At 33.1% G+C, this 288,358-nt stretch overlaps 20 protein-coding genes, 2 non-coding genes and 1 pseudogene across 28 annotated transcripts; 7 read left to right on the forward strand and 16 right to left on the reverse strand.

Moving 5' to 3' along the window:
- Positions 1-8,021: 8,021 nt before the first annotated feature.
- LOC126774431 (ADP-ribosylation factor-like protein 4C) lies at positions 8,022-66,448 on the forward strand. Of its 2 annotated transcripts, XM_050495958.1 has the most exons (4): positions 8,022-8,488; positions 34,756-34,781; positions 55,673-55,719; positions 64,582-66,448. In XM_050495958.1, the coding sequence occupies exon 4, from the start codon at positions 64,645-64,647 to the stop codon at positions 65,272-65,274; it is 630 nt and encodes a 209-aa protein (XP_050351915.1). In that variant the 5' UTR covers positions 8,022-8,488; positions 34,756-34,781; positions 55,673-55,719; positions 64,582-64,644; the 3' UTR covers positions 65,275-66,448. The 2 variants fall into 2 exon arrangements, with proteins under 2 accessions (XP_050351915.1, XP_050351916.1); XM_050495959.1 differs by lacking the exon at positions 34,756-34,781.
- On the reverse strand, positions 66,442-68,204 carry LOC126774520 (uncharacterized). The gene has a single exon (XM_050496085.1). The coding sequence runs from the start codon at positions 68,202-68,204 to the stop codon at positions 66,498-66,500; it is 1,707 nt and encodes a 568-aa protein (XP_050352042.1). The 3' UTR covers positions 66,442-66,497.
- Positions 68,205-68,474: 270 nt separating this feature from the next.
- On the reverse strand, positions 68,475-70,241 carry LOC126774390 (uncharacterized). Its single transcript, XM_050495896.1, has one exon. The coding sequence runs from the start codon at positions 70,239-70,241 to the stop codon at positions 68,475-68,477; it is 1,767 nt and encodes a 588-aa protein (XP_050351853.1).
- A 1,172-nt stretch (positions 70,242-71,413) lies between these two features.
- LOC126774521 (uncharacterized) lies at positions 71,414-72,583 on the reverse strand. Its single transcript, XM_050496086.1, has one exon. It carries the CDS (start codon positions 72,581-72,583, stop codon positions 71,414-71,416), a length of 1,170 nt encoding a protein of 389 aa, XP_050352043.1.
- Positions 72,584-74,422: 1,839 nt separating this feature from the next.
- On the reverse strand, positions 74,423-76,710 carry LOC126774418 (uncharacterized). Its single transcript, XM_050495944.1, has 6 exons — positions 76,573-76,710; positions 75,803-75,970; positions 75,517-75,732; positions 75,037-75,192; positions 74,755-74,908; positions 74,423-74,592 (listed from the first exon to the last, which is right to left on the reverse strand). The coding sequence occupies exons 1-6, from the start codon at positions 76,645-76,647 to the stop codon at positions 74,423-74,425; spliced, it is 939 nt and encodes a 312-aa protein (XP_050351901.1). The 5' UTR covers positions 76,648-76,710.
- Positions 76,711-77,457: 747 nt separating this feature from the next.
- Positions 77,458-120,791, reverse strand: LOC126774399 (ATP-dependent RNA helicase p62-like). Its single transcript, XM_050495911.1, has 6 exons — positions 120,786-120,791; positions 80,231-80,285; positions 79,202-80,143; positions 78,794-79,026; positions 78,228-78,406; positions 77,458-77,724 (listed from the first exon to the last, which is right to left on the reverse strand). The coding sequence occupies exons 2-6, from the start codon at positions 80,281-80,283 to the stop codon at positions 77,587-77,589; spliced, it is 1,545 nt and encodes a 514-aa protein (XP_050351868.1). The 5' UTR covers positions 80,284-80,285; positions 120,786-120,791; the 3' UTR covers positions 77,458-77,586.
- LOC126774414 (uncharacterized) lies at positions 82,957-85,623 on the forward strand (annotated as a pseudogene).
- LOC126774419 (uncharacterized) lies at positions 83,118-86,010 on the reverse strand. The gene is made up of 2 exons (XM_050495945.1): positions 85,521-86,010; positions 83,118-84,291 (listed from the first exon to the last, which is right to left on the reverse strand). Exons 1-2 carry the CDS (start codon positions 85,651-85,653, stop codon positions 83,510-83,512), a joined length of 915 nt encoding a protein of 304 aa, XP_050351902.1. The 5' UTR covers positions 85,654-86,010; the 3' UTR covers positions 83,118-83,509.
- LOC126774392 (ATP-dependent RNA helicase p62) lies at positions 86,557-90,731 on the reverse strand. Of its 2 annotated transcripts, none has more exons than XM_050495898.1 (6): positions 90,668-90,731; positions 90,437-90,502; positions 88,697-89,743; positions 88,278-88,516; positions 87,351-87,529; positions 86,557-87,115 (listed from the first exon to the last, which is right to left on the reverse strand). In XM_050495898.1, coding segments are annotated over exons 2-6 (1,644 nt in total). In that variant the 5' UTR covers positions 90,439-90,502; positions 90,668-90,731; the 3' UTR covers positions 86,557-86,938. The 2 variants fall into 2 exon arrangements, 1 of the variants encoding a protein (XP_050351855.1); XR_007669805.1 differs by lacking the exon at positions 86,557-87,115 and adding an exon at positions 87,702-88,186 and having other exon boundaries at positions 90,437-90,500; positions 90,668-90,696.
- Positions 87,183-87,318, reverse strand: LOC126774609 (small nucleolar RNA SNORA57). The gene has a single exon (XR_007669830.1). It is a non-coding gene; the product is annotated as a small nucleolar RNA SNORA57 (small nucleolar RNA).
- Positions 92,271-100,023, forward strand: LOC126774401 (histone deacetylase HDAC1). Its single transcript, XM_050495913.1, has 11 exons — positions 92,271-92,472; positions 92,851-92,963; positions 93,296-93,413; positions 93,828-93,928; positions 94,006-94,249; positions 94,475-94,651; positions 95,890-95,992; positions 96,095-96,329; positions 96,452-96,541; positions 96,959-97,103; positions 97,383-100,023. Exons 1-11 carry the CDS (start codon positions 92,424-92,426, stop codon positions 97,457-97,459), a joined length of 1,452 nt encoding a protein of 483 aa, XP_050351870.1. The 5' UTR covers positions 92,271-92,423; the 3' UTR covers positions 97,460-100,023.
- LOC126774382 (F-actin-uncapping protein LRRC16A) lies at positions 100,605-126,495 on the reverse strand. Of its 2 annotated transcripts, XM_050495884.1 has the most exons (28): positions 126,241-126,495; positions 126,034-126,131; positions 125,277-125,327; positions 124,171-124,279; positions 123,366-123,469; positions 120,673-120,785; positions 120,480-120,569; positions 119,960-120,225; positions 119,444-119,631; positions 118,927-119,004; positions 117,898-118,082; positions 117,646-117,797; positions 117,170-117,285; positions 117,025-117,096; positions 116,740-116,911; positions 116,344-116,479; positions 116,091-116,283; positions 115,531-115,649; positions 106,864-106,984; positions 106,573-106,593; positions 106,314-106,488; positions 105,935-106,196; positions 105,205-105,251; positions 105,018-105,113; positions 103,998-104,084; positions 103,514-103,576; positions 102,297-102,329; positions 100,605-101,894 (listed from the first exon to the last, which is right to left on the reverse strand). In XM_050495884.1, the coding sequence occupies exons 1-28, from the start codon at positions 126,299-126,301 to the stop codon at positions 101,878-101,880; spliced, it is 3,225 nt and encodes a 1,074-aa protein (XP_050351841.1). In that variant the 5' UTR covers positions 126,302-126,495; the 3' UTR covers positions 100,605-101,877. The 2 variants fall into 2 exon arrangements, with proteins under 2 accessions (XP_050351841.1, XP_050351843.1); XM_050495886.1 differs by lacking the exon at positions 106,573-106,593.
- Positions 126,496-127,221: 726 nt separating this feature from the next.
- On the forward strand, positions 127,222-128,701 carry LOC126774367 (suppressor of cytokine signaling 5-like). Its single transcript, XM_050495855.1, has 3 exons — positions 127,222-127,845; positions 128,047-128,340; positions 128,411-128,701. The coding sequence occupies exons 1-3, from the start codon at positions 127,361-127,363 to the stop codon at positions 128,553-128,555; spliced, it is 924 nt and encodes a 307-aa protein (XP_050351812.1). The 5' UTR covers positions 127,222-127,360; the 3' UTR covers positions 128,556-128,701.
- An 83-nt stretch (positions 128,702-128,784) lies between these two features.
- LOC126774366 (ubiquinone biosynthesis protein COQ9, mitochondrial-like) lies at positions 128,785-132,772 on the reverse strand. Of its 2 annotated transcripts, XM_050495854.1 has the most exons (6): positions 132,574-132,772; positions 129,713-130,065; positions 129,548-129,639; positions 129,349-129,469; positions 129,070-129,273; positions 128,785-128,898 (listed from the first exon to the last, which is right to left on the reverse strand). In XM_050495854.1, exons 1-6 carry the CDS (start codon positions 132,599-132,601, stop codon positions 128,863-128,865), a joined length of 834 nt encoding a protein of 277 aa, XP_050351811.1. In that variant the 5' UTR covers positions 132,602-132,772; the 3' UTR covers positions 128,785-128,862. The 2 variants fall into 2 exon arrangements, with proteins under 2 accessions (XP_050351811.1, XP_050351810.1); XM_050495853.1 differs by lacking the exons at positions 128,785-128,898; positions 129,070-129,273; positions 129,349-129,469; positions 129,548-129,639; positions 129,713-130,065 and adding an exon at positions 130,195-132,012.
- Positions 132,773-133,246: 474 nt separating this feature from the next.
- On the forward strand, positions 133,247-138,265 carry LOC126774150 (coiled-coil domain-containing protein 93). The gene is made up of 10 exons (XM_050495500.1): positions 133,247-133,549; positions 133,625-133,833; positions 134,049-134,316; positions 134,497-134,658; positions 134,732-134,779; positions 134,857-135,158; positions 135,460-135,579; positions 135,959-136,188; positions 136,811-136,931; positions 137,975-138,265. The coding sequence occupies exons 1-10, from the start codon at positions 133,466-133,468 to the stop codon at positions 138,204-138,206; spliced, it is 1,776 nt and encodes a 591-aa protein (XP_050351457.1). The 5' UTR covers positions 133,247-133,465; the 3' UTR covers positions 138,207-138,265.
- Positions 138,266-140,652: 2,387 nt separating this feature from the next.
- LOC126774151 (sperm-associated antigen 6-like) lies at positions 140,653-148,422 on the forward strand. 3 transcript variants are annotated; one of them, XM_050495502.1, is made up of 14 exons: positions 140,653-140,909; positions 142,215-142,319; positions 142,682-142,839; positions 143,036-143,082; positions 143,153-143,237; positions 143,524-143,658; positions 143,777-143,890; positions 145,731-145,904; positions 146,091-146,243; positions 146,488-146,637; positions 146,759-146,917; positions 147,892-148,037; positions 148,162-148,222; positions 148,302-148,422. In XM_050495502.1, exons 2-14 carry the CDS (start codon positions 142,259-142,261, stop codon positions 148,371-148,373), a joined length of 1,515 nt encoding a protein of 504 aa, XP_050351459.1. In that variant the 5' UTR covers positions 140,653-140,909; positions 142,215-142,258; the 3' UTR covers positions 148,374-148,422. The 3 variants fall into 3 exon arrangements, with proteins under 3 accessions (XP_050351459.1, XP_050351462.1, XP_050351458.1); XM_050495501.1 differs by lacking the exon at positions 140,653-140,909 and adding an exon at positions 141,502-141,669; XM_050495505.1 differs by lacking the exon at positions 142,215-142,319 and having other exon boundaries at positions 140,830-140,909.
- LOC126774152 (DNA-directed RNA polymerase III subunit RPC7-like) lies at positions 146,729-147,770 on the reverse strand. Its single transcript, XM_050495506.1, has one exon. It carries the CDS (start codon positions 147,671-147,673, stop codon positions 147,029-147,031), a length of 645 nt encoding a protein of 214 aa, XP_050351463.1. The 5' UTR covers positions 147,674-147,770; the 3' UTR covers positions 146,729-147,028.
- Positions 148,281-151,404, reverse strand: LOC126774153 (uncharacterized). The gene is made up of 3 exons (XM_050495507.1): positions 151,300-151,404; positions 151,052-151,185; positions 148,281-148,530 (listed from the first exon to the last, which is right to left on the reverse strand). The coding sequence occupies exons 1-3, from the start codon at positions 151,357-151,359 to the stop codon at positions 148,434-148,436; spliced, it is 291 nt and encodes a 96-aa protein (XP_050351464.1). The 5' UTR covers positions 151,360-151,404; the 3' UTR covers positions 148,281-148,433.
- Positions 151,405-154,679: 3,275 nt separating this feature from the next.
- Positions 154,680-154,746, reverse strand: LOC126774608 (small nucleolar RNA SNORD31). The gene has a single exon (XR_007669829.1). It is a non-coding gene; the product is annotated as a small nucleolar RNA SNORD31 (small nucleolar RNA).
- A 2,422-nt stretch (positions 154,747-157,168) lies between these two features.
- On the reverse strand, positions 157,169-158,060 carry LOC126774374 (60S ribosomal protein L14). The gene is made up of 2 exons (XM_050495866.1): positions 157,959-158,060; positions 157,169-157,746 (listed from the first exon to the last, which is right to left on the reverse strand). The coding sequence occupies exon 2, from the start codon at positions 157,738-157,740 to the stop codon at positions 157,240-157,242; it is 501 nt and encodes a 166-aa protein (XP_050351823.1). The 5' UTR covers positions 157,741-157,746; positions 157,959-158,060; the 3' UTR covers positions 157,169-157,239.
- Positions 158,061-159,345: 1,285 nt separating this feature from the next.
- On the forward strand, positions 159,346-175,665 carry LOC126774270 (intraflagellar transport protein 172 homolog). Its single transcript, XM_050495705.1, has 35 exons — positions 159,346-159,384; positions 159,550-159,721; positions 160,265-160,457; positions 161,514-161,703; positions 162,574-162,708; positions 162,855-163,042; positions 163,564-163,703; positions 163,781-163,857; positions 164,188-164,304; positions 164,468-164,603; positions 164,724-164,854; positions 164,941-165,029; positions 165,094-165,224; positions 165,484-165,611; positions 165,706-165,811; positions 165,884-166,105; positions 166,226-166,398; positions 166,474-166,590; positions 166,730-166,900; positions 166,988-167,056; positions 167,297-167,542; positions 167,619-167,760; positions 168,807-169,014; positions 169,466-169,682; positions 169,799-169,922; positions 170,024-170,135; positions 170,215-170,382; positions 170,483-170,574; positions 170,674-170,834; positions 171,014-171,253; positions 171,806-171,902; positions 172,146-172,283; positions 174,683-174,801; positions 175,096-175,207; positions 175,541-175,665. The coding sequence occupies exons 1-35, from the start codon at positions 159,346-159,348 to the stop codon at positions 175,663-175,665; spliced, it is 5,025 nt and encodes a 1,674-aa protein (XP_050351662.1).
- Positions 175,666-182,728: 7,063 nt separating this feature from the next.
- Positions 182,729-233,355, reverse strand: LOC126774600 (regulating synaptic membrane exocytosis protein 1). Its single transcript, XM_050496174.1, has 20 exons — positions 233,274-233,355; positions 232,990-233,177; positions 200,058-200,166; positions 194,186-194,297; positions 193,902-194,055; positions 193,575-193,808; positions 192,960-193,129; positions 192,319-192,462; positions 191,765-192,015; positions 191,554-191,678; positions 191,204-191,372; positions 190,845-190,903; positions 188,087-188,277; positions 187,654-187,828; positions 187,286-187,439; positions 186,990-187,172; positions 185,565-185,717; positions 183,393-183,583; positions 183,147-183,305; positions 182,729-183,061 (listed from the first exon to the last, which is right to left on the reverse strand). The coding sequence occupies exons 2-20, from the start codon at positions 233,023-233,025 to the stop codon at positions 182,876-182,878; spliced, it is 2,955 nt and encodes a 984-aa protein (XP_050352131.1). The 5' UTR covers positions 233,026-233,177; positions 233,274-233,355; the 3' UTR covers positions 182,729-182,875.
- A 7,311-nt stretch (positions 233,356-240,666) lies between these two features.
- Positions 240,667-243,232, reverse strand: LOC126774562 (transcription initiation factor IIA subunit 1). Its single transcript, XM_050496133.1, has one exon. The coding sequence runs from the start codon at positions 242,886-242,888 to the stop codon at positions 241,899-241,901; it is 990 nt and encodes a 329-aa protein (XP_050352090.1). The 5' UTR covers positions 242,889-243,232; the 3' UTR covers positions 240,667-241,898.
- Positions 243,233-288,358: the final 45,126 nt, after the last annotated feature.

Consider the following 288,358-nt stretch of genomic DNA (forward strand, 5'->3'; position numbering starts at 1 on the left):
GATGTTATGTGTGCCAGTAATTACACAAGCTCACTCACCCTTCAAATCGGAACACAACAATACCAAGTACTGCTGTTTTGCGGTAGAATATCTGATGAGTGGATGTTACCCACCCAGACTAGCTTGCACAAAGCCCTACCACCAGTAATAATATATAATTATGATGCAGTTACTAACGCCCGCCAAGAAAGCGACATTTCTCTAGTCATACATAACACCGTTAGTTTTAAAAATTTAAAGAAAAGAAATGAAGAATAGAAATAAAAAAATAACAAATTACAAAATTATTTTAAACAATTTACAAATAAAAATTTAGACAAAATTTTGTATGACTACACATTATTTCGTTAGTACATACCTACATATGTGCAAACTTAAATACCATTTCAGTTTGCACATATCTATGTATGTGCAAACGACATTAAAAATTTACAAACTACTAAATCTAGAAAGTTGTGCAATGAAAACTATTTCAACATTAAATATAAATATGTGTCATTATGAATCCCGAGCCAAGTGTTACACGTGGCTATTAAATACAATTCTAAAAATACGCCTAAAACCTCCACCTATAAGGCAAGAAGCCAAACACTTTAATAATTAAAGGCCGTATTAAATCGCATTTGAGATTCGATTCGTGTTACTATAGCTACTATTATCAAAACAAGGGGTCTGGAAGGGGCTTCTTAGTAACACTTATGGCCTTTAAGGCTTGAACATAAAGTTCATTATATATCAGAAAAGTTTAAGTACTACTAAGCATCAGAAACTCGCGATAAAAGTACTATTACAAAGAATAAAATATTAACACAACAAAGGCACTATCCCAATTAATTATATATCTCGTTTACAATCTCAGTAATACTGAAATCGTTGTTTTTATTAATTAATTTACGCAACGACTATACGTTACAAAATATTTGACAGAGTTGGTATGAAATTTATGCAATTTAAAAAGTGAATTTCAAATGTGCTATTGTTATATGGAGTTAATTTATCGTGACGGCATTACAGATTATAACTACGTTTAAATCTATGTAAATAAATAAAATTAAAGTGTATGTCTGTTATTTTAAAATAGCTGCTTTATTCAGTTAATATGGCTATTTGGAAGTCTTTTTTCCCGTATTACAAAAGTATATATATCAAACTAAAGTTTACGAACATATTTTTCATAATAAAAGAAACCGCGATGCGCAGCTAGTTCACAAAATAATTACAGTCATCATAAAAGAGATAAAACTTTATATGCTTACCCATTTTATCATCTGGTTTGCTATTCGTAAAAGTAGCAATCGGTATTGTCACACTTTTAGGCTAAAGCCTTATCTGCTTTTGAGGAGAATGTTTGGAGCATATTCAATCAAGCTGCTCCAATGCGGCTTGGTGGACACACGTAAAAGATTTTTACCCGTCACACACAAGTTTTTACACGATATTTTCCTTCATAGCCGAGCACAAGATGAATCATCGACACTATTTAGTGATGCTTACCGGGGTTTAACCCGCACTCTTCAGTTAAGATTCATGTTTTCTAACCACTGAGCCATCTTGGCACATTAGGTATTTATACAAAATCATATACAGGTTATATTGTTAAATAGCAACTAAATATAAATGTTGAATTATCTACAATAATGTATACTCGCAACATGTTAACCATTTGGTTACAATATTCTGTTATTTATAGATTTTACACAACAAAATTAACGAGATATGTATGTAGACAATGTTTCATGAATAATGACGATCGCGTGTAATGAATACATAACTAATACAAATGTACTTACTAGTGTTGGGTATTAGTGCAGGCCCGTCTGAGTACCACCCACTCTCAGGTTTTTCTACAGACACACCCAACAGTACATCGCTGTGTTCCAATTTGACCCTTGACTGAGCTATTACAGGCTCAAGAGATAGTAGATTCCGTGGTTGGCAGCAAATTAACGTGAAAAGTGGATTATATTGCTTACTATGCCTATGTGCGAAGCTCCATCACAGCTTTATTTTCCCATTTATAATATTAGTCTGCAATGGAATCGGACCAAATTGTTTACACAATACACTAATGTATTAAAATCCAAAAAAAAAAAAAGAATTTGTACACGTCTATAGTTTAAATTAATCTACAAAAGGGAAGTCAATGTTTTACTGTTCTCTCACTTCCTGTATGTTTAATAAACAACTACGATTGTATCCCTTCAAGTCCCTACTACCATGCGTGTCTGTATCTAATTAGGAACAATACGTACATATACAAAACATACAGTGTTTTGTAGGGAACATAATGACTCAATGACAATAACAATGTTGCCATAGCAATTATACTAAGCAAACTACTTACTAAATTTGAATTTTTTATACTCGAATTTCAAATCTATTCCTTTTTCAAAAATTACATATGATCCTCTATTGAATTTTTAATGTCTATAGCTACTTCTTTCATGTATATGAAGACAAATGAGCGATTTATTTGACAGCTCTTTTGGGGTGCCATTTAGAGTTTCCTAGGCAAAAATGTTCTTTATTTCTTCGTTTTCTCGATCAAAATCAAAATATATTTAATCAAATGCTATTTTACAAGATAAATAAATCATTTTAAAGGTACCATCAAATCGTAATGTAGATTATTTCTCATTGACATAGATAATCATAACCATACACAATAACATATATATGTACTGTAAATCAATTAATACTATCTCCACGTGTTTAACATACATATTACTTTACTCAATATTCCAAAAATAATTAAAGATATATCGTTAGACATTGAATGAATTCTTTGACCATTTATGGGTCAAAGATTCCTATTTGTATAACTGTCATCTTATATACACCATACAATGCAGAATTCAAAATTGCTTCCCCAGTCTATAACTTTGACTCCACTTAAAAAATTTAGGCATATGATTTATACATACATAATAAATTCGAAACGCCAATAATTATTATTATTTTCTACGGAACGCAACCAATTTGACCTGACAAACTTACCTGAATTATTTTCATGTATTGTTTCACGCCACTTTCAGATATTACGATATCAAACGATTCAACGATTTCAATTTCGCTAAATGTAATACTTATAATAGCTGCGTTTCGTTTTTCACAAGCAATTTAAATAAGACTGTTGTCAGTATATCAAATTATTCAACAAAAAATAATCATAAATTTACTACCATTTTACCATGCTTCTCCAGTCCTGGTCGATAGAAACATACATTTGCAGAATTACGTCCGACACTTATACTTATTCGTTTCTACATTATGTTTTCCGTCACTGCCAATTAGTCATGTTTATATCATAAATTGAGCGCATACAAAAAATGGTGCTGGCTCGTGTGCTCTATTTACAAATTAAACCCATCCAATAAACTACAAAAATACCAATTCACTGAATAAAACTACGCAATATAATGACGGTAACAAACATTTATTTTAATAATCCCTTTCCTTAATCCCTTTAGAATTATTATATTTTAAGGCGAAACGACGTTTGGGTACGGCGCGCATTAGTTCTTATAAACCCAATATTTGTGAGGCTTAATTACAGTAAAGGACCACACAGGCAGATCCCGTGTCATTTATCTCGACCGATAGTTTTTACGAAATTGATATAACAAAAAATCGCTTGTGACTAGCAGAGGAATCACGTGAATTCATCCTAAATCCGGATTTGAGTAGTTTGTAAATAAAATTGGATGTATCGGTTTCCAGTAGTTTCTGTTAAGAGGTGGATATATGTATGAACGGCGTTGCATTTGCTCGATTAGGGCGTTACCTAAAATATGTTTTATTGCAAAAATAAGTCGAAGGTCCCCTTGGTATCGTATTATACAATATGCAGTCAAAGTCAAAGTCAAAAAATTTTATTCAATATAGAAGCGTTACACTTACTTATTGATTGTCATAACACGCGGGAAACAGCGGGAATTTGTTTTATTTCTCATTCTGCTTTAATTTACAAGTAATATACAACAATAACAGATTAATATATATATATATATATAAATATATATATATATATATATATATATATTTTAATTTGAAATAACCTGGAGGCGATCGTTTCATTCCCAAGGTGTGCAATCATTTAAAAAGTCATTGGTTGTGTAATATCCTTTAGCACACAAGCGTTCCTTAACGATTCTTTTAAGCAATCATTCACAATTGAATATTTTTAAACGTTTTCTGGGATCCTGTTGTAAAAGCGTATACATGGTCCCATAAAAAACTTACTAACCCTGTACTAAATCTGGTAATAGTGGTTGTAAGTTTATACTTGTTCCTGGTATTAACAGTGTGTACGTCAAAATTTCTGGGAAAATCTTTTTTTTACAGAATCAATAAAAAAAAATTGCGATAGCTAACATAGAAATAAAAAGCGAATAATTTCGTAAACAGTGTTTTTTGCTTATTTATTTCTATCTATAATTTACTTCTAATTATTTTCATTATTTTTTAACGATTTATAAATTAAAATTAATATTTTTAAGCGTTTTTCGATAAATATTACCGAGAAATAAGGTCACCAGGTCAATGTTATATACATCCAAGCCGTAATCTATTTAGGAATATTTCCTTATGATGTTTTCTTGTACCATTCCACATATATTGACTTAACTACTTGAAACTTTTTGTTGTGTTTTATGATAATTATAACTGTTTCAGATGCACTATTTTACCTTAAAAGTTAAAGCATCAAATGACTGAATGAAAATTATTTGCAGAATTAAAAACGAAGGTAATTAAAAATAATATGGTGTGCGCTCGCTTTGTGCACGCTACTAAACATAACTTTGATGCTGTATTTCATTTGTGAGGATGAGTGAACCAGTGCATTTACAATAGTTCCAATGAAAAAAAATGTATATTTATATAGTATATCAAAATAAATAAAATAACTTTGTATCTTTATAAAAGGTATGAAAGAGCAAAAAACTTCTAAAGTATTAACTGTGTCGTCGTTAAAAGTTATACCTTTATATTAGAGACGAACTGACTAAAAGTTTTCTAACTATGGTATTCGATCGTTAGATTTATTTTTATATTATGTCCCATAGTTAGATAGAGGTTATATGAACATGATACCCATAAAACTCCGTGTGAACAAAACAAATGCAAAAAAAAAAAAAAAAATTCGGTGCTAATTATTTGTAGAATAAAATTTTACTCATATTATCATATGATCACTGGAAAAGCACTTTGTAACATGGAGCTTCGCCCACGGTTTCATCGATAAAGAAACCCAATGATTTAACGATTTAGTTACACCCTCGTCTGGTATTAGCTTGAAAAAGATATCGATATAACAGAAATAACTTTTAAGGGGAGTTTTGTGACAACAACTTTGTTTTTTGCCTAAGCCCTAACGGAAACGTAAAAGTTGTTTTTTTTATTATATTGTTTTGAAAATAATATAATTCTTATTGTAGCTATATTCATAACAATAGTTCCTACACAAAAATATGTTATTTTAAAGTAAATAGTCAAAGTAATTTTGCCTGATATTGCAATTTATTTATAATATTTAGTATACTATATTTTTAAATTGGCTTTTATAAGCACTTTTGAAACGTATTTTATAGTATTTTATTTAATATAAAATCACCACCGGTTCAGAATGTAGATTCTTCCGAGAAGAAAGTAATAAATATATAAAATATCTTCGTAATTTTATTATAGAAACAAATACCTTGCCCCTGGAAAGACTAATGACTTTACGTAGTCATAAACTTCGCGTAATAAGCTTATCCTTAATTCTCGTCTATACAGTGATTTTCACTGATTCTCTTAAAATTATCAATACTGATGTAAATATATTGTGACGCAACTACCACTACAACAATAAACCTATTTTGTAAAAAATAATTCCGAAGGGGGTCCCGAGCTCCAAGATTATAAATGGTCTATTTATGAAGCTCTATTTTGTAAAATGAAAACTTTTTCAATATCTATAACATTACCCGAATATAGTATTCCATAAGACTATATTATGAAAATAACCAAAATATACAAGCCGAGCCGTATCAATATTATAAAGGAAGATAATTTATACATACTCAAAATAGAAAAGGACCTAAAACTGATCCCCGTGGAAGTGGCAAGATAATATTAGATATTTCATAAGCCAATTTAGTTAAAAATGATAATTACTCATTTAAAAACTTAGTATATACATATATAATAAAAAACATATATTTGGTAAACCTGTAAGTCTGTCTCCCCTATGTAATGTAGAGATTACTCAACCCTGCATAAGAAGAATTGCACACTTGCGTCAAAGAATATTCTTCAGAAAATATTGTACATACATGATACATACATACATGTTTGTGAAATGTATAGTCATTAAGACATTTTGTACCGTTAAAGGAACTGACAAAAATATTATACATTTTAACTCTATGCACATTGTAAGTAAAAATAAAATAGAATCATTCATTCGTTATACAAACTACAATACAGAGAGACTTCTGTCACTCGGGGATGACATATTTTGAATGTCTATATGTAACAATGTATAAGTTATCTACTCTTAAAACAGATAAAGGATTTACTTAAAAAATATGAGTCGATGTTCATAATATGATGATCACTATTACTAATTCCAGTGTTAATACCATCAATTATAACATACATAAAATATACCTACTGTTATAAAATTAAACACGTAATTCTGGTATATGCGTATATTTCGTATATCTCGGAAATGGCTGTAACGATTAAACGTTACGTTACGAAAAAACGTTACGTTCTACAAAAAAAATTATAACTAACCATCGATTGAAGCTCGTTCGCCAAGGTACTAAGAGTTTTATATTACCCTTGTAAAGATAAACTTCTCTGTGTGCCGGCTCAAACTGCTAATATCACTCCGAAAGTATCCAATTTACTTCCTGGTTTATTTCTCATAAGATTGATGATCAAGTTTGTCTGAAGATTGTCTCTGCAAGTGTGCGCGTTGCTTTTAAAGAATAATATACATCAGCGTCTTTGGCACTTAGGAATGTTTTCTTGGTTAAACCAAATGAATAAACTTTACATCTATTTTGGCCTTGGGCAAGCATTGAGTGAGTCTCGTTTCGTATTCTAGATAGTCATAAATATTTTTAATGGCGTCAATAGAAATAATTTATAAGGTGAAGTTAGTTATAATATATTATGTTAGCAAATCCAGGTTATAATGAACTCGTTATTTGAATAGAAGTTCTGGTTTCCTGGGATCATAGCCGAGCGGGCCCTTTTGTGGGCACATGTGTTAAGACATTGACCTTATCTCTTCAGGAAGACGACATTAAAAGCAGAATTTACGACAGAAAATAATGAAGTGGCAGAGCAGAATGTTCGTTTCTAATTTCAAATTATATGTCTAAAACGAAAATTATTAAATGAAAAAATTAATTTTCGTGGAGTTTTATGCGATGTTTCAAATGTTTAAAGTATGTTAACACAGGCTCTGACGCATCGATGAAATAGGAAATAAAAGAAAACTTAAATAACAGATAATATTTTACCATTTCTACAAAGAAACCGATTGTAACATCCGTCGCCATTACAGATAGGAAAGACGTCAGCAAGGCGAGACAGTAAAGATAACGTCAAGAATACCACAACTTACTACCGACTACTTGTTTTGACCAAACAAAAAGGGGGCTTTTTTGTCTCTATATAACAAACATGTCTACTACTAATTTTATAAAATACCCTTCATATTTCCTAATAAATTTCACTAATTATTAATGAAACCTTCCTAATTTCAATTTATTATTTATTTTATAATTTAAATTAGGTATAATTTTTGAAAATGCAATACTACTTAATAACATTGTATTGTTGTATCTACACGTGATTTCATATCAAGCCCAGGTATACATCCAGTGCATTGATATGCAACGGCCAACGACTTAAAAATAAAACCATAGTGGTTACCTTGCTCGGACGGCCAAAATCATCGGGTTGCTTGCGAATGCACCCGAACGGCAATCTTTACTCAACTCGGTCCGCCGCACTCGCCGCTCGTCTCCCGTCTCCCGCCCGCGAGCGCTCAGTACGGAGGTGTCCGCGGGCGAGGCGGCACGTGCGGTGCACGCCTCGCTTCATTGTATTGTTTTGGCAGTGTACACCATTGTTTTATTCCATCCGAATGTAATCAATGCGAAATTTGAGTGTAATACGAAGCCTGCATTATTTGTTTAGATATTGCTGAATTGTGCAACGACAATAAAGTTCTTATCTACGCGGATAAGTAGACGGTGGCTTATTGACAAGTGAAACTCTGATCGTCCCATTCATAAAGGACAGTTTGTGTTTTGTTGTTGAACCGTAAATGTGCAGTGATCTTTGCTGTTAATAATAGCATGCAAATCAATAACCAAGTGGATACCCAACTCCAAGCTGCGAAGTGCTCTTGCCGTGCGGTTTATAACACGGTTGAATATTGATTGGTCCAACCGGGATCACTGGAAACTGTCGTCCCGTTACGGTAAGTAAACAAAAGGACCTGAATCAGAGAATTATAATTTGCTAATGCCTTAAAAACAAATACATATTCGTTCTAAAAATAATATAATTCTTCCTTAAAATAAACTTGGGTAGGTAAGTCACCGCAGAAAATATACATAAACGCAATGTTATGATTAATCATTTTAAACAAATATTGATTATTGTCACCACTGATGATTTCACAAAGATGTTTTTCCTTTAATACAAAACATTTCCACGAATATGAATAATAGCGGCATATTTTAAAATTATTTATTATCTTTTCACTTTTTTTAACTCCCGTTTTATAATGAGATTGCATTTAGTGCGACAGTTTTAAAGTAGTAGCTTTTCAACAAGATACAAAAATAACATCATCCGCCCACTACAAACTGCAAGCCCGACATTTCCCTCCACTTCCATGATGTTTTCCTCAATTTTCTTTTCCAGGTCAACTTTACGTGACCTCTTTTCCAATGACCTTGTAAATACAAGTAAAAAAATCAAGAATAAATCATCATATTGTATAAAAAATATGTTTATACGACTGGTCGAATGCTAATGAGGTAGCTCTAACCAGTTGTGAGAAAAAATTATGAAAAAAAAGCGTAACTGTGTATTATTATTAAAAAAAACATTTCATCAGTTATAATAAAAATTGATTTCTTCAAACTTGGCCAAGAGTGAGGTTAATATTATTACTAAGCAAAATACCACGTAAACACGGTAAACATGACTTAATAACAATTAACGAATATAAAATGAATGGAATAATACTGAATATGAATTAATATAAAAAAACCATACTTCGTTAGTTCTTGAATCTATTGAGAGGCATTCAAGTAAAACTAATTGCCCTCAAATTTGTCTGTCAGTTTTAACAACCCCTATGACAAATAGTTGAATGTCGCCTAATGAGAACTTGCGAGTAATCAATAGCTGATAATCCCTTAAACCGCAATCCAAACCGGATTTAACTTGAATTATTTCAATGCGATGAAACTTGTATGATTACGTAATATGTCGAAAAATAATAATGACGTCGAAACTAAAAGGTTGTCTGCAACATTATATTTCTCGACAAATTAATATTACTGTTTGAAAAATTGTTTACAATATCCATTTATTTAACTAAAATTATCAGAATTTATAGTCAAATGCGGTAAATTTTGCTCTGTACAATGCACAATTTACTGTACAAACTCATTAAATATTTTAATTAATATATTTCTAACGTATTAAATCACAATCTATATGGACATTTTATATGAGTAATTAATTAAACACGGCGCATTTCATACACTATGATAAAAGTCTACGTCATCATCAGTTAACAAATGTAATACGGTAATGATATAATATGATACGGTTGTAATTATATTAAAAATTACGTAATTAATAAAAATGTTTTAATGTATATAGTTCAATCAAAACATTATTGATTATTATTTTATTATATATTATATTTATAAGGAAAGAAGAAATAACTTTATTTTTTAATTATTTTTTTATTTAAAATATCTATATATTTTAGGCATTAGGCAAATGACAAGTACCAAATGGTGGTCCACTAACTATCGCTGTCTTACCATATTGGCACTGTAAGAAATATTACCCAACTATAGCATCTTCAATGTGCCAATACCTTTTACACTAAGATGCCAGGTCCCTTCTGCTTATATTTACACTGGCTCACTCACCCTTCAAACCTGAACACAACAATACTAAGTATTAGCGTCTTGCGGTACAATATGTGATGAATGGGTGGTACCTAGTTGGTACCCAGACGGGCTTGCACAAAGCTCTACCACCAAGAAGATAGATAATTTTAAAAACAAAATTGTGTACTTAATTAGTACATATATGTCTTAAGATCAGTTTTATTTAAGTATAGAAGAAGACCCTCTTGATATATAACTCGAACAATGGCATTGTAATCCCAACATATTGCAGGTAGAAATCGAAAAGGTTAAGGTTATGACATAGCTATCTAATAATATATGTGAGCTGCCATGCAATAAAGCTTAATTAAACATATTAGGTTTTTATTAGTGATCGAAGCATATTAGGCACATTAATTAATCGATAAAACTATTATTAACGTAATTGTATTAAATTGATATGCCTATGTATATATTAATCTATTAGGTCCCTACATATGAAATTGGCGTTTTGTACGGGAGAAATATAAAGTCTTTTTTTTTTTGTAAAATTAATTTAATTAATCAAAGTATGCACCGTTGTTATCTATGCACTTTTGCAATGTCATAGGTAGTTCATTGATCCCTTTACTAAAAAAAACCATGGGAGCGAGAATCAATAAACTCTTTGAAGGCGGTTTGGACTGCCGCATCGGAGTTGAATTTTTTTCCTTGTAAGAAGTTGTCCAAATTCCAGAAAAAATGGTAATTTGTTGGAGCAAGGTCCGGGGAATACGGTGGATGTCGTAGACATTCCAATTGTAACTCATCTAACTTAGTGGTTGTTTGTTGTGCCAGTCGACGCGTGTTTGCAAGTTCGGTTCACTCAATTCATCGTTCAAGTTTTTTTACTTTCCCGATTTGCTTCAAGTGGATTAATACAGTTTTATCACTTACCCCGAAGCCTGCAGCTATCTCTGAAGTGCTTTGTGATAGATCCGCTTCCACAATAGCCTTTAATTCTTCATTTTCGACTTTGCTCTCCGGCCGTCCACGGGGTTGGTTCTGAAGGTCGAAATTTCCAGAACGAAACGTTGAAACCAAAATTGTACCGTGCTTTATTTTGCGACACCAGCGCCGTACACATCATTAATCCTTCGAGCTGTTTCTACAGCACTGGTACGGTACTGCCACGGTAGAACTCGTACTCGTAAATATACCGATATTTCATGTTTTCCATTGTGCGATAATAAGCGACGCCAAAGAAAAAAATAATGAGGAAAAAACAAATGAATGACTGTTTTCATAACTCAAAATGTACCAGCTACATGAATCTATAAATTTGAATTTGGAATTCTTAACCAAAGAGGAGATATTTCAGATCAAAGTGGTCAGTACGACAAAACGCTAATTTCATATGTAGGACCTAATAATATGTTGATCTTGAATTATATACATTTAATATGTAAAATTATAAAATAATATTGATAAGGTAACGTAATAGCGCGTAATTGTTTGTTACATGTTACACTAACGGTAATGAAATATTTTTTATCTGATTGTGATAAAATCTATATTCAAAAAACGTATTACGTATACGTTTTCTTTACGGATGATAGAATGATCGTTTTTTTATACATATATATTATATAAAAAACGTTTTATTCAAAGTTGTGTCTCATCTATGTAACGTACAGGAACGAGAAAAGAATCGTTGCTCATATCTATAAAAATGATAGGTAATTGACGTACAATAACGATTCGTTAAATAAAGACCTACCTTAAGGCTTGTTAAAATTTATTGTTATGGATACTACCCTAAATGTTTGTGAGATTTATTTCCCTCCTATACAAAAGTCCCCACTCAACAATCCTTTGTGTAAGAAGTCTGGAAGCGCAATTGCTAAACACACCTGACCGCAAAGAGGAGGGAACAACCAGTTTCGCCACCTGCCCGCAGGCTCACTGCAAATTCAAGATGTGAAATTAAAAAATCATGCAAAAAATTTATAATGTCTTAATTTTACTAACAATTAAAACCTGGCCTTAAGATGGTAAAATTTTAGAGGTGCTGAAATTTTGACGTTAACTGAAATTCAAATAGATTGGGTTTTCCCTAGACTTTTTAAAGCTTAAATTTCTGAGTCAATTCTGATTCAAAGATTAAAAAATAAAATATAAAGTACATTCAAACATAGCGGATTATCATATAAAAAGGGAGGAATATACAGGACAACTTCCAAAACCTAAATCCATCTTACCAATATAACAAACGATATTATTCTCATTAAAAACTGTACAATGACTTTAATGATAGTTATGTGAAAGGAAAATGCGATCAAATAAGCAATTGATTATGCGATGTACAATTATAGCTCTCATGAAGCAGGCTGTTAATTCGCTCGCTACACTTTCATACAAGGCACTCACAACAGTAACCTCGACGTTATTCTATTGTCTTTATAGTCGATGCTTGCTTTCTACAATGACTGGAAACTTGAAGAAACGGTAACGTATCAATATCCTCTTCCGAGTTGTGAGAAAGTGTCGAATGAGTTACGAAATAATTTCTATGAAGTCATCGATTTTCATAATATTCCATAAATGGTTGCGTAATTATTTAATTTAAACTACATTGTATTATTTGCCTTCGTTAAAGATACCGTGTTGTGAAACGTTCCGTGTTGTGAATTAACAATGAAATAAATCAGCCATTTCTATAGGAACTTACCCAAGTTTTGAATTTATTGTTACAGAATAATCCTTAGCTATGAGGCACTATAGTGTAAGATTCAAACAATAGCGACTTTACTTATAAATATTAGTTAATTGCTGATTATACTGTGTCTTCTTTTTTCGAATGTCAAATCAATAATGACAGAAAGAGAGAAATCAATGTTTAGCTAAACACCGCTTTACAATCTTTATAAAAAAGCTGTTATTGTAGACCTAACTATAAACAACTTTTTATAGAAAACAATACAAAAAAATCCATACGAATGGATGATATCGTCAAATGATATAAGATGATCAGTCTTTGTACATTGTGGTATAATTATATTAAACACATTATCTCTGTTGAACGAACTCAATTATCTTTCATCTTTTTATGCTTTATGTATTTAAACATTTCCTTTATATCGACTTAGTAACATTTATCTTATTTCAGTAATAACAAGAACAATGTGTCATCAATTCTACATAAATATATACTTGTATATAACTACTCACTGTTAACGAGCAAAGGTTATGCATTTTATTATTTCGTTAGTATTTTAATCGTTTGACATTTTGAAAGATTAATGTTGATGTTATTTGCCTTGTCTGCAGAATCATGTATATGAACAAAACTAAAACTATTGAAAATATCATTTCAATCTATATGCACATACTTTATGTAATAATTTAGTATTTTTAAAAACTGCAATAAAATGTTGTTTGTTAAGAATTTAATGTTGTACAAGTTACATTATAAGTTACGACTTATTTAACATTAGTTTAACTACGAAAATATATAAATATTACACTAATGAAATATAAGGTTATTCTTTTAAATAATCTCTATTAACGTTCAAAATTTTAACATACTACCTTTTGTACTAATAACGATATATTATTCTTGAATCATCCCAATTTTGAATGTAATCCCAAAGACTGCATTGTGGTTGGAAATTCCAGAGAACCCGTGATTCATCAACGCAGTCCATTATCCGTCACCTTAATTATTATCTTAACTTAAAAAGTAATAAATTTAAGCAAACGTTAATGTATTCTTCAAGGAATATTTTTGGAATATTAACTTAAAAACTAACTTTAAAAAGAAAACGGGTTTTAAATTTCGAATTGATTGATTCTTCACCGTAGTGACTATATTATAGTAAAATATTAAAAAAAAACCATAACTTTACAATTTCAGCTGTCAGTCCACAGCATAATATAGAAATAAGTTTAAAGAGTATTAAAAATTATCGGCTTTGCAATGTTGTTTAGCGATTAAATTATGTTATGTTTTATATGTATATGCTTTTTTCGAATGTCAAATAAATGATGACAAAAAGAGAGTAACCAGTGTTCTATTAAACAAAGTTTATAAGTAAGATCGAGCTTTCTTAGTTACTCAAAATAACATAACCGTTGGCGGTGCTCGTTTACGATGTCGAAGAATAACGATATCTGTGACCTTAATCTAATTTACTTTGAATTTGTTATTTATAAAATACATTATGATGCAAACATTAAAAGTGTTCTTCACACTTCTGATTCGGTCTACCTGCAAGGTTTTTCTGATGATAAACACAAGGCTACCGAAATAGTAAGTTTTTTTTCTTTGTATATATATTATTTACTTTTCTGAAATTGTAATTATTTCGTTATATCACATACTCTTTATTACTTTTTCTTCTATTTAAATAATTTTCAAGAATTATAACTGGTGATGGGCACGGTAACCTCACAATGACGATGACATCATCACGGATACTATCCTATCCCACAAAGATCAATTGTCATCAACGAGGAAGACAACTGACAAAATAAAATGAAGACAAAACACAAAAAATAATAATTGTAATCCAAAAATTTTAATTGTTATTGTGTCTGCAGGCACATGAACAACCAAAACTCAAAAATTATAGAAAGATACACCAAACGCAAAGACGACACGTCTACGAAGTCTACAGGGAAACATTAAATATAAAATACAAGTTTAACAGTATTATGTCTATTTTCGTTATCGCTATTTTCGTATTCGAGTAAGTGTATTTACTTGCGTCAAATGATTCGTTTTTGTGTAACGGAACATTTTAAAATCTAGCATTTTATACCGTTAATAAGTACAATCACGCTGTGAAAACTTATTTTTCATTAATTTCTCATGTAAAAATAACTTAATTATTTTAAATATTTTCGATTAACTTTTAAAGTTGCATGCATACAATACAGGGCTCAGACAAGTTGCATTCGTTTTCTTATGCTTTCGAATTTAATTATCAAAATAGGTATTTGACATAATTTTGCATGAAAACCTATCAAGTAACCCTTTGGAAGCAATGATAAACTAATTAATCGTTTAAATTTAAAAACCGTTATCATTTTAAATTTCTCAAAGATTTAAGTGTATTCTTCAAATCGTAGTCAATCGGTAACCGACGTACAAACTCGCTCTGGGACAGTGTAACTAAGACTACAGCAGTATTTAAAAAACTATCAGTGATACAAAGTGCACCCAAAAAAAAATTGAACTTATCGCTTCTAGCGATCTGTTATCATTTTGTAAAAGATCTTTAAAAGAAACCTTTCTGTTTAAAATTATAGAATAAGAAGGCGGACGAGCATATGGGCCACCTGATGATAAGTGGTCACCAACGCCCATAGACATTAGTATTGTAAGAAATGTTAACCATCGCTTCCATAACCAATGCGCCACCAACCTTGGGAACTAAGATGTTATCTCCCTTGTGCCTGTAATTACACTGGCTCACTCACCCTTCAAACCGGAACACAACAATACCAAGTATTGCTGTTTTGCGGTAGAATATCTGATTAGTGGGTGGTACCTACCTAGACGAGCTTGCATAAAACTCTACCACCAGTGAACAGAACTCTACCACCAGTATTCACTAACATTAAACACTTCTATTTCATTGAAGTAAAGATTTACATATATAAACTTTTTTATTTCCAAATTAAATTTTTCGATTTTGTTTGACTCACGTGAACTGAGTTCCAACGCGCTCTTTTTTATCGAAATTAATATCCTATTTAAAACCCATAAATATACGTGAACGATACTATTTATCTTTCTTTTAAAATCTATTTCTATTTAGCAGTAAATATATTTAATAAGGCGACGTAATAATGATAGACATGTTTATAAATTGAACGTCTGTTACATGATACATATTTAAAGTGACCATCTAAACCGTAACCGGACGAAAAATTACTTATATAATTAGGCCGTGTTCCTACGCAGTAGCCCACGCTTCTTTATTATAAGGCATACCATTATAAGAGCTACTTGTAATGTCGCTTCGATAGATCATACATATTAACATGATAATGTGATGGTGCGTCAGGCAAATTTTCACTGCTTATAAATTTTATTTATTTTTCATATGGTTATTGATAGCTCACATGAGTTATTACATGAGTTAATATATACATATATATTCTTTAGTTTATAGTGTGACGTCAAATATTTTTTTCGTGTCATTTCATAAATATACTAGCTTCCCGTCCTAACTGCGTAGAGGTGCAATAAGTTTTTTTTTTGTTCAAAACTACCTAGTTCACTTTAAACCACTTGAAACACACATTTTTTATCAAAATCGGTCCAGCCATTTAGAAGGTGTTCAGTGAAATGCACACGCACAGATTAATTATATACTTAAATATATACCGATTTTGTTTTATTTTAAAAAGCTAATTTTGTATTCATAGTCGGTCCCTGAATCGTGTTAAATTTATATAATATATAGTCATCGAATTTATATATCCGAATAAATTGTATACTCTACCTCAGTAACGCTGTGTGGGCGATTGAGTTACTCGTTAAATTAAATTTCACTAATCAACAGACAGCAACGAAACTGAAACTTAATACATGATGAGCAAATATTCACGAACGAACGAACTTGCATACTCATTAAAAACAGACGTATTGTATAACTGGCTAGCGCTTTATACACGGTTTCGCTCGCGTGCGTCTTAACTCAGAATTGCTAAATACCAATTTCCATTGCTCTTTCTTTCAAAATGAAGGAATTTCCTTAGGGGTTAAATTTTTAAATATCGCCTACTGTGTGAAAGTGTTCTTTTTGCAAATGCATCCAATTTTTCAAGGTGCTAACCCCAGCACAGCTCAAACTATTGGTATAATATATATAAAGAAACATTTTAAAATCTAGCATTTTATAACGTTAATAAGTACAATCACGCTGTGAAAACTTATTTTTCATTAATTTCTCATGTAAAAATACTTAAATATTTTAAATTAAATATTTTGGTTAACTTTTTATAGATGCATGCATACAATACAGGGCTCAGACAAGTTGCATTCGTTTTCTAATGCTTTCGAATTTAATTATTAAAATAGTTATTTGATATAATTTTGCATGAAAACCAATCAAGTAACCCTTTGGAAGCAATGAAACTAATTAACCGTTTAAATTTAAAAACCGTTATCATTTTCAATTTCTCAAAGATTTTAGTGTATTTATATGTATATTTATAGATTTAAAACTAATAAGCGTTTACTTTAATGTATATTTTAATATTGATAATAATTCGGCATAAAGACCCAAAATATTAATTCATTGATTTTACCGTTAGTAAAGTGAAAAAACATTTTATATTTAAAGACGAAATAATTGTTACATTGCAATACACATACATTCCTCGCTCCACCGACCCTTTTTGAATCAATTGAGTCGTTGAATTTAATTTACTGCTTCAGTATGTAGATTCCAACGAGAAGAACCGCGGTAGTTAAACTTCCACAAAACAAAATACAATTATATATGTTAATAAAATAATCTATATTCGTTTACTTTATGCTAAAATCTTTTCCATTAAATTTGCTAATGGTTCCGCTCACCTTTATTTCGTATTTATTTCATTTAATACATCAATGTCGAAAATGTATTTTTAGATACCAGCGAATCATGTTCACTCGTACGAAACGAACCGTACGAGTGAGTGACGTCAGTGACATTATATGCAGATTTCTTATAGAATAATAAATATTAAGTAAAAAAAAAGGTAATAAGTTGTGTTTAGCGTGGATAGCGTCTGTGTCAGAAGAATCAACAGGAAAAATTCATATTTAATGTATGACCTCTAGGAAAAAATATCGCTTTAAGATATCACCTTTTAAAATCCTACCCGAGTAAATCATGTAATGAATCATAATCTAGCATATATACAAATATACAACTATTATAAAAAGTAAAAAACAAGATGACCCAATAGCTGGATAACGTGAATCGAAACGAAAGACCCCAGATTCAAACCCAAGCAAGCACTCTGGTTCATTTAGTATAACAATTATCAGGCAACCGTAAATGATCAAATAGAATAAAGTATATACAATATAAGCTTCAATACATTTTTTTAAAAAATAAATGCCAACTAAATTACATAAATGATTTATTTTTTACAAAATAGCTTTGTATTGTAGTCCATATGGATTTACATAATTAAAAAAAAAGTTAATATACTTTGACACAGTTATCAGGCAACTGTAAATTTGCCACAATACAATAAAGCAGTTAACAGTATTAGCTCAATTGGTCACGTATCGGGCACAGCGGTAGGCGGAATTTAAAATTTATTTACAAATATGTTTAAAAAAAAAATAATTAAATGATGTCCATTACATTTACATTACATTTATTCCCTATACAAAATATTTTTAATAGGAGCCCGTCCATCATTTGGGATGAAAAGTTTGTTTTTATATAAAATTTAAAACACCGCGGCCATCATTGACTGCCATTTGCACATATACATATATACTACCAGTTTCCCTCCGCGCGTGAGGGGGCAGTATTAGGTACTCTATGTACTTTTCTGTACTCGTTACAACGTATATACAAAATAAATACATGATAATCGGTTGAGTATTTCAGACGTGAAAGCGTAACAAACAAACAAACAACAATTTGCATTCGCATTTATATATAAGAACGCTGAATGATATATTGCACATCTAGCAGCGACTAACAACAAAGTTAATAATATAAAATCTTTCTCCACATAAAAACTACATAATACATAAAAAATTGTGTGTGTGTGTGTGTGTGAAAATCTCAAACAGATAAACCAACATTTTTTATATTAATATGATGACCTGTAAAATTCTTTTTTATATGCACAGGTGACCGAAATAATCTTTTGTATAAACCTACTATAACCAAGAGCGCCGCTAGCTTGAGCCAACTAAAAGTATTTTTGGTGTCAGTAGGTTATAACTTACCTTCTATGCGCGGAAACATACTTTGGTTTAACTAATCGCAATACTAAAAGGACCTAACTGACCGATCAATGCCAACGGTCAGGTCTAACCGCTTAACCTGCAATCTTATTAAATTTTTATTTATTTATTACGTTTCTAATACACAAGATGAAAAAAAAATTGTTACTAATAAAACAAAATTAAAATTAATGTATTCTGAGTTTTATGTATAGAGCAATTCAGTCTTGCTGACAATATCTTATGCTTTTATTATTCATTTGAGTACCAATCATCGTGTAAATTGAATTTTCATCAAAATTGAAAATTCACCTAAAATTAAACTCGATAGTAGCCTTTGATAGTCGAGAGCCCTTGTGAATTTGGGCTTCGTAATAAATTCGGCCGAACTGCGCCAAATTTCGCCAAGAGGTCACACTATAAAACCTTTTTATTATGAACATTGCAAACTATATGAACCATTGGATAAAATATTTTTAGCAATTTTAAAGGCTAAATATACACACCAAGTTTACGTAAGAACAAAGGACAAACAAAGGGGACATCCAGACAGGATATCCATTACAATGCATGCTTATAAATATTTGATATGTACACTTAAATCTAAGATTTTGTTTGGAATTTTTATATCACATTTGGCTTTTTTATTACCTAATTCTATTATAACGTATCTGCCTTTATACATTTATTTGGAATAATATTTAAATATAATTCTACAAGAAACTAAAGAATAAGAAAATGTGATGTAGATTACAATATTATTTTGATATTGTCTGCTAAGAAAAAATAACTTGAATACTGATCGTGTGTGTTTATTTATTTCTTTATTTACTTTCAATGTTCGATTTTATGGAGGACGTAACAATTGGAAAGGAAAGAGTATATAAAATAATATTTATTTCAGTCATAAAATATGCCTTTGGGAACGTTAAATGATTTTCCGCGAGCGGAACTCATAGGCAATTTCTAGTGTATGATACACTAGAAATATATATATCTTCTCTTTCGACTTATCAGATAATACCTTGTAACATAACTACTTATATAATCTATTATCTTGCGAAACATATCGAAAAACAAGGCGATAATTGTTTTTCAATTTACAACTTTCTATTCGCTACCTTTACCTCATACACGTCCGTTCTTATTTATTGGTTCTAGAACTTTTATTTGATTATAGTCTGTTTTATATAATCATCTCGATAGATTATGGGAGGGTAAAAGTGTAATAAAGGTTTGATGTAATTTTTGGAAAGTGTAATAAAATTTATCAAGGAAAGATCTTAAACCTACGTTTTCCTATATAATCTCATATAATATTCTACGAAAGCTCTGACTCAAACGTCGTTAATTTGATCGTTAAGAAGAAAAACATACAGATATTATCATTTACCTGTGTTAAGTTAACGTTTTGTCATTTGTTTAACAAAGGAACATGTTTGACACAACATTACTTAAATCAGGTAGTAAGTTAAGTAGATGGGTGTTCAACGTACGTTGTTATTCTCAATATAAGAAATCTAAATGAGGCCAAAGTGATGTACGAGTAAATATGTGTATAATTATTCAGAAAATGTTATCAAAACGACTAAGATTGAAAAACAATAAAATCAAGCAAAGAAAATTTCAACAGTCAACATTTTAATAAAATAAATTTGTTAACATTTGTTAATTATTGGCAAAAAAATATATACGAATGATGTGTCCATCAGCTAAGACATCTCGAGTCAGAAGTGCTCGAGAAACAAAACGTGAACTTGACAGCTCGATTTGACGTATCCTTTCCTAAGATTGTCAGTTTCAATAATCTAAACATTTTATTAAGGTAATTTTTAAATGAATAATCACGCATATAAAACAAAATATATTTAAATAATAATAATTACATCATATTTCAATCATAAAATTGAACTTTATATAATCTTTGTTTTTTTACTCAACATTACACAATATTGCTGGAAAAGTGTATATGTTGAAGATACGTTATATTTTTGTACATACAAAAGCTCACAACGTACGTTAAATACGTACAAATAAAACCGTATTTGTACGTAGTGTTGCAAGTCAATATAAAACTAAGATTTATATGATAGGTATAAAACTAAGATTTACATATAAGGAATAACTTATATTATATGCAACCTAAATGTCAATTTGATGATGTTTTTTTATCTAATATCTGTATGCTGACGTTGATCAAACTAATGGACAGGACGAAATAATGAACAGATGTCCATATTAAGTTGCCTTTCCTGACTAATTAGTGTGTCAGTCACGTTGCTATGGGAAAGACGTGTAATTAATAAAAGTTAACTGTCGTTGGAACGTTCACTCACATAGGCGTGGGTTTGAGAAGAAATATAAATAATCCTGTATTACTATATCATTAAAAGTTAATGAACAAACTTATAATACTCATTGTTTATTCTTATGAATTTTGAATTTGGAAACGAAGAGTTCGATGTTTTACTCAAGCTTCAAAACACTAAATAAAATTTGGTATTGAAAACTGATTAAAAAATTTATAGCATTCTCTCTTATTTACAATAATAACACGTCTATTATTATGTTTATTTTGCACAAAAACTCGAAAGGTCGATGTAACGTTCGCTGGTAATCGTAAAATTAATTAACATTCAGTTGCATACTCTAAGAGTCACGTCCACACTCGTGTGGTCGACGAGACCAGACTCCATTATGTACTTCCATTCACGAATGCTCGTTAAATAAGGTATTTACGAGTATTGCAAAGGATTAAATTGCACGCAATGTGGTTAACACATGCGATCACTTTCAAACTAACCTAATACAATTGTCAAAACTTATTTATTATTCGTCTTATGTAAAAAGAGCGCTTTGTTATTGTCCGTCATTGGTGTCGTGACCAAGAGAAATTCCATAATTGTACTCTATCTTGAAGGAGACATACCCAATATAATTGTTTCGACCATTAACATTCCAATTGTAACCGCTTGCATACTTACTCGAGTGGTTGGAGTTATAGAGAGTACCTGAGAATAGTAAAATTTTCATATTAATTTCATGTTCCAAAATTAAATACAGTCCTTTGCTGAAATCTCTCCAGCTATGTAAATGTCGAAATCTTGTTTGCGCTTGCTTATTAATTTAAATTTAAAACATTTTACATCGTTCCAATTTATTTTACTGGTTACTTTTATTATTATTATTTTCAAAGTTAAGGCAAAAGAAACAAAATAGGATGACACGTGTTAGATTTAATAAGAATATGTGATATATATTTTTAAATCTTTGGAAGATATCATCCCAACACAATAGCTTTGTGAAAAGCCGATAATGGAATTCATGAGGGAAACCGACGCCACGCTCCACCCATTCATGTGTCAACGGCTCGCTTAGAAACAAGAGGTTATCGATCTAAAAATATGAAAGCTTTCCTCCTGGCATTGTCTTAAACGACCGAGTTAGGAGGTTGAAGTACGTTGAACGTGTTCGAGTAGCAGCAGTTCGGATTTCTTACTACCGTCCATACAATTGTATGTTACCTCATTATTCATGGTTAAGGTTTTTTTGAAACCCTTACTTCAATTGTACAATATTTTACAGTATTTCTATTATAAATAAACCAGATGCACATATTTCCTGTCCTGTGGAACATTAAAACCTCCTTTGATACAGTTACGCTAAAAATAAAAAAGACAAAGCTAACATGAAATTAGTATATCTTTATATCACCTTTATATTCTTGTTTCTCTGAAAATATTTAGGGAATTAAGGTATTGACATTGGGCTTGTTTAAATCGGGATTGACGAGGGTAGATATTTATAGCGTCAAACCCACTAAGACTCGACCGCAGACGACCTTAGCCTATCGCCAGTATGAATTTTAAGACAGAAACATGAATGACTTGGCTTTGAGGAATTTACATTATATCGCCAAGATCATAAGACGTTTGACGACAGCGGTATATGGGCGGATCTGACAACATTGCTTACGGCAACCGGCCAAGAATTCTAACGTTTTATTAAGACATGACGTCTCATTATTAGAACTGTAAGAATATTCTATTTCCAATTGACAAAAAGCAATTATAATCATTACAATTAAATACTAAAAGACAGAATTACACTTAACTTTAAAGTAAAATTCAATTTCCATACAAAAACAAATATTACTAAATGTTGTTTGTCCGTACTAATACATTCAATTATGTACTACAGTAATGAAAGGGCTTAACAGTTATTGTGCTTCCTTATAGCTTCGTGTTATTTAAAAGTAACTTTAATAAAATGTACATAGGAATTAAATTGCTTTATGAATGTTAAAGATTTATTACTTTTGACTTCGAAACGGCACTCTTATTTTGCCATGGAATCGCGTAATAGCGTGAGATTACGCTGCGTTCCTTGAAGATAGACTCTCAGCATAATCGTTACGTTCGTATCAGATAGTTGGCACGTGTGAAGTGTAATTAGTCATGGATAACTCGGCTTCAATCATCGTAACTCTCATCCGTGATTACACAGTTCTAGTCATACTTATCTTATAAAAGTTTATATTATTATTGCATACAAATATTTCTTATTGATATAATCATTTCTTATTTACGTTCTACCAGCTTGGAGTAATTAATTTATTTAGTTATGAAACATATATCACTGAATGAAAGTATGATTTCGAAATAGAAATCATATAGTTAGATCGATTAGTATCGTTACAAATAAAATTAAATTACAATTTTTATAGTAAAGAATTTTTGAAAGGAATATTGATAGAATTGTCATTTTTTTTTTGTTTTACTTTTTGTTATACTTGCAATTTTTCATATTAAATCTTGGGTAGATCCAGTTATGAATACTTATGTATATATCTCAAATCTGACATTGTAACCAGTTATTGCACATCAATCATACGTTACCACTGAGGCTTCTCATTATTTCGAAACCGGAATCAACGTCTGTTGGACACCGCATTCATTTAGAACCTTAACAATACTTTGACAATGAGATAAATTTATAAAATAATAAACAAACACATTTAATGAAAACAAGGAACACTCTTTTACCAAGAGATAATCACCAAACAGAGATATAAAAGTTATTTTTGTATGAAGACGACATACTATTTATTGCTTTGACCGTATTTGATTTCAAAACCAGTTTGAGAATATTTGGAAGGCAGTGCAAATATTTTTATTACTTCAATATTTTCCAATTTTAACTTTTCCAACGTTTTCTGACTGTAAATAATGACATACATTTTTGTTTCGAATTTCCACAGACATTTTGTCCGTGCCTTTGTTGTATTTTTTCTATTGTTTTGATTTTTATTATTTTTGCTGCATCTGTTTAGTTCCAGGCAGTTACAATCTAGATTACATCAAAATATATATTAATTATAGTAACCGCAATGTTGAATTATGATTGAACGATTATTATATAACATATAATATATATAATTATTATTATATATTTATATAACTGTAAAATTAGCATTCAAAAGTAAAAACCTACTTGAATAACATATATTTTAATTTGATTTGTTGCTTTCAATACTAGAAATATTTATTTAACCAAGATACTGATCCCCTCACACTGGCGAAAAGAACCCTTTTATGGTTGCTACAGTAGAGCAGTTCTACAATAATGTTGTAATAAATATAAAATAGCCTGATAAAACCACCAATCGGATACACGTTGGCTTTCAAACAACCGCACTCACCTACCGCTAATCCAAACATTTCCTTTAATCCTACATAGCAGGCAACAGGCAACAGTTTCATCCCGCCATGACCTACTTTCGAATTCAACCCTCTGATGTCAATGTTTATTGATTTTCTTGGTTTGCTCCGCTTCCTCTCTCATATTAAATATATTATTTATATAATATTTTATATAAAAAATAGCTTAATTTATTAAAAGACATACGCGTGAAATGATATAAATCTGAAAAATAGTTTTTGATCTTATATTTTACTTTATCTTTTAAATTTAATTGTTTGTAATTTTTTTATTAGTAATTGCTTATCTCGCTGGCAACAAATGTATTTAGTATTTAATAATGCGAATTTAGTATGAATATATAGGTAGCATCTCCTTCTACTCTTCTATTCCTCTACCTTCCATCTCTACTTTAGACATATCTTATTGTGAAATAATTTAAAAGATTTTAGGTAAATTTTCGTGGAGACTTATGTATGTCTAATGACTTATGTATATAACGAATAATGATCTATGTATTTAGATATATTTAGGTTTCTTATACGCGGCGCCGCAGCCATACCGGCGCCGGACCGCAAATTTATGTTTATGATTAAAAACCGCATCGCTGCCGCACCGCAACATTTGTTTACATATTTTTTTCCATTACATTAATATTGTTTGACGTCAGAATAGTCTCCTAAGCCGTCGATCGGATAAGCATCTCTTACATTTTTTATGCTCATCCATATATATTCTGTAAGTCTTCGTAATATCTTATCTCTTAACAAAGAACATGAATTTCAGTCATCTGAAATTCAATCTTTTATTACAACTTAAAACACGACATACCTATTACCGTCTGTTACGTTATTTTGTTGTCGTCAATATTTGTCGATGAACTAATCTGTAAGTAAAGTAAAGTAACCTATTTAATTTTCCTGTTTTTGCTAAATATATGGCATAACATTGTAACTTTGTTGAGAATTTTTTTTTTATAGAATAGGAAGGCGGACGAGCATATGGGCCACTTGATGGTAAGTGGTCACCAACGCCCTTAGACATTGGCATTCTAAGAAATGTCAACCATCGCTTATATAGCCAATACGCCACCAACCTTGGGAACTAAGATTGTATGTCCCTTGTGCCGGTAATTACACTGACTTACTCATCCTTCAAACCGGAACACAACAATATCAAGTACTGCTGTCTTGCGGTAGAATATCTGATGAGTGGGTGGTACCTAGCCAGACGAGCTTGCACAAAGCCCAAAGCTGGCACATTTACAATTGATTACATAGACAATTTGTGGTAAAGCGAATATGATGAGAATATTGCTTGTTTGATTTCGTTCTGACTGCAGTCACTCGGTAATCGATCGTTTATATTTATGAAAAGACTATAAGAACTTCAGCTCTTAGAATATCTATAATTAAATGCACGATAAATATACGAGAATATATTTTCTTTCCACATGTAGACATATACCTTATATGTAATAAAATCTTGCTTACTGCTAATCTTGTTAAAAAGCAGTTAAGTACTCTCGGCGAGGCAAACAATCTCTAATGCTCAATATAAACTTAATACTTATTTCCAGCAAAATGAGATTTTTCAAGTTTGCCTTAACAGTTGTCTTAATTATATGTTTTTCTAATCTTGTATTATAGAAGCTTGTCTCGGAGTAGATTTGTTACTTTCTCAAAAGCCAGGCGTAGTAAAATAAAAACCCTTTTTAATTTTATATAACAAGACTCACAAATGTTCTTTTTTATTCAACATAAAAAAACTCAAGAAAAGACTGCTTTTAAAAGCCAGTTCTAGCTATTTCCCACGACGACAGATACAGACACGCTGTCTAAGATATATATGTCTTATTCACACTTCTTTCGGATATGCAATAACACAGACAAGCCAGAAAGAGTCTTAAAACCACAGATGAAATATAATTATACATATAAATAATAGGCGCGCAAATAGGCCAGATCACCAGATGATAACTTTTGCACCGTCAACCATACACTGGTATTTCAAGCACAATAAAATTTAAATATACCTTATAGCTAGCTATCTTACTACCAGGTAAAACATACTAACAATTATGACAACAAAACGTTCTAAGCAAATCTTTATCGTGCTTATGTAATCCGTAACATTCACAACAAATAAATCAAGATAAGATGAACAGTATTCGCTTATCATCAATAAAACGTAACATAAAACTATTTAAAATACAACACGCTCTGATTGTTAAAACGATATCTAATATCCCTTTTGTGAATACAAACAATAGCAAAAACCACGAAAATGATACAATGCTTATAAAACTGTGATATAGTCATACATAAACATTACATACGTATATAGTATTGTGTTTAAACAATGGCTGTGAAGTAACGTGTATTCGCTAATCTCATAGGATTTTCATTTGCTGATATATTAAATCAAGTAATGAAAGCAATGGCGGAAATCTAAATTAGAGTTAGACTATAGCCTATCTATCTGCAATTTTCGAGAGGGGATTTTCATGTGGCTATTATGGAGATTTTTATTTAGTTGAATATAATCACTAGATATTCCACCGCTAAACATTTAACTTAATATTGTTGCGTTCCGGTTTCAAGGGTGAGTAAGCCAGTGTAACTACGGGTTAGTGTAACAAGGGACATAACATCTTTGTTCCCAAAGGTACTGCTGTTTTGTGGTAGAATATCTGATGAATTGGTGGTACCTACCCAGATGAGCTTGTACAAAGCCCTACCTACTATACTGATTATACATTCTTACATCGCCAATGTCTGGGCGTGTGAAAAACGCTACAGATATTTTCGTATTGTAAATAAATGTTTGCATAAGTTTCGTTTTCGTTATTTTACTCCATTATATTTCTAGTTGTGTAAGAACTATATTGAACATTGTAAAAAGATTAAACCTCTCACTTTATGTTATATTTTTATGTGCAACAAAATTTGACTTTTAACTCTTATCAACATATACTTCAATTAAGTAGGCTCCTGTGTCAATCTAAAACATTATCTAAATATAATATACGTACAGTTTAAAATTGTCTGATATACTTTGCTGTATTATGTACAACTTTGTACGTAACTATTAGTATATTAATCCTACTTTCAGTTTCGCGTGTGTATAGTTTTCGTAAACCTAAATTATGTTTATGCTAATTAGCACACTGTTTTTGAAGTAACTTTAAATACATAAAGCTTTTCGACTACTTCAATATTGCAGCTCTAACATCGTATACCAGAGAGAGAGGAAAAGTTTTTTTTAAATTAACTTTATCTAAAAAATCATATATAAACTTTATGCAATTTCAAAGTGTACAACCTGCCTGCAATTCATACATCTACGCAATACCGATCTCATTAGTTACATGAGCGAGCACTACACTACTAACGAATCCCCCAGTTGGCCTCCATAATTTCATAGTAAAATCTACTCAACTGCGATGATATTACGACATATTTTTGCTAAATTAGAGATAGATAAATATTTAAAATGAATGTTGCCGCCTGTTTTTGTTACTTTGAACCATTTAAAATATTAACTATTTTAATACAATCTACAAAATACTTATCTAATATCTCTAGTATTACCTGAAAAACCTTCTTTCTATCGATTTTTTTTTAATTGCTTTAAAAAAAAATCATCACGCAGTATTTTTAACGGACTCCATATAGATCCCCCTTTTCCCTGTATGTATATGAGCGTATAAGTAGATTGTATCGCTTCCGGACTCTTCACAATGATCGGTCGACCGGAAGTTCGGCACGTGCGACTGTCATGCAAAGAACCAGGACGCCAGACACCATCGCAGATAATGATACAGCTATTGATAGATTGTAGCTTATACACAGCCAATACTACAAAATTGAAAATAAATTAAGTACAATATCAACGAAAAACCTCAAAAATTTTTTTTTGATGTTTTTCTTTTATTATTGTTTAATATTTAACTAATCAGCCGCTAAAAAATTATATGTCGTTACAATTTTAATAATTGTATCCTTAAAAATATTTATATATATGTGACGAATGATGTTTTGAGATGAGAAACGAATTAAAAGAAATCTTTTTATGAAAATTTCATTTCTGTGTACTATTTTAGTTTGATGCTTTTGTTAGTGCTACATACACATACATTTTAGTCTGATAAAAAGATGCGGCTTATCTTATCACGATATATGGTAGACATGATAATCAAGATAAAACTCTATGAAACTTCATTACGCAATACATTAACAACATATGCAAATAATCATAGCGTATACAATTTTCTATCTTACTTTGTGTTATGCTGTATTATGCTGTAAAAACGTACATATTTTTAATCCAAACTTTTTTTTAAACAAACAATTCTCCATTGTTTGTTTTTCTGTCGTTGATGTATCTTTCTATTATTTTGATTGAGTTTATGTTGGGTTCATCAATCATCAATCCAAACATTAGGGAGGTTGGAATAATTTACAATGAAATTAATAAATTAGAATATGAAATAATAAATTAAAAATATTAACATTTTTATACAAATAATATAAGTAACTATATCAAAATAAATTAAAACGTGTGGACTTAGTTACTGTGTTATGTGTAGGCCTCCAATTGCGTAAATTGCAGTGGTAGGTAGCTACCACAGTTCGCTGGCAGTTTTTGTCATTCACCCTTTTAAAACAGCGATGAGAGTTCTCTTTGTCCAACGTGTTCCATTGACTGCGCCCTTATGAATGTTTCATTGTTAAACCGCCATTGACTAACGCAATTATGTGGAAGGATTTATGGGAGAACTGTTTTCACTGTGTGTTCTGGTTTTATGTTATTGTATTGTGATACTAATTGGAGTACAAATCTAGGACTTCATAAACCTGGATTAACCATTGCATTTCATACTAATATTATATGTTAAACAATTTAAAATGCCTCGTTGATATAGTTCTGAAGTCTAAAGTTCGAATCCCGGTCCGGGCTTACATTTTTTTATATAATATAAGATGGGAACATGGCTCACCAAATGGTAAGTGAACACCAATGCTCATAGACATTGGCACAGTAAGAAATATTAACAATTCCTTATTATATATATTCCTTCCTTGAAACCTCAGAGAACAACACGATGTGTCATTTGTCCATAGACATTGACACGGAAAAAACTAATGAGAGGAACCCTACCGAAACGAGCTTTTGCAAAGCTCACCACAATGAGTATCATAACGGGATGACATTATAACGATATTAGCGAAATAATACGTAGTCGTTTGTACCCTTGTATACAGACGGTACATGCTCAATGAGCCGCCATTTCCGATGCAAATCTTTATCTTAACGTATTCCTCTTCATAGCACTCTTAAAAACTGTCGTGAGCCGTGGTGGCTGATATACGAATAAGTACACTAAGCTATCAGTTCTAGCGGCGTCCCATGAGACGCTTTTCCATATATAGTAAGTAATTTAAAAAAAACAAGTTGAAATAGACCAACTTCCAAGTTATCCCAGTGGTTAGAATCCTATTCCTCAAAAGGACAAGAGGACTTTAACAAGTTGTTACGTTTATATACGAATAAATATTCTTTTTTAATTATATCTATATAAATATATAATACTTACAAGATTTCTTTTATCTACATATACGTGTCTTTACAGTTTAATAATAATATGAATATCTTAAATGAATGCGTTGGGTTATTATTCTTGGCTATAAAGGGCAATGACATAATAAATAGTAGAATGATGATAGACGCTTACGATTGTACTAAAGTCAATTTCACTTTATCATAAATGTGCAGCCCTTAATTGAATCATTGAAAATTAACGAAACGTTCAGTTTATATATATTAATTAATAAATACTTAACAAATAATATACGCTATACAGTGATACTTTGTATATATTTCAATAATCATTCATTAATTAATAATTAAAATATTGTGTGAAATGAAAAACGAATATTTTAATTTGGTAAATAATTGAAAGATTTTTATTTATCTTATTATATCTTTGAACATTTACACGTATACTACTTTGTTTTTATCAAAAACTAAGAACATTACGAGTCAAAACCGGACAGGAACCGCTGAGTTTTCAGGTGCTTTGTGCTAATTCGGGTTTATTATTCATCTCGTATTTGGCGGTAAATAAGAAAATTGAGCACGCTTTGGATCATCGTGGTGAAGTAAACTCCAAATCTTCAATTTGCTCGCTATTACCGTGACATTGGTGTCTCATTGATCTCATTTTAACTCGAATGTCTGCTTCAATCCTCAAAGGGTTACTACATTTATAGCGCAGCCGGCTTTGGTCATAAATCTAAGTTAAACCAACTAGTAGTTTCTTTCGATTCTATAATTATACAAAGTTGATAGCGTTATATATTTGGTTTTAATAAATAATGATTCTCTAAATTGCCATTAGATTAATCAAAACTATATTTTTAGAAATAGTTAAAATCACCTTTATATGTTTATGTACTATAAATGTGGAAAATATAAAAATCTTCACCATGAGAAAATACATACGCTACATGTTTTCAGTATTGCTTAAAATTCAATGTATATTCATATAATAGGCATACATTTGATATGAAACGCCCTCTTCAGCGATTTATTTTCTCTTCAACCGAAGCAGAAATTCGATCAGTAACGATGTCGATGTAGAAACCAAATAGCACATAGTATTATCTACATATTATAAGTGAAACAGACGTCTAAAATAGTATTCTATTGGATTAATGTTTTACAGAAAAGTAGCAAGAAATGACAGTTCATTGCTTTAATAATATGGAGTTTAGTTAGTATTATTGATTTGTATAATAATAAAATCTTATTAATATTAATGAAACTTTCTACGTTCACATGTAACATAGATAATCGATAAACATTTTTTTACATCATTTTGTAATTGTAAATGGTATCTATATTCATGTTTTTTTTTTTAATAATTATAAACGTATTTAAATCTGCAATAACAGAACGGGTGTAATTCAAAACATTTGACACACACACACACACGAATCGATATGTTTTACATAAACAGCTATAAATACAAGAAGTTTGACTTCAAAAATTACAGCAAATGTTTAGAATACGATACCTTGGAGTATAGAAGTAAGTCGTCAATTCTATGGCTTATGGTATATCTTGATCGAATTTCTGCCACGGCTGCTATTCTCAAAGACTTAACTAGTCTTTGAGAATAGCAGCCGACACATTCGAAGAAAAGAATGAATGAATCAGACGCAGGACAAACGGCTTTAGTTACAATACAAGGAACAGGATTGTAACGCTACTCTACGTAATACCGGTGTGCTGTTCGGATTTTTTTTAAAATAACTCATCACTTTTATTCAGCCGACTTACTGACTTATAATACGAGCCTCTGCTACGAACTACGTAGCTATAAACATCAGTAAAGTAATTAAACAGCACTTCATTAACGAATATCTACGCAAACTCTTTAGCAGTCATAACAACATAACCGAATACATACTTATTAAGAGTTTTTATGTTAAACAATCTCAATTTTTTATATAAATTTACTACAAAATCAACGTACACAGCACTAATGACGTTTGACCCAGTGCCTAACACTGAACCCGTGTTTAATTAAGCGTGTCATCGTATTATCGGTTATATTTCACGCAAGGAAACGAATTGACAATCCAATTTACACGTGAAAAATCATTGCGATATGGTAACAAAAGAAATAGTTTATATTTTAAATCAATTCATATGAGGCCTGATCTGTACGACACTACCTAAAACGTACTGAAACATAGTATACGTTCAGATATAAAATTACGGGCAATAGGAATATGACAAGTTTGATCGCAATTTCACATCGTGTTAATGATTTATATTGCTGAAATGGAACTGTAGAATGCATGCCTTTATTGGTTCGAAGTATTGATCTTTTTACGAAGTATTTCATTGGAAATTCAAAACTGAATCTCAAAGTTCTTCTGCTTTAGTAATCTCGGGACGCAGTTTCGATCGAAGTGACGTCACTGAATAGTATCTTTGGTTTTGATGCATTTTGATCTTTACAGCCTTCGTATTAAGGCTCAAACTAGTATTATTAACGAATAAATTTAATATCTTCTATGGAACTCTCGCTAACTTACGTCATCGGAATTTTTGTGATGCAAAGAAAACTTTTACGTATTTTCAAAAGCTTTATCAAATATTGGGGGTGCATATAAAATAATTCATAGTTAATCTTATCATATATCAAACTTCTTTATACAAAGATCCGGAAAAAACTACTTGTAAAATAAGTTTCCTTATGGTTCCTTTATAAGACGAAATAAATTTAAATTAATACCTTATAATCTATATTACATTATAATTAGAATATCGTATTTGGTTAAAACAATTTACTCTCTCCAAGGTTAATCAAAATGAATTAATTTATTGTTAATAATAATCAACATATTTGCACAATAAAAAGGTTTAACATAAAATGTAAACCAATATAAATACACTAAATATTTAATGAAAATAAAATAAAACTATATACAATATTAAAGAGAATATTTATTTAGACATCCTAGGATTTTTCTAGAATATTTATTTAGAGAGTCTAGTTAGAGACTTCAGTCTTCAGAGGAAAAATAGTAACTGTATATGAGGAGATGATTATGAGTACAGCTTAGTTGACCGACCTTTGTTCATTCTCCTATCGTGTCATATTTGTTACTAAATATTTAACTCTTTATCTAAACATGCTGCAATGCAACGACAATTTTATCAATGTACAAAATAATCAATTTTATTATTATGACGTAATTAAATTATCTGATAACATCGTCGTTCTTGTTTCAAAACGCATGTTTATTTGTTAATACATAATATTTTTTAATTACTGGGTTTTTAAATTTTAATATTAATGGTTTTTTTTTTATATTTTAATATGAACTAATTGAAAACCGCACATCACATTAACCTGGGATAAAATGAAAGTCGCTACTGTTTATATTATGTATCTTTTTGTTGTATAAAATACCACTGATGTATGAGCGTGTTCTATTTAAATGAGAATTATTTTTAAAAAAGCGAAACGTAAAAGCACATTTACTCAAAAAGTTTGGTTTGTTTCACTTTAAACAAAAGCCACAAATTAACCAACAGGAAAATTATAAAAAAATATATATTTTTTTACTCTATGGCTTGCATTTTTTTTAAATAAAATAAAATAACGTCAATAAAACAGAGATAAAATTACGACTTATCTTTTCATAGGTTAGGAGAAATAATAATTCCGCAACGCATTCAAATATTTGACACAAAAATAACGATATGGATTTGATATTGCTGATATTTTTAAAGATAACTCAATTGGAAATACGGATGTAATGTATTTAAAGGGAAAACATTTTTGAAAGAAAGAAGTATAATAAATAAAAGTAGAAGTTATTTAGTAAGATATTTTCCAAAAATCTACTTCATTATTAAAATATATATATATATTTATTATTAAAATATATATATATATATATATATATATAGCTCCAAACCTTCTCCTCAAAAAAAAAGGGAGAGGAGGCCTTAGCCCAGCAGTGGGATATTCACAGGCTGTTACTATATTATTCAATGAGAATTAGCCCCAAATATTGAATCCATATCTAGTAGGTAAGTGGATGGAACATTTCTTAATCTGAAGACGACTCTATTGTAGTGATACGATCGCATTTCGTTCAAGCATTCATTATTCAAAAGATTATTTCATTCGATGGCTACATTATTATTCCACCCACGGCTTTGAAATGCTTTAACAAAGGGATAAATTGAGATTAATCGAATCGGTTTCCGTACAAACTGTATATATGTGATTGAACATCTTGCGGTCGCTTACGCTCGTTTGTTATTGACTTATATGTAGCATATTCAGTAAAACAATCCTTATTCACCCACGGTTTTTTTTTTCATTTAATCATTTACGATTTATAAAATAATTGTTTTTTTTTTCAGATTTTAACGACTGGAGAAATATCTAGGTAAGCATTTGAAATTTGAATGAATGCCAGAAGTTACAATCTTTCTTGATTTTATAAGTTTAATCACAATTTTTTGTAATTTAATTTCCTTGAAATGTGCACTGTATCTAATTAATGCTGAAACGCGTGTGAAAATATAGTAATCTAATCAACAATTCTATTATAATTAAACAAATCTATGTGAGAAATTACTCCGTATTCCTATTAAAGATTTTAATCGACTGTGAAGAGGTATGAATCTTTGCTAAGAATAAAAACTTCACATGTACTACCCTTAAATGGTTAATAGCATTTGCAATTTATAAGGGGATCCCCTATATAGACAAGGTTAATGAATGAATAATTGTCATCATACAGAACTTGGTATATGTATATCAGAGAATTACTTAATGATGTACTTAGTAATATATTTAGTTCAACAAAACTTATCGTGCATTCTAACTTGGTTCGGTATATATATAGCAATATAAACGATAATCTTATTATGGAAAAGAATAATTAGAAAAGTGTTTCTATCACAAAAAATATTTAATACAAGTAAAGTGACTCGGATCAAATATATTATGTAATATCAGTAGTGCAAGGTGCTTCCTCGCATAAGTTGTTTGCGCATCCGGATAGAAAGTAGTCCAATGCACAGATTTGACGCACATGTGTGGGAACATACATCCCCTCGCAGGGTGCAGCTGTGGCTGTGGGAATATGAGATAGATCAATAAATAGACGAAGTCCTTGTTGAATTTAATAACTGTCACATGTATTATTTATAATCAATTGACGCTTATATATTTATACTAGTATCTAAATTACTATTGTACCGGATTACTATGAGAAATCCTATCCCATCCAACCTTGCGTTCCATATAATTATGATGTACACAAATATACTATTATATTTTATCGTTTTCTTTGTTGTTCTGCCCGAAATTGCATACAAAGCCGATCTTATGGGAATAAATACATTTTAGGCATGTCAACATCTTACTCACATAATTGTATGATATGGCTGATGGTTGCTATAGATGTTTATATTAACCTTGTAAAATAACGAGTCAATAGTGCTCATAACTCCCGGCTTGAATAAAGTATATTCCGATTTTTATGTGATTACGCCTGTACATAATCATTCTTCCTGTCACGTTCAATGAGACGTTCCGTTTCAAAGCCGTTAATTCCTGCCACATAGGAATAAATTATATCATACAATTAAATGTTATAATAAACTAGCTATTCCCCGCGACTTCATCTTCATCAAATTTATTTTGCCAGTATATCCAGTAACTTATATGCCTATGTCATTATCCAGATCCCAAATTACCTCTGCGTTATTTTTCATTACTATCGAGTATAGGTTTAGTCGTAATGAGGAAACACGCAAACAGACAGAGCTACGCATTTATAAAATTTATCAGATATCTAGCACAGAATTGATAATAAAAGCTAATTAGGTCGAAAATAAATACTGACGATTGAAATAAATCAATAATATACATATGTATTATATATTGTAAATAATTATATTTTAAAGATAACGAAACGAAATTATATTATTTAAACATAGGATTAAAAGTAAATAAAATAATTTTCATAAGTGTTGGTTATTAAAAAAACTAACATCTAAACTAAATGTAGTTTAAAAAGACAGTCAGATACACTTTAAAGTCTATAACAATCCACACTGTTTTCAAGTATTCGTCATTCTCCATTCATTCGTCAACATGGGCATAGTTTCATAATATGCAGAATAGACAATGGAATCCTTAGACAAAAGGACTAGATACACGCTTGAAATACCGCAGACTGTATGTAAACAATAGGGAAGTGGGCCAGCGACGATCTCAAGACATTCGAGCCTCTTTATGAAGTGTGCAACTTTTGCCATACTTGCTTTGTAGTATTCGAATATGTTGTATACTTAAATAAATGTTATGATATCAATTTTATTTCATTCGGCCTAACCTATAAACGTTGCTTAGCTGGTGATTAGTTAAACAATGCCGTGTCTTCTTCTTTCGATTATCAAATCAATGATGACAAAAAGAGACAAATCAATGTTTAAATAAACAGCCGCTAAGAAACGCTTATAAGTAGTAGGTATTTTTATTTGAATTAAATTAGTCTTAGTTTGTCTATAGCTATCTTATAAGGACGCAAGTACCGACCAGGGTTCAGTTAGGGCAGGTCTATCAATAAAATCTCAGTGGCAGCCCAATGTTTGCAGTAATTACACTTCCGTGCAAAATCTAGCTTGTCTTGCGCCTAAACTCTTTTTAATCTTGTCGGATTTCCATTAACGATGTCATTATAAATAAAACACTTGCTAATTAAGGTAAATTTTATGTGGGTTTTTAATATTTTAATGAATATTCCATAATTAATTTTAAAATTTTAATTGCTGTGGATGTTTTTAAACGATGATAAAATCGGTCGTATTAACATTATAATCGTCGTCTAACACTCACGATTTAGTAGACAAAAAAATAAGAAAGCCATTACAAGCTACAACGTAAAAACTGTTGACCCCGGCTTTTACTCAACATCTCTAAGGGTCTGAGTCACTATTTTGATATTTAGTCACTCGCACAGCGTGGGGTCAAAATTAAACAAATACAGATTGTTATGATATATTTTTAATTTTGTTTTCTCATTGGAAATTAATACCCTTACAGTTTTAAATACAACATATTTTGTAGTGTGCTCTGTTATGTATTAAACCATTTAAAAAATAAGCTTATATTTCGGAAGTAAAGTCTGTCGCTTCTGTTACAGTACACGAATAATACTTACAATGATTAAAAAAACTACAATAATTGTTCCGTCTTTTCAAGAACAAGAAATTCAATTCTACAAATTAATTTAATAATAACCAATATTGTCTACGAAAATAAGGATAAAGGTAAACTTGCATCTTTAACAAAAGTTAATTTCGAAGTATAAGTTCCATGCCGTGAATAAAATGGGCTTAAACAAATTTTATTGTTCCAAGAAGCAGACGGTAGGAAGTTTATTATGGCCGTTAAGTATTTTATCGTTATTTGTTTTTAGATTGAGAACAATATGAGTTAGGATCTTTAATTATAAACCCATTTACAAAGGTTTCACTATTGTTTTTTTTTTTAATAAAAAAGTAATATTAAGGGTTTAGTAAGAACTTTTTAACAAATTAATATAGAAATCAATTTAGGCCGATGAAAATTTTACTTTTATAGCATTTGTTTATTGTATAATATATATATATATATGATTTTTAACCTACGACATAAAAGGGGGTGTTAGCTTAACGTGTGCATCTGTTTATGTCTGTGGCATGTTATGTCTGTGGCATCATAGCCCACAAACGATTTTTTTCTGTTTGAAACGTGATGTGATCGAGATGATTATTAACTATAAATCATTAATATCTATTTAGGCGTTATTTACAGGCGCTTGATGATCATCAGCTAATTTCCTACTTGAGAAAAGGTTCTTACCACCTTTGACATGTTAAAATATTACTAAGTACCTACTCGTCATAAAGTTAAATGGCCAACAAACATTTCATTTTTACATTTCATTTTTAGAGATTCTTTTTTGTGTCGATTATTATTTATTTGATTCTAATTATAGAAGAAAGAAAAGAATAACATTTATGAACAATATTTATCACACAAATAGCAATCAAAACGCCTCGCAAGAGATTAAAATAACTAAGAAAAACATGAAGTCATCCAACCTATAACAATAATTCTTCCAACGTTTGTTATTTAAAGCTCGCGATATCATCATGTACTTGAAAAACATTTTGTTCGTATTAAAATAAAAAATCCCCTAATATTATCGAGCTTGGGTTCAAAATATATAACATTGAGAGCTGGTTTTCAAGACAAAAGTTAATCCATAACCTTTTATAGGTATGCCTTTAATCAACTAAATACTACATATTAATAATACAAACTATAAGTGTAATAATCATAATCTATGAATTCTAATCTAAAAGTCACGTGGCCTTACAAACAAAATGAAGTATTTGTGTGTTTATAATATTTGGTAACCTAACCTTATGTTTTATAATATATTTACTATTTCATAGTTACGTTAAATATATATGTTATCCAACTAGACAACAAAAATGGATGCTTGACTGCTCCATTTGCAATGAAGTTGGCTTAGCAAGTACATTATATCCCTCATTAGCTTGTTGCTCGCTGAGTGATGGGCAAATAAATAGGTCGGATATTAGGGGACAGAAATGAGAACGACCTAGTGGGACACTCACAGTGCCATCTTTGTGATTGATGGAACGTAACGCAAATATAATTCACTAATATAAATTTTACCACGTTCTATCTGCCTGCTGTACAAAACATGTCTATTATATTACAGAATTAGCTTGTTACTCGAACCGTCACGATAATCTATTGGCTTATAAATCTGTAAGTTACGAGGTCCTGGGTTCAAATACCGGGTTGGGTGTTCGGTCAAGAAGTAAGCATTAAAATCCGTTAGTCCTAAACTCTTCGGTTTGAGACACTTTTACGGTCAGATCAGATCATTATAGACCGAAAAGAGAATAAGCTTATGTTCGAGCACACACTTGTACATTATAATAACTTCTGCACTAAACTCAACTCTTCTTAGGAATTCTTTTGTTGGTAAATACGTCTCCGTCGCCATACCGGTTGATGCACTGCGTGCTCATATGCTCATGGACGCGTTTAACAGAAAATACCCCTTAGTAAACTTTTATGATATCCTGAGGTAAGTAGGTTATAGAAATATTATTTTCTATTTTTTTTGGAAACTAAAACGGAATTATTATTATCATATAATATTATATTATTATGTTATTATTTATATGTATATTGTGTACCTCGGCCACAATTTGGGTCCAATTTTTTATTTATAAAAAGTTTTGCTTTTTACGTTCATCACGTTCATCACATCAAAAAAATATAACTTATTAATAATTTAATTAGAGCCCAGCAAATCTCGGTTGCCCAGATATTTGTTATAACTTTCATACTCTTCATATTTAGGTATTACATTCTAATTAAATTTAATTTTTTTGTATACTGTAAGACTGTAAGTATATAAAACATTAATGATTTTTTACGAAATGGTCGATAATACTTTAGAGTAAATCAATTTTTTTTCTTTAAATCTATTAAGAATATATTTAACTGGAGATAACTAACTTACTTACTGGCTACTGCCGTATCTGAATCTATAAATTCAAAAATAGTAATAATATATATAAATCCTAAGACAAAGAAAAAATATATATCTAATCTTTTAATTCGGAAAGAGGAGAAGAAAGTGTCTCCACAGTGAATAAAATTTCAATAACCTCTACTCGAGTTACATAAAAACAATGATAATAAAATCTTAATGATTTTTCAATATTACTAGTCTGTATCCATCTTTGTAAAAGACCGATTCAATTAGGAAACTTGTTTTGTTGAACACGGGTCGACCAACCAGGGTCGCCTATAATCATTGTCACGGCAGAACCGTAAAACGCCACGGCATTAAATTATTCAACGACACACGGACCCCAACCGAAAACGATCTACAATAATAGCACTTAAAGCAAAAATATTTATTGAGTGTTTTCAGAAAAGATTTAGAATTTTCAATCCCACTATATAAATATTAAATTATAAATAATTATAAATATTTAATTACCGAGCATAATGGAATCATTCTAAACATTAATTCTTTGTTCATAAAATTATCTGTTTTCTTAGAATTTAACAACATGGAACAATTAAGGAAGTTCACTTTGTTCATAATAATCGAAATATAGATACTTTTATCAAGAGGGCTTGTTTGCATTGGACATGAATGTAGATACTACCGAGAGCCGAAAGGAAACTCGGCAGTTCTTTTCATATTACAGCTTATTTAAAAGAAAACACCCCGGTTATATGAAACTGCTGCTCAAACACCTCTCTTTAAAGGCGAATTGTTTGGATTTTTTTTTCACCTCACCGATTTATGGCTCTTAGAATTAATTAGCTTTTTTAACAATATTAATTAATTTTACCAAAGACAGTTAATACAAGCTTATTACATGGAAATTAATTCTATATGTACTATCGTGAGATTTTATTTTAAGTAAAGAAAAGACTAATAATTAGATCATTTGTCTGGACCAGTTCCTTTATTCCTCCATGGCCTATCGGGGTAGTATGCTAAAGGGCCGTGTAACTAAGCCATACTTATTAGAGTATGTGAATCTTAATCGAAATCAAGATTTCGTGTGCGAATGTGTGTGAATTTGTTGGTGCATCATCCTATAATTGATAGGAAACTTCATTTAAAAATGTGCATGTCTTGAATGGAGTTCAGTCACATGATACCAACAACTTGCAATAGAGCAACGTGGTAAAATTAGCACCAAACCTTCGTCACCAGAGGAGGCCTTTGCCCAGCAGTCAAGCCCGGACTTGGAGATGCAAGGTCATCAATCACTTTGACATTAGAGGCTTCCCATTCCAAAGCGATTAGAGTAAAATTATTATGTTTTTGGCTGGATGAGACCCCCGGCTGGAGGGGATCCTAGGCCGGCCTCGTAGGCCTAAGCATAAATCTAGGGCTACCAGCAGTAGGATATCTCACTAGCTTATTCCTTTTTATAAAATATTCTTAATCCGGAACTGCTCGCAATAATATAGAAAGGAAAATAACCAACGACGTTCAATAATATGTTTTGATACCCCGATGTCGATAACACGCTCGTTAAACTTTCTATTTACGTAGAAAGCACAAATGTCTTAGTTTATCTCAGAATCGTTTCATTTACACTGTTGAGAATACTATATTCATACATTCGTAATTAATTTTTGTTCGTATACATATTTATTTTCTCTTACAAAATTGTTCTTAAAGACATTTAAATGTTTTTTGAAGAAAAGGCTTAGCAGATATTGAATCTTGACTCTTTGGAAATCATCCAATTTAATAACGAAAACCGAATCAATAGCCATTTGCTGAGATTATCAGCAAACTGTTACGTATAGTTTTGTATTTTTTAGAATTAGTTTACTAAAACGAATTGTTATTGCATCAATCATTTGATCTTCAGCCAAAAAAGATAATTTCATCTACTTGATATGGAAGGACATTAATCATAATCGCTTCGAATCATTATTTAGGATTAGGCTATAAAGTTGGTTATATGTTGTATATGAAATAAAATATATTTTTGACATAGCCGGAAATTAAATTTTGGGTTCAAACGATTTTCTGACGAATGCTCAGTACTATAACATATTATTATAAGGTTATAAGTAAAACTTTGAATCTGATCATGAAGTGAATAAATGCGCGCGTAATTGTTGTAGTTTTAACATATTTTAGGTAAGACATGATAAATCTATTCAAAAAGACTATTCGTTTGCGTAATGAAGAAGAAACGACCACATTAACTTATTTATAACACTGGCAATTTTAATTAAAAAAATAGTATCTTAATAAAATGAATATATTTTTTTTGTCTTAAATATACAAAATTGCTGATTATATTTTTTCTGAGTGCTAAGTCTTAAGTTAGTAGTGGGGACACTAGTAGTCCAAAAACGGTTCGAACCTTCAACCTTTATATTGCTGAGACAGTCTATCGTGAGGCATTTGGGTTTTTAATTTTAAAATTTATTTTATAAGAAAATTGTATACCTACTAACTAACTCGTAAATACTTAGTTAGTGATAACCAAACATAACGTATATTAACTTTATTATTTATTAGTAAATAGCAAGTATATGCGTAAATATTATGATGTGTTTGAACGTGCATTATAATGACGGAAATGATAGAACTCATGTTGCAAGGTTATCTTAGTTTATGTGAGTGGGGGACAAAACGCGTAGTTTTAAGTATTACTGATAACGCGGTTATATGCAAACAAGGCTATCAATCGCCTACAATATGATTTTATATTTCATTCTTTGTTTAAGGACCGTATGTTTACAATACGTGATTCATAGATGAACGAATGGTTATGTAATGAATATTTCATATCTATATCTGAAAATCATTATTGAACTCATAAAATATTTTTTCGTCATCACAAAATCAATATGAAAAATATTAAACCCTAATAATAAGAGTAACTGATGTCCTAGAATTTTAAATATCGATTACATTAAAAATTTAAAATTCAAAAAGGACACGCGATGTCACATAATTGTCGTTCGAAATATAAAATCTCATTTATTTTGTATTAAATTAGATCTTAACGTAGTAGTAATATCCGTAATGAGTGTTTTAATGACCGAAACCGTCTTCAAGGTACATTGAGCACACCTGTACTGTCAGATCAAACAGTATTACCGCACAGCTGTTAGCCCGGACCTTGACTCTGTAATAACATTTTGTACAATCGCGCGAGCAATTGATTTGAAGGTGAATTCGTTTCGCAAAGCCCTGACAAACGTTGGATAATCATTTCGGCAGCCATTTAATAGTAATTGGCTTAGTCTTGTGAAACAGCAAGAATATACTTACACATTTAACAATTAAGTTTACTAACTCTAGTATGGCTATAAAAGCAACTCTATTAAGACAACTGTGCATTGTTATATTTTAAAAGTAATTGTAACGAAATAAAAACCAGCCTTGTGTTATGTGATTTCTTCAAATAATTAACATAATTTATATTAATTGAAAACTAAGAATCACTATCTTACAAATGTTTTATATTACATATATTATAAATATTGCATTATAAGTATGAAATAAACATATGTAAATATTGGACTAACTGAAATCTGAATGCAACTTCTCGAGTCGGTGACCGCAAACTGTAACCTGTTCCATAACTGAGGGTCATTTCCAAACAAGATTACACGTTCATAGATACTGATATCTTCTAATCGAAATCGGAACACCTGTTTTCTCCTTGAACCAAGTAATGCAATAGAAACGGCATTATATGAATATTCCAAACTTTTAGACAGAAGCACTATCAAATCAACGTTCGTATATTAGTAAGAAGTGTATTAAGTCATAAAGAAAACTATATTATGATTCTTATATTTAATGACATACTTATAACTATTATCATATAGCAAAATAAAAAATATATTTTTTTTAAAGAATTCTATCAATGCCAGCCTATTTTAAGGAATTACTATTATATTTAGGTACTTCCCCAATTAAGCGTACAGCTTGTTTGAAAAGTGGGGATGACAGTAGCCCTAGGTAAGGATTGAACCTGCGACTTTTTACATAGCTAGGCCACCATTACTCTATTGACGCAAAAAATTCTAAATTAACGAAAATCGTGAATTAAATTATACCTAAATCGCCAAGTTATCAAGTAAGTAGCTATGCGTCCTAGTAACTGCATACTGCAGTGTCGACGTTTCTGTTACCATCCATCTAATCGCTAGGAAGCGACCCCCGTTTAACTTAAGTGCACTCCGTAATGATTCTTCTGAAATCTCTATTTTATTTGCAGGTTATTAATTTTATATTTCAATAATGTTTGTTTTTAATCCCATATATTTTTGAAATATCTATATAAGTAGTTGTAATGTGTAATATATTCTTTGTATACTAAAATAATAGTCTAAATAAATATATCTTAAAATATTATAAACGAATATTGGTATGTACACGGTATTATTATTAATAACGAAGAAAACTTTTATTGATTTTTTTAAAATCTTTGTAACTTTTAAAATTATTTATTGCGTATGTTTCCACAATACGTAAAAAATGATTTAATTATAAGAATATACCAACTCCATGCTAAATTTATTAAACTTTAACCGAAATAAACTATATTTGGTAACATATTATCTTCTTACTTGTAGGTAAATGCAGTAATTGACCCGTAAAAGCAAACAAAAAACATTTTCATATAGTTAGTATTAAATTTCTCAGTATTTGTTTTTTTTAAACCTATTGTTTAAACGGAATTTTCTTATCTGTTTGGTAATTTCAAAAGGAGTAAGTTCAATTATTATGTTTTCTTCATCATTTTTATTATGCATTCTTATTTCAAAAAAATTTTTCGAGAAAGGATTTATGTATATATTTGAAAAAGTATAAAGTTACGATCCCGTATACGGATATTCGATAGCAGATTTCGAGATTTTCTTATGAATTCGAGAGTGTAAACCCTACACCAACCTACTGAGTACTAGATTACTCAGGTTGAACTGTAATTGAATAGGTGCAACTAATATCAGTAATGTAATCCAGTTATAAGACCCACATATGTGTATATGTAGGTGTATATATTAATGATATATTTTCTAACTTTTCCAACCTAACATTACCCTAACACTTTTACCATTTCCAAAGTCAAGAGGTTTTATTAAAAATAGAGGTGAAATACATTTATTGTGAAAACTCTATCATCGGTTCGGAAAAAAATAACACAGACCTCATTAGAACTCGAAAGAAACTGAATAGATTTATTATTTCTGTTTTATGGTTTTATTTGCCATCTACTTTATGTGATTGAACCTCTTTATTAGTTTTGTAAGAGAAATTTCATCAAAAAATTATTGCTTTTGTAAGGAGGGCAATCGTTTTATTCCAAACGTTCGTTCGTTCTTTGTTAACACACGATATTTCTTAAGACATGTGTACTTGATAATTAAGTTTTTGACCATTTTAATTAATCCTCTTTTAAAGTATTGACAGATATACAGATAATTAATAGTTTTGATAGATCTCAGGAACGTCCCACAGACACAACCCACATAAAAGTTTTTCTATCGACATATAACAATTCGGTGTTCAATATGAAGGGTGAATAAACCATTATAATAACTTAAAGAGCATAATACCTTTGTTCCACCGATAACATACATATTGTAATGAATAAATATATGTAAGCATATTGTAAATGTATGGCATTCCAGAAACATTGCCAAAGTGAACCAAAGGTGCATGGACACAAAACAAGTAAACCATCTACTCGTTTGATTTCTTATTTTATTACACCAATGAAGTAACCTTTAAATAATTTAAGACTTAAAAAATACTTAATAAAAATATATTTGATCGTAATAAAATAAAAGCAATTAAGCATTATAATTCGCGAACGGTCTTCAGTATCGACCTTGTAGCGACCTTTACCGAAAAAAAAAATAATGGAGGAAATTGTACATCCTGATTAAATTTCATTACCAAATCAATATGTGATTCAGCCTAAGCTTTGTTTTAATAAATAAATTGTATCCGTTATTTTACAACTATTATAATAAAATCATTTCACTATAAACGATCAAGTCATACTTAAAACAAAGGTAAGTTAATGGTACTTATGTTTTTTAATCTGTAACAGTAACAGCCTGTAAATGTCCCCACTGCTGGGCTAAGCCTCCTCTTCCTTTTTGAGGAGAAGGTTTGGAGCTTATTCCACCACGCTGCTCCAATGCGGAATGGTGGAATACACTTGTGACAGAATTTCGATGAAATTGGACACATACAGGTTTCCTCACGATGTTTTCCTTCACGAAAAGCACGAGATGAATTATAAACAGAAATTAAGCACATGAAAATTCAGAGGTGCTTGCCCGGGTTTGAACCCACGTTCATCGGTTATGATTCACGCGTTCTTACCACTGGGCCATCACTAATCTGTTACTATTTCAAATTTTAGATAATAATTTTTAAATATTGCCATTGTTTTGTTAAATATAGTTATCACCCGTAATTATGGTAGCAAGTAAGTCTGGATCTTATAACTGTTTTTATACTTGACATTAAGTGCATACTTTGATTAAGTACATACGTTCTATTAATAAATAATAATTATAAACATAAAGCAGAATACACACATCGTTTTTTTTTCGTAATTGGATGCTAAATCTATTCATAAAAGCAGCATAAACGCAATAATAGGGCACCTGTCCAGTAAATATTCAGCTTTCGATAGCATTTGAATTTACTTATTTTGTATGTTGAATGATAACACCGTACAAACAGTTGATCATGACGACAAATGACAATACGTACGCTTATTTGAGAAATTGAAACAACTTTCTTACTCTTATATGCGAAAATTAATTCGTACATAAAATAAATGTAACTAGACTAGATTTCAATTACGATTAAAATAAAATAGAATTACAATTTTAATAATCGTCAAATGTGTAAAACATATCGCCTTAAATTTTGTGGACGGTGTATCTAAGCTGACTTGAAAATGATATGCGGTCAACGTCTTCTGAATGGTTTTAGCTGAAGGCAGATGCAGTGAAGTTAGATTACCGCTACACGCTATAAGGGACCAGTTTGTGTCGGCAATGATAGCAGGTTTGTGCAAAGTGCCTTGCGAAAATATAAAAGTTTAATAGAAAGGCATTTACTTAAAGTTTCGTAGGCATATTTTAAGATCTCCATACTCTTGCGGATTTTAATGCTATTAGAGATAAAAAGACAATTCTTATAGATTTGTTGTGAGATATTAGTCATATTTCAAAATTATTCAAATCGAAGTTAAACATTCGAAAATTTTAAAAGTAATTTGAATGCAAATGCAAAATTGTAAGAAAATGTTTCAGCTTTTCTCGAGGCCTTTGTCTGCGGACAAAAGTTAAGATTAACGGCCGAAAAATGTAAATGGGCATAGCATGTCGGTTCCGTCCCTTAAAACCACACTCAAGCTGCCGCTTGATGAATCGTCTACGGAAAATATATCAAGTTTTACCTCGATTTCACACTGGTTTTATCTTAATGAGCAAAATTACTTGTTTCTGTATTTTCTGTAATATATCTCATTTATTTTAATAACTTGGTACAAAATTGGTAAAAAAAAATAACAAAGATTTGCAGATAAACTGTAATCTTTTTGTTATGTTTTTCTTTTCACTTTTGCTTTAACCTGAAGCATATATTAATCTTGACGGTTCTTGTAAGGCAATACTTAATAATTATGTTTTTTTTTCAATTTGTAACATACATAAAAAATAATTTAAATGTATTAGCATAGACTGGCTCACTACGAGTCATTAGGATACAAACGTCTCAATAGTTAAAGAAACTTAACAATTTACTTGTTACACTTTTATAATATTAGGTTTTTTATGTAATAAAATATAACAAAATATTTCTCGTAAAATTATCAAAATTAACAAGAAAAAATCATGTTAATTTCTCGAAATTTCGAACAACACAATTTGAAGTAAGTTATTACAAATTTGCAATTGAATAAGTTAGTAAAAATCAAATTAAAGAAACGAAAAGTTGTCTGTTTTATATTCAACAATTACAGCGATATTCTTGAAAGACTAGATTACGAGATTTATTACTTTGCCTAAGAATTTGTGACGAACATTTAAAATTAACATTTACAATACAGTTTAATTTATGTTAATGAAAATTATATTTTCATTGTAAATTACATATATATCAACACTAAGGTCAATGATTTTAATTTGGTCCTTGAATATTTATCGAAGCATTAACATTTAAACATGTTGAAACGACCTTTTTGATTAAGTAAAATCAGAGAATATGATTAAATTTCCATACTTATTTTTATTATAAAGCAACGAATAATATTTTTGTTCACAACTTTATCCTTATATTGATCGAAAGGTTACTTAAGCAGATCTCATCTTCATTTTTTAAATTAAAAGCAATTCGGGGTAATAATATATAATAACAGCGCAAGACCGGCCAAAATGGAAATCCTCGGGGGAGGCCTTTGTCCAACAGTGGTCGTCCTTCGGGTGAGAGATGAGATGATTTAATAACATGCCTTGTTATAAATGCGAAAATGACTGCATGATTTATGTTACGCTTTCACGACTAAAAAACTAAACCGATCATCATTCAATTTTTGCATTCACGTTGTCAGAGACACACAAAAGAAAATACGGTACCAAACAAGATCAATTTTTATGTATCAGATGTTATTGTTCTAGTTACTATTTTTAAAGAATAAAAAGTTATAAATATTAACAAAAAATAAACTACATACCTCATACAACAACAATTTTAAAATCCATTGTATTTCAATAATACATTTGATTTTTTTTCCTCTTATCTCAATAGCCAAGGTCTTTGCACCTATAATTTAGTGATTAACACTGACATCATTCGTCGTGAAAACAATACAAATTGTTGCTTACACGGTTGTGTGAGACAAAATCTTTTCTTAATATGACTGTTAGCAAATCCATAAGTTAATTTTGTATATATATATTTTAAGACAGTAATAATATTATTGGAATCTAAATCACTAAACCTTTATCTATTTTTTCCAATTCAAGGAATTTCATTCAAACTCATTAAAAAACATAAATTATCTTTTAATAATTTAGATATTTAGTTGTAAAGTAACAGCCCGTAATTGTTCCACTGTATCCGCAAAGGCTTTCTGTCTTATTTAAGAAAATGTTAAGAGCTTATTCGACAACACTGCTCTAATGTGGGCTGGCGCACATTGGGTGGGTGCACATTTGGCATAATTTCATCTGGCACATTTAAATACATGAAAACTTAAACCTGCGATAGTCGGTTAAGATTCACGTGTTCAAAGTTTCAAACCATTGGGAAATGTCCCATTGTTTATACTGCCATGTATTTATACATAAGTACATATACAGCGTCAGCTAGAATTATTTAAACGAATACAACACCAATATCAAAATGACAAGGGAATAAATAGTACCAAACATTTCCAATTGACCTGGTTTTTAGTAAATTCTGAGTACAATAATGCGAGCCCATCTGAGAGGGTATCACAACATATTCTACTGCCCAGTAGCATTACCAGTGTTGTTGTATTCCGATTTTAGGGTGGGTGAAGTTACACCTTCAGGCACAAGAATCCGGGATGGTTAATATTTCTTACTGGGCAAATGTCTATGGGGGATAGTAACCATCAGTTAGCCAATTTGCTAGTCTACTTATTTTATTAATAGAGGTAGTGATAATGATGTTTTAATAACTTTTCCTGTTATTTTATTATTTCCTTTTTAAAACATGTTTGCCATATATTTCTTAATTTTTCCTTATTTTGGTCTAAACTCTTGACTAGAATAATAAAAATAAAGATCTAACACATACTTAGTAACATAAAACGCAGTATTATTGCATTGTCACTTCAATAATCTCATTAGAGGACAGTGTCCTATGAATAGCCATTACTAATTACATTTAATTAAAATGTATAGGTCAATAGGTTGTGAATTGTTTCTAAGATACTGAGTTTAAATTCCTTACTAATATTATAAATACGAATGTAAGTTTGTATGTTACGCTTTCACGTCTTAACAATTTTGATATACGTTGTCAAGGGGGGAATTACATAAAGTACCTAACACTTGACAAGCACCTTCCCCCCCCCCTTCCCTAGTAAAAAAGAAAAGCTTTAAAACTCATTACCCTCTGTGGATACATTCATGTTATTTTTCTTTACCTCCGAGCACAAGATGGCTTAATTTTAATCGCAAACTCAGCTCATGAAAACTGACCACTGCCCGGTATAGACCCTCTTTCGTTACTTGTTATCGTTAAATAATAACGAACTACAATGAAAGTGTTTTAAAAACTGTTTAACGGCAATATAACACAACACACATATTATATAAACGCAAAAATTCATATACACACACACATACACCGTTAGACAGTTTATTTTGTTTCGAAATCACTGGACAATCTCGATTCTTCAATTATATTATATTGCAAATATATTACATGTCAACCATATTATATTGCGATATGGAAACGGAGACTTATTAGACTATAACTAGTAAATTACCAGCGTTTTTAAAGAGTTGATTATTTTTAATGTTGTTATTTGTCATCTTTTGACCTTGTATCGAATCATCTGTCACCACAATCCGTTTCCACTATTCATTCCAACGATCAAACGGATGCTGGCGAGCAAAAGGAAAGCGAGTTAGAAATTAAATTAATGAAATTGACGCACCACGGTTTCGTCGGCCTCAATCCGGTCTCCAGTACCGAACTGTGACATCGCAGTCAGACTTGTTTGGGAACATCACGGTCGTTTACACTTATTTACATTTTATGTAGGTCATAGATAAAAATGAATTTAGTTTCGGAGAAATTACAAAACGCTATGTTCAGTGAATATGAATATGCCTCAATCGTTACATACATTAGTATATATATATTTTGCCTAATCGATCAGAATTACAGACTTATTACGTGTGTTAAAAGCATTATCATAACTATTAGTTTTTTGCCGTCCACACTATGCCCTCTTAACCGATTGACGACCACAGTGGCCATTTTTAACTTATTAGCCAACTCCGCAGGATATATAGCGTACAAAATATGTATTGTTGTTCCCTTGCTCTCATATTCAACTGGAACGACAATTGAAGAAAGATCAGGCGGAAGGCCAAAGTGATTACGTGTTTTCCTAGGTACGAGAGTGTACCAACGGTTACTTCCTGTTTATGGTCAACGCATGCTTCACAGCTTCACTGCTACTGAAAATACTTGGACAGTAAAAGCCAAAAACTTAGTAATCCGATTTGCAACTCGAACCCAGAACATTGAAATCATCAGATAAGGAAAACGAATGTAATAATATATTCATACAAATATTCGAATCTCAACGCCAAAGTCGACAGTCACAAAGCCAAATATATTTTCTTTATCAACTTTATACGGGTTGATTCCCGTTCACACCCATCGTCTATAAAGAAAATTCCTTTTAGTAATGTTTCAACATGATCCCATTTAACACATCATAAAATTGACTTACTTTCAGTGAAAGTAGGTAACGATTCCTGGATATTTTCATAGCAATTTTATCTTGTTACAAATTAGAGACTGTCATTGATGAATGCTTATTAATATATCCCCTACATTACCTGTTCTTCCAAGATTTAAACACACACTTTAAATAGCTATCATCTAAACAACCTTATTAGCCGACTTCAAAGAGAAGGAATAACCTTCTTATTTTTACTGTGTATGTAAATTGTGTGTTCCACGATAGCTACGCTCGAGAACCGATTTTTTTATTGAATAGGTATAGTTAGATGTGATCCTATTCAAAGTAAAAATCGACTTATAAGGGTAGAATAGTAGTGGCTTATAAAAGATTTATCACTATCAATTGACTTTGATGATTTTAATGAATCGTGTTATAAAAACCACTACTAAGGTAAGAAAACAAGTATTCATCACTAGTTTCTCTAAACGGCGCTCTCTCATTTGAGCAATTCCTTAAGTAAAGCTGTTCCTTATTTAACATAGAAACATGTTCATATATAAACAGATTTGCCACGACTTTGTGTGGCTAATCCTCCTCCCCCCTCCACTCCTAAAATAAGTAAATATTCAAATATTATTTTTAATTTTTCAGGTAGTAAGTAGAAAGGGACAGAAACAAATATTACCTATGTGAAAGTTGTTCTTATTTACAATTGACATCACATGGCATTACTATTCATTTCCAACGTTCTGGTATCCATGAAATAAACTTTTTATATTCTGTTTACCTGCCATTAGAATCTCAACTTACTGTTGTCAATCACGACATACAGCAGTTTTGTTCGGCAAATTTCTCTAAAAATATTTGTTTAAAAACAGTTATAATATATCAAAGTGTAGCTTAGCGTATCGTTTGTACACTTTAATGTTTGTGTTCAAAAAAGTAAAACGGAACATGTATCATCACGACGCTGGAAGTCACGCCTTAGATTAACCACGATCCGAGTTCAATGAACATAAATATGAGAACCGAATCATAAGTGTCATAATAACAATTTGAGACCAAATTGCTGGGCGATGTGAACTTAAGTTACGTTTATTGCCTAATCATGAGGACTTTTTCAAGATAAAGTATTTTTTTAAATGTAGGTTTCTTATAATATATTTTAAAAGGGCAAATGAGCAAATAGGCCAACTGGTTATTATAGCTTACCTTTACCATATATACGTAGGAAAAAAGAAGTAAAAGTAACAGCCTGTAAATGTCCCACAGCTGGACTAAGACCGTGGAGGTCCTTTTGAGGGGAAGGTTTTTTGAACCTTGAAGCTCGAATGCGAATAGGTTTGGCAGATTTATCCAGACTTCCTACAGAAGTTCACCGACAAGTATTAGGAATTATATGAATTATAAACACAAAATAAGCACATGATAATTCAGTATTTCTTACCTGACTTTGAACTCGCAATGGCGTGGCTAAATTTCACGTGTCTTCACGCCCTGTCATCTCAGTTATGACCACAGGCAATAAAAATATATGGTGTAAGGTGACAAGTTACACTCTACACCGCGCCGCCAACCATAGTGCTAAAATATTATGCCTCTTGTTTATGTATTTACAATCTCCATTCAAACCAGGATATAGTTATACGAAATATTGCTATTTGGCATTTAACTGATGAGTCCATCCAGCTATCCATCCATCCGCCGATAAAACACAGTTCCTTTTGATATAAAATTGGAAATCATAATAGTGTAAATACATAACTTTAAAGTGATCTTAAAAAAATTAAAAAGATATATTGAAGATGCTGACAATAAGATATGACAACGGCTCATTGTGACTCCCACGACCATTATGACCATAAAGACATATAAATTAGCATACAATACGTAAACACCTCCGACAAATGATACAAAACGGTTACTTCCCATACAGAGATCTTTCAATGCGTATGGAGTTATAAATAAATAAACGTTAAAATTGGTTAAGATTTAAGAATACGAAAAACTTTACAAAATACGAAAGGACAAATAGTTATTGCCAACTCAAAGTTATAAATAAATAATATCAATCTGCATATTTAAAAAAACATAAATCAAGTATCAACATAAAAATTAATACTACAATTTGAAGTATTATTTTAATTCGCGTAATAATAACGCAACAGACGAGTTTTATTTAATTGGATAATGAACACAATCCAATTATAAGCATTAAATCATAATAAATGTTGTAAACATAAACAAAAAAATAACCCACTTTTAAATTAATTAATGTTTATAATATTTCGTATTCAAATGCAAATGTCGGAAATTCTTTTAAAAGATTTTCAATTTGTTACAACTGGCATAATAATTTGAATAATATTAATCATTACATATTAACCTTTTGAAGTACACTCTTTATATTTTCATATTTATTATTTATATTTATATTTATTTATGTTTTCATAAACACTGTTACATTGCAAATGCCACGTCAAGGCAATGTGATATTAAACCATGGAACCGTGACCAAGTGTTACGCCATGCAAATTAACTTCGAGTAAGAACAAGATGGGACCCCACTGCTTCAGCATCACAGAGCGTCTCACACGTGTAGCAAATCACTTACGCAATAGTTAACACACTAAAAGGCTCATTCGACTTAGCACAGTTCATAACTGCCTCATAAATAACGCTTATTGTAGCATAATGTAATTTGGACCTCGGTTTTTTAACTCACATATTTCCATCTAAGTTACCCGTCTGATAATATAGTAAGCTGACGTCTTCATACGATATAAATTGTTAACAATAAAATTTACATTTTTAGAATGATTATTAGTATGTTTCTGTAATGGTAATCCATTACAGAAACCTAACTACATTTATGTAAAAATATTGAACACAAAATGTTCTTAGATAATAACAAAAAATATTGAATGCCCTTTTTTTGAATGAGTTCTTTTCCAAATATAAAAATAAGTCTTTATCAATTGATTACTTGTTTTATTTTAATATGAAATTGTAATCATATATTTTCCAACAATAGTGATATTACTTTATTTGCGTAAAGGTTGTATCGCACGTTTGTATGGAAATAATCTCACGAGATACAATGTCGCCATTTATCTTAACATTATTTTTATATTTCTCACGTGACAAAGCACTTCGTAATGATGTTTACATCATTTTAAGATTTCATCGCTTATTGTGATAACCGAGCAAAGATCGCATCTTTTTGTTTACTCAAAATGCCATTTCCACTGGCTCTTCATTCACGTTTATTCGATAGACTTTCTTTTCCGTGTATTACTTCAAAGAGTATTTTCATGTTTTCACAAATTTACTGATGTAGCACGTAACGCGTTTCTCTATATTGTCGTAAAAATCATTTTACAATGTACATTAACACTCCCTGTGTTACGTCAAAACTCTGTGATAGAAAACTTGACGAACGCTTTCTTTGTTTAAAAAAAAGTTTCGTCATGGAACATTTTGTTTAGGTAAAATAAGGTATCATATATCGTATAACATACTTAATGTTCTATTAATTATACTACCGCTTCTATTATTGTATTCATCTATTCTGTAGAATCTCAAGAGAATTCGGGCCCTTCCTTTGATTGAGATAGAATTTTATGCGGGCTCTTAATTTGAATAAAGTGGGCATAACTCAACCCATCCTTCGTAATAAAAAGCTTTCTTATCGTTAATATTAACTCTATTCAGAAGCAAATTACTCCAGAGACGAAATGTTTTACATTAAAAAAACTAACGCGACTAATTGGCAGTTTTTTTTCTAGCTCTTGACTAAAAAGATGGTCTTTAATAACACAAGTGGTAAAGGTATTACGAGTGCGTAGTTATATATAGTTGTATTTGCTTGAAAAGGGGTTGGGAAAGAGTACATAACATACATGTTTATATGTAGTATGTAAAAAAAGTCTATCTACATTCGCTATATATTTTTAAAAATACGATTAATTAAAAAAAGACAACATGTGAATTTGTACAAGTGAAATACATCCGTGCTATATTTATGCCGCTTGATACATGGCCTTTGAGAAGAACAGGTAAATGGAAATCCTCATCTTCGCTGGAAACGCATAAAAACCGGATGTGGACATCCGCAATCGTTCAAGATTTTCCTTGAGTTGATTAATTTTTTTTTTAAAAACGCTATTACCTCATAAATTAATCTTACATATAGTGTATTTGAAATTATCAACTTAATAACTGTATTTTTTTTTTGTTCCAGATTTATCCCAGTTGTACCTTGATCTACGGATTTAATTAATTTATCACGTGAGTATAAGTTGAATTTTCTAAAATATTAATTTATATTTTGTGTCAACGTTTATTCTATTTATTTAAATAGTTAAATACATTTTTATGTATCATTATTTTATAATATTTTAATTCTAATTATGTGAGCCCTAGTCTTTTTTTTTTTTTTATATTTCCCGGGATGGCAAATGACTCTACTCCACCTGGTGGTAAGTGGTAGTAGAGTCCAAACGCGACGACGGCCAGTACAGTCGGGAAGAATGTTCTGTACTAGCCGTCCCCGCCTTGCCGGCCCGCAAGATGCCTCTTCACGCCTCGTTTGAAGGAACCCGGGTTGTAAGAGGAGGGGAACACGTGAGCTGGTAAGGAATTCCATTCTTTGGTAGTGCGGCAAAGAAAGGAGTTGCCAAATTTCTTTGTGCGCGATGGAATTGATGTCACAGTTAGGCGGTGACATCGAGAACCAGCTCGCGTGGACTTAAGAAGGAAGGGGGAAACAGGAATTAGAGAGAATAATTCCTCAGAGCACTCGCCGTGATACAGACGATAGAAAGCGCTCAGTGCTGCTATCTCGCGACGCAATTGTAAAGGTTCAAGGGTATTTGTGACCTTTACGTCGCCAATAATGCGTACTGCACGTCGCTGCAACCGGTCCAAGGCCTCCATTAGGTACTTAGCGGAGCCATCCCAAAGGTGCGAGCAATATTCAACGCAAGACCGTACCTGTGTTTTGTATAACAGGCACAGTTGTTATGGCGTGAAAAAACGCCGCACCTTGTTCAGAACTCCGAGTTTTCGTGAAGCTGTTTTTATAATAGCCTCGATGTAATCCCTTGGACTAAGGTCGCAGCGAACGTCCATCCCCAGCATGGCGATTTTGCTTTGTATCATCAGCGGTGTGCCACAGAGGGAGGGATGAGGGTAAAATGGTGACTTTTTCGCTGAGAGAGCGCACACCTGTGTTTTCTTGGCATTAAACTCAACAAGATTATCAGAACCCTATTTGGCGATGAGCTCTAATTTCCTATCGAGTTCAATGACAAGATTCTCCCGCCTCTCCTCAGTTTCCGCCCGCCCAGCCACTGCGCGTCCGTGGTATCCACCATGCACTGTACTATCATCTGCATAGCAATGTATGTTCCCAAGAGAGAGCATATCATTGATATGCAAAAGAAAGAGTGTGGGAGATAGCACAGATCCCTGGGGGACCCCAGCATTCACAACATAGAATTGTGAAGCGCAACCATCTACTAAAACACGAAGGCTACGCTTGTGTAGGAAGCTGGCAATCCAGGTGCATAGCTGAGCAGGCAGACCATATGCCGGTAGCTTGGAAAGAAGACTTCTGTGCCAGACCCTGTCGAAAGCCTTGGAGATATCGAGGCTGACAGCCAACGATTCTCCATGCTTGTCGATAGCTTCACCCCAGAGGTGCGTTACGTACGCTAGAAGATCACCTGTGGACCGTTTTGGTCGAAACCCGTACTGACGATCATTAATTAGACAGTGATCTTCTAGGTAATGGATCAGTTGGTTGTTTAAAATCCGTTCCATCACCTTACAAAGTACTGAGGTGATAGCTATTGGCCGATAATTTGCCGGGTCAGACTGATCCCCTTTTTTGGGAACCGCTTGCACATTAGCTCTTCTCCAAGCCTCCGGCACACATCCCGAAGAGAGAGAAAGTTGGAACAGGCGCGTTAACACAGGAGACAGCTCCGCCGCGCACTTCTTCAGCACAATGGCTGGTATTCCATCGGGACCGCTAGCTTTCTGTATATCGAGTGATTGCAGCTCCGCACGCACATCACGTTGCCTGATTTTGATGTCAGGCATCGTGTGGCCACATGAAGGTATTGTTGGTGGCTGCGCACTACAATCATCGATCACAGAGTTGTCGGCAAAGAGTTTAGCCAGGAGGTCGGCTTTCTCCTGCGGACTGTGAGCTAGCGATCCGTCCGGATTTCTGAGCGGTGGCAGCGAAGGTTGGCAGAAATTGTTTTGCACGGACTTGGTCAGACGCCAGAAGCTACGGGAGCCCCTAGGATGCGAAATAAGGTCATGACCAATCTGTACAATGCGCTGTGCATCCGCTCTCGTGTATGCCTTCCTACAGGACTTGGAATTTTTATTGTAGTTTGCTTTCAGTGAGTCAATGTTAGATGCCCCGCTAATGCAGCTGTTGATCCACGCGCGATATGCCGCCTGCTTAGATGACACAGCGTCGGCACATTCACGAGTGAACCAACGGTTACGCGTACCCCTATTGATGAGATCTGAGCAAGGAAAGTAGTATTCCATTCCTAACATGATCCCATCAGCAACAGCAGCGGCACTAGCTGACGGGTCATTCCCACTGAAGCAACGTTCCTTCCAAGGGACTGACGCATAGTAATCGCGCATACCGTCCCAATCTGCCGACTTATAGTGCCAAACGCGACGTTTGCATACCGCTGATGGCGGCAGCTTGGCCTGTGGCACTTTGGTAGATATAAGGCCGTGATCCGAAGAACCAAGTGGAGCTTGAACCACAACCTGATATTCCACCGGGTGAGAAGTCAGCAGAAGATCCAGTAGAGAAGGCGCTTGCCCATCAATGTCTGGGATCCTGGTGGGCTGATCAACCAGTTGGGTCAAGTCGTGTGTGAGAGCAAAAGCATGAGCAGTTCTTCCAGCATGGTCAGTTTTGAGGGATTTCAACCATGATTCATGGTGAGCATTAAAGTCCCCCAAAAACACCAATTCCGCGTTAGGAAACTGCTCTTGCGCAGCATCTGCCACCCGACTAAGATGGTCAAATAATCGGCTTATCTCCAAGTCACCATTGTGGGATCTGTAGAGGCACACGTAGACTCGACTCTGACGAACCAGGTCCACACGTACCACCAAGATGGAGAAGGAGGGGTCCTCCAAGCAGCGCAATCGGTGACAACAAACATCCGCCCTGACGAACAAGCATACTCCGGCTTTCGCTTTAAAAGATTCTCAAGCATGTAGCCGGGATAGTTAAGGTAGCTGGTGTCGGCAGGGCGGAGTATTTGCGTCTCCGTGAGAAACAACATTGCTGTCAAAGTCAATCACAATTTATGTTATTAACTATAAAACTTTTTCCCTATACTGTACGGTATGCATATAAAATATGATATCCCGCTGCTCCTATAATAGAAGCATTAATAGCGGGGTAATAGCATATCTCACTCACGATATACGTGTATAGCACACACAAATCTCCACTTAAAACAATTTTAGACCGCTCCGTTATGCATGCGCCGGCCGCCGGCCTGCATGCTTTTAACGGTGGTCTCGATTTGATATGCATTGACCGAATTTACTCTTCGTTCGATGATCCGAATCGAGCGCTTCTCCAACTAATTGAATTTAATTGCATTTGTAATACGCTGATTATTTTAACCTCGGTAAAAAGCAGACGTTTCGTATTTGGACCTAATTCGATGAGCATTTTAATTAAAATTCAAAGACATCTACTTCACTCTCAGGTATATACATACATATACATATTTTTTATATACTTGCTACTTTTTTATGAAGTAGTTTTTTGTTTATAGTTTCAAATCCCGGAAACTTAATAACTAATTTATTAGGTTTGTCTGTCAAGAAATTCTCAGCATAGAGGTAGGAAATTAGCAGTGTTTAATGACCAAGTCTGGGAAACGAGTTCGCGAAAACGCAACGCGTTGTTTGCCTGAGCTCTGTCCGGTCATATCTAATATCCATTTCATTGGATTATGAAAGTGAAGGAGTAGAGAATCGGACAGGAAGACTTCATCGTTATTCATTAAATTATAAATAAATTTCACATAAGTATTTTTTTTCCTTTCATATAAACGACAAAGCACGTATTTAATAAACAAAAGATCCTCTATCCTAGGAGTGTAGTGTACTGAATAGGAAACATACAAATGCAAGCGGAAGTAGATACGCTTGATTAGTGGGTTACCGCCTCTCTAAGTAGGGCTGGGTCACTCGCGGGTCGTCCACGCGTCGCATATGAACGACGATTCGCATTCCGAGGCTGGACTAGCGGAACATAACTGCACAAACTATTAATGATCCGTAGATGGACGCTTCGAACGATGCATTATCAAGTGTATAACACGCAATTCGTCTCAGATAAAATTGCAGTTATTATACTGTAAATAAAACTGCAACAGCAGAATTATTGAGTTCGATATTTCAAGATAACAAACCGGTTTGAACAAGTTATCCCATTTTAATACATCTTTGAAAAAAATCCTTGGAAAAAAATTACTTACTTGTGTTACTAACATATACATTTTTCACTTAAGGATTTGTTGTTGACATCTCTGACTTATTGTGCCATTTGCCAATGAATATAGTTATTGCAATCATCTTAATTAGACCAGAAAGAACAACACACCGAAAAACAATTATTTATGTTCGATTATTTATTAAATGTTATCAATTTTAATTATGTATTTAATATTCTTATTGAAACTTCTAAATCATATAAAAGTAACATTCGAACCATAGGTTCAAATTATTTTTTATTTTTAATCAAACAACCAATAAAACCTAACGGTACTGCCGCTTTCTTGTTAAAACAGCATAAGTGACACTAAATTACTTTCTTATATTTTGATCAGGTTAACTTTCTCCCATTCAATAAATAAATTTATATGAAATATTAACATGCAAATATACTGAACCTGGGTCAAGAATGCGGCTGAATAATAGCTTAAATTAACCGCGATACGAGCTCATTTAATTCTCATAGCTTTTTTTATCCCCAATCGTATATATATGTGTATCTTATTTAATATATTTTACAATAATTAAATGCGCACAGTAGATACGGAAGTACGCATTCAGATTTTTGGGAAACTTTAAAAGTCTTACAAGTCTTCGTAGTTTTCATCTTCAATATAAGAAAATATTTAACATATGTATATATGTGCCTAAGCAAATGTAATAAATTCAGCTTAAATACATAATATAGTTAATAAAAGCAAAAGATATATTAATTAATGCAGTTTAATAAAAAAACTTCACTTATGCAAGCCCAAAGGAAAACAGTGAAAGTAAAGGGCCACCGTCTCAGCATACCGGGCTTTCTCTCGACCCCATGACCCCAGCGATGATATAGCAACTTGATCTTAACTCATAAATGTTAGATAAATTAATACACAGCCAGTAAACTGGCAAAGATAACATAAACAATTGACTCGAAACGCGCTCTTCCTTGAATGTTTATGAATTACTAACGAAGACCTACCATAATGTCGTAATACCTACCATTGAACAAATATACATATAATTGTATTGAATTAATTATAAAGATGTATAATAAAAATCTATTTAACTGATCCGTATAATAGTGCACTGCATCTCAAACTGTATATTAGAGCCCAATAAGGAATTTTATATGTTAATTATCAATTCCATGAGTTCATAGCGTCTTCATAACTTGTATCGTTAGGAAAGTCCACCAATTAAATAATTTCCACGTCAGGGAGGCTTTGATAGCAGTAAAAAAATACCAAATCCGTTTTTTGCAGAGCTATAAATATAAATACACCGCACTTCCCCACATAAACGGCCCAAGAACATGCGAATGATGATCATAATTATATTACAATATATAATTAACGTTATACACATTAATCTCGTTTCTTGTCTATAGACTTATGACAATAATAAATGACAGATAAGGAAAATTATTAACTCGGTCAAATAAAAACAAAAGTCGCCATACAAGTTTTTCAAGACAGACAGGTCGAAGGCCCCAAAGAGTGAGCCCGTTTGCAATTCATTGTGACCTCGAATTTATAGAAATTGTGATATGTAACCTGCTTTAGTTTATCAGTGATACGAATCATATTATTAAAAGGTCTTAACATTTTACCGTAAAGCATAAAACGGTAAATTCATTTGAATTCTTAGGTCAATCTATAGTTTACATGACGGTTATAATTATCAAATGTAAGGTAATCCATATTCGTATATACAATATAATCCCTTATCAGTAGAATCTACATTCTTCACCTCTTACTTTAAATTTAAGATTATAAAATTACGAATCAAAAATGCTTGAATAGCTTACATGAGTAAAATACATTTTATTTGATTCGAATATTTAATACAGTACTTATTTATAAACTGTAAAGCTGAAACTACGTTTTCCTAACATGGATAGATTTCATTTAACGTCCAACATAAATGTGAATTTGGAAAGACTAAGTGCCATTCTTGCAAGCTGAGCTGAGATTTTTAGCTACGATTAACAGATTAATTGGGTATTGTTCATCCACATCTTCCATATAAGCTTGCAAGGATGAGCTTTTTACTTTTCTTATTAAAAATACATTAACTGCATTAGAAACAGATAGCGCCTGTTTTTTTTAATGAATGTTGCATTATATCTCTTGAACTGAACTATTTATTGCGCAAGCTCGTAAAGACATAGTCATTGTAGGTAACGAATCGGTACCGGATCGGATATATATATATATATATATATATCCGATTATATATAGTTATCAGTCTCAAAGAAAATTGTACAGACATGTTAAACTATCTGACTGTGAGTCTACTTTTTTGTGACAATATAATACTATAAAAATTAAATAACACGAGCATTAATGTAATTTAAAAAAAATTGTTTATTTTTAAATTCTGTTGAGCTTTTTGTAGAAAGAAAGAGACACACAAATCTAATAATCCTTTAAAATCATCACCGCCCCGTATCACACACACAACAAAGAATACTAATAATAAATCATAATATTCCATCCAAAAATCAGGCATCCAAGGTACATAATATACAATATTGATAGCTATAAACCCTCGACAAAATGAAATCATTAGACTCATTAAACCACGCGTCAGGCATAAAATAAATTACCGTGCAATCCCGTCGGTCGTTGACCGGTGCTATCAAAAATAACATGTTCAGTTATTGAATCGCAATTTGTGCAAAAAGCATCGAATCGTGCACTATGAAGAACTAATAAGATAGATTCATGACATAATATCCACAGCGTAAACTTTTAAATACACAACATTTTTTTGCTTAAAATATCCCTATCATTTCTTTGAAATGTCATTGCATAAATTGGATTTCAATCTCATCCAAGCCTCCGCCTGTGGCTTTTATCAATTGCTAGAGAAAGTAGTACGAAGCTCTAAAGGGCGTCTGGGCGACATCTTGTCTCGTCTACACTCTCGATCCGTTACCATTTCTTACCGTTATTGAATTCTAATATCATTCACCTGTCTGCTTCGAAGCCCGACGGAAACTTTAACAATTTCATTGTTATAGAGAAAATATTTTTTTATATTAGTTTCACACAAGTTAAGTAAATTTGAAATTGAATAAACAATTTAAATCAATTAAGTTATCGCGAAATAATATAACAATGTTTAGTATTAATAACGATTAGTTTTAAGAGATAAGATGGTCCAGTGAACACGTGAATAACAATCACGGGTTAAAATCCGGGTAAGCACGACTGGGTTTCATGTGCTTAATTTGTATTTATCTCGTTGCTCAACAAGGAAGAAAACATCGTGATGAAACCTGCATACATGTCAGATCAAATACTGCCACATGTATGTATATCCTCCCAGTTTGTACTAAAGCAGCACGGTTGTATAAATCTCTTCTTAAAGTGAGAGGAGTCCCTTGGCTTAATAATATGTATCTACTTAAGACTCGTTTCTTTTGTTTCTAACATCCACTCAAATATAACAATTACAAAAAGCGATTCATTTGAAAGTAATTTGACGGACCGGTTGGCGTGCCTGGTATGCTTGCCTTTCACACTGACGCTTGGGGATTCGATTCCCACCCAGGACAGACATTTGTGTGCATGAACATGTTGTGCAAGCTCGTCTGGGTAGGTACCACCCACTCATCAGATATTCTACCGCAAAACAGCAATACTTGATATTGTTGTGTTCCGGTTTGAAGGGTGAGTGAGCCAGTGTAATTACAGGCACAAGGGACATAAAATCTTAGTTCCCAAGGTTGGTGGCGCATTGGCTATGTAAGCGATGGTTGACATTTCTTACAATGCCAATGTCTAAGAGCGTTTGGTGACCACTTACCATCAGGTGGCCCATATGCTCGTCCACCTTCCTATTCTATAAAAAAAAAAAAAATGTCTGTTTGTCCTGAGTCTGGGTGTTATTATCTATATAAGTATGTATTTACAAAAGAAAAGTAGTATATCAGTTGTCTGGTTTCCACAGTAAAAGCTCTGCTTAATTCGGGATCAAATAGCTGTGCGTGAATAATGTCTCAGGATATTTTTATTATATATTATTATTTGCATAAGTTAAAACCCATAGAACAATAAAACATGACTGGAATAATTTAAAACTTGACAGAATTAAGCGATGCAAGGAATGGGACCGACGTAACTTAATTAACAAATTTCTATTAACCACGAAATAATATTGCAACTAGTGTTGATCTTAGAATAGTGTTTACTAAGAAATTGACAAAAATAATTGCCGTTTATTATGATCAAAGCAAAGTAGTTGCCAAATATACTGAGTTGTACCTCTATTATACGCAACGGTCAAGGTCTACCATAATTAGTTTTATTTATATTTGTACAAATAGTGTTTAGTTTATGAACTTTTACAATTGTATGTACATACTTTTTTTAACTTTAATAAACTATTTTCACTTTTTAAATTATAATGTGATATGCGTCGAATGAAAATTAACTATTTATTCTACATACAATATAACTTTGAGTTTAGGGCTTAAAGTCAAAATAAAATTTTAATATAAATCATGAAATTATTGAAATCAATGTTGTAAATATCTGTTAGGTACTGTTGCGTTTGTTGTCTAGAAAATAAATATATCTATTTCCGTCTCATTTTCAGGTGTCAACCTATACTCATGATGCTGCCAGACGAGATTGTCAGATAATTGACCCATCGCAAAACATGGGTGCAAATATGGGCAAGAACTCGAGCCTGCTCGACGCGCTGCCTTCTACGCAAGGCACGCTCCATGTTGTTATGCTGGGCCTCGACTCCGCCGGCAAAACTACAGCGCTCTACAGGCTCAAATTCGACCAATATCTTAACACCGTCCCGACTATAGGTTTCAACTGTGAGAAGGTTAAAGGCACAATCGGAAAATCGAAAGGTGTCAATTTTCTCGTATGGGATGTAGGTGGACAGGAAAAACTCCGGCCGTTATGGAAATCATACACACGCTGCACAGATGGCATTATATTTGTTTTAGACTCCGTTGACATTGAGAGAATGGAAGAAGCTAAAATGGAACTAATACGTACGGCCAAATCACCAGACAATGCAGGAGTTCCAATACTCGTACTAGCAAATAAACAGGATTTGCCAGGAGCAAAGGAACCCCGTGAATTAGAAAAGCTACTAGGGTTACACGAACTTGTGTCATCTCCACATGGTTCACGCGATGCACACTCGTGGCATGTCCAACCGGCTTGTGCTATTACCGGCGAAGGTCTTCATGAGGGTCTTGAAGCACTATACGAGATGATACTCAAAAGAAGAAAACTGGCCAAGTTACAGAAAAAACGAGTCAGATAAATGATTATTTTTGTTTGACTTATAAAATAGTCAATAGGAGTAGAAGTGTTAATTAATGCTCATGGTATGGATATTCTAACAATATCCTCAATGAACACCAAATATTGTTTTACTATAGGTTTATAACGTCTTATGAAGATATTCCATCAGTGTTGCTCAAATTTTATTGATCATTTTGAGGTGAAAGAATATTTTGATAAAATTTGTTTAACCACTAGATATTTTCTTTTGAAAATAGCTAGAGGGTTAAAATTAATAACCCAAACTCAACTTTAAAAAGATTTTTTTGCGTAGTAGCACCCATATTTGTAGCTTATATATTATATACATCGATTCTTTTATTCGCTATACACAATATTTTAAATCGCAACTAATTTAGAAAAGCAAAACTTTATTTCCTCTCATTCGGCGTATTTAATTATCAAAAATAAAAATTTCTTCCAAGGCCACTATTATAATTGTATGTTTACTAAACTATAAATACTAAATACCAAAGGTAATTTACGTCTTTAAGTAACTGAATGTACTGTGTCCATAAAACATTTTAACCGTCTGAATTACAACTACATTATGTATAATCTTTTCTTGATGATGACCCACTGTAGACTTAGGTAACGTGATTCCTTACACTCGTCACCGTTTTCATTCTTACTATTGTATTCTTGTACATAAATACCTTGTAAATATATTTTAGGATTGCATTTACGGTTATCGACATTTCTGTACCTTATACATCACATAATAAATCAAGACCTACTAGACTAAGCACTTCTAATGATCCCTTTAACAAAAGGAACGCAAGAAATTCAGACAAGACATCACGGAATGAAGTACACTATATGCTATCATTTCAATGTTTATTGATAGCGATAAATTAATTAGGTATTTATTTATTTACTTATTCGTAATTGTATGACTAGTATAATATAACCTATGTATTGAATTAAATAAGCTTTTACCAGAATTTATGTTACTCACCCTGTAAATATGTAAATTCCAACTAGTTATTTGTCAATACCAAGAAACCAAACATTTATATGAGTAGATAGAGACTACTTTTTGTTATTATATTTGTTTTATAAAAAAACATTAATGCTATTGTAATTGTATTGTTTTATGGTGATACATAAATGTTATTTTTATTGAATCCCCGTAATAAAGTCTGTTTTCAATATCTTTGTTTTTTATTCAATATACATTTAAATGCATGTTATTATTATTAATTATGTAGCATTAAAACTGCCGCTTTTACTTCTGCCGTTTAAATTTTGTAAAAAAATAGCTGGATCTTCGTTTTCGGTCCAGTCTGTAAAAAGTTTTAAGTATTCTATCTCAGCTTCCGTTAAAGACTTCTTTTTAAGCTCTTTTATAGTATTTTTGGTATTAACATTTATTTTATTCTTTGGTATGCTTTTTTGTATCGGGACATATGTATTATCAGCGGGGATTCCATGTGAGCGAAGTAACTCTCTTTCTAATCTGTAAAATAGGCGTAGTTCTCTAGCAGCATTATTAGCTCTCATCATTTTCAACTCTTCTGTATGCATACACTTTTTCATAGCAAGCCGAACAGCGTCATTATGAACGAAATCTAATCTCTTAGAATAGTCCATATAAACATTTTCTAAACTCTTTGCCAATGCTTTAAGGTCCATATTTAAAGGTTTTTCTTGAAGCACTCTCTCATAACAGAATTGTAAATGTAAGGTTAACTTTATAACATCAAGTGCAGCAACAGATTTGTAAAACAAACCATATAAAATTTTAAAAAACTTTGATTCTAGTTGAGCGCAACGCTGTTCGGAAAAAAGTAGAAAATTTTCGAAACGTTTTATGGAACCTTTGACTAAAGCAGACTCTTGAAAAATAACCTCTTTTAACGATTTTATTCCATTCTTTAATATTTTTGTATATGGCGCTAGATGATAGACATGCGTATAATAGTGAAGCTGCTGTGCTTCCATTGTATCGAAAACATCCATTAGATCTTTTGGTTGAGTAAAATAAATTGCAGGTTTAATTGGTATTCCGTAACAAATTTTTCGCATTCTCTCAAATATTACTGTAAAGGTATCTTCATCATTGCAATTATCAAAATCAAAACCTTTAGCTTCAATTTCACATGATCTTGCAAAATCTCTGTTATTTAGACGCCAACTCGATGGTGACAAATAATATAAAAACCTGCCATATTTCTGCTGTAGACCATATCTATATTCTAAACCAATAAGCTTAGATATTATAGTAAATTTTTCTAATGCAACGTTTTGTAACTCTTTTAATTGTGAATCAACTTGACTTCTTAATTTATCCCACTCGGTCAAGAAAGTCATAGATTTTTGATAGTCCTCTGATATAAATGTATCAAAATATTTGACTTCTTTTTTTAGCCTTTTCACGGCAGAATCAAATATACAAATTTCGTTGCGATAATTTGTGTCAATATTTAAAATGTAATCCGTTTTTACTCCTATTTCTTGTTTCATTTGTAGTAATTTATTGATTGTCTCTTTATACGACTTAAAAACAGGAATATGAAGGCGTACAGGACGACCATTTATACATCTGTAAAAATCTTCAGCAATATCAGTGACAGCTAATATATCATTAGTTGGATTTTCCACGTGTAGACGTTTTTTCAAATCTAAGCTAATTATTTTATATTTTTTATAAATATTAATATCTAATTGCTGTTTAAATCGATCACTGTCTTGCTTCTTCGAATATAACTTTAGAGGTAAAATATTTTCAGCCTTCCTTAAACTGGTTACTCGTATTATTTTTTTGCATGGCACAGCGGAACTTTGCAATGAAACATCTGATAATTCTCCTTCATTTATTTTATTAACTTGTTTCAAAAGCGACTCCTTTTTACATTTTTCTAAAGATTTATTTGAAAGAGTCGTTCTTGATTTAGTTACATTAATCATTATTGAAATAGTATCTTCAGTCATAAATATTTGAAAAAGTTAAATCAAAATTGGTGTCTTACAATAGATTAAATCTCAAAACCAACTAGATTTTTAAAAAAAACATATAAAGATGCAGATCTCAGCAATGAAGACAATTATCAAACAAGTTCAGGTTACATTTAATTAAATTTAAATTATTTAATTATGATAGTTAGTAGTAAACAAAAAATAAACCGTTTTTTATTTATAAGCGGTAACGATTATGTAGGTACGAAAGAGATAAGGTACTCAAGGCAGGACGGATTTTCGTGGTACCCACTCGAAAGCAGGCTTAACAAATTTATAATATTCTGCTAAATATGGTAACGGATTCATACCTTCGCACCATTCTGTGAACATTATCAACCCATCTTGCTCTTCCTGAGTAATTTTAATTTGTTTGGGCTTTATACGTTCACCACTCCTGAGCTGTGACTTTCGCTTTTCAGCAACTACCAAAGCCATTCGACTTTTTTTATCTAAAAACTTAGACAAAGTCGGTCGTTTATATTTTGCAGGAGGCAAAAACGCTTTATTCATTGCAGTTGTCATTTCACGAAATGCTCGGAGTTCACGTTGAGCTGCATATGCATTTTTCATTGTTTTCAGATCCTGCGTAAAGAAATCCTGTTGAGCTTGATTAACTATTTTAAAGTCTAAAGAATCCAGACGCAAATTGTAATCTTCGTACATGACTTCTAGAATTTTCATAGGATCTTGCAAATTCTGATGACCTTCCTCACACTTGCCGAAAATTTGTTCGTATACATACTCAATACATATTTTTAATTTTAGCGTGCTAGGACTGGCTATGCTATCATAAAAGTTTGTGTTTAAAATTCTAAAAAACTTTTTTTGTAAATGACTTTCATTGTAAGTTTCTCTAGCTATTTCATTCTTAATACTATCAATGTAATATTGAAAATAATCAAGCTCTTGTTTAGTTGTTTTTTTCAATTGCCGTATCCGATCCTTTAACTGCCTATGAGGTACGTCTGTTTTTGAAAGATGTATTAAATACTCTCTACTCTGCAACTCCATCGTCCGAAATAAATAAATCATTTGTTGAGGACGCGTAAAATATATGTGGGGTGGATGTGGATCTCTTAATTCTTGTTTTGCTAATTCAATCATTCTGTCTATATCCATGGTTTCAACTAAATCGTTGTCAGTAACAAACTCTTCAGTTTCAAATTGTATTGATTGTAATTTATGTTTTAAATTCTCATCATACATTTGTCGCCATGATAACGGTGCTACAAATATTAAATAGCTCCTATAAATTTTTAAAATACTGCGTATAGCGTCAAGTTTGAATAAAATGTTATTCAAAATTGTTAATTTTGATACATAGCCTAAAAATTCAGAATTTTTAGCCAGCAATTCAGCATAGACTTTCTCTGTCCTTGAAACTTTCGCACAGGATATTTTATAATCTTCTGTTAGAAATCTTTGAAAATCTTTAATATGTTGTTTTAATTTAATGACTATGTCATCATATTCTTTCGATTCATCGACTATATTTTGTTCTATTTTCATAATAAGATCACGCCTGTACCCGATTTGCTGACGATTCATGGCATAATTTCTTATATTATTAACATAAACCTTTATATCGTCAAAGCTTCGTAATGGGCGTCCTTCAATAACTGTGTAAAACTCCGGGTGAATTTCTACAACTGCTCTTACATCATCAATAGGCTCTCCTACGAAAAGTCTTTCTGAAATATCTCTTGTAGCGGCTATCCTAAGGTTATCTTTTAAATGTAAGGGTTGGTACAATCTATTCTTGCTAATTAATTTTTCTTTACGATCGCTGTATTTAATATATGATAGTAATTTCTCAGACCTTGGTATTCGAAATGGCCTAGATTTCATTATTCCTTTATCTTCTTTTACAGCATGTTTTCTATTAGCAAAATAGTGCTGAGTATTTGGTACATAGCGACGTCGAAATATGATATCCAAAGTTTTAAGTGGAACCATTGGCTTACGTTTTTCTTTTAAGCACGACATTTTAGGTATATACAACTAAAATCTAAAATTATATGAATTATTAAATTCCTTACGAACTTCAGAAAAATCAAAATATCTACAATAGTTCTTTATGTCATTGTCACAAAAAGAAAAGAAAAATAAATTAATCAAATCTTTTTATATGTAGGTATAGATAATTTATTATATTCAGAAATTACTAAAATCAAAGATCATATTACAGACATTAAACTGATTAATTATATATTTAAACATTTTGCCTTGATGGTTCGTAGGATGACTTTAAGCGCTTGCTTAACTTATCAACATCTTTTAGTAGTTTACTTGCAAATTCCGCTTGTTTTGTTTCTTTAGCTTCGGCTTGATACGTTTCTTTTTCTATAGCTTTTATAACGTCTAAGTCAAAGGCTGACAAATCTAACATCAAGTTATTGTATTCTTCTTCAAGAGATATTGTCATATCTAGAGAACTTAGATTTGCGTCATTTGATGCTATTACTTGTTCATACGCAAATTCTACATAATTAAAAATTTGTAATACAGTCTCGGATGATATCAAATACTGCATTTTGTCCTCTAAAATTTGAAAAAATATCTCTTTTAACTCGTTTTCTCGATGTTCATTCCAAATTATTAAATCTTCAATTTTCCTCATCTAGAAAATAAAATAATGTTAGTAGTAAATAAAATATCTGAAAAAAAAATATTTTATAGTATGTATGTAACATAAGCTATGCACCTTTGCTTTAATGTATTCTAACTCATTTCCAAGTAAATTCTTTAAATATCCCAGTGATTTTAAAAATTTGTTTTTCTCTGCATTTAACTCCTCAGTTACCAATAGATAATTTAGATTTTGTTTTTCAAGTAAATCAAAAACGATTAGTAATTGATCAGGAGTATTAAAATACAGTCTTGAAGGTGGTAATTTCTTTAAACGTTCTTTTATTAAATTGATGTTAATTTCAATAAAAATATCTGAATCCATACTGAGGATTTCAAAGTGTTCCAAATTTAAATTAATATTATATTTTTCTTGCCATAATATAGGCGCAGATCTGTGTAGAAAACACTGAAAAGATAACAATATTTGTAAGGTTTCATTAATATATTGTATTTTCGATTTAATGGTTGCCAATTCAAAATTGGCTTTTTTGTGCTCTTCCGTTTCATTAGATAACTCTTTAGCTAAATTATCTGATGTTTAAATGACTTTCATTGTAAGTTTCTCTAGCTATTTCATTCTTAATACTATCAATGTAATATTGAAAATAATCAAGCTCTTGTTTAGTTGTTTTTTTCAATTGCCGTATCCGATCCTTTAACTGCCTATGAGGTACGTCTGTTTTTGAAAGATGTATTAAATACTCTCTACTCTGCAACTCCATCGTCCGAAATAAATAAATCATTTGTTGAGGACGCGTAAAATATATGTGGGGTGGATGTGGATCTCTTAATTCTTGTTTTGCTAATTCAATCATTCTGTCTATATCCATGGTTTCAACTAAATCGTTGTCAGTAACAAACTCTTCAGTTTCAAATTGTATTGATTGTAATTTATGTTTTAAATTCTCATCATACATTTGTCGCCATGATAACGGTGCTACAAATATTAAATAGCTCCTATAAATTTTTAAAATACTGCGTATAGCGTCAAGTTTGAATAAAATGTTATTCAAAATTGTTAATTTTGATACATAGCCTAAAAATTCAGAATTTTTAGCCAGCAATTCAGCATAGACTTTCTCTGTCCTTGAAACTTTCGCACAGGATATTTTATAATCTTCTGTTAGAAATCTTTGAAAATCTTTAATATGTTGTTTTAATTTAATGACTATGTCATCATATTCTTTCGATTCATCGACTATATTTTGTTCTATTTTCATAATAAGATCACGCCTGTACCCGATTTGCTGACGATTCATGGCATAATTTCTTATATTATTAACATAAACCTTTATATCGTCAAAGCTTCGTAATGGGCGTCCTTCAATAACTGTGTAAAACTCCGGGTGAATTTCTACAACTGCTCTTACATCATCAATAGGCTCTCCTACGAAAAGTCTTTCTGAAATATCTCTTGTAGCGGCTATCCTAAGGTTATCTTTTAAATGTAAGGGTTGGTACAATCTATTCTTGCTAATTAATTTTTCTTTACGATCGCTGTATTTAATATATGATAGTAATTTCTCAGACCTTGGTATTCGAAATGGCCTAGATTTCATTATTCCTTTATCTTCTTTTACAGCATGTTTTCTATTAGCAAAATAGTGCTGAGTATTTGGTACATAGCGACGTCGAAATATGATATCCAAAGTTTTAAGTGGAACCATTGGCTTAAGTTTTTCTTTTAAGCACGACATTTTAGGTATATACAACTAAAATCTAAAATTATATGAATTATTAAATTCCTTACGAACTTCAGAAAAATCAAAATATCTACAATAGTTCTTTATGTCATTGTCACAAAAAGAAAAGAAAAATAAATTAATCAAATCTTTTTATATGTAGGTATAGATAATTTATTATATTCAGAAATTACTAAAATCAAAGATCATATTACAGACATTAAACTGATTAATTATATATTTAAACATTTTGCCTTGATGGTTCGTAGGATGACTTTAAGCGCTTGCTTAACTTATCAACATCTTTTAGTAGTTTACTTGCAAATTCCGCTTGTTTTGTTTCTTTAGCTTCGGCTTGATACGTTTCTTTTTCTATAGCTTTTATAACGTCTAAGTCAAAGGCTGACAAATCTAACATCAAGTTATTGTATTCTTCTTCAAGAGATATTGTCATATCTAGAGAACTTAGATTTGCGTCATTTGATGCTATTACTTGTTCATACGCAAATTCTACATAATTAAAAATTTGTAATACAGTCTCGGATGATATCAAATACTGCATTTTGTCCTCTAAAATTTGAAAAAATATCTCTTTTAACTCGTTTTCTCGATGTTCATTCCAAATTATTAAATCTTCAATTTTCCTCATCTAGAAAATAAAATAATGTTAGTAGTAAATAAAATATCTGAAAAAAAAATATTTTATAGTATGTATGTAACATAAGCTATGCACCTTTGCTTTAATGTATTCTAACTCATTTCCAAGTAAATTCTTTAAATATCCCAGTGATTTTAAAAATTTGTTTTTCTCTGCATTTAACTCCTCAGTTACCAATAGATAATTTAGATTTTGTTTTTCAAGTAAATCAAAAACGATTAGTAATTGATCAGGAGTATTAAAATACAGTCTTGAAGGTGGTAATTTCTTTAAACGTTCTTTTATTAAATTGATGTTAATTTCAATAAAAATATCTGAATCCATACTGAGGATTTCAAAGTGTTCCAAATTTAAATTAATATTATATTTTTCTTGCCATAATATAGGCGCAGATCTGTGTAGAAAACACTGAAAAGATAACAATATTTGTAAGGTTTCATTAATATATTGTATTTTCGATTTAATGGTTGCCAATTCAAAATTGGCTTTTTTGTGCTCTTCCGTTTCATTAGATAACTCTTTAGCTAAATTATCTGATGTTTTCATGACTGCGATAGTTTTATTATTATCATCAGCTAAAAATTTATCGAAGCTGTGCTTATATTCTTCAAAATGTTTTGATGCTGTGTTATATATTTTACTTTCTGTTTCAATTTCTCTGTTGATTCTCAATATTTCATCTGTAAGAAATCCGTGAAGTGTTCGTTTCAAAGCTATGTTTCTAATATTTTGTTTGTATTTATAAATCGATGTATTTGTTTTGATTGGTCTTCCTTCCACTAGTGAAAAATATTGAGGATCCACGTCTAAAATTGTTCTTACATCACTTTTGTTACTTTTAGTTACTGGAGGTAATTTGATTCCGCTGAAAGGGGTTTTGCGGCCCTTTTTTATTATTTTATTTTCCATGATATCAATAGAACAACGCACTACTACTTCAATTGATCACACATATTTTCACTGTTACTATAGCGACATCGAAATAATATATTTCTATTAGCAACATGACTCCCTACTTCTAACAAACAACTTCTGGGTTTATTTGAATGCTTTTAAGTTTTGGCATGTTTTAGGTACCTAAATGAAGACACGTGTATTTATAATTCAAATATGTTTATTACAAAATTGAAAACTAAATATGAAAAAAATATATATATATGTTTAACGACACATTCCGATTTTTGTCAATTTTGTTTTTAATCGCTCGAAGAATAATCACTTTGCCGTTCTTCTCTTTCCTCTTCATCGACCTCTTTTTTGACCATATCCCAAGGCATTACGGGGAGAGGCTCCACAAATGAATCGTCCACCTTCAACTTGTAGAGAAGACGCGGTGTAAAGTGAGTAGGTAGGGGCCATACGTTCTCTATAATAACAAAATTAATTTAGTGTTAGCCTAAGCTTACATTAAATTACCTCTTTAATTAAAAATATCAATAACAGCGTTTTAATTTAAAATAATAAGTAAAAATATATATAATAATTTCATTTAATTGATGCATTTACCATATTAATTAAAAATATTTACCGAAGTAGAAAGCGTAGTCGTTAACACGTCGGTGCAAATGAACAACATGTCGAAGATCTAAAATGAATCGTGATTGTAAGAGGTAGTCCAATAAACCTACTTCTGGTAACGCTTCCATTTTAGGGTCTACCGCACTTAGCCCCTCGAATGACAACTGTGATTGAAAATCGCATAATTTATTATCACAAATGTAATAAGCTTATTTATAAATAGTTTTTGATAATTTACCATTTAGTAATTTAGGAATAGCAACAATATGTAAATCGTGTATTGTATACTCACATTTTGATCAGCTTTCGCGTACGTACAAATTCTTTTCATTTTATCTAGACAAATGCGCAATTGTTCCATGTGTTCCATTATGGAACCGTGAACATCCAGGGTGCCGATGAGAGATGGCGGCCGAGCGGTCAAAGCTCGCCAATCTTCAAACGTTAGCTAACAAAAAAGTAAATTCTATAAAATTTAATTCTATAAAATTAAATAGCCCACCGCGCGTCGCCTTAAATATGAATTTAAATACTAATGTGAGCGAGCGCCAGTTTTTTCAGCTATTTATCTGTTTTAAAATATTGATACAAATGCAAAATATAATACGAACTAAGTAAGCATAGTCATCAGAATTAGGTCTAATATACATAATAGATCAATGGTTTAAATTTTATTGGTCCATCACATAGGTGACTTACAAATCTCTAAGCGTGACTGAAATGTATATGTTTAAATCTTTATTTAAATAAATAATCACAAATAATACTAAACTGTTTGTATGCAATGATAAACTGTTAGCAGTTTCAGACGCTTGAACATGTTAATTTCGTGTTTTGCCGCCTTTTCTTCTCCTAAAATAACAGTAAGACCTTCTTTCGCATCTTCTAAGGCTGAAGAAACGTCATCGTCTTGAGTATTTTGATGTATCCATTTCAGTTCGCGTTCAAACAAAAATCTTAGATGTCTATGAACAGTATCTTCTGATCCCTTAAAAAATTAAAATAAACTTACATATAGTTACGCTAAACAATACATATATACACACATCCATACATACCTCAATGATATGTATAAAATAACTGTCGTAAACCATAAGCAGACCACACAATTTAATATCGCAATAACCCGCGTTTACGTCGTTTATCGTTGCTTCGAAGTGTTTTATTAACTGGTCGGTAGGCAGAAGATATTCTCCGATATAAATCATACGAATAGCAAAGGATTTCTAAAAAAGTATATTATATTAGCTTAGCTTTAATTTATTTGTTAATTAGTTTTAGCCCGCGGATTCATCCTTATGTTGGGTAGCGCAGGTTTTCAACTTGCTTCATACCAAATTTCGTTTAAAATCTGTTCAGTGAAAGCGTAACAGACAGGCAAAGAGAGTTACTTTTGTTTTTATAATATTAGTATATTAAATCTCTATCTAATATACCAATATTATAAAACTAATATCCAAGCGCTAATTTTAGCAAAACGATTATTTTAGTTAAATTAAAAATTACAGAGGTACTTATTTATCATAAGGAAGTCGATGTTTTTAAAATGCACTTTATTACGTATAGTATGGTTTGTTTGTATTATATTTAGTGGCATTCATTTTTCCCCCTTTTCGTGAGTAAGCTTGAGAAGATGGTAGTGACCAAAAATACATTCTAGTACAAGTAGTATATAAAGGAAATCAATTGTAAATAAATGAATTATATTTCAATTTTATGAATGAATAATGGACATGTATTCAAATAGTACTGGTCCTTTTTTTATCCATCGCAAGTAAACAAAAAAAGTATACAACTAATGTGAATAAGTAAGTTTTATTATACAAACCAAGCCAAGTCGCTCGAAATTGTCCTCTTCAATATTTAACAAAGATTTAACGTCTAAATCAGGCAATAACGCCATTTCTTAGCTTTTATACGAACTCATTATACTTTGTTATTTCACTATTATTATTAAATATGTATATATTTTTTCCCTTTTCTGGCTAAATAATATAACAAGCAGCTATCATAAGCGTTTAATGTTACCATGGAAATACCCAAAGATTATATAAAATACCACGGATAATTATATAATAATAAAAAATTAAAATGATAACTTTTGGCATAAAAGCATAACATAATATAATAATAAAAATGTTCTTAAATTGTTTATGTTATTTATGTATCAAAAATTACAATCATAACGCCTTAACTGCGTATTGTTAAAAGTATTTATCTAAAATACAATTCCGTATTATGTATTTGCTTTAAGCATAAACTTAGCTTAAATTATATCATAGATGACTTATGGAACATATCATGAACATATTATAATTTTATGTATAATTTATTCCAAATTATGTTTTGATATGCCAACTGATATTGTGACCTTATGAAACTGAGCCATGCGTCAGTGATTATGTAGTGTCAGAAAAACAATCTGATTAATAAAATAAATAGTAAAAACCCCAGTAAAGAAAAAAAAAATAGTAAAATTTACTAAAATTAAAGTAAACTAAATTTAAACTTTAAGTAACAAATGCCTATAATAGCAAAAGTTTCTATACTTTTATTCTACATCTGTTTGTTTTTCAATTGGTACACCAATTTAATCTTCCAATGAGAACATTCTGTGTTAATATATGTAAAAAAATGTCCTATTATCAATTTATATATCTGATTTTAAATTTACACAGTATAGGAGGTATATAAATGTTAAAAACAAATTAAAAACAGTTATTCAGTGGTCTATTTATCTTTACTTCTAGCACAATATGAACTATTTGTAAGTTACACTATATTTTTTACGTTTTTGACATAATCAGAATCACTTAACATTTAATTACTGATACCAAAGTATCTAATACATTTTATTACTACGAAATTTATTCCACTTCCCATTCGTGTGTGAATTGTACTTGTTTGGAGCATATCTCGATTGCTGGTACTTGTTTTTCTCATTTTCTTTGGCTAACTGCTGTAAGACCTCCGGAACTTCCTGTTAAATAAAGCATGTTAAAAATATACAAAATAACTAAAAAAAAAATTAGAAATGAACATTTTAGTAATAGTAATGAAGTTTATATCTAAAGTCTTCAACACAAGCAAATATAGCGAGCGCCCTGGGAGAATAGTAAAAAAATAACTATACAAATAAAAGAAAAAAAATATTTAAAGGCAATGATAAATAACTTTATTCACCAAAAAGAAACAAAGACAAAAAAAAATAAGGCACAAAACCATAAAAAATACAAAGATTCCTTAAAAGCAACAGGGTTAAAACTTTTTACTGTCCAGAAGCACACTTGTGTCTCTATTTATGGCCTTAAGATGTTTTTATGTTTAAGTTGCAGAATTATTTGATATTTTTGGTTCCCAACAATAAAAAATATTTTGAAAACAAGTAGTATTTTAAAAAAAGTTATAATATTAAAGTATAGACCACATTTAGTAAGACCTACTTATGAACATGATGCTACATTTTTCTACATATGTACAAACCTGATTTGCTTCTTTTAAGACAGCAATCAAACTTTTAGCCTGTCTTGCATTTTCACTGGTAAGGATTGTATGAGCAATGCCAGTATTCTGCAAGCGACCTGTTCGTCCAATCCTGTGGATATAGTCTTCTGAAGTATTGGGGTAATCATAGTTGATTACATGTGTTACCCCTTCCACATCTAAAATAAATAAAATATTCACCTTAAACATATAACTAAGGTTTCTTATGATGTTACTGAACATTTAAAAAATTAGAGAATCAAAGAATAAATTACATTTACACAAAAATTATAATGATTTAATTTTTATATATATTCAATAATATGAATGCAGACATGCAAATGAACATCAAGTGTTGAAAGCAGCCCACAAAGTGGCAAAATAAATAATATTACTCTTTCCATTTTGTGCCAATGTAGTATCACTAACTCACTCATTTTTCAAACAACACAGCCTCTATCACACCTAACACCAAATGAAATTATTTTTACATGATTTTTTAATTCAACGCACTGGGGTGGTTGTTAATCAGTTAACAACCATAACTTAAAATATCAAAGACTTACCTAATCCTCTAGCTGCTACGTCAGTTGCAACAAGTATATTTATTTTACCACTTCTAAATTTATCAATTACATTATCTCTTTGAAACTGAGTCTTATCACCGTGTATACCTACAGCTGGCCAACCATTTCTTCTCAACATAAGAGACAAACTGTCAACAAATTTCTTTGTATTGGTAAAAACTAGCATTTTACCAAAGCCTTGTCCTGATACATCATGCATAATTGATTTAAACCTGAAAAATTATATCACAAAATTTGAAAATTGTAATTCATTTAATAGAATGGAAAACAAATTTAATTTGAGTTCAAAAATTTGGCTTCATAAAAAATTATATTTATTTGTATTTGTAATTAGTAGTAACATAAATAAACAGTCAGAGTTACACATAAAAGCAGAGATATACATACTTGTTCATCTTTTCTTCTTGATCACAAACATGTATATGCTGTTGAATGTTGTGATTTGCTGACAATTCTGTAGAACCAACATTGACTTGGACAAACTCTCCTAAATAATCCTTTGCCAAATACTGTACTTCCTTAGGCCATGTAGCGGAAAACATCAAAATTTGTCTGTCATGAGGTACTTCCTCCAAAGCCTCTCGAATCTGAGGCTCAAAGCCCATATCTAACATCCTGTCAGCTTCATCCAACACAACGTAGGTACAGCGACTTAGATTTGTGACTTTACTGTTAATAAAATCGTTTAATCTACCGGGTGTGGCTATTAATATATCAATACCAGCCCTTAACTCTTCAGCTTGTCCTGTTCTACTAACACCACCATATATACATAAACATCTTATATTTAATAATTTTTGAAAATCCTTTGCAACTACTTCAATCTGCTTTGCTAATTCTCTAGTGGGCGCCAAAACTAACACTCTTGGGCCTCTTCCTTTTCGTCCTTTATTTTCTTTTAACTTAATAGCTGCTGGCAATAAATACGCCAATGTTTTTCCAGTACCTGTCTGAGCAATACCAACGAAATTTTTACCAGATATTGCAATAGGCCAACCCTGAGACTGAATTACTGTTGGTTTTGTAAAGCCCTGCTCTTTCAAAAAAATTTTGATATAGTCTGGAAGATTGCTTGTGTCAATATCTCTTACTGGGCTAGGTACATCATCCCCAATTATAGTAATATTATTTTCATTACAATATTCACTATCACTTTGTTGTGCAATTTGTGTTGAATATAATTGATTCTTAACTGAAAAACAAGTTAATTGCCAGTTTCTGGCTACATTGCTTCGTAAAGCTATATAATTTGCTTTAACTTTACTGTCACTACATAATCCAATTGAATATGCTCTGCTTTGCGATATCTTTTTACCATCTTTCAAGAGTCTACAAAGGAAATAAAAACCATGTTTGAATATAACCTCAAAAAAATTAAATTATGTGGATACATGACATAATAATTAAACTACTTACAAATTAAAGAAATCTTTACGTTGTAAAAAACTTTTTAAAACATTAAGCGCCATGACTAAGTTAAAATATAGTTGACACAAATTACATTAATTTTTATACATAAAACAATTCTTTCAAGTTAAAAACCGCATTACTGTATTTTCAGTTTTACAAGTTCTTGACAGTTTGACACTTCGAAATTTTCCGCTATCAACTGTCAAATAGTGTTACACAGAGTTACCTAAAACTTAGTTTACGATTTTTTTTAATTTTCAACAATGCACTAACCAATAAATCTACCTGCAAGTTTTCATTTAATCACAGTAATAAAATGTATCAACCTTTCAAAAACTTATTTTTTAGAAATATCAATACAATTTGCGGTAAATAAATGTATGCTTTTATTTAAATTTAAAATGTTTTCAACCTGTTAAAGTTTAATCATAGTTAGTTCAGACAACAATCTTCTATTTTCACACGAATATATTTTAAAGCAATTAACACACAATATTGAATACGGTTAAAACAAAATATATCAAACTTATTGTAAAATTTATTATCAATAATTTATATTGAAATGTTAAATTGATGGAAATTGTAAAGAATTTAAATTTTACGTCGATCGGTGTAAATACGACCCAATCTCATTAGGACGTTATTGCGGTGCCACCGGTCGTAACGCCGTTTTGTCCTGAGCTACCAAGCGAGAAACACCAAAACAAACACCAGGATTGTCAGTTTCAAAATTGACAACACAAAAGTAAGTTAAATAAAGAAATAAGGCAATGATGAAAAAAACTTTCTATCAGTGAAAAATGTATTTTGAATAATAAGTTTTAGCTTATAGTTAGTAAATCTTTTTGTTAAAAATATAAATGCTGATCATTTATCGGCCATCCTTTGCTCATGATCTGAGATCTACTTCATTCATAATAATATTATAAAGCACTAAGAAAATACGTTCCTGAGTTACAGTAAAACCGTTTTAATTATAATATAAATATAATAATAGTCCTTGGTTGGTGGTTAAGTGAGTGAAACGCCAAATAGCTTTATACATATTAATAGTTGCGCCGTCAGCGGTGATTCGGTTGCTGACAATACAATTGACAATTGGTTGCACAACCATATATATATATATATATATATATATATATATATATATATATACAGGAGCTTGGTTCATACAACTGTACACATTTTGTTGGTGGCGTGAACTGTGGCGCCGCCATAATGTTCTAATGTAGCGATACTCATATTTTCTTAATAGGGACCACAAATACGTGTTAGTCATAGTATTGCGAGCCGCAAAAAATATATATGTTTACGTAATGATTTCTTAGGTTTCGGGATTGTTACAAATTAATTAAATTAATAATACGAATGAATACACACTTCCAACTTCATGACTTCGGGCTGCTACAGAAATTTTTCTGACAAGAAAACCCAATAACTTTTTATTGGCCCTATCTAGGAATTGAACCCAGGACCTCCGGGTCTGCGGCCTTACATTTAGCCAATAGACTAACGAGGCAGTCAGCAGTTGCGTACAGTTGTTCTAATGAGATAGGACCCTTAGTGTTTCGTTATTCAAATAAATAGAAAATAAACCGAAAAGCATGCTCCACATTGAAAATATAAACGGTATACACGGCTATCAGATTCAAATATATACCTAACTTTTTTTTTTAATTTAGATTATTAATTTTTATTATTTTAGTCAAATTTTACAATAGTCCCTCCCGATTCCCACCCGACGCAAAGCTGCCCATAATGCAGGCCGCATTTCCGCGTTGTATGGCAATGGACAACCTTTGTGCCAAGTGTGACCCGGAGCGACTGTCAAATCCCCTCTCTCTAAGGCGACAGCCAATTTCCCTTATTAAACTGAGGGCATCCGACCCCCAACATCCCGACGTCTCAACCGCTAGTGGTACAAATAAATAATATTTTAAAAAGGGGGCATACTTCTCCCGTTTCCTCGCTGCTGCACTCTCAGCAGCCGCCCCAGCCGTCCGTGTTGTGTGGGCCAGGTGAGAGGCCGCGAAGGTATTGACACAGGTAGCATCCCATATCAAACTTCTTCCCCTTTGCCATTGGACCAGTGTCAAGCCATCCGGTCTCTTGCCATCGGAGCGACTGAGACCTGGTGGTTCCAGGACGCATGGGACATTCGCCGAAACCAAGACTCTCCGGACAATGTCGTTTAGAGCGTGGTGTCGGGGAAATCTCCCCGAGCATCGTCCGCAACTCAATGCGTGATGACCGTTGGCACCCACCATGGATCCGCAGATGCATCGGTGTGGTTGACAAACATCGCAGCCAAGGCGGAGAGCCACAGCCACACGCAGAGTCACTGTCGAGAAGAGTCCCAAAGTAGGGGGAAGGCAAAGCCTGCAACCAAGCTCTAGACTCCGCCCTCGACACCGCTCTGAGTCTGGCCAAATCCGCTCCCCCAGCCGCACTGACAAGTCGGTCGAGCTCAGACTTGTAAACCTAAGGGTCCGTTCACACAGACCGGGTCGTATACGCTTGGAATTGGCCGGAGCGGAGCCGCCAACTATTTCACATCGACCGGCTGGAAGAGATCTGAAAGCGGGTGCGGTTGGATGTGCTCGGAGCCGGTCGGATGCGCTCGGAGTCGGGTGGATACACTACAAAGGCAGTGCCAGTATTCCGCGCAGTCTAAGTTTTGTTTTCGGTGTGTTAACGTGTGCTTTTCGAAACATGGATTTACATCTCCGACGAAGAAATATATTTGTTAGCAAGATTACTTGAAATAGAACATAGGAAACGTAAGCGCAAGCGGAAACAAATATGGGTAAAACATATTTGGAAAAACAGACTAATCCATGGGGAGTTTCACACCATTTTCGAGGAATTGAAGAGAGATAGCCTAAAATTTTATGAGTATTATCGTATGGAATATTGGCAATTTTTGAAATTGACAGATTTGTTAAGAGTACATATAACAAAAAAGACTACAAATTATCGTTGCACCATTACAGCCGAAGAAAGGTTAACGGTAACTTTAAGGTAAATAAAAAACAATTATTTATACTAATCATGTTATTTAGATCACAAAATCACAGCCCTCCATTTATTAAGCATTGTTTACGTTAATGAAATGTAAATTACTTATACTAATCATGTTAAATAACACAAACATCTAAATAGATCACAAAATCACAGCCCTCCATTTATTAAGCATTATTTACGTTAATGAAATGTAATTAAATAGTACAGATTTGTGTGTGTTTAATTATTATTATTATAATTATTATTGTTTTTGATTGTTTATTATTTTGTATTTTGTGTGCTGGTATTGTACCCGTAAGTAGTCTGATCTGGATAGTTTTGAGGAATATAGGTTTCGTTTGACACTAGGTAAGTAGATTGATTAGTCGATGGCGGTGAATTTATAGACAAAGAATAATTCAAATCTGTACTATTTTCATACAGACTTAATTCAGCTTCATTAACAATGTTAAACACGCGCCTTTTAATTCGTGCTTGGACTTCTTTTGGGAATGTTTCCACTGTATCTGACATAGACAAAAAAAAATTACGTAATGCCTTGTCACGGGGTGTAGTATTTCTTTTTTCTTCAAGATACTCTTCGAAAACCGTAGCAACATCTTTGCTTAAGCGTGGTCTCTTTTTCGAGCCAGAAGTACTTGCAAGCGATTCAACTTCAGAATGGTCAGAACGTTTAGATGATGTCGATGGTGGTGGTATTGGTGTGCCAGGCTCTGAATCATCCGATGATAATGTTACATTAGATATTTGGTTTCGATTGCGAAAAAATGGTATTATAAAAGAAAGTTCTTTTTCAAATTTTATCAATTTGGACGTAGTTGCACCATCGCCACTCTTGCCTTTTCGGTTATAATAGGCTTTTCTGAAGTTATCTCGCAGTTTTTGGTTTCGATTGCGAAAAAATGGTATTATAAAAGAAAGTTCTTTTTCAAATTTTATCAATTTGGACGTAGTTGCACCATCGCCACTCTTGCCTTTTCGGTTATAATAGGCTTTTCTGAAGTTATCTCGCAGTTTCTTCCAACGATCCTGGCACTGCGTCACTGGAAAGAACAGAAATGAAAAATTAATAACATAACTCTTTTTTATTTTATAGTTCGTTTTGGTACGGCAGTCTTATATTTCTATTTTGTGTGTTTGTTTTATTTTTACAGATTCCTCATCACTGGTTGCAGTTTCAAAAACTTGTCATTTAATTTTCGAATGGGAATTTCTACAGTTCATTCAATTATTCATGAGACAATCAGAGTAATTTGTGATGTTTTGATGCCCATAGTTATGCAGATGCCAGATGAAGAAATGTGGGAAAAGGTTTCACGTGATTTCTTTAATATTTGGAATTTTCCTAACTGTTTGGGCGCTATAGACGGAAAGCATGTCAATATACAGGCACCAGATAATAGTGGAAGCTTATACTATAATTATAAAAACTTTTTCAGTACAGTGTTACTAGCTGTGGTCGACGCGAAATACAGTTTTTTAATTGTTGATGTCGGATCATATGGTAAAAATAGCGACGGCGGAATTTTACAGAATTCAAAATTTTGGAAAAAACAACACCAATAAGTTAAAGCTGCCCCCAAATAAACCTCTACCTAGTACCACTGAAAGCTTACCACATGTTTTTATAGGAGACGAGGCATTTCCTTTGAGCAATAATATATTGCGGCCGTATCCAAGAGAACAAGCAAGAACAGAATTATCAAAAAAAGTATTTAATCTGCGTTTAAGCAGGGCAAGAAAAGTCGTAGAATGTGCATTTGGAATGCTAACTCAAAGATTTGAAATTTATCAAAAACGAATGAAAATTCAGCCGAAGTACTGTGATTTAATTATATTAGCAACTACATGTTTACATAATTTTTTAATAGAAAATCGGACGCCAGGACAAGAGAATGAATTTCACAGCAATATAAATTTATTAACAGCAATAACAGACAATAATAATGAAAACAGTTCTAATAGCGACGCAGTTCTAACCACAAGGAATAAATTTAAGGATTATTTTTCATCAAGTGGTGCTTTAGATTGGCAAGATCAAGTGGCTACGCGAGTTTCTTAAGTTATATTTAATAAAAATTGTCTACTACATAAGTATATTCTAACGATCAGATACTCAAACGAGTTTTTAAAGTAAGGGCGCATTTAAACTCATGTTATTCCTATTTTGACTTTGAATCTAACACGTCGCAGCACGAGTTTAAGAAGCCCTTGCTTTAAAATTCGTTTGAGTATCTGGGGGTAGGTGTAAAACAATGAAAACCTTACTTACCACTTATTCCGAGACATTTGCTAATTTCCTCCCATGCATTGTCTTTCATTATCCGATCGCTATATGATGGCTTGGTTATGTCAAATAAACACTCATATTTTGACACGAGTATTATTAATTTTTCATCATTCATCTTTTCGTACAAGTACGCACAACTATTACGTTCAAATGTTGCTATCAAAATGGCGGTCGGCGCGGCCGCAGCGGGCACGCAATCGGAGCCGATCGGCTACGCGATAGAGAAAGAGCACGCAATCGGAGCCCATCGGCTGCGCGAGCGAGAAAGAGCACGCAATCGGAGCCGACAGGCTGCGCAAGCGAGAAAGAGCACGCAATCAGAGCCGATCGGCTGCGCGAGCGAGAAAGAGCACGCAAGCGGAGCCGGTCGGCTCCTTTTATTACTTCACACGAAGCGCGTTCAGGCATTTTTAATGACAAAAAAGGTGCAAATGCAAAAATAAACTTTACTACAATCACTCAAAACACTGTTTCCAACGTGATAAAATCTGCTCTCCTCTCCGAGCCGGTCTGTGTGAACGGACCCTAACTATTATATCCAAAACCACTCATTTTTTCGCATGACATAAACCACAGTACCTACATATTCTTAGCAATATTGTTTTACGCGCAGACTAAATCCTAGAAAATATTATATTATAAACAAAACAATATGAATGCTATTACATTTATTGGAAAAGTATAAGAACTATTGACTTAATACTGCTGTTAAAATCTGGTTTATAAATTATTATAAAAATTATATTAGTGATACGCCTGACCGTATTTCGCGCTGCCTCTCGCAAAGTGCATTACTTTTTAAAACTAATCCGACAGCTTGAGGTTTAACGTCCGGAAAGTTTGATTCTGCTTATAATATTGTATTAGCAGTGTTTGTCTTACACCAATGTTATCAAAATCTTCTATCCTGTGTAGTCGCTTTACCTTTTTCTTTCACTATCGCGTTTAGATTTTTTTGTAAATAGGTATATAAAGTATCGTTATACAAAATTCCATTAGATCAAATAAAAGCCATACGTATTTATATTTTTTTATTACCAGATAACTGAATTGGAATGAATCTCTTATTTGGGGCAGACATCTGCAAACAGCTGTAAATTGCTTATTGAGATATTTTTTGACAGGTAATGTGACGAATAACTTAATAACACTTCAGCTAATCCTCACTAAATATCACAGTAAAAATTAAATTAAATAATTCAGTTCATTCATAAGATTTTGACCTGTTATTTTTGGAAAACAAAATAAATAAAATTTAAATTTAAAAAGTAAAATTATTGAAGTCATTTTGCTTTAACACCAGTCTAGACTTTGTTCTAGATACAATACAACATTCACACTTTTTATTCCTATGAGGATTTGCTTAAAATCACTACTTTAAATAATAGCTAGTTATTAAATTAATATTCATTAAATCTTTTATGGCCACTGCTGCCATGTCCATTGCCCCTGCCGAAGTTGGATCCTCTTTTGAATGAGCCACCTCCTCCACGACCACCTCCAAATCTATTTCTATTCCAGCCTCCGCCTCCACCTCCGCAGCGGTCAGCCATGGTCTGCAGTTGAGGACTAATAATCTATAAGAAAATGGTTATAATAAACAAACAAAACTTTTAAGAAGAAAATCATATCAATATAAATTAACAATGTTACAGCATCTGAGGATGGGATCCAGATAAAGTTATATGTGAACACCGAAGGCATGTAGCTGTTTTAATGTACCTCATACTTGCATTCATGTCACGTCATTGATAGGCGTACCCATGCCAAAGGTATGAGGAAAATGATAAGGGTAAAATTGTTAGTACTAACCTGATTTGCCTCTTGGAGCACAGAAACAAGGTCTTTAGCTTGACGAGAATTTGAAGGTGTGAAAAAGGCATATGATGTTCCTTTTGATTTTGATCGCCCTGTTCTGCCAATTCGGTGAATGTAGTCCTCAGATGAATTAGGATAGTCGAAGTTTATAACAAATTTAATACCATCCACATCTAAATAAAGAATGAATAAATGTTAAAACTCTACACCGATACAAAGATTATTTATTGCTTATAGAAGTTTTATGATGATAATTATTTACAAGAATCTTCAATTAATCAGTTATTTGAAGTCTTGAAAACAAATTTCACATATGTTAGGTAACTCACAACCATATTTACTTACATGAATGAGTTACACATTTGTATGAAATCTAATTTTGCCTCTCACTCAGAGAACCCAGGAGTATTGTTAAGGGCGTTGACATTTAAGTAGTGTTATAATTTTCATTGCCCTCTTGAAAACTCCAATTTGGCCGAAACAGAAAACCCTTGACCTCTTGCCGATCAGTTCAACTTGTGGTCAAGTTTTTCAACAATGCACTTCTAATTCTATCTTGCAACTTAGCAATTGTTCAACATTTCATAGTGCATCACCAGGTTTTCAACAACTTTCAAGTGTATCCGAAATCACGGACATACTTTCCAGCTTTCCGGCCTCGGGTCCAGTTGTAGTGAAAGGCACATTGAGGCACCATTTAAGACAAGTTATTGCATTCTCCAAAAAAATACCACTGCATCAGATTAGATCTTATCAACAAATCCAGTGCAGTAACTTGTTCAATATTTTGTAATAGTAAAACAGAACACAATAACTTTCCGCCAGTGCCTCTGAAAGTACAAAACAAATTACATTTTATTTAAGTTACCTTGTTTAACATAGTGTTTTATTAGTCAATATGGAAAAATATCTCGAACATACCTAATCCTCTAGCTGCAACATCAGTTGCAACAAGAATATTAGCACGGCCTTGCTTGAATTGGTATAATACATCATCTCTTTCTTGTTGTGTTTTGTCGCCGTGCATGCAAACAGCAGGCCATCCATATCGTCTAATGTTTCTTGTTATGTTTTCTACTTTTCTTTTAGTTTCAACAAAAATTATAGTTTTAGCTCCAGGATCTTGGTTTTGTCCTATTTCTTGAAGCAACACATTTAACCTGCAATAAAAGGAAATTTTAAGAGATTGAAGAGATAAAATATGTTAAAATATCACCATGGAGTATTCAGATCTTCTTAGAGGATAATACTTTATTCTAATCAAAGTTTGTTTCATTCTAAATTCTATGTCATCACATATTCAAATTAATATTAACAATAAATTATCCAATAATACATACTTGTTTTCTTTCTCATGTTCTTGGCAAACATCTACAATTTGTAGAATGTTATGGTTAGCAGACAGTTGCATAGAACCAACATTGATTTGAACATAATCACCAAGGTAATCTTCTGCCAATTTTCTAACTTCTTTGGGCCATGTTGCAGACCACATTAAAGTTTGTCTGTCTGGACGAATTTGTTCTATTATCTTTCTTATTTGAGGTTCAAAACCCATGTCCAACATACGGTCAGCTTCATCCAGCACTAAATATGTGCACCGCTGTAAATTAGTTGTGCCCTTTTCCAAGAAGTCAATCAACCGTCCCGGAGTAGCAATTACAATTTCCACTCCTCTTTCTAAGTCACGAGCCTGTTCACGTTTTGGGGCACCTCCAAATATGCAAGTATTACGAACATAAGCCGCATTGCCAAAGTCGGTGGCTACTTGCTGAATCTGTTGTGCGAGTTCTCTAGTGGGTGCCAATACAAGTGCAATGGGACCATCACCTCGTCTCACTGGTGGCTGGTTATTTATATGCACAATGGCAGGTAAAATGTAGGCTAATGTTTTACCTGAACCTGTTTGAGCAATACCAACCAAATTTTTACCAGACATTGCAATTGGCCATCCTTGGGCTTGGATTGGTGTTGGATCCTTGTAACCCATACCTTTGATAGATGACATGACATAGTCTGGGAAATTTCCTTCTTCAAAGTGCTGAATGGGGTGAGGAACCTCAGCTCCACTTACAGTAACCTCATGTTCATTTCTGTATTCTTCTACTTCATATGGTGACCTATTGAGGACTGATGGAGGTGGATTATAAAAATCTTTGTTAAATGGTTGCAGAGACAATGAATCCCAATTTGGGCGCCTCATGTTCTGACCACCCGAAAATTCTTTTTTGCCACCATAACCACCTCCGCCACTACCGAATTTCCCTCCACCGCCTCCAAATTTAGAGCCACCATTCCCAAATCTTGACGTGTTGTTGCTACCAAATTTGTTTCCTCCAAATTTGGAACCACCGTTTTCACCACGGCTATTGTTCCAATTACTAGACCTATAAATAAAAAAACGTTCGATGAGTTTTAAAAGAATGTAGTAGACTTCTCCACGAGTACTAAACAAACATGAAATAAATAAAACATATGTACCAATATTTCATTATTAATAAAATTGTGAATTAAATATCATTAAATCGTAATGGCGAATCTCGTGTTCTTTATTAAAAACGCAGTCTCACTAAAGTAGAACACGCGGTAGTATTGATTGAATTTTACAGTTCTGACATGCGCATTGGGTTGCTTTAAATTGCTCTATTTTAAGTAATACTTCAAAATTATATTGTACCATTCGATACACAAAGTTATGTCAATCTCATAAAAGAAATAATCGACGCTCAATTTAAAGAAAGATGTAATCATTATCCAGGTATAAATTCTACGAAAATTGTCAAGACACGCTGACACACCTCACGCCATTTCAAAATGGCGGTGATTAGGAAATGTGGAAATAAACTATTGTTTCTTCTATGATATATCTAAAATGACGATTTTATTATATATAGCTAAATGAGTTAATGATTTTAAATACTTCTGAGCAAAATAATTTAATGGTTACAGTTATATTTACTTAATAGAAAGGTTACTTGTGGTATTGATTATAATGACATGATTCATTTTTATCAAAGCATTCGATTTTAATAAAAAATATACTTCTTAAGGATAAGTATTATACATTGATTGATACTTACATTTTGTTTTTTTATTGATGTCTGCAGGATGATCTTGATATTGGAAGATTTTTTTGCAGGGTCTCTCTGTAAGGATAGTAATTATTTTATAAACGAGATATAAATATATTATTTATATTTTAAGTTTCTGTGACAATAATTATTGAACTTTAAAAATACAAAACGTTGATAAAAATTAAGTAAAATGATAAAATAATTATTTAACACAAGTCACTATAACGCACGTCTCACCTTGACCACTGCTTTAGCAAGAGAGATAAAATGGCGTTATAACCGAAATGTCTGAAATATGACGAACGAATGACTTTTAGTGAGAGAACTAAACTTCAGTTCATTCTATACTTAAAAATATCGTATTGTTTATGGGTTTGAATCGTAGACAGAGTGACTAATTCTCTGTCTACGGTTTGAATGGTAATTAATTAATTATTGTTAACCATTTTGTTAAAATAAATATTTTAAATAACTTTTTACATTTACGTTTAAATATACACCTTAGTTTATAATAAAATACACTTCATATAATTCCAACAAAATAAATATTAAATTCAATTAACGACATCTTGAATTAATATTAATTTATATAAATGACTTTACAACTCAACCTCAAGTCAAAAGGTTGGATGGTGAATACGATTGCTTAACAAAAATAATGTATTCGGTTTAGCTTTCACAATAGTAGAATTTACATTATAATAAACATATTATTATAAACCTATGGACATTCCATATTTATACAACTTATACCTGTAACATATAATGATATAAAGTAATATTCATCTTTTTTTTATAATCATGTGCTACACATGGTTATAAAAATGAGGTGAGGAAGTAGTTGAGCTTATACTAGGAGGTTCAGATATGTTTTTACGATTAAGAGAGCTTCAATAAAAAATGTTTGTGGATAAAAGGAATACACATTCAGGTGCTGAGATTTTTATTGTGGCCAGAGTGTTTTCAATTACTTTTATTTAAAAATAGTCTCGAATAACTTATGTGCAATCTTATAGATGGGATTGGTAGGTGCTAGTTGACATGTATGTTAAGACAGGGTATAAGCTATATATACTCCATATTCAATTTTTTACATAAACGTAACGTAGCGTATTAAATATCCATGCACTCATACACATTTTCGTGTTAATACTTGTAATATTAGTATGATTGTTTAAATAATTATATGCACATGAAGGTGGCAAAAGAAGATATGATTAGAAAGAGAGAGAGAACACCATCATCATGTTGGCCACAAAATATCCTTATACGAAGTAAGGGTAGTAAAAATATGTATATCAGGAATTTCTAAAAGCAATTTTTAAATCCGCTTTTACCAGTTTATACCCAGATTTGGGCAAAACGTAATCAGATTAACGATTACATTCACGAATATGTTCATCAATAACGATTACAGTACAACGAAAATAATCAAAAAAGTAAAGGGAATGAGTCAAGTAAGTGCCTCAAATCCCCTCATCGTCTCTTCAAACTCAATCAAAGTTAATATGTAATCGTAATCGTTCATAATTAATCTTATTACATTTTGCCAAAATCTGACCATACTCAAATTGTCCATGTTTTGTGAAGCTTACTACCCTAAATTATTTCTCTTAGAATAAGTCATGGAATGGAGATAAAAGCTACTACATCAAAATAAAAATAAAATTCGAGTAATACGCATTGAAAATTATTATGTGTTGCCATTTACGCTTACATTTTTTATAGCATAAGTCATTTTCTTCTTGTCAATGCCTGAGTTCGATGCTTTTATAATCTGTTTTACCCCCTCTCCTCTTCAAACATTTCTATTGCTTACCCGCTATGAACGAGAGTGAATTTGAATGAAGTGTGTGGTGAAGTTTGTGGATCAAGTCAAAGAAAGTAAATGCTTGCATCTCAAGTTTTCATTTCATGTTTTAATTTATAGTGTAAATTAAAGCACATCATAATTTAGTGACTATTTTATACATAAATTGTTAAAATTAACGCAATGGCTTTGCAACCACATAGTAAAAAAAGAGTGTGCTATTACTATGATAGTAAGTATTACAAAGTTTGTTACGCGCCAATATATTGATTTACAGTATGAAATTGTCTAAGTACGTAGTTTTATTATGTAAAACTTGCTTATTTTATAATCATAACTTAATTCAATATATATTATCTTTGTAAATTTGTGTGCCATTTTGTGACATGTTCGTCTTAACTATTTTATGAAGGTGTGCTTTGTATCATTTTGAAGCGTCTGTACTTTAATCTGCAACGCTATTGGTGGATTTGATTTTATTCCCATTTTACTGTATATAGTACAGACTTCAATATGTCAAGCTTTAAAAAGAACTGAGTAATACTTTCTTAAGAAGTTAAAATTGATAAGTAAATAAGTTTTTGAAATTATGAATGAATTATTATTTTAGGTGACATCGGAAACTATTACTATGGCCAAGGCCATCCCATGAAACCTCATCGTATACGTATGACTCACAATTTGCTATTAAATTATGGTCTTTACAGGAAGATGGAAATATATGTAAGTATGATAATTATAAATCCATCACATTTGTTCAGTTGTTTAAATTATAACATATAATAATAGATATTTAGTATAAGCTAATATGATTGATAACTTTCATAATAATTTTATCCATTATTCCAGTTAATGGCTTACTTTTAACAAATTTATAAACAATCAAAATTTTTTATTCTATGAATGAAATTATTATAGTTATATATTAAGGAACCTCGCAATCGAATTTTAATAATAGATGGTACCTATTAAAATAAGTTTTATTTAACAGATGTACATCAGAAGATTCTTTTTATTTTGATTTCAAAACTTCTTAATTTTTTTTCTTTTTTTAGAGGCCACATAAGGCCACGGCTGATGAAATGACTAAGTTCCATTCAGATGATTATATTCGGTTCCTAAGATCTATTAGACCAGACAACATGTCTGAATATAATAAACAAATGCAAAGATGTAAGTATATATTTCAGATATTCTACTGCAAAACAACAGTACTTGGTATTGTTGTGTTCCAGTTTGAAGGGTGAGTGAGCCAGTGTAATTACAAGCACAAGGGACACAACATCATAGTTCCCAAGGTTGGTGGTGCATTGGCGATGTAAGCAATGGTTAAAATTTCTTAAAATACCTATGTCTATGGGCGTTGGTGATCACTTATCATCAGGTGGCCCTTATGCTCGTCTGCCTACCTATACTATAATAAAAAAATATATATATTTCATATAACCTTTTGTCAATACTATTAAAAATATATTTTAAAGCATCTGTTAATAAAATTTTTCATTGCATAACTCCTTTTTATAATTAATAATAAAAAATAGTTTTTTTTATTTTCAAATATATTTAGCAATTTTCAAACTTTTCTAGTTAATGTTGGTGAAGACTGTCCAGTATTTGATGGGTTATATGAATTCTGTCAGCTCTCAGCTGGTGGTTCAGTAGCGGCTGCAGTAAAATTAAACAAGCAGGTATGACAATTATTCAATAATTATATTGAAGTGATCCTAACAAAAATAATGTTAATATAACAAACAATACATTGCAGGCTTCAGAAATATGCATCAATTGGGGTGGTGGACTACATCACGCTAAGAAATCAGAAGCATCAGGCTTCTGCTATGTAAATGACATTGTTCTTGGAATTTTGGAACTACTCAAATACCATCAAAGAGTTTTATATATTGATATTGATGTACATCATGGTGACGGAGTGGAGGAGGCATTCTACACTACAGATAGAGTGATGACAGTGTCTTTCCACAAGTATGGAGAGTATTTCCCAGGGACAGGTAATTAAAAATCATAATAGAAAAGAAAGTTTTTGGTAGGCTTTTTATCTTCTGAAAAGTGTTTATTTTTCATAAATTACAATTTTAATTTATTGTTGCAAATTTATAGCATGAATGAACATCAACTATTTAAATGTACTTAAATTTCTGTTGTTTGCAAAACAAACTATAAAATGCTTAAAAAAATGTACATTTTCATTAATATGCTTCTTAAACTGTTTTAAGGTGACCTACGGGATATTGGGGCTGGCAAAGGTAAATACTATGCAGTGAACATCCCTCTACGGGATGGAATGGATGATGATTCGTATGAATCTATCTTTGTGCCCATAATATCGAAGGTCATGGAAACCTTTCAGCCCAGTGCGGTAGTGTTGCAGTGTGGAGCTGATTCACTAACAGGTAAAAGTTATTGATTACTTTCAATATATTTTTAAATTATAATAAAAGATGGGCCGAATATTCTATTTATGCTATGATATACAAATGATCTTATTTAGCTGAATTTTAGACTTGAAAGTCAAACAAGATATTATATATATCTTGTGTGTTTTAAGCTTATGGGATTAAAGATTGCAGTAATGAAAAATTTCTATAATGGAAATGGTACTTTAATTGGTATGTAGGATCGAGTTTGCTGTTGAATAAACAAAAGTGTGGTTTTCTTTTATTGTTATTGAATACCAACAAATTAATAAATTTGGCAACATTAAATTTGCTCATTTTGCTATGCAAAGTTTTCAATTAAGCAGGTTCTTAATATTAATATTTATGTTACTTAGTAAACATAGTTTTCTGTACAATATTCTCACATTTTTTAAAAATTAAAAAATGCGAGAATATTTATTCAGTATTGCAAACATCATAGGCTAATCATAAACATAACATGTAGTTATTGAACATAATATATAAAATATTGTTCTATTATATTATTAACTGTGCTAGTTCAGTCACTTATATCTGGCTTACATATCGTTCACACTCACCAGGTAGAAATCAAATAGTCTTATCTATATATACACATACATACAGTATAGTATCCGCCATTTTTGATCCATTACTATGTATCTAAACATCTTTACAAATAAATAAAATTGATTTCAAAATATCTGCCTCTATTTAAGTTAATATGGCTAGCATATTAATTACTGGTGGTAGGGCTTTGTGCAAGCTCGTCTGGGTAGGTACCACCCACTCATCAGATATTCTACCGCAAAACAGCAATACTTGATATTGTTGTGTTCCGGTTTGAAGGGTGAGTGAGCCAGTGTAATTACAGGCACAAGGGACATAAAATCTTAGTTCCCAAGGTTGGTGGCGCATTGGCTATAAGCGATGGTTGACATTTCTTACAATGCCAATGTCTAAGGGCGTTTGGTGACCACTTACCATCAGGTGGCCCATATGCTCGTCCACCTTCCTATTCTATAAAAAAAATATATATGTGACTTACCAAAACGAAAACAATACACATGTTTTTTTAACATTTTATACCTACACTTCTAATAGGCATTATTAACTTTTTTTTTTTTTTTTTAATTTGATTTATGAGAATTTTCATCAGAAACTGAATTTTACACTGGCAGAGCCGCATGTTATTATTTAAATATATTTCTTACTGTATTATTTATTTGCATTAGGTGACAGATTGGGTTGCTTTAATCTAACGGTGCGAGGGCATGGACGATGCGTGGAGTTAGTGAAGAGATTTGGCCTGCCTTTCCTACTTGTTGGAGGCGGAGGGTATGTTTCATAAAAAATATTTTTTAATATGATTAATTTAAATTGAATATTTTATTATATTATGACGAACATTAACTATACTAATCTTATAACATTCTTTAGGTATACAATCCGCAATGTATCTCGCTGTTGGACTTATGAGACATCAGTTGCACTTGGAGTAGAAATAGCCAATGAATTGCCTTATAATGACTATTTTGAATACTTTGGACCTGATTTCAAACTACACATCTCTCCAAGTAACATGTCTAATCAAAATACACCTGAATATTTGGAAAAAATAAAAAACAGACTCTTTGAAAATTTGCGAATGTTACCGCATGCACCAGGAGTACAGGTAAATAAAATATTGCTTAGTAGAAATATATCTTTTTAATTGTTTTATTACCATTTTTATCTATGGTATAATTATTTAGCAAAGTGTTTTATTTATTGGTTGCTGATAATGTATTCTTGTAGGTGCAAGCCATTCCCGAAGATGCTGTAAATGATGAGTCTGAAGATGAAGATAAGGTGGACAAAGATGAAAGACTTCCCCAAAGTGAAAAGGTATATCTATCATATTAAATTTTCATATTATAGTTATTTAATACCGTAACATTACTTTGATGCTGAAGTAGAAATTCATGAAAACAAAACAATTTTTATATAAATAAATCTCTTACATTCTCTTTGCTTTAAAAGTAGTAGTAATGTTCTTAATGTTTAATTTAACAACAAAAACCTGGTAATGGGACTCTTCTAACATAGCATATTAATTTCTTATTTTTTTTTAAAAACTTATTCACACATTTTCATTAATATAAAAATAATTTTATAAAATTATATCTTAAATTAATATAAATTATTAAAACCCCAATTTTGCATTACGGAAGCATTAATTATATAAATACACACTTGAGTGATTTGGTGTTATGAAATTATGTTTGAATATAGTAAAACAACAAACATACTTGTGTGTTGCAGGACAAGCGTATAACCGGTGACGGGGAGCTCTCCGACTCCGAGGACGAGGGCGAGGGGCGGCGCGACAACCGCTCGTACCGCGCGCCGCAGCGCAAGCGGCCGCGCCTCGACAAGGATGCCACGCCCGCCAAGGACGACGTCAAAGGTACACACCACACCACGTCACGGTCGCCAACATCCTTCCCAGTAAACCCACATCTTGAGTTGGATTGGCTCGAATCTACTCTTGCTGTCCCCACACGGCTTTTATACTCATACTCTCTTTACCATTTATATGCTTATGTCTCAGTTCTTAAACGACCACCTACATTAATCAGTGCAAAATTAAAAATTACTAAATCTTAAACACTGAATTCAACTTGTGCATTTTGATTAATTTCTACATATATGAATAGTATAAAATTGTATGGCCTTTTATTTTTAGCTGAAGACACTAAAGACGATATAAAGAACATAAGCAATATGGAAGAACCAAAGAAAGAGGTGCCGCCGAATGCCTGATGCGTGCGATAAATTACACCAAGAAGTTCATATCAGCATACAGCTGAACTTCACTAGTGATTATTGAACACAGGTGTGTGTGCTAAAATGATACATGTTTAGCAGTCATATTTTTTATTGTGAGAATATTTCTGTGTTGACTCGAAAGTGCATAGCAAATAAGAAGAGTGAGTGTTATCACTGAATTAGGCTACAATAAACTAATAAGTGACTTTTAAACTACAAAATTAAATACCCATGTTTATGTCTGTTGCATGTCTGTGGCATAAAAGCCACAGACATGCAACAGAGAACATCATTACAGAAGCATCTTGATCATCGACGCGTATATGAAATATCCAAATACGTGTAATACAATTGAAGTTCATTGCATACTTGCATGACAGTAATATTTATTCATAAAACTCTTTGTAAATATTGCGTCAAAACAATATACATAATAATACTACTCTATTATTCAACATTAAAAAAAATGTGGATAATGTGATCTTTAATTTTAAGATACTCTCTAAGATTTTTTATATTTAACTTGTTTAAGAAGGACAGATTGCATTTAAGTCTGAAATATTATTTAATGGCAAAACTAAATGTTCCTTAATAGATCATGAAATTTATTTGATTGTGTGATAACTACATGTGAATTTAAGCTACTAAAAATTCATATTGATTACAAAGTAACAGAACATGAGGTTCCTTTTAAATGTTTGAACTCTTTTATTTTTTTCTTAACAATTAGTCTGTAATGTCATGATTAGGTTTTTTTTTACAAATTTTGGATGTAAAGTAAAACTTTTACTTTGAAGGAGACTTCAATTTACAAAATTCCTTAAAATTTAGAATATTCTCAAGTTCACTGACATTGTTCAATGAAAAGACATATATACATTTTTAATTATCATCCACATGTAAATTTACATTTGATGCAGTTTTAGACTGTAATTAGGAAGTCTTTTTAATTATTTAATTGCAAAGTATCTGATCATGTTAGTCCAGGAAACAAGCTACTAACGAGCGAGTTTCATAATTCAATGGTTTCAGCTTTATATAAACAGACTGACAGACTAAATTTGCAACATTGTAATGATATATTGTACACACAATTAATCTTTTCAAAACTTGTAAAAACACATACAGATGGCTCTTTACAATATTGTTATATGTATATATGTAATAAAACTTGAAATAATTAAATTCATACTGTGTTCTAAAAGCCCATAATTTATTTATTAATAAAACATAAATGTTAATGTATGTATGATTAATATGTCTTGGTATTTTTTTATTTGTATTTCAATGTAGTTTTGCGTGGATTGGACAACTAACGATATATTGATTATACACCCTTAACAATACTTATTGATATGATATGATTGTAGAATGTTCAATATTCTACAATAATGTATCAAATTAATTTGAACATGTGTATATTATAAATATCTCGGTAGCCGACTCAAGCAAGCTGAATTCCTATGTACTTTGTAATTGATACCAAAGTATATAATCTGTTAATAGTATATAATAACTATGTTTCACAATGGCATGGCTGACAAATTGAATCATTTTATTAGCTATATAAATATTTTTAATACTTTATTAAATATTACCCAATTGATAGTGTACATTTATATTATAAAAACATAGAATTAAAACTGGAATTAAATATGAATGATAATTTCATTTTAAAAAACAATAATGAATGTTGAGTCAATGGCACCGAAGAAGTAATCGTGTTTATAAAATTTGTTTTCTGTGGACTTTAAACTAAATTTTGTTAATTCAAAACATAATTATTTTGCAAAATTTGTTTAAATATAATAATGTTTTTGTCCTTAGTTTAATGAATTTTACTATTTACAAGAAAACAATCACTTCACATGTAAAAGTTTGATTCACAGGCAACTTGCGTCAGCCATACCGTTAAATTCATATGTTTCGCTAGATATGATAGATAATAAACATTTTTCTTTTAAAATATTTCAGATTCTTCACACACTTATAAATTATCTTAATTCGTAATCTTCGATATAGAATATAGGAACATAATATATAAGTTTTATTTTTATATTTAAATAGTTATAAAAATAGTCTCCTATTCATTCTTATAATCATTCAGATTTTGGTAATTTAACTGTAAACATAATTTAACGTTTATTTATGAATTAAATATTTTTATTCATTGAAAATTGAATACTGTTTATGGTATCAAACTTTGATTTTTGTATGACAAAGCATTTTATTTATTATAATTAAATCCATGTAAAATTAAATTATGAAAATTTTATAACAATAATATGCTTCACTTTGTTTTGTGAGAATGCGAATGGAGTTAGTACGTGTTCACATTTAAGTTTTCGTCAGTCATCCATTCATTCAATAGTATCGTAGTACAGATTCATTTTAAAGTACCAAATAGTTTTCCAAGATGAAACAAATTTTCAGGATTTTTTTTATGTACTACGGAAATGTGCTGTTCGTTTTCTTGTTAAAAACGACTTTTTGATTGTTCGTATTGAACACAATTACTGTAAATATTTTATTTTTTTTGTTAAATACATGAATGTGTCGAAAAATGCATTTTATTTCAATACATTTCCTTCGTTGCGAATTGCCTATAAATTTACGTGGTGTAGGGCTTTGTGCAAGCCCGTCTGACTGGGTACCACCCACTCATCATATAATAAGCAACAATACTAACAATTATCGTGATCAGGGTGAGTGAGCCAGTGTCACTGCAGACACAAGGGACATAACATCTTAGCTTCCAAGGTCGATGGCGCATTGGCGATGTAAGGGATGATTCACCCATTTATTGCCGTCCAAAAAAGTAGGTACGATACAACCGAAACGTATTGCCACAATGCATTTTGCACGCGGGGGCGCCCAGGAGCCTCTTCGGCATGTCCGTTTTTTATTCTTAGTCACGAAGCCGAAGATATCAACAAACGCAATTTGAAATGTAGGAAGTGCTCAGCCTTTCAACTTCATATACAATATTTTCTTCTCATCTTAAAATGAGTTATTGCATTGTTTATTAAAAAAAGTAATATTTCACTATTTTATTTTGCATAAAACATAGTGATTATAATGATTTAGCAAAATATTTGTTATTATAAATTTAAAGGAATAAAATAAAACGAAGTTATGTTGTATAATATTATATTGTAATTTAAAACAGATTATCACAACGCTCTAGACATAAATTGCACCATAAAATAAAAGTACCCAAAATCAGTCTGGTACCAAAGAACTACACAAAACCGAATAAATGGAATGAATATAAAAATACTATGAAATAATTTAAGAATAGTATAATATCATACATCTAATTTCGATCAGTAATTTACGTACACGAAAATTCAATAAAATACAGCCTTATTTTCAAAAGATAAATGAATAATAATTGATTTTATAATTACTCTAGTGAACACTTAAAAGTTATGGGGCGAGTTCTCTACAATTACTATAATTTATCGTAAAATTGAACCTCACAATGCAACTGCAATCGTCTAAAATTCATCTCGCTTTTGAACTTCATTTAAAAAATCACCCATAATCAATTTTAGAAATAGTCGAGCTCTAATCTGTACATATAAAGGAATGTAAAAACTGGAAGATATCATCATGAATTTTTTCAAAGTTATCCGTAATCCTTACATATAGTATTTGTAAAACATATTGTGCGTAATCTTTAGGCCTTTTATTTATATGACTAGTAAGACCAATTAGTTATTTTTTTCCTCATCACGTAGCCAGCAAAAAGAGTTAAACATCAGTATATGGCACTCGAACCGGCACGAGTAATGTTAAAAATTACTGCGAAGAAAAATCTTGAATATATTTTTTAATCTTTGTCTTCGAGATGTAAGTTTTATAATATATTGATAAATAAAGTCTTAAACATGCGTGTAAAGGGATAAGAATAACTTAAAAGATATGACAACATTAATAATCTGCTTAAAAATAAATGTTTTAGATAATTCGAAGGAGAATCGCCGTAATAACTTCCCTCGACATTTGTGAGACTAAAATAATCACATGGTGTGCTCAATATAAGCAGTAAGAATATAACATATGCGATAAAATATTGTATATAATATACTAATTGCTACTAAATAATACTAACTCATCACAGTTAATAAAAAACGATTATATGGTTCGAATACCTTACCTAGCCTTTACTTGGAATTATTATGCCGTATCCACTATTAATAATTAGCAGAATTAAATACTATAAAACATTCAGTATTGAAAGAACGAAATGATGTCTTCGAGCACAGCGTATGTTGTCACCTTGACTATGAGTAACTAGAGCCTAACATCTAACTGGCACAATAGTGAGCATGAGAGATAAAGTCCGATTCATTGTTAACCCTGCTCAGCTTATCACGTTGGCTTCATCACATTTACTTGTGCTTCGTTCAGGCCTCTGTGCCCTCTGTAACAAAAATATATTTTTATTTGTTCCTTTTCAATATTTCGTAACTGAGCATTTACAATTAAAATCAGTCTGATTTAAGTAAGCTCTGGCAGGTGGTAAGGATCTTTGAATAAGCTTGGAGTATAACAAGAATAAACTGATTCTACGCAAAAGATCACGACGAACGTTTTGTCTATTGCTGAAATAACGAAAGAAGAAGAAACCGACAATCATACTTCATAGAAACCGGCAATCATAATATTGCAAGGGATTTGTTTTAATATACTTTTAACGTATTACAAATAAACTAATAATGGATCGAAATCGAATTGTAGCCAGTTTAATTTAATATTTTTCTGTAAATATAATTTTCACAAAATTTAATATTCAATCAATTGCTTAAGACAGCGCTGAACTTACCAGGAGTTAAAGGATGATCACGCATCATTGAACCTGAAATTGGCAAATTTATAACTTAGCAAAATGGCAGAATAATAGTTTAATTAAGTTTCTATAACACAAAATTAAATAATAGAAAAATCTAATCTTATAAATACCATGCCATAATGAAAAAAAATTATTTACACCAATTGAAAATAAATTGTACTCATTTAATTCTAGGATAAAATATATAAATTATACTTCCTTAAGCTCAATAGAATGACGTCACAAGCATTTGGGTATTTGACCGAAATGTTTTTACAGGTATAATTGTAATTTTATTGTTTAGCTTATCCCATACTCGATTTATAACTTTTTGCAACGTTAAATCGAAGCAAAGAGCACTTCAATATTTTATTAAGAAATCAAACATGAAAACATTTTAAAATCCTTTATAACCCGAAGTTTAATATTTGACTATTTATTATTCATGTTTAATTATAAAAAATATTAAATAAGTTTCACTTATTTTAATCAAGTATCTACGCAATTTTTACAGCATGCTTACTAATATGGCAGTGGCGTACATTCGTTTTTTATATTGCAACGTGAAACGTCGTGGTAGTATTCTATTGATACTTACACTCTTGTCTATTAGAATTTCTCCATATCAATTATTTTTTATTGCTAAGTAACAACGTTTCTCATATATATTAATAGGTGGTACTTATTGTTTTAATAGATGTAACGCCACTGCTTTCTTGGTATTATTGCAAATGTTAAATTAGAACATGCATTTATTAGATTATAGATACATATAAGTTAAGTTGATATGTTAGGTGTCGAAGAAATTGTTACAGTAGTTGCTTTACTTAAATAAAAATGTTATTTTGTTAATATCATTCAGCCCGAGCATGAACATTTAACTCGCTTAAATGCTCAAAGTTTTTTTTTATCATGTTCCATATTATATATGAAGGTATGGTATTTCTATATATATGTTTTATTTTTAAGCGCGATAGAAAACCAAATGTACTTTTACATTAATTCGAATTTTAACTGCAAAAGTAAGTGAAGCATGATAAAAAAGAACACTTATGAAAACCATACGATCCTTACCCATCCAGGTATACCTCAGGAGCGGTATACAATAAATACAAGACAGTGAACATGGAAAGCGGCAAGCGTACCTACAAGCGGACGACACTGCCTGCGGGCTGCGGCTAGCTAGTAAGGGATAGCGTGTGTAATGTTACTGGTTAGTGCGGCGCCGGGGGTGATGCCCACGATGCTGCCGCCCACGCACGCCTCCACGCCCTCTGTCGACCACCACCACAACGTTAGCTCAACAAAACGATTTCTCATGTGTACAGCCTACTCGTTCGGATTTTACTTGTTAAATCATATATCCAGTACCATTTATTTTAATTACAATATGAACATATTAATGGAATAATAAATATAGTATCAAACAAATGTCAGCCAAGGGAACATTTTGTTGAGCCTTCAAATAAAATTATTAAATTTAACCATCGCGCCAGACGCGTCCAAGTTTTAATTTTGTTATTCACTTAGAAATAAGAATCAGAAAATCATCGACGTCATCACCAAATAAGTGCGTTACAATTATCTAAATTTGTTTTTTTTTTTTATATAAAGTGAACAGTTTTCTCGCAACAAAGTCGTAGGTAATACGTAAGATGTAGGTGGGAGCGGTGCGAGGCTGCGAGTGCTCGTTACCTGTGGTGCAGAGCGCGGCGCTGTCGGCGTTGCCGCCCGCCACCGACCACGGCCGCGCCTTGCCGCCGCCGCGCGCCGTGCCGTTGCCTGCCCACCAACCCACACGTTACCCACACACACGCGAGGGACCCGCGTAAGCGCAAACCGGTTATATCGGGAAACAGACGCCGGAGGAGCGTTCCACACCTTCGCCGTTTGCAATGGACAAGAGGAGGCAAAGCGCTTCGTGCGTACTAATACGATGCCAGTGTCGGAGTGGTGGAGTCCTTCTCGACGTCTGCCGTGCGATAATATCTGTTATACGAGTACGTCCAGTCGTTGCGATGCACACACGGTTAGCCAAGCGGATTCGATTATGCTCAGATTAACCCTCCTGTTATCACCGAACGCAAATTTCCTTGCAATGCTTTTGAAAATAATATTAAAGTGTATTGCACAGACAGGATAGTTGATAATGACGTAAAACAATTTGTAAAAATCAAGCCTTTGTTTATCGTGGCTCACTTGTATATTTTATATAAAAGAGGAGTTGAGGTATAAATAAAAAAAAACTTGTATTTAAAAAATACGTACATTATAAAATTTAAAAAAAGTCAATTTCATTAACTTTCCAATGTCTAAATAATATAATAAGACTTGGATATAAACCTTAGTCGGTTTAATTAACGTTACAAAATATATTGATGCATAGACTAATCTAGAGCAATTACTTGTGTGGATCACATCCATAGTGCATCGGTATTTTACTCTACAGTGAAAATGTACTGAAACCTAAAGCTGTATATGCAATATATGTATGATTAATATATAATAAGGCCATATATACATAAAAGGCCTATTTAAAACAAAGCGTCAAAGCCCTTGTGCTAGTATGAACTAAACCAATTTCGGTACACTCGAAGCCGTCAAACAATATTACAGAAGCCGTGTCAATAGTACACGTCGAGTTGTGTTGTACGATAACTTGCCATATATACACACAAGACAGATCGATATTGTTTAATTTTTTAACATTTTTACCCATTGTGTTGACATTGTCAGATGAACGCGATGGCGGTGGCGTGGTGGGTGCCGCTTTAATGCCCACGTTGTCCGAAGATTTGCATCGAGACACTTCTATTACATTAAAATCCAAAATTATTGAATGATTTAGTACTAATTAATAAGTAATAAAAGTGCTTGGTTATAAATAATTGTACAGACTTACCACACTCTAAGAGAACCGGCGTACTTTCGCCAGATGTCACGCTGTACCTGTAAATAAATAATTTTGAATTTAAAAATAAATATATTTGAAATTATATTTCAATTTGACTGATAATAACAACTTAATGCGTTGTTAAAAAGTCGTTCCGTCCAACGTTTTATATGGTTCCATTAGCATACAATGCACACAGCACTATCGCGCTTAAAAGGAGTCGTCGAGAAAGATCTATTCTCGCGACTAGGACATTTATTAGTTATTTTGTAACTGGTATTCACTGTACTTTAATTTATTTTATTTATTTAATCTTAGGAAGACAAACAGTTATGACATGTACAAAAATATTTATCACATTAAGAAAACATCATATACCAATTAAGTCTAACAATTAATTCTATTTTAAATTTGATTTAATTAGTTCTAATAAATAATTAAATCAAAATACATGACAGAATAATAACAAATAAAAATAAAAATTAAAGATTATTTAAAATTTTACGAAGTATGAAAAATTAATTAATAATTTAGTAAAAAATAATAAATATACAAATTCAAATTCTATTCAAAGTGACAATGTAGGTGACATTTTATTTTACATTTCAATTCCTTCAATGACATAAAAAATAAGTCAAGAATTAATTAATACGTACTTCCATTTAGATATAGGAACATCGGAATGTCATAAAGTGTCAGAATCAGACCGTAACGTCAGCTGTCCCAGTGGAGTACGTACATGGTGTCGTCCCGGCGCAGCGTGGGCGAGTGTCGCAGCGGCGAGGGCGAGGCGGGCGAGGCGGGCGAGGCGGACGCCAGCGACGACAGCGAGTGCAGCGAGCGCGACGTGAGCGGCGTGCGCGCCGACAGCGACGACGCCTCCTCGCTGCCGGGCGGCGTGCGGCACGCACGCCAGAACTCGTCCAGCCCCTCGTCTATGTCTTGCGACTGATCGGTGACGGGTCGTGTCGGCGCTCTAGTTTTTGCTCTTCTCGGTCGCCCTGTAAAAATGTCAATAAAAATAATTAAGTAGCAGCATGACATTTCGAAGACTTTGAGCAACTCTCGACATTCAAATGCTTCGTTCGGTATTGTTATTATCATATTATAAGGTTAACCTTTGACCAGGTGCCGCAGCGTGTGCGCGGGCAGCTCGGCGAGCGCGTCGGCGGCCTCGGCGTGCAGCGGCGGCAGCGACAGCATCTCGTTGCTGCTGCACTGCTGCTGCTCCGCCACGGACTTGGGCCGCACGCGCCGCCCGCGCTCGCGGCGCCGGCAGCCCAGCGGCGTGGCCTGCGGAGGTACACGGTCAGGAACGGTTACGTGTTAAGCGGCAATAAGTAACATTGATGAATAATATGCATATTTAATTCTTACCAAATTCAAATAATCCAATTTCTGTGATTGCATGAAAATTTAAGAAATTGTTAGAAAAAAATCGGGTTGCTTATAATTAAGAAGCAGAGTTGATATTCATGAAAGTAAGTAAAGTGTAGAATGTATGAATTAAGTTAGTCATTTAATGCGATCAATAAATGCAAAGATTTTGCATTGGAATGGCCCCACCAACTCGACTCATAGTAAGATTATGGATCCGAAAAAAAAGAAAGGAAAAAAAGATAGATAGTGTGGTAGAGCAAAGACATGAGTCTTGGCGAGGTGGCTCACCCCGGAGTGTGAAATGGGCGAGAGCAGGTCGGGCATCTCGGGGTCGATGACCGGGCCGCGCTCGCTCTCCGCGCCCTCCACACTCTCGCACGCTGACAACGCTAGTCTCTCGACCGCTTCGCTGCACGACGGATATATTAGTAAGTAAACAATGTGATATTATAGATGTTGTGCCGTCAGCACATCGCCTTTTTAGTTGTACTCCATATTTGGCATGACGAAATAATAACAATTTATTATTAGATTATTATAATACATTAATCAATCAGTCAGTACAGGGTACTCAAACAATTGTGATGTGTCGTAAATAAAAATATATTATTCCTGCGGTCTTTGAGTATTGCCTAGCCTCATAGCTGGATCCGTCTCTGAATATTATATACCTCAGTATCTCAAGATAGCCTACACGCTAAAGTGGTGACCCCGACGTGATCTGAGGCTCGACGCAAAAAAGGACAAAGTTACACTCTAGCCCTAAGGCCGACTTCATCCAGGGAACGACGTGATTTTTTAAGATTCCGGCTGCTTCTACGTACTGACTCGCAAGAAAGCAACAATGAGTATCCCCGCCGCGCAGCAGAGCAGATGTGCAGCTCATTCAGCATCTCAGAACGACGCTGTGGAGCTTGCCTCAGTGACGGTCTCGTCAAGGATACCGGATTTCTGGCACGATCAGCCAAGGTTGTGGTTTGTGCAGTGTGACGCGATTTTAGGACCACAAAAACTGAGTGACGACACGAAGTTTAACCTCATCGTCACTAAATTAAGCAAAGATGTCATTCAGCAAGTTAGTGATATCCTTTTGAGTCCACCGGAGACAAATAAATGCGAAACTTTGAAAACCCGATTGTTGGCAGTGTATGAGGAATCGGAAACCAGCAAATTTCAAAAATTAATTAGCGGAATAGATCTAGGCGATCAAAAGCCTTCACAGCTTTTGCGTCGAATGAGAGATCTAGCGCGTGGAAAAATACCGGACCACACGCTTTTCATCATGTGGCAAGGTCATCTTCCTGCTTCGGTTCGAGCTGTCTTAGCTGTAAGTGAAGTTAAAGACCTCGAAAAATTAGCTGCTATGGTCGACAAAGTGATGGAAACCTCTAGATCTGCAAATATTTCCGCGATTCAAACACCTGGTTCGAGGGATAACGCATTTATTTTAGCTGAGATCGCTAAATTAAGCTTGCGCATACGTGAAATGGAGAGTAGGTCAAGACAGAGAAATTTAAGCAATAGTATGCAAAAACGACGCCGTTCTGTCTCGCGAGAGCGTAATACAATACGCCGTACGCCCGAAAGTGCTGATTGGCTATGTTATTATCATCACAGGTTTCATAGTCGCGCAAAGAAATGTATAGAGCCGTGTTCGTGGAAAAAAGACAAGAATTCGGGAAACTAGAAGTGGTGCGATCGCCGGCGGAGATATGCACCATCACTCCTTCTCACCGCCTTTGTGTTACTGATAGTAAGAGTGGACTTAGATTTTTAGTGGACACTGGTGCGAACATTTCCGTGTTACCTTATGTTAAGAAACTATTTAGTGATAATAAATGTGACAATTATAAACTATATGCCGCAAACGGTAGTGAAATAAAAACGTACGGTAGTAAGACACTAGATTTAGATTTTAATTTGCGAAGGCCTTACCGTTGGACTTTTGTGATGACCGACGTAAAGCAACCGACATTAGGTGCAAATTTTTTGGATATTGACAAAAGAAAATTAATAGACAAAGTTACTAATTTGTGTGTGATAGCTTCAGTGACATTAAATACTCAGCAATCAGTGAGAACTATTGACTATTCTAATGAATATAGTGACTTATTAGCAGAGTTTCCTAATATAACGAAACCAATGTGTTTCAAAGAGACTCCATGCCATTCCGTTGTCCATTATATTGAGACGACAGGATCCCCTGTCTTTGAACGTCCGCGACCTTTACCATCGGATAAATATGTCAAAGTGAAGGCCGAATTTCAGCGTATGTTGGATATGGGAATTTGCAGGCCCTCTAAGAGCTGCTGGGCTAGTCCGTTGCATGTAGTTTTAAAGAAAAACGGTGAGTTACGACCATGTGGCGACTATCGCCGTCTAAACAACATAACAAATACAAGACTGCACTTACGTGCTAGCAGGAAAATGCGTGTTCTCCCGTCTCGACCTCCAACGAGCTTATCATAATATAGCAGTTGCAGAAGACATCGAGAAGACGGCCATAACGACTCCTTTTGGACTATATGAATTCACTCGAATGACGTTTGGTTTAAAAAACGCAGCGCAAACGTTTCAACGTTTTCTCAATAACGACGTATTTAGAGACATGGATTTTTTATTTTCATACATCGATGACGTCATTATTGCATCAGAGTCAACGTCATTGCATAAAGTTCATTTAAATACGTCGCACGGATACTAGTCCCATTATACATATATCGAATGAGACTGATTTAAACAAAATAAAGTAAGAATTTTTTCGCTTCTGTTGTTCGCTTACTACTCGATAATTTTTTATCTCATTCTTTTGTTTTATTTAATTGTATTAATAATTCTAAATGTTACATGCTTGGGTACAACTTTAACAATTTGTTATATACAGTTAACATTAAATAATTTGATTTTCTATATAATAATTTACAATGTTTTTAAATTTTTTGAGAAATTATTTTCCAATAGTGTATTAAGATTATTATCTTTATTTGTAATTTGGTACATATGTTTGTTTTTTCATATAAAAATTCGTTATGGTATATTTTTTTATCAGAATAACCACTCATTCCATAACCGTATCACTAAATGTGTCAAATTGGTTACAATCAGTTGTGGATTCATCTAATCTTTCTATATATTATCAGAATGTTCGAGGTCTTCGAACAAAAACTAATACATTTTTCAGAAATTTATTAATTAATGACTATGATGTTATATGTTTGAGTGAAACCTGGCTCGCTCCAGGTATCTTCGATGCTGAGTTATTTGATTGCCGTTACAATGTATATAGATGTGACCTTGATTATGTCTCAAGAGGTGATAGATTTGGAGGCGGTGTGCTTATAGCAGTTAAACGCGGTTTGAAACACAAAAATGGTTAAAGAAACGAAAAATTACCAATTCCCGAGTGCTGTCGCTGACGTTTTAATGCTTTCTATAGAATTAAATAAACAGCCAAGTTATAGGGTTCTGCATCTGTTCTGTTGTTATTTTCTTCACTGTCGTAATCAGTTAGATTGTCTTAATGATTTTTTTGAGACCGTTTCAAATTGCCACGTAAATAAACCTGATGACTGCTTTTTAATTTTAGGTGATTTTAACATCAGTTCGGCTGGATGGAGCTCTAGTAACTCTTATACCAATAATTTAATGATTAGTAACGATGTATTAGTCCAGTCATTGTACTGTTTTCTTCAATTTACAAAATTTAATCAATTCAATACTGTATCAAATATAAATTAAAGATTTCTTGATCTAGTCATCAGTGGAGCTACTTGCAGCGTGAATCAATGTAATGAACCTTTGGTCTTTGAAGATTCTCATCACCCAGCTTTGATTATTCATCCTAAAATATCATGGAGTCCTTCACTGCGGTCGCCAGTGCGTTTTATACCTAACTTTCGGATTGCAGATTATGATGCAATAAACTCAGAATTATCTCAGGTAGATTGGACTGACTTAATTGATGATAATGACATAGATGTATCCCTTGACTGTTTTATGAGGTTATTAACAACATAATTAGAAAATATGTTCCAACAAAGAAATCTTTTTATACACGCTATCCTCCATGGTATTCCAAAGCTTTAATAAAAATTATCAATGAAAAACTGAAGTTTCATAAAAAGTGGAAAATATATGAGAGATCGAGTGACTATGATCAATTTGACTATCTTCGTGATCGCCAAAAACGTGTGCAGCTAGACTGTTACAATAGATATATTAGAAATGCTGAAAATAACATAACAAAAACAAACAAAAAGTAACAGTAAGATCTTCTGGTCTTTCGTAAAATCCAAGAATGCTACATCTGATATACCTGATTTGATGTTTTATAATACCATTCAATCATCGGACGGCAATGAAATTTGTCACCTCTTCAACACTCACTTTCAGTCTGCTTTCGAACCAGATACTAGCAATGTATCTTCATTGCCTTTAGACCATTCTTTAAATTCTGTGTCTGTGTCTATAGGTACAATTAATGTATCTGTTGATCTAGTTATGAAATATTTGAGAAATATTGACATTAGCAAATGTAGTGGTCCTGATAAAATCCCTCCGATTTTTTTGAAATCCTGCTATAATAGCTTAGCACTACCTCTTTGCATGCTATTTAACATATCTCTTCGTAGTGGAAGAATTCCTAGTGTGGAAACAATCGTATGTGGTACCCATTCATAAGTCTGGTGATAAACATAATATACAAAATTATAGGCCTATCTCTAAATTGAATACTATTGCTAAGTTGTTTGAGAAAATTGTTTATGACCATTTATACCCCATTTTAAGACCGGTTATTATTGACCAACAACATGGGTTTATTGATGGTAGGTCGACTGAATCTAATTTATGTGAATTTACTCATTAACTTGTAGCTGTGTTGGATAGTGGTGGTCAGGTGGATGTAGTGTACACGGACTACTCAAAAGCGTTTGATAAGAATTCACATTCCTTATTAATCAGAAAGCTTCATTTATTAGGTATACACGGTGATCTGCTTCGCTGGCTTGAATCATATTTAAGAGACCGCATTCAAGCTGTTGCTGTTAAAGGGTTTAGTTCATCATTTGTGCCCGTCACGTCAGGTGTACCACAAGGGTCTCATCTTGGGCCTTTATTATTCAATATTTTTATTAATGACATTACCCAAATCATTTCTAATTGCAATATTTTATTCTATGCGGATGACATGAAAATTTTTAAAACTATAAACTCGACTCAAGACTGTGTATCACTTCAATCTGACCTTAATAACTTAAGCAACTATTGCGTTAAAAATCTCTTATATCTAAATATAAAAAAATGATGAATGAGAAAAAGAAACCTATAGTATATAATTACTCACTGCAGGATACATTACTAGCCAGAATATCAGAGGTTAGGGATCTGGGTGTATTTTTAGACCACAAGTTATCGTTTACTTGTCATATCGAGTATATTACTTCTAAGGCTTATCGTATGCTTGGGTTCATCTTAAGATTGAGTAAAGAATTTACACATTGCTCCACCCTTATTCTTTTATTCAACGCATATGTTAGGTCCATACTTGAATATTGTTCCACAGTTTGGAATCCCAATTATAACATCTACGTAGATAAAATAGAAGGATTACAAAATAAGTTCTTAAAAAATTTGCGATTTAGAGCTGGTTTATCTGATAACAAAGATATCTCTAGAATAGTCCCATTAACTGTGCGTAGACAATTAAGAGACCAAATATATTTGTATAAAATAATTAATTACATGGTTGACTCTAAATATCTTCTAAGTAACATATTATTTAAATGTCCTCGTCTTAGTGCTAGAAATAATTCTTTGTTCTTTGTACCCTCATGTAAAAATAAATTTACAAAGAATGTGTTTTTGTACCGTTCTTGCCTAAATTATAATAATAACCTCCAAAACTTAGATATTTTTTGCCCAAAAATTGGTGTTTATAAAAGAGCAGTTCTTGATATCTTAAAATGCTAATTGTTTTTAACTCTTTTACCTAAAGTGATAATGTATTTGCAGTTTTTATTTTTGTTTTACTTTCAATTTTAATTTAATTTAATTCAATTTGTTATTTTTTTTTTTGTGTATTAGCTTTAAGTGGAAACTTGATTGATTTGTGATTTTTGTTATTTTTGTTTTATATTACAGTGTTTTTAAAATTGTTTGTTTCCCAAATAAATAAATAAAAAAAAAGTTTTTGAACGACTTAATCAGTTCGGACTTACGATTAATTTGTCGAAATGCGAGTTTGGCAAAAAAGAGCTCGACTTCCTTGGATTCCACGTATCAGAAAAAGGTTTATGTCCACTTGAAGATCGAGTGAAAACCATTTCAGAGTATCCAAGGCCACATACGGTTTACGAGCTACGACGCTTCTTAGGGATGTTGAACTTTTACAGACGTCACCTCTCCAAGGCAGCAAGCATTCAGGAAAAGCTTAATAGTTTCCTGCACAACGCCAAGAAGAAAGACAAGACGCCTATTCCTTGGACTGACGACTCCGTAGATGCTTTTGAACAATGAAAGGAAAGCTTAAAAAGCGCCGTTACATTGTCCTTTCCATCTCAAGACGCTCATATATCACTCATGACTGATTGTTCTGCTACTTGTGCTGGAGCCGTATTACAACAGAAAGAAGAGAACTCATGGAAGCCACTTGCATTTTTTTCAAGTAAGCTAAGTGAAGCGCAACAGCGATATAGTACCTATGATAGAGAACTTTTAGCTATTTACATGGCTATAAAGCACTTCAGGTATTTAATTGAAGGTCGTCCTCTGACTATTTATACGGATCACAAACCATTGGTTTACGCCTTCAAAAAGAACGCTATCGGAAAAAACGATACACCGAGAAGGTTGAGACATTTAGATTTCATTTTACAATTTTCCACATCGATTGAAAACGTCAGCGGAACCGACAACATTGTAGCCGATGCTTTATCGAGAATATCCACCATCGATACCCCATCGCCGATCGACTATGAAAAACTCGCAGAAGCTCAGGAAAAAGATAATGAATTAAAAAAGTTACTTTATTATTATGCCAAATAGCAAGATACCTATTTTCTGCGAAGTGTCTACTAATAAGGTGCGACCATATTTGCCAGTGGAGTTTCGTGTAACAGCATACAAAGCCATACATGACTCAAGCCACCCGGGAATTCGCACAACAAGAAAATTGATCCGCGATCGCTATATTTGGGCAGCGATGAATAAGGATGTTGCCTTATGGGCCAAATCATGTTTAGATTGTCAGAGATCGAAAGTGCAACGTCATACAATATCACCTATCGGAAATTTTCCTAAGTGTCAACGCTTCGAACATTTACACGTGGATATTGTTGGACCAATAACTATTTGTAAGGGTTACCGATATCTAGTTACCATGGTGGACCGAGCGAATGGTTGGCTAGAAGCTTACCCAATTAAAGACATTACAGCTGAAACGATAACTAAGATTGTTTATTCAGGCTGGATAGAACGATTTGGATGTCCATTGCCTATTACGACGGATCAAGGTCGTCAATTTGAATCCAACTTGTTCGCATTGTTGGCTAAGAGAATGGGCATAACTAAAATAAGAACCACGAGCTATCACCCACAGTCAAATTGTGTCGTCGAACGAACTCATCGAACATTAAAAACAGCCCTTATGTGTAGAGGCAATACGGACAATTGGGTCAACGAATTACCGTCAGTTTTATTAGGCTTAAGGGCAAGCTTACGCGATGACACTGGAATAAGTGCAGCCGAGATGGTTTACGGTGAAGTCATACGTTTACCAGGAGATTTCTTTTCGCCGACAAAGCTGGAAATCACTGAAAATGAAACGTTTTTGCAAAACTTGCGTTATAGGATCAGGCAAATTGCATCGCTACCGAAACGAGATTTAAGACAAAACGGTATATTTATACATCCAGAATTAAGTGAGTGTACACACGTTTTTGTCCGATGTGATAGAGTTTCGAAGCCACTTACGTCACCCTATTCTGGACCATTTAAAGTTTTAAGCAAATCAGCGAAACATTTCAAGATAGTGATTAATGGTATCAAAAAAATAGTAAGCACCGATCGCCTTAAGCCAGCGTTTCTAATTACCAGCGAAGATAGCATTGATCGAATTCCAAATAAGGTAGAAGCTAATAAAAACAATAAGCCTATGACAACGAGATCTGGTCGTGTAGTTAGACCTGTTGTGAGATTTGCATACAGATAGATTGAAATATTTAGTAATTTTTTTAAATATAATTAATAGTAATTTTATAAAAATATTTTGATGTTATACGCACATAAAAAAGGATCATATCATTTTTTTTTGCTTTTTTATAATTTCTTTGTTTAAAGATTTTAATTGTTTTTAAGATTTTTTGAGTACCTTGCTTGCTTTTGTTTCTAGTTCATAGAGTTACATATAAATTTTTCATGTAGGTATTGAATGTTTGTTACTGGTTTTTATTTATTTTAAGAAAATTGTTAATTTCTTTCTCAAATGGGGATGCTATGTGCCGTCAGCACATCGCCTTTTTAGTTGTACTCCATATTTGGCATGACGAAATCATAACAATTTATTATTAGATTATTATAATACATTAATCAATCAGTCAGTATAGGGTACTCAAACAATTGTGATGTGTCGTAAATAAAAATATATTATTCCTGCGGTCTTTGAGTATTGCCTAGCCTCATACCTGGATCCGTCTCTGAATATTATATACCTCAGTATCTCAAGATAGCCTACACGCCAAAATGTGATTTCTATGTGTCCCTTCCATAACAATCGTCAGAAAATATCGTGAGGGAATCCTGATTAGTAAATAATAATAATAATATATTTACAGCTCATTAACTAAACTGGGAATTACTTACTAACTTACTAAACATAATGTTTATCGATTTGGTGTATTCAACATTTTCTTTAGGGTTTATTGGAAATTATTAAATTTTAATGAAAACAACGAATACTTGAGCAGGTCCTGTAGGGTAGTGTTGCAAGGCGCCATAGCATCGCGCACGGCCTGCAACGTCACCAGCTCACTACCGCCACCGTTGCCACCCATGGCAGCGAACACTTCACTACACCTCTGGAAAAGTTTATATTCAATGGATTTAAATTTAAGAAAAAAATATTATAAGAATTACGAACCATTAGTGTTATCCGTCAAAGATAACGAGTATAGATTGTATATTATAATAAAAATAAAAATGTCATCATACTTATTATTATACCGCTAAACAGAAACAGAAATGCTCAGTATTGCTGTGTATGAAAGGTAAGAACTACAGGCACAAGAGACATCTTAGTTCTTAAGTTTGGTAGCGAATTGGCGATTTAAGGAATGGTTATATATTCTTACAGGGTCTATGTGTATGAGTGGTTGTGACCACTTACCATCAGGTGACCCGTTTGGCCGTCTACTGAGTATTATACACATGTAAACATGATGATACTTCTGTAAAAATATATAAAATAATAATAAATTCAGTGAAGAACTTGAAATAAACAAGTAGGTAGTGTCTCGTACCTGCAAGTACTGGTGCAGCAGGTGGTGCGCGGCCGCCGCGGCGCGCTCGGTGGCGGCGGGCAGCGGCGGGGGGGGCAGCGCGGCCGCCGCCTGCGCCGCCAGCGCCGCCGCCGCCTCGCCGCCCGCCCACGCGCGCTCCAGCGCCAGCGCGCGCACGCGTCCGCTCTGCCCCGCGCTGCCGTTGGTCGCCAGCCTGCAACGAGCGAGCGTTAGGGCGCGCCGGGCCGCCGGGGCGCGGGGGGGCGGCGCGCACCTCTCGTGCAGGTCGCGCCACAGCGTGGCGACGCGCTCGGACGCCCCGCGACCGCCCGCCGCCGCGTCGCAGCCGGGGAACTCCACGCGCCGCACGCTCACCGAGCGCCGCAGCGCCGTCGCGATGTCCGTCAGACCTGCGCACACCGCTCGCTTACTGCTCGCGCTCCGAGCGCACCGCGACGACCGCGTGTTGCGGTCGAACGAGTTATTATAGAAATGCGGGTCGGGAGTTTGAAATATTTCAAATGATACTTAATTAAACACAAATAAACTAAGCTATCGTTAAAGGAAATCTCTATTCGACCCAAAATAGTAAATAATGAGACATAGGTCTCAACTAGGTAGGGTCTAACAATCCAAATTGAATAAAGACAATATGAGTAAGAGAGTTGACCTTGCAAACTGAACGCGTTCCTGTCTATGTACAGGGTGTGTAGCGTGCAGTTGCACTGCAGCGCCTTGGCCAGCAGTCGCGCGCCGGCGTCGCCCGCGAGGTTGCCGCCCACGTCTAACGTGCGCAATCTCCGCGCGCCTCCTAACGCGTTCAGTAGGCCGTACAAATCACTCTGTAGAAAAGAAACCAATATATTATTAGAAAACTAACCGTTAAACATCAATCTGATTATAATTAAAGTTGTAATAAAAGGAAAATAAAAAAAATCTTCATCAAAATTATTACCTTAAGTTTACAATCGCTAAGATCTAATGTTGTCAAAGCCGTATCGGGTTCTTGTAGCACATGAACTAAGCCCTGTAAAAAAATGAGTTAAATCAAGTTTTCCGTTAATTATATAAAACTTTTATTTGGTATGATAATATTTTACCTGAATTAAAGGTGGCGCATACGACCTTTTCCCTGTCAGTTTACTTAAAGATAGTTGTGTTATTGAATGATTCTTTCCTATCGCCCGCACTATTCCGGATAATTCGAATTCCATACCTGTTGATAAATTAACAGTATTACACGTACACAGTACAGTAGTACACGTGCAAAATTATGCAAGTTACACTTTCATTATGTATAATACATACTTACCAGTTGGCTACAATGGTGAGGTTATATTTTTTATATTCGAATGATATACCTTTTTCCATCAGATATTTTATACAACAAATCAAATCTTTACATGATAAGAGAAGTCACTTTAATTTAAAAAAAAAATGGTTTTTATAACCACCATGTAACACACAAGATTTAAAGATATTTTATAATATATGAAACTATACCTAACGTTAAAAACAAATTGTTCATATTAAATTGATTTTTTATCATCACGTTAGGTCAGACAATGGCACTCACTGTTGTCGGACAGGTCGAGCGCCTGCAGACAGCGCACGCCGTGCACGCACGACTCCAGCACGTGCGCCGCCTGCGACGACGACAGCACGCCCGCCAGGTTCAGCTTTACGCCCGCCGCACTCTCGTTGCACGCAAGCCCCAGCAGCAGGCTCCTGGACACCATGTAATAAGCTTGCGCTCCGACGGCATGCCGTTGTTCACGAACAAGAAGCGTCAAAGAAATATTTGTCCACGAGGAGAATCGCCACGTACTTGAGCGCGTCCGGCGGCATCTTGCAGTAGGAGAAGTCGAGGTCGGTGAGCGCGAGGCAGGCCGTGAAGAACTGCCGGAAGGAGGGCGGCGGGTCGCGCGGGCGGCGCGCCGCCGACCACGGGTTGCGCGCCAGCAGCAGCGTCGACAGCCGCGCCGCGCACCCGCGCAGCAGCGCGCCCCACATCTGGCACAACGCGCCGTTACTGCCGTGACTAGTATTAACACCTACCGACAGCCACTTGACAGACACTGGCGGACGCTGTGTCGTATCATTCACTTCGTATATCAAAACTTTTTCGATAATTCCGTCATTCTACACAATGCTGATGTACGTGTAATCATACTAACCGCTGAGACATCACCAGTCGCCATAGCACGCACCGTCACGGACAAAATATATCTGTCGGTGCCGGTCCGTGTCTGTGCGGATGTGCTACGCTTCGCTGGATGTGAATACGGCCAATATAAGGTATCGATTAATATTTTAATGTTCGTGCTGGTACATATCCTGAATATGTACGTTTTATGTGTCACGCACGTTGACGGTGGGGATGACTTATCGTTGGGCGACTAATGTGCTCGTCAGTCTTCGTACAATCGATGAAAAATAAAATATTAACGAAAAATTTGTCTACCTGTCACTTGAAACCTACCAAATCTGGCGTAGACTTTATAACTCTTTTCTTAGAGCATGTTTAAATATTAGCAATTCATTTTAGTATTAAAATATTTTGTAACTTTAACCAAATCTAATTCCTAAGTCATAATCCGGTCATTGTATCCAACTTGCAGATTGTTGTGATTCAAATCATCTTTAAATGTGCATGAAGTATAAGGACCATTTGTCAATCATCATAATCAGCAACATCCTTCGTACAAATATGTCTAGCACATCAACCTACATAGACGGTCTATAGATTGTGACGTAGATACGTAAATTATATAACACACATAATAGTTTAGTATAATACATAGCCGTTGGTTGTAAATTTAAGAATACATATGTATTATACATAAGGAATACTCACATTTTCCAGAGTAGTTTCCGTGTTTATCAAATTTAAATGTTTTAATACGTTAGGTTGAGCTAAAAAATTATATAGATTCTGAAACAAAGAAAGTATATCATAGAAGTTTTTCAGTAACAGTAACAGTAACAGCCTGTTAATGTCCCACTGCTGGGCTAAGGCCTCCTCTCCCTTTTGAGGAGAAGGTTTGGAGCTTATTCTACCACGCTGCTCCAATGCGGGTTGGTAGAATACACATGTGACAGAATTTCAATGAAATTAGACACATGCAGGTTTCCTCACGATGTTTTCCTTCACCGTCAAGCACGAGATGAATTATAAACACAAATTAAGCACATGAAAATTCAGTGGTGCTTGCCCGGGTTTGAACCCACGATCATCGGTTAAGATTCACGCGTTCTTACCACTGGGCCATCTCGACTTCCGAAAGTGTATAGAAGTTTTTCAATACACTTTTAAACATTTATAAAGTTCGAATTTAACATTAAACGGATATCGCGCTGAGCAAGTAACTCACGTGAACGTCGTCCTTAAGATTATTGTGCGACAGATCCAAGTGGGAGAGCGTGGACAGATGGCACGGACTGTCGTTGAGCATGACCGCCAGGTGGGACACCGTCTTGCCGGTCAGTCCGCACTGCGACAGCGCTATGTACCTCAACCCGTCCGGGTTGTTCCCTAAACCTGTAAGCATGCTAATGGCCCCTGTGAAAAAAAACGATTATTATATTTTGCTTTTTTTAATAAACAATGAAATCACTAGAACTTGAGTCCTTTCGGTCGCATGCATACGATATGTGTGTCAATATGTAATTTAAAGAGGAAAAGTTGATTCTATTAGTAAATAAATATCAAGATTTGCATAATATCTATTGCCGAACAACAGCTTACGGGCTGTCCGTTAAACTGCAGTTCAATTGCGGTTTAGAAACCCCGTCTTGCCGCACGGCCCCGCAGCAGTACGGTCCTAACTCTGTACTGATGACTCGCTTATCTCTTTGATAGGTTGCAGTAATAGTGTATGAGCGCTCACCCTTGTCCTCGATGTGGTTCTGCGAGAGGTCGACGGTGTGCATGGCGGGCGGCAGGCGCGCGCGGGCCAGCGCGTGTCCGAGGCGCGCGGCGTGGTCGTGGCGCAGCGCGGCGGCACGCCAGCTGAGCTGGCGGGGCGGCGGCGCGGCGGCGCGCAGCAGGCGGCCCACGGCCTCCCACGCCTCGCCGCCCACGCGCACGCCGTCGCCGCACACGCCGTCGAACCACGTGTTGTGCTGCAGCGCCATCACCAGCGGGATCAGGTCCCTGTCGCCGCCCGAACGGGACTATGTACTCATCGATGGAAGAGAAACTACGTCCTGCGCCACCACACCGAGTAGTATCGGAATAATTATATATGTTATCCTGCTTTGTGTGTCGAATATGTTATATTATATCGGCGTTTATTAGAAATACATACGTAACCAGCGGACCTTTATAACTTACACTATCCTCAGCTCATTTGCAATTATATAGAAAGAAACAATTTAAATCACCATTATTGATATTTAGTTACTTACCTTTGATCCAAATGGTCAAAATCTTTTAAATGTAACATTCTAATATCATGCGCCAAGTATATCGTATCGATGTCCCATGCAACCTCGGCTCTGTAACAATCACAAAATAGACATAATTTAAACAAATACATATAAGTACCATCATTGCTCAGATTACAAATGTATAAGTTTCTAGAATATACGATTGATTTACCTGAAGGGTGTCTGACAGAGATCGCACATGGCGGCGTATTGATTCGAGAAATCACCACACGTGGAATGTTTTCTAGTACCGCTCACTGGTTGCAGTGGAAATGGTAAATTTACCTGAAATTAAATAAATTTACATGAATATATAATTATAATTACGACCTTAAGAAGGTGGCGGGCACCAACTGGATGCGGAAGGCGGAGGACAGTGAGCTTTTGCGCACCTTGGGAGAGGCCTATGTTCAGCAGTGGACAACGATTGGCTGTTGATTGATTGATTGATATAATTAATATATTTTAAAGAATGTTAACCGTGGCTAAGAGTAATATAGTGAATTAAAAATATTTATAATAATTAAGTTACTAAACTTATCTTTTTCATCAGCTTGTAAAGGCTAAAACACTTCTAGCATATATATTGATATGTTTACATATATATTTTTGCAATAATTTCCATTCTAGTTAAGATAAACGAACAACAAAGTTTTCATATTAATCAATATTTGCTGGAACACTGTACCATAAAATGTTTACATATTTATTTAACAAACATATTATATCAATATAATTAACACTCATACTAGTTGTGTGTGAGCGGTAGCAAGTATTTTTTTTTATAGAATAGGAAGGCGGACGAGCATATGGGCCACCTGATGATAAGTGGTCACCAACGCCCATAGACCTTGGCATTGTAAGAAATATTAACCATCGCTTACATCACCAATGCGCCACCAACCTTGAGAACTAAGATGTTATGTGCCTTGTGCCTGTAATTACACTGGCTCGCTCACCTTTCAAATCGGAACACAACAATACCAAGTACTGCTATATTGCAGTAGAATATCTGATGAGTGGGTGGTACCTACCCAGGCGAGCTTGCACAAAGCTCTACCACCAGTAGCAGTATAAGTATAAAAGAATATGGCAGAAATGCAAAACGAAAAATTCCACTACTGATGATAGAGAAAGATACCACTCACCGAGCAGTTATTAATCCGCTAAACATCACTATTGTCTATTGCTTCCTTTCAGTTTAAAAAATGAGTAAGACAATGAAATTAAGGGAACGAGGAACAAACCATTTTCGATTCATAGGTTGGCAATGCTTTAACGTTGTAAAAAAAGGTTAATATTTCTTACAGCGTCAATGACTATGAGAATGTCTTCAACGAGTACCATAAAAATGGCAAGTGTTTATTAAAATATATTTTCATTGATTCTTTTAATAAAAAATGCTCGTCGTTACTAAAAATGAATCCGAATAGAGAAAAAAAAATACGAATGCAAGCCTACCAGATAACGGCTTGCATGATGTGATATTAAATTAAAAAAATATTTTATATTGCTAATTGTTTCGAAATTCGTAATCAAGCCGTACCTTACAACGTTATAAATTAACAGGTAGTACATTACAAAAGCTGTTGCAACATCGACTGATTATCGCAAACAAATTATTGGGAAGCAATAGTTTGTTAATGTCCATCAATTTCTGTACTACCAAAGTTTATTCGCATATGGAATGGAACAAATTATTTCTCTTCCAAATATGAGCTTAAAATAGTATGGGACCTTACTTTACATAGATATAACTTTATTTTATATACAATATATAAATACGGAATAGTCTGTTAATGTCCCACTGTTGGGCTAAAGGCCTCCTCTTCCTTTTTGAGGATAAGGTTTGGACCTTATTCCACCACGCTGCTCCAGTGCGGGTTGGTGGAATAAACACATGTTGCAGAATTTCAGTGAAATTAGACACGTGCAGGTTTCCTCACGATGTTTTCCTTTTTCGTATATCACGAGATGAATTATAATCACAAATTAAGCACACGAAAATTCAGTGGTGCTTGCCCGGGTTTGAACCAACAATCATCGGTTAAGATTCACGCGTTCTTACTACTGGACTATCTCGGCTTACAATATATAAAAATGATAATTAATAATGTTGGTGTATCTATTGAGTTTAATAGAAATAGACACTGTTTAATCGACCACTATGAAAGATGGTACATGTATGCATTTTCATGGACAAGGTTTTAATAGTATTTCAACTAGTTGCCATGGCTTTGGCATATATAAAGACACCGGCAAGTCTCACACACCCCCCCCCCCTGCTCCCCCATAGAGGAAACGCGTAATACGTTATTCCAGCGATAAAAAAAAACAAAAGGGTAACAATCTTGATTGTAGTATTCGTAATATTTCGTAAAGTAATTCGTCCCGTGGCGCCCCCGAAGAGACGGAGTGGCTAGCGCTGTGTTTTAAGTAGCTTCCCCCCACTTATTATGAGAGGATATTTGTATGCTTTGTAATAGTCTCAACTATTGTAACTAATAAAGTACATTACTTGTTACTAAATTATGTTAATAGATCTTAACCGCAACACTTTTAATTGCCCAATTAAACTGACAGAATTAATTTCAATGAAATTATTAAAACCTATCATCATATTCATTATCATCATTATCATAGGCGTTCAGTAGCAGCAAATAAGAGTAGAAAAAAAATATGTTCGAAACATGTTCAATCATGATTGCGGTTGAATTTCAACCACACAAAAACAAGTCAATTAAAATATCCATTATGGAAGCGGAGTTAATGAACTAATTAAGCGAATAAAAAACGTGACAGTTATATACGGCTAACAATTAAAAATTAACTCAAATTGAATATATAATTAGGAGTTAAGCAAACCTTTGTAACAATGTCCTCCATAGCTACATTAGGAAATAAGTCATCAAATGCCGCAATCAGCGCGTGAATAGCATTAATAACGCCTTCGGAAGTGCCCTCCTCGCCTGTAAGTCAACACACGTAATTATTACTCAAGTATTTCATTACGTACATTTGTTTTCATTTCTTATATCGCACATGTGTATTCGATAACCTACTTTTATAATATCTCATTAGCATAAAGTATAATGTTTGATTTATGAATCTTACAAATTGTACGATTACAAAAGGATAACAGAAATGGTTCAAATGCCTCTCTGTTGCTAAATTAAAAAAAAAAGAAGTAAATGAACGCTCGTGTAAAAAAAAAGTTAAAATAATACAATTAGTGAGTTTATGGATGATAGAACACGTTGAGAATGAAACGATCGCCTCCTGACTATTTTTTTAAAACTGAAAATTTGTAAAACAATTACTCGACATGATAAAAAAAAGAATGAGTTTCTTTCGCCGGTTCTATGGTCTGTGGTATTTCTATTCCGAGACGGTGCTAGTTTCTAATTTGACAATCAATAAGTAAATGTAATGCTTCTATGTTGAATAAAGGATTTTGAACCAATTACATTTGATTTTAACGAAATTCTTGAATTAAATTATATTATGTTTTCATTGGTTTTCAATTTCTGCTATCGGTCTCTTATTAAAACCTCAACTTATCTGTTTAGTCTTTCTATATAATTATAAATTAGAAAAAAAAACAAGAAATGAATCATTATTGCGTGTCAAGGTTGATATTAGCAAACAATAGTTACAATCAGTGACTTACCTATTAGGATCGAGACTGGCTTGTGCTCGTGAATTAGAGTTATAGACAAATGATTCGGCTTCTTGCTCTCTAGAGCTTCTATTTCCATTAAGTGAAATCCATTGTCAATCTGAAAGAAATACAATAATCAAAATATCAACAAGTTTTTTTTACGTGACATCACTACGTCTTTTATTCGTAATATGTTTTGTTTATGCTATAGAAGAAACAATAAAGAGATTAGAAAAATGTTTTGTTATATAATATGTGTATATAACTTATATAAAACAAATTAATCACTCCTTTCGGTTACTATATACAACTATAATATATATAAGACTAATAATGTCATTAAAGTTCAGTCGGCGTGATTTTTTCCGACATGTTCAATATTTATCCTCATATTTTAGCCAATTTTAACAAAAAAACTTCATGAACTATACAGCGAAACATTCCTCATGAAACACTCCATTTATTGGTGAAAACCGTATTAAAACCTGTTCGGTAGCTTTGAATTTATTGCGTTCAGAGGGACAGACAGACAGGCTGTCATAATGAAATTCCCGAATGAATTTCATTTTTACAGTAATGAAATACATATGTGCTTTTTTTTATTTAAATTCTTCAGTTTTTAATACATTGTCAAATAAGTGGTTCAAAAATCTAAGAATTTTAGCATTTTCATTTATAGGTACTTATAATAATAATATGCTGGGACATTTTTCATCACATGGCCATCTGACCCCAAATTAAACTTGTACAGAGCTTGTACTATGGAAACCAGACAACTGGTATACTACATATACTATTTTTCTTTTGTAAATACATACTTATATAGATAATTACACCCAGACTCAAGACAAACAGACATGTTCATGCACACAAATATCTGTCCGGGCGGGAATTGAACCTTCGGCGTGAAAGGCAAGCATCCACCAACCACGATAACGGGCTCATCATACTTATTGACATAAAATAATTGCCTTCATAAATTTATTGCTTAAAAAATACCACAATAACGTCAAACTGAATCTTAAATATGGTATAATATGTTCAGAATATGTAATTTATTAATTTGGAAATAATTTAATTATATACATATAGGTAAAATTTAATTATATACTTACCCTTGTTGGCACTTTAGTTGTTGTTATGAAAACCCTGAATGCAGTTACAACCTAAAATTACAAATACAATTAGTACAAATCAAATATATAAAAAAACATTCATCATCAGGATTGTACGTTACTATTAGACTTAAGTTTTGTATTTTGTAATTAGGCTTTCTCTATAAAATATAAATCATTTAAAATAATAGATACAAGTGATAAGAGCCTGTAATCATTTATTAGATTTAATGATAAGAGTAATTATTATAGATTTTTTATATTTAAAAAAATATTATTGTCTAATATTAGTAGTGACATTGTCATTACATAAACACATACATAGTATTCATAGGTTAGTAGTCTGTACAGTAATATAGATTACTATTGTTATCTCAATTTAACCACTGATTGTTCACTGTGGCCTGTGGGTGTAAGCTCCATAGGGACCACACATATAAACAGCCTATACATAGACTACAAGACACACCTAAGTGACTCATGCTATTGTCCAGAAAATTGATCAGTTACCAGTGGTTTAGATTATCAACCTATATCTTTTATTAAATAGGTTTGATAAAATTTGGTAAATTTTATTTGAATATTTCACATCAAAAAAATACAATTATGATTTATAGCTACACTTTACAAAAATAAATATGTCAAGTCATTTTTTGAAAAAAATTTATATTCTAATCGAATTAGTGATTTGGGATTTTATATTTTAAATAAAAGGATCAAATATTTAAAAATTAATCATACGGGTAAAATGACTCACCAAAACACGGTTATCAACTTTATCACCTCTTGACTCCATACGAATAAGCGATTTATAGAGAATTTTCGCATTTTTCCCTAATACATTGCTGATACTCTCTACAAAAAAAAATCAATCATATAATAAGTAGATATTTTTATTGTGTGAATGTACTGACTTACTTTCAGTTAAAATAATCCCTAATTTAATATTGTAAATTCCACATACCGCTTAATTCTGTAGATATTTGAGATTTTGTTGACATTTTTACAATTTTTTTTAATGTCATCACTTTAACGAGATTTTTTTTTATTATAACTCAATACACCCATACTTGATTCATAATTTATAATAGTTAAAATTTAATGTTAGATAAAATTATTTAAAAAAAATATAAAAGAAAAATACATTTCAACCGAATAAATTGAAGAATTTATTATCGACTTAAATTCACAACACCAATCAGCATACACTTCAGCTAAACTTCTAACCACAGTCACAGATGAAACATCATAACACAAAATCTATACTTAAATACCAACTTAAATAAATAAAAGTAAAAAATATATATATTTTTCATTAATTATTTTAGTAAGTTTTATTAATTATATGTTTTTAAATGAGATTTAATAATAATACAGAACAGGAATAAGAAAATATTTGCACGGATATTTTAATTCAATAATTTAACAGAAACTAGTGACCAAATACTGTTCAAGACTATGTATCATAGTGAGTGAGTTTATTATTATTAGCAAATTTATAGTTTATATTACAAAGTAATTTAGTGTTCTACACAAGAACATTGCTGTCATAAGTATAGAGACCCTTATATATAAACTCATATACATATAGTAATTCAATCAAAAATAATACATACATATATTTAGTATAATGGCGTATATCAATTAGTAATTACAGACTTAACATTGATTATACTTTATTTTTAAACAATTGGTTACCTACAATGGTATAACAAAAATAATATTACAACTAAAAAAATACATTAAATAATATTTAGATTATATATTTTTAGTTTATTTTAATTTTTTATATATTTTACAACCTGTATTTTTGAAAAGAGGGAATATACTTTTCTATATTACAAAATCAAAAGCCTGACTGTTACTTATTTTTTGTTTTTTATTAGAGCACTAAGCACTTTCATCTCTTATAATCTGCATTAATTTTGTTTTGTTTTCTTCGGTATTCAATCATAACATACTCTGTGACTATGAATAATAAGAAATAACTTCTTGCTTTTGAGTTGTTAAATGTAAGAAGTTCGAAATATTATTTTTATGTAATAAAACAAATAATTTGTTTTGTGTAAGAAAATTTGCTGGAAATGAATAAAAACTATGAAAGGTGTACACATTGTAATCGACGTAAATGGCTGGCTACTGGATGTTTAAGAAAATGGTTAAAACCACTGGAATGTAAACATTTGCAAAGAACTATTGATAGCAAGAGAGACTACAATAACACAGATATAGTAAATACGGTATTTTTACCTGAACGGAAACCTCCCGTTAATACTAATAAGTTTGTGAAATTCTGGAAAAATAAACTCTTCATTACTGGAAGCGTCCGATCGCTACAACGATACTTTGGGAATAAAAATAGTGGTGGTGAATATATGTGTAATTTTAGCAAGGGAGCCGATAGTTACACAAAAGAAAATCAGATAGTAGCTGCTAAAAATGAAATTAGAAACGAAGATTTGGAAAGTATGCACATGAAGTGTCAACATTCAGATGGTCATTCGGTTTTGAGAGGGCATCATCAACACCTGTCTGTTGAAAGTTGCGCCATATACTGTCAACTATCCAAGTAAGCTTCTGAGTCAGTTTCAACTAAATTTATTTAGGTCTCAACATGAATTCAGACATAGTAGTATTCAAAGAAAATGTGCTCTAACAAATATATTTATAACTAAATTTCAGTTGATGTTAATTCAAATGAATTTATGTTATCAATATATGTCCAAACATATTTTTTATAAAACATTTCAAACATATTTTTCTTCTTCAGGCATGGTTGGTATTGGGGTGGTATAACTTCCAGTGAGGCAGAGGAGCTTCTTGCTGGTCAACATGATAATGTTTTTTTAGTACGAGATTCATATGACTCAAGACACATACTGTGTGTTTCATTCCGTTGTGTTGGACGTACTCTCCATGCTAGGCTTAGACATGCTGATGGACTTTTTTCATTGAACAATGAAACATTCGTGCCAGCAAACAGGATATCGGAACATTGTGCAACAGTAGATGTTAAGTCAAATTTATTTGAAATGCCAGTTAAATTAGCAAGACCATTAAATAGGTATGTAGCATATTTTGTTTTAAATGATAAAATAAAGAACATATGTACATTTAATGTAATTTTTTTACAGGTTTGCAAAGTTAGACTCATTACAAAAGATCTGCAGATTTGTAATAAGGCAAACTGTATCAGAAGACTTATGGAACAAATTACCACTTCCTTCTAATTTAATATCTTATGTTGCTCTTGGCAGTGACTACATTGCTCCATTATAGATAGCATAAAATAAATATATAAATAGTGCCTTAATCTTTCAAAGCACTTAACATATTTTAATCATATATTTACACAAGACATATCTTTTATGACTATGTAAAGTGTTAATAAATTTTATACAAAAATTTTATTTTAATAAAATCAATATAATTATTGACTACTGTAAATCATGTATTTCTTATTTCATTTACTTGAAATCTATGTAAAATAATTGAATAAAAGTAAAGATGAAGATGGAATAAAGCTAGTCATTTATTTAAAAAAATAATACTACAATTTATCGAGATATATTTTCATGCTGCTCAACTATTTCAAAGTGTTCATACCTAACATATTTTTTGCCTGAAAAAAAAAAATTACCCATTATACAGGATGAAACTATGAAAAACAAAAAAAAAATGTTATACTATTTGTGTACAAACTTATTTTTTTCTAAATTTTCTTTGATGTTTTGTAGTTGTATATTTAAGAAACAGTTTGGATATATTCAAAATAAAATTATAGTTTTATTACCGTTACAAAAGCTGCTGTTAATGTTTGTGGTGCAACAGCCACTGGATTTACATTAAGAGCTATTTGAATTAATTCGGCATCCCTTATTCTTGATTTAACAAAACTTCTAGTACCACTATTACTTTGAGTATTGTCAGTTAAATAAAAAAGTTCTGAAGCTTTGTAAATACCAGCCAAGCCAACTCGACGAATGTACCAATTAAACTGAAAAATGTCATTTCATAAATAGTTTAATTTATAGTTTTTTTAAACACTAAAGAAAATTTAAATGGGACTTACATCAACACTCCGGTCACCTGTATGGTAACAAATATCATCAACAAGTGAAAGCAGAGTAGCTAAACAATTAGGTACATTATTAGGAAGAGTTTGAATAGCCATTGCTTTTGGCCAGGTACTCCTGAAATTTAAGCCATAATAAATTAATAATCCCAAATAAATTACATTACCTAATAGAAGTCGAGAATTTACAACTTACTTGTAAGGATCAATCATTAAAAGTCTGGTCATTATGGCATTTTCTATTAATTGAGCAGGAACTTTTGATTCCTTCAATTCTTCTTTAGGCCACTATAAAATTGACATTATATAAGAAGATTGACATGAAATAAATTACTGTTTTGTTGATATATAAGATACTTACACTTTTCATTTGCTCAACCAGATTTTCATTACATGTAATATTAAAATAATGGACCAGATCTCCTCCTCCATTAGGAAATAATCCATGGGCAACACCAGGATACCCTACAGCTTCGGCTCCTTGTGCTAAAGATTCAATCGACCATCCTGTTTTCAGCACATAATCTAAAGCTTTTGCCAGAATGCTTCGTTTTATGTCTTCCTCATACTGACGTTCATCTTGCTCAGTCGATTTTGGTGTCAAAACTATTTCTTTATTGGTTTGCCCCTGGCAATAATGTCTAAATGTTTTTTGGGCATTACTAAATGAAATAGTTGTAATAGGCGTGAAAAGTCTATGACTTATCCTTAGAGCTGTTAACAAAATATTTTTTTCACAAACTATTTTATCAAATATCTGTGTAATAAATAAAAACTTAATTATATATACAATACATTGTATAATAAGAGGTTAAAAATTAGGTAAATGCTTTAAATTATTTAAAATATTTTATTTTTTAAAGTATTTTACATTCAATTATTGACATTTATTAATTTTAATGCACTCAGATAATCTTGCCACCAAACCTTCTATTAAATGAAAAGCATTCAATGCAGATTGAATTATTTGTTTTTTACTTTCTGTGGGTATCTTATCCAGCATGTTCCCACCAATATTGATTGAGATATCAACTTGATCCTCTGGCAAACCTTTCGAATTATTAATATCCATTAATTTTACTTCATAATGTGCTCTAGACATATTCAATGCAGTTCTCAGTTGTTTTAAATAGTCATCTTCAATGATTGTGAAGCATTCTCTAATTCCAGTTTTGTTCAAATTGTCTTTTAATGCCAGATATCTCAAAAAGTTTAATGCTGTTATTATTTGATCTGCTAACTCTACCAAATCAGATTCTGCACCGTGAGGTAAGAAGCACATCTTTTTTATCATACCCAAAAGTTGTGGTCCGGTAAAGCAATCTGGTAACTCTGATTCTCTAAAGGCCTCTTCGATTGAATTTTTGTATAATGATATTGCATAACCTATCATTCCTGAATGGTTAGCATTATTTAATATGTATTTAATAAGAATACTTCGTCCTTTATATTCAAATTTATTGATATGGGTACTTATGAGTTTAACAGCTTCCTTACGTAGAGACTCATAGCTAGAATATATGGCAATATTCACTAAACTTTGGCATAAGCTATAGTGAATAGAATATTTAAGTACAGAGTGTGAGGTATTGGTAGGATATCGATTAAGTATTTTTGTACACAAAGTCATACCTTTGGCTAGAGGGCCATATTCAGCAAAACTTAGAAGATGAACAACACAAAGCAAATTTGTATGTACAACATAACTAATACTGTAAACAACAGGAACTGTATTCTCTGGCACTTCAAAATGACCAGAATAAATTCCATAAAACAATCCAGATAGTGTAGTCATGTTAATTTTCTCTTTATAATCATAGGGAGATAACTTTTCTTCATTCTCAGTAAGAATATTTTGCGATTTAGGCTTAAGACTTTGTTTATGATGAAATTCTACATAGTCTAAAAATTTATTTACATTTTTAACTAAAATACAAATATCTTGAATTATAGAACTGCTGCATATCCTAGCTTCACTATTAGCATTACAATCAGGATCCAAATCTACATATATTAAAGGTTTCCCAAGCAGGCTAATTAAAAATGCGGCTAAGATGTCTTTAGTTGTATTATTTGTATTAGCTAATGTTATGCTTTTTATTAATGGATTATAAAAAGGTGGTAAGAGGGAATAAATCTTTATTATCCTTCTGATATTCACATCAGAGTCCATTAAAAGACGTTCCTTTCCTTCGAGTTGGTGCTCTGGTAAAGGGATAGATGTTATATATGAGCACATTGAATCCAGTGTAAATTCCAAACTTCTGAATCTTTTTGTAGATAATTTAATAAGAAGGTTTTGAACAGGCTCTAATACAATAGCAAACTGTGCATCATTTTTTGCCACTTGTATTTGTTCAATAAATTCAAACAAGGCTTCTTCAGGAGAGCATTGTTTCACTATATTGGCTAGCAATGTTTCACACGTGCCATATAGTGACGGTTTTAGAATCAATGTGTCATCCTCAATCTTCCCTATTACAGCAGTTATCAAATCCCAACAATTATTGGTCAAATCATTAGCATATTTCTCATTGACGGATGCACTAAGAGCCTCCTTATAATCGCCTGAATCCAGGCATGAAGATATTAAATCCACAACACTTTGTTCCATGATGAAAGATGTGGAAAGTAAGCTTGTATGTCCGAACTTTATGATCTCTGAAATTAATTTTCTAAATTGTAACACTATTTCTTTTTGCAAACAAAAACCATTGAAAATTAATGCTTGTTTGGATGTACAATCTTAACTTATCCACAAGATTATACTATATATTTCCATGTTTTAGTAGATTCAAAGTTAGTGGTCATTATGGAGCGACTATAAGGTTTCATCAATCTAATTCTTACATGGAAACAAATAATAACAAAAACATGTGTGTGGTTCTTGAACAAACCTTATAATAAATAATAAAATATCTGATACCCACCACTTAAAGCACATTTTTTGTGTTGGATTCTGGTACTATAAATTAACCTTAAAATATATTGATACGATAGTTCAGCGCATGTTACTCAATGTTTCCCTGTAGTATATACAATGCACTTTAAAAAAAGACCGACAAACACACAAAAAATAAAAATTTAGCCTTTTTGTATCATTCTATACAAAGTGAAAATTTGACAACATAAACCGCAATTATATTTATAAAACTATTAATAGTTTGTATTAGCAGGATTACAAACATATTATGATAATATTATAGTAATTGTGAAACTTACAGCAAAAAACCCTTGGCAACTTATTCATACTCAATATCTCTTTAAATTTAAATGTAGAATTGAATAAAATGAATTCTTCTTCAACTTTTTCCTTGTTCGTTGATGTGATTCAGTTGTTTTAAATTTATTAATTAAATCTAAATGAACATATAAAATCAATATATAATTATCGTTCTCGTCTTTTAGCTTTTGATTTTGACTGTCAATGATGTTAATACTCTATGTTTTTGACTAATAGTTAGGGATGTGTCAGTTTTATAAAATAACGATTTACGAATTGTATGATTTTTATTGTGAACCGTAATTCTAGACTCGAAGAAAAGTGTTAGAATTTTATATTAAAAAAAAGATATATGTACTTTCCTAGCGGAACATGGGCTTATTTTGTTTTTTTTTTTATTCTGTTAGTCAAATTTATAAATCTAAATTATTAAACACATAAAATAATATTAATTATAAAAATATGAATGCTTTACCAGTAGTGAGTTAAGAGCGCTATTTTGGCAATTTATGGAATCATCTCGTACATTTTGGTACACACTTTTTTTGGTGAAAGATCTACATAAAATACTTCTACTTAGAGGGCAAATGGAATGGAATGACAAATGGAATTTGACATTGGCAATTTGGATTTTAAATTAAAATGATAATTTATTATAAAATATAATGTCGATTATAAAGCTATAGCTATGAGAATTCAGTATTGTAAGCTTAATGATACCCTATCTCTTTTAAAACTCTTTTTACAGAACTTATAGCATTTGAATTGTTAACATATCTCCGCCAAATTATTCAAAATAGAATATTCTTCTTGTAAGACAATTCCATGAATACATTGTAGCTTAAACTATTAGCCCGTATTATTACTTCAATATATTTATTACATCCAAATATGGCTAATAAACAGAAGAATATATTTACCCGGAGTAAGCCTTTAATGAACATTTATAGTGGAGTAGATCAAGAAGGCAAAGAGGTAACTGGTGTTATTATACTTATTTAATACTTAAAGGATGGTTTGAGTGATTTAATTTAATTAATAAACCTTTAGGTAGAAGTGCGTGAAGATGCAGAGCAACTTGTGAAATGGCATGAAATATCAGATGCTCTTGTTGCTGCAGGATATTACAGAGCCCAACTACAAGGTTTATCCGCGTTTGATAAAATTGTCGGAGGCTTAACTTGGTGTATTGAACTGTGTGACATTGACATGGATATCAGTTTGTTATTTGAAGAGAATCTCACTATAGGCAAGAAAATGTATGTGTCTTTTTTTACTATTTAGTACTCCTTAAATGTTGTGTAAATGAATTCGAATTTTGACCCAAATCAGTAATCAAGTTATTTTTATAATCCTTTCATTTGTTTTTAGTTTTGAAGGATAGATAAAAAACCTTATAATACTTAAAGAAGGTTGATGATTGTCCGATTTCATTAGTTTTTGTGAATATAAATTATCACAAATTTCTTTTTAGAGCTTTAACAGAAAAAATTGTAAAGGTGCTGCCAAGTTTGAAGTGCCCTTATATTATTGAACCTCATCAAATACAAGGTCTTGATTTTATTAATATTTACCCATTGGTACAGTGGTTAATTAAATACTCGAGCGAATTTAGAGAAGCCAAAGAGGATGAATTACGTAAATTTGCAGTTTCTCAATATGAAAAAGATCATATATTTGAAGCAGATCGTGTTTGCTTCCTTCAAAATGAGAAACTGTTAAGAAACCTTATAGCTGTGCAGGTATATAATATAAAAATACTATTTAATTTTTATTAATTACTATGACATTAGTTTGATTGTGTGACATTTTATTAATGAATGACAATTATATAAAATGTAATTAAAAAATAAACATATTTTTTCTTGTAAAGTTGTTAACATTATCAGTAAAGCTTCCTTTAGTTATAACATTGATTTTAGAATCTCTACAAACCATGTAGAGTAAGAAAAAGAAAAGGAGCACTGCCTACAAATGAAATAGAGCAAGTAAACTCTGTTCTCTCTGAATATGACCAGCGTATGTTGATGCTTGTCTCCAACAGTCAAGATGAGGCCAAACAAGATGAGGGTCTCGATTTTCTGGTAAATCCTTTTTTTTGCATATTATGTATAAATACATATTACAAAAATTATATTTATATACTTTTTCTTTTAGTATGATTATGAAAAAGCACTTGCTGATCCATCAGAAATAACTACAGAAGTAAGTTTTCATATATATTTTTATGTTGTATTTAATTTTAAATAATTGATATTATATTTCATATGTATATTTTATAGATGGAAAGATATGTAAATGATGGGGAATATAATGAGGACACAACTAATACAAAAGTTCATTATGCTGTGCTGCATTCTGAGCTCACAGGTGATGTTCCAAAAGAATTGGAAGAAAGAGAAAAAGCTAAATACTCTGAAGATATAGATAAGTTGACTGAAGTAATAGACACTATGGAAAAAGACATAGAAGAGGTGAGAAAAGATCATGAAGTAAGAATGGAAGAAGCGAAAAGTAAATATGTCAATTTAACAAACAAATTGAAAAAAATAACCAAAAGACTTATGAAAACAGATGAGTATAGGTAATTAATGCAAAATTTTCATTTTGAAATCAAAAATAGTATGTGTTACTACTATACAAAATAACATTGTAACTTATGTTTTTTTATGTAATATAATCTATATATTAATTATGCAATATAATATATATCTTTATTTATTAATTATGCAATCTAAAATATTATCATTAATGCATGTGAGGATACATTACAAATGGTGCTATTATTTATTTTGTTCACTGCACATGCATTATGCAAAAAAAATTGTAAATATATTAAAAAAAAATTTGCACAATTAATTAAAATTTCTTTAAATTATTTTCAGTGAAAAAGCTGTTAAGGAATTTTATAAATCATTAAAAGACCTAGCAAAGGAAAGAAATGAGTTGATACAGTTAATTCAACACAGGGAAAAGGAGCATAAGAAACTTGAAGATGTGTTGAGGTATACTTCTTTATTATAATTCTAATAGGAACATTATTAGTAACTGAAATAATTATTAATAATTATCATTTAACACATTTATTCTTATATTGCTTAATTCCTTGCCTATTTAAATCTGTTTCGAAATTTGAAAATTTGTTTGGAAGCTAATTATAAAGTATTAAAAAATTTCATAAGTAGAAATTATATCTATAAAATGGTTTTCATTGCTTTAAATATAGTGATAATGTCTATAACTTCAGAGAAGACACATGATTTGAACAATAAGATCAACAATACTACAATATTTTTTAATATTTTATAAATGTATATTGTTGTTTGTAATAAGAAAACTATCGTGCTATATATATTATAGTATGTCTGTTGGTTTATGTTTCAGATTGGCACAAGAACCTAACAAAGAAATAGAAGAAAAGCCATTATCTCCAACAGAGTTAAAAGAGTTTCAAGAGCGTGAGAAGAAATTAAAAGATTACATCAGCAGCGTAAGAGTAGAACTTGGTCACCTGAATAGACAAGTACTGAGGTACTCCACGGCTATCGATGAAGTACCCGGAACTGCTGAACTGTTGCAGTATGAGAAGAGATTTGTAGAATTATATAATCAAGGTAATATATATATATCATTTAAATTAATTTTAAAACGGTTTTATTTTAAATTATGAACCTTGAAATTTTACTCTCAAGGAGTTTTTTCTATCAACCTATTATAGATATTCCTGTAGTTATCAAATATTTATAATAACCTACTTACAGTAATACAATTGTATGCTGTGCGTAAACAATTTTGTAAACCACTTTGATTCATGTGTTCTGGCCTATTTTCAAAACGGCATCCATTCTCAAGGAAGACTAGCCAACTGCACGGGACTTAATATAGTGCATTTGTGCAGTAAATATGATCCGATGGGTCAGCAAATCTTAATAGCCACCCACTCATCAGATATTATACCGCCAAACAGCAATACTTACTCTTGTTGTGTTCCAGTTGTGTTGAAGGATGATTGTGCTAGAGTAACTGTGTCTGGCACAAGGGACATAATACTTTAGTTACTATGGTCGGTGGTGCATTGGCAATGTAAGAAATAATTAATACATATATTTCTTTCAGGCCCAATGTCTATGAGTGGTAGTGACCACATTCCATTAGATAGTTCATTTGCCAGTTTGTCTGCCTATTTTTAATTTTAAAAAAGAAAACAACATTTTAAATATGTATTTTGTTTTTCAGTTTCATCGAAGCATAAGGAAACCAAGCAGTATTACGTGTTTTATAATACACTATACGAAGTTAAACTCTACACCTCAAAAGAATTGAGTTTGCTTAATTCTATTTTAGACAATTATGACGAGTAAGTAAATATTCAATTAAATGTAATTATGTCAATGACAATGATCGAAAATTAAAACCTATATATGCCTGTGAATGTCCCACTGCTGGGCTAAGGCCTCCTCTCCCCTTTTTTTAGAGGAGAAGGCTTGGAGCTTATTCCACCATGCTGCTCCAATGTGATTTGGTGGAATATATATGTGGCAGAATTTCAGTAAATTGGAGACATGCTGATTTCCTCACGATGTTTTCTTTCACCCTCAAGCACGAGGTGAATTATAAACACAAATTATAAAAATTCGGTGGTGCTTGCCCGGGTTTGAATCCACGATCATTGGTTAAGATTCACGCGTTCTAATCATTGCGCCATCTTAGCTAAAGATACCTATTTGAAGAGTGAATAATGATAATGTACTGAAAACTTATAAACCATTTAAGATAGAGCTTTTAGCTGTAGCTTTATTTGAACTGGCACTCAAAACTCCGAGTCAATGATGAAGTCGTCATTGTCATAGAATTCAATTAAATTTGTATACAAAATTTTATATCATCAATAATCCTGAAATTTTAATTATGAACCTGGTAATAAAAACATCAAGGCTCATAAAAAATAATGAAAATCCAAACTCTTACTATTGGAGCTTACTCCACCATTCTTCTCTGATCTCAGTTGGATACATGTGGCACATGCAGGTTTTCTCACGAAAATTGACTTCACCGCCGAGTATAAAAACTTATTTACTTGTACTTAAACAGACAATTATATTTTACTGGCAGCTCCACGCCTGATTTTTTATATGTTTGTATTTACTTAATTGTTATCTTCCATAATTTAGACTTAGTGGTAGTTTTTGGTATTGGATTAATACAGTTTAAACTTTTCATTGTTATTTATTAAATATTCAAACACAAGCTGTAGCTGTATCCTATTTATATATATTTATTATATACTTTATCAGACATTTTTGATATAATTGAGACGATGCAGATTACATTGCAATGATATCACAAAATGTATATATGTATATATTTATGTATATACTAATAACGTTGAATATTTTTTAGAGTTATGTCCTCAGCGAGAAAAAGAGAAGAATTCATGACGCAATTCGAATCTATCGTTGAATGGGTAAACCAAACCGTCAGGAAAGTAGAGCAGAAATTTAAATCTGAAAAGGAACAGAAGATGGCCTTACATGCGGAGTATTCCCGGCTGATGGATGTGCAGAGGCAGTATGCGGCTGCTTTGAAGAAATTAGCTGAACAGCGACATAAGTTTGAAAGAAACCAACATTGAACGCTCTACGATACAGATATATTAATATTAGAACGGTTTTATAAAAATGGCACTGGGCACCGTGTCAATTTATAAATATTGGTTGAGATGTGGATATTCTCACTGCTGGAGAATTTTATTGGTTACATAAGGCACTCCTTAGTATCTAAGTGAAATATAATTGTTATATAAATAAAAATATATTAATCAATAACTGTTTGTAGTGCATATAGCAAAGCTATTAGTAAATCGCATGGTTGTCCACAGGCGGTAGTAGTAACTTTCTATCAGGTGAGCATCCTGCTAGTTTGCCCCCCTATTAGACTTCGATTGGATCTATATTAAGGAGCGCCTTAAGTAACTGATAATCGCGTCAGAGAGTGGCAGTTATTGCGGATTAATAGAAACATTAATTACTTTAAAGACCAATATATTATTAATAAGCAATGTGGTTCTAATAACGCAAGTAGTAATATATACTATTTTCGCTTTTGCAAAAAAAAAAACTAAAACTATAAACACGAAATAAAGTCAAAACTATTATGTAGATAATATAGTAATATATTAATTTTATTTTATTTTATAGAGTATGCTGCTTTAGATATTGCTAGGCAAATGCAATTACAAATAGTAATATATAATATATAGCAATATATAATCTAAGAGTTAGGCTATAGGTGAGTATTCAATATTTAAATTATTGCTTCACGTGAATGATTTTATATACCTCGAAATAAAAAGCGGTTTCAATAATATTTAGTTAGCTACAACAATAACAATATAAAACGTGACGCGACGGCGAATCATGTTAAAACAATAAATTCCAAACTGTACTTTAAGACTGATATAATTATGTTTTGTATTGTTTATGCATTTTTATATGAGAATTTCAAATAAAATGTATATGTTAAAGATATTTTATTTAGTATTTAATAAACCTATTTATTACATTTATACACATTCATAAATGTTACATAAATAACCGTTCCATCACAATTATTTATTTACATCGTAATAATTTTTATTCGACTACCAACGAAATGAAGTAACGCTCACTTCATTCATTGATCCTAAGTCACGTGATACGAGTAAGCATCAGGTGAAGAAGGCAAGTCATCATGCAGAGTAAATAATTATAATCAAAGCGTGACCACGCTGCTGTGTGAATGGCTTTTATGAGAGCTAGTATGGCCATGGCTATGGCTCTGACCATGTGATTGACTGTGAGAGTTTCCACTTGACTTCTTGTACATGGTGAATGATATCAGTTCTCGGTTCGCATTGGTCATCGCCATGGCATGTGATACAACATCGTATCCCAGCAGACCATGGATTCTGTTCACGAGTACGAGTGTAAGGCCCTTCTGCGTTACGCGTACGGTCCGTTCCTGATCGGATGAAGTTGAAACTACCATACCGAAAGATGAATTCATCTCCTGAAATATAAAAAATAAAAATATAGCATCCTGTTCACACGTGCATGGTTGTCTACACATCACAAATAAAAAAAACGATTTACGAAGACAATTTTGTTTATAATATTTTTAAAGTAATCGAACGACGTAATTGTAATAATGCGACAAAAAAATTACCAGTTACATGTAGGTACAGGTTATTTTCCAATAGCTTTTATAAAAACCGCTATTTGATTGCTAAAAAAACATTTACAGTGAGTGTTATTTGAATGTCATATTCATTTGATAAAACCTACATAAATTATCCCACATGAAAAGTGCACCTGTATAACTTAATTAATGTTAAAAAAAAAACAAATTATTTTCTGATAACCAACTCAATTATTTAAAATGACGTCAAGTTTTATACGTACTCAAATATTTTAATTTCATTTAAAAATACTTCACAATGTAAGTTGTTGGAAGCGATAACAATGAGCAGTTGTTCATATTTCAGCTGTGAGGAATCTTATTGTTTGAAACTATTTAAACACGGAATACTTTAATTTAATTTTTAATAGAATATAATTATTCTTGATTAATATCATTTTACAAGTAGGCAGCTTGAACTTGTTTGTCGAGTGGTCTAGCAAATAGCAATAAAAAATAAAATTAAATATAATCATGTTCAATAAAAATGCTTTACTTTCGATTGTGATATTTTGTTACTCATAATACGCAGGAAATAAAATGTTAAGAACTAAAACTTTATTTGATAAAATGCAATATCTCTTTTTTTTCATAACGTACCACAAACTACTTATAACAGCGTTTTTTTAAACTATTAAAATAAAGCCTTTTCTTAATATATTTGTACTAACAACAATAAAATTAATTATTATTGATTTAAATTTTTTTTAGAATTAAATTGTTTATAAGAAATATTATTAAAAAACTAAAGTTTGCATTTAGTCCAATTATTTCGTTAAATAAAAAGAACCCACCCTCACAAGCGCAGCTCTTTCTTCGCTTTTCAGTCCGTAGACAGTTGCTCCATCATCTTTAGATAGATGCGGCGCACTCAGGCTGCCCATTACCATTATATACGGCATATTTTTATTTATTTGATATATTTTATAGTCACACTACACATCGGCTGCATCCAGCTCGATACAATTTTTAGAATTTAAATTTAATATTCAACGACGAGGATCGAAGTTCATTGTAAATACAGTTAAGATTTTTTATTTAATTAAAATGTTTAAGCGGTCGAGAACGGCGACCGCGGTCGCGACAAGTTGTGTACTCGTGTGTGAGTGAACTTTGCCAGGTAAGCAGCGGCGACGCGCGACGTGGTTCACAATGGGTTTCAATGTGTGCGGTCCAGGTAACTCAGCCCGCGTGTGTGGAGGGCGCCGTGATGACGAACGTCACATGGCCTTCACGGGTGCTTGACTGCTTGCACGATTTGCGCTCGCGCAGTGCGCACTACAGAGTTAAGTTACCGATAGACCACTGAAACAAAATAATTACATTGCGTTCATAGCATACCTATCGTCTGAGCTAAGCTAATTGCATTATTTATGAGCAGATAACCCACATTATGCAATTGTGCATAATATCGATTCATAAATTCTAGATAAAAATGGCAATTACAAAGACGGTAGTCATAGAATCATATAGGTAAATATATAAAATATAAAAAAAAAAACCAAAGTTAAATCGAAAAAGGTCTATTACGTTATTTTGTTTATAATTCCTCGTAATATTTAATGTTTTACATATCACACACACGGATAAATTATTTTAAGTAACTTATTAAATTTAAATTAAAATACATTTAAACTCTAAATGGTACATTCGTACGGGCGCAATCATGCGAATTAATAGATGAATTATCCTCCTTGTTTATAACTTTAAAAAAATTGACAGAATAAAATGTCATAAATCATAATATAAATAGAAAAAGGTAAATCCGCCTTTTGAGCAATTTGCAAAGAGTAAAAAACACAATTTAATAATTTAAAAAAACCATACAGGACTGGCAATTATGAGTCACTCTATGAGCAGCCCTCGGAATATTCAACTTGGTAAAAGAGGAGTTTCTAAATTGTTTAAAGTTGGAACTAGTACCTAATTGTATCAAATTGGATTGGCATGCTCATTAAAATGTGAGAGAAGGATGTGGGAGAAGGTTCATTATTTAGTCCGCCTCGCTGCTACAAGGCGCATCAGTGGAAATACATTCATCCGATATATCTAGGTTTTCTTACGATGTTATATTTAACGCCAACTTAACGAAAAAAACTTTAAAAAGAAATATCGCATGCACCTGACACCGGCGAGCCCCTCATATCCCCCCCGCCCTCTGTTCCCCTGGGGGTAATGTATAATTCGTTCTTCCAGTGTTAAAAAAAGGTAGGTGGCGCATTGGCGAAGTAAGGAATCGGTATTTAATTTTTTACAGCGCCAAAGTCTGTTGGCGATGTAAGAAATATTAACACTTACCCATTTGCCCGTTCAACTAACAATTTGGTGCTTGCCCTAACTTGGACCACCGATCTTCGGTTAAGATCCACGACTTTCAAACGATTGTGCTATTCTAGAATAAAACATAACTGTTTTCTTCATTCAGTATTCGAAACATATCAAAAAGCCCGGCTAGTCTTTGTACAGACAATGGCTGATTTGGCGACTCGAGCAACCAATGTAAAGTGTCTTGAAAGCGCTGGAGTATTAGGTAAATGTAAAATTATTTAGCTAAAATAATTATTAAGATTAATTTAAGTTATAGTAATCAGGGTTGCGATCGTATATCAACTCTTTCTTAAATTGGGATAGATACAGGTATTACGCGATCTACCTAAATTATTACCCCTGGTGCTGGATAATAATTTAGGTAGGTAAGCTTGAAAATGCCTGACGAATTAGCTCGTTCCAAATATAACATGAATCGACCGTTAATTTTATTAGATTTTAAGAGGAAGATCTATTAACAAAATATTATATTAAGAATTTATTTAAATCCATATTAAAGTTCTCGTTCGGATCAAATTATATTTGTAAAATTTATTTATATTAATAATGACTAATACGTTTCAGATTTGTTACGTCCTTTACTTTCTGACGGTTGTAGCACAGTACGACAATGCGCGGTGATGGCAGTGGCGCGACTCGCTGAACATGACGAGAGCGTAGCGCAACAACTGCTTAGTAGCGGCATGCTTACTATCACTCTTGAAAATCTGAACAAATTTAATGTAAACTATCATTTTAAATAGCCAACATATTCAGTACTTTTAGTTTTTACAACAAATTACACGTGCGATCAAGTTAGGTACTTACTTAAAATTTAGAACTGTTACTATTTTTAAATGAATATAAAATCATACTCTAATAGTTGAATTATTTCATTAAAATCTATGTGAGTGACAGTATTCTGTTTTATATCAACAGGTTTACTACAAACGATCGGCGCTGTACTTAATAAGGGCCATTGCGAAGTAAGATTATGTCGACAAAAACTTTATTCTTGCTATTTGAACTTCACATAATTGAAATTCTATATTACAGACATAATGAGGATTTAGCTTCAACTATTGTAAGGCTAGGTGCCTTAGAGCATATTGTCTCGTGCTTGGAAGATTTCGATACACAGGTACCTTTTGTTTTTTTAAGAATTTTGCATTGTGTCAATAATTTAATCATTAATATTTTTCTAAGGTAGTTTTTTTTAATTAGTGCTTATAGTATAGGTACCGCAAGAAGGCAATTTCTCCTCTTACATGGTAACCTTTTTATACAATTAGTTTATTTTCAATAAAGATATAAAACGTAATTTTTAGTAGTTTTTTATTTTTATATTAATTTAGGCTATATTCATAAAGTATGGCTACATTTATGTAAGACGTATCATGTTATAATTACCTAATTATTTGATATAGGTAAAAGAGAATGCTGCTTGGGCTTTGGGATACATAGGAAAGCATAACGAACATCTGGCAGGACTGGTTGTAGATGCTGGAACGTTGCCATTATTAGTGCTAGCTTTTCAAGAACCCGAAATGAGTTTGAAACAGGTTTACAAATTACATTATATTTTTGTTGCTATCAAATATAAAGCCCAACATGAATTTATTAAATTTGTGACGGAACCCGTCAAAGTAAACTAAGATTTTAACAGCTTCTCTTTATCAGATTGTCGCTGGTGCTTTAGTAGATTTGGCACAACATAAACCAGAAGCCGTTGTAGATGCGGGTGCAATATGTCACTTAGTACGTGGATTAGAAAATCAGGATCCTAAATTAAAGGTTATTATAACATAGTTAAAATACTAGGTCATACGATTTACCAAACAAATGGGTATTTATTTCGTTTTTACTGGTAAACAAAAGAACGTTAAGAAGTCGTTATCATGACTAATAATTCCATTTTACGTAAATACTTTCGGTTTATATTTCATCCATTTCCTTGACGGGATTATAATGCAAAAGTATCTATCTGTTTGTTTGTTACATCATCACAACTCATACTAAACAACTGAAACGATCGTAATGATTTGTCATATGGTAAGATCATCTTGATCTGAATAAGAAAATATGTTTAGAAGGATGGAGGATAATATAATATTGTCTTAGAATTAATATTTACAATTAAGTAGTCTGGTCTCCCAGAAGATTATTGATAACGTCTTAAGCTTGGCTGCATAATATTTTTTTTTTTTTTTTTTATATTCGCCGGGAGGGCAAATGACTCTACTCCACCTGATGGTAAGTGGTAGTAGAGTCCAAACGCGACGACGGCCAGTACAGACGGGAAAAACGTTCTGCACTAGCCGCCTTCGCCTTGCCGGCCCGCAAGATGCCTCTTCACGCCTCGTTTGAAGGAACCCGGGTTGTAAGAGGAGGGGAACACGTGAGCTGGTAAGGAATTCCATTTTTTGGAAGTGCGACAAAGAAAGGAGTTGCCAAATTTCTTTGTTCGCGATGGAATTGATGTCACAGTTAGGCGGTGACATCGAGAACCAGCTCGCGTGGACTTAAGAAGGAAGGGGGAAGCAGGAATTAGAGAGAATAATTCCTCAGAGCACTCGCCGTGATACAGTCGATAGAAAGCGCTCAGTGCTGCTATCTCACGACGCAATTGTAAAGGTTCAAGGGTGTTTGTGACCTTTACGTCGCCAATAATGCGCACGGCACGTCGCTGCAACCGGTCCAAGGCCTCAAGTAGGTACTTAGCGGAGCCATCCCAAAGGTGCGAGCAATATTCCACGCAAGACCGTACCTGTCTTTTGTACAGCAGGCACAGTTGTTGTGGCGTGAAAAAGCGCCGTACCTTGTTTAGAACTCCGAGTTTCCGTGAAGCTGTTTTTATAACAGCCTCGATGTAATCCCTTGGACTAAGGTCGCAGCGAACGTCAATCCCCAGCATGGCGATTTTGCTTTGCATCACCAGCGGAGTACCACAGAGGGAGGGAAGAGGGGAAAATGTTGACTTTTTCGCCGTGAGAGCGCATACCTGTGTTTTCTTGGCATTAAACTCAACAAGATTATCAGAGCCCCATTTGGCGATGAGCTCTAACGTCCTATCGAGTTCAATGACAAGATTCTCCCGCCTCTCCTCAGTTTCCGCCCGCCCAGCCACTGCGCGTCCGTGGTATCCACCATGCACTGTACTATCATCTGCATAGCAATGTATGTTCCCAAGGGAGAGCATATCATTGATATGCAAAAGAAAGAGTGTGGGAGATAGCACAGATCCCTGGGGGACCCCAGCATTCACTACATAGAATTGTGAAGCGCAACCATCTACTAAAACACGAAGGCTACGCTTGTGTAGGAAGCTGGCAATCCAGGTGCATAGCTGAGCAGGCAGACCATATGCCGGTAGCTTGGAGAGAAGACTTCTGTGCCAGACCCTGTCGAAAGCCTTGGAGATATCGAGGCTGACAGCCAACGATTCTCCATGCTTGTCGATAGCTTCACCCCAGAGGTGTGTTACGTACGCTAGAAGATCACCTGTGGACCGTTTTGGTCCGTTATTGCAGACCATACCATGTGGACCGTTATTGCAGACCATAGCCTCTATATGGCATCAAAAATTACAAAATGCACAATATTATATTGGCCGTTTAACTTTTCCTTCATACAGCGCAGCACTTTGTGCGCGCTGGGTGCAGTTGCTGGTGCGCGAGCGGCTCTGGGCGAGGCGGTTGTGGCTGGCGGCGCACTGCCACCCGCGCTGCTGCACGCCGGACACGATTCAGCACCCGTGCGTCGCGCTGCTGCCTGCTTGATGCGTGACATCGTCAAACATTCCGTTGACGTGAGATTGAACAGCCGAATTTTTTATTGTCCTTATAATATACACGTAAATACACATAGGTAATTATATGCGTGCATCACCAACTAAGCAGTAACGATTTTCCGACATTTTAAATTTATTAAATATTGAGCAAATATATTCTAGCATAATAGTTCTAAATATTTATTCTTACATTTTTACTTGTAGTTGGCACAATTGGTGGTAAACACTGGCGGTTGTGGTCCACTAGTTGAGTTATTATCAGAGAGCACAGGTGGTGCGCGCGTACCTGCCTGCATGGCTCTTGGTTATATAGCTGGCCAATCTGATCAATTAGCAATGGCCGTTATTGAAGCCAAGGTATATTTTTACTAAAAAAATTTGTAGATATGGTAATATACATATTATATGTATACATATATATAACATTAACATAAAAGAACAATTCTTAAAAGTTATATTTTGGTGTTGCGATTTTGAACTTTTTATATGACTATTATTTTTTATTATGTTCTATTATTTCTGAAGAATACATTTATGTCTTCCTTGAGTATGATATTTTTATTTATATGTCCATTGATTATTTTAAATAACTTTTTTGAAGGCAGTAGTTATACTAGTAGAAATATTGCAAAACAATGGAGAAGATTCTGACTTATGTGCTGCTGCATGGACCCTTGGCCATATTGCAAAACACTCTCCACAGCACAGTCTGGCCATTGCTGTTGCTAATGCTTTGCCAAGATTGTTACAGGTTAGTTAGCATTTTAATATGCATTCCATAGGAAGACATTGATTCCATTTTTAAAAGTACAAAACTTTATTAAATTAAGAAATATCCAAACTCATCATTTATATCAGAAGTTTATTTATAGTTATATACAAATCCAAAGTCATCTGGAGAGGTTAAAGCAAGAGCTTTATGTGCTCTCAAACAATCTCTTCAATGTTGTTTACACCGGCCGGCTCTAGAACCACTACTTCATGCAGCACCTACCTGTGTTCTAAAATATGTGCTGGCTCAATATGCTAAGGTAATAATCGCTTTTTTAGTATAAATATTTTAAAATTTTAAACTCTACAAATTATTAATGTATGTTGTTTGTTTTATTATCACAGATTAAATGATTTATTTCTACTCTAATCTAGTATACTGGTCCATCATCAAGTGTGTCATCTTCATCTTCATAATCTTCTCCATTATCAAAATAGTTATTGGCGTAGTCTGTGCCATCATCAATTTCCTCTTCTGGTTCTTGTTCATCCAGCAGCTCCTCATTATCGTCATCTTCTTTTTTGACTTCATCTTCATTTTCATTAGTTGCCAGGCCTGTATCTTCCTGAGATTCTTTCTTCTCCAATGTTTGTAATCTTTTTGCTATTTCAGTAGGGTCGTCTAATTTTCGTTTGCGGGTAGTAGTGCGAGTTCGTCCACCGTGTGGCCTTAACTCGGGTGGCATGTTTGCCCAAATACATTCTAAGCCTCTACCTTTTTTTGCATCTAAAGCAAGGAGCTTGTATTTGTCAGAATATCGTTCTATGCCATCAGTCCGTGTATTTGCTTTAACGTATGCAGGTGACTCGTGCAAATACTCAATAAATTGATCCTTTACAATAACCATGTAGTCCATCGCGGCGTCGCAATTTAAGGGAAGTGGTTTTAGTTCTAATTTTGGATATAAAGGCGGCGGAGCTAAAATTTGTGGTGCATTATCAGCCCGAGTAATGCCAAGAGCTTGTAACTGTTCATGAGTTAATGACTTTCCATTACCTCTGCCTTTTCCTGCCATATTACCTGGGAATAACTTTATTTACCTACCTTTTAACATTGAAACAAAATTGAAACTTAACTAATAATATCTTTGACAATTTGACATTGTTTATTTTTCACTAAAGAAAATGGCGGCAGTCTTAATTTATACAGCCCAGTATTTTTTCAAATTTCATAATAAGATTTTACTAGTAATTTCATTTATAAAATATAATATTACCATATGTTAAAATTTAGATACTTCCCAATGATGCACGAGCTCGAAGATTATTCGTAACAACAGGAGCCTTGAAAAGAGTTCAAGAAATTGACACTGTCCCTGGAACATCTCTTAAAGAATATGTTAATATAATCAATAGCTGTTTTCCCGAAGAAATTGTTCGGTATTAACTTTTTAACTAAACATTTTTTAAAGTAATAGTCAATGGTAATAAAATGATGTATTAAGTTATTCGACTAAAAAAAATATTTACTTTCATTTTGAGTCTATATTATATATACTTTCAGGTACTATACTCCAGGCTACTCCGATTCATTGTTAGACAGAGTAGAGGCTTATACCCCTCAGGTACTAAAAATGAGTTTATAAATGTATTAAAGAAATAAGTAATAAATAATACAATAATAATTATAAATTTAATTTTTAGATTCCAGAACTATTTACAGATAGGGTACCAAGTGATTGTCAGAGCGAATTGACACTTGAAAATGGAAATTAAATATTTTTTATAAATATAATTTTATTTAATAAAATCGTTTTAATTGTTACACTTTATCTATTATTTACCCATTGTCCAAACCAATTTTTGAATTTTTACGGTTCCTCCTCCAATCGCAGTAGTTTCAATAGCCATTGACTGACTGATGACACTGTAACTATTAACTTTATATTATTAAAAACTTCATCAAATGAATTTATAGTTTAACGAGTTATAAAATATATCAGTAATTTAATAGGAGACGTAACGGTTGTCCCTTGTTAATATGATGAGAATTAAAGAAGAATTTGTTTTTGTGAATTATGTTTAAAGTACAGTTCTTGCAAATCAGGAAGGCGAGTAGTTTTTATTTGTGGTTAAACGTGTACATGCATATTGCAATAGTGTGCGTGTCTGACGACGCGGTCAGTTGCGAGCGCGCCATCGCTCAGGTTAGTTGTGTTTATTGTTCCCGGACGCTAATTGCCGTGAAGTACTGTCAGCATGTCAAAGCGCAAAGTTATCCATAGCGAGGTAAATTGTTTTTTTTCTAGTTTTGACATTAAATAAAAATGGTTATTTTTTTAATTTAAGTTATTGTTTAGTTTTGACTTTTGATACTTATTCAATTGTATATTTTATTGTTTTTAGGGTCGAGCAATCATTGCTAAAGTCTTTCACTTTCTTAAAGATGAATATAGTTTTATGAAAGCAAATAACAGTGATGGATGTGACCTAAGTCCATTAGCAAACATATTAGAAAGAACTGCCCAAGCAACAGGCGTCAGTGAACGCACAGTAACTAGGATTTTAAAAGAAGAGAAGGAGTTGCCATCGTCATCAACCAAGTTTACTTCACCCATGAAAAAGCGACGTAAAAGAGACGTAAAAGCGACAGTTCCGTAGAAGATTAATGCGACACATTTTTCACATTCGTAAAAATAGATGGAAGTTTGTTATTAAATAGTTCCAGCCTAACCTTATTTTCATAATTTTGCCATATCTTGAGTTCAATTGGGTATCCTTAAGTCTTAAGTTTCGCTTAAATTACCGTCAAACTTAAACCCAAATGTAGAAAAACATAATTTTATTTTAATACATTCCCTTACTTAGTATTTTAAATAATAAAAATTTTAGTTAAAAAGTTTTATGTTTTATTTTAAAATCAATTGAACATATAAAAATATTGGTATTATTTTTATGCTAACCATACCCGCTTTCGTTTTCACGCACACTTAGACACGTATACGGACACGTATTTACCACAAGTAAATTCCGCTCGACTTCGTGATTTGCAAGAACTGTAGTAACGACAAACAACTACTTATATACGAAAAAGGATTAAATTATCCCATGCGATTTGCTATTATTTCTGCTATAAACAATAAACATAACTATTCTTGATTAATATATCTCCGTTTATATTACAACATTATTCCGGTAAAATACTTATATTAACAATAATTTCAGTTTCAAAGTTCCGATAACAACTTTGCCGACATTCAAAACAGCATTTTATCGCGAATTCATAGTGAATATCATATTCCAGATCTTGACCAATGACATCGCCTCATTACAATTGTTTATTAGTCTTTACTACATTTGTGTTTGGAAGACACCCCGGACGAATTATACATTTGATGCCCGTTTATGAATTTAAAAAAAACTAATAGAAAACTAAAAATATGTTTTTATTAGTAATAAAAATAACCACATACTTTATCCACTCATTTTTTAACAAGGCACATAGAGTCTGGCCAAAATAGATATTTCAATTCACGATAATTCGTATAGAGTTAAAAATTGGTATACTCTTACATATAAAATTTCCCTTGCTTTTTTCTCGTAAGCAGTTCATATTATAATAATGGTTTAGGCACAAAAAATGTTCAATAATTTTTTTTTCTAAGAACTTTCATTCCTGAGATATCACCATTTGAAGCATCGACAACAATGTAATGTACTCATGTCCCATGAAGTACATTATATATAGTTGTCCTATAAATGTAGGTAAATAAGATAACTTTACAGGGCTGTAGGCAGGCTGCTTGCAAAAATGTTTATAAGCTACTATAGGAAGTATACCACTTTAAAAAACAGTAAAAAATTAGCTTCTCATGTTCACATTTATACACAAACTTTGAAAAATATAATATTCGAATTATTGTAACTTGACTAATATTATTTGTGTATTTGGTCAGGTCATTGTTTGTCAGTCAGGAAACGTTTAATTACGTTGGGTAAGTACAAGTAACTTTCCAAACTCTATCAGAATATCATACTTAAAATTGCCTGTTACCTTTTCTTGCAGTACGTACGGAATAATTGCGCATTAGTTGTTTTGATCTTTTTTATTATTACGTCAATACCTTTTGAAATTAAAAGGTCAAGTAAAGTATCTAAGTAGCAAAGTTGTTAAGGCTTTAGGGCCGCAAAAATAACTAGGTCAATAGAAGGTGCCTTGGAGTACTTCCTGTGTTAAGAATTTCGATTTAATTTTTACGAGAAAAATGATATAGTTGAGTATCATAGCAAACATTCCAACTGCACCTGGACATTTTTTTTTTAAATGTTACGTATGTTAAAGTTTTGAAGCTAACTATTATAGTTAGCTTCAAAACTTATTATTAGTATTGTTCTGTCATTAATTGAATGAGTGTATTTTATATATTTGTATTATGTAGCATTATTTTACGTACTTGAATCCACCTAAAATCTGTAAGACTTGGTCGCCTGAAATGTCGACTTCAAAGAAGCCTTCCATATTACTGCAATTTATATGACGACCCAACATGTGTGTTTCCAAATTTTTAGCATCCGTTGAAAGTAATCCCTATAAATACAAAAAATCAAATGTGACAGATTTAAAAATTAATGTTAACGTCCACTTATATATTTAAAACAAGGTATAGTTTCTATCTTGAATACCTAATTAGTGCTAACTTACCTTTATCCTACACGAAGTTTCACTAGGGGTTTCAAACTCCGTAACAATTATGTAATGCATTTTATTTAGATGAGGTTTCAATTATGCAGCAATTTTATATAAAATGATGCTGATATACTGAGAATAGTCGAGTGTTATATATTTTATCACAATTTCCGGATGCGGTGAAGTGATTACACTATCACTCTTTGCTTATGGTGTCCACAAATATAATTATTGACCTTTCGTTAGTACTCATTACAAAACAAACTATTCAAACCAAATTCTTAATGGTATAGAAATAGACCTGCTTATAACTGAAATTATACTAATTTGCTTTTACAATATTGCAGTTTTGTACTAATTTGTCAAGATTGAACATTTTTAATATCTATATTTCTATATTAATATTATAAATGCGAAACTATCTGTTAAGGCTAAGCCTAAGCTAAGAAAGCTAAAACCAAATAACATAAAACTATTTTTTTTTGTAGTTAGCACACGGATGAAAACTGGTCTATTTAGAAAAGATCATGGATACAACCATATATAAAGAATAACATAAAATTCACCGACGTCGAATTTCCGGTTTATCCCTGTTCATCTGTTTTACGGTATATGTATGAGCATTAATCATTTAAATCTCAAGTAAATAATACAAATTAGAGTTAAAATATTTTTATTTACTTTATATAATAGTATTATACAATTTATACGAATAATTATCGATATTTTTATTTTTTTAGCTTTACCTATGCAAGTTTACCAAACTATAATTTTTGTAGCTTCCTTCCTTCCTTTCATTTGATCTAAATATCTCGCCAGCAAGAATTTTCTAGATTTAAATTTACAATTCCGAATTTGGGCAGTGATCATCAGTAGCTTTTTTTCTGAAAATAAAAGAAATACTCTTACTTGATGTAATATGATACACATGTGAAAATAATTTTAAAAATAATCAGAATTAATAATTCTTCAAAACAATCTAGATATATGCTTGTCAAAATAAAATCATCATATTGAAGTACTAAATAAAATTATTACAATACTGGAAAGATTTTCAAGACATTTTTTTTGCTTTTCTTTTAATCATTCAAGGCAAATAAAAATATTATTTCTGTCATTTAAAATCTCAATTGAGATTTCAAAGACATTTTCTCATGTCTTTTTAAAATATATTTTTAATTTCTTTAATATTATTGTAATAATAATGCAAGCTTAATTTGTTCACATTTGTCACAAAATATAATTTCTGATATCATTTACGATTTATGTGCGAATAAATGAAGTTCTTTACTATTGCAAGTCTAAAATGCCGAGAATAAAAAATATTTTCATTTTCTTTCCAGTTGTATTTACATATATAATACATACATATTATATATATCAAAGTGTACTTACATATTTTTAATTGTTTGTTTTAAGCAGTCTGCAAATAGCTACAGTATCTGATAAAGGAAATAAAATTCATCATTAGATTTTTCACTGTCTGTAGATGCTTCATATACATATTTGCAATTATATTTAATTTGTTCAGATGTTACCATACCATATTTTCCCCACGATTAAGTGAGACAGGGATAACTTAGTATTTCATCATAACCATTTGTAGGTATATTAAAAAATATTAGTTAAATAAAAGAAATATTTAGCAGAAAATTGTATAGATACACACATTAAATGTACTATCAAACAGAATAAAAATATACAATGAATGCTATAAACTAGTATGCTAGATTATCAATAAATTAAGCGAAAATGTTATGTTGTCTCAGTCACTAGTACCATATGTCAAAAACTTAATAGCATTTGGCTATGTATAAATTTTATGGCTGAGTATAAATTTTCTTTATCTTCAAGTACATACTGTTATTCCATATAGGTTATAATATAAATATGTATATTAATACACAAGTTATTCAAAGCATAATTACTTACATCTTTAGGTAGATTATTCATTTCACAAATTTTGTAACACATTGCTGAAACAAGGAGATTGTTCAAGCAAAAAACTTTTAAAATTTCATTTCATTTTTTAATATTTTTAATATCAGAATAATCAATCAACATTTTACTTCAGACTGGGGTGATATAAAAATCATCATAAAATTATAATAATAATGGAATAAAAACTTAGTTATGTCACTTTATAACACAAAAAAACTATTTAATAATAAAAACACTTACTGCGTTGGTAGTGGTGGTTTACAACTCTTGTAATCTGAAAAAAAAATTTATTGTCAAGTATATTTTTTAATTATATAATAATATGTGAGCTATTCTTTTAGTTCAGAACAAATCAATCATCAGTTGATCAGATAGGGGCGATACTAAAGTCATCATGAAAGTTTATTTTTTAATGAATAAACATAAAATAACGCCATCGCGTTTGGACTCTACTACCACTTACCATCAGGTGGAGTAGTCATTTGCCATCCCGGACATATATATATATAAAAAAAAAAAGAATATATTCATTTTTTTTTCAAACAATGCAATATTAATATGTAAACAATACAGAAAATATGAACATATCATGTTTGTTGCAAAAATTTATTACAAAAAACACTTATTACTTTTCTTACCTATTTTCTCATTTTAATCTTCAAAATGACATCTGTATTGAACCTGTAATAAAACAATGAGACTTAAATCTTTGTGATGATGATGATAATCATTATTTTCTAGTGTTATAATTTTATCAGTTGTTACCATACCATATTTTCCCCATGATTAAGTGAGACAGGGATAACGATAATTCATCATCAAAATTCAAAAGCACTAGTTGTTCAAAAAAGGAATACCAAAACAAGTTTTAAGTTGATAAAAACCTACAATGGGTTTAAGTAATACTTTAATATTTAACATTCATTGCTATCGAAATTGATTCTAGTTGTCTAACACAATAAATAATTATCATAATTGAAAATATTTTTATATAAACTTACCTCATTAATATAATTTAGCAAATTTTGTGATTTTTATTGTGAAATGTAATATTTACATGTAACCTGGAAAAAGAAAAAACTTTAATAAGATTTACAAAAGTTTTTGTTTTTCTATACATTAATTAATTAAATCAGTAAGTTATTTTATCATCAAAAATATTATGATATATGCTTGTATTACCATCATTTTAGAGTATTTATTTAGTATCTAAATATTAACAAACTGTTTCACATTCAAGTCATATTTTAAAAATGTTGACATTCTTTTTATTAGGCTAAATTACTAATGATCAACAAAAAATTATAAGAATTCAACAAATTATATAAAACATACTTACATGGCAGAGACAGGAGCGGGTTTTTAGTATAAGTTGCCACAAAATTCTGAAATCATAAAAAAATACTAATATAAATTATGAACAGTATGCTGTATACAAAACATTTTTGATAAAACATACTCAGAAAAATCGATCAACACTTTTGTTCAGACTGGGGCGATATAATAATCATCATTTTTTTTTTAAATGGTGGACATAGATAGGAAATTAATACGATAAATTTATTAAGTATTAGTATAGTGTATTTTTTGTATAGAATACAAAGTAATTCAAAAATTCTTACATATCATTTGATGGTATCAATAATTCTACTCTGCTGGATTTTCTATCATCATTGGCCAATTATTCTTTTCGTTTCTGTAAATGAATTGTAATGTAATTTCTAGAATTCTGATCTGTAGTATACATGTACATTTAAAAAAAAATCAGAACAAATCAATCATCACTTGATCAGATAGGGGCGATACGAACGTCATCATGAAATAATGGTAGTTTACAGGACCAGCGACTTTTATCAATAATCCATGCATAAAAAAAAGTTACTACAAATCTAGAGAAATTTTTTTGTAATCCTTTTTATTTTATGTATTAAATAAGCATATTTTCTTACCATGCATTTGTTAATTTGTACATTGATATTTGTATATTGTCACTGCTTCATTTCTTTCTATTATTGTTATGATTAGTATTTCTGAAAAGATAAAAAAAAGATGCTTTTTATTCTGTATTACACAATAGATTATTCATAACCACAAGTTAATTTTATTTGTCACAGTCAATCCCTTGGATGTTTAGTTTACATAAAACCAAAAATCCTACACAGAGTGTAATAATGTTCCTATCCAGAGTCAAGCATACAAGTTTATATCTTTGTACACATCGGCTTTGGTAGGGTAATGAAATATTTTTTAAAACAAATGACAAAATCAATTAGGTTTATTTTATGAATATTATTATTATAGTGTATAGTGAATAAAAATTAAACTAAACTAACCTTTTAGTTTTGTAAATGTGTGTTGTTTGAACACATTTTGACTTATTAATGATGATGAATCTAAAAACAAAAAATTAGATTTTAAATAATATTTTTAATTTCAATTTAATAAATATGTATTTAAATGATTTAATTCAGTTCTGATCAATCATCAAACTTCAGACAGGGGCGATACATTTATTCATCATTATTTTGGCTAATTCTATCTTCATCAATTGCAAAAAAAATCCTGATGTTTCAAAAAAATACAATAACCAATGTCTTTTCTTTTAACTTTTTAACAAATTGTTGATAAGATATGAAGACAAAAGAAAAACATTATTTTTAAATGTATCATTATTGAATTATCATCAAAAATAAAGTCTTACCAGATATATGTTCTTCAGTTTAGCCACTCCATTGAACTGGTTGGTAACAATAATTATATATTCTGAAATATTTCAGGGTTTTCTGTTTTAAAATTAATAAGCTGTAACAAAAAAAAAAAATAAGATTAAATCAATGCACTTTTATCTAATTTTAGTTTTTATGTTATTTTTAGTTCAGTTATTACCATACCAAATTTTCCCCATGGCTAAGTGAGACAGGGATAACTAAGATATTCATCATTTCCAGATAATAATTTTAATGATTATTGCTAATAGAGATATTTTATATGATTTAGAATAGAGTATTACTTACCAATTTTTCTTCTCTTAGTGTATTCCATTTAAAGTTACTGATTTAAATAACTTTAAGTTTTCAATGTTATTCTGCAACAAGAATGTTAGGTTTAGTTATAATTAAAACTGATAAAAGAACGGATAATACATTTTTTCAAATCAAGAAAAATGTTGCATTCAACCCTTGGATATACAGCTATAGTAACTGAAGATCTTACACGGAGTGCATTATACTGTTCCTATCCAGAGTCAAGTGTATCAGATTTTGTCTGGCTACACATCGGCTTTGGTAGGGTAATTTAATTTTAGTAATATCCTTTGACTTTATTCAAGAATTGTTTAAATGCAATCGTACTTACATATAATTCCAAAGATTCAAGCGACTGCAGCCCTAAACAAAATTTTATAATATAAGTATTTAGAAAGTGCAATGTATATTATTTATTATACTTTATAAGCATTCAGGTTATTATTGGTAAATTTGAAATCATTAAGATCATACGAACGAGACATAATTATTCATCATATACTTTAATGACTTAATTCATAAATAAATAAAAAATAAATAAAACTTACATGATCACATGTGGTTATGAAGACAAAGGTAGGCATTGTTTCCTGAAAGAAAAAAATCTATTTAACTGAAATACCAATAGTGGATACTCCTTATTGTCTTTTTTTTCAATCAGTTTATTTGGTATTTATAAAATCATAAAAGTTCATACGAACGAGACTATTGATTGTTCATCATTTACATGCAAAATAAAAATAATATTTTAAAGTATGTACAAAACTAACCTTCAAATTGCGAGTGTCCGGAGTTCACGCAATTACCTGAAAAATAAAACAAATTAAATAAAGAAAAAATTTTTTGCTCTAAAATAGCTACAAAACTCACCTTAGATCAAAATAAAGGTATAATATGGGAATATTTAACAATAGATCAACTTTAGCTTAAAGTAATCCTTTATTTGATTTGTCCTATAAATTACACTTTTGTTTCAGACACAAAACAAGAATTACTTCTTCGCTGGTTTGGCTGCGGGCGCCTTCTTTGTACGTTGTTTCTTGGCTGGTGTTTTGGGAATTTTCTTCTTTCCAAATTTGCCATCTCGCGCAGCTTTAACTTTAAGGCTCTTGAACACAGCAGTCCTGGCTCGGTTTCTCTTGACTCTTGCTGATGTTAACTTAAATCTGTCATAATCGGTCATTTCAGCGCGTTTTTCCTTATTTGCCAGATTCTTAGACCATTGGCTTTCAGCCCATTTTTCATTAAGCTTAGCATCAGTCCAAGCTTTCCTTACAACACGTGTTGGTGCGGTGAATGGATAGCTAAGGCGGAATTTTGTAAGATGCAATTGGTTGAGGCGAATTTGTTGTCGTGGAACACCGCTGCCGGGACCATCGACGAGTGCTCGTGTTTGATTGATCACATCCACAACACTCACCAACTTTCCTTTTAGGGGTCCGTCGGCTACCAGGGCAACACGCCCTGGTTCTACGTAGCGCTCGAAAGGCATGACGTCCTGAAAGACGAGGAATTCTTTAGAAGTGTGGGTTGCGAGTGTTTGCGATGCCGATAATATGTTATGTTCAATTTATATTGATTTGAGTGAAATTTAATTTGAAATAAAGACTATCACTAACACTACACTATATAAGAAACGTAATTGCAAAAATATATTCTATAAATTTTATTTAATCAGGTAGATATTAATGGATTTTAAATTTTTCTAACCTTACAACGTCTTTACAAACACGAAACACTTGAAAGAAAGACTTATACCACAGATTATACAGAATGTCAACTAAACATGCGTTTTAATCCCATAACCTTTCGTTAGTCTGTGTATGGTCTGTGTCAAAATCATAGTCCATAGAGTACAAAGAAACAATTATTAAGCTTATGCTTTTTCTTACATGTATATATATAATATAATATCATTGAATTTTCGTATTAAAATTAAATAACACAATATGTTTTATATTTTGAATTTACATTTTTGACGTAACATAACTACACATACATTGCATTTGATAACAATGATTGAATGATAATATGTAAAAAGATTGTCTGTCAAATATGTTTTCCACATATGTATTTCGTTGTCATCCTTATCCTAGCTTTTAAACAATTCATTTTTGGTTTGTATTGTTGTATATGAAGAGATTTTTTCTGAAATTGTATCCAAAGCCAATCCAAAGCTACTATCGTAGCCTCTTCTCTGAAATTTATTTTCTTATCAATAGAATGTTATTCAAAAGGCAGAGATTATTTCTCCGTTCTTTCCATTCTATAATTATGGCATTCAATTTTATTTCAGCTAATGTCATTATAGCATTAATATTCATTGTGACATATTTTATTGTTTTCACTTTCCCCCATATATTTTATTACGAAGTACTTAGTTAAAAAATAATAATAAATAATATTGTAATGTTCACGCTTTAAGCGTGCTTTTAACTCAAGTTGTAATATCGCTATTTCAAATTAAATAATACATTTTATATTTTATATATCAGCCCGCTATGCACGCGGGTGCTTATTTCGCGCCAATACCGATATATATATGTATAATATTTTCCCACGCTCCGCGATGTGTCATTCGAGATGACAGATGTATAGATACACAGATAATGTATATTCATATTATAAAATACTAATTAATACATTATTGTAGATGTGTGTACACTCACACACATTGTAGAAGTGTGTCACACAACTGCATAAACGCAATAACGTCTTCATCCGGATTTCTGTGTATATACATACGTAAAAAGTACTTAATGTAAATACAAACCAACTACCATTTTAAGTACAACCATTGAGCTAATCAGTTTAATTACCATGAGTAATTACCCCTGTAATAATTATAAATAATTATTTAATTTAAGTTACCTTGTATCGGTGTGCATTAACAAATAACATTGATAGTCGATGCAAAAAATACTTTTTTTTTACCACAGATAAAATTTAAAAATGGGACGGAGCGCTAAAACTCTTTTTGTTGATTAGTTATGTTGCTTGGAAACGCTTGCTATATATATTTTAAATACAAGTTAATATCAGAAAGTAATAGCAAAATTGCCTTATAACAAAGTTTTAGAAATCACAATAATTAATTATGCGTCTTAAATATTTAAAGACTATACTGGAAGGCCAGGTAATATAAATAAAAACAAATAGTAATAAGTTATTGTATTCATTTATCAAATAGAATTTTTAAGACGTATATAATATAGTTATATACACGTACGTGCAAAAATTTTATTATTTTTCAGAAACCTAAATGTATCTATGAAATTAAAATGTTTTATTAATCGAATAGGATAGCGACTGTCCTGTAGCTGATATTAGCTGGTCACCAAATAATGTAAAGTTAGCTGTAGCGACTGCTGAGAGACTTGTCCTGCTATTCGATCGTGATGGTGTACGGCGCGATAAATTCAGCACCAAGCCGTCTGATCCATCCGCGGGGAAGAAGTCTTATGTTATAACAGGTTTGTTGCCTTACCTTCTTACATTTGTGCAAAAAATTATTATTTTTTGGTATTCATTGTTGATTCGAATTTAGCAATTGACAATGAAATAACAGTTTAGTCATTTTGCAATGCCAAACGAGTGATGCATTCGTTACGTCGATCCTTTGCTTCTGCTTGTCATTCGTCTACTCACTTTAGACGACGACAATTTGTTTGCAGGGGAAATATCCATATCATATTAATTCATTCTATTCAACTTGTAATGTTTTTATATGCACGAGTATTTTTTTATGAACATCCGTAATGGTCGAGTAGATGGAACACGTAGATTTTAACTAGGATATTCAACTTACGCGGGTTCAAATCCAGGAAAGTACTTATGATTATTCGTATGTTTAACTTGTATCTTATAACGGCAATAACGTATTTATGAGCTTTCTATTTTTTATACATTTCGAAGCGGAACAAGATGGATAAATATCCTGAAATAGTTTTTTAATTAATAAAAACTTTTTTAAAAGTTTTAATGTCTGTAGTCCGATATATTATATTTGTTTTAAGGTTTGGCGTTTAGTGAAAATTCGGAATTGCTTGGTGTAGCACAAAGCGATAACATGGTATTCGTGTATCGAGTAGGCGCAGATTGGAGCGGTAAGAAGGTGATATGCAACAAGTTTCCACTAACAGGCGCACCGTTGCGTCTGCTACCTGCCGAAAATGGTTTTTTTACTGGAACAAGCGATGGGAAAATTAGGTGATGTATACTTCCTAAATGTGAAATCAACTAGAGCTACAAGAGGTATGAGTACCTCATAGAAACGTATAAGAAGTAAAATAACAAGTGTTCTTGAAAGATAGAAAAGCTTAGACAATTATGATAAGCTTTAGTTATTTTTGAACGAGTGGATTGATTTTTATTTATCATCAAAAATATATATTACAATTTAGACCACATAAGCGAAATCTAGTTATTAAGAATAAAATAGTCATTATGGCCGAAATCTACCGACTAGTCCATCGATTTCAATTAGACCGAACAAACAAGTGCGCATTAGTCGCAATTTAAGCTTACTCTAACATTTAGCAGAAATATAGATTTGAAAGCATATTTTTATAAACTAAATAAACTATTGAAACCAAATTTCTGACATGCAAAACAAAGTAAATTTAATAATTTAAGTAAATACTGAACACTTACTGCTCACGTCATCGGCTTCTGCTTTCCACCGATAACAATTAAGATGAAAGGCAAATAAAAAAAATACTTTTGATTGATCAAAAGAAATTAGAGAAACATTTAAAAAATATTATGACTAAGAATAAATTTTAACATAAATTCACCTAAACCATCTATCCGATTGTGATGAAATTTTAGTGATTTGATCTGCGTAAATTCGAGAAGGTTCCTAATTCCGTAACAGCCTGTGCATGTCCCACTGCTAGGCTAAAGGCGTCCTCACCTCTTTTTGAGGAGATGGTTTGTAGCTTATTCCACCACGCTGCTCCAATGCGGGTTGGTGGAATACACATGTGGCAGAATTTCAGTGAAAGTAGGCGCAAGCAGGTTTCCTCACGATGTTTTCCTTCACCGTAAAGCACGAGATGAATTATAATCACAAATTAAGGACATGAAAATTCAGTGATGCTTGCCCGGGTCTATATATATATATATATATATATATATATATATATATATATATATCGGTTCCTAATCCTCATTCCTAATTTGTTTGTCCTTTAATATTAATTTTCTATGTACTCGTGCGAAGTCGGGACGGATAAAATAATGAATGCTGTATGATGTATGTAGATCGTTAGATTGCAAGAGTAACAAGAGCTCGAATTTGTGGTCGGCGGGCGCGTGCTGCGTGTCGCTGGCGCGCGGCGGCGGCGAGGCGGCGCTGGCGTCGGGGCACGTGGACGGCACGCTGTTCCTCAACGGGCGGCTGCTGCTGCGATACGCTCTACCGCCCACTGCGCTCGTGTTGTTGCCGCCTTACGTAAGTCATGATTTAATGGAGGCGTTTCACAATATTTATAAACCTTATTTAATTTAAGTTTACGTATTATTAAGATATATTTAAAGTTACGCATTACTCATGCTATAGTGCGGAACAACTATTGTCGCAAATCGAACCCCAGTGGAGTTGGACCAATGTACCCATAATAAAGCGCTTTTAGCGTATAGTAAATTGTTTTAGTTCAATCATTTGGCGTTAAGTTTTGGATGTAAAAGTACTATACTATAACTAAGTATGGAATACAAGCCGAGGGCCTCACTTGCATGTGAGGGGGGAGTGTATGTTTGGTTTTTTTTTAGAGCAGGAAGGCGGACGTACATATGGGCCACCTGATGGTAAGTCCAACGCCCGTAGACATTGGCATTGTAAGAAATGTTAATCATCGCTTACATCACCAATTCGCCACCACCCTTGGGAACTAAGATGTTATGTCCCATGTGCCTGTAATTACACTGGCTCACTCACCCTTCAAACTAAAACACAACAATACCAAGTACTGCTGTTTTGCGGTAGAATATCTGATGAGTGGGTGGTACCTACCCAGACGAGCTTGCACAAAGCTCTACCACCAGTATTGGTAAAAGCAGCAAACTCAGGCCAACTTAATTTTCATGTGCTTAATTTGTGTTTATAATTCATCTCGTGCTTGGCGGTGAAGGAAATCATCCTAAGGAAACCTGCAAGTGGCGTATAAAAATATTTCACATGTGTATCTTGCATTGGAGCCGCGTGCTGGAATTAGTTCCAAACCATCTTCTCAAACGAAGAGGATGACCTTAGCCAAGTAGTGGCAACATTTACAGGCTGTTACTTTACTTGTACTGACAATCAAATTGTTGTCATATCTAGATGATAGTGGGTTCTTGCGACGGACGTATATCGGTTTATGAAACTCAGCGTGGGGCACTAGTACGCAATCTGGAGCCTTCGTTGCCGCCTGATAGACGTGACATCATTTCGGCTGCGCTCAGTCCTTCCGGTCAGGTGAGCGAGTACTAACTTTGAATTCACGTGTTTGAGTATGGAATAAAGGCAGTTCGTCTGTTAAAATAGTGTCGAGAATTAAACACAACGATACGTTAGAATTAGATCCGAGGTTATTATTATAACGGAACATCGAATCATTGCAGACGGTAGCATTCGGTGTATTCGACGGCTGCCTCGTGGGCGAGGTGAAGGAGTCCGGGGCTCTCGAGTTGTCCACGCTGCAGATACCGAATCTGTACGCGTCGCGCGCGCTGGCGTGGAGCGGCGATGGCACCAAGCTGGCTGTGGCGTCGCAGACCGGAGCTGTGCTGCAGTTTGAAGCTGTTCTCAAGTAACATAACTATATGTCTACATCTTGTTTCAGTGCCCTGCCTATATTAAAATAATGCGCTTTTTGTGCACGTTAATTATAGATTTGATAATAAATTCATTGTAAAAAAGCACGCCATAGCAATAAAAGCAAGTCATAAACGCGCCACGGTATCGTTAATAAAAAGTTTTACGCTAATTATTATTGCAGTGTGCCATTTAAATTTGCAAAAAATAATAAATATGTACCTTTCAGGAAAATGATCTGTATATGATGTTAGCAATATGGTCTTGCGAGGTTATTTATGTTTTACAAATAACTCTACCAAATGAGCCATGAATTTTCGGTAAAGCTGAGTTTATTTTTATCGACTACTGACAAAAAAACGCCATACTTCTAACATATTCCTTGGATTTCTGTCACTTACTATTGGACAATAATAAGCAGTTACGCTAGCCGTTAATATATTCAGACTCTTCCTATAGGAACATATCATAATTGCGGTTATATTTTGTCGAATGTTACGACTACGTTACACGCAGACGCTGGGTGTGGCGCGACACGGTAGAAGTACGACATGTGAGCCCACGACAGCTGCTGCTCACAAGACTCGCCAACGACTCGCCACCACTCACGGTTACCACTAAACTTGCCCCGGATATATATAACGTGCGATTCATCGGTAACTTGTATTTGTTTTTTTTTCAAATCTTTATTGTAAATATCTCATAAAAATATTTTTTTTTATATTATATGTAGGTAATGACTGGTACGCAGTATGCCGGACGAGCAGTAGTTTGATACTTTGCGACATAGCGCGTGGCTTGACCAGTGAGGTTAGTTTTTTATTATGTAAAAAAAAACACAGTAACGTTTCTTGTAGTGGAGAACTACAATATTTTTGCTTGAACTATGACGGCTCCATGGAAAGAAACGGGGCAAACCCGGGAAAACATTACTGAGATTTTTTAAATTGTCTTTATAATTTATCAGAAACCTGCACGTATTTCTTTGGATGTTGATTGGTTTAAAGTGCGAATTGACAAGCATTGTGGCATGAATTCCAGGAATATATCGATCGGTAGGGATAAATAATGTGTTGGACAGACAGAGCTAACATCGAAATTGTGACAGTTGAGTGCGAGCTTACCGTGACCGCGGGGCAGGTGGCGTGGAGCGGCTCGGGCGAGCGCGTGTACGCGGCGGTGGGCGGCGCGGGCCTGCTGCACCGCGCGGGCGAGCTCAGCGTGCTGGAGTACGGGCTCGACCGCGTGCTGCACACGGTGAGGCCTGACGGCATCTGCTTCCAACGTCTTAATACATTATTATATATTACTTATGTTCATAGTCAACAGTAGCTAAGCGTCGAGCTTTCTGAGTGTTATGTTTATTTAGAATATGTAAATATATAGTATGATACAGACGGATATTTTGTCATTTGGCTAGGTACGCACCGAACGAGTTAATCCCCATGTGCTGAGTGTTCGCATAAACGAGGGGCAGAAAGAAGAAGGCCGCGACCGTAAGCATCTCGCTTATCTCCTCGACCGGCAGACTATAGCTGTCGTCGATCTTGTTACAGGTGACTTTTAACATTATATTTAAGCCTTTTTGCGTAAGAATATTGTTATACTAATACAAGCTTTCTGTCTATTTGCAATGAGTAGATTGTATATGTAGTTTTTGTTATTGGTGTCTTTAGGAGTACAATTAGGTCAGTGGTGGCATGAAGCTCGCGTGGACTGGCTCGAGCTGAATGAGAGTGGAAATTTATTACTTCTACGTGACACGAGGAGACGACTTGCATTATTACGGTTGGATACGGGCGAGAAGGTATACTAAGTATTTTAATATTAAACAACACATTTCGTATTTATAAGTTAGCTCTTTGTGTGTCAACAATGTACAATTTATTTTAGGAAATTATAGCGAGCGGCGTGAGTTTTGTACAGTGGATAGAGAACAGCGATGCTGTTGTAGCGCAAACTCCGACGCATCTACTCATTTGGTAAGGTTATTCTGTGTGAAGCTTACGAAGGAGTCGGTCGCAGCTCACGTCGCGCTCCATGCAGGTACAGCGCGTGGGAGCCGCAGTGCGTGGAGATGTCGGAGTGCGGCGACAGTGCAGTTTGCGTGCAGGCGCGCGTCGTGCTGACGCAGGGCGCCGCCAGGCTCGCGCTCGACGAACATCGACTGGAGTTCAGTATGTGTCGCACGGTATCTATAATTACTGGCGGTGCAAAGGGCTGCCCCTTTGTCATTTTGGTCAATTTGATCAAGGGGGTAGGTAAAAAACCTAAAGAGTATGATTGCTACATCAACTTTGACAGGATTGTCTGTTATTGTTATGATTATGATTGTATGTTAATTTTTTATACCTTCTGTTGACTGCTTTATTATTACACCAAAAATGCACGCTTTCAGAGCAAAGTGATTTTTTTATGTTGTATTTGATTTCTTAGATACAGCACTTCGAAATGGAGATCTCGAGGGTTGTGCGCAATATCTGGAAAGCGTGGGTGGTACGGCAGACGTAGCGCAATTGTGGCGTCAACTCGCGGAGCAGGCTCTGAAGAATGAAAATGTTCAAGTACGAAGCCCCTTTCCTAAAATTTACAATTCAATTATTTCAAGGAATTCAGAATTATATAATACTAAATTTCATTATCGGACACAAATTTCAGTTGGCTGCTAAATGCTACAGAGAAGTTGGTGATGAGGCTCGAACTTATTATTTAGATAAAACCGTGGAACTGGCTGTCGCTGAAGGAAATGGAGATGTAACAACAGGTATTAGTTATATATATTTAATTTAAGTATATAATATTAAAATAAATCATTGTCTATTTCAAAAAATTACAGGTTTTAATAGCCCGATAGTCAGAGCTCGTCTCGCTATATTTGCGAGTGACCTAGCGACCGCAGAGGAATGTTACGTAAAAAGAGCCAACCGGCCCGAAATGGCTATCAATATGTACAAGCAGTTCAATCGCTGGACCGACGCCATAACCCTCGCGGAGAAGACCGACAGAGATACCGCTAAGACTCTGAAACAACAGTACATGGATTACTTGACTTCCACCGGTAAGAGTCACAAATACAAGCTGCAGTTCAAACTCCATGTTCGTTAATCGACATTTTCGTTAAGCGTATCATTGCTCGAAAGTTTTAAGCAGGGTGAAATGCAACGTCTCTTCCCGGCAGGGCGCTACGGTACGGCGGGCGCGGCGCTGCTGGCGCGCGGCGACCCGCGCGGCGCGGTGCGGCTGTGGCTGCGCGGCGCCCGCGCCCGGCGCGCCGCGGCCGCGCTGCTGCACCACCCCGCGCTGCTGCACGACGACGAGCTGCTGCACGCCGTGCTCGACCGACTCGTGCAGGTCGCCCGCCGCCGTCGGGGGTCGATGGCTCCGAGCTCTATCTCGCTGAACTCTGATTGTATAATATTATTGTAGGAGGAGTGGTGGGAAGTGGCCGGGGAGATTTCGGAGCGCAGGGGCGATGCCGCGACAGCCGTGGAGTACTATGCGAAGGGAAATAATTATGGGAGGGCGGTTCAGCTTGCTCGTGAGGTAAGTATAAACTTTTTTATGGAGTTTACATACTTTGATAATTATATCATTTGTCTGTTTAATTATACACGTTAAACAGTCAGATGATAACGAAGAAAGCGGGCGAGTTTTCATATAAGGGTGATGATCATATTTACAGGCATGTCCCGGTGAAGTGACTCGACTAGAAGGAGAATGGGGTGCATGGTTAGTGGCCTCCAGGCAGGCGGGTGCTGCCGTGCCTCATTTAATTGAAGCGGGGCACACGATTGACGCCCTAAAAGCTGCGATCAAAGCACATCATTACAGGAAGGCATTGCAGATCGTGCAGGTGCATTTAATAATATAAACTAAATAATGCGATTTGTGCACGTTTATAATATTGTTACGCAATTATATATATTTTGTTGGTTTGAAGGTCATTGATGATAAAGAAGCTATACAAGAACAATGTGAGCAACTGGGTAACCACTTTATATCTACACAAGTAAGTTATTTGTCTTTATAGCTATTGGATTTGTTTATTTTAAACTCCATAATAGCGAGTGAAGCGAAAGAATCCTTTGTGACGAACAGTTTCCTTTATTTGGCGGTTTTTTTTAAAGTAACATTAAGCAAGAGGGATTTGTTGAACGATCAATTATTATTATATGCATAGTTATTGTTAATTATATTAAATATCAAGATGATTGAACATGTTATAAACAATCATATTTATTATAATTAGGAATGGGAAACTGCCGAACGTGTGCTAATATCGTGCGGTATGGTGGAACGCTGCGTACGTGCATACAACGCAGTGGGCAAAATAGCTGATGGATTACGCTTGGCCTCTGCACATTTGACCGAAGAAGAAACTAGGGATATTTTCATACCACTGACACAAAAATTTCGACAAGAAGGACAGCTGAGGAAAGCGGAACAGATTTATATCGGACTCGGAGATCCGGACGAAGCTATATCCATGTATAAGGTGAGAGATACGCATTAATTAAAGGTTAAAAACTCAATATTGTATGAAAATTCTCCCATAACACTAACATAAACAGGAAGCGTCGCAGTACGAGGCGATGTTGCGCCTGGTGGGCGCCCACCGCGCCGCGCTGCTGGAGGCCACGCGCCGGCACGTGGCGCAGGCGCTGCATGCCGCCGGCGACCTGCGCGCTGCCGAGACCTACTACGTGCAGGCAGGTCGGCAGTATTCCTGTAGCCAGGCTCTTCGGCTTAAATTATTTAGTGCAAGTGTACAAGCACACGAGTTCCAAGTAACAGAGGTTTGGTATTTGTAATACTAATATTATAAATACCAAAGTAACTCTCTCTGTCTGTTACGCTTTCACGGCTAGAACACTGAACCAAATTTTCTTCCTACGGGCTTCTTGGGAAATTATGCAACTGGATCACCAGCTTTTTGGCAGATCGGAGCATCAAGGTCGTTGTCGACGGTCTCACCGCATGCTCTGACCTCAAATTGATCAGTTCTGGTGTTCCACAAGGCTGTGTGCTATTCCTGTGTAGAAACAGAGTTTGCTCAACAAGGCGAGATAGTACTTCACGTCGGCTCCTCGCCTAAAATTCTAGAAGGCGCAATTCGGCCTCACATGTAGTACAGCTTTCATCTCTAGGCGGAAGCTCCCCAGTACCAACTTCTTCCCTTTGAACGCATTCAAAGTAGAGCAGTTCGAATTGTCGACGATCAAGTTCTTACCGACCGGCTTGAATCTTTGGATTTGCGTAGAGATGTCGGGTCACTCAGCATCCTCTATCGCATATTTCACGTGGAATGTTCTGAGGAATTGTTGGATTAGTTCCGGCTGCTGAATTTTACCACTGGACTCTGCAACTGCATGTAAACTCTAAATTTCATCCTCACCAACTCGATGTCTGAAAATCCACAACAGCGCGATTTTTAAGGCATTTCTTGCCTCGCAAAACCACTCTGTGGAACCAGCTTTCGCCGGCGACTTTTCCGAACCGATAAGACATAGCAACCTTCAAGAAAAGAGCGTACTCATTCCTTAAAGGCCGGCAACGCACCTGCAAGCCCTCGGGTGTTGCAGATGTCCATAGGTGGTGATAGTCATTTTCCATCAGGTGAGCCTCCTGCTCGTTTGCCCCCTCTTACATAAAAAAACATGAAAATTGATATGATTTAAGGTGGAAATGCGGGCGAACACTAGTTATCTTGAATGTTACACGTAAGTACTAATGTGACGGTACCGTGACATCCTTGACAGGCGACTGGAAGAGCGCCATCCAGATGTATCGTGCGAGCGGGCAGTGGGAGAGCGCGGAGCGGGTGTCGCGCGCACATGCGCCGGGCGGCGTGCAGCAGCAGGTGTCGCTGCAGTGGGCCGCCACGCTGGCGCCCGCCGCCGCCGCGCGCCTGCTGGCCGCGCGCGGGCTGGCGGCGCTGGGAGCGCGCTGGGCGCTGCAGGCGCAAAGGCGAGCGGCTCGATGCATTTTACTTTTGGTTTTCGTCTATACCTTTTGACAATAAAAATATAAATCGTTGATTTTTTATATTGATTGATAGCTGTTAGTGGATACTTGAGCGGATTATTTTTGTCGCAAACAGCCAATCTTTTAATTCCCAAGTTGTGCTACCTGACTGATTTTTAATAACCATTTGCAAGTAAAGGCCTATTTACATTTTTTTAATTTAGCGGCCTCGATTTACCTGATTGGATCTGTCCTGATATCTTTATCAAAAACAATATAGGTTTATTATATGTATATACATTACATACATACTCTGCAAAAGAGTAACTGGCTGTTGGCAGTTGATTATCAGGCTTAATAAAATCAGGCGTATAGGTATATGTACGTATGTATTAATATTAGATTTACAAGTATAGGTATGTCATAGTATAATTTTATGTCTGTCTTTGTATAGATGGGACATTGCTATGGAATTGAGTGATCTAGGAGGTGGAATAACAAAACGTGAAGTAGCTAGGCACGAAGCTGCTGCTTTAGCCGAGGAGAAGCCTGAAGAAGCTGAAGCGGCATTCCTGCGGGCTGCTGCCGCTGAAGACGCGGTGCGCATGTGGCTGTCGAAGGGCCATCACCAACGGGCTTTGGCTTTGGCTGAAAAACATGCGACACATATGGTTAGTGTTTATAAATAAAGAAATAGTAGAAATATAATTTTAAATTATTCCTTCAAACGATAACATTTGTTATCGATAGTATAACATAGACGATATGAAATGATATGACATGACAGGTGGAAGAAGTTTTAGTGGAAGGAGCTCGAGCAGCTGCCGAGAGAGGTGACCTTGTGCAGTTTGAAGCTTTGATGATTCGTGCTAACAGACCTAGGGAAGTCGTCCAGCACTACAAAGATCTCGGTTAGTCTTTATATTACGGTTATATAATATTACATACGGAAGATCTATTGCGATGACTCACTATGACTGATAGAATGGTATCAAAACGTGTGTGCTTACAGAGCTGTGGGAGGAGGCGGGACGCGTATCTCGCGAGTACTTGCCGGACAGTGCCGAGCCCGTGCCGTCTGCTGTACCGCCGCTGCTACAGCGTGCCGCCCAGCACGCCGACAGGTGAGAGCGCAGCCCACTGGGGCCGGAGAGGACTACGGCGGGCCAGCGGCAGCACGCTAAGGATCGGGTACGGTCGCAGGGGCGAGTGGTGGGAGGCGGTGGAGCTGCTGCTGGGCGCGAGCGCGGTGGGCGCGGCGGGCGGCGCGCTGCGGCTGGCGGAGCGCGCGGCGCTGCGGGCGGCGCGGCTGGCGCGCGACCGCCTGCGCGGGCCGCCGCGCCGGGACGCGGCACGGCTGCTCGCCGACGCGTGCGTAGCGCTATAATTCTTTGTTTATTATTTTTATTCTTGATGTACATAATTACAGGAAAAGTTTGATGATTACATTTACATATTTAAAACACTATAGATTTGCCACGATTGGACAAAGTGAAGTCGGCGAACAACTTCGAGTAGCTCTGCTAGAAGGTGTGGATGATGATACAACAGCCGGTAACTTTAGTCTTTTGTTTAAAATATTAAATCATACAATTTTGTATCTACTTAATCATGACTATGATGTTCTATGCAAAGGTGCATCAGCAGATTTCGAGGATGAAGACGTCAAACACGAGGCAGCGGTGGAAGAGTCTGATCCTGAATCTTCAGCCTTGGAAAAGTTGGCTCGTGCGGGACAATGGCAGCGTTGCTTGGCACACGCGGGGGCGAAGGCTCCACACTACGCGCTGCGATACGCTGCGAACTTATTCAAGGCACATTCTGTATGTGACAGCATTAAAAAAAAAATCACAAGCTATGCTCTATATAATTATTATTAAATAGGTTTATATTTAAGTAATCTTTACTTAAAGGAAACTTACTCGGAAAGGTTGCGCGATCCGGTCCCTACCATGTTCTTCAAGTTTTATGCGTAAATATTTATAATGATTTATTTTCACAGCGCACGGAAGGTGTCGATATCGAAAGTGAAGAGGTGCCTGAAGTTTTGTCTCAAGTGATCGATACACTCCGTCAATATCTTACTGATGACGTCACCGTGTCCAGCGCAGATGCTCCATTGGCTAAGGCAGTCTGTAGCGAGATTCTCGTACGAATATCGTTGGCTCCGAAGGCATTCACTGTCATGAAGGATACTGTAGCGGTGATGGTTGCTGCAGGGGCTGATGATAGAGCATTACAGGTCAACCTTTGATTGGTACTGATAGACTCAAATATTGATTACGATTTTGTGTGCGTATGTTTCGGTCTTTGTACAAAAATCTGTGCACTAAATATGACTTACGCTTTTGGCTAGTCTTCCGTGAGAATGGCAGCTGTGAGCGAAATCGGTCAAGAAACGTCTTGAATGAAGACGAAACCGCCGCCCGTGGTGTTTTTTAAGCGAACGCTGCCAAAAGTATAACAAATATACAAATGTTGTTTAAACATTTACTAGATCTTAATGTTTATAGAAAGTAGTCTTTAATCATACATATAATAAATAATATTGTAAAGTATTATTAAGAGCTTTGAAATTTTGAAAGAAGGAAATGACGAAGAAAATAGACGCTCAAATATACTACCATTGGTACATCTTTTTGTATTTAGTAGATCGAGCGTGGTAAATATCCCTTTTCACTATACATTAATAAATTACAATGATCTGGAAACAAACCAGAACACGATTTTATGGAATGTCGTTCACCTTGAACGTCTAGAATAAATTGATAATTTAGTATTGTCGTTACGCCAGGCACTCACATTGCTGATGGGTCTACATGTGCCTCAAATAGCGTCCAAAGTAGCTCGCGCATTACCGCGGTATACGGATATCATAGTCGCTGATGTTGGTGAGTTGTATTTCGCTTTTCAAATTGTCACGCTCCTTTTCGTTGTTTACTACTCATAAACGCTAATTATTTTTTGAGATGGATTTTACATGCAAGGTACGAGTGGCGCTTGACAGTTGGCATTGTGCTGATTAATTAAATATAACGGAGAAAAAGTTTCAAATATAATCGTGTGAAATTGATTAAAAACTAGAGAGTAAAGCATTGATAAACATATTATTCAAATTGTACGTATTTACCCAGCCTATTATATGTGCGGCTCGACGATCCGTTCGGAGGAGGACGGCGCGCGGGAGGCTTTTGTAATGCTTAACCACTGCCTGGACCTCGTGGAGGCGGCCGACGATGACTCCGCGCAACTCATCGACTACGCAGACTTTGGTGTCGTATCGCATTATAATTTTCAAAACTTAGCTCGTATAGAGCTACGAACGGAATTCATGTTTTAATCTTCCAAATAACGAACTTTCTAAGTTAACGACAACATTACATGTGAACACTTTAGAGTAATAATGAAATCATTGTTATAATTAAATTAACGAAAACATCTCTCTCTCTGATGGACTCAACCGATTTTGATGAAACAATGGCTAAGCGGTACCTTGAAATACTTCTTATAATAATTCAATTATTTCACATTGTATTTTTAGCTGTTTTAAAGAGTACTCTGGACAAACAGACAGACAAAAATATAAAAACTAAAGGTAGGGACTGCCGATAGAAGTGAAAAATTGAAACTGTTAAACATGTTGTGTTGTCCTATAGTTGGGGATAAATTTAAAAATTTCTCTAAAACATATATATTTGTATTTTTGTGTGTACTTCTGTCGGAGTTCCATCCGAATAAGTAAATTAATATATTTGTCCAATTTCTACATCTATTGACACTCCAAGTAATAATTCTAACCCTTTTTATTCTATAGATTTTTATTCATCACAATACACAGTATGTCCCAAAATCATTACAAAATATTAATACAGCTTAATTTAAATAAATAATATTTAAAATACACTTATATTATTTGTATATACTGTTAGGATTTATATAAATATCAATCATTTTTATCCTCATGAATTTCCACAGTACTTAAATTATTTGTACCATCAACAATTTATTATATTCTAGAAAAGGGTAGGATGGGCATTAGCATGTCGGTGACGCGACGCCACGAGTCTCTCCCCTACGAAAAGCCAGCGTAACGCGCCTAAAGTAGTTTTCACTTCAAAAATATTGCTTTGCTTTAAAATAGTGGTAACTCGCAAATAGCCATATTAACTTTAAAAGAGGCAGTTGTTTTGAAATCGCAACAGATACTTCAATTTTCTTTATTTGTATAGTTTTATGTTTTTTTTACAAAAATATAACATTGAATAAACTAAATTCTACTTCTAAGAAAATAACAATAACTTTCATTTTTCTAGAATAATTACTATCTATGAAAAATACGCAGTTGAATATGTGAGAAAAAATAGTTTTGCTTTGGTTTATTTTTAATTGCTAAAACCTGAAAATTAAAAATATTCTCATCAAGCTTACATACAGGCTGCGCGTAAATAAAAATATTTTCTAATAGCGCTTGGCCCGCGGCTTCGCCCGAGTCTTAATCGAAAATTCTATTAAACGGGATTAAAAGGACAAAATATGTTAATTATGTCATATTTTAGCCGTGATAAAGCTTGAAAAAGTAACAAATATTCACAACACACACAATCTTTCGTGATATTTATGTTATTAGTGCGATTATTATTGCCTCCTTACACGTTAACATGCTATATACATTTGCCCATGGGTAAAGTAATAGAAAACAATACAAACCTTAGTAATAGAAAAAAATTAAAAACAAAAATATTACTTGAAAAGTTAAGATTATTAGAACAAAAATAAAACCCATAAAGTATTAAATATTACTAATGTAATATTTTAATAATTAAATTAAAGTAAAAACTCAAAACAATCAGGCGGAACGACAACCGAACGACAACGCAAATTAGAACAAAACGTGAATGTAGAAGGTGTAATTACAGGCACAAGGGACATAACATTTTAGTTCCTGGTTTGTGTTTTTTAGTTGGTGGCGCATTGGTGATGTAAGCGATGGTTAACATTTCTTACAATGCCAATGTCTATGGGCGTTGGTGACCACTTATCATCAGGTGGCCCATATGCTCGTCCGCCTACCTATTCTATAAAAAAAAGGTCACTTTACAGTCTACTGCTCCAAAAAAATCTGGACTTTACGAATTCAGAAAATGACGTATAGCACACCTTCATATATGGGCTATAATGTATAATGATCGCAACATTTAACAATATAACGACAAAAATACGTACATTTTAATAACTTTTGGTAGACTCAACCGATTTTGATGATATAAAGACTAAATGGAACTTGGAAATACATCTTATAATAAATCAGTTTTATTTTTATTGTTTCAAAGATTAGCCTGGATAAACAGACAGACAAAACAGATAGACACAAATGAAAAAAATATTGTTTTGGTTTTGGTATCTCGCAAATAGTCATATTAACTTTAAAAGAGGCAGTTATTTTAAAATCACAGACAGACACTTCAATTTTGTTTATTTGTATAGTTCGACGCAACTATCTTACTTTCGTAGCGTTCATGAAGTTTGATTATAGCCGTAGACTTGACCACAGTCACAACTGATGACACAGATACCCGAATTAAAATATCCAGGAAATCCCTACGCTGGAAGGATATTCGTTTAATGCTAACAAGTGAGGTGTAGCTTGTGTAACAGTGTGCCTGTCCTCCAGAGTGCACGGACTGGTCGCGCTCGCCGCTGTTGCTTGAGAGCGCGTGCGTGCGCGGCGATGCGTTGTCTGCGCTGCGCGACTGGCTGCTCGCCGTGTCCATGGACCAGCAGGTGGACCAGGTACGAGCCACGACACGACACGACCCCAGCTTATTGTTGTTAAGAGATTTTCACAGCTGAGGCACTCGATAATATTCCTATTGGAGTATGTTCGCCCTCGCCACGATCTCTCTTCGTGGTATGGCGACTGATGAGGGCTTTGTTGTGGTCGACAGTCTTGTGCTTATGTATACTTATTCGTATGTATTATGTGTATATTGTTAATTATATATGAAAATTTGATTAACATTATACTAAACTAATATTATTAGTCTCTAACTAAAGATGTTATACGTATTTCACGGTTATATTTAGACTCTTCCCACTGATAGTCGCGGCAAGTACAGCTCGTACGTAGCAGAGGATGAACCGTGCTGCGTCCTCACGGGCTACCCGCTCTCTACGCGACTGGTGACCTTCACTAATGGTATGTTCAACGGAAGCTATTCGACTTTACATTATAACTCACCTGATGGATACATAGTTTGTGGTCATCTAAAATAACATCGACATTTGCCGTTCTGATTATTATAGTACAACGACATGAAAAGACGTCGTTCGGCGGTCAGAAGTAGTAAGAAATCATTGAGATAGCGTTCTTCAATAGAAGAGATTATCATTTTAGAGTTTCTAGTAACATTTTTGATATGGACACCACTATAACGATGATATATGATCTGACGTCATATTTCGCTTACAAAGCTCGGGGATGTAACCGAGTGGGCGAGGCACGCGGGCAGTGAGTGGTATATGTGAGCAGGTCGGTGCGCCAACCGGGAGCCGTGGTCGCGCGTGCGCTCGGCGGCGCGCGCGGCGGGCGCGGCGGCGGCCGTGCTGCGCGCGCTCGGCGCGTGGTGCGGGCCGGCCGACAGCGCGCACGTGTAGCTCCGGTGCATTGCTATCCAACATTCAAGTTATACAAAACCTTGCTATTATTTCGCACTAATAGAATTTTCATGCCATTTATTACTTCGAGAATTTTCGAGAAATTTCTCTAGGGTAAGTTGAACTAGTAGTGGTGAGTCTAGTTGTCAGCAAATACAGTGTGTTATAAAAATTCTGTCCGACCCGTGAAGTGGTTATTAAGTGTGTTTATCTCTTATAACCTGTGTGGTTAATGTTATCGTTTATGTTTTAGTAAGTCATGGAAACTTGATTGTGTTACGCAAAAAAAAATTACTTATCTTTATAAAATTACTGTATGTTTCGCGTTAGTGTTCCAAGTTGCTCAGACCGCTTACTGAGAGTGAGAGCTAGATAGACAATATGCCGCACTGGTCGATGCTGTGCAGTGGTGACACGCCTTTACACGTGCCAGCGGCTTTGCGAAGGCACTTAAAGGAGCCGCCTAACAACTCCTACCTGGTAATGTTACATTTAAAAAAATCGATGACAATTTGATGAAATGCTGGGGAATTTGGGCATTAAAATGTTTAACTTTAAATTACAATTACATTTTTATATTAATGAATATTTTATTTTTAATATTTTTTAGTAATGTCTATAGCACACCTATATGCCCCTATAGGGTCGGACAGGTGTTTTTTTACACGTTGTATACGCGTGTATCAGACGATTAAATCAGACGTCAAGATGATCGGCCATTTTAAAATTCAATTTTTTTGTTAATGAGAATAGGTACTAAATGCTGGTAGTCTTTTAAAGCTGATCTGTTATTCTGATGCACGTGTTGTATGCAGTGTGGAAAAAAGTAATTTTAATTCGCACAAAAAGTTGCACACTGCATGTGTAAATAATGTAATCATTATAATAATATATTGACGTTATTAGTGGCAGAATGTAAATCTCCGAAAGTAAGAATGTGAAATGTCGTTAGGCTGTTAGTGCTTTCATACATTTAAAAGCTAAGCAGCATTTGACTCTTTCTGAGGACAAACTGTAATAAGATTTTTAAAATTAATCATAAAAGAAAACTAAATTTGCAATAAAATATTTTAATTGAGTAAACTGAAGTAGAGCAAACTTTAATTCAATTTAAAAAATGGATGTGTGAAATTGAAAGATTCTAGGAAAAATAATTGTTTCTTGAATAAATATCACTTAGTAAAATAACAGAGTTGCAAACTTATTCGAAGTCATTTTTAACGTAAAATGAGATTCTATTTAAAAATCAGTTAATAAATGCATATTGTCGAAAAAATAAAGGAGTGGAAATTGATTAAAAGTTAGTTTTATTTTCACCAGTCCGTACATTGCCAAATCCTGTACTAGTAGAAAAAAAAACAGAAAATATAGATATTAATTAAATTTTCTCTTGCCATATCTGCGATGTTAGTATAAAGTTCGTAAATTATAAGTTTTACTTGGATTTAAGAGACTGTTTTTAGCCGTAGACAAGATCGATTCGATCTATGTGAACTAGTGCTTTTGTTGTTTCCCACGCTACGCTACAGCTGGACACGCTACGTGTTAAAAATATGAATCGCACTTCATGAGTGCTACGAAATTAAGATCGGGCGTCGAACTAATAGAAGATACTTTTTTTTAAGCGCAGCCTCTAAATGTAAGCTTGTTGTGAATATTTTTATTTTGCAGGTTTTAGCTATTAAAATTAACAATCTACTCCTCGAGCACATCCTAAAATAAATCTGTAGGAATTGAGGGTCATGTTGGGGTAAAGCTTCGAGACTATCAATTAAGTGGTGCACATGACAATAAAGGAACACGTTTTCTTTATACAAACTTCACTAACATATTGAAGATCGCTTAAAAAAAGTAATACTTGCACCTTCCTAGAAGATATTGATATTAAGACATTGTGTATTTTGCATTTCGTTATTTGCACCCAGAGGTATGTGAATGAAGTTTTTTAAGCGAATATGTGCATACGAACGTTCTAACGCTTGAAAATAAACATAAGAAAATGGCCATCCGTTTGGATGATTTCTGAAAACTTTGAAATTTATATATATCAATTCAATCAAGAAACACAAATGGTAAATTCCAAGCAATTTAGATTTTTTTTTCATTTTTATTCTGATATTACAATCCCATTTCTCCCGTTTGGGGTTAAATTTCTAAAAACGACGAAATATGTATTCATTTATTTTTAATCAGAAGCTTTAATATTAAATATCATTCTTCTTATATCAAAACTGATGGAATCAAATACAAATTTTCAACCCTGATTTTACTCTCTTAGAGGGTAAATTTTCAAAAACACTAAAATACATATTTATTTATAACCAGAAGCTTGTATGTATATGAAATTTCATGCATTCTAAGTTAACAAATGACGGGTTTCCATACAATCGTTCATCCCTTATTTTAACCCTTTAGGGATGGAATTTCCAAAAATCCTTCCTTAGTGGTTGTTTACATCATAAAATGTAAAATCTTTTGATGAATCAGTCAGGAAAAGTAATTATATGTGTATATATATAGACATACCAACAAAAATCTTATGAAATTAAGATATTAAAACATTTTGATGAAATAAAGACTAAACGAAACCTCAAAATACTTCTTATAATTTAGTTATTTAATTTGTAATTTTAGCCGTCTCCGAGATTAGCCTGGACAAAGAGACAGACAAACAAAAAAAAAAGATTGTTTTGGTTTTTGGTAAATCGCAAATAGCCATTAACTTTTTGAGGCATTTATTTTGAAATTACAGACAGACACTTCAATTTTATTTATATGTATTATAGATTATTAATAGGTTGCAATTATTGGCGTTATATCAACACGATCCTGCAACCTGTGCCGAGGACGGCCATCGCAGTGGTTTTAGTGGATAAGAATTCCACATAACCCGGTCCCCATGGGGGGGGGGGGATTGGGGCATGGGAACCGGGTACCTGAAGTTTACACTGCGTGAAAAAAAGGTCGGTTGTACAGCAGCTAGTAATTATTATTATGATCGAAGCACCCGTTAAAGCATGTAAGGTTGCTGTCGGATTGAATCGTTATTACGGTATGCTCACATGTACCAGGGCTGCAGAAATGGAATTCCAATATTATATTTTATTTTTATTATTCTAAATCTCTAATTACTATTCAAGTAGAAGGGTGTCTTATCGATACAAAATTTCTCCTTTGAGTTGCATATCCGATCAAAAAATTAGCGCGAAAAATGAGCAGTACCCTCTGTCACCAGTAGAGGTAATAAGACAAGGTGTTATATTTTTAATAAGAGCACCATTCCTCCGATTAGGCATTGCAAAGGGACGTTTGTTAACTTCAGCTTTTCCAGCGGTAGACTCAGTAACATTGTTTCCCTGATATGAGACGGGGCCAGTGTGTAAAACATGCGTTTTACGTTAGGGCTCGTCCTCATTCCCAAGGAAACCATGCCATCATCATCACGACTAATTCCACGGGGCTCAATAAGAGTAAGAAAATTAATGGACTTTTTATTGTATTAAAAAAATGAAGTGCAAATTAAGGCGAAAATAAATTGTGGACGTAGAACGAACTCTTGTAAACGATATTAAGTAATGGTTATTTCATTTTTAAAGGAAACAACTATTGATTGTGATTGAGGAAAATGTCTCAGTAGAAAGCGATATTAATAGAATATATTTTAAGTGGTGAGTCATACGTGTCATAGGTTCAAGTCGGAGTGGGAAACACTAGGTATATAAGAAGAAAAGACTAGTGGTAGTGTTTATACTGCTATAATAAACTCTTTGTTATCACATTTATTTTAATAATATATTTTGACACTTATATTTGTTACATACTATAATATTTTTGTATTAAATCCGTTTTCGCAATGAACTACGTGCTTGAAAGTATGGAAGTACGAGTATATACGAGTACGAGTATAAGTTTACTTTAGGCAATTTTAAAGATATTTTATCCAATCGAACAAATGTGATGATTATACCGAGTTTGAATACGCTACTGCGAAAACATTGCGAAAACATTGCGAAAACGGAATATTCCAAGAATCGCTTTGCATCTATTAAGAAACGATATAATACTAATGTAGATTAGAAGTCGAGTATTAAGATTGAAAACGTAGTTCTTGTTGATATCCGATACCATATCAAATTATTTCATCATAGAGGCTTCGTTCATGGAACGCTACACGCCATCATAGAGATATGCGTCATGTTGAGGTGCTTTGTGATGGGAGCGGATGGTATCGGGTCTTTAGGCACATAACAACATTAGTAAATACACGTTTATTTATTTCTTACGAAGAATATCGTCTTTCATACACACTAGCATATTGAAATAGTAAGCGTAAATTGGTTGATCGAAACCAACGTCCTGTCAGAATATATGTAATATTTCATATTAAATATTTAGATTTTATCCATACGTATAAGTTTATTTTACAGTTTTTTTAACAACTGAATATAAAATTATAGTGTAAAAATATATTTACCGCGCGATAGTCTCGTCTATAGTGAATAAGGAAATATAAAATTTTACATATATAGATATTAGGATACTAAATAAGTTTCTCTCTCTTAGGAATTGTACGATCACGATGGAGCTTAAAAATATATTTAATTTCTCATAAATACATTATTTATCATAAATATAAGCAGGTATCTAAGAGCGCACTCAAAAATATCTTTCGTAGTATTTGATTATGTGTTATAATAATATGTTTATTGTAAGTATTTTAAGGCATATTCTGTCAATCTAATAAGGAATATGCAGTATAAAAAGGAGAATAATGCAATTTTAAAGGTACCTCTATCAATCAAGAAATATTATATTGTCAAGTGAGCTACTAAGCTACAACAGTTTGGAAGAACACAGATTTTAACGAGATATATTAAATTCTGACGATATGTAAATTGTATCTAACACCAATAAAAATATTTTCACGTCATGAATATTAAATAAGCTAGGCCAGTGGCAGATCATTGATGATACGGAGTAAGCCTACATAGGTATATGTATTTCGGCTACTCCTGCTATGCACTTTACACATATAATATTTACTATTATAATTAAATTTATAAATATTAAAATGCTCACGTAATTTATAATAATACATTCATAGCTTGTTATGTAATTATAAGATTTTAAGCGTAAAGAGTCGTTATGCAGTTGCCTGACTCTTCGTATCAAAATAATAGAGCTACTGATTTATATAGACAGCTAAGGCTTAGCATTTGATTGAAAAAACATGATAGGTAAGAATTGCAAATTTGTTACATATTGCCATCATTTATAAATAATTATATAAAACAGGTAAAAAATGTTAACAATTTTACTACTACGAACATTTTGTTTCGTAATAATTCAAATAGGTTCTTCATAAATGAAATTAATGCATTTGAAAGGCAGGCTATTGTTTTTAATAATTGCGTATTGATTGAGTAATCACAAATAGATACTCTATGTAAGATTGATTCAGGCAACTGTAAATACAGTCTAAAACTTTGTGAAACGTGATAAGAAGAATAATTTTCCTTATACATTATTATTTGTTTATAAGTATACTAGCCTAGTCATAATATTTAGAAGACGTTGAAACGTACAATCCATTTCAATAGAGTTTGTAAAATGCTCACATAAAATTAACTTTTTGAGTAAAGTTTAAAATTTTGCGAAACATAAGAAGTAAACTTGCTATTTTTTTATTTCACTTAATTCATTTACTATTTAAAATAGTATGGAATCATAATGTAGTTTTTTTACTCTCGTAGATTTAATTTTGTTTTACTTTTAAATTCTTTCTATTGAAATGGAATATAAGTAGTAAATAGGTTTACTCGTTTCAATCGATTTTAAAAATATTGATTTATATCACGAGATAGTTGTGCGTAGAAAATTTTGAAAAACAACAGTATTTACAGTACTATAAGATATAGTCATTTTGATACGATGAAATGACGCTTTCTGTAGATACGTTATGTAGGGGAAATTCACTAAAGCACAACCTTGGAAAAATAGTACCTAGACGCGCTTATACACTAAGATCACTTAAGAATTCTATAAATTGTATAAGGCAAAGTGTCAAAGTTGGGGTTTTAAGATGACATACAAAGTAGTTAATACCATAATATTACGATAGATAATCTAATAGATATTCTATACATGATATATATTTTTAGAATAATTACATACACTGGAAAGTTAATAGATACACTAATTTAGATAAAGCGACACAATATGATTATGAATGAGTACTATTAGTATGTGCTTACGCTAAATTTGTTAAATTGTAATACAAAAAAATATATGTTAAAAATGTATGTAAATTAGGGTAGAAATATAAAACTTGAAACAAAAAGCTACACATTCAACACGCAAATTATTAAATTCTACACATTTAATATAATCAATGGATCAATTTAAATTTCATTATAATCCGTACAAACGGTAAACAAATCTCGCAAAGGTAAGGCGTATAGAAAAATATATTTTTGCATCAAATACTATTTGGGTGTCGATAATTTAAATTTATTAAAAAAAATCTAGGGTTATTTAAATGTTTTTGTTTACATTTGTACCACTTATAATGAAATAGATTATACCTACATAAGATGTATTGATTATTATCAAAATCACTAACATGATATATGTTACAAGTACATTTAGTGATTAGTGATTTAGTGATTTCGCTGTTACGTGAAAGCTTACATTTGATCTAAAAGTTTTTAGTAGTTATTTATCTAATGGTAAATCTAAAATAACCAGATAGACATCACCAGTTTAACAGCAATTTTGAATTTCTACAAATATAATTTTGAAATGAAAGCGAGTTTATATTATATAAGCTCTTTTTCATTTATCTATAAAATTTTACAATTATAGTTGAATGAATAAATGGAATGAATGAACATAATTAAAAGTGGTCTAAATAAAAATGGAACTAAATATTTGTAAGTCCATCACACGAAATCACACGTAATGGTGTTCCATAACCGATTCAATTTGACTTATAAATGAGGATAAGTGACATTTGTTATAGCACGGGGCGATTTGGGCTTAGTGCTTAATTCGAACTCAAATTGAGTTCAATCGTATCCGTTTCGGCAGGTAGCATAGGGCAGCAACATCGGCCTGTACATGTGTTGATAACATTACAAGGGACAAGTAGAGTGGAGCCGTCGTGGAGGCGCTAGTTGTCGTAGCGGCGCTCCGGCGACGGCTCACGGGATCAGTCGGGCGACTCGTCGGCAGCTAGCGACGTGGCCGGGAATAGTGGGTACCAGCCGTATGTTCTCTGCGGCAATGTTAGTTTATCGAGGCAGATCTCCGCTCCACCAAGGGCAAGGTTGTGCTCGAAACCTCCACAGCGTTGCCAAAGCATCACTACCAGTGTGCGTCCAAGAGATTCGCTCGCCTGAAATTTTTTTTGTGTTGAATAGGTAAATAAATTAGAGAGTATAAGAGACTTGCCAAAATAAAGGGGAATGATTTCGATGTACCTGATATTTCAGCGTTTGTTTGAAGTGAGGCTCGGTGGTGCGTCGTATAACTCTTGTTTTGCGTTTATGCAACCACTTTTCGCCGTCACGAAGGTAACACTTGACATACGAATCCGGTACCTCACCGTTAACTCCGTACACTCGACGCGCATGAGATACCTATTGATGGTAAAATTAATAGTTATGTTTCATGTGTAAAATGAAATTATAAGAAATTCAAACATGACATGAGGCAAAGAGATTCACCTCGAGTTCTAGCTGTCCCTTGATCATGATAATGCTGAGGTTAATCTCAGCATGTAGCGGCGGTAAATGCGCGTTCCGTGGTGGCAGCTGCCCCGGGCCCAGTGGGACCTCGTCGTCATCCGCCACGGCATCGCAGGCTGCTGCCGCTGGAACCGCTGCCCACATGCTGCCCTTGCGCCCTGTTGCTGTTCCTGCGCACCCACAACAAGTACTACCCACCACCTGTCTACGAGCTCGTCTACGTCGCGCCCCCGTGCGACGGTGTCGAAATCGTCATATCGATCTATCTTTTCGACACATAAACGTCAAGGTAACAAAAACGAAATCAGAATAAACCATTCAATCAAACATTAAAAATAACAATACACAGATTAAGCACGTCAAACAGCATCGTGCTGATGTTTACAGGTTTTTCAAAGTACATAGCTTTTCAAACGGTTCCTATCCTAAACACAGAAATGAAAGAAGAAGCGTTATAACGTGTGCAGCCAAGAGTGTTTCGAGTTTCTAATAGTTGCTGGAAGCTATTTTGAAATCGTTGTATGATATAAGCATTCCGTGTCATGAACAGCCATTAATTGTAAGATAATAAAGTTATTAATGTATCCGTAAAGTTACTATTGGCATGCCACCGCCGGCGCTAAGACATGCGCGACCGCGACCTACAGCGGTGACTACGTACGGGAGCATAGTCGCCCGTTTGCGAGTGCTCTAATTCCCTAATAAAGGGATGTTAATTTACGTACGTATTTGACAAAATTTGTTATATCTATGACCTATAATAAAGATAATATATACAAGAAGTCTAATAGAATGCGCTTCGTAACAATGAATGACATTCGCAAAGGTAATGAAGTCCAAAAATCCTCAATGCCATCGAAATGAACGTAGACGGGCAGCCGAATAGACGGTACACAGAAACAGATGAAGTTAGCGTGATTGCCCGCGGCCGGGCATGCGTCAGGACAGAACAGTACAGACACAGTGAAGTGATGAGAAGCGTCGGGCGCAGCCACATTCAACGGTGCGAGCGCGCGGCCGTCGCGCAAGCTATGTATGACCCATGCTACTACTTGGTCGCGGAACCCCATTCTGGTTCTAGGCCGAAACCGATCGAACCAAGTATCGTATCGCGCATATGCGTCACCATATGTACGGGGTGAAATCCTTGGGAGCGTTCGGTGGTGGCGCAATAGATAGAAACAGATTGGGGCACGGTCGGCCGTCGGACGTCACAAGGGATCGTGTACACCGACACCGCGCGGACAATCCCGGCAGGGAAGCACGCGCGGTCGCGGGCACGGTAGTCGCTTACCGAGGTGCTAACGGTCCGTCGCTGCTGACCAAACAAGCATAACAGGGTACATGTCAGTACTCTCAATGTTCGCATATTCTATAGGTGGAGGAAGGGGGGCAGTTGGGACAAGTGTATACAGCTGATAGCGGTTAGTGGTAGTGTTAATCTTAAGCGGATCGGGGCGTTGATTGGGAATACCATCCGATATTATTGATTTTCAAATGAATTTTAGGTATTTGTTAGGAATTGAATAAAAGAAAATAAATTATAGATGTAAGAAATTAGAAAAGTAAAATATATAAAATTAAATTAAGTTTAAGGAGGAATCAGATGTACACCTAAATACTGCAAATATAATGTTTAGAGATAGTTAGTAAATTAATTTTATATTTAATAGTGATTATATTGGACATTGATTATATTCAATTTAGGAAGAGTATTGTATTTATTAATTGATCTTAATATTATTTGTGTTAATATGCAAGCTTATTGAATAAATAGTCGCAGTTTCTCATTTCTGAATATAGGGCATAACTAAACTGAATTGTAGTTTTTGTTTTACGAATATTCGAAACTATAAATTTTTACAAAAAAAAAATTAAAAGAAATAATTCCAACAGATATTAACGAGTCGCTCCTAAGTGTCGTATGTCAAGTTGAGGAATAATTCTTTTTTACAAGCTATCAAGTTATTTGTATGTTATCAATGGGAGAAAGATAAGAATGAGATTGCGAATATTTCTTTCAATAACCTTATATGAAGCAAATGGGAAAAATTCAATTTTTTATATTAATTATACTTATATAAAATTATTGATTAAGTAATATTATTGAGACAACAAAGTTGAGCGAGATATAAATATTTTAAAACTTACGCCTGGCAGTGGAGCCGGACAACGAGAGCGTGCGCCCGAGTTCGCCTTTGACAGCGCGCAGCGAGCGCAGGATGTCGTCGGGGTCGCGCCGTACGCACGACGAGCGACGACGTTCGCTACGTCGGGAGCACACCGAGGGCTCACCACCTCCGTCTGTGCAGTAAACTGATGTGAGTGCTGATAGTTTGAATATTTAATATTGAAGAAAGTAACGATAACTATTAATCCTTTTTAATGCTTTCAACCCACATGGGGTTAGCAATGTGGATTTATCCTCTCACATTAAATGCTCTTTAGCCACAATTGACAACAGTAAAAGTAATTATAATAAAGCAGATTTAAAATTATTATCTGAACGGGCAATTACAGAAATATATTCTTCATTTTATCAAGTGTTTACAGATCGTTTCAAAAGATAACTCTGATATTGGTGTTGCTTTTTATAACCCCCAAGATAATACTAGTTGTCAACTTAGAGTAGATACTAAGATATCAGTAATGCGTGCAGAGCTATTAGGCATTGTGGAGGCTTTATCATATATCAGTTCTATAGAATGTGATAGATTTGTAATCCTGTCAGATTCTAAAACTGCTCTCCAGCATGTGACTCGGTCTACCTCGACCTTTCGAGGAATTCTGATAGCCTATACCATCTTAAAATCTATTCTAAGTTTCTCTCATCAAAATAAAAAAGTGATATTACAGTGGATACCTGCTCATATTGGCATAGAAAATAATGAAAAGGTTGATATACTAGCTAAAGATGCAGCACAAAATGGTATTTTCTACCATTGCCTACCATATCATTCGGAATTATTATATTTGGCTAAACAAAGATTGTACAAATTTTGGAGAGAGTATTTTGATGAGCGATCGCATACTAAGGGGGTCTGGTACAGAACAATGCAGCCTGGCCTATGGAAAAGTCTTTGGTTTGATGGTGCCAATATGACCAGGTCTTCAATTGTTACAGCTCTTCGACTTCGTTCCAGACACATTCCATTAATAACTTTGGTTTCCTTATGGGTAAAACACCCTCACCTAATTGCAGTATATGTAATATCATAGAAGACACGTATCATGTAATAATGGAGTGTGCTTGAAACGAAGCTGATAGAATATATTTTTTACGTTTATATAATTATTGCGGAGAGGTGGGGGCATGTAACAGTGTCCTCGCTGACCCTACATCAGAACCAGCGAAAGTTTTGTACAAGCTAGTGAATGATCTTATTAAGAATAGATGTAATTAAGCAATGTGTAAAGTTTAATGTTCTGTAAGCACTATGAGGGTGGCATTTTCTTAAAGAAAAAACCCTCTTTAAAATAAATGAATAAAAAAAAAATGCTCTTATTCGGAACAAAACCATAAAAATACTTAAATCCGCACAACTAAAGCAAGCTTTTATTTAGTCACAAGTGAACCTTTATCTTGTTGTTGAAAAGAGGAGCGTCGTGATCCAGGTAACGATCGTGAGAAGTCTTTTCCAAGTTGATAAACTTCTACTTCCAACGTCTCTGATTGTGAAGACCCTCGTCGGGAACCGGCCACCCAGGCATGGTCCGGATGAAGTAAAGATGCGCACTCGCCGATTGAGTCCACATCATCTGGTAAATATGTTAAAGTAAAAGGAAATAAATATTGTAAATATACTTATAGATATAACTGATGAATGCCTAAGCCTCAATATAATAATAAATAAAAAAATAGGAAAAAAAACCTGAAATGGATCGTTGGGAAGCGAAATCTCCTCGGCGTAACGCACGTGCTCCTGTGAGTGAGCCACGTGGTGAAGCGTTAGCCGAACGAGTACCGCGTTCTTCGAGCGTCCACCACACTGCACGCTCATCTGCAAATGCTTTTTCCAGTTCCATCTAAACATAAATTGTGATTATTAGAATTTACATGGTATATAACATGTATTTATTATGTAATTAAATTACGTCACAAACGGAAAGTTTGTGACGTAATAAATTAAAATAAAATAAAAACCTTTAAACTTTTTCAGACTTTAATACATTTTAAATTAAGTATTTTTTATTTAATTCACTTTGGAATGGTAAATAGATTGATGATATTTATACGCACCGTACATTCACCAATAAGAACAGGGTCGATGCCTGGGCAAGCGTCCCAAAGTGTCAGTTCAAGTGCGCGGCCTGCCAATAGGTCTGCAGTGAGGCCGCCGAAACCAAGCGTAGCGTTCCATACTGGAGTGCACGAAGCAGATGCCGGATCTGTCTCCACAGGTGGACAACTCTCACTGAAATGTAATAAAAGACACAAGGTTAAAAGAGTACGAAATAGAAATTCTTTTAACAAATAATAACTGCTGTTTTTAAATAATTGCTTGAATGTAATGTAAGTATTTAAAATATATCGGAAAATATTTCAAAAGTGAATTTTTGTGTATATAAATTGTACAACTGATTGTAGATGTTACATATGAAGAAATAATTTCAATGTAATGACTATATGTTTGCGATGATAAAAATTCCGAACATTTAAAAATAACACTTACAGAGATGGCAAAAGGCGTATTCTTGCGAACGCTTCAGGCTCATCACCATAACCCAAAGTGTGATCTCGAGGTGGAAGATCATCGGCCGCGATGAGAACTACGACGAGCTTTCGTATTTCATTTTCGAACCAAACTTGTAACTGTGCACGCGCTGGTGGACGCTCGCGAGCGCGTTCTGCGCGGTCTTGTTCCTAATTACATAAAATATTTATAGTATTTTGTTTTTACTTTCACTATAAAACACAATGTGTATTGATTTAATGTATATTTTTATTATTACAAAAATATATTTTAAAATCAGGCACATTGTATTTTATTTTCTAATCAAAAGAAAGCTATTTTTAAAACGGTTTCTTTGAAACAGTTAAACCAACGGGGTCTGAAATTAAGTCCTTAGTCAATTTAAAAATTGTATCCAAATTCTAATTAAGTCGGAATATTGTAGGGAATACATTATGTTTCATGGTAACATGCAGCAACCGTTAGCTATTTTTTTAATATTTATTATAAAGTTAAGAATCTTAAAGACCCATTCGATCTGTGCAATAGTAGTTATGCATTCACGTAACGGTTAATGTGGATGGTTCCTTGCATTATGTTCATTTCAATTGCAAAATATTTTATTAAAATAACATGCGTCGGGCTGAGGCATATCTATTCATACAATGAAGTAATTAATAAAATTTGACGCTCTCATACGCCATGCAGAAAGCTTTATCATGCTAGATTTGAGTTGACAAGCTGCGGTATATTCGTTTCTGGTTCTAATGTAAATAACAATCTTGACCGTACGTAGAGTTATTCTTTACGTTTTAATAAAAATGTTTAGCTAAAGAGATTTCTATTATATTTCAATAATATATCCGAGCAAAAATATAAAATTGTTGGTAACTATTTTTACTACTCCTACGCATAATTTAGCGCGTCTAAGTACTAAAGTGTAGTTGTGTTTTTAATTTAAACTTAATTTTTGGAGTAAGAGAAAAAAAAAAATTTTTTTTTATTATTATACACTTTTATGTAATAATATAATCTTACATAATTGTTTGAATATTATTTTTGTTTTTAATTGCGAAAAAACAATAGTTATATGGAAATAATGTAACACGTTAACGCTGTATTTCCAAATATGTAAATGCTCTGAACTCGGTCAATGCACATATCCCATTGCAATGTCATGCATTTCTCAATCGATATGTACGATGTTGAACATTTAACTACAAAGGGCAGAGCAGCTATGTACATCGTGTGTTCAGTAATCATCACGAATCAAAGCGTCGTCGGTGCGCGCCTGTTGCTCAAGGTGTTTGCGGTCCGGCAGTTGCTGTACCGCGCTGGCACGACTCGAAGCTCCTACGAGACTAGTCGTTGCAAATGTCTCGTGACACTGTGCGGCATTACACTACACTAATTCAACAACAAAACTCGGTAACAGATACTCGATTCGCAAGACATGAGACGGTACAAACGGGATTTGCGGCGTCGACTGCGGTTCGATGTCAACAGATTGTCCTGTCGCAACTTCGCTCACCTCCTTGCGTGCCTCACGTTGTACTTTATTAAAATATCTTCTATTCTCGATGCTGTTTTATCTTATCCTCGACACATAGTTGCAAATTACTTTGTATTTTTCCTTATAGATATGTGTGATAGTGGTAATTATTTATTTAACCCGTTAGAAAGTTTTGATTGTTAATGACCTTTGTATATGTATTTCAAGCTATAAGCGTCGATGGGTAGCTGCACTACTTTTTAAGTTTTCGTCGTTAGAACTAGTTATCCACGATATTCTTATATATAATGTTCGATATCGGGGTGACTCCTATGCTATCATCGAGCACTAAAACTCAGCGTTTATCTAAACTTACTCAACATTTTGGAATGTCATTTGCCGATTGTTCCCTAATACTCCAGTCAGCGTCGTTGATGAAATTATGAAATTGGTCGGGTGATAGAAAAAATAAAAATCTGAAAATAAGTATGTAGAATTTTTTCATACACTTCACTTAGGGGTAACACCATATAAACGATAACGTATAACGAATATAGACAACAAATAAATTAAAATATAGTTAGGTAAATATATTCAATGATTGATTATACAGGTTCATCTTTTTCCTACTTAGTAAAATATTAACAAAGGTAAAGTACACCTATATTCATATAGAAATTCTAATCTCTTATTACTAGTCTAATTTGGAAGATGTTCGAGTGATTAGTGCTATAGTATCACAGCAGATCAAAGGAGACTAGCTCCTGCGCTTTTATCCGAATTTTGGGCAAATTCAAATTTGGAATGCAAACCCGGAACAGTGTTTTATAGTCAAAAATGAACCCGCCCTGGTTACGAAATTCGGTAAACACTATATGGTCTATTTAATCGTCACGGTTTAAATGACCGAAGTAACAACATTATACATAATTTACTTATACACACAAATATATCCAATCTCAATAACTAACTGAATTAAAAAAGAATTTTGATTTTTGGATTATAAAAGTAGACTATATAGAATATAATCTTAATAAACTTCAATATACGGGAATTGTTATTTGTCATGTAAATTATAATCCAATAATCAAATATACATTGAGAAGGAGAAGTGTGATAGTCAGTGAGCGATCCAAGAAGCACAGTTGAGGCACTGAGTGACAGTCTCTACCAGATTTATGAAGGAACGAGAGTTTTCCATTGTCTCATAGATTCACAACACAAACTGTTACAAATAAAGCCTATATGCCTATATAGATATTATACCGGGGTTTTCGGCAATTTCCTTCGCGTCGGTGATGACGGCGATTTGTCCGTTTCTGGTTCTGCAACCAATCGAATTTAGAATTTTAGAAATATGGTTTGTAAATAATTTTATATAGTAATTATTTATTAAATATAGTCTAGATATTGTACCCGAAACTTATTTGACGTAATGCCTGTAAACATCAAAAGAAACATGTTTTTTTACGTTTACGTCCAATAATAAATAATAATTATAAATTAGGAACAATAATTAAATATTTCTTATTTATATTTTTTTCCTAAGTGGGTATTAATTCCAATAAAATATAAAATATTTTGTTATTTAGTTAATGCAGTTACGAGAAGTGGTTGTACTGTACCATATAGAGCATGATGATGGTGCGAGGTGAGAGATGGCGGAGCGGGCGGCTCATCGAGTTGCGGAGCAGGCTCCACTAACAGCTCCACGCTGTCGCCGCTGCGCTCTAGCACCGCACATACTTCCTCGAAACTACGCTCCGTTAACGGAACTCCACCCCATTCCAATACCTACCCCGTAGGAACGAATTATGCAAATTTTCTACTGAAGCTTATAATTAACATATAATTAACAATTGAATCAACAAATCAAATTCAAACAAGAAAGGATTCAAAGATGTGATAGAGAACATAAAGTACATTTATAACTTCGATTATAATACGAAGTGTGTTAATATTTTGTGTAATTTGCCTTATCGCCCTGTTGTAGTCCTGCGGCATCGGCTGGGCCACCAGGCACGGTCCACACAATAACTGCTTCTCGTCGTCCACTTGCGTCAGGTTTCCCTCCTACAACTCGCATGCCAAAGCCCCGCGCTGTACGTACAAATACACAAGTAGCGAAACCACCTGGTACCACGTGGTGCATATATATTTTTAATTCAATTATCGTTACAACTTACATCGATGTCCTTTGTCGTTTGGGTCTCGTCGCAATGAGACTCGTCTCGGCGATCGGTCGTCAACGTCATGTATAACGATTTTAATAGCCTCTGCATCGACAGACATTTGGCGTGCAGCTGCTGCAGCTGCAGCAGCTGCTGCTGCTATATTTGCAGCGCTAGTGGCCTCTGACGCATCAGAACCACGAGAAGTTAAAGCTGCCATAGCACTTAGCGCACCGGTTCTCTGTTGCAATGCGGCAATGTCCGGACTGCAAATAATTGACCCGATGTAATTTACTGTTCAGATAAAATAATTACAAATAGGAGAATGTAATGTTGTTATAATTATTAGAACAGAAGGATGATTACGATATTAATTTTTAATTCGATTGCTTATGTTTGTAATCTGTAAAATTAAGCACGTCTTCGCTAATGCCGCAGTTACGATATTTCTATTTAAACTATTTTGTGATATGCACAAGAAAAGCACATCATGAAACGTACCTTAATCCGATTTTATTACCTGCTTGAACAATATTAAAAAAAAAATGTATATGAAATAATTTACGTACAGTTGACTGCCTCGTCGTCTAATTGGTCGGTCTTCGTCAACGCTTAAACCGCTGATTTGTGGTGTAGAGTCAGCTGTATCTATATCAGCACGATAAGAACTTCGCCGTGATCCTGCACCAGCTACCACATCAACTGCCGATGCCCTGGTAGCATATTTTTTTATTTTAAATTTTTGACAACTTTTTTTTGTGTAATTATTACGAAAACCACCCACAGTATAAAGGTCGGCATAATTTAATAGCCTTAATTTTTTTTTTAATTCTTATTGTGTTACAAAATATATAAGAACCATACCTTGTTGTATATTTCTATTTCTCTTGTATTTATATATAGAGTTATGATATCTAATAATAAAAGCTTATTTTATTTTATAAGCTTTTTCGTAATAAGACCATATTTTGTTAACTACATATTTGGCGAAAAGTCATTTGGTTTTTGCATGAGCGTGTAAGTTCATACAATTTTTGTTCTTTGCTAGCAAAAAACTGATTGAACGGTCGAATTTGATAAATTCACGAGTTCTTTCTTATACGTCGGTTTGCATCAATTAATGATGATTGCCAACAAAAAACCAAGAAGTGTAAAGAATCAATCGACCTTCTTCACCTAGACAATCGACTAATCGACCTATTTCAAATACCTCCTAGACATGGGGGGTGGTGCGACAAGCGCGGATGCAGGAGAGTTCTTGTCTTCGTCAACAGACCGTTGACGTGGTGTTGGCGCTCGCACAGAGCGTCGCCGCGCAGGAGTAGCAGTGCTCGGTCGCCGGGATTCCACATTCGGCGTCGCGCTGCCGCCGCCCTTTAACTGCCGCAATGGCAGCGTGGTTATAAAATCGTAGGTGTACTGACTTGTTATTATTAAATTAAAGATAGTTTTAAAATCGATGGTAATTTGGAAATTATTGTATAAGTTATTTATTTTACATATATTTATGAACATCGATGGTGTAGGTGACAGCTTTCTTTTTTTTATAGAATAGGAAAGCGGACGAGCATATGGACCACCTGATGGTAAGTCCAGTAACGCCCTTAGATATTGGTATTGTAAGAAATGTCACCAACCTTGGGAACTAAGATTTTATGTCCCTTGTGCCTCTAATTACACTGGCTCACTCACCCTTCAAAGCGGAACACAACAATATCAAGTACTGCTGTTTTGCGGTAGAATATCTGATGAGTGGGTGGTACCTACCCAGACGAGCTTGCACAAAGCTCTACCACTATATATGGCGAGAACAAACAAACATTACCTTTTCTAGTTCCTTTAATGATGCAGGAGACACATCTGAATGTCGGCGCAATTCGGGCGAGCGAGGGGGCGCAAGACCGCTGCTTGATCCGCCGCTGCCGAGTCTTGCTTCAGAATGACGTCGCTGCAAAGCTTCGAGTACGGGAACATCGAGAAGCGAATCTGTGCTATCTTGAGCCGCTGGTGGTAATCTTGGGCCAGCCTTGCGACGGCAAACTGAACACCGCCACGAACTCTGTCCATGTTATCAGAATTATGATATTTTAAAAATTTAAGCTAATTTCGAAATTTAGTAGTATTGGAAGATTTTTAGTGTATTTATTATTACCGCCTCATCATCACTGGCTGGTTTTGAATATGACGAACAGTCTTCGCACACTCGATGCTGACAGCCATTGCATATATGAAATACTTCGCCTGGTTTTAACGCTTTGAGGCAGACGCGGCAAGCACCTGCACGTGATGGTGCTTTACCTGCCTCACTAAAAAATATAAAAATCGAATTGTAAGGAAACGTTTTTAGGAAACATAAGCATTATCTATGATTTTGTGTTTTATCTGTGTTGTATTGTAAACAAAGACACAAAGTAAAAAAGTATGATACGGAAATACCGTTCAGTCTTGGTCGGTTGTGTAACGGCAGGTGTTTGCTGGACGGGTGGCGGTGCGGGCGCAGGCTCCGGTGCGCTTTCCGTCACTACCGTCCGCGGTCCGAGCTTTGTTACTATGAAATAAGCTATAAGTTATTAAATAAGTTATTTTTGTTAATGTTCCAATCAAGTATTATTAATATATGTATAAACAAATAGCTGTTACATGTATAATATAGATTTGGCTGTTTATTACCTGAAGGTATATATTTAAACGATTCACGGAATTATATTTAATATGATTTTATTAATAAAAATATTATATTTTATAAAAATAAAGTCGTAAAAGTTATTTAACCTTAATTGTGATTGTCACCACACAAATTTAGAACCTAAGATTAGTTGCTGTTACCTATTAATTAGGTATGGAAGTATCTTCACTTTTTACATAGTCCATTATTTTACTATAATATTGTATAGATCTGACGGCATTGGTTACCTAAGCGTTCGAATTGTAGTCGCTTAGACGTAATTTGCTAGTACGTCATGATGTAAACGACTAATTATTACGAGTATAAATATATCATATAGTGTTTATCCATTTCGATACCATAAATTAGTTACTGATATCTCGTATCTTTCTATTAGTCCTGTAATTTTTTTACCAGTGTACAAATTGCACCTATAAAATTTTATTGAATTTAGTAGTATACAAAATATATACAAAAGAGAATATTTTATTTCTCTTTTTTTTTGTTGCAATGTGTGTGCGATTCGTGAAATGTACTAAGGTCGCGTCGCTTCACTATAAATATGGAGATATACTTATATATTTTACTCTAGTATCTTCTTCTATTCTTTTATCAAACATATTTTATTAACTCAATTTTATAATATCCTAGCTGTTTGCAGGAATTGCATACTTTGTTCATAAACAAAGTATGCAACTCTTGCAAAGGGCTATTTTAAAACGAATCTTCATGACTTTAAAAAATGTGAGAGGAGAGTTAACTTAAATAGTAGTTGTTCTGGTACTCATTTTTATAAAACTTTTATGTATAAAAAATTCTGATACAGATTTTCACTGATATTTTGTATATTAGTTGATATAAAAAAAGTATCACTATATATTTAAAAATATAAAGGTTAATGATAAATTATGTTTTTTATTTTTTTTAAAAGGCTATTAATCAAATAAATTTAAATTTCGAAAGCCCAAACTTTTTTTTTATAAAATAAATAACTTATTTGGTCATTGTAATAGGCCACCGAATGCTGCATTAATTACTGTATCTAATATAAATATATAATAGGATCGTATCAATAATAAAAAAAACAATAGTATTAAGAAGTTATTTTTGTAATAACAATAATTGGGTTAAAAAAATACATAGATACACATTCCCAATCATCAAATACTGTATAATCAAAGCCCTCGCTTAAAATGAAGGATGAAAGAAAGAAAGAATTTAAAAATCTTAGCTTGTTTCAAAAGGTCCTTTGAACGATCTCCACTTGGTGGATATAATTTAGAAAATTATTCTTGAAAGTTACAAAAAACATATTTATCTATGAAGCTCTGAGGATGTATAAATTGAAGGCAAATAAACTAGTAGAGAAGATTATAAATTAAATGGAAATTAAATGAAATACTTAAGTAATTTTTAAAGTCGCATACATACATTTTTAACTGATCTCATATATAAGTACTAAAATTTTTCCTCTTCTTATATACCTAATTTAACGATTAAAGAATTATTTTATCTCCTCCCGAGGTTGGCAGTTCTAGATCATTAGGAATTACCTAAATTCAAACAAAAACCTCAGGCAGGAGTAGTTATTGTAGGCTGAGAAGATAATACTAAGACGCATTACTCGGCCCGGCGGGAATGAGGTCGGAATATTGATTTTCTTCTGAGCAGCGGCTAAGAATGCTCTTGGGCATACTAAAAGTAGATTTGGATGGATATTTATTAGTTCTAGTTGAATCGTTTTGTTCTCTAAAGTTATTACGTTTGTACGTAAAGGTGGCGTTTTTTGCTTTAAAACTAAAAATAATTTGTCTTAGATTAGCTTAATTTGCCAATAAAAATTATATTAATGGCACAATACTGCTATCTCATTTTAAAACGGTGTCTATTGACAGTGTGAGTAAAATGTATTAAAAAAATACAAAAATAGAGAAAGTCAGGATAATAAAAATAACAACATTATATTGTTTAAAAAGAACCGTCGGGCTTATTTCCATTTATTTGGCGTCTGCTTTCCTAATTGTATGTGCCCTATGTTTACTGGCTAGCCTTTAGGGTGCCGATGTCGAAGTCGAAGAGTTTTGGAACTCCCCAGATCGCATTGAAAATAAAATTATTGCATTTATCTGTTGAGAAAATATTAAAAGCAACCTGGACTATGTAAGTTTGCAGTTTTTATACTTTTTTTATTAGGAAAGCACGTAAAACTGCTGGCTCTGAACTATCTTTGGTCGTGTCGAATTGCCGGCCGATCGGATTATGAGACTGCGGGAATACATAGTGTGCCTGTGTTTGCACACACGCTTGTGTATTATAGTATCCTGATCACTTGACTAGTCTGAAGATTGGCCGCCGCGACAGGAATCGGCCTAGAGGACATCATTGCTACAGAGTTCATTATCTGTTCTGGGCCGTCAATAGGTCAATTTTATCTATAAGCATGTGTTTTCTTACGACAGGTATGGTATCCTAATTAGAGTAATCCACCACGACATCTTGTTTTCCAAATTCCAAATGCCAAGCTTTTAAACTGAATTATGCTTTGGATAGTGAACGTCCCACCCACTCATGTTGAAGGATATGCTTTCAGAGCGCGGCATGTGTCAAACTGACATTATGTTCGAGCGGCGTGACGCACTTCAATTAGTCACTTAGCAGCTATCGAATGTGTTAGGTAAATATAATTGCAAAATATTAATAACGCTCATTCTGTCTTATAACATTTGTAAAAATAGGGCAATTACTAGAAATATTAACAAAATGTCGTATCAATAATTACAGCATCTTTTCTTTTTTTTTAAATGCGGGATTATTGAACGCTCCGATGCTCTTAACACCTCAGGATGTTAATTGAGTGAACCGAAATTTTATCGATACGTTTATTATCATCCCTAATATGTATTACTTAGTTATTTTCTGTAGGTTTTATTGTCATACAAATCTTGGTTTTCATCAATTTATTAACATAATATTATATAAAATTTATTTAATGCTAATACAATATGGTTCATTTAGTCATTATTAAATCTGTGCGTTGAATAACTATTTGCAGGAGATTTTCCTTCCCATTTTACGTTTCTATTGTATTAGAGAATTTATTTCTGTTGCTACTTTTTTCAGTGTGTGTCTAAAGTTACTTAATGTGAGTCGATTTTAGATTTTTTTTGTAATATTTTGCCAGGCTGGAAAAAGCGGCTATACCTGGACGTTAACTAATACGCAATGATGGCATGTCTCTCATACATCTATGGTCCAGCAGAGTCGATTCAGGCATTGGCTATTGGTTATATTGACTTCGATTGATCTATCATTATCCATTGTGTTAAATATCAAATAAACGTCAAAAAGGGCGTTTTTCAGTTAATAATTTTTAAAGACTGAATAGTCTAATAAAGTAAAATACAAATTGCCTAAGTTTAAATAAAATTAGGCTAGGCACGTTTACTAGTAGTTAAACAAATTGAGGCTAAAGGTCACAAGCAACCGGATTCCTTCAGTAGAACAGAACTAAATACTCGTACCATTTAGAAAGCGTTACAACAATAATTAACTATATGACTTTATTTCATTTACTATTTTATTTTAATTCATAAACAACAAAAATGAGTTGACAGATTTTCTAACCTGATCTCTCATTTCTCGCGCCTTTTTATATACTCGTATATCATTTTATTACAGCAATTGTAATTATTTCTGCTGTCGAATTTTATTACTGTGCGGTTAATTTTATGACCATTATATATCCGTAATAGGAATGGGATATAGGAATGAGGCATTTATGGAATTTATAACTTTTATAACTTTATCGAATAAGATTACAAGAAAAATATTGCAAATTAAAAATAAAATAAATATCGTATCATCGTCATTACCATATATAAATCAATGAAACAGGAAGAATTTTATATATACGGGATTAAAATTGTTTTCTCTCAATACATACATATACTCGTGAATAATCAAATAATCAAAATTTCACTGCAACGATAACAGTACTTTAATAATTTAATCAATATTTAGGAATACTTTTCTATAAATCAAATATTTTATTGAACTAAGACATACGTACATTCATCATTTAATAAATCAGTTCATATATCCAGAACAAGCTCGTGGCACCTACTTAAAAACTTATTTATTATTATAAAGATTGTGTCACTTGGAAACATTTTTTTTATCACGCGTGTTAGCGTGTTCTTTTATTTTAATTTAGTTTTATTTTATGAAATATTTTGATCATATACTTTAAAATAATGCGTCTAAACTACTTTTTATTTTGTATGATTAAATAAACTCTTTAAAAAAAAGTGTTATAAAATTCAAGTAAAATAAGTTCAAATAGAACAAATGAATACGCTAAAAAATAAGTACATAAAAGGCCGAAAAATGTCATATAAGAGACACCGGATTTATTTATTTTTATTTTAAAGGCAGGCGAACCAGAAAATGGGATGCCAGCTAATTACAGCAGCCATACGCGAGAAATAAGTAATTGGTCATCACCACCCATAAACATTGGCGATAAAAGAATACTCTGGCTGGTGGAAGAATATTTTATACAAATATGAACTTTGTAAAAGCTCAACCAAGAAGATTCTATCAATCCTACTAGATTTTTTTTTATTTAGTTAATAATAAATAATATGCATAAATATTTTAGTTTTGTACAACGCTCGTTAGTCGAGGTGGATGTTAGCTACCACTGTTGTTCGAACCGGGACACTCGGCATACGTTGGAAGCGTGATGTCAGACAAGCCCTATCCCTGCGAGCAATCGTGTCGGCGATGGTCCGCAGGGGATTGGCGTAGAGGACCGTAGCTTCCTTCTGTGAGACCGTCATGGTCCAGAAGGAGACTGGGGAGCGGGAACGGGAAAAGGCCAGAAATAATGCTCGGCGGAGACGACGTCGTCTTAGCCCTCTCACAGCCCCAACGCCCGGGGCTTAAAAGATATGGCTGTTGCCGTGGATGTGTGAGGTGAAGGCCTCACGAGTCCTATTTCAGATGCCCTATTTGAAGAGAACGGCAGCCGAGATAGCCTCGCGCTGCCGTACGTACTAGCGAGGAGTCTGGGGGGCGAGATTTATGAACACAAGAGGAGTACAGCACGTGAGGGGCTACGTATGCGTTACATCAACACGATACCACAGCCACTCCGATCCGTGCCGAGGACGGCCATCGCAGTTGTTTTGGTGGGTAAGAATCTCACATAATCCGGTTCTCCCCAAGGGAGCCGGGTACCTTTCTATAGGTTTCCACTCCGTGAAAAAAAGGTAGATGCTAGCTCTCCTACTATAAGCTCAGGATAATATTTCAACTACGTTTAAATTACTAACTAACAAACTTGGCTGCTATTAACACTACTAGATAACTTGAAAACTGACTCTACATCATAGCTCCGACATTTATAAATTGTAATTAATCCAATGTATGTTATCTACGGCGGTTATACCTTTGGTTATTAAAATAAAATATTACTTTATAATTATTTTATTGATATACCTTTTGAAAATTAGATAATTCTTTAAAGAAAAAACGAAATGTATTATATGTTTTATGAAAATATGTTTTAATTTTACATACCACAGTCTACAGGTCAACTAATAGAGCAAATAAAAATATTAGTATTTGTATATAGCATACCTTTGTCTTGTGCTGTTAGGAGTGAAGACGATAACGTCTGTCGCAGTTTGCCGAAAGTACCGGGTGACTCTATTTGACCCGGAACTGTCGTATCTTCTGTTGCCACCATCTGAAAAATAAAATATATTATAACATACAAAGATAATTTAAAATGTTTAATATATCAATACTTTCAGTAAATGAGCAATAATTAATTCAACTCGATAAACTGATAAATGTGACAATTATGGCAATTCCATTAAAAATCAAATTAGAAAAGGCAATAATAATAAAGAACACGCTAAAAACTCATGTCAGGACTAGTGACGATGTATAGCGATAAAACTCCTCATACAAAAATAACGAGCCAGTAATAGTGTCGTAAATTTCATGGAGAGCAACAGATGGAGAACGGAATACATGAAGCGAGGGGAAATCAATATTGTCGTCTCCGAATTCTGTCGTGAGTTTTATTGGTTTTCTCTGAAAAGTAACTCATCTTTCTCTAATTCTGTTTCAGTTTAACAGTAAGAACAATTTCTAACAAAACCCAAATTATATAAAACACTAAATAGGTATTTTAACATTATATAGATATTAATTGTAAACAAGATAATTTAATGTAGCAATTGAAACGATGCTTATTTTAAATACTTATAAGTTATAAAATCTAAATATTTGCCTTATTTATCTTTAGACTAGTTCACATGTTAAAAAACGTGATTGCTCATTGAATCGTATCGACAATTAAAAAAATGTGCGAAAATTTCAAACCAGCACATAAACATAATCAGTAGCAATCGATTAAAATGTACTCAATTTCGATACAGAAACGCAATAAGGCTTCCTGCCTTAGTTAAGCGGCAGGTCATTTAGAAACTTTAAACTTCATTATTATTAGGTCCTTACATATGAAATTAGCGTTTTGTCGTACTGACCACTTTGGTTGGTTAAGAATTCTAAATTCATATTTATAAATTCATTTAGCTGGTTCATTTGAGTTTTGAAAACAGTCATTCATTTGTTTTATGGAAGCAGATCCATCACAAAGCACTTCAGAGATAGCTGCAGGCTTCGGGGTAAGTGATAAGACTGTATTAATCCACTTGAAGCAAATAGGGAAAGTAAAAAAACCTGAACGATGGGTACCTCATGAATTGAGTGAATCGAGCTTGCAAACACTCGTCGACTGCTGTGTTACTTTGCTCAACCGACACAATAATGATGGGATTTTAAATCGAATCATTATTTGTGATGAAAAGTGGATACTGTATGATAATCGGAAGCGCTCTCCGCAATGGCTGAACCCTGGAGACTAAACGAAAATTGACTCAAAAAAGTTACTTGTGAGTGTTTGGTTGACTAGCGCCGATGTCGTTCACTACAGCTTTCTAAAATCTGGCCAAACGTATACGGCCGATATCTTTTGTCAGCAACTGCAAACCATGAAGGAAGAACTAGCTGCTAAACAACTGAGAAGATTGGTCAATCGCTCTAGGCTACTGCTGCTTCACGACAACGCAAGACCACACACTGCACAACAAACAACCACTAAGTTAGATGAGCTACAATTGGAATGTCTGCGACATCCACCGTACTCCCTGGACCTTGCTCCAACAGATTACCACTTTTTCCGGAATTTGGACAACTTCTTACAAGGAAAAAAATTCAACTACGATGCGGCAGTCCAAACCACCTTCAAAGAGTTTATTGATTCTCGCTCCTATGGTTTTTTTAGTAAAGGGATCAATGAGATGGCAAAATTGCATGATAACAACGGTGCATACTTTGAATAATTAAATATATTTTACGAAAATAAAATTGACTTTATATTCCTCCCGTACAAAACGCCAATTTCATATGTGAGGACCTAATATTTGATATTTGAATTAATACATTGAGGTACTTTTAGTTTTATTATGTTTACATTAAGCGATGGTTAAATTTCAGAATTTCATATTTTTTCAGTTTTATGAAATGAAACACCGATGGACGGAACAATAAATAAGCTCGTATAAAGCTTCAGAGCGGACGTTGTAAAGCTGGCACGTGGCGAGAGAGGCAAAGGAAGGAAGGCTTTAACATTGAGGCAATCGTAACAGTACGGAAAACGGGAGGGGGTCCGACTAACTTAAAAATTTCGTTCGATACCTTTTACAACGTCAGAGGCGAGACTCATTTGATAGCGGCATAAAACAAGCGCCCAGGTCACATTTCGTGGAAGTTTTAATTGGAGCTGTAAGTGGTTTGAAATAATGGAGCGTATCGATCCATATGATGAAAAGGTGATGTGTTTTGAGTAATAGCATAAGCGTTGTTGATATATAGACAAAATATTGGATCAGTTGTATGCCAAATGCCGCCGGCTCCTTTGGAGAGTATGTGTGGGATAGCTAGGACGCGACTGACCTCGGAAGCTCTCTATTCTGTTATTATTGAATTTTGCGAGTAAAGCAGCCACGTCCGTGTCTCGGGCGCTTTGCCTGAGGTTAAATTGATAACGAAGTTTACAGTTGCAATTATGTTACCGTTCCCTGATGCAAAAGATCTTTGCAAACTTGTTAAAAATAGTTCTATAGAAGTTGTCTTCATAGAAGAGAACAATCATGAACTTTATTAAAATATTTATGCTATGTACTAGATGCTTAAACTGGTAAATATTTTGATTTTAAAACTTTACTGTAACATAATAAATTATCAAACATTTAGTCAATATGAATACAAAGCGCAGAAATATCAGAAAACATTAAAAGTGCTTATTACTCAACATTTACACTTGAAGCTGTTTCAAAATTTGTTTGTCATTGAAATTGTTAGTTTTTGTTGCTTTAATATCTTAGTTGCGTATTCTTATGGAATTCTAACACTCCATAGCAACGGATTAATGTTTACATAACAAGGATTACACGAGGTACTGACCCAGCGGATGCTAGAATCTACACGAGGCGCCGATTCGGTGATTCCACAATCATGTTAAAATTCATCGTGAGACTAAACTTCCATCCGCGCAAGCCAGTTAGAGTTACTATCAGTTTACACTTTGAACCTAGTTCCAGGTTAGTTAGCATATAAGTTATGAGGTATGGCAGCGTTATTAGATGAATTAAGTTATGTGATTTTTAAAATAAATGACGTTATAATTTTTTGCTTCACTTTAAATATTTTTTTCAATATTACTTTATAACTTATATCTATCAAAATTAGAATTCATCAATTCTCTTTATTCAATTGAAAATAAATGTTTTGATATATATGATGTCTGATAAAGTGATCAGTAAAGTAATTACAGGTACATGGCCTCTAAAAAAACGCAAAGGTTTGAAATTATATAAGTAAATCCATATTCAGATAAGGGCAAAAAAAACTCATTCTTAATCATAACCATACGTATCACATACTTCAGCTAAAGGTTAGAATTATTTTTTTACATTTTTTTAAATATGTTTAATGATATTTAATGATATTGAGGAAAAGGTTTGGAGCTTATTCCACCACGCTGCGGTAATGCGGGTTGGTGGAATACACATGTGGTAGAATTTCATTGAAATTAGAGACATGCAGGTTTTTTCACGATGTTTTTCTTCACCGTCAAGTACGAGATAAACTATAAATACAAATTAAGCACATGAAAATTCAGTGGTGTTACCCCGGGTTTGAACCCACGATCATCGGTTAAGATTCAGACGTTCTAACTATTGGGCCATCAGCTGTATATACTATACTATCCCCTCAAAAAAAAAGGTGCGGAGGCCTTAGCCCAGCAGTGGGACATTCACAGGCTGTTACTGTTTAATGATATGATAACTAAATCGTATTGTTAAAAACGAAGTTGGCATTATCTTTACATTAAAAAAAAAATAAAAATAAAAATAATAAAGAAATATTATTTAACTAAACAAAAGAGAACGGACTAAAAAGTATAGTGAAATTAAGAATAAAAACGCTTCGTATCACATTTTTTTAAATAACAGATACAAACACTGCATATATACAAAATATATAAAAAACGAAACCCATATTGATTTTTATTGATATCAGAGATAAATATAATAATTGCCTAAATAATATGTTAGAAATGGAGGTGATTTTGTATCATACAATTTACATTTATTTCGTGTATTAGCATATATCAGATTTTTGAGATAAAGTAGGTCACGAACAATCGGTGATCATGACCCGCGGTGCGAAGGGTGAGGAAAGGGCCGTGGGACAAGGTGAGGGCACGGCTGTCCCTGGATGACCCACTTGTTGCCCTAAACCTTCTATTTACATTACAACTCTTAATTATTTTCGAAACAAAGATTCTGCTTGTTAAGTAATGTAACTATGCAAGTTTACAATTTGTAGCCATGTTATAGCGATCAATAAATTGACGCACACACCCTACAGCAAGTTTTAAGCTTACAATCGACTAAATAGATTTATTTGTTAACTAAAAAATACTTGTTGTGTCATTTGTATATAAAACTTACCCGGTGTTTAACTCGCACTGTTGAGCTCAAATAAATGTAATAAATATTCTACAACTACGTGAAGACCTAATGGGCAACATTTGGGTATTATGGATGATGCGATTTATAATCAAAAGCTCATTAAGTATACTCAAGAATAATTGCCTTGTTTCGGTTATTTAAGTTCGAATCTGTTTTTGTAGGTTGTGTTGTAGACGACATCAACCAGGTCCAAAAAAGAAAAATTATTACACAGTGGCATACATTTGTGTTTTGCAATATATACTACGAATACTATATAGTCGAATAAAAAAAACTTTATTCTATTTGTTTTATTCTTTTTATATAGAAACATCTTTTAGGTTACTTATGATTTAAGTACCACCCGCTGTACTAAGACATTCTTCAATTTGGGAAAATATTTACAAAAACACAATATGCAACTGGTTGGAGCGATTATGTTTTTATTTATTATAACAATTCTATACCCATATCAATTTAAATCATTTCAACGTACATGACACGTAAAGTGGCTAACTACGCTATGAGTTCAAATGCCTTTTGTTCGATAGAAGTGGACGAAAGACAACAAAAGAATGTAATTACACGTCACTGACACACACGTCACTGCTCATTTTTATTTCTTTTACATTATTTCAATATATAGTGTATGAAAGGTAGAAGTTGTTTTTAAGTACTATATAAATAGCATTCTCACAGCATATATTTTATGCCACAACAGTCGATATAAGTAGAAGAAAGGGGAAAAGTCGATCAGTTTTGCTCTTTACCCAGTGGCAAATAGTTTGTAAGTATTCTATTGTTATGGAGAAATCATTTGATAATATTTTTTAAGAGATCATTACATTTTGATTTTTAAGTTACCCAGTCGACAAAGGAGATTCGAGATCTGTATGTACAATGTTGAGACAATCATTTAATACTATTTATCATTTTATTAAAAATATTTGTTTTCCAATAATGTAAAAAAACCATCACCATCAGATGACAAGATAGGATAATCCTATGTTATGTTATATGTTTTTTGTAATAATAAATTGACTTAATAATGTAGTTATTTAATTTAAATTTTAAAACAACTCTGGTTTAAGTTTTAAGCTAAGATTTTACTTATATTATATTATTATTATTCTACTTATTACTTTTTTGTTTGTTTGTGCAATTTCTAAAACTCTGTAAATTAAAGGAACAAAAAAAATTGACAACAACCGGAAACTTATCGCACAAACTTTGTAAGGATTCTCTGTAAAATATCGCAATTTATATAAATCTTTACATAATGCTTGAATAAAGTTGGATTTTATGCACTTCGTTCAGCAGAAAAAACGTTGCGGTCGCAAGCTTACAAACAAAGAGCGCAAAACGGAGGAAAACTAATTGTAGTGATTTACTGTTTCGCGTAGCGTTTCATCTTGCGAAGTTACCCTTCCGAAATCACATTAAGGCAGTTCGAGCGGTTGGTCGCAACTACAGACGGATAAATCTAAATCTGAAGCGGACCGCATTTCCCCTCAAATCCACTTTAATCCTCTTTTCACGCCCTTATCCTCCATTGACAACTATAATAAGATTCAATTTGTCTTCAGACAGACCAAAAAAATATTTTGTAGTGTATGTTTATTTTTATTTTATTAATTAGCAAACCAACGTTATATATTAAGAAAAACATTTTGTTATTATTTTATAAATTTTTGGCTTCACTTTAAATTGCAGAATTTGAATTTGCTTACATAATTTACACTTTATAAGTAATTATTTTTGGTGTAAAATTTTATTATAAAGTTTTATATAATAAATAAACGAACTTAAGTTATTTATAAGTAATCTTTCGAAAAGTCGTCTATAGTACCTTTTACCTTACCTATTTTTATCAATATAAAAAAATCTATCTTTTGGAATTAAGGGTTTTTTTCAAGCATTATAAATAAAGTTCACCTAATTAATAATAAAGTGTGTATAAGTATTAAGTTGTAAGTATATATTTGAGTAGTTATGGAGTCCTTTGTACCTACGTAGGTATTATACGTATATATAAAATGTTCATATTTTGATATTTTTTATTTAAGCTACATGAATGTAACAACGTAACATTAAAATGATTACTATTGTAAAATGAATATTTCATTTTTGTTAAAAATAGCAACGTTTCATGGAAATTGTCCCCATTTGTACACAAACATCGTTTTCAGAATAACCGTAACAATCAGATTTCCAGGAATATATTACTACCAAATTACCATGCAATTTTAGTCACCAATACTAAAAAGTTACTTTACACAAATGTCGGGTTAAATGTAGATAATAGAGGAATCAAAATCGTTGTGCAAGCAGAATTGGTAGTTTCAATGATAAATCTTATAGTTTAAACTGAACTGAAAGAATCAATAAGTGCTTAAGACTGAATCGGAACACTATGAGCCATTCGAACCAATGTTAAGAGTAAGCTGTGAGCTATTTAATAAAAAAAGGTTAATGTACATATTATGATTTCGGTCACGAGCAAAATTTTGATATGATTTGCCCATGTTACACTAAACGGAACTTTAAGGATAGCGTCTGCTACGAGGGCAGCGCTGTTTTGTCTATTGAGGTGTTTTGAATGTTTAAAAACTTCTTCCAAAAACAAATATTATTATCAATATTATCAACAAGGATGCCTCCAGGTGGATTTCTACATTAAGTTTTTTATTGAATTATACAACAACGTCTATGAATTGTATACATGTCGGACCTGCATTGATTAATTAAATAATACGTGAAAGCAAACAAAAAAAAATTAGCTGCTACCCCTGCACTTCAATTGGCAGAACTTCGAAATTTGCTAAGGGCCTATATACATCATGGCCTGATGACTGTATCTTGGACTGTTTGACGTCCATGCTTTTATATTATAAAAGCAAATTAAATACTTTTACGCATCAAGAAAACAAAATAAAAGCATTCGTTAATATCGATCGTTTTAATAAACAATTCAACTAGAAACAACAAATGACTTCAGTCTACGTATTTACAACTACTTTTCATAGTAATGTACAGTTTTATTTAGTGTTACAGCAAATGATTAAGTGTCCCTGATTTTATTTAAAAGTTTGAATGCAAAAAGGCAGTGACATTGTACTTTCTCTAAAGCAAATAGATTTTTATTGAATCGATGTAAACTATAATCCCTATCAATATGAAGCATGTTCCCCATTTGATACAAATCATGTTTCGAAATGCTTTCCGATTTATTTACGTGAACACTGAAGGAAATAAGCACTTTGCTCAAATAAGTACTATATATTTTCTATATTGTATTAGGTTCGCAGATTGGCATTAAAAGGTATATTAACTATGGGTGGGTTCTACCCAGATTGGCTTGCACACAGGTCTATCACTAAGTATATTTGTCTATAAATGCAAATGTATAATAGGATATTCGACCATCTTGCTAGATTGGAAAATAAAGCATAGTAAGCTATACTTATGAATTAATAATAATAATAATAATATCCTGGGACATTTTTCACACACGGCCATCTGATCCCAAATTAAGCTTGGACAAAGCTTGTGCTATGGAAACCAGACAACTGATATACTACATATACTACTTTTTTTTGTAAATACATACTTATATAGATAATTACACCCAGACTCAGGACAAACATACATGTTCATGCACACAAATGTCTGTCCTGGGTGGGAATCGAACCCACAACCTTCGGCGTAAAAGGCGAGTGTTCTACCAACCACGCCAACCAGCTCGTCAAAATATGAATTAAATGAATTAAAAATATATTTTATGTTATATAAATTCATTAGAATCCGTCTAGTTATACGAACGTGACTTAACGACAAACTACAAACACACGGACTTCCCACGTTTATATTATTAACATAAATATTACTGAGAGACATTCTCGCAAGTTAAAGTGACTGTCACATTATAATTGTACAAAAAAAAACTAACTAGTAATTATAATATAGAATTACCTCTTCTTAACTAATTTAATTTAATATTTCTTCCTTCGAACGAGGCACCATGCGGGCCGGCAAGGCGGGGGCGGTCAGTGCAGCACATTCTTCCTGACTTTACTGGCCGTCGTTGCGTTTGGACTCTACTACGACTTACCATCAGGTGAAGTCTACAGGTGACATTTGCCTTCCCGGCAATTAAAAAAAAGATATTGTTCAGGCAATTGTTCTCTCAAAATAAAATAGATCGTTTAAGTGAAACGATTTGATTCATTAACATGCATTTTATGTATTCTCCTTACATGTACGATATAACACAATATTTTTTATGGCCTAATTGATAGCAATATGCCTTTTTTTTCTCGCTGGAAAACACATTTATATGTTTCCCCCACATGAGGTGGGGGGGATATGTGGGACTCGCCGGCGCTAAAGGCGCCGGAATACCCACTAAAAACCAGCGGTACCCACTCCGTCTTGTCGGGGGAAGTCACGGGATCGATATGCCCTAGAAAAAATAAAAAATCACAAATACGTTACAATTTTACTGCATGGATTGATAAATGACAACTGTGGGTAAACTTCAATAAAATATTAACGAGTAATTCCTAAACATACGCTATAATTATTACTCATTATAATACAATATAATGATACATAATTATAGACGTAAATTATTATATTCATATAATTATGATTTATCACTGATCAATATATAAAAGCACTAATTATAGTGCAATACCGTCTTTTATGATTAACTGATTTTAGCACCAGCTTTTGTTTATGAAAGGAGAAAAAAATGATCACTAGCTTATTCCTGCTTTAATTTTGTCACATCATTTTTATGTTGAAAACCTCAAATCTATTTAAATTTGTTTTATAAATCGAAAGATAAGAAGTTACAAATAAATATAATTTATTTCGAAAAAAGTTTAATTATTTAATAATAAAAATAAAATATCAATGTTACGTAAGCAGTCCACCCACGCGTGATCAGCTTCAGCTCCGCCCCCACATATCACGCTACCATTAAAATTGTGAGTAGACTGATGTTTCGCTCCGCCTCATGTTCACATAATTGAAACACCAAATTAATTGATGTTATTATTATATATATGTATGTATAATTTAAGTAAGTTACGTAAGTCTGAAAACAATATTCAAAGCAGGGATTTTATTACTTGATTTTAATACCTTTCGAATAATTTTAGTATAAAACACATTGGCACGACAATTTGGGCATTTGTATTCCTAAATGTAAAACATAACAAAAGTACTAATATAGTACTTAAAGTGCAAAACTATACCGAAAATGTAACAGCTTAGAACTGAATTAAAAGGAATAAGAAAGCACATTACAATATTCCATAAAAGTCCTTATTGACAGGCACGTTCGAGTTATAAAGTAAAAATATTTATAGTGGGGCTGAGCAGAAAGTATATCCGCTGAGCCTCTCATCTATGTGGCTACGGGGCCGAACGTATAATTTGATCGCATTCGGAGCACATACTATACATTGATCGAGATCTTAATCCGATGTTCGATGGAAAACATAAAACCTTATATCCCTCTTAAATTGGAATTAGATGCCGATATAATTAGTTTAATAATATTGAGTTTTATAATAACTATCGGTATTAATATAATAATAGGTATGTATTTGAATATACATAAATATAAAATATTTATTTCGTCAAAAAGATTCCCCAAGCTACCATCCGTGAATTATTGTTCAACGGTTTATTGTCCTTTGTTAACATCAGTTTGTCGTCTTGCAAATAATAAATAAATTCGTTTTTATTTAAATTATTCTTTGTTTAAGGCAGACTATTAAATATCAATAAATCCACCGTTAGCGACTTTTTTCTTTTGTCATTTTTCTTTTTCTAATACTTTTTTGTCTAAAACAAATTGTCACATCTAGCCACTAGACCAACGAGGCAGTCAATTTTGAAATAAACACTGCAATCAACAATATGAAATCGTGTTAGTTGTCTGACATATATTTCACCATATTTGTACAAACAATATAATACATATTATAATATACTGCTGACGATACACTTTATTGGTGGTAGAGCTTTGTGCAAGCACTTCTGGGTAGGTACCACCCACAAATCAGATATTCTACCGCAAAACAGCAGTACTTGGTATTGTTGTGTTCCGTTTTAAAGGGTGAATGAGCCAGTGAAATTACAGACACAAGGGACATAACATTTTAGTTCCCAAGGTTGGTGGCACATTGGTGATGTAAGCGATGGTTAACATTTCTTACAATGCCAATGTCTATGGGCGTTGGTGACCACTTACCATCAGGTGCCATGTTACCATATGCTCGTCCGCCTTCCTATTCTATATAAAAAAAAACTATATTACATTCCGCAGCAGCATTTTAATACACCGTTCACTTTCGAAATGAAACATTCACGAAGATGTTTGTTTTATATATATTCCTATATTGAAAAAAACTCACTAGAATGAAATTCTATTACTTTATTTAAAAAAAAAGGAATAGTTTTTTTCATTGATGGAATCATCTTGGTATTACTATTGAGACTATTGAGATTTTAATGTGAAAGTATACATACACAAATATGGTGTGTATTTTTTTAAATATGATCTATCACATTATTATCTATTACGCAAACTTAAAAAATATTCATCAATTGTGAATTATTAAAATCGTAAAAAAGAATCTATTATTTTGAATATCTTTTATATTTATGACAACATAAAAGAATTTGATTTGGATGGATTGGTGGTGCTATTCAGGGTCATGTTTTATCCCAAAAGTTTTATCACGAAGATTAAATCAAGAAAAAGTTTCTTACGTGGTTTGGCCATGGTGGCCATCCTCAATGGAGATCAACTGGAAAAAGGCATTATACTGCGCAAGTATGTGCGTAAACACAGGAACAACCTTACACGTCTGGACTGAGATCAGACGCTTACCTGCTTTCTTTAGAACTCTCAACTGCTAAGTAATTCTTAACAGAAATAATAACGGCCGTATGGGTCGGGTAATGGGTTGAATTCAGATTTGAACCTATAGTCTCGGGATCTGTACCCTTATGAGCTAGCCGCTAGACTAAAGAGGGGGTGTAGTATCAGGTATACTGGTGGTAGGGCTTTGTGCAAGCCCGTCTGGGTAGGTACCACCCACTCATCAGATGTTCTACCGCAAAACAGCAATACTTGATATTGTTGTGTTCCGGTTTGAAGGGTGAGTGAGCCAGTGTAATTACAGGCACAAGGGACATAAAATCTTAGTTCCCAAGGTTGGTGGCGCATTGGCTATAAGCGATGGTTGACATTTCTTACAATGCCAATGTCTAAGGGTGTTTGGTGACCACTTACCATCAGGTGGCCCACATGCTCGTCCACCTTCCTATTCTATTAAAAAAAAAAAAGGTTTCCTAGAGTCCTTTCGGTACGTTATTGTATTAATATTTTTTCTGTGACACTACAAATACTTGGAATATAAATTCTATATATACTTCTGTTAACCCGAAACGTACATACTTTAACTAAAATGTTGCTTATATTGTAAATAGTCAACATTACCAAATAAACTAAATTCAGCCGCTAAAAAGAGTCTAGTTCCGAAATATTGACATTGTTTACATAAAAGAAAAAAACAGAGAATGGTTTAACATAGACAAGCTGTATATTTCTGTTTCCACAACTCCACCCAACCATTATTCCGATCAAGATAATCTTTATTGTCCTGAGGAATATAAAATTTAAATCTCAATTGTTATGATATGATAGAATTGATTTCACTGAAATATACCGAAAACTTAAATGGAGTCAACCGTTTATTCTTTTGAAATTTAAATTCATCACAATTATAAACGTAGGACAAAATTCTTATTAAAATATCAAGGCTTACTACGTGTTACTTATTACTTAGCTATTGTGAATTTGTTATTATAATTAGTATTACTTATTTGATATCCTTTCTGAGCACGGAAGCATACACAGTTCCATCTTTCAATCATAGGCTGTTGCAGAGAAATGTTGACAAAAAAGCCTGTAACTTTTAATTGGCCCGACCTTGAACTTGAACCCAGGACCTCGGCATATGCGGCCTTATATCTTGCCACTTGATTAACAAGGCAGTCTTATATTATACATATATAGCATGCAATACATGCATGTATACATATATAACAATAAATTTAATTCACCAATTGTTAAATATTGGTACAATTGTTAATATCAAAATGTTAAAGTTTTTTATTTATTTAAACAAATATCATTTGATGATGTGTTATCTGTGCGTTTCTATTAGTTGGAATAATTTTATTAGTTATATATACCTGTAGGTATGTTTTTCTATTCCAGTTATTTAATAAGCATCTAAATTATATATAGAAATATGAAATGGAAGAAAATGGGAGTAATATTTATCTTTTCGTTCTCATAGGCTTTGGACAAAAACCCATTTTTTGAATGTCACTCGTGAACATTTCCATTTATAGGATATGTAATTTGTTATACCATGTAATCATATAAGATATAACTTCACTGAGCCGTAGCAATTTCATTAAAATTTATTTGGTTTTAACTTTGTTTTGTTTGGTTTGGTTTTAATCAAATAGTTTTTTAAAACATTTCATTTACAGACTCAGTTTATTAAGATCGTTTTCGAATTTTAGCTTAGTTCAATAACGTAATTTAATTATTCACGCAATTAAAAGTTACTGAAAATGAAAGTAATTTTGAAGTGTTCGTGTTTTCAAAATAAATATTTACTATGTGATCGGTTTTTAGGGTCAAACTGGGTGTGTAAAACACATCGAGGCGAGAGGAAATATTTATTTTATACAATGAATATTAAAGCCAACTGCCCAAGATCGGGGTGGTTGGCGTTCTATGGGAGAGGCTTTCGTCCAGCAGTGGATGGCAAAAGGCTGAAAAAAAAAAGCAGTCTTTCACATTTGTTGATATTGTATTATATATATATAGTTAAAGTTTATATGGAGACGGAGTACAGAAGGCTAAAATGTTTTTAAAATATGTTTGTAGCATACATTATAATAAATAAAATAAAACATTGATAGTTTAAGTTCATACTGCCAACCTCGGCTGCTGTCAACAGTAGCACACATGTTAACAATAACAACAAAAATTTCGTCCAAGTGATCCTCATTAATCATATATTTTGTATTATTTATTTATTTAAATGTTTGCACAGAAAAAAATATAAAGTCATATAAGTCATACCATGTAGTAGATAACCACTTAATTGTTGTCGAATTTTGTAACTCACATAAAAATGAAATGTAAGCTATTGGAATTGCAAACAATATATCATATTTCTATGACGTCAACGCTTCATTTTATTAGCAATTAATTACGGTCAAATTTTGACCAAGGGCGACCACTAGTTTTAAAAAATCTCTTAACATCATTACTTCCTAATATAAAGAGCTTTTTATTATAATGAAATCATATTTAAATTTGTATATATTTCAGTCAGCCATCATTTAGCTTGTCCTTATCCCATTTAGTTGGAGTCTGCACAGTGTTTCAGATGTAGGGGAAGGAATTGGCCGACATTTACAGTCAGCCTCTACCATAAGGGCTGTTGCAACCCTTATATGTCTAGTTAATAATTGCGCTTAACTAAAATTCCAATAGTCTTATGTTATGATACAAACGAGTTCAGTTGGGGGGTGTTTTAGTACGATTTTTCCGCAACTACTCGGAAAGATGGTAATAACTTTTTAAAAAAAGAAGATAAATATTCAAGTCTGTGTCTTATTTTTCAAAAGAATCGAATTTTTTAGACATCATCTTTGAAGTTTTTATAAACAAATAAAATCCGTTCAAAATGCAAGATAAAAACTTAGATTATCTTATAGCGTCCTTTAGAAAGGTGTTTCGGAGGTAATATCTATTCTAATCTACTCAGGTTAGACTATTGAGCATATATATTCCACCTTTAAGTTTTAAAACTTATTACTTATACTTATTTAGTAAGTTTTTAATGAAAGTTAACGATAAAAATATGCTCTTACGAAAACACTGCAAAATGTGTTCCATTAATTTACGTAGAAAATTTTAAAATATTTGCTTGTGACGGGTAGATTTGTCGCTTCTTGTGAATAGTAAAAAATGAATAGTTCCAATTCATCGATAATAAGTCGCTACGTTTATAGTTGCACGGCAATGTAATGCAATAACCTAGTGGTACCGGCTCATGCATTTATACAATTATATTGTGTTGTAAATATTTACTAAATGAAATATAAAGTATAGTTTTCATAAAACCCCTGGAAAAACGAACAATTATGTGATTCTTTTGATAGAAACTAAGTTCAGTAAATGTCATATTAGTTGCACATCTAAAAATATATGTAATTAAATAAATACTTGTTTGTTTTAGTTTTCAAAATAATGTAAAAGATAAATACAAATTTTCCAAACAACAAAATCCAAATTTTATTTACTTTTGAAAGCTTTTTAGGGGGTATGTCTCTAAAGTCAAATAAAGCTGAATCAATTCAATACAGAAGAGGATTCGTTGCGATTTTACTCTTTTACGATTAAATTACCCTTTAACATCGGAATGGCTGGCCTAAGGGGAGTTGACAGGTCTGGATTAACCGTACATTGATGAATTTGTTCAGTAAATTCAAGCGTTGATTAGACAACTCAGCATAAATTTACATTTATGCTCTCGTTAAGAGCTTTTATTTGAGTACTAATTTTCCGATTTTGTCAATTGATAAAAAATAATACTATATTGTTGTGTGTTCACACAAACTATTACATAGTGACCCTAATAAATTCCACCAACCCGCATTGGAGCAGCGTGGTGGAAAAAGCTCCAAACCTTCTCCCCAAAAGGGAGAGGAGGCCTTAGCCCAGCAGTGGGACATTCACAGGCTGTTATTGTTACTGTAATAAATTCATTTACAATAATAACTTAATCAATTTTAATTTATACTTGCTACAGAGTAGAGTTATTGGTTATTTTATACTGATTAATAACTTTTATATTGATTAATGTGTGATACCCGTTATTTTACTTTGTTTTTTCTAATTTACCAATGGTAAACTCGTCTTAATTATTTATTCTATGAATCTTAAGCCTATTATAATTAATGCATGAGCAAGATGCTTAGCTAATGGACTATCAATTTTTTTGATTATATTTGAAATAAAATACTGTATTTATATAATTTAATACTGGTGGCACCAGAGTTGAGCTTAAATACACTTATTTTTAAAAACATGTCTTTGTGGAAAAACCGGCTCGGATATAATATTAAACGTACAAATATGTCGTGCTCGACTGCACTACGTATTTGTACGTTTAATATTGTTATGGAAATGACGGAAACATGAATGTCGCGTTAATGTTTATTTGAAAATGTAGAGAAAATTAAATTTTATGTTGTTTTTTATGGACTATCTCGTGAATCTTGTGTAATATTATTCAGAACATTATTTACTTAGTGGTAACCCAGGCGGGCTTTGTAAAAGCCCGTCAGGGTAGGTACCATCAACTTAGACTCACCTGGTAGACTCACCTGGGGCGTTTCGACCTATTCTTCTTCTTGATGAGGAGGGTAAGCTGTTCGAGCGCGTGCTCGCTACAGGTATTAGCGGTGTCTATAGACATTGTCAATGCATTTAACATTCTTCCCTGGACCACTGTTAAAGAGGCACTGAAGTTTCACGGAATGCCAAAGTACCTGCTGCAAATAGTTGCAGACTACCTTACGACTACGAGGAATGGATGAGAAGATAGCCCTATGACATGTGGCGTTTCTCAAGGTTCCGTTCTTGGTCCACTCCTGTGGAACATTGGCTACGATTGGGTTCTGCGTGGTGCCAATTTGGGAGGGGTTGAAATAGTGTGTTACGCTGACGACACTCTTTTAACAGCTAGAGGACGGACATACAAAGATGCAGCCCTCCTGGCTACTATTGGAGTAGCGGATGTGGTCGGCATGATTCGGCAGCTAGGACTGGAGGTAGCTATACAAAAGTCCGAGGCAATGTGCTTCCACGGCCCCCGCAAAGCGCCACCTCCACGCTCTAGGCTATCGATTAGTGGGATCTACATTGGCGTCGAGCCGACAATGAAGTACATAGGGCTTGTCCTTGACAGTCGATAGAACTTTAAAGAGCATTTTAACCATCTCGCTCCTAAGCTCATCGGAGCAGCCGCAGCATTGACCGACTACTACCGAATGTGGGTGGACCAAATGTTAGCTGTCGCCGTCTGTATGTGATACGATCTATGGCTCTCTATGGAGCTCCAATATGGGTCGATGCTCTCACGGCCCAGAATAAGGCAAATCTGCGTCGACCACAACGAGCCTTAGTGGTCAAACTCATTAGAGACTATTGCACCGTTGCATATGAGGCGGCATGCGCTCTGGCTGGGACCCCACCCTGGGATCTAGTGGCGGAAGTGCTGTCATCGGTGTACTGGAGGATTTCTGAAGCTAAAAGAGCAACGGGTCATCCTCCTCCAGAGCAAATAAGACGCTGAAGAGAGTCTGCTCAAGAGGCGCTTCTCGTAAAGTGGAAAGAGCGACTCGAGGCGCCTATGTATGGTCTAATGACTATTACGGCGATAAGGTCCATCTTTTTTTTTTTAATTCGTCGGGAGGGCAAATGACTCTACTCCACCTGATGGTAAATGGTAGTAGAGTCCAACCGCGACGAGGGCCAGTACAGACGGGAAAAACGTTCTGCACTAGCCGCCTTCGCCTTGCCGGCCCGCAAGATGCCTCTTCACGCCTCGTTTGAAGGAACCCGGGTTGTAAGAGGAGGGAAACAGGAACTGGTAAGGAATTCCATTTTTTGGAAGCTGCGACAAAGAAAGGAGTTGCCAAATTTCTTTGTTCGCGATGGAATTGATGTCACAGTTAGGCGGTGACATCGAGAACCAGCTCGCGTGGACTTAAGAAGGAAGGGGGAAGCAGGAATTAGAGAGAATAATTCCTCAGAGCACTCGCCGTGATATAGTAGAAAGAAAGCGCTCAGTGCTGCTATCTCACGACGCAATTGTAAAGGTTCAAGGGTGTTTGTGACCTTTACGTCGCCAATAATGCGTACTGCACGTCGCTGCAACCAGTCCAAGGCCTCCAGTAGGTACTTAGTGGAGCCATCCCAAAGGTGCAAGCAATATTCCACACAAGACCGTACCTGTGTTTTGTACAGCAGGCACAGTTGTTGTGGCGTGAAAAAACGCCGCACCTTGTTCAGAACTCCGAGTTACCGTGAAGCTGTTTTTATAACAGCCTCGATGTAATCCCTTTTACTAAGGTCGCAGCGAACGTCAATCCCCAGCATGGCGATTTTGCTTTGTATCACCAGCGGAGTACCACAGAGGGAGGGAAGAGGGGAAAATGCTTACTTATTCGCTGTGAGAGCGCATAGCTGTGTTTTCTTGGCATTACACTCAACAAGATTATCAGAGCCCCATTTGGCGATGAGCTCTAATGTCCTACCGAGTTCAATGACAGGATCCTTCCGCCTCTCCTCAATTTCCGCTCGCCCAGAAACTGCACGTCCGTGGTATCCACCATGCATTGTACTATCGTCTGCATAGCAATGTATGTTCCCAAGATAGAGCATATCATTCCATCAACTTACAAAGTACTGAGGTGATAGCTATTGGCCGATAATTTGCCGGGTCAGACCGATCTCCTTTTTGGGAACCGCTTGCACATTAGTTCTTCTCCAAGCCTCCGGAACACATCCCGAAGAGAGAGAAAGTTGGAACAGGCGCGTTAACACAGGAGACAGCTCCGCTGCGCACTTCTTCAGCACTATGGCTGGTATTCCATCAGGACCGCTAGCTTTCCGTACATCAAGTGATTCAAGCTCCGCACGCACATCACGTTGCCTGATTTTGATGTCAGGCATCGTATGGCCACATGAAGGTATTGTAGGTGGCAGCGCACTACAATCATTGATGACGGAATCGGAATTGAAATTGAATTTGAGGAAGGAATACAACATCTTAGTTACTAAGGTTGGTGGCGTATTGGTGATGTAAAGGATGGTTAATATTTCTTAGAGAGCAAAAGTCTACGGATGGTGATGACCACTTACCTCTACATTTGCCAGTCTTCCCAAATTTAAAATAAAATACAATTGTAAATAAGAAAATTAAGCCTAAGATTAATTCATTTCAATTGTGTCTCCTAAACATGTAGATGGACGAAGAAGAAATTTTTATAGACAGAACTAGGTTATATAGTATGATTGATTACAAACGAGTAATTTTCTTGAACTGGAGATTTCTTAAAATCAAACAGAAAATGATGCGAATGAAAATGTATACATATGTTTTATAGATAGATCTGACAAACTGATCTTAATTTTTAATGAAATAAAACATATTTCCATTATACTATATAGAATTTTTTTATTTTTTTTATTTAGTCCAGAAAACTGACTGACATACAATAATACATTTGACTGAAAACATTTACAATTGAGTCTTCTGGATGTGGACATTACATGCTTAAATGAGGGCTTAAAAGCAAAAAAAAAAAGAATTAGATTAGCTAGTAATTACAGCGTAACATTAGAACAAACATAAGAAAACTTATAAAAACCTATAAAATAAAAATAAATAACTAAAAAGCAAAACAGAATTAAACTAAAATAAACTAAAAAGTAACTAAATAATATAAAAATAGAACTAAAGAATCAATAGATTCATTAAATTATTAGAAAAACAGTTAACGAAAACGACGTAGTAGGCGCGGTTCGATGCATTATCACTCTCTTCAGTTGGTACGAATAGCTCTTGGTGGATTATCACTTTAATTATTTAAACTATTGTTATTCTGCTAGCGAATCTTTTAAAAATAAAACTCTTGTAGCTTTAATTACCATTACTTAAGAATCATTCATGATTATTATTGCAGACGCATCAGCGAAAACTGCTGATCCTATTATATGATAATATAATGTACATGTACAAGTAAGTACAGTACAGTGAATACTAAATTTGGACTTTATTTAATCACTAATGGACGCTTAACGCTTATCTTAATGGTCCAAGGTCAAAATGCTGAGAGCAGTCTGCTACAAAGTTCCTCTAGTTCGACTCATTCTTATAAACTTAAGATAAGTTCAAGTTATATGAGAGATCTATTTCTGATGCGACTTATTAAATAGGTTTTATGTATAGCTTAATTTATGCTGGTATTCTCTCCAGGAGCCTTTACTTAAATGTTATAGGAGGCGGACGAGCAAATGGGACACCTGATGTCACCACCGCCCATTGACATTGGATGTAAGAAATTATAACCATTCCTTACACGCCAATTCGCCACCACCCAACTGTATAATAAAACTGGTACGACGCATTCATCCTATAGATGTGTACACTTGAACTATTTTCAAGCGTTGCACTTCAACTGTCACCACGTATTTCGAAACTCGTCGAGATGAGTCATTGAGTATTGCTATTCAGTATTCCTGAAAGGTCAAAGTAGAAAGAGTTGATTATTGACTATCGAGAAAACTTATGTGTGCTAATATGAGATATTTTTATTAATTGAACAAAATCCACACCTACATACAAATTGAAAGAAAAACCCAAAGTATAATATCTAAAATAAGTTTACATTTACATTTTTATGATTAGCATAATAAGTTAGGTTTATGGACAATATAATATAACTTTTGCAAAATTTAAGAATAAAATAAGAAAAATATGAAAAAGAAGAAGAACAATAACTCCTTTATTGTTCTAACAGCTAAATCAATACCAATTTTGTACGTGTTCAGTTTTTAATATTTTGTATACAGTTATTTAATTAATAATTTGAGATATCCGCAGAAAAATCTGTTGGTTTTTTTCCGTGTAGAGGAATATGCAGGTAACATTTGTGATGGTTATAAATTATAAGAATCACTAAAAAGCTTTTAGGGTTTTCAAAAAACTCGTCAGTAGAATGAAAACCGACCGAGGCTTAGAAGTGAAGCTGACAGTGTCGACACTCTCGTTCCTTGAAAATTACGAAATAGTGTTGGTCCTGCGCTTGAAGTTTCGAATTCTGCTGTTATTCGTGCATTATGAAAGTGATGTAATAGAGAGTGCATCTGTGTATGTGCACATACTTGGGCACTATAATATCTTCGGCGCAGTTGGTTGTTCTCTTTGAGCATGATATTGTTGTATTCCAGTGGGAAGTGTGGGTGAGCCAGTGTTATTACAGGTACAAGAAACATAACATCGTAATTCAAAATGTTATTGGCGCATTGACAATGTGCGGGTTTCGCCCACTTAGTGTCATGTGGCGCATTTGCCAGTCCACCTGCATTGAATAAATAAAAATCAATCACTATAATTGCAAATAATTCGACTAAAATTGGGAAAAACGTGTAGTACTAAAATGTCAATGTCATGGCGACGATGACAAGGCACATGAACTGATATAATTATAAATCAATATTATTTCATTTCAATACCGTTCTTTTTATAAAAGTAATGAAGTATAACAAAGGACTAAAGCTCAAGGTTTAATTAAATTTTATATAATAATCAAATCGTTATGGAAAGTTATTAACAGCAATTCAAAAGAGAATAATTAATATCCGACTGTAAAATATATTGCTTTCGATATTACGAGTATTTTTTCAACGACACATTAAGAAAAAAAAATTCTTTCATTATATTTTTCACGAACTGTTTGAATCTTACTTAATCTTTTCTTTATGTCTTAACATCTCGAAAATTATATAACGGGTCACATGACGTTTCTACCTTTTGTAATTACCTACTTATCTTCTAAAGTATTCATACTTTTGATGTAAAATTGTCCCTAGCTTAATCTGGTATACAATTAACATACAGAACAAGAACAATTTTAAATTTTAGTAGAAATTAAATTTACTTGTGAATGAGAGATAAGCAACGTTATGTATTAATAATGCGTGTATTTTTTATGCTTAGCTTATACAATAATTAGTTGCCCCAATAGACATATACATGTCGAGCTTGAAAAATTACATAATTAAAATCGGACCGGGTCTATGCATTTCAGTGGGGCAGTTTGACTTTCACGGCAAGTTTAAATTGTGCGTTATGCGACATTAGTCAGATCTTTCAGTTCACGTGGCCTGTTTGAGAGATAACTGAAATGAGACTAAATTGTTGCTGGCGTGTGACCTGATGACGGGGTATCGGTCATTCCTGACACACTGTTTTGTACAGGGAAGCTAGAGAGAAGCTCAAATTCGGATTTTAGTTCGCTCCTGGTATTCCTTTTCAATTTCCACAGGACAAGCTAGGTTGAGAGGATTTCTCCCTCGCACGCTTATTCGAAGAAGGCTGCTTTGAGTTACGGTAACCTTATCGGTGTACTTAATCAAAGTCAGATTAATTAATCTGAATGTCATCCATCATCATCAAGACGCAAGAGACGACCACTGAATGTTCTTAGCCCTTAGTCAGATTTGTAAATCTTTAATTTATTACACTTTGATCCGTGTTTCAGGAACTGGAAGTTACCTAATCCACTTGACTGTACCGGGTAAGCCCTTTTGACCTTGTAAGTCTTTACCGATCACTGTCAAATATATCAACCACAACTGCAACGACAGCATATACTATCTTATGTATGAAATAGAAGTATTAAGTACAATAAGTAGTTATTGTACTTAATACTTGCATTTGTTAATTGCTATTACTATCCTTCATAATCTTACTCATTAAATAAGTAATTAAATATATAAAATAAGATGTTATTTTATTTATATAAAAGTTTGTGACCACAAATGGCAATTCGTGACACTTGACTTGGCATTGGAGTACTAATTAATTTTGTCTTAATTTAAACTCAAAAATTACCGAACGGATTTTCACACGGTTTTCAATAATGGACGGAGTGTTTTATGAGGAAGGTTTAGATGTATAATTAATTAAGGTTTTTTGTGTTGGCTAAAATATGACTATGATTGTTGAAGATATCGAAAAAACTGGGGGAGCTTAACTTGCGTGCGCCGCGTAACCAATTTCAAAAACTATTTAAAAAAAATGGTTATATTTATAGTTGTAAAATAATGTGTGTAGTTCCAGCAGAACTAGGCAAGCGCGCTCCATCTTAGGCTGTATCTCACTTTCCATCAGGTGTGATAACAGTCAAGCGCAAGCCTATATATTAAAAAAAAAAAAGAATAGAATAGTCATTTTATCTTCAGCCTAACATTAAGGGACAGTGTTAACGTCTAATCGTATCAACTTGTTTCCTTACCAATTGGCCTTCAAGTGCCTTAACCACCCACCCGTACGCTGACTGAAAACCAACCAACTAGTAAAAGCATTCCTTAGTAGAATTTATGTGACGTAAACCTGCCGTAAAGTTCTGTCATATCCTTTTCACATCGGGGTAAAAATTGAAGCCACGTACACGTTTTATTTATTTATTAATTTACTTTTTTTTTCAGCCTTTTGCCGTCCACTGCTGGACGAAAGCCTCCCCCATAGAACATCAACCATCCCGATCTTGGGCAGTCCGCATCCATCCCGAACCTGCCACCTTTTTTAAATCGTCGGCCCATCTTGTCACAGGGCGTCCTACACTACGTTTGCCTAAGCGTGGTCTCCACTCCAACACGTGTCGGCTCCATCGGCCATCAATGCGCCTGGAGACATGACCAGCCCACTTCCACTTCAGCGAGCTAATTCTAAGCGCGATGTCGGTGACTTTAGTTCTCTGGCGAATGTCCTCATTTCGGATTCTATCTGCCAGAGAAACCCCAAGCATCGCACGTTCCATTGCTCGCTGAGCGACCCTAAATTTGTGGACCAGTCCTACGGTAAGTGTCCACGTTTCGGCACCGTAAGTCATTCCAGGTAGGACGCACTGATTGAAGACCCTGGTCTTAAGCGACTGTGGGATCGACATCGTATTCTTCTTTTAGCCTCCTTCTCAAAGTTGTGCCGGCCAAGTTGTATAGTTTGGCCCAGGTAGATATATTCTTGCACAACTTCAAGTGGAGAGCCATTTACGACCACTGGTCTCGGGGATACATGACGGTTTGCCATAATTTTGGTCTTTTCCATGTTCATCCCGAGACCTACTTGTCTTGAAGAATCGCTCAGGCTGTTTAACATCTCTTCCAAATCCTGCAGAGTCTCCGCCATGATGACAATGTCGTCGGCAAATCGCAGATGTGTAATGTGTTGGCCATTTATATTAATGCCGCGTCCGTTCCAATCGAGCGTCTTGAAGACGTCCTCCAATGCATTGGTAAAGAGTTTCGGTGATATTACATCTCCCTGTCTTACCCCGCGATGCAATTGGATTGGTCTTGTGCTCTGATCTTGTACTTGGACGGTCATGGTTGCGGCTTCGTACAAACACTTCACCACCTGGACATACCGACAGTCAATTAGGCATCTCTGCATGGATTCCAGAACAGCCTAGGTCTCGATGGTATCGAAGGCTTTTTCGTAGTCCACAAACGCTAGGCATAGAGGCTGATTATATTCCTCGGTCTTCTGTATTATTTGCCTTAGTGTGTGTATGTGGTCTACGGTACAGAAGCCTTTTCGAAACCCAGCCTGCTCCACGGGTTGGAAGTCATCGAATTTTCGGGCAAGACGATTCGTGATTACCCTCGAAAACAATTTGTAAACATGGCTTAAAAGTGAAATGGGGCGGTAGTTTTTTTTTATAAATTTACATTTCATATGGTACAACTCCTTATTACATTTTTCGTCTTAATTGGTAACGAAAACTTTTAATTAAAACATTAAAAAAACTTATTGTTTCTTTGTTTTAAAAGTAAATTTCATTTTATTTAAAATTATAAAAACTTCTGCCCAGAATTCTTCAAACAAACTTCGCGTTTGTATTATAAATTGCTTTGTTTGTCGTAAGAAATGTTAAATTAAATTTCACGATTATATTTCGTAAAATTTACATTTCTTACAATAAGTCTAACTAAGTTCTAAATTAAAAAAAAAAAAAAAATCGAAAACAAGAGTCGTATGTTTGTTTCTGACAATATCTTATCGAGCTACACGCTGTTCTGTATCTTCTTTATTTACACCAAATAAAACCGGGACCGAGATGGCTAGCGATGTCAATAGTCATTTTAAACTGTTTATTTTACTAGCACAAGCTTTACGCTTAATTGGAAGGATAATATAAATATAAATGCTCTTTTATTGATCTAATTAACATGAACACAGCATATATTTTAACTAGTAATAATACGTTTTATAAACGCGTAGACGACTTTGTACGCCCTTATCTATTCAACCGAACATCATGAAAGGCAAACATGTTGTCAGGGGTACAGAAAAGGAAATATATGTATAACACCTGGACGCCTCCCTTACACCTAATACTAATTCAGTATCACACAAGTTAAAAGTATAATTTCTTTGAAGCTCAGGCAAGTTTGTACTCTGTATTTGCAGAGTATTTTTTCCCCTGAAGAACAAATTAGTTACAAAGTGTCAGTTATATAAAAATACAAACGCAAAAGATATTTTTCTCATTTACAGTTCAGTTCAAATTAAAGAAGTCTTCTAAAATGCAGTACGAAGATGAGTTTTTATTATAGGTAATGCTTTGACGATATTTATTATTATACTCTGTTATAAAAGAAAATCTTTGTGCAGACTACACTGCTTTGATGTTTTGGACGAATGCGAGCGGTAAATATAAAAAGAATAAATACAGTAACACAAGCGGATTTTCTATTTCAGGAATAGTCCCAGTTAAATTATCATAAATTTGCGTAATATTGCTAGTTTTTTTAAACTGAATATGGTAGAAATTTATTTATTTATAATTTATATTTTACACACATACATAAATCATCATATCACAAGTAAAACGATATCTTCAAAGCGTGAAAAAGTGGCATTATCGTTAAAAGAGATTAACTTAACATTAAATTGATGTAAAATGTTAACACTATATTTAAGATTATAATTAAAAAATAAAATAACAATCGTTTGTCGTTGAGGATGCATTAATTAATACTTTTACAAAACTTTTCCCTCAATGAGCCTAAATATAAACATGTTTAGCAATTTCACTCGCGTATAACTTAAAGAAGTTACTTATAATATTTCAGTATATACTACATTTTTAGTTTTATTTTCGTGGGATATTAATATTTATTGGTTTTCGCCGCACCCGGATCTAGATAGGGCAACCAACCATTGGCCCTGAGAAAAATAGCATTTCCTTAAATCTATAAATTTATAATACTTTTTTTTTTTTTTTTTATAGAATAGGAAGGCGGACGAGCATATGGGCCACCTGATGGTAAGTGGTCACCAACGCTCTTAGACATTAGCATTGTAAGAAATGTCAACCATCGCTTACATATCCAATGCGCCACCAACCTTGGGAACTAAGATTTTATGTCCCTTGTGCCTGTAATTACACTGGCTCACTCACCCTTCAAACCGGAACACAACAATACCAAGTATTGCTGTTTTGCGGTAGAATATCTGATGAGTGGGTGGTACCTACCCAGACGAGCTTGCACAAAGCCCTACCACCAGTAAATACATACATACATATAACCTATAAATTTGAACTTACAAAGAACGTTATTTCGAAACAGAAAACAAATACTTAAGTATGAGTATTTTCAAACAACCTATCCAACTACCTGTTGAAATATGTCAAAACTCTAAAAAGTACTGTAACAGTACAAACTATAAAAAAACTCTCTATTGTAATTAATGACATGCTTATAAAAACGTAAGTACGGCATTTTTTTCATCACTCACATCACATGAAAAAAACTCGTAATATTTTTTTTTTCTAACCAGAATGACATTTTATGCTTCTTACTTTAGAATCACAGACTTCCATACAACCATTTATCCTTTACCTATATTTACCTATTAACTATAGCGAAGCCGCGGGCGATAGCTAGTTAAATATATAGTACCGAAAAACAAAAGAAATGTGTATTACATATATTGTTATATTTTTACCGTAATATGTACAGCTTTTTTTAATTTAGACTTCCAGAGTCTAAACCTCAGAAACTGTCTATTTTTAACGTTGTTTTGTTCCTATTAACTTTTTATCATCATCATTTTACAGACTATCATTTAGCTAAAGTTTCAACCAATTAAACTGAACAATTATTTTATAGCATTTTTATCGAATAAATGTTTGACGTGATTCTTTAAATTGACATAACTCTTTTTTATTTATAAGCCGATTGATATAAAACAAATTCTAAAATTTAAGTGGAGTTTGTCACATTAGCGAAAACCGCACCAAAATCAGTTAAGCTGTTTCCAAGACTAGCGTACAAACACACAGACAAACCGTCAAACAGACAAAAACCATCATTGTTTTGGGTTCTATTGCTTTGATAAAGGCCCCCGATAATAGTTTTACCGTATATCCGAGTACAGACAGCGATCAGTTACATTTTTAATATAGGCATAGATATTTGCTTGCAAAAAGTAGGTACGGCTTAAATAAGCACGTTGTTCTACTTAAACAATGCCGGGACCGGAAAAATGTTGGAATATTTTCAATCGAATAGGCAATTTAACGATGGATTTTTAAATTAGATCAAGTTAAATTTAAATAAGTCAATCTGCAAATAATAATTTAAAGAGAATAAGTTCTTGAGCACTTAAACGTTATGAAAACGATATTTCTACACGGACTGCTAAAAATATCACAACAATCTTTTTAAAGAAAGCATAATGTTTTTTCAAAGCTCCGTCAATTGTAAGAGTTTTCCTAAGTTAGTCGCACCCGTCTTTTATTGCGTAGTAGATAGCTTTTTAGAAGTGAAGACTGTGCTTATAATAATATTTCATACTTCTGAATTATATATATATACTAGTTGCTTTTTATATTTATATAAAAGTACAGTTTTCATTTTAATATTGAAATAAATTAAGGTAAATTACTTAGATTTATTTTTTATTCCATTCAATGCTTTGTCTACCTTTTGCAGGTACTTGTAGCACGCCCGTAGTCAAAAAAGTACTTGTTGTTTGATCACAATTAGTATAACTTAAATCATTTCTTCAATTCAACTTATAGTTTGAAAGATAAAAAATAAAGAAAAAACTAATAATAAGAAGGAAATGCGCGTTTATCAATTACACTGTTTAACATGTCGAATTGTTTTAGCTATTCAACCATGTTCGCATATTGTACTGTAGTCCTGTTGTATTATATTACGTTTAATTATGTTTTTTGTCATTAGATAGTTAATAGAACTATTCATGATTTATATAAATGTAATTTATTGAATATCTTGTTGTGTTGTTGAGACAAAACTATCATAAATTCATTGTGGTTAGGGAGCAAGAGAATTTTTTTTATGTTTTGCTCACGTGGTAGATTTTATTAGTAGCAATGACTGTACCACAACAAACATTTAGGACAATACCACCAAGATTCTGCTACATTCCTAATTGATAACATAAATTTGAGATATGATCATGTGTTTCCATCTGAGGTAGATGTTTAAATAGAAAGAAAATCTATGAGGCAATATTATCATCTAATTACAGTGCTATATATTGATATACATCGCGAAATATGTTTTAATCCGATATAATTATTCAAGTTATAATAATAAAACTATCATAATGTCAACTAAATTAATATTTATGCTAAGGATGGCTATGAACAAGAACTGCAAAAAAGGTTAATTACAATTATTGTCGATACCTCCTTTGTCGTTTAACAAAATTTAAGTACTACGTGTATTAATGGCGATCAGGAGATTCTATTACAACTAAGATCAATTAATCTTTAATTATGAAGTTCGTTTGTTGGTTTGTTCATTTTATAGCAGCAGCAAAGGACTGAAGAGAATTTAAGTCCATTGTAGATGGACCCCAAAACTGTTATAAGCTACTACTACTATAAATCCCTGAAAAATAATATTATTAAACTATCCCTAGCAAAACTATTTACATCTTTCTCTCCCATGATAAAATCAAATATAATTATATTTTGAGTGTCTAATTAAATGTAAACAGAATTGTATATATTTATGTAGGAATATTATGAATATTTAGACATAAAGAAGAGATCGACGTTTCCACTCGGCGGAGCGTTAACGATCGCAGGAAGCGCTAGCAGCTAGCATGTTTCCCTCGCAACCCGATAAGCGAACGTTGTAAATGTTTACAAAACTACTAATGTTCCGCTCCGACTTCGCATCTATGGAAACTAAAATTAATCAATTATGTCATTCTTAAATATTTTATTTGATACAAGTATTTTGCGCTCAGCGATCTGTTTTACCGTATAAAAGCTGTTCTTTCTGTATGCTGGTGTGTTTTACTGGTGGTAGGGCTTTGTGCAAGCTCGTCTGGGTAGGTACCACCCACTCATCAGATATTCTACCGCAAAACACCAATACTTGATATTGTTGTGTTCCGGTTTGAAGGGTGAGTGAGCTATATATAAGTATATAGTGAGTGAGCTATATATATATATAAGTAATGGTTGACATTTCTTACAATGCCAATGTCTAAGGGCGTTTGGTGACCACTTACCATCAGGTGGCCCATATGCTCGTCCACCTTCCTATTCTATAAAAAAAAAATGCTTTACCGGAAATACAGAATTATTAAAATTTATTTATATAAATATAATTTTTTATATTACACTTACACCTTATGTGTATACTTAACTAAATTGAGTTTCTTATATATTATTCTAAACCCTCAATTTAAATAAACATTTAAAATATAATTTTGTGAATAAGAATAGCGACGTAGTAATGTTCAATGCCAATGAAAGCTTTGATTTTCTATACAAATACAAAACTAGTTGAATGGCAAATGCCAATCAGCAATTAAAATGAATAGATCTCCTCTTATTATGAATTCATTTCACGTTTCATTTCATTTTATTAGTCAGGCATCAATTAAAAAAAATATATTACTATTGTATTACGATCTAGTAATTTGCAATCTCACTGAAAATATGCTTTTAGATTTTAAACATTCTTATTAAATAGGAATATTTAAAATATATAGACAGATGAATCAGTAAATAGGGATGGTAAATATAGTGAGAATAACTAAAACAAGAGTCTCAACTTCACGACTTTTCGTCTTTTCACAGAAGAATTTATAATATCTTTCTTTATATTTATGTTCATTAAATTATCTTCGCTGAATTCGCTAATGCTTAACTTTTATACAAATAACAAAATCATAGCGAGGTCGTACTGAGATCGTATTTGCATTACATTAAACTGTAAATAAAATAATAATAAAAATCATTATTAGACTAATATTATAAATGCCAAAGTAACTTATTATTACTATAATAATTATGTCTTCCAAAATGATTTCGGCAACGGCGGCCAATCTCAAGTTTCAACTTCTTATTAGCCCGACCTGGGAATTGAACCCAGGATCTCCGGGTCTGCGGCGTTACATCGAGCCACTAGACCAACGAGGCAGTCTATATGATATAGTATATATATATTGTTATTATTACTATATATTATATATGTATGTATACATACATACATATAATGGTAATGCTTTCTTGTGATGCATAATTGGAAAAAAATCCACATTCCGTTATGTATTTATGTCTTATCGTTGAATTAACAAGAACGATTTGTGAAATGACAATTTAAACCTGTCTGTAAATGACTGCTTAAACCAAAAATCTTTTAATCTTTTTAATCTTTTATATGGATAAAGTATATTCTGCTTATGTCAGGCTACAACCACTCTTTTTAAGAATATTACCGTTTGTTTCCTTTTACTTGCTTCCCCTGTGAACAAATGACGTAAGTAGAGTTCATAAAAACATTTTGATAGAAACATGGTGTTTTATTTGTTAAACGAAATATTTTTTTATTTTTTGGTACAAAAGATCCTTTAATAAACCAAAATTAGAAAGTCACGAGCACATCTCATCACTTAGTATAAAAGCCTTACCCAGAATGACTGGATTAAACTGATACGGGGAATATATCCTTCAGGCTCGATAAATTTTGTAAGCCAAATAGTGCCATCTTAATCCTCAATGATGATGCATATTGAGCATACTATACACGGCGTTATGTTAATGTGGAAAATCCACAAATAAAACAACAGCCACGTTCGGGATCAAACATCGACAAAAACGATATAAGTTTTTATCTGGCTCCGCATTACGTGCTTTGCGAACAGTAAAACATTACATTAAAGGCTGTCCTGCCATCGTATGCATTTACATATGTTTATTTATACAAAATTTTACTAAGCGGATGTAGGTAGTGATTTTTATACTTAACTTTTTAAATTAAAATATAAAAAGTTTCTAGTATATTAAACTATTTATATTTTAATTATACGTTTTTCTAGCTAATTCTGTAATATAAAAAAATAGTTCACTCAGCAACACATTTCTTCTTATTTGTAAAATATTATTTAGAGAGAAAAATTAAGACTTAACTTTGATATCGAATTACATACTTGTTGTTTTTCTTGATCTTTATAAAAATCAACGATGCATAAACTAGCTCCAATTTTCCCTCTTTAGAATCGAGGAAACGTCGACCTAATGAGACGCGTTTCATATGTCCTTTAAAAATATGTAATTTCAGTTTAAAAATTCTTGTTTTTGGTTTGTTCTTTCTATTTATTAGTGTGAATATACAGCAAAATGTAACAGACTCGTTAAATAGGAATTCAACCTAGCTATAAGTATCGACATCAACAGTTACAAAAATCCTATTCTTATAAGCGTTGGCATATCTTTCTTTACTTAAAATGGCAATTAAATTCAGTGGAATTCTAGTAACTAATAAAAACGATCTTAGTAACTGGAAGAAACCTTGGGGTTTTAGTTGCAAAAGTAGATAAGTAAGATTGCAAAGATCTTTAAGAAGACAAAGGAAGTAAATGTGTACCTGAAGCCATTGAAGCATTTGTGTTATCTGAAGATGAGTTACGTGATACAAACGATTTTTGAGACTGTTTACTTATCTTTATATGGCTCGACACCGCTTACAGAATGTGATATAAAAGAAAATAGACCATCACTTAAGCGTGGTATAAGGTATAGTCCACGGACCTGATTATAATTTTAATAATCATTCAACAGGTTCAATTTTGTTTGTATACATTTTGTTTAGCTGGTATTTAATTAAACATTGATTTCTCTCTTTCTGTCGTTATAATTCAAGTAAAAAGAAGGTCATCATTGATTTAATATTCGGAAGAAGAACACACTCTCTTGACAGATAACGCCATTAATGTATAAATAGTTTTATAAGCCTTTGTTAAAGTTGTCGGTATTTGTTTTTGATAAATTGAATGATGGTTTCAAAATTCACGATTACCAATTTATTTAATTTTAAAAATATAGCATCACAATTTTATATATTAAGCAGTTACTTTTACCCACCTAATCCACTTATTATCTCATTACCAAGGTCACGAAAGGCTGGGAATCTTATTATCTCTTCGATTTTACGCTAATTTATGCAATATTAAGGTTATTACGTTACTACGATTTCACGGGTGAATAAAAGTTTAACAGTATGAGGTCAAATAGTGATATGTGATGATGAATAGATGTATGATATGTATCATATTGCTTTAATTTTTTGCAGTTATATGAAATTGTGAATAATATTCATATCGGTTGATTGATATGAAAAATAATATTTTAAAATTATTATCAGACTTATAATATTTCCAAAATATTATTTTATCTCGGAATATATTAAATACACAATAAAAACTACATTTCATTATCTTCCTAAAAAATATTTGTTATTCAATTAAACACATTGAACTAAAAACCCTGTTTAATATTAAATGTATATACGACCTTTTATATTATATGTATATAAGTCAGAAAATATTTTGTTTTAAAGCTGTTGCTTGTTATAAAAACGTTACAGAAATTTAATAACAATCCCCGCACCCCATATTAACTACCAAATGGGAAGGTACGAAAAGGTAAAAAAAGCTATTTAGATCATTAAGCTGGGTTTGTGGTTAAAAGTGTAAATACAACATTAAATTTTGTAATGACTTATTAAAATAACTAGCGTCGCGTGTGGTTGAAAGTTATTGCCATAATTCCACCAGTAAAAACTGGCATTTCTGTCTACGGCACAGTATCTTTTTTAATATAACTATTTAAATATCATTCGGAAAATTGTCACGTAGTATCACAAAAGAAGCGGTCTTTTATGACAATTTTCAATGTTCAAATATCTGTATATTTATAATAAACTGATCATTAACTTTGAATTTATTTCCAATCCACAACTAAACATGCATACTATAATATCAATGTATTTTATGAAGCGTGTATGTACAAATTACATGTTTTTATAAATTTTAATAAATTTACTATACTAACCATTTTCTTAAATCCTTTTTAAATACAAAAGGCAAAAGTAGCAAATTGTGCTCGAATAATAAAGAGTTTGTAAAACGAATATTTAAAATAGAAAAATTAGTAATAATAGAGTTGTAAGAAATAAATACAATGTTTTTTTTGTAATATAAATGAATTACTATATATGTATATATATCACTTACCTTCTTCATGAAGGACATAACATTAGTGGGCAGCATGGTGGTGGTTAAATGTTCACTTCCAGTCACATAATCACCCCAAAATAAAAAAATAAAAACTTTTTCACTTCACTTAATCGGGAATTAATACGCTACCACCGAAACAGGACATTTTAATATATTTATTTGTGACACTTCACCATTCCGAAAACCTGAAACAAAGAGATATGTTATAAATATTTAATTATGAATCATTTAATAAGGCGTCATAAAGACACGCCTTGATTTGCTGAAATTAAATCTCTTACTATAGTCTTAGAAGACAGATATGTGCCGGTGGAACAGAACGATCAATTTGAAAGGCGAGTCCCGGCCGCTCGGGCTGGGGAGCGGAGCGCGAATGAACAGAACCTACGCATTCAACAGGTCCTACTTTGTACAGTTCACGATATAATTTACAACGAAAGCTATGTAAGGGTAAAATAATTTTATATCACTGCGTTTTTTTTTATATTTGCCGGGGAGGCAAATGACTACTCCACCTGATGTTAAGTGGTACTAGAGTCCAAACGCGACGACGGCCAGTACAGTCGGGAAGAATGTTCTGCACTAGCCACCATCGCGTTGCCGGCCCGCAAGATCCTCTTCATGCCTCGTTTGAAGGAACCCGGGTTGTAAGAGGAGGGGAACACATGAGCTGGTATGGAATTCCATTTTTTGGAAGTGCGACAAAGAAAGGAGTTGCCAAATTTCTTTGTGCGCGATGGAATTGATATCACAGTTAGGAAGCAGGGGTTAGCGTATTCTAACTTTGACCTAGAGGTTGCCGCTCCAGCATCACCAACATGGTACGCACGTTTGTTTGTTTTTTTTTGTATCTTCTTTATATAATCACCCAGAATAATTTTGACAAAAAATGTCTTAGTATCTTATTTATTTATGTCTTAGTATATTAGTATATATTTGTTTAATTTCAAGTATAACGTTAAATAGTGAAAGGTGCAGTGGTGATTCATTGTTTACATATCGTCACTATATCCTTCTCGTTGCAAAAACCATGTGATGTTAAAAACTTACAAGTTTTTATTTCATAATTTAAAACATAGATCATACTACATGAACTGGATTGGCATTTTTATTAAACGGATTTATTAAGGAATCGAATTTATTAAGGCAGAGTAAAACAATATCACAACGTAAAGAACATGTCATAAAAGATTTATGACAGTCAATGAAGTTAATCAAGGGATTAGTTAGGAGAATCTGTGGAAGAATCAAAATTCACATTGATCTAAAGTTGTTTCGTTCAACTCGTAAACCTGACCTTTACCCTATACAAGTATTTAAAATCGTTAAATAGGAAGAGATCAGATACAGTTTGGTTACTTAATAAAGTTATATTGAACGAATATTTTTATAACTGATTCTTTTATACGATAATATATCAAATTGCATGTCTCAAAAATATTCTGGGTTCTAGTAATTTGATCTTTTAATATTGATATTAAAATGAACTATTAATTTTAATACATACATACTGTGAATTTGAATGTAATAACAAAAAATGAGTAGTAATGTTTTTTTGTTTTTTATTTCAGCTTAATACCATTTTCATTTTATGAAATATGTGAAAATTATATTTTTGAAAAACCTGAAGTAAGAAGAGAACAGCCTATAGATGGTTGGTGCTGACCTAACGCCTCATTTATTTAGAAAAAGGTTTGGAGGCTACATCACCATGTTGCTCCAATGCGGGTTTGTGGATATAAATGTACATGTAGCAAAATTTTATTTAACACGACGTTTTTCATCACTGCCAAGCACGAAGATGAATTATTATTACAATTGGCGCATGAAAACTCTGTGGTACTTGTGTCAATCACTCGTGTTTGAATACGTAATTTTCGTTTAAAATACACGTCAACTTAAAAAAAACATACTATAGTGAAACTCTTCTATTAATTTTACGCAATACAGTGGTAGCACGACAGTGCTAGACTCTTAATTTAATACATAGACCATCAAATAGATTACGCTAAAACCTTTGGGAATAAATAAGAACGTCGTACCGCGCGCTTTATCTCATTTTATACGGTAATTCATCATAGTCTTTCGTTTATTGAGGAAAGAATTATTATTTTTGTAATATGACAAGTTTACTTGGCTCTTCTGTCTACATTTTGGAGACACAGATCTTCTTGAGTTTAATTATAACTAGTCTTCTATGGTAGGTTTTTATAAATATATATATTTCTAGTGCAAGGTACTACAATATAAAATTAAAAATGAAGCTTGTTTTTGTTAGAATTCTCTGCATAAAAGGCCATCAAGATGAAATTTTGTACTTATATTGTTGCGTAAACGTTTCTGGTGTAGTGCCATTAATGTACAAAGAGTAGCGCGCAAGTCGTATCGGATATTTTGGATCGAACTATATGCATCCAGCCTAGTGGAATACGCTCTAAATCTTTTAATTAAAAGGTGTGGAGGCCCACCAGTGGGATGTTATCAGGCTGTTACATTATTTTAGTTTATAAACTTTATTATTTATATTAATATTGGTTTGTTATACAGTAGTAGGTAAGTGACAAAGAAAAATTCCTCAACATTTAATTGATGCGAATATATCAGCCTGATGAACGTCATCGTACAAACCATATAGTAGATACTCGTATTACTATTGAATACATCTTTTTGTACTTAAAACATATAACCATAAAAATGTAGGTTGCGCTATAATTGCTCACACTTTATAAAAGCGTTTGAATTGAATGAGTGCGAGCGCTGGGAATAGGTTTCCCGACATCTATTTACTCGTTTATACCGTGAAGGCCGTAAGCCGTTTCCACAAACATAGCGAATTGAAAAGTCTCCGAATAAATCGCTAGCTTTAGATATGTCAGCTAAACTCGCGCAGGTAAATTCGCTTCGTCGAATATCTCGGTAAAGTGTGTCATCCGAATTGATTCGCGTTCCTGTCCGGGGTGGGAGATGGCATCGTTTAATCAATAGCCTATTTCACCAGTCGATGCCTACAAGCTACTTACTATGGCAACAGTCTAATTGCTATGCATAGCCATTTAAGGAATTTTATATTCATTGCGATATATCCGGCGTGGCGACGCTCGAGTATCATCGATTCCTTAATTGCCTGTAAAAATGTTAATAGGAATTTAGCTTTCTATGTGTTGAAGTATTAATTCACTAAAACATACAAAAAACATTATGTACCGAAAAGTTTGTCTTTGTCATGAGTTTTATATTACAAATTTACAGACACACAATTTTATATTATAAGCTTATAGGTATATTTTTTTTCAATGCTTTCCACCTTTGGATTGTTATTGATTTAGCCTTTCATAAGGTAAAGCAAACAAAAAGCAAATTAAAACATTTTTCCGAGACATTGAGCACGATATTAAATAGCGCGGGTAAGTCGATTACGAATGGTTATCTCGCGGCTGCTAGGCTGCGCGGGATTAGTGCGGGTAATTGGACCGGCGAGGTTCAGCAAACAGACTCTAATACCTTCAAGTGGCCTTTTGTATCCTACTCTTGCGTCCGCAATACGAAAACTTTTTTTATAATAAATATAACATTATAAAATATAAATATAAGCCTTTATTGCGTCTATGTAACATTCACGTTTACTGTTTTATGTGTTAAAGGTATCCTAGAAACTTGTTGATATTATCTGGCCAACATGATCTGTTCATTATACGAGCTCCATGATATTCAATATGCGAGGCTATACGTTCTGAACATGATTGCGTATGATCTTGATTGAATATTTGCTCGTCGTAGTTGTCACTAAACGGCAACACGGGATATTGTGACACTGAAAAATATATGTTCTTTGGTAGTTTTCTGTAAACAAGGAAATTGTAATATATTTTATATTTAGTTTAAAATACTACCTAATAAAAAAGCAACGACGTTAATTTTTGCTTACAACGTAGAACTTATTAGAGTTTAGTTTCTCCAAAAAGGAAATCTATTTTTATCATATAAAGTATTTACATTTAGTAGAGAACGCGAAGAAATATAATATTTTTATTAGCAAGAGAGTTTTGTTGTTCCTAGTATAAAGCTTGGCTTTCGTTAATTTAACCCTGATCCTAAGGTGGGAGGATTAACTAGGGTCACTTGCCGTTGGCCTGGCGAAGGTGGGGGCGAATCGTTCTTATTTTGTGACGACTGGGTGTACAGGCCGCGCTCTCTTATTAAGCTGAGGCAGGTACTTGCAGGGATCGGTTTTTTGGATGAGTAACTGCATTGGACAGATGGCCGGGGAGAGGACTCACCCGCCTGCCACGAGTATTATGCGCCTGTGGATACGGTGCATTACATTTTTTTTGTGTGGAGACCACCGAAGACAGTAACGCATATGATACCCTCAAGCCAGGTGAGACGATGACCTGAAGAAGCTGGCAAGACCTGAATGGATCCTACTTCTCAAGAAAACTTATTTGCCTAGCTATGAAGCGTTTAGCATCTGTTACTTAGTAAATTAGTATACTCTTTTGCCGTAATAAAACTTTGGTAGGTCCCGTTTATACATCGTCATTCAACATCACACAACATTTATTGTGTTTTATCTAAATCGATATTTAAAATCATAGAAAAATACATAAAGATGTAAGATTACTTCCTTCAAATTTTGTTTATAAAATCTGTAAGCTTTATACAAATTCATGCGAGCGCAGTCACATGCACGACAGTTACTTATTATTTTATATATTTTATTTACTAACTTCCGACTTAAATAAAAAAAAACAGGTTACAGATAAAAACGGGCTATTAATTAATTCCTACAAGATCTAGGTTAGAGTACAAACTGACATCTCTAAGTTTGGTGACTTATAATTGAGTAAGTTAGTATGTTTCGACAATAAGTTCCAGCGTTTCGTACCTAGACGTATTAACGTTTGAGTATTCTCCAAGAGAGATACGTCGTCGACATGTTTACATGAATTTATGATGTTGTTTTCTGGCTTACTTACCTATATACAATTAAGGAGAATATCGTAGGCACTTACTGTGATTTTAAAGGACAGCATATGTAGTACGTATTAACACAAATATAAACGATTAATATAAATGATTCTGTATGTCTATGTAAATATGTTGTTTTAAGAAGAACTAAGTACCTACACTGTTTTAACAAATCTTAGCTTACCTCCCAGCCTTACCCGCGTAAATTTAGGCTTATCAATATAGTTCACTTTGTTTCCTAAGTTTCATAAAACAAATCACTAAAAAGATAAATAGTTCATAAATGTGTTGTTTGAAAATAAAAAAAATGCTTATATCCTTCAGAATCAGAATTCAAGGTACCAAATGTCATAAAGTTTAGCTTATTTGTTTAATCATGAAAACCAAGTGGAAGAAAGACATAGCTACTTTCCCATTTATAATGTTTGTATATAAACATTTTCATTTTGTACAGGTTTTAGACGACCACTTAGTCTAAATTTTGTAAGTGCTATATTAAATCGTTATAAAAAGCGGAGCTTAATAGTATAACATCTGCACAAGTGGTTTTTATGTAGATATCCAAAGATATTATTATTATATAAGTACCTATTTATTTAAATCATAATAAAGTTAATACTAAGTATATAATATATTATACGCCATCAGGTAAACTAAAAAGGTTAAAGTTATTTTTTTGGCCGGAAAGTTGGAAGTGTGTACACTTCCGTACCTCGGAATGCACGTAAAGCTGTTGGACCTACTTCTGAACTGTTTCCGATCGTGTTGGATAGCCGTCCCATCGGATTATGAGTGAGGAAATAGAGAGTGTACCAATCTTGTCTTTTACACACAAGACTATACATACTGTATACTACTTACTTAGGCTTTATTTGTGTCACATAAATAATTGTATTAAATAAACATAAAATAAACACTAATTATTATTTTACTTCTAAAATAAAATTTCTTCAACTTATATCTTATATCACATTTAAGAAAAAAGTTTAAAAGACGTTATTACTACTAGACAGTTATATTATACTGGGCTATGTCCTAAGGCAATAACTAAAGAAAAATTTCCATAGCATTTTTTTATCGCATGAAAAATCACTAATTCACTCCAGAACTTGACAGTTTTCCGTCCCTGGCGGGCAACCTGTTTTCCAGAGTTTAATGCCGTCGGTAAAAAAATGTCGCATTAAAATTGGGTTTTCCGTAACCGCTCATAATGTAATTAGCAGTAAGAAATGTGATAAAAGTATTAAACCGAGACAGCAAATACTTTTTATGAGACTAAAAAGATTAATTGGATATGGTCAGGAAAAAGGATTGATATCAATAATAGCAGTGTTATCAATAAAATTAAAAACTATCTAATAATACTTAGTTACTAGGGTTATCAATTTGGCTGTTCTTTTTGTGTGTATATGTTACACCATACCTTTACTGATTTTGAACCAAATTTAATTATTCTTTCTTTTATTGAATAAATATCGTCAAATATAAATTTAAAAAATAAATACACCAAATTATCTTGAAATGGTGCTATCGCACTTGAATAATTATGTGAACTAGCATATATAATATAATTATAATTTTAGCTTTAAATGTATAGCTAATAATTAATAGCTTTAAAATGTATTTAAAATGAAAAATCTTTCTCTTGTAAAGTTGGCTACGAATACTATTTAATTTTTATTCCAAGAAGTTTTTTGTTAAGAAACGCAAACAAGTAAATGCTCTGCCTGCTTGCCTGCACTAGTAGTCCCTACCCAGACAAGTATCCACAAGTATATACCAATGGTAATTTATAAGAATAATATATATGTAAAATTATTGGGGTTATAATATTTACAAATACCTTATCAGTTATTTTTGAAGTCAGTGCAAAACAACGCAAGATATCAAGATAGATGCATAAATGATATGTATAGATTTACATATTATAAACTTTTGATTTGAGTGGTAAGGCAAATTTATGAAAAACGATTATTTTCTAACAAAATTAATTATAATTTAATCGAATATATAATCGACAAAATACTCATAAAACAAAAAAAACTTTAGTAGTTTATTTACCTTGCCATTCCATTTTCTGCATAAAATTACATTCGTCCTGTTTAAATACGAATGGTGATACCTCCGTTTAAACACCAGGACAGTGTTCTACTTATGACCAACAGAATAAATTACCATCCCTCTCCTCTGTTTATGAGCCGATTTTCTTTTGTTTTGGTAGATATTGAACAGGTTTAGTGTTATCAATAAAAAAATGGAAATTAGAGGAGAAAATATAATGTCCAAAAGAAGCAAAAATCATCTTTTCTTCAAATTTGCAACAATCGGAATCGATCGAATTTCGACAACTGACAGAAAATTAGTCATATGAAATGGCTTTGATGATTCATCAAAAATAAAAACCATTTTTGTTATTTTTTATTCCCGATATAAGAATAAAAATATTTTAACACCTCATTTTTCGCAAGTAATATTTTATAATATATACGCTTACATTTTACCACGATTAGTCTTTCGCGTAAGAGAAACATTCCTCACAAGTTATTCTATATGCCAAAGTCAATTTATACACTATTCATATTGATTTTAAATTAAGTGCAATCGTCGTAAATCATTTGTACGTATTTATTTGAGGAAAAGTGATTAAATAATTTATATTAAGCTATACATATTTATAGTACAGGTGAAGCAAATAAAAAAATATAATAATGCAACATATTTTATTATTATTACCATTCTTATCAAACTTCATCACATAAGGGACCACAATCATTAGAATGTTACATTATTTGAACAGTAACATATATTAATTGCTATAAACCAGGCAAGGTTAGAAATCCAATTACTGGCTTACAAAAAAAAATTGGCAGCATTCTAATTTAAATTTACATAAGAATTACTAATAGTCATATCACAATATTAAATTAGTGACAGCGTAAAAAGGAAATAACCAAAATTAAACAAAATTTGTGCTTTTAAGGGTAGAACTACAGTACAGTACAGATACAGTACAGTACAGATACAGTACAGTACAGATACAGTACAGTACAGATACAGTACAGTACAGATACAGTACAGTACAGCTACAGTGTAGCTATAGATGATAAGAAAAACTGAAATTATTTTCTTACTTATACTATTACACAAGTCACTTCCCAAATTAACATCAATATACATTAGACAATTAGAAATATTATAAATTTTTGAACAATTTAAGATGATAGATAAATTATTGTTTGGAAAAAAAAAACAAGTAATGTTAAGGGTATGTGGATGATGATTCAACAATATATGATTTGGTATTATGTATTATAAGTGAGTCAACTGGATATTCTATACTGTGAATGTCTGATGAAAGCTAGTTAGAACAGGGGGTTGACATTACATAAACATTTTAGCTTCACTCGCACTAGCACATTTTATTTTATTTAAAAACAGTGAGGCAGAAACTAATAAAGAAAGTGAGAATTTGTTTGGCACTTTCATGCTCTTCACAATTTTATCATTATTTTTGGTTTAAATCACATGAATTTTTATTTAATTATAATTGTTACCGCAATATATAATAAAGTGAAGCTAACCTAGTGAAATCACACCCAACATATATATACCCCACAGTCATTGTACCTCCTTGTAGTTACAAAAGTATCACTATTTAAAATTTTATACTATACAATGAACTAACATTGAACTAATTTCTTTTAAACATTATGTACCAAATATGTTTTAAATTATAATTGAAATAAACCTATCATGTTCTTTGATATTTTTGTAAGTATAATTTATTACATGAATATACAATAATAGGTTACCAATGTTTAAAATTTGACCATACATTTAAGATATTATTCAGTCAATGTCTTTTTGTTTCCTTTTAGCAACAACCAGGACAAATCACACAAACATTTTAAGCACTTGTCAGACATACATGGATATATTCACCATTCCGCATCGCCGTTAGCTTTTTGAAAAACATAATCTTTACCAGATAAATTCATTATCCCATCTTTTAGATAGAATTTCCATTTATTGCGACTACGAGTTATCTTGTCATATTGGCAAACAACAACATTCTCGGTATCGAACATATCACCAGGTTCTTCATCGGAAACATCATCGCCAGAGTTTAACGGCTCCTCTTCTGCACCTCCACTTTCATCTCGTTCCTCTTCTTCTTCCTCGGCTCTCTCCTCTGCTGACTCCTCATCTTCATCGTCATCTCCACCACCATCTTCTGAACCATCACCAACATTTGAGCCATCATCATCAGATGAATCTAAAGCACCATCCAGTGAGAATGGGGCAGCCCCACTTCTACCACCTCCACCCCCATCAAATTCATTCTGTTGGCCAGCTAATGCTGAATTGATATGTTGTTGTAAGAGAGTAGCAGCCAGAGGCTGCGGCAAACTTATTGTAGCATTAATTATAGGACCTGTAAGAACTTGATGTAGTTTGTTACCATTAAGAGCAGATGCTGGAATTTGTATGGTAAAGGAACGTGGTTGTGACCCAGGTACTCCTGGTTGAGCTGGTAATGTTAATTGAACTGGAACTTTATTGTTCGGATCAAGAACATGGTGAGGATGAGCCCCAGGTATGTTAGATGATGGTGCACCACCATGTTCGACTCCAGAGTGTTGGCTTGAACTTTGAGATGCCATGTCCGGAGCTCTTTTTGGTATAACATTACTGCCATTGGCTTTCTGAAAGTTTTGTAGCGCCGGTGGTGGCGGCATTACGGGTGCTTCGGGTTGCGGAGGGTCCATAGCCCCACTGGCCGTTAACTTTGTCTTCCATAACTGTTTTAGCTCTTGCAAAACCTGTTCATCTACACCATCATCCAGAAAGCAATCCCGCACACCAGCTATCACATCATCCACCACTGTATTGTAAAGTTTCATTACGGATAATTGACTCATCGTCATTTTGATTATTTTTGAATATACAGTATTTCTTTATGATTACATATATCACAATATCAAAACTAATTGTAAAGTATGTACTTGAAATTGGTAATTCAAGTAATAAGAAGTGCGCATCGACTTTTGTATTCACATCTCATCTCAATGTCAACCCGTAATATTCGAAACTATATACATAGTCATTATGGTGAAAAAGCAGTATTTGTGTATATTAAAACAGACAATCACAAATGGTTAATACCAAGAAAGCCAAAGATATTTCAATAAAACTTCAACATATCCAAATAATTTCACGAAAAACACTGGAAATTAATTTTGACAATTGACGACTAAAACATAACCTACAAACAAAATGCAGAATATTAATAGCAGATTTAAAATTGTCTATGGACGCGCTAGAATCTCAATATCGAAATATCTAAAGTTCACGCATGCGCGATAACAGCGCCGCCCTTTCGCTCATCGCTAAAGCCCCGCCCTGTTATATGATCAACGCTCATTTCTGTTTAATTTAAAAAAAATGTTGATTTGTCATAGTTATAGTTAACAAGCGATTCGTTATTTGTTTAATAATGGTGGATGTGTCTGTATGACATCTATGTACTATATATAGTTTCATATTTATATGTATAGAGTAATAGATTATTCTCTTCAGCATTACAACATATTAAACAATAGTTAAATTATACTTATTATAATATATATAAAATACGTAACACATATATTGATGGGGAAAACGTTGTATTTAAATAAAAATAATTTAATGTTTCATTTGTTAACTCTTACACAAGTAGCGCGCCTAGCGGTAATAATATGAACCAGTTTTTCTTGTAATATAATTTCCTTGTACATTTTGAATTAAATATATTAGTTTTAATAACGGCTTTTAAAAATTAAGTTTTATTATTTGATTATGAAATTATAGGCGTGTTTTGATTACTCCAAATTCAGCGGTGTTAAAAGTTATCTAACTTTGAGATTTCTGTACTAAAATTAGCTTATGAATATTTTCGAATTAATATTTTAATAAGTTTTTGTGTTTTAATGCTTTTATGGATGTCTGTGTACTTTATTCCAAGGTTAATTTAATATAAATACCGATTGGTTATTATTAATAAGTTTTCGTCCTCGTATTTAAGTAGCTAGTCTTTTCTGTGATGTATAGGTAGGTACCTCTGGCAATATCAAATATTTATCCTTTATTGATTAATTACTCTGTGAGTATAAAACTCTGTGAGTTAAATATTACATTATTAATTACTTAATAAATATATTTTTTTTAGAAAATCAGATAAGACACCTTATTTAACTTACCTTAGTTCATACTACACCCGTGTAAAACGATTCGCTCTGACTTCATATATTATAGAATTATGTATTATAAATTATAAAAGTAAATCTGACAAAAATAAATGTTTTCTAACATATTATATCTAAAAAGATGCATTGTTATTCAAAAATTCAAAATTAATTTATGTTCTGCATGTGCTTTTTAGATTAAATGAAATCAGTATAGTATATAATATATATTCAAATATTTTACTAAATAAAATGAACAATTTTATTTACTGTTTGATATACATACATTTTGGGTATCATAGGCATCTACGATTTTGAAAAGCCGAGAACGAGAGGACCCAGGGTAATACTATTCGCATAGTGAAATCCGAGCTAGCAGTGGTGGTTGGATTTTCGTATAAGAAAAGTTGTTTGTTAGCTTTCTATAAACATAACTTTTTAAATTTGTTTCAGACCAACTGCGCAAAATCATAGTCTGAAATTTATGTAGATTTCGCTAAAATTAACTTTTGCATTCTTCTCAGTTCGTAGTAGAAAAGTAGACAATGTTGGCAATGTTTCATGCAGTTCGAAGAAGTTAAGATAACCACTCCCTACCGCCGACATTACCTTACGATACTGAGTTTCAAGTATTAAATTCACTATATAGTTTTTGATGTAAAAGCGACGTAAGTAAAACACAGCGAGTAGCCAGGGGCTTGAGCTATTTGTGTGCGATCGATACGTCCAAGAATGTCATTTCATTACTTGCTCACCTGAACTATCACTCATGTGATTATTCTAGCCGCATTACCCACAAATCTGTACGTTACGTACGTACATTACTTAACGTTATTAACGTTAACGCATATTACTGTGATGGTTAGCGAATTTACCTGATTTAAAACCAATTTGTTACAATTGATCGTAAGGTAGGTAGGTATAGTTTTTTAGGTATTTTAGAGAAGTTTAGTGGATCGAACATGTGGAAAATCAAATGACCCTTATATTATATAAACATGGAAGGAAAAGATATACGTCTGATGTCAACTTTTAAATAATATTCACTAATGACACCCATTAGTTAAACGTCCAGATTGTGATTATTAAGCTACAAATCCTTTTCCAGGGTCATTTATCTATTAGCTCAATCATGTAATATATTTTTATATATTTTAAATAGTGTATTTTTAATTTGAGCCACAAATGAAGAGCAAATAAAATTCATCACACGTTACATTGAAAACGATGAGTAATTTGTATTTTGTTATGTAAAAAACAGCTAACCACGTCAGCCATGTTCAATTTAATGAGCATTTTAGGAAGCATCAAAGCGAACATTACAAACTGAAATACGTCATGTTAAATGTAGAGCTGAGTACACAGTTGCTTTCCATAACAAAGGGTCGTTTAGCGTGAGTCTGTTTCTGTTGTGCCAAAACATTTTTATATTCGCGGTTTAACATATTATAACATACAAAGGTAGCAAGGTGTTATTGCGAATATCTAACGATAAGTGTTCATAATTTAGTTAATCTAATTACAAGATTTTATCACTGTTTGTACTCAGTCATTCGTTTATATTTTTTCCAGTTATAATTATATTATTTACATCAAAAATCTAATTTCTGGTTTTAAATGAAAAACAATCATTCATATGTTATATACATATAAAAATAAATAAGAAACATTTTAAGCTCAAAACATGTGCATAAAATTTATATGAATTTGTTTTTAATTCCTATCAAATTTACTCTCGAAGGAAAAAATATTCGTTTCCTAACGTTATTCCCATCGGTAAGCACCTGCGAACTAAAATCGAGCAACGACTCGAAACTTGTTGCAGACTTTAAAATTTTAAAACGAGCCCTGTTTTTTTAATGAATATTATCGATATAGAATATTGATTTTATAAGCTAATACTTTTAATTTCAATAAAGCGTTTTGAGTCTTTATATAATTATCTATGTTTATCTATTTTATTTATGAGTTCATTCGTCCTGACTATCAGTTAATGTATATGAAATTAATAAAATAGTCTTTATTGTTTCTTACGAATTACGATAGAAATATATACAGACTTTATAATAGAAACTATATATAATAATGTTTACTTATAATCCTTACTGATTTTCTTTACAGTTACATAAGCAAATAAACCCATTTTCCCTAAAATTTTTCCTGTAAAAAGTTATCCAAATTCTGATAAAAATGGAAATTAATTGGAACATGGTCTATCGAGTATCCCCGAGAACTGGTCGGTATAGCGATGGTCGGTGCAGATCACACAACTACGCTTGTTCCGAAGCGAGCTTTGGTCTTATGCTTAAGCTTCATTGGGGTCATTATTTTGAGTCAATTATTATACAGGCGATGCATTGATGCATCGGGAGAGAATTTAAAGAAAACTTAAGAGCTTACCGAGCTCGGATGAACATCGCCGTCGGAAAGATTACGAGCTGGGCCTGGCTACATATAACGGAGGCAATGTGGTTCCATTAGCTACCGAGGAACAGACGATAGACAAGGCAGCGGGTGCAATTGCGCAATCTTTATGTTGTTGTCGAGCGATCGATGACCTTTTACGGGACGTCCGTGTGGTCCCGCAGCCTGGTGTCCGCCGCTGTAGAACTTAAATTCAAAGTCCGCAACGAGTGGCCATGCGCGATTTTGTTGTTGTTGTTCAGTAAGTTCTTGCGGTACTTACTTTCCGAACTTTTCATCTTTTGAATTTGACGTAAATGCACCAGTATGTCTTTCAATTTAAGGTTATCGACTTTCGTCTCCAGCTGGCCATGAGGCTCATAATGACATCAAATCAGAGGAAAATTGAACCATGAGATAACATAAACAGAGATACATAATAGAAACGAGAGAAAACATTAGAGAACAAATGATGTTTTAAAAGAATCGTTATAAATAATAATTTGAATATTAACATTAGCTAGCATTCAATGTATTTGACATATATAATTGTAAAATTTAAATTTAATGCGAATGAAACCGCAAAGACGCGGTACACCTAGTTATGTATTATACACGATTCTAAGATATACATACATAAAACGTCGTCCTGACCGATTTCGGTCACGGCAGCCAATCCTAAGAGAGATTATATTATTATATATACTGCAAAAGTGTGTGTGCGCAAATACAGATGAACTTTCTATTCGGTTATTCTTATAATCCGATGAGACGTAAATCCGATAGCACAACCAACGAGTCCAACGACTGGAACGGCAGGACCGATGGGTTTACGTGCATTCCGAGGCACGGGAGTGTCTACACTTCCAACTTCCAGACTCCGGCTGTTACTAAAACCCAGTTACTTTTTTTTAATTCCATATGCGTTTTGAAACCAGGACCTCAGAACCAGGAGGATGTGTGTCTTATTATATAGTAACTAGAACAACGAGGCTGTCAGTATAATACATTCATATATATTACATATAAAAAAGAAAAAAAATTAACCAAGAAATTATTAATATATTTTGTAACGAATAAAAGAACAACATTTATTTCATCGACTTGATTCGAATGTGTCCACGCACTAATAAGCGATAAATAACAAGATAATGTTATCGGTTTTTGTAAACTGGCTGTTATTGCCAACTGTGCCTGGAATACGATAATAGCGTACAATAACGTTGCTCCTAGCTCTGATTAGGTGCGTGGGTGTAGAAAATGGGGATGATGATGGGGAAAACGAAAATGGGGGTGATGATATATACATTTTACCCTTTTTTAGTAAGCAATAAGGAGATATTTTGTATTTGTAAGCGAACCTGCCATAGTTTTGCGAGGAGATCGAATGTTTCTTTGATTATTGCGGTCACGTAATATGCTCAAACAATTATAATAATATTTAAAAATATATTTTTTTTTAGTGTATTGCTTGACCTGATGGTAAGTAATGATGCAGTCTAACGGGAAACGCTGAAAATACCCTGATTGTAATGCTTTTATTTATTAATGTATCTATAATTTAATTTAACTTGTCAAACAATAATTATTTACATTTTTGTTATATTATGTGTAAGTTAAAAAAAATGTTTTTATAATTTATCTTCTTCTTAATAAATAAAAATGCTTTTTTATGTTTGTTCTCTATGCATTTCTAAACTATTCAACCGATTGCGATGAAACTCCGGTGGGGTGTTCTGCTTACACCAGCGAAGATCATGCCCTAAAATAGCAAGAATTTTTCTTTGTACGTTTGTCTTTCGATATAAACGTATCTCTGCCCTTACTCTGCCCGTGATAAGCCGGGATGGGTTGCTAATAAGCTATAAATATTTGAACAAAGTTTTTATACAATTAATGAACTAGATATTCATTAAAATAAGACTTGTTATAGTTCAAATTCTCAATATGTAGTAGGGTAATGGTATGCAGTAGATTCTAAGGCATAGTTCGAATAAATAACCTCTCAACATGACAACCTTCAATGAGCCCAAGATAGCGGCTAAATGTAGCAGAAACTTCTATCATCCATTCCGTTTGTATGACGTAAGGATGTATAAGTTTCCAACTTATATAAAGCGACACTGTTCGTACAACTTTATGCTTAAATTGTTGAAAGTCTAGGCAAAGGACTTCAATAATTTATTTATATCGTTTTTACATTTTTTAAGTTTTGTTATTGTGTTTAACGACACTTTTTAGTTTTATTCATGAGATATTTAGAAAACGTTTCTTTTATAATATAATGTATGGAATCAAAATGTTGCTGTGATATTTGAGATATTTATCTGCGCTCCATAGACATTGACGATGTAAGAAATATCAACCATTCTTTACATCGCTAACAGCGCTACCAACCTTGGGAACTAAGATGTTATGTCCACAAGGGACCTGGCTCACTCAGCCTTCAAACCGGAACACAACTACTAAATATTGCTGTTTGGCGGTAGAATATCTGATGAGTTGGTGGTACCTAACAAGACGGGCTTGCGCAAAGCCCTAGCACCAAGTAAAAGTTTTATTTTTATTTTAAAGTTTTAATATTTTTATTTAAAATTTATTATATTTATAGTAGTTTCTTACTTGTTTTTAAAACTTTAAAAATACTGTTTATAAATACAAATTATAATAGTCGAGACTTAACAATAAGAAAGATACATATGTACTGTTTGTAACTTTTGAAAAATTCTTTTAGACCAACAGTTCTCTTATGCATAGTTATAGTATGTAAATAGTTTTGCAACTAAATTTTGCGCAAGAAATAAAACTATCAATTATGTCCGACTATGTTTAGACTAGCTGCCCGTCCCGACTTCGTACGAATAAGACTCATACAAAGTTTCCCCCATACGTCCTCCCCTTAAAGTTGAAATTTCCATAAATTATTTCCTTCCTTAGCGAACGCTTACATTTTTTAATATAAACCTACGTCCCAAGCTAGAATAGTAAGTATAGTCAGCCAAAATAAACAATTTTATAAGTATAGAAAAATAACATCTCATTTTCGTCATACTGAATACTCGGAAAGAGATAATTGTATAATTGGGTATGTAGTTTTCACTATATAAAAGCAAATCTATTCTATTATAAATTATTTATGTTGTATAGTAACTGTACATCTAAATGCGAAAGAGAGTTTGTTTGTTACACTTTCATGTCTAAAGAACTCAACTGATCATCATGAAAATATTATATTTAATATATAATATTACTTTCTTTTTTTATACAAATTATTGCACGGATATATTGATGCACCTGATCTACTTGCTAAAATTAGTTTCTACATTCCGCGTCAAGGTAGCCGTTTACAAAATCGTAAAATATTTAGCCTACCTGATGTCAAATCAAATCTTGGTCAACATTCGCCAATTTACCGTATTTGCTCGCTTGCGAATTGTAGTCGTCAACACCTAGATGTCTTTAGTGAATCTGTTGGTTCTCTTAAGAATAAACTTAAAACAAAATCACATTAGTTTATGTAATAATTAAATAATTAACTAGTTAGTAATTGCACAAGTACTGTTCTTGTTAAATATGTTTTTTTTTAAAGCATGCTAGGTTTACATCCAGAAGACTGCAACTTATTAACACTCTGTTTAGCGTAGATTTTATTTTGTATGCACTAGTTGTAAGTCAGTTTTGTAAACTTAATAAATAAAAAAAAAAAAAAAAAAAAAAAATGCATTGAGGGGTCCGGAAACACACATAGTGTACCAGCTAACACACGCCATCCTTACATAGTCAACCGATTAATAAAAGGAAACACGTAGATTGGTAAGCGGGCCGCATCTGGTGGGATTATTGCTTGACAGATCCTGCTTAATTAACTTGTAACATACTCGTAACCCTCCGACAGCCCACTTGTCATCCCTAATCTTTTCGATACACGCGTAATAAGGCGTCTTCGAGACAAATAATGACATATTAATTAATACACAATGGCGTCATTTAAATTGGTTTTGCGTTGACTACGTATATCAAAATTTTAGTATACTTATCATATACCTCCGTAACAGCCTGTGAATGTCCCACTGCTGGGCTAAAGGCCTCCTCTCCTCTTTTTGAGGAGAAGGTTCATAATAATAATCATATACCTATTCACTAATAATAGAGTAATACAGATATATTAAAAACTAACTGTGCCCAAGGTTTCATCCGCACATTACTGAAAGAAATCACTAAGAGCAGATTTATAATATTTCAATTTTATTTATGTGGGATATTAGTATTTATTGGTTTTTGCCGCACCCGGATCTAGATAAGGCTACATACAATTGGCCATGAGAAAAACATCATTTCCTTAAATCTTTTCCCACATACTTGAATGTCTTTCACTGTGTTGTTTATTTATTGTGACTGCAAACGATACCTTCAAAGGAAATTGTGTCTCTTTAAAACTCGTAAATCTGTTTTTTTTTTTTTAAATAAGTACTTATTATCAATTAACCGACTAACTGGTTCATTTTTCGCCCAGAAAATCAGAATTGCAATTCAAAGGGGAAATGCTGCTAGCATTCTTGCCACCATTTGTACAGTAACTTTTTTTTTATTTGTATATATTTAAGGATTTACTTCAATTGTCAAACTAACCTTCTAAGTATAAATTTAACAAAACCATGAAAAATATATATGCAACCAAACAAAATAACTACCTAACCTATAAACTTTAACTTACAAAGTTATATACAAACCGAAAACAAATACTTATGAATGTATGAGAATCTTCAAACAACCTACTCGACTACCTGTTGAAATATGTCAAAACTATAAAAAGTATTAAAAACTGTCTATGGTCTCAGCTCGATATCTTTCATAAGAATTAATGCCATGTTTATAAAGACTGCAATAAATGCATTATTTTAGAACAAATTTGATCACCATACAAAAGGAAATAGTGAGTCAACCTTAAAAGAAAGACATAAATCTACGCGTGGGCGCGTTAACCGATAATGCCAACATAAGCAGAACCCTATTTTTTATGATTGATCATATAGATCTGAGATCAACTTATTTTGGAAGTACCTAAATCTCTGAAACTGACCATTTTTTAACTTTGTTTTGTTGCTATAAACTTTCTATCATCATCTTTTTACAGTATATCATTTATAGGTAGCTAAAATGTTCGCTACTTCAACTGAACAGTTATTTTATAGCATTCTAATCGAATAAATGTTCGACATGACCCTTTAAATTGACATAACTTTATTATTTATAAGCCGATTGAAATAAAACAAACACTAAATTTTAAGTAAAGCTAGCTATAATCGTGCTACTTTAGAGAAAATCGCACACAAATCCGTTAAGCCATTTTTAAGATTAGCGTGTACAAAGGCACAGACAAACAGACAAAAATTCTAACATTCATTGTTTTGGGTTCTATTGTGGATAAAGACCCCCGATAATAGTTTTACTCAAATATATTATGTACAGACAGCGATCAGTTACATTTTTATTATATGTATAGATAACAGAGCAGAAAGGAAGCTGCAAAAATCTGATTATTATTTATTTGCAATTTATTTAAAAAGTATTAACAATAAGTTAATTCTTGCCTGCATTTTATTCCATCAATGTTTCTACAGCGGATGCTCTTTATAATGTCAATACAGTACGGAACAGGTAACTGGGTAACAAATATTTTTAAAGCGAGCGTATTTTATTTTGATAGTGGGCGAGGGCAGTATCAATCAATATTTTATATGCATAAGCGCAACAGATACATAAGCATCGAAATTATATTTTATGTTGGAATCTATTTGAGTAAAGTTATTATTATTGGTTGAACGACTAGTTGTTCATACAGACGTGAAATTAATTATTAATTAAAATAGCAGAGGCATACAGTTCAGTTCCAGAGAATATTTGCATAAAATTATCTAATATTTATTAACATAAGTATTTCCTTTTCAATTAGATGCCTTTTAAGTTATAAAAATGAACGAGCTCCGGATCATATGTATGGCAATTTTTTTTTTTATTATTATTAATAGGCCAACGTTTGACCGTTGACTTGCCTGATGTTAAGCATCGACACGGTCTTAGATGTAGCACGCTTGCCTATAGGAAACCTGTTTACTCTGGATTTGAAGACACCAACATTGTACCTATCGGGAAATACGGACTCAGGCAAAGCATTCCAAAGTTTCGGAGTGCGAATGATGAATGTAGACTCAAAGCGCTTCGTACGTAGGCGGTGAATTTCCACTGTGTACCTATGGCGCTTTGGTCGCGTTTGCCTGGCCGTTCGATAGTAAAAAGGTGCCGGAGGAATCAGTTCATGTAATTCCTGAGCACATTCTCCGAAATGTATCCGATAGAAGACTGAGAGTGATGCAACCACACGTCGATGTTCCAGACTTTGGAGCCTAGACTCGACCAATGCGTCGTCTCCTATCAACCTTCTGGCACGCCTCTCAATCAACTCTAGAGCCAAAGGTGGTTCTTGGCAGAGCCATCCCAAAGGTGAGAGCAGTACTCCATACATGACCTCACTTGTGCTTTATATAAGTTGAGCAGTTGTTCTGGAGTAAAGTAACGTCTCACTTTGGAGAGGATACCAAGTTTTCGAGCGGCTATTTGGGCTTTGGACTCGATAAAAGAGCCGAAATTTAGAGTCGACGTGAGAGTAATGCCAAGAAGGTCAAGACGGTTAGTTATAGGTACATACAGATACATTTCGGAAAGAGGGAGGTAGCTGGAGTTCCCTCTTTTGGCGGAAAACAAACACGCCTGCGTCTTAGATGCATTGAACTTGGATTTGGATTAAGGTAGTGTCCGATTGGGGCGACCCAATCGGACACTACCTTAAGGGTCACGCTCAGGCGCTCTACCATGGCCTCTCTCTGAGCCTGGATTTGGGCCTCACTAGCTCGCGCGTTGGACTTGTAGCTCTTGACAACTGTGCAATCATCTGCGTACCCATGGATACCGGGCATCAGCAGATTATTAATGTGCAGCAGAAATAGCGTCGCCGAGAGCACTGACCCCTGGGGAACACCGGCATTTATAGCCATTTGATCCGACGAGTGGCCATCAACCACTACTCGTAACGATCGATTCCTCAGGAAGTCTGAAATCCACGCACACAGGCTAGCAGGCAGGCCATATGCAGGAAGCTTGCTGATAAGGCCATCATGCCAAACCCTATCAAAGGCCTTCGAGATATCCAAAGAAACAGCAAGTGCCTCCCCGTGTTTCTCGATGGCCTCAATGGCCTCACTGAATTTTAGATAATGCAACGATAAATTAAGAATTTTATTGTCCATCGAGGTTTTTATTTAAGTTAGAAGTTCTGTTGAGGTTAAATTTTCATCATGACAGTAGCCGTAGTAAATATAGAGCTAGAATAAAGCCTGTTTGCATTTACAAAATATTGTGTGCATATCTACCATTTGTTTGCGTTTAAGATATTCGAGTTTCAAATGAGGTAAAATGTTTCAGTAAGTAAAAAATGGGTATATAAGTTTTTTTTTATATTTGCCGGGAAGGCAAATGACTACTCCACCTGATGGTAAGTGGTAGGAGAGTCCAAACGTGACGACGGCCAGTACAGTCGGGAAGAATGTTCTGCACTAGCCGCCCCCGCCTTGCAGGCCCGCAAGATGACTATTCACGCCTCGTTTGAAGAAACCCGGGTAAGAGGAGGGGAACACGTGAGCTGGTAAAGAATTCCATCTTTTGCAAGTGCGACAAAGAAAAGAGCCAAATTTCTTTGTGCGCGATGGTATTGATGTCACAGTTAGGCGGTGTCATCGATTTTGATAATATGCATTTAAATATAATATTTAAATGCATATTATCAAAATTATGTTGATTATTATAGATTTAGGCATATTTCTATATTTAATAAATCATATTACAAATACTACTAACATACTTCTGCAATTAAAGTGCTAATATCTATTATACAATGGACATCATTCGTAAAATATTATCCTTAAATTTAATTTAACCATCATCATCATCACTTTTTCATCCACTGCTGGACATAGGCCTCTCCAGTGGTACGCCACTGAGCTCGAACTTCAGCTCTCAACCTCCATCCGCTGCCAACCACTTTACGTATATCGTCACTCCACATAGCTGGAGGGCGTCCCACTCAACGCTTGCCAAGGCGTGGTATCCAATCCAAAATACGTCTACACTAATAGTTGTCGGTTCTTCGATACATGTGACCAGCCCACTGCCACTTCGGCTTACTAATCATTTGTGTCAACAAATAAAAAATTCGTATGTTCGAAATCTCATATTGCTCAATTTACAGTGAAACAAACAAAACAAAAATCATTATTCGACTAAAAGGCATTCCTTTATAATTTAGCAAATAATGGCGTATTTGCCATATATATATGAAATAATAATAAGAGGGTAACTTTAAATTTATGTGATAACTTTTACCCTTAACAAAGAACACCAGGACAGGAAGAAGTCACTTGCGTAATGGGCTAATTTATATGTTGAGTGAAACAGAGCGTCACTGGTAAGACACATCGTAACATCACGCCACGGTCACGATTTTGTCTCGTCATGAACTGGGGAGCTTTCCTTGTAATTTACGACCCGGGGTTGGTGTCATTGATGCCCGGAAATTATTCTTTTCGCGTTGCTCAGTTCACTTTAATATCGAGAGAAATCCTATTTATTCGCCATTTTATTTTACACCAGAGAAACGCCCATCGCTTTGTCTGCATACACCTTTTGTTTTTTGCACTTCGTATAATGGCGTGAGATTTTTAAATGTGCATTTGTATTTTGTTGCCTTGAAAAGATAAAAACGATTAGTATTTCTACACCGGGCTTGTCTTGTTATTTCTATTATAATAATGACAAATGATTGCACGTTTCTTTATTAGCCACGACCCAGTAAAATTAATTTTAATTTAAATTTCCTATCTTAAGTTCATTTGTATTTAAAATTTATTTTAGTAATACTGAGAAAAAAAAATCAAAACTGCTCTGAGTGCGACATAGTCTGCTCAAACTATTAGCTCTCTATTTGATACACTTAAGAGATTAGAGACTAAATGCAAACAGACGGTTTCATTACGTTCTCGTACGTGAAGATTAAAAATATATATATAAACACAACAATATGTATATTTTATAGATTATTGATTCATTTTGTGCCCTTATTTTATATTATATTTTATTTAAACCTAAGTCGTCCTTATATATAATATAAATTAGATTAAGATTTATTTAGCTTAAACGAGCCCTGCTGCGAATGTCGATCGATGAGCGATGTTTTATGTAATGTATGATAATTAGGTCATATTAAGGATCTGCTTGGTATAACAGAAAAAATTGCTGTTTTCGGTTTCTGCTGCTAATAAACACTAAAATAGTATAATAGTAACTGGTTAATACATGTTATGGTAAACGCGTAATCCATTGAATTATTCTTATAAGTTTATTTGATATGATAAAGCTGTGTTAAACACCTGCGTTTAATAAGTTTTTTGGAATTTCCCATATTTTATTACTTAAACACGTCATAAAATTCATATTTTGTGCGGCTCAGGATACAAGTACCAATAGTCGAAATCACTCTTCGATACTCCAGTAATATGGACACAGCGTTTTAATAAAATAATGTCTGCAAATTATTAATTATTACTAACTACTCATCTTTATCCGTTTACTAGGCCAAAAAATATTTCCACGCAAATAACCCTAATAAATTTCTTTATCCATTGCTATAGTGGAGTATGAAAGAAGGACAAACCAGCAACCGCATTTTTTTAACGATATAATAATATATAATGCAAATATTATCGTATGTTCTTGACAGTGATATGCCCATTATGCGGACATCACGTTATGTAAGAACCTAATTCGTAAAACTTTTGTTATTTGAGAAACTCGAGAGACTCACTAATCTAGCTATACGAGTACATAAAACGACAACAAGTAACATATTCTCCTGCCATTGCAATTTTATCTGTGCTCTGAGTTTCCATAACTTTTATTAGCTTAACTTGTCAAAGTTAGTCATTCGTCATGCAGAACTGTTTGATCAGTTTGGATTTATGCTTCTCGAGGGCATAGCAATTTTAAATTAGTTCTCAACAACTATCGGAAACGTACAATGGTGAATAAAATACTAGTTGTGTAGGTAAATTGTAACGCGTACCGCATACGTGCCTTAACACGTACAATTTTTTAATATTCCTTCGGAGAGCAAAGGTCACGGCTCATTCTATTAATAAATAAAATTCCGAGCTTCGTTTGCTAAATTTCTATACATATATATATATAGAAATAGAAATATATTATAAAGAGGTCAAGTTTGTGAGTTTGTAAGGTTGTAGAGGGTAATCTCTGGATCTACTGAACCGATTTTGAAAATTCTTTTACCAATTGAAAGCTACATTATTTGTGAGTGTTTTAGGCTATAATATACTAACCCGGCCGAACGAAAACGTTTCTTACGAAAGCTGCCTTAACGATGTGAGATATATGATCGAGTTCTAGAAAAAAGTTGTTGAACTTGATAATGCCTACAAAAAAGTTACCGACAGCGTATGTCTAACTTTTATGTTTGTCTCAAAAAGTAGTTCAAGAAGTAGTATATTTAAAAATAAGTAAACTTATCGTCTCGAGTGTTTAAAACAAAATACTTTTCCCTTTTATTGTATATAATTTGGACGAATGGTTAAAGAGATAATACGATATAGGTATGGAACCGCGACTGTTTCGTAGTCTATGGGGTGATATTTTATTAGACGTTTTTTTTTCAGGTACGAAACGTCAATATATTTAGAAAATAAAAAGATAAAATTCGTTTTTACGGTATGTTTTTTGGTTGCATAGCTTAAAAGATAATTTAAAATATCAATTATGCGAGACAATTTTATTAATGTTCGGCCATCACGACTTTTGGCAGTCAGGAAATAAATCATAGCACTCAGTACTGACCGAACCACAATCATAATTTCATCACAAGTAAAAATGTTCATCACCCAACGAAGTGGGCATGGGTCAGCTAATTATAATAAATAAATATCGTTGTTTACACTTTGTAACTGGTTTATCACAGAAATAGTACAAGTACACCTTAACAATGCCTGGAAGGTTATTTTCTTATAAAATTACAATTACACAATGATATAAAGATGATTAATGCATTATTTAAGTTGACATATCTTAATCCTGTCTTTAGAATAATCTAGAATGATCATAATAAAAACCGATGCGTAACAAATATCAGTTCGTAGTTATCCGGCTATTTTATTTTAGATTTATAAATAAAGTGATTTCAGTTTATGAAAGTAATAATAATAATGTAATGATTTAGGTCACGGCGCCAATCCTAACACAGATTAGCCAACTTCGCAGGAGATATTATAATGCACAAGTGTGTGCGCAAACACAGGTGCACTTTCTATTCCCTAACTCTCATAATCCGATGGGACGGGAAAGAGTTCAGGCGCAGGACCAACGGCTTTACGTGCTTTCCGAGGCACGGGAGTATACACACTTCCATCTTCCAGACACCGAGCTGCTACTAAGAATTTTCGACAGAAAAACTCAGTAACCTTTTTTTGGCCCGACCTCGGATTTGAACCCAGGACCAACGCGTCTGCAGTCTTACATCTAGGCACTAGACCAAGGGAACAGTCAATTAAATAGTTCGTGAAGGTACTAAGTTAAGTAAAAATATTATGTATATTTAATACGATTTCCGTTTTTAATAGACTCTCTCAAGTGAGTGTGAACGTGTTTATTGCCTATCGAGATTAGCAATTTTCTGTCCGTCGATAGAGTGTTAGAGTACCATTGCTTTCATTTCCGTTGTTCATCTCTGATCCAACTCCGGTTGAATGCGAGAAGTTGGCGTTTTTTTAATTATACTATTATTAACTTGATAAACAAGATTTTCGACAAGATATTTTATGTTCGCCGCAATATTATTCGGAAATACACTTCCTCTTTAAAGCCGTTTTATAGGTAGAAAGCCACCGCTTTAATATGTTAATAGCCTTACAGTTACAGTCGTACAACCGATCGATCTTGAACGTAATGATGTAAAAACAACAATTTTATTTTCTTGCTTTGCTCTTCATTTTATTATACTCGTTCATAGGACGCTTTATATTTGTTGTTGAATGGAGTCTTTATGTAACGTTTTGTCGAACGGCAAACAGTCAATTTGTGCAGAGAGATGCGCGCTTTGAGGGACAGGGAGTATAAAAGACATTATTTAATTAAGTCATTTGTATCCTTCCTCTAATAGAATCAGCTATGAGATAACAATTTTAATAGAATAACGTATTGCTATCTCAAGATTTAAATCCGTCATCCCTTTTTAGAGATTTAGTGGAAATTAAAACGAAGCTATGTTCACGTTATAAATGTTTCGTTATTAATTTTATTTACGGGTGGCTTTGTTTGTCATCCTCTAAAGGGCTCGAAATATCTTTATCGCGTTAATTGCATGTTGACTCAGGCTTCAGTACCCTTAAGGTATACCAAAGAAGACATTACTATTACAATATTTTTAAAACTGTTTACATATATATGTATGCATTTCATAGTATTTCAGTTTTTAATTACTACCTAAATGACAGCAAAGCAAATAGGCACTAATAATAATGTGTAACTAATATTTAACTTATGTAGGTCCAATGGGACTTGAGTTTGTGCGACGTCACTTATAATCTTAAAGTTTTTTCGTGGCGTATTGAAATTATGAAGTCAATAATCATTTCAATGGTTCAACATAAAAGGCATTGAAAACGTTAAGGTAAAAAGAGAATTATCTTCAAAAGCTCAATGAGATGCACGACATCGGAGGACCTGTCAGCCTATTTGATTTTGTCGAATAAATTAAATAGATACACTTAATTAATTAATAATTCAAGTAAAAATATATTATTACATTATAACTTTTTAAATGAGCCTCAAGTCGTCCCAAGTAACGACTAATCATATATTGTCTTACATTATTCAGTCCAGTAGGTATACAGAAAAGAAATAAAAGAATAAAAAACTAAGAGAAATATATACCTCATATTTTAAGCAGCTCAAATAAAATGATTTCAATTAAAACTAAAACAGTAGTAAGAAAATTGTAAGTGGAATGCATATCAAAAGGATGAGCCTTTTCCAACTACAAGTTATTACATTTTAAGAATTTTCCAAGATATTAAAACTGATGCGGAAATTAGTCTTTGCTTTGTTTCTATCTCGCAAAGGTAGTATCATCTTTAGTAATTAAAGTTAAGCGAAATGTAATAATAAAACCCGCTCTCCGTTGACATTCACTGTAAAATATTATCAATTTTAATATTAAAATTGGTATGCAACTGATTAATTCCATTATGGTTGGTCGTTTATATAAAAAGACGTAAGAATTGTTTAACGCTTTGTTTTTTATTGAGAGCTTATAGTAACATTACTGTTGCCGAAATAATAATTTTATACGCGTTATAGTTTTCTTTGATAAAAAAAGTTGAAACGAAAATTCACCATCCATCCCTCAGTATTGTCTAGCAATCACTTTACACGTACTATACCGAAACTATTCTCTTAGAACTAACTAACTATTCGTTGGGCATTCGCATGGATACATTCGTGTTTCAAAAAAATATTTTTTTCAAAAACAGAGCAAATTATAATATGATGAGCATCACAACCAGCAATTTTTCTACCAGTAATTTGATAAATCTTACAGTTTTCCTACATTTTTTTATGCGTTATCTCAAATGTTTATATTATAAAACATAAATAAACTGTATTTATAATAAATTTGATTAGAATTAGTAAAATGTTTGCTCCAAGCAGCTATTATATAAGCCGCCGTGGTTGAAATGTATCCACCTAGACAGGGCAGTTCAAAGCTCTGCCATCTAATAAAATCTATTTTAATTCAATATTTTTATATAAAGGAATTAATCAAACTTTTAATTAAATAGGAAATCTATTAGTTGAATAAGAGCAATTTAAACTGCGTAGGTTTCCTTCAATTCAACGGTAGGTTAATAAACATTTTCTAAAAATAGTAGTAATCATTATTTTTTCACAGCAACATCTGTTACGTAAAATTTATATCTACGTACTCTACGTATAGCGTACTACTCGTATTCTGGCATTGCTTGCATGGGTGCGTCCGTACGTATGGTTCTCTAAAAACTGGACGGAAGATCTTTACAAAGCGTAGTTTTGAAACACAATACAAAAGCGCAGTAATTATAGCTTTTAAGTCTTCTGTGAATTGAAACAATAGCTTCGAGGTTTTTGTGGCAGTATATTTTTATAAAACTTGAAACTGATTCTTCCTTCTGTAAAAAAACGAATAAAAATATTCAAATGCATCACTTCATAATAAAAATTTATCATATAATATACAATAGACATTTTAAAAAAGGAGATTAATTTTTATCGCAAATACATTTCCATTTTAAGGTCATGGAAGTATAAAATGCACGGTAACACTTAATAGGTATGAGGAAAATTCAACTCTCTCGACAGGAAATAGCATCTCGAATACTCTAGAGCGCTATAATGGTGCGACGAATATTGATTAAGTATAATATGGAATCTCGTATAATGTTTAAATGAAAGTAACGGCTCCCAGGAGAACGGCTCTGAACCCTTTGAGATGGCTAAAATCATTTGCCATTTTCGCGCTCAAACCATTTGGCTTTGTTCAACACTCTGATTTTGCATCCTACGCATTCCATTTTCTTCTTAACCTAGTAAGAAATAGCTGTATCTAAGCCTGTTTTAATTTACTGTACATTGTTTTTACCAATTTTTTTGTACTATATACAAAATATTTAAATATATAATTTTGAATACCTTATTGCTTTTTAATATAACGATAAATTATTTATTTTGTAAAATGAAATGTAAATATATACACTTACATTTAATATGCCACTACGTATTTTAATATAAAATAATTTAACAGGCGCTAGTTTGCTTTCTGCCCACCGTCTGAATGTACGTTTTATCAAAAAGCCTACATTGAAATAACAAACGGAATATAGCCCTGTCGGGTGAACATATGACCTTGTAAAAATTACCTTAAGCAATTATATTGCTCTAAACCTTCAGGCCACTGTCGCGACTGCTAAGTGTTCGTTCAAGTTAGTTCGTGTTCAATACGGTATGGTACAAAACATCAAATACATGACTTAAGTTAACGTAGAAAACGCGGGTACGGTATGAGTAGGAGGCAAACTCGCGATTGGCGCGAGCGACGCGCTCGCGGCAATATCAAACGTTTGAAGTTGTTTGTATTTAATGCGAACTAACGCGCGATTCATGCGCAGCGTCAGTTAAAATGAACCAGTTTGAACTCATCGCTAGAAATGATATCATTGTTTCCCTTAAAGACACAATGATTAGAGGATTTTTTGTAATCTTTAGAGGGGGGGGGGAGTCTCTAAAGATTAGAAAAATAAAATTTTTAACGGGAGCTTTTGCCTGATAAAGCCTTTTTTAACAAACCCGACTGGGCTATATTATATAAATAATATGAATATATATCAGACAAAAATGCATGGATTGAATGATTGCTGGATCTCGTGTTGGAACTCGGTGTGTATTGTATTTAATAAAAAAGTAACTACTGAGTCTTGCCGGTTCTTCTCGGTAGAATCCACAATCCGAATCGGTGGTACAGCTTGACGATTGATAAATACTCGTAAAAGTCTATTTGAATAAAAATATTTTAATTTTTTTTTTTTTTTATAGAATAGGAAGGAGGACGAGCATATGGGCCACCTGATGGTAAGTGGTCACCAAACGCCCTTAGACATTGGCATTGTAAGAAATGTCAACCATCGCTTATAGCCAATGCGCCACCAACCTTGGGAACTAAGATTTTATGTCCCTTGTGCCTGTAATTACACTGGCTCACTCACCCTTCAAACCGGAACACAACAATATCAAGTATTGCTGTTTTGCGGTAGAATATCTGATGAGTGGGTGGTACCTACCCAGACGAGCTTGCACAAAGCCCTACCACCAGTATATATATAATTTCATTTAAAAAACCGTGCTGAAATGTTAATTTATTATTCACCGGTCAATCTTCGTTATAAGGTATCTTAACGCCCGGGTGACCGAGCTTCGCTATAGTCTAAAAATAATTAATTAGTAATAATAATTTTATATGTAATTCAAAACAGACACATATTAAAACCATATTAAAATACAAAATTTGAACAAAATCGTTAGAGCCGTTTCTGAGGTACACTATATATAATCAGATTTGCCAGAATTACTCATTTACTATTATAAGATTATTTAACAAAAAAATTAAAAGAAAATACTCATTTGATTTTTACTGTTAGGAAATTTTACATATAAATATACTAGTTAATTAGTTTTTGTAATTTTTAAATCGAAGCAAACATATTAATACAGAAACCAAGATCTGAGGAGAAATTGTAATATCATTATTTTAAAAAATAATTATGAAAACATTAACAGAAATTTATATAATAAACTTACATTGTATTTTTAATGCATTTAAAATGTGAAATATAAAGAAAACTATGGTACTAAACTAATAAAAAAAAATCGTAACATTTTACAAAAACTGTTACAAGTCAGTTTTCCGGATTATCTACAAAGAGAGATATAAGTGACAGACACTCGGGACCTCTCTGGGAAGACACACTCACAGCCAACTCAACTACTCTTCTCAGTCACCATACGTTTAAATACATTGTAAAAATATATTTTTTTAAAATACACTTTTATTTAAAAAAACTCTGCAGGATTCATTAATACAACGATGTTAACAAACAACTAAACAACTGAGTTTCATGTAGGTTATTCTCGATAGAATTTATAATCTAATAAAATAAAAGAAAAATATAAAAATACCAGTTTAAAACAGCTTAGACTAAGCATACTTGAATTAAGTACAATTTAAAATGTATTTAATGCAATAACTAATTGTAAAAATATTTTATAGTAAGCAAATTTTGTTATTATCGTAGGTACTTTATGTAATATTACGAGCGTAAAAACTGTTTCATTATACGAGTAAATACTCACTCGGAGAGTAATAATATTATGGTATAATCAATATGCTAATAATAATAGCGATTGTGGAAAGTATAATCGAATCAATATTTAATTACTAGACTGTATTGGATGTTTTGTTTATAATAAGCATCGTAATTACGTTTTAACTTTTGCAATGACACAAAGCAAGTAAGCAAGTTGATGATTTTGAAATTATTTTTTTTAATTTTTCCAGATAGAACAATATACTATATACATTGACTTATATTCTTGAGCTTAACGTTTAAGCATTTCATAAAAAGCATCGTTTAAGTTTCTTCATTCCACATCAATATAATTTTTAAATCGTTAAAAAATTTTTTTTTTTGGTTTGGTGGTTTTTTTGGTTTGTTTTAAAATAGAGAAAATTTAATTTTGAAGTCAACAAGAGTAGTTTAAGTTCGACAAGAATTAAAAAATAATGCTTTCTAATAAAGCATTATTTTTGAGAATATATACATGAAAACATATCAGAGATTGAGATTTAGATATTATTTGATATATTTTAGATGATATACATATAGTTATACAGTAGCTTTAAAATATCTAAGATTGATTTTGTTTTCTTTAAGATTGTTAAAAGATGGATGGATGAATTTGTTTAATGATATTCCATTCGGACCTGATGATTTGATGCCAATTCGATATATTGTAGTACATATTTTATAGTACATATAAAAGTTAGTATTTAGTTAAACAAAAGTACCTAGAAAGAATTTTAGTTGAATTGACTATGTTCTGTTTTCAACCCAGAAAATCGATACGAAACCTATTTCACGTCGCTATCGCTATATTCAGTGCATAAAAGCGTCTCGACCGAAATTTGTGACACGACCTATAAATAAAGCCTCCGAAATGACAGGCTCACTAAATAAACGCTGTCAGCCAGTTGTAATACACAATAGTAATGTCAGTAAACATACAGATTGTTTATTGAAATAAAAATGAGAAAATATAGCGGATATTTAGTACCTACAAACATTCCATATAATGAAATTAAAATTGTACATATACCATATACATATTATACCATATTATGAAATAAAAAATGTAAGTATTATAAAATTACAAAATGAACTAATATCATCTTTTCTACTCTCTGGCTAAAAAGCAGCTAATAAAAATGTATAACATGTCAAAAGAGCTGTGATTTAATTTGAAACTTTAGTGCATTTAAATTGCATTTTTTGCGCTGGTTCGTTGCTTTTAAATTACTATGAAAATGCACTATGTTAGAACAAGTAACGGGCTTAAAATTTCAATATAATGTTGACAGCTTTAATGCACTTGTAGTTTCTCTCTCGTAAATATAAATTTATACAACCTCAATATTATATTTTATGATAATTCTATAAGCAATATGAGCAAAATTGTGATGCAATTTTAAAAATAATAGTAACATTCTTTTTACATTTTCCACAATTCTAAAACACATTGTAATTCCTTTCTTAAAATACAGTATTTAGAACAATGCGTCCGATCTGTGTATGTACTAATAAATCTAAAGATGATTCATTTTAGGACTTATTCAAATTAAAGTTTATGTAAAGCAAATGCAAGTTTCTTTTTTTGAAAAATATCTAGACAAAACAAACTTTAGGCTACAATCTCAAGAAGACCTGGAAGTGACATTCACTCAAAGGAACAGTAGAGAATGCTTATCGCCCGAAGACAGGTTTACGTCAGTTTCAGGTTAATATGCGTCACAAATTTCACTATGTTTGCGTAAAATATACTTCTTGTTGCCATTGTTTCAGCTTTGTTTAAATAATGGCTTATAATTCAGACAAAATAAGCAAAATGATGGTCGAGTAATTAAATTTGTTTTACCGCTCATTAATTTACTTCGGGGGATAGTGACAGTTTAGTGTACCACTGTTGGGCAGAATATTTATTTTGTACAAGTTATTGCGCTCGTTTCCGTCCGCGTCAAGTTTTCACTATTCAGTAAATCCCGCAATATGTTATTCTTATCCAGTACCTAGGCTACATCTATAGCCTAGACAGAGCCTTACAAATATTTCATTACAATCAATGCAGTTGTAAGTCTTCATGAGGTAACAGACAGAACTATTTTCGTATTTATAATATTACTATATATTCATCTATTTTACATTACTATAATAAATAAATGAATCAACCCCAATGTGATGCGTGGGAAATTTTTGAAAAGCCAGCCGCCTACACGTTGTTTTCATTATCGAGCTCAAAGCGAATACGTGAAATGTCATTTCAATGCAATACTATCCTCCAATTAATTATGAATCAATGGAAAATAAATACATTGATTATTATTACAAACTGGCCAAACCAATTTATGATCAAATGTTAAAGTTGTGGATTAGGCTAATATCGAATACCATTCCTCGACACCCACGACAATAGTCGATGGGTTTTAAACCTGTAATTTTGCGACGAGTAATAGTATACCTAGTCTGAAAATCGGTCACATATAAATTATATATAATAGGTACAGGCTTTAAAGCATTTTACTTCATGTTATTTAACAAATGTAACACGAAAATTTTCAATGATGAAAGCGTATATAAGTGGTAAAAAGAAATGCGTAATGCCTGAAATTGAAAGTTATAAAAAGAATAACATTGTGTTATTTATTTTTATATATTTATTTATTAATCCTTTATTGCACACACTTTACAAACATTTAGTAACATATAATAGCAATTATATAGTATGCAAAGGCGGCCTTATCACTTACAGTGATCTCTTCCAGGCAACCTCTGTAAAGAGAAATGTTTATGTGTTTTTTAGCCAGGATCACTAATCGGGCATAGAGTGCGAACATCTTATACTTAAAATTTTTTGAGCTTAATACAAATATTTAATATACAAACCTACATAAATATATATATACATATACACTTATACATACATACATACATATATACATACATATAACCTTATATAAGAAATAAATAACCTATAATAATACAACATGCTATAGTTACATTGATAGATAATAATTATCCAAACGACTCTTAAAAATATGTACGGAATTGCTGTATATTTTAGTACAACTCAGAGGATTTAGCAATTAATTATGAATCAATGGAAAATAAATAGTCTTGCTCAGATCGTAAATTGATTGGTGTATGAGAGCCGAGGAAGGTAAACCGGTCTTTTAGGTAGGTTGGAGTTTGAGGATGGTAGAGTATGGTATAAAGCAAAGAAAGGACATGCATATTTCGACGCAACCGTATTGGCAGCCACTTTAGTGTTTTACGATGCTGGGTACGATTATTTGTCTTTTGTACGTAAATTTTTAGTATAGTGTATGCACTTGTACACACAATCTCAATTAGAGAACTCATAATGGGTAAAAAATTCATTGAATTTGTTTAATGTGCCTTATATATGATAAGACATAGTAGTAGTACATTACGCAAAAGTAAGGTGTAAAATATATAATTTGGTTCCAGATGTAAAATTTTGCAAACACTTTTTTGCAATGTTACATTTTAATTTTAATTGATCTCAAAATTAAAAAAAATATACGTCAAAATCTTGTTTAGTAATACATAGCAAAGATAAGAATATAAATATAGTAGTAAACAGTAAAACAAACTAATAATTTGCAAATATCATGAATGTTAGTGGTAAGCAGAATGCGATGAAAACAAATTAAAATCAAATATCCAACACGCTAAAATTACAAGGCAAATGTTTAAAGACTGGCAAGGTTTGAATAGTACAAGTCATAGCGGTCACGGTTCTAGTAATAACATAATTAAGAATGTTCCAAAATGTACAGTAACGTCTGGCGTCGCCACTTCTGAGCCTGTCCGTACCCGAGTTCTCAGGCACGAGAACCGACATACAGGCAAACAGCCTATGATATATTCCACGCTCAATTTTAAAGTTAAGGGAATTGTTTTAGTAGGATTTTTTTTTATTTTTTGGGATAGTTTGTAAGTTATTTTATGACGTCACTTCTAGACGCGTATAAAAGTGATATGACGCTCAAACCGGGTTAACTTTGTTGATGAATTGCTTTATGTGGTCTCCTTTAATTGATGGAGCACACATGTTTTATAATATTATTCCACGATGTAATGTACTCGTAAGTGTGTGTTCTTTGTTGGAGATCCTTAATAAATAAATAAATGTCTGCTGATTACAAAACACCTTACAATGTGAGAGAATGCTCTAAGGAATCGTTTTGATTAATCCCGGTGCTGAATTTCACCACCGGACATCGCGTCAGAATTCCAAATTCCGTCCTCGGTATCAGAAAATTTTTAGCGCGCGATTTTAAGGCATTTCTCCTTCGCTCAACCACTCTATGGAACCGATATGACATAAAAAGGTTAAAAAAATCTTAAAAAAAAACTAAAATTCTGCAAGATGTTTCTCCATTCCACCGGCTAACCATTACACTAACACATCACTAAAACATTATTTAATTATGAATATTATAAAATGATTAAAAACAAAACTTTATAGTGTGTTGCATTAAAATGCTGTTCAGATTATGTTTCATTAATATGACGTTCTAACTAACATTAACAGCTTAGATTGGCTCAGCTTAGAATTAATATTAATAAAAATATATCTCATATTCTACATAATTTTTTACTGGTGGTAGAGCTTTGTGCAAGCTCCTCTGGGTAGGTACCACCCACTCATCAGATATTCTACCGCAAAACAGCAGTACTTGTTATTGTTGTGTTCCGGTTTGAAGGATGAGTGAGCCAGTGTAATTACAGGCACAAGGGACATAAAATATTAGTTCCCAAGGTTGGTGGCGCATTGGCTATATAAGCGATGGTTGACATTTCTTACAATGCCAATGTCTAAGGGTGTTTGGTGACCACTTCCTATCAGGTGGCCCATAAGCTCGTCCGCCTTCCTATTCTATAAAAAATAACCCCTCTGAACTGGTGTTTGGGATTTTCCACCAGCCTCCCAGAGACCACCAAAGTTAGGAGCATGGGGTGGTATAATATGCCACGTTGTGCCATTTTCTGCCAACCACATTGTACACAAATGTTACTCATACCATACATATGTTTGACAGCGTTTATTAGTAAGACTGTTAATGGACATAGTATATTTCATAAGAGTTCTAGTTCGTTTCAGTAGAATCCTAATTCAAAACTTGTAGTAGCTTATTTTCTACATGATTATCACGTAAAAAGAGAAGGATCTGTGATGAGAATAAGAAGAATCTTATAAATAATATTATTTAATATGTATATTATTAATGTGTAAATAATAAAGGATACTTTGATTTTGATCCACTAAGTTACAGTTGTAGTTTCGTCAAAGAGACGCCTAACGCGTCTACGTCAACACCTCATTGTGAAATCATTTAAGGCGTTAACGCTCTTGATACATTATATAACAATGCTTGCTTATCATAACAATATTTATGAGAAGCCAAGTTTTCTTTGCTAGATTTTTCCGGATTCACACAAAGCGAAGTAATTTGATTATTATCAAGATAGCTCTAAGCTTCGAGTTATTATATTCTGAGCTCTAAGCTTCGAGTTATTATATTCTGTTCTTGTATATTTTGTACATTAGCAAAACTGACATATTATATGTAGCAACTTTTTGTATTACAGATTTGTATACTTGTAAGACCTCAAATTGTGTTAAAGTTAAATTTACTATAACGAAAAAAATGATTTTATATTACACCATATTACTTTATATTTGAAAATTTTAATGTCACTGAATCAATTTGTCATGTTTAAAGAACGCATAATATAACGGGCAAAGGGCGTATGCTGGGCGTTATCTCGGTCCGCGCCATAGTGGTGGCACATCGTCGTCGCTACGGGTCTAATCTTATACAGATATTCTTCAAAACAACCATGACCGGTCATTACCTGCGAAAATTAGAAGATGACATGTCGCTGTCGTCTCCCCTAAGAAAGAAGTCGCTTTCCCTTGCCCTAAAAATTATATCGAATGCGCGCAGAGCATTTCATTAATTTTTTAATTTATATTATGTCAAAACATCCCGTTGTTTTGACATAATCAAAATAACATATGTATGTACAAATATGTCTACGGTCGGTTACTGTCGGTTAAAATTACAATTGATGTTATTTAAATTACATTATGTAAAGGCAGTTAATTAATTTGAATACACAAGCAGTACATATATTTAATCTACTTAAGATACTTCCGTTCGTAACGGAGAAAATATTTATAAACACATAAATACTACGCCACTTCAATTAACATTAATTCGCATTAAAGTCTTAAAAGCTATTGTATTCGTCGCGAGTCTTATTTATAGTTAAGCGTATGTAAAGTTAATTGTAAAGGGCTATTAGTAATAAAAACCGCACTAACCACGTTAATAAAGCCCCGGTATACGTATCGAATTACAAGCCGGAAAACGCATAAAACTGTCAAATCATTAACCTAAATTACTTTCCGTTCGTTTTTTTCATACATGTGTCGCTTTCTTTAAGTATAAAAATGTTACAAAATTGTTAATAATATTAATTGTAAAATGTTGACAATATGCATTCATATGTTTTTTTCGATACTTAATAAAGATTATGGTCTATTAATGTAAATATTATTATTAATTTAATATAACAGTGGTTGGAGATTGAGGGCTGAAGATCGAGCTCAGTGGCGTGCCATTGGAGAGACTTATGTAAGCAGTGGACGAGAAAAGGATGATGACATGATGATAATGATGATGATGAATGTAAATATTTATTCTAAAAATCAATGATTACGTCATACTTATATCTATAATAGATATATGAAAATATTAAGCAATTAATTATAATTTATAAAAGGGATGAGAGCCGGACTAAGTTTACAAACACTGGCACTTATGCGAGCCTTTTTGACCCCTGAATACGGGATGAGCATCAATTACGAAGCATCCTTTGTATATACCGTATTAAAGCTATATTAGAGCTTTACAAATTACCCTCTTAATTTATTTGCTAATATTACAAAAAGATGGATGGAGATAAAAGAAAGAAACATTTAAGATAGTTATTTAAAAAAATAGGCGAAGTTCAACTTTACTGCTACGCCAATTGATTTGAACTGTGTATGATAGTTTAATTACAAGCACAACAAACATATCACCTAACACCCCGTACTTGGTCATGTTGAACGGTGTCAGAACAGTTTTATATATCTTAGAGAATGACTAGGTGAAGTTGATCACTTCTCATCACGTGGCCCTTGCTCGTCTGCCTTTCTACTAAAATTAATAAAAGCATTGTTAATTATATAGTACAAGGGCACAAACATTTACCAAATAGGTACCATTCAATAATAATGCATGAAATACTCGTACTATTCTAATAAATAGTCCATTTATTTATATAAGTATGTATTTACAAAAGAAAAGTAGTATGTGTAGTATATCAGTTGTCTGGTTTCCATAGCACAAGCTTTGTACAAGCTTAATTTGGGATCAGATGGCCGTGTGTGAAAAATGTCCCAGGATATTATTATTATTATTATTTACCTCTGTAGTGCTAGTAAATTGGACAAATAGAAAAAAGTGCCAAATTGCTCTATTTTATAAGCAGCTCGTGACAATATTATGTAGCTATGGTATCGGCAACACCATCACTAGCAATTTTAGTTAAAGGCCTAGAATACATTGTGAAGAATAGGTCTACATGTCAGGTAAGTAATGAAAGTCTGGTAATAAATAATTTATTTTAGGAAGAAATATAATTAGAAGTGGCTACTCATATTAAAAAATAAGCATTAAATAATCTTTCGTCACAGTAGTTAACGGAAAATTTTACAGAAAAATAGGCTCCGTTTCTTAAACAGCCAACTACAACTTAATTGTTTTGAGATATTCTTTTCACAATGTTTTACGTGTAATATTCTTTATATAAAGATTGATCGAAATGCTCTTTCCGGTTATTTGGTTAAGCCCCGCATCCCCTTGCCAGTGCCAGTGCCCTGGTTCGACGCGTTAAGTGGGATCATGCAGGAGGTAAACACGTAGATTGGTCGAATGCGGGCGGGGATAATTGTCTAATGAAATTTCATTTTATAGAGTTTTACGTCATGTCTTGTCTAAGGAAAGCGCAGCAAAACTTTTTGTCCCAAACCACAAAGCCATCAATGCGGGCAACACACTGGGTACAACCTAGTTGCGTAGTAAAAAAAACACATTGTCAGAAGATTGTTTTGTTGTTTTACTGGTGGTAGAGCTTTGTGCAAGCTCGTCTGGGTAGGTACCACCCACTCATCAGATATTCTAACGCAAAACAGCAGTACTTGGTATTGTTGTGTACCGGTTTGAAGGGTGAGTGAGCCAGTGTAATTACAGGCACAATAACATCTTAGTTCCTAAGATTGGTGGCGCATTGGTGATGTAAGCGATGGTTAACATTTCTTACAATGCCAATGTCTATGGGCGTTGGTGACCACTTACCATTAGGTGGCCAATATGCTCGTCCGCCTGCCTATTCCATAAAATAAAAGATGTTTTTTTTACTGAATAACATATACATAACAGCTTTTTTAGATTCTAATCCTTTAAAATAAAATAAAATCTATAAAAATAGTCAAATAAAAGTGATATGATTTATTTATTTTAAATCATCAAAGTTCGCATAGGGACTCGTTATAACAGCTTCATCTTTGCTATGAGGTCTATAGATAACCCAAAGCTGAGCAAATGCTCTTCTACTATTATGTAATTCAAAATAAAAGATTTGTTACAAATAAATGATATTTATAGATATTTTGTTATTTCTGTTTGTTTTTGAGAAAACTTACAAACGTTAATGTAGAAGTTTGCTCGAATTTATCTTCATTGACCAACTTCATGACTTTTTTCAGATAAGTACTGTCCATGGTTAGTCTTTGACAAATAAATTTGTAATTAATGCGGCAGATAGACGTCATTTATCTTTTCTATACCCAGCCTCATAAGAGGATTTACTGAAGGCAATCACGATAATCTGTATATGTATACTGTACTGTACTTATATAGGTAGCTTTGAGGTAGAAACACCAATATTCAGATACGAGTATATGTATTCCGTTCGTGTTGCACAGAGATTATGTGTATGATAAAATATTAACATAGGCAAATTAATTTCAAAATTAAGAAGGTAAAATCAATATAAAGGTTGCCAGGACGCTCACCTGACAATGACGGATACGAACAGCGATTGAAGGACAATAAATTATTATCATCATTAGTCTTAGAGATTGATGTATCTCGGCGTGAAGATTATTTTCATCGCGGAGTTAAATAAGACGGAGTTGTAAATGTTTTGGAAAACTTTTTCGGATTCTGTAGACTAATTATAAATTTATAAGTGCCTTAGTTGTGCCAGTTTTTAATTAATAACTAAATTCTTGAAGCTTAATGTTATTAAATTTGATGTATGTTCATTAGAACATAAGTAAAAGCTTCAGTTAAAAATATTATTATCATTGTAGTTTGAAGAGGCGACTAATTTATGTTCGAGATGCCGGTGGCAACGCCCCAGCCGCTTAGAAATCCGTTTGTTCTTGAGCCGCGAGCGCTATGATAAACGGGAAGTATTTTAACTTTAATTTTGAGATTTGGGATACTTTTCATATTAAAAGTTAGCCTCAAATACGCAAAGATACTCTTGATTATAATTTCAATATTAAAATGACTTATAAATCTATAATAGATGAAGCTTTTTGGTTTTAGCGTGATTACTTAATGGTTACAAGATTTCAGGTTTAAAAAAATTAATATTCACGATATGTAAGCATTATGTTGTTTCTTATCATTTCTACCGTTAAATGTTAAATAAACATATTTAAATTAAAAAAAACCTTTACTCGAAAAATAAATAAGCTTACAATGTTTGTATATAAAACGCAACAGGCTACGTTGCTTTATTTTATGCTCAAATGATAGGGATGTTGCGATTTGGTCGTCGTAAAGGCGGCAGGGGAATTACAGAGCTATAAAAAGGCAAGGATCCGACGGCGGAACAAAGCCGCCTCTCCAAGTAGTTAAAATTGAACAACTCTCTAAACTCAACCAATTTAAGCATAAGAGTCACTGATTTACATTTTATTTACTTCTAAAATTTTCGTGCGCCAACCTCTCTTAAACTTAACAAAGATAAGTCGTCCTTATTACCCTTCAATGTAGCTTTTTATATTAAGTCTCGTTTACATATATTTTAATAATGTTTATATTACTTTAGTTGTGACAATCTAATTAAAACATTCAGAGTTACTTCTTTAAGTAGAATTAGCAAATATATTAATGGAAGCTGAAAATTAATTTGCTTTTCAATGAGATCAAACGCTTCATTGAATAAATTTGTAGGGTGTTATATAATAAAACTTTTATTATTAATATTCCCTTGAGAGTTTTTAATATATATATTTATATAGTCAGTATAATAGTATTTATATTGGTAAGCTTTCTTCTTTTAAAGTTTATAAAAATATGCTTAACATTTACAAAAAAAATTATATCAGTATATTTTATATAACACCAAATATTTTAAAAATCTGCCAAATATCTGGTTTCTATTGCTGTCTGCACAGTACGAACCGACCTAGTTCATCTCTGTCAGACATTGATTTTCAACTAAATAGCAGGTTTTTAGGATCGCGAGTTCATAATTTGAACCATTTTTGCGTAGTTACTATGATGTTGTTTTCATTGTGTGGATACTATTGTATTAATGAGGATTGTTAACTTACATTATGATTTAAAAGATTTTCTGATTTATAACTGTCAACATCTGCCATACATTTTCTTATTATAATTACTAGCTTTTTTTCTAGTTATTGAAACTCTATACCATGTGTTGCGTCTATGCGTTTTTCGACTTATAATTCGATACATACATCAGGGCTTTATTATAAAATGATACTTTTTATAAAAATATTTGTTGTATTTAGAAAAAATAATACCAATTCGCCATAACCATTTTAATCCCACATTCTAAACTTATGTCATATATACTATTAATTATTACCTGCCAGTACCGGCAATATTAACATACATTACAATATTAATATTCATTTCATAATATAAAACACAAAAAAAACGTGGAACAGGCTGGGTTTCGAAAAGGCTTCAGTACCGTAGACCACATACACACACTAAGGCAAATAATACAGAAGACCGAGGAATATAATCAGCCTTTATGCGTAGCGTTTGTGGACTACGAAAAAGCCTTCGATACCATCGAGACCTGGGCTGTTCTGGAATCTATGCAGAGATGCCTAATTGACTGTCGGTATGTCCAGGTGGTAAAGTTTTTGTACGAAGCCGCAACCACGACCGTCCAAGTACAAGATCAGAGCACAAGACCAATCCAATTGCATCGCGGGGTAAGACAGGGAGATGTAATCTCACCGAAACTCTTTACCAATGCATTGGAGGACGTCTTCGAGACGCTCGATTGGAAAAAAACACTACATATTTTTATTAAAATTCATGAATTCTTAAATTATTAAGACATATGTTGGTTGTAATAAAAGTATAATTCGATCTAGTAAACTCACCAATTGTGACAAGTTGTCTGTGTCAATACTGTGGGCATTGGCCCACAATCATCTATGAATGTATTGTTCGGCATCTCATGAGCTTGAGCTTTTTTTATCAATTTGACGATGCACCCGGGTGGTAAAGTCAGATATATCTCGTACTCGTTCAATGTAAAGAAACTAAAACTAACGCTTTTACATTGATCACTGTTTTCCGATATATGCCAGATAGTCTATCTAACTATAATTTATCCCTATAATTTTGATAACAAGTCGTCATAGAGCTGTGTATTGGACAGCTATCCTCATACACGATCCAGGGATACTGTAATAAGCAATTCTCTGCTAATTAATTTAAAAAATCCATAGAATATCTAAGCGTTTAAATTTTATGAATAAATAAGCATACATGATAATATAATATAAACTATAGCCAAAACCCAAATTTGAAAAACATAAAATTGATGCACCTTCTATGAATATTAATATACGGCTAGCAATCCCATATTACACAACTGGTGGTATGGGAAGTCAATCACTATAAAAACTTCTTCAGTAAAAGTAGTACTTAACTCAGGCGACTCTCTTCGTCAAGTTTTTTTTTTCATCCAAAATATTATTTTGCATCCATGGTAAAAACATTGAATTTAAATAATCTTAACTTTTTTAATTCTGAAAATATTATAAATATTTACGTAATTGTAAAATTAATTACGCATGTTATACTTGAAATATGTATGTGTCAGGCGCTAATTAAATATTTTTTGTCACAACAATATTTACAAAATGAAATAAAAATGGTTAACAATAATATCTATACACGCGTATATATATATATATATATATATATATATATATATATATATATATATATATATATATATATGTAATTTTATTTATATAACATGACTTCTCTTGAACTTTTGTTTTTCTTTTTTTTTTACGTGTGTTTGTCTTTTCTTTTTTCGTTGTGAGTGTGCAATAAAGTTATTTAATAATAGTAATATATATATATATATCAACTGCGCCTGTCAAATAGAATGTAATTGCTACGTTTAGTGCCCACAAGTTGTTATGAGCTTTCGTCGCTTGTCAAATTTGTTATTTCCTACGGAGACTTTCTTTAAGCGGTTTCTCTGACACGGAACGTGGACAGCATTTCAATGAGTATATCGTTGATGATATGGCATATATATGTACAAAGATTTGGCAATAATAGGAAGCGACATCTTATATCCACATTTTTATGAATATGAGTAAGTATGATTTAAATAAATAAAATTACAATTACTATTGTTATAGAAAATCTAGCAGTTTCAGCAAAAATATAAATTAGGAATCATTTGTTTTGTTTTGAGAATTTACATACAAGAAGAAACATAAACTAAATACCATGCGACGATAAGAATATAAAGAGTTAGCCCCAATTTTATAGTAATGTTAAAGTTAAGCATTAGAACAACAAATAACTGGTACGCTCGTCTGGGTAAGTACCACCCACTAATCAGATATTTTCCCGCGAAACAGTAGTTTAGTATTGTTGTGTTCCGGTTTGAAGTGTGAGTGAGCCAGCGTAATTACAGGCACAAGGGACATAACATCTTAGTTCCCAAGGTTGGTGACGCATTGGGGATTTAATGGTTAACATCTATTCAACATATATTCTATAAAGAAAAACTTTTAATATCTACCTTGATCAATCGAGCACTACAGTTTTTGTACATATTTTATTCAATCCACGCGACTTAGTTTGAATGGACATTAGATAAATCGATACAGAATTACAGATATTGTCTGTCCCTTGGGATCCGCACCATTTACCGTAATAAATATTGTACACATAATAACCATTCACCCGAAACAAAACTACACAATGTCAATGTCATCCATTCAATCAATTGAAGTCATGAGTTGATGAAGGTGTTAAGTCGCATTTTTGTAATTTTATAGAATTGAGCATCAAAGTTTCAATTTTGTAAATATTTTAACTTATCCGTGAATTTGAGATACACACTATTTTCTAAGCGCAACTAACAAACTAACTTTCACATATATTTTATTAATTAGGATTCTTAGTTTATAACGACACCTTATAATTACAAATTACAACGTTAGAACGTATGTTTCCTATATAACCAGAGAATATAACGATCTCCAATTATAGCATTAAAATATCCAATAATAGATATATTGAAATTGAAATATGCGTGGTTGTTACGATAAATAAAAAGTTATGCAATATGCATATAAATAATAAGCCACTTTGTATTAGTTGGGGTTTTATTGAGAATCAGTAAAGGTCATGTTTAAATATAAGTAAGTAAAAATAAAACAATATTTATAAGTTGGGTAGCAAAATCCGACGCGGTGTCAATCGAGTAAATTAAAAATTTAATACCATTTTTCAAATGTTTACGTCGTGAACCACACGAAATTGTATGTACGGCTAGAACAAAAAGAACTAAAAAGTTAATAGTGTGGACAGCCAAAATTGCATTCATGCCAATTTTCCAACGTTAAAGCATTCATTTTTGACGGTAGTAACTGATGAGTGGGTAGTACTCCCCCAGACGGTCTACACAAATCCTTTACATTCTTCAGAACTGAACTGCATAATCAAATGAAATAAGCGGTATGCGTGGCATTAATACCGGCTGTAGGCAGATATAGTTCTAGCTTCTATTTTATTAATATGAAGTGCAGGAATTTAAGTCTAGAATAATTTAGCATTTTTATAAACATATATATACACCTACATCAAAATCTGTATGTCAAGTGTCAAGTTAACAAAGATATATGAAACTATTTTTGTATCATCAAAGGAGAGATACATTGTCCCTCTGCTTTTACGTAATATCAAAAATATAAATAGGCCTCGCCTAGATATATATATTTATTTATCTTGGCGAGCTGTATAAAATGACACTTTAAGAGGGTCGATCGGACTAAGTTGATGATTGAGAGACAACGACTCCATCAAAATAAAACATTCACTTCAAAGCCCAAAATAAGGCACTTAAAAATTACTCTAAATAAAAGTATGCTCGAATTTAGGTTTTTCCGTGAACCTTTAGGTTAAATTCCATGGCTTTCGATGGCATGTATTTTGGACGATATCGATAACTCGTTTAAGGATTTGAGGTATGTATACATATTGAATACTATAGTGGTTATAAGTAATGTAAAATTTATATCAATATTTTAAGCTAACAAGTTTGCTAATTCACGTTAGTTATTTAATGTTACTAGCTTGTGGTTAATATAATTTATTACAATCTGAGAAAATAAGAAACGTCTCATTACTACATATGATAATAATAATCCTCCAGACCGATTTCAGCCACGGTGGCTAATCTCAAGAGAAATTAATTAACTGCTCAAGACATATGATAGTGGACAAGTAGGTGCGCAAACACTCTATTCCCTTACTCTCATAATCCGACGGGACGGCAATCCGAAACAACCGAAAAGAGTTCAAGCGTAGGAACAACAGCTTTACGTGCTTTCCGAGGCAAAGGACATGAGAGAGGTGTACATACTTCCAACTTCCAAACTTTGGGCTGCTATTGAGAATTTTAGACAGAAAAACTCAATAACTTTTATTTACTTTATTTCTTACCACATATAATAATTCGATAAACAAAATAACTTAAATTCTTATAGATGTCTACAGTCTTCGTTATAATCGTATAATTTGTTAATGTGATATGTTTCCGATAAATGTATTACTAACGTTTCGGAAACTAAACCATTCACGCCGTCACGGAACGTGCAATTTGTGTATAGTTATTACATCCTATCGGAAATATGTAGATAAAAATAATAATATATTATACATAAAAATAAATATTTAGGAACTTCAGCGCGTTTGAAATATATAAAGCACTTTATAAACAACTCGACAGATAAATAAGGTCTATTTTAGTTTGCATGTCTCATGCTTAATGACTTGTTTCCGAACTATAAGTTGAATATTTGAGCTGGATTCTAGATTTTCATGAATCGATAGAACGCATAAAGACTAGTCATGCATTTTTACGATATGCTTGTTTAGAGCCAGGTATTATAACGTAAAGATAAATAAAATAAATAATAACTTCGGGAAAAACACTTAGAATATTAATCAATCGCATTTTCACGTCACAGACCAATCACTTTCATCAATTATAACCTATGCCACAGGGTTATTATCAAAGCGCGATATTATAATTGCATGAAACTTTGACAACCTAAATTTAAAATGTAAATAGTCATGTCACACACACTCATTAGAAATACATTTAGATCAATTGGTTTGATGAATTCACTAAATGAGAATCACCGTTCGATTATGAAACGGCCACTGATTTGTCAGCTCGCAAAGTAACTTTTGACCTATGAAGCTTAAGTGTAAAATAATGACGGTCATAGAATCGCCAAATCAAAATGACCGGCCCTCCAACCACAACCTATTGCTACTATTGGTAATTGACTGCCTCGTTGGTCTAGTGGGTTGATGTAAAGCCGCAGAACCGGAGGTCCTGGGTTCAATTCCCAGGCCAGGCCAGCAAAAAGTTATTAGGTTTTTCTGTCAGCAAATTCTCAGTAGCATCCCTGTGTCTCGAAGTTGGAAGTGTGTACACTCCCGTGCCTCGGAAAGCACGTTAAGCCGTTGATCCTGCGTCTGAACTCTTTCCAGTCGTGTCGGATTGCTGTCCCATCGGATGATGAGAGTGAGAGAAGAGAGAGTGCACCTGTGTTTGCGCACACACTTGTGCACTATAAATATGTCCTGCGCAGTTGGCATATCTCTTTTGAGATTGGCCGCCGTGACCGAAATCGGTCTGGAGGACATTATTATTATTGGTAATATAACACTAATGTAACATTAGAATAATTGTAATGATAGAGAATATGTCAAGTTGAATCTCAGTCTAACTATATTTGGTCAGTGATTTTGTATGAAGTTGACGTAAGTTGATTTTGTAAGACGGTTGACATTCTGCGTAATTATAATACCACTAGTGAAAATTTGATGGAACGATAATATTACGACTTTGTCGACAACCATGTGACATATGTATGTATACATTTGTTTATATCGTTAATGCTCTATAATTGAGCTTCGAAATAATGTCACTTGTTCATGAAAAACTTAAAATTAAGAGGGTATTATTTTGTATTCGAAATATCATCACGGAACCGTAGTTATATAAAGCTTTATGCGCTTTGTGCACTTTATGAAATGAAAATACGAAAATATTTTAACTATATTCAAGAGATTATTCACGCTATCGTTCCATATAATTATTTTACAATTGACTTAATACGTAGTTGAAACTGATGATGGATTTAAGTGGTATTCTAAATAGTTACAATCTAGGTCAAAATATATATAAATCATGTATGCGTACAACATTGCATAAACAGATCACGTGCTCTATTCGTATAAAATAAAATGTAAGCTTTCAAATAAACATTAAATATTCTATAATTATTTTACCATGGAAAAGGGACTAACGGCACTAAGCTTCAGAGTAATAATTAACTTGGAAACCAACGTTATTACTTCTAAGGCTTTATTTAAGTAATACAAACCAAACAAAGTAGTTATAACCAACTGGTAATACGTTTTATCTTAAGGCTTTATATAAAACAAATGTATTTTTAACTTTCTAATACATTCTTTTTAACAACTTCTTTTCTTACAACTACTTAATATAAAGTTATAAAACACAAATAATGTTTAAAAAATTGTATTAGCCAAGAGTTTCTTAAATTAGTACACTTTTAGTACTTTTTACAACTATTGAGCATTAGATTTTTAAATCCTACAAACTAGATTGCTACAAAACATCTATGAGCAAAAACAGCTATATAACGTTTCAACAAAATTGTGAACACTGTCTCCGAACATCTAGATGTTATAAAGAATTTCTTGACAGATAAACCGAAGTTCTACTTATTTGCCTGGTCCGGGGTGCTAATCTTGATCTTGAGTTCTGCTGCATTATAAGCTAGCCATAGCTTAGTTAGACCAACCAGGCAATTCATAAAGTAAGTCAATATCATAAAGTATACATTATATTTAAGCAAAGATATTTCAAGATAATATGATTCAATATGATCAATAACTAGGTGATGTATGTACTGTTACTTACAAATTAATAGAAGTTGACCTTTGACCATCCTTAATATGTGAAAGTAAGTTTCTTTGTTTGTTTATTACGCTCTCACGTCTTAACTACTTAACTAATTACAAATAAATTTTGGCTTACAACTATCGGAAACTTGTTTCATTCCAAACCTCGATTTCAAATCACTAAAAAACAAATTAAATTAAATAAAAAATTAAAATAAAAAAAATTAAAATATTTGTTCAATAGGTCTCCTTTTAAAAGATTTAAAAAATAATATATGTATATTTTCACCACCTACTTCTAGTTATGAAAAAGTTAATTTTTAAACGATACTTTAATATTGTTGTCATAAAAACATTTTAAGACAATACCCAACGCTAAAGTACACATAAAATGTTTACCATGTCTTTTATTTCTCGTTTTTTAAAAATATTGAAACAACTGTTTATTTAAGAGTTTGAAGGTGGTGAACCGTAATAAAGCATTCTTGTTCCTTTGAGTAAATTGCGAACAAATTAAAATTTTTGCTTTATGGATTTAAAATATTAGAATTATTTAAAACTCAAATTTGTCAGATAACTTCTTTTTTATATCGACGTTACGTCAAATAAATGTTCACGTTAATTTTTATACTTTATTTACGTTTTTTATGTAAGCTATTTCCAAATGCTCCCCTCCTCTTATAACCTGGGTTCTTTCAAACAAGGCGTGAAGAGGCATCTTGCGGGCCGGCAAGGCGGGGGCGGCTAGTGCAGAACATTCTTCCCAAATGTACTGGCTGTCGTTTCGTTTAAGCTCTACTACAAGTCACCATCACGTAGAGCAGAATCATTTGCCTTACCGGCAAATAAAAAAAAATTGCTAGCAACTACTCAGTATTTTTGTGTCTCGGTTCGAAGGGTGAGTGACCCAGTACCAGTGTACCTAATATCTTAGTCGTATGGTTGGTGACGCGCGTATTGGCAATATAAGAGATAGTTTAAATTTACAAGTTAGTGGTGACTAATTACCAACAAGAGCTATATGTCAGTCTGCTAAATTCTAAAAAATATCTATTTTAAATTACAAATAAGAGAATTGTTTTTGTTATATACAATGACATCACACCTAATATCGTGTGTCTTCTTCATTTAACCTCATAACGCTCAACTAACACAAATACACGAAACTATATCGTTAAATTTTTCGAAATAAATAATGAAATGCTTAAGTGTGTACTGAAACATATGACGCAAGGTTAACGAGTCTATAGCACGTGTTTTGTATCGCCCTAAATGCTCAGCGGGTGTTGAACCTATTCCTTTTCGTAAGTATAAAACGAGGCAATTTGCGTAATCTGTAAAAAGCCGCATCGGCGCGAATACTTAAAACGATTCAACCAAGTGTGAAGTGAGATGTACTTTATTTTCATTACAGAAAAATGTGTTCACTAATTTTCAATGAATTGAAATGACTTAAAATTCACATAAAGAATAGGCTCAAAAGAAAGCACAAATATAACAGCGTCACTGTTGTTGTTTTTTTACACTTAATAGGCCAGCGTTTGACCGTTGACTTGCCTGATGTTAAGCATCGACACGGTCTAGGATGTAGCACGCTTGCCTATAAGAAACATTTTTCTCTGGATTTGTAGACACCAACCTTGTACCTATCAGAAAATACACACTCAGTCAAGGCATTATATAAGCTGAGCAGTTGTTCTGGAGTAAAGTATCATCTCACTTTGGAGAGGATACCAAGCTTTCGAGCGGCTATTTGGCGTTGGACTCAATAAAAGAGCCGAAATTTAAAGTCGACGTGAGAGTAATGCCAAGAAGGTCAAGGTGGTCAGTTATAGGTACAGACACATTTCGGAAAGAGGGAGATAGCTGGAATTCCCCCTTTTTGGCAGAAAACAAACACGCCTGCGTCTTCGATGCATTGAACAGGATCAAATTGACATCAACCATCAACGCTCAACCATGGTCTCTCTCTCAGTCTGGATTTGGGCCTTACTAGCTCGCGCGTTGGACTTGTAGCTCTCGACAACTGTGCAATCATCTGCGTACCCATAGATACCGGGAATCAGCAGATCATTAATTTGCAGCAGAAATAGTGTTGCCGAGAGCACTGACCCCTAGGGAACACCGGCACTTATAACCATTTGATCCGACGAGTGGCCAACTGATATCATTACAACTCAACACACATAGCAGCTAATACACTGAACACCAACCTATAATATTATATTGGTTATTTGTTTTTTTAAGTAGATTATTTTCGTAACGCGGCTTGTTTTTTGTTTGCAGCTTACACAATCTAAGCAAGTCTTTATTCTCAGTGTATGGTCGAGAGCACTTAAATTGTAAAGCCATGCCTATAAATACGAGTGTACAAGTTAATAATCTATTTGTAAACCGGAACACGGTCTCGACAACATGCCCGACTAGGACAGATATCTGGAAAATTTAATTTGCATTGCATTTCGGAGCGCATTTGTTTCAAACGGTATTTAAATGTTGGCTTCTGAATAGAATTGCCTTGTGCAAACTATTCGAACAAATAGAAGTTTGTTTATTTTAAATTTTTGTCAAAAACAACGCCTGAACTTCTCGAACTTTGTTGCAGCTTTAAATAATATGACGACACTATTTCACATAAATTTCATTTTTAAAACGAAAATAAAAACGCGTGTTTAAAAATGTTTTTGTAACACAGCGAAACTAATGAGTGTACAATATAATACTTTTAAGCCTTGTTAGTAAAAGAGCAATGAAATGAAACTCCTCTAAATAAAATATGATTCTCGTAAGGAGCATCTCGTCTTTCGCAGAACGAAACGGTAATGGCGGCCACTCACAACCCCCACATTTAGACTAACTTCCTTTTGAATATTTAATTTCGGTTGTTTTGTTTGCTTATATCGATCCTAACTTTTTAAACGTATAAATTATTATTTTGACCTTAGCCAAAAGGTGTTGTATTATAATAAGATGTTTAAACAATATAATAAGTGTTTAGAAGATAAAAAAATCAAAGAACATAAATATATGAATTACTATGTTTATTTACATTTATAAAAATATTTTCATTGTACAATAACCCCAAAAGGTATTCCAAAGTACGTGTGGCTGCGCCACCATATTTTACGAATACATATCAGAAAAAAATTAACAAGGATGACAAAGACCAAATAATGGCTGCACTAGAATATATCAAGATACGACCATGACCGAGTTTTATGACCGATATGCACGTCTACCTCAAACCGCATGCAATTTGACGACAACAGAAATACAATGCAAGCGGCGGTGCCGCTCGCTCGTTACCTTCAATGTAAGCCACCAAAATGTTACCTGAAAGCTTTTAACCACATCCGTATTTTTTACATACATTATATGTACAATGTACAATAATTATGCTCGCTCTCGCCGAGTTTAGCAGTTTTAAACACAACGTGACTTATTTTATTGGTGCATCGTTACAGAGCAATTTCAAGTACAAAACATTTTTTTAATGTTTTACAGGATATGATATAATATGAGAGTTGCAGAGTTTTATATAATTAGCTTGTTAAAGACACCAAAACCTATGTTGTGAACTATTTAAGACTTTAAATTTTGGCACTTACCGCTGTTACTGTTATTTTGCAATAACAACTATATTTTTTAGCAACTATATTTTACTTAGTTTAGATGGATGTCTCCAGTTTTACTTTTGAAAATTGCCTCAATTGAATTGCTTAGAAAGGAAAGGTTAATTAAGTTAAGTTTTTTTCTGTTTTGAAAGATCATAACTAATATACCAAATGATTGTAACAGGCAACGATACTTTTCTTATAACAAAGGAAACATAAAAAATTTAATAAGAAGAGATTTATAAACAAAGGGAATGAGGCGGAGTAGAATTTCTATACTTTTTTCTCTTTGTACGATTTCATAGCAAAAATAAACACAAGGCAGCGAAAACTCAATAAATTTTCAGGGATTCCAAGGCGATGTGGAATGGGTAAAAATAACTTAATTATTTTAACATTTTTGTAGACCGTCCCGTTCAAGTTTGTGTTTTATATGAAAAATTAGACGATAGGGTCTGTTAAGCATCATATTTTAATGAGAGTGACACGTGCTCAGTCGTATTTGCATAATCTTTGACAGTTTCCTTGCTAGAATTTAAAATTTTACAGTATAACCTTATGACATACTATTTTTACAACAATATACATTACATAAAGCGTTTATGAATTATACATTATAACGTGTTTATGAATTGACGTTAATCATATATAATTAACATTTATTATAATATTTTTTGCTCATAGAAGTTAAATGAAAAATATTAAATAACACCAAAATCTGAGATAATATCCCAGCTTCTCCCTATTTATTTGATTTCTCATTGAGCTGGACGAGATTAAACTTCGAATATTTCTTTCTAACAGCACATAAAAATTCCCACGGAACTGATTTATGTTTACAATTCATTTCGTGCTCGGCAGTAAAGGAAAACATCGTGAGGAAACCTACATGTGGCGGAAGAAAAACTTTCAACGTATATCCACTAACCCGGATCGGAGCAGCGTGGCGGAGTAAGCTAAGTAATGAAGTAATTGATTAGTTGTCTTGCCTTATGTAATATATTTAACGTGACTTCTCTTTTACTCGTTGAATTTTTATTATTAATAGCTTAATAGTTCTTTATTTTATTAATGTTACTATTAAAATGTGCTATTTTATCAGCGATTTTTAGCTGTAATTTAAGCACTTTTAATTATAATATACTAGAAAAATTTCAAAATCACTCAATCATTTGTAATGACCCCGACTTGTCTGAGTATGATTCTCTCACTCACTTTATACGATACAACTGTTGTAATAGCAATAATTTTGACAACAATGTTTTGTATTGTTGTAGTTGTTTAGTTTTAGTGGGGTGAGTAGGTAATATAACTAAGAGTATAAACCTAGGTATACTCGTAGCTCTGCAGATCCCGTAGCAGGCAAGCACTAACAAAACATTGTCTACACATCTCTTAATGTGTGAAGACTGCATCTTCTCAATATTAGAATTCTGACCAATTTTATAAAAAGTTAAATCTCAGACCCCTTGTTTTTAATAAGATCATTGAAATCTATTTTAAATAAATAGAAAATAGGTATTTGAGAATTGAGTCGAAGTTCGCGGACTCAAACCTGTTTTATTATTAATAAGCTTTCATAGAAATTATTGTATTAACGAAATTCTTGAGATGCTCGTGAAGCTATTTTCTATTTTAGATTTAAAATTCATGACATAAATATTTCATTACTTTAAAACAAGTACATAAGATTAAGAGCGATGTTTCTAAGAATGTTATATTCTTTGTAGAAACAAAATCACTTTGTATATTATATGTTAATTTTATAATAAGCCGTATTAATTATGATTATTTAATTACAGGCCAAGCATCACCATGTTTCGAATGTAATTCTGCCAAATAGGCTACAAATTTATGGCCAACCCCCATTATTCGGGTATGGAGGAATCCACACAGTCTATTCAAAATGGAGAAGCCCTTTCCAAAAGTAGGACGAGCTGTTGTCGATATTTTTCACATTGATCGAATGTGTTGAAATTGTTTGACTCAAATCATTAAAAAAATTGTTTGTATTTTCTTAAAAAATATATTAATAAAGTAATTCTAATAAAAAAGGATAAATAAATATTTCATATCTCAATAAAAACTGCTCGCTTGTGTCGTTAAACAGTAAAATATTTTATAAAATAAACTTTTACTTTAATTGGTAAAACCACCTTCTACGACGATCATTAAAAAGTAATTTGCCTTGTATATTAATATTACTTGTTGTTTGTAACATTTTAGTGCAAAGGTTTTTTGAAAGTTAAAACAATAGTACTTGTTTACTGTCTGATGGGTGTTGATATTCGAAGCTATTTTGTCATAGCAAAATGTAAACTGTAAGTACGTATTGCTACCGCTACGGCACTCGAACCGCGCCTTTTAAGTTACCGTCTCGCGGCGGATTCGACACACCGATACGGACTTGTCTGCGATTCCAGAGATCATACTATTTTCACCGTGCGTTAGTGCGGGCTAATCGGTATCCATTCGTAATATCACGCAACGTGGAAAGCCAACTTAAGATAGTATGTGCAAGGTAAGCATGTGGTGGTTAGTTTAGCCTAAAAATGACGCAAAAGTCATAAGTAGCCAATTCAAACGAATACTTTGATATTATATGTTCGAATTTACAAATACTGTGCACCTGTGGTGCATATATTATACTTTATTTTTTGGTGCACCATTTGATCACATAGATTCTCATTTAACTCAATATAGATCACGTATATTATATACAGTATTATAGGAAAGAAATCAATAATTATTGTTTTTTTTTTATTGTATAGGAAGGCATATTTTTTATTGTATAGGACGAGCATATGTGCCACCTGACCATCGCCTATATCGTCAATGGGCCACCAACTTTGGGAACTAATATTTTATGTCCCTTGTGCCTGTAATTACACTGGCTCAAAACAATTTCATTTTAAGCTCCCTGCAAACTTTTTTTTAAACTCAATAATTTTTATCTAAGGCGTTTTTAAATAATTGTATAACATATATCTTCTCAATTATTATTTATTATAATAAATATGTAGATTTAAAAATAACAAAATTGTGGTTTTAACGTTGCGGTAGAATGCACGGTATTTCGATATACGAGCCAATCAGTGTTATATTTACGAGTATTTGAATTGAGGTTTAGCAACGAGTTGTGGTGTAACGCGTTGTATATCACCACACCAATTTAGCTTTAAATTTGATAATAATTGTATTTAGACGTTGTATGTAATTTCCCGTGTAGCTATTATTACTTCTAAAAATTGAATGGAAAATTCGCAAAGCTCAGTATAAATGTTATATTTTTCTAGTTAAACATTGTACACATTATTTTCAATAAACATAATACTACGAACACACTACACTAATATGTTATATATAACTTTCAGTGTATGAAATTTAGAATTATTGAAGGGTTCCACGTTGTAGACAATTACTAATATATCTGATTATAAGCATTTATTGATACTAAGATAAAGGGATAGCCTGAAGATTATATGTTTGCATATAAA

Source organism: Nymphalis io, chromosome 16 (assembly GCF_905147045.1).
Source record: "Nymphalis io chromosome 16, ilAglIoxx1.1, whole genome shotgun sequence".
NCBI lineage: Eukaryota > Metazoa > Arthropoda > Insecta > Lepidoptera > Nymphalidae > Nymphalis > Nymphalis io.

Coding starts and splice junctions, on each gene's coding strand:
- LOC126774431 (XM_050495958.1), top strand. CDS start 64,645: ATGGGTGCAAATATGGGCAAGAACTCGAGCCTGCTCGACGCGCTGCCT.
- LOC126774520 (XM_050496085.1), bottom strand. CDS start 68,204: ATGATTAATGTAACTAAATCAAGAACGACTCTTTCAAATAAATCTTTA.
- LOC126774390 (XM_050495896.1), bottom strand. CDS start 70,241: ATGTCGTGCTTAAAAGAAAAACGTAAGCCAATGGTTCCACTTAAAACT.
- LOC126774521 (XM_050496086.1), bottom strand. CDS start 72,583: ATGTCGTGCTTAAAAGAAAAACTTAAGCCAATGGTTCCACTTAAAACT.
- LOC126774418 (XM_050495944.1), bottom strand. CDS start 76,647: ATGGCGTTATTGCCTGATTTAGACGTTAAATCTTTGTTAAATATTGAA. Junction 75,733..75,802: donor ATTTTATACATATCATTGAG/GTATGTATGGAT, acceptor TAATTTTTTAAG/GGATCAGAAGATACTGTTCA. Junction 74,593..74,754: donor CGACTACGCTTTCTACTTCG/GTAAATATTTTT, acceptor TTGTTATTATAG/AGAACGTATGGCCCCTACCT.
- LOC126774399 (XM_050495911.1), bottom strand. CDS start 80,283: ATGGCGCTTAATGTTTTAAAAAGTTTTTTACAACGTAAAGATTTCTTT. Junction 79,027..79,201: donor CAAGAAGAAAAGATGAACAA/GTATGTATATCT, acceptor ATAATTTTTCAG/GTTTAAATCAATTATGCATG. Junction 78,407..78,793: donor CGTAGCAGCTAGAGGATTAG/GTAAGTCTTTGA, acceptor TATTTATTTTAG/ATGTGGAAGGGGTAACACAT.
- LOC126774419 (XM_050495945.1), bottom strand. CDS start 85,653: ATGAATGATGAAAAATTAATAATACTCGTGTCAAAATATGAGTGTTTA. Junction 84,292..85,520: donor CAAATGTCTCGGAATAAGTG/GTAAGTAAGGTT, acceptor TGTTCTTTCCAG/TGACGCAGTGCCAGGATCGT.
- LOC126774392 (XM_050495898.1), bottom strand. Junction 87,530..88,277: donor TGTTGCAGCTAGAGGATTAG/GTATGTTCGAGA, acceptor TTCTTTATTTAG/ATGTGGATGGTATTAAATTT. Junction 87,116..87,350: donor TGCTCCAAGAGGCAAATCAG/GTTAGTACTAAC, acceptor ATTTTCTTATAG/ATTATTAGTCCTCAACTGCA.
- LOC126774401 (XM_050495913.1), top strand. CDS start 92,424: ATGGCTTTGCAACCACATAGTAAAAAAAGAGTGTGCTATTACTATGAT. Junction 92,473..92,850: donor AGTGTGCTATTACTATGATA/GTAAGTATTACA, acceptor TTATTATTTTAG/GTGACATCGGAAACTATTAC. Junction 97,104..97,382: donor CGCCAAGGACGACGTCAAAG/GTACACACCACA, acceptor TTTTATTTTTAG/CTGAAGACACTAAAGACGAT.
- LOC126774382 (XM_050495884.1), bottom strand. CDS start 126,301: ATGACATTAAAAAAAATTGTAAAAATGTCAACAAAATCTCAAATATCT. Junction 119,005..119,443: donor ATCTTAAGGACGACGTTCAC/GTGAGTTACTTG, acceptor TCTTTGTTTCAG/AATCTATATAATTTTTTAGC. Junction 106,489..106,572: donor AATTGGATTATTTGAATTTG/GTAAGAATTAAA, acceptor GTACCTCCGCAG/GCCACGCCGCTGGGCTGCCG.
- LOC126774367 (XM_050495855.1), top strand. CDS start 127,361: ATGAATAAAAACTATGAAAGGTGTACACATTGTAATCGACGTAAATGG. Junction 127,846..128,046: donor ATATACTGTCAACTATCCAA/GTAAGCTTCTGA, acceptor TTTCTTCTTCAG/GCATGGTTGGTATTGGGGTG. Junction 128,341..128,410: donor TTAGCAAGACCATTAAATAG/GTATGTAGCATA, acceptor ATTTTTTTACAG/GTTTGCAAAGTTAGACTCAT.
- LOC126774366 (XM_050495853.1), bottom strand. CDS start 131,965: ATGGAACAAAGTGTTGTGGATTTAATATCTTCATGCCTGGATTCAGGC.
- LOC126774150 (XM_050495500.1), top strand. CDS start 133,466: ATGGCTAATAAACAGAAGAATATATTTACCCGGAGTAAGCCTTTAATG. Junction 133,834..134,048: donor CTCACTATAGGCAAGAAAAT/GTATGTGTCTTT, acceptor ATTTCTTTTTAG/AGCTTTAACAGAAAAAATTG. Junction 136,932..137,974: donor ATTTTAGACAATTATGACGA/GTAAGTAAATAT, acceptor AATATTTTTTAG/AGTTATGTCCTCAGCGAGAA.
- LOC126774151 (XM_050495501.1), top strand. CDS start 141,630: ATGAGTCACTCTATGAGCAGCCCTCGGAATATTCAACTTG. Junction 143,659..143,776: donor CCGAAATGAGTTTGAAACAG/GTTTACAAATTA, acceptor TCTCTTTATCAG/ATTGTCGCTGGTGCTTTAGT. Junction 148,223..148,301: donor TAGAGGCTTATACCCCTCAG/GTACTAAAAATG, acceptor TTTAATTTTTAG/ATTCCAGAACTATTTACAGA.
- LOC126774152 (XM_050495506.1), bottom strand. CDS start 147,673: ATGGCAGGAAAAGGCAGAGGTAATGGAAAGTCATTAACTCATGAACAG.
- LOC126774153 (XM_050495507.1), bottom strand. CDS start 151,359: ATGCATTACATAATTGTTACGGAGTTTGAAACCCCTAGTGAAACTTCG. Junction 151,186..151,299: donor AAACTTCGTGTAGGATAAAG/GTAAGTTAGCAC, acceptor TTGTATTTATAG/GGATTACTTTCAACGGATGC. Junction 148,531..151,051: donor CAGATTTTAGGTGGATTCAA/GTACGTAAAATA, acceptor TAAAGTTAATAG/TTACAGTGTCATCAGTCAGT.
- LOC126774374 (XM_050495866.1), bottom strand. CDS start 157,740: ATGCCTTTCGAGCGCTACGTAGAACCAGGGCGTGTTGCCCTGGTAGCC.
- LOC126774270 (XM_050495705.1), top strand. CDS start 159,346: ATGCGTCTTAAATATTTAAAGACTATACTGGAAGGCCAG. Junction 170,136..170,214: donor GCCGCCCAGCACGCCGACAG/GTGAGAGCGCAG, acceptor GTACGGTCGCAG/GGGCGAGTGGTGGGAGGCGG. Junction 170,575..170,673: donor TACAACAGCCGGTAACTTTA/GTCTTTTGTTTA, acceptor TCGAGGATGAAG/ACGTCAAACACGAGGCAGCG.
- LOC126774600 (XM_050496174.1), bottom strand. CDS start 233,025: ATGCTGCCCACTAATGTTATGTCCTTCATGAAGAAG. Junction 187,173..187,285: donor TTCCCAACGATCCATTTCAG/GTTTTTTTTCCT, acceptor CATATTTACCAG/ATGATGTGGACTCAATCGGC. Junction 183,306..183,392: donor AGGGACAGCTAGAACTCGAG/GTGAATCTCTTT, acceptor TACCATCAATAG/GTATCTCATGCGCGTCGAGT.
- LOC126774562 (XM_050496133.1), bottom strand. CDS start 242,888: ATGACGATGAGTCAATTATCCGTAATGAAACTTTACAATACAGTGGTG.